Genomic DNA, 207,878 nt, shown 5'->3' with positions numbered 1-207,878 from the left:
TGTAAAAGCGAAAACAAGGCAGGAGCTCACCCGATCATTTTAACTTAGATTTTACATTGCAAGGATCATTTATTATTGTTAAGTGTGACGAAAATAGGCTGAAAATGAAAAACAAACAGTAGTGCAGAAAACAGGACATTTTGGCAACAGTCAGAAGCTGGAAGCGTTTGGAAAGCTTTTCTTGAGTAGGAGCGTCCAAGATAGATAAAGGTGGAAGCCACAGATTCGCACAAAACCGATCCAGTACGTGACGGGATTAGAAATGGGAGCATGCTTTCCAACACAGACAACTGGTTAGTTCTCTGTTAAACGCGTTAAGCCAGCCCCATGCAATGATTTCATGGTCGCCTTTAATATTGCGGACACGGGGGTACCACGGAGGGTGCACACATTGTCGGGTTAAAAAATTGTCACACATTCATAAAAAGTTTAAGCATAGATATCTAAACACGTGAACGCATTTTTTCAGACAAACATCCCTAAGTAGAGTGAGTTTCCTCATCTTCATTTCCTTGCGGATCTCTAGATGCGACTTTGTACAGTAGGCTGCTAGGTTCTACATAATTCTACTTACATCATAAAATGTCAGAAGGGGAGGGAACCCTTGAGGGGCGTGGAGAAGAAGCCTCTTATTAGCAATTTTATTTCCCCAAAGCTGTTTAATCTCAATAATAGCAATGGTGTCGCGGTAACCATCTCCTTTCTTCCATTGCAGAGAGACTACCAAATGGCCCACAGCACTGTGGGGTTTATGTACTCAGTTGTGAGACTACCCTTGCTGTGCTGTTATTCACCTATCCTTTGGCAGGGAAAATTTTGTGGACGGTTAGTTTGTTCAGTATCTGGTAAAAGGACTCATTTACCTACCAAATCCTATTTCAGGATAACAAAATGATAAAATGTTGGTGACTTATGCCTACCATGGATTTGAAATATAATGGAAAACAAAGTTGTTCTTTGAAAAAAAATATATTTGAGGCAAATCAAAGCATTGAGCAGAATGAGCTGGCTATGAACTATAGTACGTGAGGGCCATTTTTCACCAACCTGATTGGGATTTTCAAGATTCTTTTGGAGAGCAGCAATAAAAAGCCAAATGGAAAGCACAGAGCTGGAACCAAGCCTGCACCAAAACATCACTGTGCCAAGAACAAACATCCTGGCCAGAGTGATGCCCAAAGCTACACTTGTAGGGACCCAGGATGTGAGGATAAAAGTTCTTCATCTCATGGCATCTCCCAGACATTTTGAAGTGAATGTTTGTACAGGGGCAACACTCAGACAGTTGCCCAATAATTAAGCACTCTTGCTTGTTGTATGTAAATTGTAGATGTTTGGCTGTCTTTGTTTGAAATTAAGAGACATGGTCAGAGGAAGTAGGAGGGGTTGTGACAATCACAGTTTTTAGATTTTCTGTATGTCTGAGCCCAAAGATATCTTTGGCTGGGATAAAGGTCTCATCAGTTTGCAAAACTTCTCTGTATACTCGAGACAGACAACCTCATAAATTGTACTCCAGTTTTTCCTTTGATCTGTACTGTCAGATTTACTTACAAAATGAGACCAGAAATCTTAAAGTAGAAACCAGATAGCCACTGACATCCTAAAGATACACAGTCTGCTTGTCAGCAAGGTGCGGAACTCTTCCTGAGGAAGTCAGTAAAGCTCCAAGCTATGTCTGGCCTTGTTGCTGGCCCTGGGACCGGTGGCTTCCATGGGAGACTTGGAAACGTGACCCTATTTGAGGAGGAAGAGGGAGGGAAGAAGGATCTCTCTCAGTTCTATCATTGAGGTAACAGCTTTACATTAGACTGTTTTCCATCCAAGCTGCTACAGGATATTTACCTGGCCTAGAAGACCTGCAGTTGAGATTCATGTAGAATTTTACACATGCCCCCGAAATAGGGGTAGCTGTGGATTGCTACTGCTTGATTCATTTCACTGAGTGCTCAGGTAAAAAGCAATGGCTTTGGCGATAGCCACGAAGACCAGAACATTCACAACCAAACAACAGTGGTTATGACATAATAACGGGGCCACTTGAACCTTTACCCCACCACACACACATGCAGATGTTAGCATTTTTTTTCTGCCTATAAAAATTTTGTTTTCAGGTAGTCATCGCTGGCTTACACAGAGCTCAAGGGCATTCTGGGGTCATGTAAATATCAATATAGAGAGAGTGCCAGTTTCCTAGGCAGCAACTCTGTAAGTGGGCTACAGTCTACAGAGATGGGACTTCATTTATGTGATGGACTCAAGTCTTTCTAACAGTGCATTTGTGAACTACTGCTGCACACCCGATTCTGTGCCTGGCACTATGTGGAGGTCTGCTAAAATTCTCTTACTGTTAGTTTTTTGACCTTCGTTTTTAGTCACCTTGAGTGAGTATTCCTTTTAGAAATCAATGGGGAAGTTCAAATTTAGACTTTGTATTCATCACTTAAAATTATTTTGTTTTATCATTAAAAATTAAGGCCACTCCCCAAATTCAGCATGTGACTTTCTAAAGCTCAAATAATTCCTTTAGTTATCTAAAGGCTTCAGATATCTGTGGCTGTCAAATTCAGAATGGCAACAATGTGGTGTCAGCAAGGACATTGACAATTAATGAGCGAGGTCATTATTCCTCGTCTTACCTTTCTGTCTAATGAAAGTCAGGTTGGAGCTGCTTAAAATGCTCTTCTCCAGTAACCAAAATTGGAGAAATGAATTCCACCGAGGGAGTGCTTCTGTTTCTTCCCTCTTAGAACAAAGTACTGAATGGGCTTTCGAGTTCGAATTTAGAGACCCATCTCAACACCGCTTATCAAAAGTTATCATTATTCTTAAGGGCGGGTGTCTCCTTGTCACTGTATGCTAGCTAAATATATATATATATATATATATATATATATATATATATGAATTTGCATCCATCCTCACACTCACTCAGTCATGCTCATAAGGGGATCTGTAAGCTACCAAAACAGATCAAGGACGGAACCCCCACAGCGTCTAACAAGAGAGTGGGTAGCCCCCCTTTTGCTTCTCCTGCTTGGAATCCAGGGCAGCTGCACGGTCCTCAGGTGAGCCGCTGAGGAGGGGATGTCAGGTTCTCTGGCTGCTTTCCAGAACACTTTGACCTTGGCAGCCATTTCACTTGTTCTTTTCCTTCAAATCACACCTGCTGCCACAGATCGGTACACCTGACACCAGATGTAGTCAAAAGGAAAAGAAAAGAGAAAGCCTCGCCTTCCCTAATTCTCTTTGGTAGGAGCCCAGGCCGCCAAATCTATTACATAATTCCAGCTCACAGGGACACCTGTGCGGGCAGCGGAGCTGGCTCGGGTTGCAGCGCCTGCTCTGGGACCCTGGCTTGGCAGCACCATCGCCAGGAGAAAGCGGTGACTGAACAAAGTTCTGGAAAAGCGACTGTGTGAGCTGCCTTTCGTGGTTGAGGTTGGGCTGGATCTTGCAGGGGCTGTTTCAAGGATCCCCCCTTCCCCATTTAGGGTTACGAAACAGAAAGTGATGTTTCAAAGCCTCGGAATTCGCCCAGGTAGCTTCCGAAGTCCCTCAGGGTTCCAGCTGTTCCAGCTTCAGGGATCACCCCCTACCACCTCAATAAGAGTGGAGCCTTTATCTGCTGCGGGGAATCCTCCTGTGAACCCCAGTCGGCCTTTTCCTACCCCCCATACTATTGATGTGCACTTTGTCGGCGCTCACGGCCTAGCACGCGGACATAGTAGCCCCACTGGGGATCCCTTTTCCCGGAAGGCAGACAATGCTTCATTAACGTACCGACCATTATTAACTAGCCAAGAAAAGCCTTATGCTCACTAGCCATGTGCGCCGCTTCTTTCGCCTGTGCCTGAGCAGTTTGCAGGAAAGGTAGTTTAATGAACAGTCGCGATCCCATTCTCTCAGAGGTCGAATTTCGAGTCCAGGTCTTTGGGGCACCAATAAAGAAAGTCCGGTCCCCACGCTATTGGGAGTTTCTTAGTCCACCTTGCCCTGTCTTTTTCTACCCATCGCTGCAAAAGACCTCAAGCGAGGTAAATCTTTAGATCTGAATTAAAATTTCCAATATTTCCGCCCCAAAGGAATTAAGAACGCTTGAAGACCCACCTACTCGACCAGCATGTCAAAGGAGGTTGTTACGTCGGTTTACAAATACGACCAGTTGTACAGCTATTCTGGTACACACCCGAGGGCTTCGTTTCATGCCGTTTTTAAGAATTTCGTTAAGGCCTGGAGCCCTGTCCATAGGAGGAAATCCTTTGGGGACGCTGGTTGAAAATGATGTAAACTTAAAGTTAGACCTCCCATTTTCTGCGGATCTCAAAAGGTAGTAACGCGCACGCTGCAGAGTCAGAGAACCTCCTAGGACCCCTCAGGCCCTTTCATGCTCACACTGAAACCAGGGTCGATTGGCGAAGTGTAACCCCCATCATGGCCCGCTTCTTTCCGTTCTGTATTAAAAGACAGAAGAAACCCTGTCATGTATATTTCTTTCTTCTGCCAATTTCAAAGACCTCTGGGAATGTCCTCGTACTCTGCGCCCTTTAATAAATATCCTGCCCGTACATTCGTGTGCGGCTAGGCAAGTGTAGACCACCGACGGGTGCTGGAGAAATTCTCCCTAAGGACCAGGATGTTGGCGGGGACAGAAAGCACTTTGCCCAGCCCGAGAGAGCTAGAAAGTAGAGCTGGCCCCGCAGAACCCGCGTTCTCAAAGAGCGATTTACCAAGCCCCACCCAACGAAAGTTAAAGCGTGGCACTATACCTTGCCCCGGGTTACTCTCGCGCCTGTCTCCCAGTTTGGACATGCTGGAAGTGTTGGGTTTGGGGAGGTTTGCTTTGCCTGGCTATGAGTTGTCTATATAAGCCCTGCTGCATGTACTGTACAGAGGAACCCGCCTTGATGCACCCGGGTGTTAATTAACGCGAGGCTAATTTGAGCTCCAGGGGCTGGAGGCAGCAGGTCGAGAGGCGAGCCGCGAGGGGCCAGTGACCTCTAGTGGACAAGAGGGGATATGCAGCATGAGTGAGCCGGCGCAGAGGAGCCTGGTGGAAGAGAAGACCGAGCCGCAGCTCGGGTTTCTCCCAATCTAATGTCAGCGGGCAAAGCAAATGCACAATTTAAGGGCAAAGGGACTTCAGCAAGAGATGGAGAACAAGGGCCTTAGCTCTTCTGAAGTACAGTACACACACAGAGAGACACACATAGGCACGCCAGTCTTCACAGTTCTTTAAGGCAAGCGACAGAATGTGGGCAGAAAAGGTTTTGAAAAGTGAGTATAAAAAAACTTGGGTTTCGGAAACTAGGGACAAACAGCTTTCAGAGCTGGTTAGACAAAGTGGTCAGAAAGTGAACAAAGTATTTCGGAAAGTTTAACAGCATTAACAAGAAAAATGCGAAAAAAGGAACGATTTTTTTTTCTTTATCCTCCTTTTCTTTTTCTTTCTCCTCCTCCTTTTCTCTTCCTCCTCCTCTTTCTAACTTTATATCCCTTGGTCAAGCAAGGCTGGACAAGATGGGGGTAACCGAAACACAAAGAACCTCTTGGCTTAAATATAATTTGCACAGTGTTCTGTTTTCCCCTCTCCGCGTCTGTCATCAGTTAGCCAATTAGTGCTGTTAGTTATTTTGAAAAGGATTGTCCTGGTTCCGCACAACTGAACTCTTGTAAACAAAAATAAATGAACTTTTCATTTTGGTTTTCCCAGTCTTCAAGCAGGAGGTGGCTCACACTCCACCTCCCGGAAGAGAAACCGGAGTCTCCAGACCCTGAGCTCAAAGGCTCCAAGCGAGAGTGAGGTTCCGACCGTTGAACGCTCGTCTCTTCCCCAGCGCACGGAGCTTCTGAGGATGCCCCAGTTTTATTTCCTGGGGCACTCTTCTTCCCCACGTCCTTGTTCAATAAGACAAGGACGCCAGGGTCCGAAGGGTTTCCAGTTACTAGACGGCGCTCACGCTGCTAGGAAACGTTTTCACACCTCATGGACTAAGAGGGTCTGGAGAACAATTGTTCTCGAATCTTCCTCCAGAATCTCGTTTGGGCCTCTTTGGGAATAGCCCTGAGCGCTCGTGTGTGTGTGTGTGTGTGTGTGTGTGTGTGTGTGTGTGTGTGTGTGTGGCTACTTTGGTGGAGGGTAGACAGTTTGGTCCCTGGAGAAGAGCGCTGGGTGGGGCTGGACCGCATTGCCTTTTCTCCGCACTTCTTTTTGCTTTGAGTTGCACAGGCCGGAGGAGCGAAAGTCCACCGCACCAGGTTCGGAGGCACCTCCAGGAAAGCGGTGCAGGAGGGGCGGAACTCGGGAGGTTAGGCACTCCCACAGCCCGCAGGTGGGAGCGCCAACGAAAGTGTAGCGTGTAGCTTAGCCTAGGGGCTGGGTGTCAGCGCGCAGCGAAGGCAAAACTGAGAAAGACGGGATGAAGATGAACCCACACACAGCGAATGCTTTAAAGAGCTGTTTTTCTTTGCGTACCAAAGAAGGATTGAGAGCTGTTGAAGCGAAACATAGCGCGGAAATTCCCCCATTAAAAATCCATGTCACAAACAAAACAGTGTTACAGATTAAGCTGAATTGGTTTTTTTTTTTTTAAATCATCAATAAACTAACTAATAAACAACTAAATTTTAAACCACACTCGAATACCCTTCTGTGTCTAATAACGCCAGCAGCATCTAAAAATAACACGCAGAACCAGAGGAGACAAACCTGTAGACTCCAGAATAAATGATACCACCCCCACCCCCGCTCCCAAGCAGGAATACACTGTATGACGCTCCTGTCTCCTATTTTAACTTTTGTACCCAGGGAAGGAAAGGGAATGGGTTGCCCTTAGCACCACCACTTGGGTCTCACCGGATTGGCAACGGCATCCCTAAGGCCGGCAGACTAAAGATAGAGAATCAGCAATGCCCACGTCCTCCTTACTAGCCTCCCGCGGGGGAGGAGGACTTTGGGGGATTTATCGCGCCTGGCCGGCTGTCCTTTCTACCCTCTACCCGAGGCTAAGTGAGCGTTTCTTTTAGTATGGAGTGTGGCAAGGGCAGGCCTGACTCAGCAGACCTCAGAGAACCCTTCCCAGACTGGAACACAGCACTGTTGACGCACTTCCAGCCTTCTGGGTGGCACCGACCACGATGGCCCACGCAGCCAGCTACGAGCGTTTGTTCACAGTGGTCCTCTGGCTTGGGCTACTGTCCCTGGCACTAGTGACCTACGCCAGAGCAAATGACATAGTTCATCTCTCAATTTGCAACACGTGGGAACGCGTCACTGAACTTTAAGAGGCTGCTGTAGATGCTCCCAGCCTGGAAATATTTAGAAATGCTTGCGTACTTACTCCCAAAGCCCCAGAACAGGACAAGCAGCCATCCTGCCTAGTCTCCGGAGGTCTTTCGTCTGTGAATAGTATCCAGCAATTCCCACACATCTCCGTTACAACAGTTGAAAAACAAAAAGATAGAAAGAGACCCAACAAACCCCTTGAAGTTCAGGGTAGTAAGTGACCAACTTCCCTGGAGACCGGTTCTAGGCGGGCTACCAAACCTTGGTGAGTCTGAGGCCCTGAAAGGATGGAGGCTACCCCCGACAGCTGCTGGCAACTGTGCCTGGATTTGAAGGGTGGCACAGCCTTACTCTGGCTCTCAGCCATTGCTTTCTTTCTTTCTTTTTTTTTTTTGGGGGGGGGGAGCTTGAGTTACAGATTTTCTGTGAGAGGAGATTCAGGAAAACACATTTGGACTATTAAAGTTGTTCTCTCTGCCTGTTTGTCTCTATTTATAAATAATGTGTGTGCGTGTACATATATATATATATATATATATATATATATATATATATAATATAATAAACCTGAAAACCATCAAGCTCTATTTTCTCATGACTTTTTCTCACAACCTCACCCCACCTCAGCATTTCTTGAACTGCAAAATTTTATTATCACGATAGGGTGTGTGTGGGAGGGGTCCTCCATTCAAGCCTGAGGAAAGGAAAATTTGCAGTCAATTTTACCCTTTACTCTTCTTCCGTCTTGAACAGAGAGACATCGGAGCAGAATAGTTTACCTGATCCTAACCGACTTGGGAGTGTTAGCTTAGGTTCTGGTTTCCAAATTTTTGATCGAGGGAGAGGATTTAAAGCGCTTCACAAACTCTTTGAAAACAGGACTTTCAAAACCTGAGCGAGAGAAGGAGAGAAAGGAAGCAGGGAAGGTAGAGAGAGTGTGGGAGAGGGAGGAAGGGTGGGGAGAGGGAGGAAGGGCAGGGAGAAGAAGGAGGAAGGGAAGAGGAAGGAAGAAAGGGAGGGAGGGAAGGAGGGAGAACGGAAGGGAAAGAGACACATAGAAGGAAACAGAGAGACAGAGACAGAGAGACAGAAGGACTCCAGAGAGAGGAACTGGCCTAGAAGTCATGACTGTGTAGCTCTCACACTGGCCCTGCCAGCCACGCGGAACTTCCCACTCCCTTCTGCTGGATTCCTTTGCTTTGACTTTCAGCCTCCACAATGAGGTTCCGCATTTAGGATGCCTGGACCTGAGATTTGGGCTAAAACTCTGGAAGGACACCCGGGTTGTCATTCTTCTCCACCAACCCCTCCCCACCTCCCCGCCAAGAGCTGGTCTCCCTGTGAGTCTAAGGGAATGACAATGTCCTGCTAGCCATCTAATCTAGGTGATTTTCTTCTCACACACCACCTCCCCCATTTCCAAAATACACTGTAAGGTTTTGTTTTTTTTTTTAAATTTAGGGTTTTACTTTAAAGAACCACAAAACCATTCATAGGACAGGGTTTGCCTGCCTGTATACTCCTGCCGTTAGAAAACACTGCTTTGACTTTATTTTCAGTTAAAGACATCACTAGAAAGGTAAATACATAAACTCATGAACTAAGCAATGTGCTTGTCATTTATTTAATAACGTTTAAGCACTAGGCATTGAGCTAAATGTTTTTTTTTTCTTTTCTTCACCAAGTTTCACAGTAATTTAAGAACTTCTCTGCGGTACATCCAGTCCTCATTTCTTTGTGTAGCAGCTGGTCTTGAACTCCTGATCTTTCTGTCCCTAATTCTCAAGTGGTAGGATTACAGGTGTACGTTAGCATGGTTTCTACAATCCTGCCAACTTTAAACCTGAGGCACAGATCATAGGATTTCTTACAAGTAGAGAGCTAGTCAATGAATACATCTGTGGCACCCAAAAGTGGAAGCTCAGGTGAGGACAGATGCTTGTAGACTCTGAAACTCATGGTTTCCCACTAAAAGAGAAAGCTTCATTTAGTAAACTAGACCAGATACTATGAGATTGGATGGAGCTAACTACCAGTGTGGAAGCCTTGGCACAGATTTGTGTTTGCACCAAAGCCAAAGGTCTTGACAAAGTGAATCCCTGAGATACTGTTAATAATGTATGATTATTGATGCCTTTGGAATAAATCCAAGCTGGGTGTGGCAGTGCACAACTTCAATCCCAGCACTCAGAATGCAGAGGCAGGTGGAATTAAAATTCAGCCCTGTCTAGTGAGGTTCATGTCAGCCAGAGCTACACAGTGAGACCGTACCCAGCCACCCCAAGAGAACAGAAATCCAAACAAATACTTTGCTATACTCATTTTTTTCTTTTTTACTTATTTTAAAAATCTGGATTTTGGAAAACAATATAATGGTGTTAATAGTGAAATTACACACCAGGGCTAAAGATTATAAAGAAATTCTTTCCAAAATTATTGATAAGAAGCCAATTATGCCAAAACAAACATATCAGAAGAAGGAGAAAGGGAATAAAAATAAGAATAAGAAAAAGGAGGAAGAGGAGAAAGAGGATCAGAGGAGGAGGAGGAAGAGGAGGAGGAAAAGGAAGAGGAAGAGGAAGAGGAGGAGGAGGAGGAAGAAGAAGAAGAAGAAGAAGAAGAAGAAGAAGAAGAAGAAGAAGAAGAAGAAGGAGAAGAAGGAGAAGAAGAAAGGCATGTACTTATAACCCTGCAGCCAGAAGTCTAAGGACAGCCTGTAGTGCATAGGTAAGTTTTAAGCTAGCCTGGGCTAAGAGTGAGATGTGTCTTAAAAATAGTTTAGTGAGATTTTATTTTGAAAATGAATCTGGCTAGCTTTTATATGGAGAATTTTTTATTAAAGCCAAAAGAGATAACATTAAAAAGAAAACTCCATCCTTTAATCATACATCATGAAATGATAATAAACTAAAATTTGAAATTTTAAATAAATATGTTGAAATATGTAAAATATTCATCTGGATGACTATGTACTTATTTGAATAAAGTCATTTCCAACAATATATTTGGATTCTTTTCCCATGCCTTCCTCTTTTTTCTCCCTCATGCTTCTCTTTTTGTCTACTTTCTGCTCTGTTTTGTTCTTCTCATTCATTTTGTCCTTATAATCTGTTTCTGAGATATGAGAAAATGAACTTTGTCCATTTTTTTTCTCACATAATGCGATTTTTGAAAAAACAAAAGAAAATAAAACCGCAATAGATATTTTCTTTGTTTGTTTCTTTCTTTCTATCTTTCTTTTTTTCAAAGCAGGATTTCTCTGTGCAGGCCTCATGTTCTGGAGATCACTTGGTAGATCAGGCTGGTCCCTAACCCACAGAGATTTGCCTGCCTGTGGGTCTTGAGTGCTGAGATTAAAGGTGTGCACCACCACCTAGCAAGTATTAAGGATATTTTCAACAATAAACCGATTTGCACACAACTTCCCTTGGTTGTTAGACATTTAGAACACTGTATACTAGGACAATAAAGGTCTTCCTTGAAAACTATGTTTTTGTTACATTTTTAATTTTTTCAGTAACAATAGATTTACTATTAAGTTATCATCAAGTTAAAGTGCACATGCATCTATGAAGGCCTGATGGTACCTTGAGTGTCTTCACCTATCTCTCTCCACATTAATTTTGGGGACAAAATCTGTCACTGGACTTAGAGCTCACTTATTCAGTGACTGGCTGGCTGGCCAATAAGCCCTTGGACGCCCCTGTCTCCACATATCATGGATGGCACTACCTGGCTTTTATGTGGATGCTTGGGACTTGAGTTCAGGCCCTTACCTTGTACAGGAAACACAAGCCATGTACAACACTTCATCATGAATAAGATCACCGAGTTATCTCTCTGCAATCACTTCAATTTTTTTTAAAATTTTAGGTGTGTGGGTGCTTGCCTGCATGTATGTTTGTGCACCACATCCATGCCTGCTGGTCACTAATGCCAAAAGAAGTCAGATTGCTTGCAACTGGAGTTATAGACAGTTGTGAGCCACCATGTGTGTGTGCTGGGAATTGAATCCAGGTCCTTTGGAAGAGCAGCCAGTGTTCACTGCTGGGCCATCTCTCCAGCCTCTCTACAATGATTTTTAAACCAAGGAAATCTACTAAGACACACTCCACAGTGACACACAATTACAATGTACACACAAAGAAATTGTGACATAGTTTTAAGCAGTAACATATAATTGTTTTGCTATCTCACATTCTCCTGTAGTATGAAAACACCTTTTCCTATGTGAAAATACACCTAGAACTACTACCTAAGGTGGTAAGACTCAGGTGGGGCATGGCAGCTCAAGCCTTTTATCTTAGCAAGAGGAGATAGAAGCAGGTGGATCTCAACCAGTTCGAGGCCAGCCTGGTCTACAGAGTCAGTTCCTGAACAGTCAGGGCTATGTAAAAAGATGTCATCTTAAACAAAAACAAACAGTAAAAGATCATCAGATTCTTAAGAATAAAAGCAAAATTAGGTTATGAGCTAATGGAGTTTCATAAGGCTGCTTCATACATCTTTCCTGGTTAGTGAATCCTCACTTCTTCTTTACTGCATCTAAGGTGACTAAGATCACCTCTGTGTAAACCTTTAGGTCCTTAACCTGTTCTTTCATATCACATGTGTTCTTTCTGCCTTCAATAGTCTCCCTTTCGACTTTTTCCTATATTCTTTTTATCCCCTTTCTTAAGTGCATCCCTGCATTGGCCTTTTTCTACTTTCTTGGCTTCCATATTCCAGATTAAACACACAAGAGATCTGAAGTGAGGTCTGATAAAGGAAAGAGAACACGCGACACCTGTATCCACAGAAATGTCTCACTGCACTGGATAGAAGTTAATACAGGGACTGTTAACTGTTCGAACTGTGGAACATAAGCAGCTGTGAGCTCTCCGCCATTCATGGACAGCTACAGCAGCCACACCTCCCAAGGCTCAGAGAACCCAGTGGAAGAAGGGAAAGAAATTACGTAAGGCTTGAGGAGAGGGAAGAGTGCTGTGAAATGCTGCGGTTTTGGACGCAACATACCTGTTGCACACACGAACTCATATCCACTATGGTTACCTGCTCAAGGTCTGCACGAAAACAAGATATTTAAAAATGGTATCATCGAAGTGAGTGTTTCCTGAGGCCCCACCACTGAATGAAGAGCTATTGATAGTTGAAAGCTGGTGGCCAGAGGAGAGTCACTTTTATTTCAGAAGTCAGACAGAGACATGCTCTTCCAGAGGACCTAGGTTTAGTTTCCAGTACACACATGGCAGCTCATAACCGTCTGTAACTTCAGTTCCAGGGAATCTGACCCCTTTTTTGACCTGTATGAGGTTTTGAGCACATGTGCCGATATATGCACTTAGACAAACACATATGCATCAAATTTAAATTAAAAATGATATTTCAGAAGCCAATGCTCCTTTAATCACAATCTCTGAGTACTGCTTCATTTGCTCCTGTATTTCACAAACTTTGAGAACTTAACATTGAGCAACTAAAAAGTTTTTTTCAAATGATCTAATTGGAGAGATTCTGTAGTCACTTCTAAAATTGAGTAACAACTTCCTTAAGGCAGTTAACATTAGGACAGGGACACTCTCTCACATGGTGGTTTTTTTTCTTTATTTTTCCACCATTCCCTTCCTTTTCTTGTGGTCTTTTCCTCTCCTCCTTTTATTTGTTCATTCTTGAGGTCTATTTTGTTGCTGGAAATAAACAAGATATCAATAAATGCAAGCAAAAGGAAGGGAGGGAGACTGTATTTCAGGCTTAAATATGACACCAAAGAAATAGGTTGCAAGGGACAGGTCAGTCTGGGGCCTGTTCAGTTGCTAACCACTCTTATTCTGATTATGAAAATAGTGATAACAGGGTTGGCTCTAAGGTTATGAATCTGAATTATTCATTAGTCACTAGAACTAAATTATCATTCAGAAGAGAGTGACCACATTTTCTTGAACAATTATTAACATGAATCGTCCTTTTCTACAGTAATCTGTATGCTCTCATTATTAGCCCCTGATTTCTAAACCCTTTTCATAAAACTGCCACAAAATGTAAGTTTTTCTTTAATTGAATCTCCTTACCTCTTGGTATGTTTCTTAGCATTTTTGGACTTTTCGTGTGGCACTCGGTGTTTGGGTTTTTGGATTAGGCTGACTGTTGACATGCCCACAAAATCATCTCTCAGTGAGCATATTGCATTTGCAGGATAGGCCACCTTCTCCCATATTGTATCCGTATTTCTGATATCAATTTTCCAAACATTGACTCTCACACTTTCTCCTCTTTAATTTTTATCATGTACTACATTTGGCACTAAAACTACATTACTGGACGTTCCTGCCTTGTCACAAGGACTGGAGGTAACGGGTTTGACTAAAGAGTTGCCCAGAATGCATCCATTTGTTGCATAGATGCTCTCCCCAGATCCTGTAGACACCTTAGCTGTTTTCCTGCCTGTCATTTATTATAACTATGTGGTTTTAATAATGATAGTTATTTATTATAATTATCAAAGCTGGACTTTGATCTTTGAAGAATATTATTACTTTTCAAGGCAATTTAAAAAATTTTGTTTAATTTTATGTTCATTAGTATTTTGGCCACATGTATGTATATTTGGTTTGAGGGTGTCAGGTTCAGGGGAACTGGAGTTAAAGACAGTTGTGAGCTGCTATGTGGGTGCTAGGAATTGAACCCAGGTCCTCTGGAAGAGCAGCCAGTGCTCTCTTAACTACTGAGCCATCTCTCTACCAAAGACATTTAAAAAATTAATTTATTACAACTTATTCACTTTGTATCCCAGCTGTAGCCTCCTCCCTTGCCCTCTCTCCCTCTTCTTCTCCCATGTCCTTCCCCCAGTCCACTGATAGATGGAGTTCTTCCATCTGAACCTAGCCTATCAGGTCTCAACAGGACTGACTGCATTGTCTTCCTCTGTGGCATGGTGATCAAAGAGCCACTGAATTCATGTCAGAGACAGCTCCTGTTCCCCTTACTAGGTTACCCTTTGGACACTTAGCTGCCATTGGCTACATCTGTGCAGGGGTTTTAGGTTATATCCATGAATGGTCCTTGGTTGGAGTATCAGTCTCAGAAAAGACCCCTGGGCCCATATTTCTTGGTTCTGTTGCTCTTCTTGTGGAGCTCCTGTCCTGTGCAGGTCTTTCATCTCCCCTGTCTTTTGTAAGATTCACTGCACTCTGCCCAAAGTTTGGCTATGAGTCTCAGCATACCCTGTTGGGTAGGCTGGGTAGAGTCTTTCAGAGTTCCTCTGTGGTAGGCTCCTGTGCTGTTCCCTGTTTCTCCCTCTTCTTATGTCCATCTTGTTTGGCTTTCTGAATAAAGATTAACCATCTTACCCAGGGTCCTCCTTCTTGCTTAGCTTCTTTAGGTGTACAGATTTTAGTATGTTTATCCTATATTATGTGTCTAATATCCACTTATAAGTGAATATATACCATGTGTGTCTTTCTGCTTCTGGAATACCTCACTCAGGATGATCTTTTCCTTAAAATACTTAAAGTTCTCCATTGGAGGATATTGATCTATAAAAGAACACATGAGAATACACATTTATTTGTTTTCTCATCTCATTTAATGTTTATATATATATATGTAGTCACAATTAATCATACAAGCTAGCTAGTATTCACCTTTAATTTCCGGCAATTGGGCACATTAGCAATTTTTTAAAAAAACAACTTAAGGTCGAGCAGTGGTACTTTTAATCCTAACGATCAGGAAGCAGAGGCAGACAGAACTCTGAATTCCAGGCCAGCCAGAGAGCTGTTACACAGAGAAATCTTGTCTCAGAAAAAGGGAAAATAAAGTTAAAAATTGTGTCTTTTTAGAAGTTACAACCTTTCAACGGTATAAAGGTTTGTTGATTTTGAAACAATTTTATTACATATTTATGTATCCAGAAATTGTATATATTTGTTTATTATTTGTAATTAAAATTTATTCATTTGTGTGTGTTTATGAGAGAGAATGACAGAGAGACAGAGATGGACAGAAGGGGTGACAATGACAGACCTAAGGGAGAGTGTGAAAGTGAGTTTGGACATGTACAGGTTTAAGGGTCTGTGGAGAGGTGGTCAGCTCTGGTGCATTGCTTCTTGCCTCCCGCTTTTGGTGTTGTGGTTTTGTTTTGTTTCTGTGCTGTGTTACCTTTAAGATAGCTTGACTTATAAACTTCCAGGGCATTTGTGACTCATTGTAGATATGTTCTACATGAATTTTTTTTAAAGTTTTTTCATGTTGTCATATACAAAGTCACTGTTTTTTGTAGGTAAAATGAAAATTGACTTGTTCCTTCGATGAATCATATCAGGTGTTAATGTGTATAAATAGATACAAATGCAGTAACATTTTAAAATCACTTAACTCAAAGTTTACAATATATTTAGTTTGCTCTCGTCACCCATTGACTAATTGAAAGACATTACTTGGTGAAAATTTGTTCTATTCCATTCTAGCAGCTTAGAGGAAGCGTGGTTTGGGGTGGCTTCTCTAGGGCTTGGCACATTAGGCCAGCACAGAGATGCTGTTATCTCAAGGAAAGCAGTGGCTTAGTATCTTACTCAGGAGAAACAGGAGAGAGTCTAAAGTTTCAGATTGGGCACCTATGATCATCTCTCTCTTATCATTAGCCAATGGTAAAACTGACTGACTTTTGGCAGCAGATAGGGCATCTGCATCAAGCCCATTACCTCAGCCCATGGTGGTGGGCATGCCTCCTCGTGAGATGCCATCTCTCTGGATGTGAACTGTCTTATCAATGATCATAGTTTTTTTCCCTCTCTTTCTCTTTTTGTGACAGAGTTTTTCTACATAGCCTTGGCTGTCCTGGACTGGATTTATAGACCAGACTGGCCTTGAACTCATAGAGTTCCATGTGTCTCTGCCTTCTGACTGCTGGGATTACAGATGTGTGCCACCCTGCCTGGGTTCTATTTTTTTTTTTCAGTTTGCTGCCCCCAGACAGTACTAAATTCATTCTTGGCAGCCTTTGTTTGTTTGTTTGTTTCTGTGCTGTGTTGCCTCTCAAGAAGGCAGATGCTTAGGCCATTGACTACAGACCAAGAGTCAGTAAAAGCATATCTCACCTGCTGTTTAGAACTCTTGTCTAGAGGAAGGATAGTAATTTCAGTGCAGCTCATTGTGGTGATGGGTCCTTAACTAAAATCTCCCAGGCTTTTACTGAAGATAAACAATTGCTATTTCAGATTGTGTTCCACCAATATTTTTGGTTTTTCAAGACAGGATTTCTCTGTGTAGCCTTGACTGTCCTGGACTTGTTTGTAGACCAGGCTGGCCTTGAACTCACAGAGATTCATATGCTTCTGTCCCTCTGAGTGCTGGGATCAAAGGTGTGCACCACAACACCCAGCTCATCAACTTTTTTTTTTTTTTTTTTTTAAGATTTATTTATTATGTATACAGTATTCTGCCTACATGTACACCTGCATGCCAGAAGAGGGCACCAGATCTCATTATAGATAGTTGTGAGCCACCATGTGGTTGCTGGGAATTGAACTCATGATCTCTGGAAGAGCAAGCCAGTGCTCTTAACCTCTGAGCCATCTCTCCAGCCCGCTCATCAACTTTTAACATAGCTAAATCACCAGTAAGCTTGGCCCCTACATTTAGGGAAAACTGTGTGAATAAAACTTTGCTATTAATTTTTGCTCTATGTGTCAGAGTCCAAGAAAACAAGGCATCCAAAAGGTGGTTGCTATATATCTCATGTAAAATCAAATGATTTTTTAATTCTTTGAAAGTTTAATACATTTATGTGTACTGATCATGTTCACCTACCAATGCTATTGGTTATATTGATCTACCAATATCTCCCTCTTCTGTGCTCATGTTTCATATCCACACCAACTTCTTTTTTCTTCTTTTTGTTTTTATTTTTTGAGGCAGAACTCACTATGTAGACCTTACTAGCATGGAAGTTATATGTAGACCAGGCTGGCTTTGAACTCACAAAGATCTACTTGTCTCTATTTCCTAAGAGCTGGGATTAAACCTTTATATAAAGATTATTAATAACTGCACATCCAGTTAATGCTACCTCTATGCATGTGATTCTATAGTGATCTGCAGGGGAATGAGCCATGCCCCCAAAGGAGAGTGACATCATACCACTCTCCAGCACCCTACAGCTCTTTCAATATGGGTGTGGCCTCAGCGGCTTCTTATCGATCCATTCTTGAATTTTGACTGGTTTTATTTGTTCAGGACTGATGCAGGCAACAGCATATCATGTCTAGAAGTCAGCATTTCACAGCTCTCTTTCCCGTTTTTCACCTCTTATTCTTGCTACTCCCATTTCCACATGTATTTTCCTAACTGAGCAATATTCCCAGCACACGGATTTCAAATACTAATCTTTTAATGGTGTCATGTTTTTATTTTACTGGTGTTAATGTACGGTAAATGACATCATGAAAATTTAAGACATTTCTTTCTCTTTTTAAAATAATATTTCTTCATTGAATTTGGTATTTGACTTCCCATGTGCATTTAATGCTTATTGACCACTCTAATCTACTTCTACCTTCCTTCTTCCCTACAAATTTCTTTCTCTCACTCATGTTTGTTTTGTGACCAACTGTGTTTAACCTGGACTATCTAAGTGACCATGGGTTCAGAGTTATCAGTTGGTGTGTTGTGAGCTCAGAAGTGAATGTGTAACTGGATACAAGATTCTCTTGCTCTCAGAAATTATCAACAAGCAATAGTTATCAATAAAGGGTAGAAATGTGTGAGCGTCTGCCCATTTTGTAACTAGTTGTTGCAGACTGTATCTTGTGTGGGCTCAGGGCAGATAACCATGGTGTTTGTCATTCATGATTGCAATAATTGTTACCAATGTAAAACATTTCTCTTTTCTTTTTTCTTTCTCCCCTCCCCTTTTGAAAATGGGGTCTTTCTGACTGTCCCAGAACTCACTTTGAAGACCAGGCTGGCCTCACACTCACATAGATCTGCCTTCCTCTGCCTCAAGAGTGCTGGGATTAAAGGCATGCATCACCATGCCTGACAAGACAAGACTTAATGCACAATAAATCACATTACTAAGGATTTGAGAGTTTGCTACATGACACAAGCAGGATGAGACTAGAGACTACTGGAATCTACACAACACCTTGGAATAAAGTGAATTGGCTCTTTTTTGTGTGATAGAAATAGAGACAGTTTATAAAGAGAGAGGGGAAATGGTTTTCCAAGGGAGAAGTGAGCTAGTGAGCTGGGAAAAGATCGCTGAACCAAAGCCTGAATGAAAAGATATTTATGAGACCCCTGCTTGCCTTCTGTGTACACATGCACCTTTCCAGTCTCTTTTCAGCATGAAGAAACACTGGGAGTAATGAGTCATTCTTTGATGTTGTTCAGAAAATATAGAATATTAATTTGAGGATCTTAAAATTTAGGTCCTGATACCTACTTTGCAGAATGAATATTTCTTCAGATCTTCTGGCTGGCATCACATACTACTGGCTTGCTTGGGTGTACACAGAGATGTGATGGACTAAGGAGACGAAAAAATGCAAGGTAGGAAATCTTTTGGCCATATTTTGCTTTCTGAGACAGGAAATCACACAGACCTAAGTCAAAGCACCTTTCCTACTGTTTCTCTATCGTTCTAACTATTGAAAGTGAGATATGCACATTATGTGTGTGTGAATATTCAGTATCAGTTAGCACCACACATGTACTTATTTAAATGACTAAAAACAGGGGTGTTAGCACTTTATAAAAACACTGCATGACTTGTTTTTAAAAAAATATTTAAATATTGACCTCTTCCTAACTTAAGTATATTTTCCCCTATTGATAAATGTTCCTTCACCTTGAAATTCATAACTATGTGAAATTGGTAGTTTCAGAGTACGTAAGTAGATAGATTTCGTTTCACTGAGTGACTTGTCACTCAGTATGCACCCGAGCTTTTACTTTCATTTGTGCTGTCCTGTATTTAACCCTCATGGAGAGGTGAATGGAGACTAATTTTATAAGAAAGTGGTTGCAATAACTGACACTTTTGGTATTTACTTAATTTCCCTGGGAAGAATAACAACTCTCTCTCTCTCTGGATAACATATAGGCAAAAGATAAGCATTCTGTCTTTATTTTTTTCATTCTCTCTTTCTTATTCTTTTATATTTTGAATTTTAAGATTATATTGCATAAGAGTTGATACGAATATGTTCTAAGAAATTCAACAGCACAATATTTAAAACTCATTTAGTGCCCTAGAATAAATAATACCATTGTGCTTGAAGTCATCATGTTAGTTGATGTGTGTCATTACATGACACATCTTAATGTAATTGTACTAATTAACCTATACTATTTTAGTGTTTCTGATAATTTGACTGGGAATACATTGAAGTACTTTTCTTTTATCTATGGTAAAATAATAATACAACACTGGCATGGAACTATTTTCAAAGCATTTAAGAAAACTAACACTTTCCTGAGAATCTTTTTATTGGTGTATATGAATTGTGTAAAGAGTTTTATTATGATACTTCTATATATTCATATAATATACTATGATCACAACCACTTTGTTTATTACTATTTCTAATATTCCCTTTTCCACATTCTTTGTAGTTCCTCTTTTAATTTCTTGTCATTCTTTCTTTTTCCCTAACTTCCACACATGAGAGAGAACATGTGATACTTTTGGGGGGATATGGAGGAGGCTTGTGGTGGCTGGTGAGTGGTCTCCATTCATCTATTTGCCACCAAGTGGTATAACTTATTTTAATTTCATAAACTTTATTATTAAACATTTTTAAATAAACAAACCACCACACACTCAAAGTTTATACAACTCAGTAAACTTTTATAAAGTTATAATTGGTGTTTGGAATGGATTTTGTGGAACCTCACAAAATTTACATTTTCAGGATGGTATTCTGGTGACACATGCCTTTAATGCCAGCACATGGGAGGCGAGGTCAGGCAGATCTCTGTGAGTTTGGGGCCAACCTTCTCTACAGAGAGAGTTCCAGGATAGCCATAGAGAAACCTTGTCTTGAAAAAAATTTTAAGAATACATTTTCAGTATGGACTATATTTTATGCATTTATCCATTACGTCTTCATAAGTTCCTAAAAAATCACCTAGATTTAAATTACAGAAGCTCTTCTCTATAGCAAAATGAACAACTTCTTTTAATATGAATCCATGCTCAGTTGAAGAATAATGATTAATATCTCGAGGCAAACTCTATTAACTTTATCAGAAATCACCTTTGAGTATTAGTCTCTAGTATTTCATATGCTATTCTAAGCCAGAAAACTCTCTTCATGTATGCTTTATAAATTATTCTTTAACTTTTGTTCTTTGGGGAATGGCAGTTTTGTCAGCACGTATGTCTGACATATGCACTACTCTGGCGTCCACAGAGGCCAGGAGATGAAATAGAATGCTTTTGAATTGGAGTTAGATGATTGAAAGTCTTCATGTGGGTGCTGGAAATAAACTCAGGTCTGGAAAAGTAGCTGGTGTGCTTAGCTACCAAGCCATCTCTCCAGCACTTTCACATGGTAAACTAAAGAAAATATTAGAGACAAATGCACAGATCTTAAATGTGCAAGTAAGTAAATGAGAATGATTTTTTCTGCCCCTCTGCTCAGTTCCCATTCATAGGCATCAGCTGCTCTAATGACGAACAAAACAAAATTAGTTTTGTGTCCTCTGAAGCTCGTACCAGGGAAACCATGAAGTGTATCCTCACAGTGCTTACTCAACAGTTCTTATGAAAACTAAGTGGAAGACATTTAATAATTGTGATCACAGTTAACCCTCATTGGTTATATTCTGGCATATGCAACTAGTCATATATAAATTTAAAATTCTACATTGTTTCTTGTATATAATTTTTAATTTTCTAAAATTGTAAAACAGAAGCATAATAAAGTATGTCTCTCATCTTTTGAATCTCTATTTCACAGTAATTTCTTCTTCTTTAAAATTTACTTCATTATTTATTTATTTTGGTTTTTCGAAACAGAGTTTCTTTGTGTAGTTCTCACTGACCCGAAACTCTCTATATAAATCAGGCTGGCCTCAGACTCACAGGGATCCACCTACCTCTGCTTCCAGAGTGCTGGGATTAAACTTGTGTGCCACCACTGCCTGGCAACTTCTTAGAATTCATAAGAATGTGTTATTAAAAAAAAAGAAAAGCCTGGGCTTTATTAAATTAGGTAAAGCTTGAGGTTTGATGCACATATTAAAGTAGATCCTGTAGAGGACTAAGTATTATGAAAATGGAAAACATTTTTATGAGTAATTTTTTAATACTCAAACTCAAAGACAAATACAACCAGCAGCTGATGGTTTCAGGGAAGAGAAGATAGGTGTAGAATTCTGAAGTAAATGAAGTATCTTTTGATTTGTTACGTAAGTTCTTTAACATGTTTTAAAGGTCAAAATTTGCACACCCAAAGTGCAGAAACCAGGATAGAACATGTGAGGGAAGAACAAAGATCAACAATAAGGAAGAACAAAGCACAATTTTGAGTCTTCTAATATTACTCTAAAAATGTAATGGATGAATTGTGAAGCGTCAGAGAGTAACATCATCTCCCTACTATGTTAACTGATGACAGGAACACAGAAGTTGGAGAAGATGACATATTTTTAATGCTCAGTGGGTCACCGACAGGAACAGGTTGCAGTGGCAATGAAAAAAGAAAAAAAGGCAGCTATAAGTTCAACAGAAACCTAGCTAAGGTCGTTACATTTAAAATTTTTAATATTATATATCTAGATAGGATGAATAAGTTCTTGGGTAGTCAAAGTAATTAAACCTCTGAATCCAGGTTTTTAAAATGCAGATAGGTGATCTGGAAACATTAAAGAAAACATTTGTGACTTCATTAGAAGAGACTTAATCATGGAGGCTTTTGGGCCAGCCAGTGTAGTCAGTAAAGAACTAAATTCCCAGTCTTATATTTGGGGGTCTGACCAATCTCAGATGATAGCTGAATCTTCTTTCAAGATTTCAAAAGGCAAGGCAAGCAAGCCATCAGTCTTGGGCTTTGCTGAAAGCATGACACTAGCCAGAGCCCTTTCCAGTGTGAGAAGGAATTTCACTGGGTGTGGTCATTTGTGGCCTTTGGGAAGGCTCTTTACTCCCTCAAATTGGAATCCTTTTCTCAAAATAAGCAGCATATTTATACAGTTAAAACTTAAAAACTACATTTAACAATATACATCATTAATCTTTCTCTCTATTCACCCTTTCGCCCCACCCTCACCCTCATCCTGCTACTTTGGTCTCTTTGTGTGTCTTCCTAATGTTTCTATAAAGAATAGTTTTCTTTCTTCCCTTTCTTGCCTAAAACGCAGCATATACTATATGCTGTTTCATTGTTGAAAAAAAAATTCGGCAGGGTGTGGTGGAGCAAATTTTTATTCCCAGCACACAGGAGGCAGAGGCAGGTGGATCTCTTAAGTTTGAGGCCAGTCCTGGTCTACAAATCAAGTTGCAGGACAACCAGGACTAAATAGAGAAACCCTGTCTTGAAAAACAAACCAACAAACAAATCTAGCAATGTGTTTCAGTAAGTTTGCATATCAATGCATTGAGGCTTTGTTGTTTTTCCCCACTGCAGAGTATTCCATCATACAGATATATCACAGTTTACCTCAGCACTTTTTTACAGATGGATCCTTTCCCTAGACTTTATTCAAAATTAGTTACATGTTCAAACTTTAGGATAGAAAGCGGTTTGTATATTCAAGCACCAATCTTATTTGTAAACAACAAAACTTATAGAACACATAATAAGTGCTTGAAGAAAGTAATTTTCCTTCTAAAAGGTTGCTTATAGAAATGATTGTATGTCTGATGCATTTAGCAGGAAGCTTTGGGATGATACCTACACAGCATGGCTTTCTCCATGAGCAGGAGCAGTCTGTTTTGAGCATCAATGTAGCAGGGACATGCCAAGTTATCATTGGAGAATAAAGTAGCATCCCTAAGGAAATAAAGAGAGTATTCTGTAGTCATCATAGAAATTGTGACCACTTTCACCACTGGGCTGTGGAGTGGGATTCAGCAATGTGCAAGAAGGAGAGATCCTGATCTGTATAGTAATTATTCCCTACTTGAACTTCAGAGTGAGCCATTGAGTCAGTGACAGACCCCGTGACCCACAAAACCAATGGATTAATTGATTGAATTACTGGAGTATGACTTCACCTGTCAGGAGAAAGTTTCTCTGGTTTTCAATCAGCATGTGGGAACACTGCACAGTATAGCTACATGCCGGGAAATTGATGGCAGGCCCACTGCAGGAAACAGTTGGTACATGTTAGTACCATCCAGCTACTCATCAGCTTCTCTTCTGCTTTTCCAGGTAGCAGCTGCCACTGTAACTCTAAAGACAGTTTTCTTTTTGTAGTGTCTGATCAAACACTCTCCTAGTTATTTTCTATTTAGTGGGGAATTGTCCCACTAACCCCAGTGTTACCTCCCTTTCAGTTTATTGTTTGTACTGAAGGTTATCATCATTCCCTATTGGCTGAGAACAAAAGTTACCTAATAGGAGTGGGCATATCAGGGCTGCCAGTCCTTCCTTGAGTCTGTTAATAAGTCTGGGGATGTTGTGGAACTGACAGTGACCTGATGGGCAAGGATTTGTCAAAACCAGCTATTAACTTCATGCTTTTTCCTATATGCTTTCTTAGTTCTTTCTCCTTAGTCAAAAGCACCCACGGGAGAGCTTGGAATGGGAAGATTAAACAGTAGCTTCATTTTGGGTGATGAAGATATTTATTTCAGGAAGTACAGGGTCAGTCCTGGGAGGCACAGGATGAGGACATGAGATTGTCTTTGTTCTTTTATCACCACACCTGGATTAGAAGCCCCTCTGTAAGGGTAATCCATAAGAAAAATGCCACATAGTTTTCAGGTGAAACTGGGAAAAACAATGTTGTAAATTTACAGAGTAAAGATTCAGATACTCTGTACTAGATAGATTTTCATGGCCAATGAGAATAATATCTTGTTTAGCCAAGATACGCCCAAATCGTTAACAGAGAGAAAGCACAGCTAGGTTTGGCTTCGTGGGCACACAGTGCAAGTTTCCAGCCATTGGTGAGAATGGCTCCTGATTTCTTCTGGTTTTTGTCTACTATCCTATGCAGTGCTTAGACACTGTGCACCGCGCTAAAAAGGCCTTCCTTTGGTCCTTGGCTTTCCTAGCCACTCAAGCTATTCTTTTTGTTGTTCTTTTGTTTTTGAGACAGTGTTTCACTTTGTCTCACTGGCCTGGAATTTACTATATAGACCAGGCTAGTACAGAACTCAAATAGATCTATTGGCTTCTGTTGTGTGGGTGCTGGGATTAAAGGCATGTGCCACCACATCCTGCATTCAAGTTAGCTTTTATTTTAGTTACCAAAACTTTTGAGTTTAGTCCATACTTACTGCCTTAAATTTGGAAATAACTGCAAGGTCATCTTTTCTGGTCTCCTACGACAGTTTGTCAAAATTGCTGTCTTAGCTATTCCTCAGGACAAGCAAAACACTTCTTACTATCTTCTTCCTCTGTGGCCCCAATGAAGTCCTTGATGTTGCTCTGTGTGTATTATTTTCTTGTATCCTCTCTGACCTTGACAGCTTGGTTTTCCTTTTGTTTGACTGCTCCTTCTTGACTTCTGCACTGTTTATTTTCATCTATACATATCTTTTACTTCTTCTAGGCTATCCAGTTCATCTCCTTTCTCCTTGCCAAGCTCACTCACAGGTGTGGTGTCACTATTACCTCTGTTAGTAACAACCAAAATGTTATCTTCAACATTAACTGATACCGTGAGTTTAACAGTGTTTACAATATTCTCATGAATATAAATCAAAGTCAGCCTGCTGAACACTGAAGTAACTATAGTCTCACAAAGCAATGACTTCAAGATAACCATTTAAAGCTTAATACTGTAAATTTTTATAATTCTTAAGGTAACCATTTGCTGAATTCTGGCAATTCTCTTTTACAAATTTGTCAAATAATTTCTTTCTTTCTTTCTCTTTTCTTTCTTTCTTTTCTTTCTTCTTTCTCCTTCCTTCCTTCTTTCCTTCTTTCCTTCTTTCCTTCTTTCCTTCCTTCCTTCCTTCCTTCCTTCCTTCCTTCCTTCCTTCCTTCCTTTCTTCCTTTCTTCCTCCCTTCCTTCCTTCGTTTTTCTTTATTGAGACAAGGCCTTACTGTGTAGCCCTGGCTGGCCTCATGCTCACAGTCATCCACCTGAATCTGCCTCTTGGAGTGTTGGAATTTAAAGGCATAAGCCTCTATACCCATAGTTTTCTGGTTTCTTAAACCTGTGAATATGCTCTATTCAAGCCCTCAGCCAGTCCTTCCACTCTTATTTCTCATCTCTGTTTCTACTCATGGTTCCCCTTGATTGAAACAGAATGGGCTATACTTCCTTTGTATTTGCATCCTGTTCTCTAAATGGAATATTTTTGTATTTACTACTCCTTCTTTGAAGGACTGCCTTACCTGGAGATAGCATGGTAACAGCAGAGCCCACTGGGAAGTGAAAAAGTGGGAGTCTTGTCATAAAAGCAGAAAAAAGTACTTTCTGTTAATGGAATTAGTGCAAAGCCCTTCTCTTTTCCCTTTACACAAATGTTCTACTGCCCCACTGCACTTTACCTACAGAACAGAAGCTCACAAATAACATTATTATGCTACATGACAGAACACTAGTGTTAACACAGGGAGTGGCCATGGGCTGCAAAGTCAGCCTGCTTGCTCCTTCTGAGCCTTTCTTAATCCTGCCCACTTTTCAAAAGGCAAGGCAGAGCTGTGCTAGCCAACCAGATTTTAAGGTTTGCACTCTCTGAGCCTGTTTGCTGCCTTACTTTCAAGATGGACAAAGTGGTCCTGGTCTGAGGACTTCCCTGAAAATGTTGTACGTCCTATTAGACCATAAGTTTCCTGAAAGCAGGGGTGCCATATTCATGCACCCTGGAGGCTACCACAGGAGTTACAGATAATTATTGCTTAATAAACACTTGCTGAAAATCAATTAGGGAGAGCAATGCTAATTTTGAAGCCATGTGTAAAATTTCACAAGGCTTTTTTTTCTCTCCTTTTTTGGAGCAAGAATCTCTGTTAATGCAAAAGTTCGAGCTGTCTAGTTCCGGGCAGGGCCTCCCTTTTCTCCGTTTCATTCCCTACACTGACTCATACTGTCTCTTAAGAACTCTCATATTACAGATTATAACTGCATCATGATAATGTATATAATTGGTAGTTTTAAGAATGGATGTATGAATCAACTGGTTTACTCAAATATTTAGACATAAGCCTATGTTTCCAACCTTTATAAAAAACTATTTTGATTAAAAAAAGAAGGCTTCTGAAAATATTTTCAGTACATTTTAGTTAAAACAATGATTTATTTCACTGTAATGCTTTTCATGAAGACCCTGGGAAGATCTGTCAACAGATAAGCAAAGATCTTCATGGAGCTGCTTTGAGAAAGAAGCTGAACCAGTCTGTAAAAAGCTTCAACTTCCCACACTAGCTGAATACTATGTTATCTACTATGTTATCTTAAGAACTGTTACCCAGTTCACACCTTCCCACACATACCCATCTTTTCATATATTTTGAGCTGAAAACTGAGAAAGCTCATTTGTGCTTGGGGATAAGTTGCTTTAAAAAAATGATAAAGTGGAATAAATTTAAACAGCAAAACATTAATTAAAAAATGCACCACAGACACGGCATCACTAAGAAAGCCAGTAACTTTACTGTATTGTCTGCAAAATACAAATTATACCTTATTTCCAGCAGGAGAAACTTTTGAAAATTTCCCACTTTAATTCACTACAGACAGCTGAATTTAAGTCCCTTGAGATACACAGATGTGGTTTAACTTAGGTATAACATCTTGTCATCTAGTGGCGACAAAGTCCAGCTTATGCCGCTGTGAGCCTCTATTTGAATACTTGTTGCAAATGCTTGTACGCCCTCATTTACAAGCTATTTTAATTACTGTCATTGAATGGAAACAAGTCCCCATCAAAGGAAAATGAAGAAAAAGGACATAGCAAACCATCTGAAGCGATCCAATCTCTATGCCTACAGTGACCCATGTCTGCTTGCTCCAACAGTGCACTGCAGCTGCATTCAAACCACAACAGAATACATCGCTTAGCCAACCTCTGTGAATTAAACTGAGGTATGAATCAATCTGAGGTAAGAACAGGGAAGGCAAAATGCAATACCCGATTATGAAAATAACCAAAATGGACAAATTTAATGCAGAAGATATGTGGCTTGGATTGCTCCACATCTTTGGTTAAAACATAGTAAGAAAAGCCTTTAATTACATCTGTAGTCTGAAGCATTCTAACAGACACCAGTATTCAAGCAATCTTCAAAAGATCTGTAGTGGCAGGAAATTAACGCCATATAAGTGACGACACCATAGCAGATGGCACGAATTAGAACAGATGAAGTATGCCATGCTTAGGCAACAGCCTTTATTGAAGGTTCAAGTGGCTTCTTCTTTTAAAATAAATTCTTAAAGAAAGAAATACAAAGCATTTACTTTCTGGAAAAAAAAATAAAGGGGACCAAGGGAGCAAAATATGATCTCTAAAAGGCTGAGTATGTAAAAAAAACAAATACACTGAAAGTGAGAGAGGGCAGACATGCTTTTAAAAAGTATATTGGGATTTGTTTTGAAATTCTCACTTTTAGTTAACCTTTAAATGATCTAAAGATGACAGGCATTTTCATATTCATCATTACAAAATGTTGAATTCCACCTTTGGGAAAAATAAGCAATTTTACTAAAAAACACAATTTTAAAAAAGGTTGAAATGAACAGCTTCGACACATCAACGCATACAATATACAGGCTGTGCAGCTTCCTACGCTGCGGCACCATTACCAGTACTTCTCAGCTTACTGTTACCATTTTTTTTTTTAAATAGGATTAAGTATAACAATACTTGCAGCCACGTAATGTGTCATGTACGGTTCTTCTATTTGCAATGATGAGCTTTGTCTAAAATGCTAATCTAGGCCAGGTAATGTAAAATAATAATACCTTAGAGCTCTGCCCCAGACTTCTGGATACAAAGAACTTTCTGTGATTAAAAACCACACTAGATTTGCAAATACAATAAATGGGGAGCTACAGAAAAGGCAGAAGGGTATAAAGATAGACAGTGACTGCTTATAGAAAGTGACTGGTCACAATAGAAATTGTGCTTCTCATTAAATAATCTTTAAAAATCTTAGATTATCACTTCGCTAACTGCTACTGCTTTGAATTCAGTAGTGGGAATGAGATGACTGGCATCCATTTTCAAGTGAGTCTGTTCTTGTCGAGTTTGTAAAAAACTATTGTCAGAACTGCTATAAATAGCAGAGGCTTCTGCTGGCACGTTCGCTCACTCTATATTTAGCATTAGAAACTCACGTTCACTTTGATGCTGAGGCAAATGGCAGGTAAAAATTTAATATGGCTATTTCTTCATATTTTTATATGACCCTTTCCCACCCACAGGTAAAATTCTATTGATATTAATGAACAAATGCATTTTGAAATGACAAAGACCATTTATATGCTTGCATATTAGTATACATTAAGTTATAAGCATGAGTAATCAGGATGAAATCAAGTCCAGAGTGATATAATGACTGATTTTCTTTTTCATTTTATGTGAATGTTTGTGTAAAAATGACTATGCAAACAGGTGTACAGGTAAGCATGTTTGTAGAAATGATTCCCTGTTTTGCTTCTGCATAAATACTAGTCTTCATGTTCCATGGCTACCTTTAGTAGCGGGACATATATGAAATGATTGATGCCTTTATTTTATTTCTCATATATAAAACATTACTACAAGGCAGGCTGGCATCCTATACGGATACAACCAAAGGTGCATTGTGGTCTAATTATGGATTGCAGATCAAGTTAAGAAAAATATAGCCTCGATAATAAGGTCTTTTGGCTTCTGCCACCCAGCGGCAGCCTTTTACAGTGAGAAACACATAGCAAACTATGCAGACAAAAGGAAATTAAAAAAAAAAAACTGGATAAACACGTGCTACACATCTAGAAGAATTGATATTACCGTCTTCTTTGCTCTGTATGTCAGTACTGATGACTGGAGATGAATCGACAGATCTTCCCACTCTGGGAGAAGGGATCACCCCTAGCCTGAAAGACCTCTTCAACACTATATAATGACTCTTTATGGCACTCACTTTTTAAAGGGTCTGAAAATTAATTTCTTACACACAAATATTAGACAAGAGTTAAATTATTTTGGTAATTAACAAAACAAGGGACATAGAGAAAGTTTTTTAAATGGGATTTCTTGAAATGGCTGTTAAATCTCTTTATTGAAGAAAAAATAGGTGACATACATGCTTTATGCAGAAGTGACAATTGGGGGTCCTGACACACCAGGCTGTCCACCAGTCCTCTACTGCTGACAAGACTGTTACGGTCAGTTAAAATCATGAAGGTGGATGAGGAGTAACTACCCTTTAACTCTTTGCCTCCTTTCTAGCACCCAGTCGTTCACATTTTTCTTCTACAGAAACTTTTAACTTATCCATCAAGTAAACTCACATGACTTGTTCCTAGGGCCCAACGTGGAAGGCATGTGCTCCAACACAGCTCCTTACTCTGGGCATCTTTCTAAGAGACATCAAATTCAAGGTTGAAAATGAACTATGTAAATCTAGAATATGGGCAAGTTAGGATACAAACTTACTGAATTCCAAGCTGCGTGGTGAAATGGAGAGATCTGAAGGGGGCCCTGCTTTTGATAAAATGCGAAAACAAAACAAAACAAAACAAAAATAGTTTGAAAGAAGCCAATTAGTATATACAATGGATCTCAGTTGATCCAATATTTGCTGACATTTTAAAAACAATTTAGGATGTTGCAATGTAATATGTTCTAACCCCACAGGTTTTCCTTTTGACAGCTGACCTTGAACTTATAAAATGTATGCAGAGTAAAAGAAATCAGAAAGAAAATAGTTACTCAGATGTGCAACTGCACAAATATCCCCCCTCCCGCTATTAAGAAAACAAAACTTCTGCCATCACCATAATATTATATATATTAGAAAGCTATACACAAGCATGTTAATTTCACAGATTTTTAAAAGATTCTTAATATTTTATATAATTAGAAATACACATTTCAAAAACAAAACTTCTACAAAGAGAAAACAGTTATCTTGGTTAGCAAAGCATGGAGTTCCTCATGGCTTAGGGTAGTGCTTTCTATACAAAAAAGTCCTTGGTGGGTTTTACAGGACTGTTTAAAATATCAGCGAAGCTATTGAGGGGAAAAACACATTTTGGCTTAAGTAAACTACAAAAAGCCACAAATGCTTTGCAAACTCTTTCTTACCTTTTATATGAAAATAAGCAAAATGTAATGTACATATTTTTATATTTTTATTTAATAAGAGATGCAGACCCAGATTTATTTAATTAAATACGTTAGCTCTCAAACACCACACTTTTCTTTTAAAGTAGGTATGGTCCTCTTTGAACGGTTTCTTTTCCTTTTGAATGAGTGCCATACGCCTGCAGGTTTGTGAGCGTGCTCGGATGGTAGGTGACCGGGCATGTTCCTTACATTTACCAGTGGCCACCCTGTGCCGGGTCTGTCCAAACGTCTATACATTTTTCTATGTTGCATAACAGCTGCTCTCTCTTTCAGTAAAGATCTGCCGCTTTTGGCAAATGTTTCCTTTTGTCTATTTACATGTAAATAACGTTGAACCTGCAACATGACACTATCTATTGTAACATACATTTTGCAAAGGAGCACAACAGTGAAAAGAAGTTAGCCTTAAAGTCTATTTTGTACAAGTGTTCTGTTGTACAACTCAAGTGCTAAGCTTATCTCAGCATTTCTGTTTATCTTTATACTGTATCACTGAGGCAATTTAAAAGTACTTTTACAAAACAGAGTACCTGACTTTTTTTTTTTTTCCACACACGGCACATATAATGCATATCGACCCCCTTCCCCATTAAGGTATAGCACACACACACACTGCAAGAAAAAAAAAAACAACAAACTATTAAGTAATAATGTAATCATGTTGCCCATCCTTCAGAGAGGCGCATGCGCTTGACAGAGGGACTTTCCCTTTCGTCCGGCGAAGGTCTGGTGAGTCCAATGGGGGAGTGGAATTCATTCCGGTGATCCTCTCGGTCGCTCCCATCGTAGGAACTGCTACAGCTGCTCAAGCTGTCAACAGGAGATCTCCCCGCCTCGTGGCGCGTGTGTTGTGGGTATCTCGAAGGGGTGGTGGTACGGTCTCTAGGAGGAGAAACAGGTTCTGACTTGATGTTGAGGCTTTGAGTAGAAGGCAGGGAGAGATTTGAACTCTGAGATAAATGAGTGCTAGTGCAAGCTCTGTAGGAGGAAAGGAAACCCAGTTACAGATGGAGGAGGCCTGCAGGCCCCAGGAACTCACATTACAAACACATCAGCTTAAAGACTTGAATAGACTCTAGCACACGCCCAGAGTGAGAACTTTGTCTGGGCACTGAGGAGCGTCACTGCCTAGAGGGATGGGGAACATCTCTGCTTGCTAGTAAACTCGCTACTTAACTGGCCCAGGTGTTAGAGAGCATCGTTAGTTCCTAGGAGACTCTGTAACCGTATAGATTACCTCTGCATAAAGGCTTAAGTCATGATATAAAAGTCAGTTATGAAATTTTTCCCTGTATTAGTTCCAATGTTTAATTTTCAAAGCCTTGGGAGATGCTGTTTGACTTTGAATCAGTCTCTCTTAGTTTACTAATGTCTGTGTTTGAAATTACTTTTAAAAACTTATTGTTGATATAAAATTTCTCTCCCTTCAACTAACATGCCCATACAAGTGGAGTTATATACTATTAAGGGAAAGTGAACAGTTTGAATTTCTAATGAACAGAACACATCAAATGTTACATATATGTGTATAAAAGTATATATATATGTATATATGTATATGTATATATACATATGTATGCTTTATATATGATATAAAGCTTGGGAGGAGGAAGGAGGAAAAAGGGATTGAATATTATCTTCAGGAAATTTAAATACTGGTTTAAAATCATCTCACTAAAACTGATACCTAACAGGATTTTCTTTATCCTTTGAAGCTGTATGGTAGGAAAATCTTGTTTGTAGTACCTGATTGATTCTTTTAACCTTACAATGGCTAGGTAGTAGTAATGATGGGTAGCGCTCCTCTTATTTACAAGTAATATTAATTGATGAATCTGTTGTTTCCCAAGGAAAGAATGTAAAAAAGAAGGATTGAGGGTACCATAACTGTGTTTTTAATTGTCACTGATTTCCAGAGAGTGTATTCTGGGAGACTTTAGACACTTGATATGCCATGAAGAAAAGCATTAAGCCTTTAAGTTTGGATTGGCAATCAGTGGCTTTGATCAGGGTAAACTGTGGTCACCTTGCTATCATCACCTTTAAGATTTTTTTTGTTTTTTTTTTTTTTTTGTTTTTGTTCTTGCATTCTGATTGCACTGACAGCCAGAGCCAATCTGATTCAACTATACTGTCAAGAAAGTATGGTAGTCTCTTTAATTGCAGGATACTCACAGAAAATAATTATCTGTACAGACATCGATTTAAAAGAAAAGAAAGCAAGCGTACCTATTGATGTAGGCAATTATGCTGCTTTCTAACGGGGCAGCTGGTTGTTGGCAAGTATCTTTCTGAACAGGGAAACAATGCTACTGCATTTCAGAGAACACAGTGGGATAACTTGGGGCCTTTGGGGAGATATGACACAGGGGTAAGATGTACAGATAGAGAAAATTACTCAGAAACGAGTTTATTTTTGAGTCATGTTTTATACAAAAGCACCACCTACTGGCAAGGGATTCCTTTCCGCTTCTTTTTAATAGACGAGCTAACATGGAGGGTGATATAAAGGAAAATTCTTTGCTGCCTTAATGAGCCCTTCTTTCTTTGGCAGTGTGAGCATGCACATCAAAATCCCAGTACCAATGCACATGCTTTTCAATCATTGTTTATACCTGGAACTATTTATCTGAAGCTTATTATTTTAGTCTATATTGGTTCTCTAATTTTCTAAGACTTATAATTAAACTATCTTTAAATCAAGAGCATATTAAGATGAGGGACAGGAAAACACCTGTATTTCAAAGGCTCCATAGAAGTGGACTATTTTATACCAGGTCAAAGTTACTTAATGATTCATATTGATGTTTGAAGAAATCCTCTTTTGATTTCTTGAAGAAAGAGCTTTCCTGGCTCTGGGTAAGAGAAACCATTTCACTAAGATTTAATTAAATGCTTCTGCTGTGCATTATACAAGTGCTTAAAAATGAATGTCAGTGAAGAGCCTGGAAATGACACAGCATATCAAAAAATACTTTTCTTCACTCTTTGACATTTAACTTGTATTTCCATGAACACAAGAGAATGGAAAAATTCTACAAACTTGCTGAGTTCATTCACATAGATAACTTGTCTACATAAATTAAATTAAAAGTAGTTGGAACAAAATGATGTTTCTTCATTGTCACCAAAAATCTGAATTATCTTTCATTTGTTTCAGTTTCCAATATCAATGGTCATGCAGAAGGTTAGCTACATCTTGTTCCCCACAAAAGATAGAATAATTGGTGATTCTTTTCCATGACTGGAACAGCTTATCTGGTGGTGGTGTTTCACTTAACATACTCATACACACACAAGCTTATGCTGAGCTGTGTAGCTTCAGAACTAGAACTACAGAAAAAAAAAAAAAAAAAAAAAAAAAAAAACAAAACAAAAACAAAAACAAAAAAACAGAATTGGTATTTTAGTCTCAACTTCCTTTCTCTGTAGTTCAGAATGCAACACAGACTGGCTAATTTCTGCTCTCAAAGAAGTAGTTTCTTGATCAGAAAAAGCAACATTAACATCATTTAACTGTATATATGCTGGCTTGATTTTGGGAACAAAACATAGCCATAGGTGATTGTGATTTGCATGCCTCAGTGGGCTAAGAAAGAGGCAGGAAAGGCAGGAGGGGTCAGGTGTATAGGGTACTTTGTCAGGTCCTTTGTGTTAGTTCTGATTCACTATAGAGGATTTTAAACTGAGAAAACTACCCGTACTTCAAATTGCTCAGAAATAAAATATGTATAATTTTATTTAAGCTCTTCTCACTCTACCACCCCGAGAAAATATAGTAGGAAAAGTAGGTTTTCCTACTCCATTTACCTTTTCCCCCTCTGTGAGACAGTTTCATTACTTATGGCAGGCTGGCCTCAAACTTTTAATTCTCCTTTCTCTGTCTCCTTAAGTGCTGGGTTTACAACTGGGCATAGCCTAACTTTTATTTTTAAATAATAATTTTATTTTATTTATGCACATGTGTGTCTGTCTTTGTGTGAGTTGGGCACGTGTGTGCAGGAGCCCAGGGAGGCCAGAGGTGGGCGTCGGATTCTCTGAGCTACAGGTAGTTGCGAACCACCTGACACGGGTGTTCTGTATCTTCTGTAAGACCAGAAAACACTTCCAGCTGCTAAGCCATTGGTTCACCAGCCCCGGAGCCTCATATTTTAAGGCTAGGTTTCACTATGCAGTCCTTGATGCCCTGGAACTTACTATGTAGAGTAGAGAGGATAAAATCACACCCAGTCTTTGAGTCTAACCTTTAAAAGTAATATCTCTCTCTCTCTCTCTCTCTCTCTCTCTCTCTCTCTCTGTATGTATTGAGTCCTGTCATCAAAAATGAAAATGCTGTCCCTTTTCTAGAAAATACTATTCAGAAAACAGTTTGTCCTTTACTAGACAGCAATCAAATGAGCATTTAAAAGTCAAGGGACTTTTCTCTAAAACTGTGTTACCTATACCTATAGGCATATTTCTTCCTATATAAAATCAATGTGTATTTCTTGCCTAATTTCGTTGTTTAAAATAAAAGCTATGTAGCTTGTAAAACCTAGCCTTGCAGACAATGCTGTAAAGGACAAAGTGAACAATTTTTCTCACAAACAAATGTGAAGAGTTGTATATACACTTTTGTACTTTTGAGAGAGAATTACAGTAGCCATTTTAGGTTTCTGGGAGTGTTGACTTTAGTGGCGCTAAAATCTATCCCGTTTGTTGTTTAAAATATAGTACCTACCCAAAGAATGATCCCTAAACATAAGTCTGGTGAGACTTGGAGCACAACAATCCTTTTAACTGATTCATTCTCTCAAGAATCAAAGCAGTTTATATACTTTATCTTACAGAAACATTATAACCTGGGGTTTTCTAAAAACATTTTGTAAGGAGACAGCTTATCTAAGACACCTTATAAAAAGCCACCATGAAAGAGACTTGAGAGAGAAGGTGTACAGTGACAGGGGGAGAGGGACAGGGTGGTGCTGCTGACTGTAAGGGTATAGACTGGATCTTGCTATCAATATGAGGTGTAACAAAGTGACTAATTGCAACTGCAGCTCAGACTGAATTCAAACTATGCACAAGAAGATTTGGTTTTGTAAAAGAAAAAGAGTGTGGGATGGAATCCTTGGCTGCTTCACCTCAGTTTTCCATTAGTCTTGTGGTACCAATCACTCCCTTTTCACTTATGGGTAGTAAAGGATTATGTTTTCCATGTGATAGGTTTTTAAATTGTGGGTATGGCCAAAATAGCAGATATGTGTATAATCTCATAATTTAAAATGATCTGCTGTTATTCACAATGGGAAGAAAAGTGATATTCCAATGAAACAGCGTGACTTAAACTTTCATTATGCATCTATTTATTTTGTGTATGTAAGGGCAAGTGCATAGACGCCTAAGGCTGTCGGTTCTCTTCCATGAGGAGGGTCCCAGAAATCAAAGTCAGATAGGCTGTTAGTAGGTTTGGTGACAAGCACCTTTAGTGGCTGGTCAGTATAGGGCTTTTTTGACATGGATAATATCTTGCAAGGGGGATGGAATTCAGTGCTATGATAGATGAATTTTTGTGAAAAACGATAAATAAACACTTCCCCTTATTACTGACAGGAAGTAGGTCAGTATAATGCTGTGTATATATATATATATATACATATTTATACATACATACACACATGTATGTGTATATATGTAATTGTCTAGATGGTATTATGGACTTTGTGACAATTTTCAGAGTAAGTTAGTGTAACTAGAATCTACTTGCATAATCTACTTAACACTGAGGGGAAATTTCAAATGTCTTCAAAAGAGAAAACTCATTGTAAAAAAAAAAACATTTCATACACTTTCATGTCAACACTCTTTCAAGAAAGCACAGCCATAGTGTCTTAATGATTTATTTTATTATCCTCATGGAAGGCTAGATTTTCTGTGACAGTGATTAGTGAGCAGAATGGCCACAGCAAGTGATGACTGTTGACTGGTATTTCAGAACTCTGATCTATGTTACATTGATGCCAAATGAAGCTCAGTGGCAGAGAGGTGAGGAGAAGAGCAAGAACAATGAGGTTATAGTACCAATTAGTGAGTTTTATTTAATCACTACACTTTCATAGTTATACAGATACAAGAACAGTTAACTAATATTATTAATTGGTAACTAAAATGAGGTGGATAAGTAGGGTGTTTCTAAAATCTGAAAATTCAATTTAAAATAGTCATGTCCTATTTTCCTTTGAATATTAATGGAGTTCTGGAATTATTAGTTGAAATTAAAATGAAGTGTCTGTTCTAACTCTTATAAGAATGAGCATAAATTGTGGATTCCAGACATTTTAGAGTTTGAGCTTCTCCAAAGTTAAATGACAGAAGTCATTTATATGACAAAGATGTATCTCAAAGCTACCACAAGGGGGCAGAAAGATACATACTTTGACCAAAAAAAAAAAGTTATTTTTCCACTGAAAATTCAGTAATTAGTCTAGCATGTGCCAATTAGTATTTGTGCATTTATGTTAACACAATGGATATAACTAGATAACTATGCTGTGGTATATTATACATATTTAAAGCCTGTATTGAAATTCAATAGTTGATTCTATAAACATTTGGTTAATGTTAGAGGAAATTATGCCGTTTATGCTATGTGAAAACCTCAGTCCAAAAATGTAGAGAATACCTTCAAAATACCCATTAAAGCTTCAGAAATTTAAGCAGGACCTTCATCACTGACAGAAGTAGAAGCAAACTGAGTCTTGACCATTAAGGCAGGCCTATAAAGACTGTCCCTGTTAGTGCTTCCGTCACTTAGAAAACATGTGATCTGAAAGTGGCTTTCACAGAAATAAAATTGTATGCTCTTAAATGGACATGAAAGCACACTGTTAAAGACAGGCCTTTACCATTTGAAAATACAGTCTCTGGGTATGATATAAAGACACAAATGTTGCTTACCCCAACTGACTGAGGGCAGACGGAGGCATGTTATGTAGATGCTGCTGTTGCCAGCCAGTTACGGAGCCGAGGTGAAGCGCACTGGCTGTGTTGAAGCCAGACAGCGATGACAGATCTGCACTACTCAGAGAGTACTCTAGATCAAGGAATGAAGAAGGCAGCAAGGAGAAACACTTAATTTGGAAACCGAAGAATGGTAAGCAAAATTAAAACTTTCAGCTTCTAAATCATACGTGCATCAAAGTTTTTTATTTGTAAAAAGAGGAAAATAAAACTCTAGGGATAATTTTAATTTAAAAAGAAAAATAGAATAAAAAATTAATAAAAAAAAGAAGAAAAATAGTATTCTCCCAAATAAGAATTTCACAAATGATTCAAAGAACGGATTCTGCAATGTCCTAACTTCATTTAAAAGTGTGAAGTATTACATATTTTATGGTTTAGAAATATTTTTTTTTAATTTAAAAATCTCAGGAAAGTAAGTTTTCTATTACACTAAGGCTAAATTTCCTTGAAATTTTGAATTCAGTAAATGAAACTTCCGGGCCCTTAAAAAAGAGCAGTGTAGATAATCAACTAAGACATAGGTAATGACATTCTGGACACAAGCACCACACAAGCTACCTACAGGGTAAAGAAAATAACTTTTAAAATATGCTTTTCAAAGAAGTGTTTACTGTAATATTTGCGGATAGCAAAGCTACTCACCAGTACCATATGTTGTTGAAATGGCTGATGGATATCCTCCCATTCCTTGTCCTGGTAAAGTAGGAGTTGCTACGGAAACCACTGGGGTAGCCAATGACTGAGCAGACTGGGAGTTATTTATCCTTTGATTCTTTTAAAGTTAATAAAAAGACATCATTGATGACAGATTTTTAAAAGTTAAAAATATTGGTTCTTACTATTAGTTTTTCACATAAAGAAATAACTTGATACAAAGAACATAAAATTAATCATTTAACATGTGTCTCTATGAACTCTGCCAACCCTATCATTTACAATCCTTCAAGAGACCAGGTGTTGCCATAGTAACCCATTACATCAGTATCTCCTAGGCAACTGAACTAGTAACAAGTACCATAGCTTTATTATGGGTAAAAACAGACTATGTTGAGAGCTGATGAAATATGTATACTGTACAGCTATTGTTTCAGTTTTTATTCAAATGCAAATTCAAAAAAAATTAAAATCAACCACGGTGGGTTTTATCAGTTCTCTGTAGAGCAGAGCTGACAGATACAGGTCAATGCTACAGTCTGGCCAGCAGGTGGTGCTCTCACCACTTTCTTCTGCTCAGAACTTCATAGCAAAAAGATAGTTAAGTAGTAGCTAATGCCACTACTTAACTCCTTATAGCAAGGAGGGAAAAGATGCATACACTTAAAATAATGGTATTTTAAATCTTGAAAAATAAACATTTTACTGTTTAATAACTAAAGAAGTATTTTCATGTTTGGATTTAAGAGTAGGTTCAGTCTTAACATTTAAAACATGGCCTCTAGTTAAAAGGTGGTGACAGAGTAAAAAGGCCTACAAAAGCCAGATATTCTTTTTCACTTTTCAGTGATCCTAGAAATTAATGGTATTTAAGCAAAATCAATACTCTCATTCAGTAATGTAAGTTTTAAACTCTTTCCATTTGGTCACAGCTAGCACTTTTCACTAAAGTAGTTTTGCAGTCTTTCTGAACACGCCCTCCAAGGGAAATATCCTTACCACTTACCAGCAGCAGGTCCACATCCTCAGACTGAGAGCATGGGAAGGAGGGAAGGGGCTTATTAATTAGTGTCTGTAAATACTTATAACTGCGAAAATCTTTTCAGCAAAAGGAGAAGCCTCTTCTGATAGACACAACAATTTAAACAGCTTTACAAACCAGGTGCCAAAGACAACTCCTTAACAAAGACAGTCTTTGTTTCCCTAAGTGAAGTGTTTTTCTCAAACATGAAGACAGTCTATATGGTTTTCTGCACAGGTCAGCGTCTCCATGTTTATTGTTTCACTACCTATTTCAATAAAAGAATAACAGGACTGTATTTTAGTGCCAGAGGGAGGAGGAGCCAGCCACCCCTGACAACTAGAGAGAGAGAGCTGATCTGTCACTTGCACAATCCAAGAGAATGTGTCAGTTTCAAGGGATAAATCTGCGGAGAGATGCTGCTTGCCATGCCTGGTCCACACTGCATCGCTGTGGGAGTTTTATTTATTAGACCCAATCTTTCCTAAAGAGAATGCCACATATTATTTGATCTTGATCTAGACGGTCAAAATGATATAATAATAAACCAATCACTTCACAGGACTATTTTCCTCCTAAGGATGGCACAGGGCAGAGAATTCTAAAAAACAGAGAGAAATGTTTGTAGAATAATTTAAATTTGTTTACTAAGTCTTTGTACAAATGTTCTCACTGTTAAGTATTGCTGATTAGGAGAACACTCTGTCATATCTATCTATCTATCTATCTATCTATCATCTACCTATTAATCCATCTATCATCTATCTCTCTATTTACCTACCTAACTACCTACCTATCTTTGTTTTTGAGTTTGATAGCATAATATTCTTTCCATCTTAGGCATGAGTCTCATGAGAAAAAAAATGAGAATTTATATATGCTTAAATTTATATTTTATTTCTCTGGGTTGTCTCTTAAAAGTATGCTACCACATTTTTTTTGGTATAAAATTTAACATTGGTTCTCAAAATTTCTTGGGCTTTGAGAATAAGTTTCATAAACTACAATAGGCAAAAATGAACAGAGAAGACACAAAGGCATATGATATACTAGATATTAAAGAAGTGATACCTAAGAAATGGATTTCCAGTCAATATAAGAAATCTCATTTAGGAATCAGGGAAAGTGTTTTTTAATGTCACCATCCTGAGAACCTAAATAATGTAAAAATTATTTCATGAAATGCCTCATGATTACATTCTTATGGAATATAATTTGATCAGTGTTAGAATTATTTTTTTTTTAACTATAAATGAAGAACCTCAGGAAGAATTGTTTTTTCCTTATTACAGAACAACAAACCTGAAGAGTTTCTTTTGGCTTACTATAGAAAAGGAAAATGCAAAATCAGCTACTACAACCCCACTAATAGGATGAAAAACACCATTAGTCAATAGTGTTTATTTTCTGGGATGACATAAAAATCCATATGTAGACAAACAGTAAATACAGATAAGAGATCATCAACATGTAGTAAGAAGGGAGTTGCGCATTACCACTGACGGCATTGTGTTCTTGCTGCCGGGTGGAATCAGAACTCGAAGATCTGGTTTGCGACTATTCATTCCTAGATTCATAGGGGGAGGGGATTTGGCTTGTATGTTCTTGTTCAAGTTACCAGGTGAGACCAGCAGACCTGGTGAGTTCCGGGGGTTGCCATATCCATTCCCTGTTAATACAAAACAGTGACAGAACTCAGGGAGAGACCTAGACGTAAGCATGTTTTCAAAGAACAGCCTATATGAGAATAGAGGGCAGGCTTCACTGTGAGCCATTCACAGGAACACGGGAAGGCTCACTGACTGAGCCTCTGTGTGAAAGACTCAATCCAGTTAATTGTTACATATACCTCTGAAAGAATAGTATAAACTTATTTTGTCTGTGAGAAGAGAATGAATCTTTTGTTAAATTGATCAGAAACTTGCACGTCACTTTTTTTCTTTATTATTATTATTTTTTAATTTTTTATTTTTTTTTATTTTTTTTCTGGAAGAAAGTCAGACAGCCAGGTCAGGATCTAAGAAAAGCACAGAATTGGTCCTGCACTTTAATTGAGTAGTTTGGTGGAAGCTGGGCGGGAGTGACTTACTCTTTCCGTTTGTTGGTTTGGGTTTTATTCTGTGTGTGTGTCTGTGTCTCCTGAGATAAAGAAGGGGCAAGGTGGGAGGGAGTTGGGGGGGAGATAAGGTAGGGGGGAAGGCTGTGATTTCTAGGGCAGGCAGGACGAGAGGAAATTTTACAAACATTTTGTTGTTCAACATTTTGTTCTGCTCTCAGTGAACGCTCTCTTTCCATGGCCTTTCATGATTCCAGTCGAGTTTATCCTCCACACCAAGTTCAGCATACAGCCTGAAGCCTGGCGTGATTTCCTGCTCATGAAAATCTTCAAAAGTGATAGTCCTCAGACACTGAAGCTCCAGTGAAGTGCTGACTTACTCAAACAGAAGGAATATCACTAATTGTAAAGACCTAATCTTTTAGGATGTGATGTTTAGCTTCCAACTAACAAAGCGGGTATTTGAAAGCCTCCATCTTTCTACTTTTAAAACACACTACCCCATCTTTATATCCCGATTGTAGCCCCTCCCTCAACTCATAAATTCTAAAATAATAAGTTAAAAAAAAACTTAAAAAAAAGGAACTGCAAGGAAAGGTGACCTAGTAAGGGGAGGGGAGAGGAAACACAGTAAAGAGGAGGAGGGACAATTAAGAAAAAAGTATTGTGGTACATATGGATGAAAATGCCATCATGAAATCCATTGCTTTATATGTTAAAAATAAATATGAAACATGTGAAAACTAAAACAAAACAAAACAAAACAAAACCCCCCCAAAAAACCACACTACCCCAGAGATCCACAAGGAGACAAGGAGAACAACAGATCAAAAAATTCTGGGCACAGGGGTCCCAACCAAGAACCATGCATGGAGATAACTTAGAACCCCTGCACAGATGCAGCTCAGGCTCCAAGTGGGTTCCCTAGTGAGGGGAACAGGGACTGTCTCTGACATGAACTCAGTGGCTGGCTCTTTGATCCCCCCATCTTCCCTCCCTTCCCCAGGGTGCAGCTTGTAGGGTCAAATGTTAGGGGAGGAGGACCTCTCCTATCAGTGGACTTGGGGAGTGGCAGGGAAGAGAAGAGGGAAGGATGGTGAGATTGGGAGGAGATGAGGGAGTAGGTTACAGCAGGGATACAAAGTGAATAAATTGTAATTTATAAAAATATAAATACATTTAAAAAAATCAAAAAACAAAAAACAATCACAACAAAAAATCCAGAAAACACACACTACCCCGGGTAGAAACAGCTAAGGAGTTGGTTGCAAAGGCAACCTGAAGAGGAATAAGAGCAGACTCAGAAAGCTATTTGCGGATTTCCTGAGGAGCCCACTGTTGTGTTCAATAATGTCCTGTAGAAAACTAGGCAGTGTTTTCTGAGACTCATTAAAGGAGACAGTTAAACTCTGTTGTTTTTTGTCACTACTATCATCATTACAAAATGCGAATATTACTCTAGAAGGATGAGATATCAGTGGGAAGGGTGACAGGCTTGGAAGGCTCTGAAACCTCTTTGTCCTAAAGCAATGCATACTTGTGGAATATGAACAAACAAGGAAATCTAGGGAAAGATGACTGTAGGATAATGTAGATTATAAATTATTCAATTTTTGTGGGAAAAGAGATTACCTAATGTAGGTTCAGGGAGAACCAGGAGCTAATGTGCATTTCAACAAAAGAGGATGTAGTTAAGCTACTGACTTGGGTGATTGGGCAGGGCTGAGGAAGGATTTAAACAAGCATCCTTGGAAAAACTGTGAGGAATCTACTCACAAAGGAGCCAATGAAAAGGGAGTGCTCTTTGGAGGGATATGAATGTTGGTTTGTGGAGACTTCAATTTCTACAATAATATGGTAAATATGGAGATCACCCAGAGTTACAGAACAGAGGTAGAACTGGCCCCTGTGTGATCAGACATTTACAGGCACTGGAGAGCCTGGACTTGGGAAAGCCTAACTGTGCAGATCATTCTTGAGGCTACTGCAATAGCTTCAGTTAGAGACAAGGAGTTGGGAAGGGAAAGCAAAAGAATATTTCAAGGAGATATTTATGGGAATCTTTTGCTAAGTGAATATTAATTGTACAAAGTAATAGTTTCATTATGACATGCTCATATCTCCATATAATAAACTTTGATCTCTTCCCCTCTCTTATGCTTTCTGCCCCATGTTGGCTCCTTTCTCTCCAAACTGTTCCTCTGTGAATACTTTTTGGATTAAAATATATTTGGAATATATAGTCCAAAACACACTTATTCTTTATATCCAATTATTTTACCTGTCTTGTTTCATGAATAAATAAATAGACTGGAACTTCAAGATTCAAATTTGCAACTGGATGATGGATAAAAATTAACAAGTTTCTTGAGGCAAAATGAAAATAAAACAAATGAAACACCCCCAAAATATGTGTCAACTACAAAGTACTTGTTTAAGAAATTTGGACAGAATTTGAATATAAATCAGTCTTCTATAATAAAACATCAAAAAAGTTGCTAAATAATAGCTATCTAAATATGTCAAAACCCAAATTATCTGTGTTACAGTTAATTTGGACAGTGGCTGGTGGTAAAAGTTCATATATGAAACTTTACATTCACCTTTTCTCACCAGGAGCAATTTAAATAAATTATATTCCCTAAGAAGAATGATGGATAAGTTAGGATACTCAGAGGAGTTTTGTCTGTAAGAGTCTCCCTGAATCACTGTTCTATGGTAGGGCCTAGGAATGAGTTGTAGAGTCTCCTAGATGAAAATGGAATGAGAAGACCAAGACAGCGTTCGCAGCATGCATTCCTGCTTGCTAAAGTTCCGACAGACACAGGAGTTACATGTGTCAAGTACATGTTAACCCTGTGTGAGATCTGGTTTAAATAAACAATCAAATGGAAACTTGGCCAAGTAATTTCAAAAGAAGAAGAAGAAATGTCAGTTAAGCAGTGCAATGAAGCCTGAACAGACGAGAAGAAGCTGACACCCTGCTTGGGTAGAGCTGACGCTGGTTTGCATGGAACAGTAATTCTGCTAGAAGGAAGTAAAACCAGCTTGTGAAATGTGCTTTCCTGAGACACGACAAACACAAGGCCAGGGTGAGAAAATGGAAAGGCTTCACAGGGTCTGTGAAAAAAGTCTCTTCGAAAACATTTTCTATGGTAAACTCAGAGACATTCCCAAAAAAAGCCTACATTTTCTGCCCACATTTTAAAACAGTGATTTCGGGCAGCAATAGGGAGGGGAGAAAAGAAACATACACACTTGATTTTTCACTCAGTAAACACTTCAGGGGAAAAAAAAACGGAATTAAAAAACATTTTATGTCTCTCTTGAAATATTTGCTGTTATTTAGAAATTATGCCATTTTAGAAGATTAGTTATATAGTTTTAAGATGTTTACACACTGAATGTAAAATATTTTCAGCTACTATGACACTTTTTACACTTGTATTTTTAGAACATAAAGTTATTTTTATGAATAAATAAATTCTATTTTTTATGAGTGAATTTCTACTATTTTTAGCATATTGTGCCAGCTAGCATTTTGGAGCCATATAATAACCATTTCTGTTTCCAGCCACCAAATTGTTATTCTTTTGGCATAATATAGATTCAGGAATGTGAGATGTAGACCCTAGACCAGCGATATTGAAACCTATCATTTGGAAATCAATGATGAATACATGTGTGTGGCTTGTTGCTAAGAAGAGCCTGCATTTAAGTTGGCTGGGAAGCCACAGCCTCCTCCTCACTCAGAATGCTTTGGCTTGAGGAGGCTGGTTGTCCCACCTTAAGATAAAGCCACCAGAAACATGGTCACATTTAAATTCAGAAGCCCAGGGGGTGGGAAACACCACCTCCCAACAACCTTCTAATGTGCAGATTCGACTTTCTTGATGCTATGTTTTAAAACTATACTCCACTTGGACAATTATCAATTTAGACGTGGCTGTATGCAGATGTCACATTCTTTTGACCACTTAAAAGGACAAAAATTATAAAGTATGGATTTCCTGATTATAGCTCATAGGAAAATGAGGATCAGACCAACTTTAGAGTCCAATGAACCTTTCATAGTTTTATTTGATTAAAAAATAGTGTTTTTCATAAAATAATTTAAGCTTTCATGATGTAACTTATATAAAGGATAACAGAGTTCTCTTCTACAAGTATATAAAAACATCAAAATGACTGTAAATTTTCAAGATTTGTAGTATAGTGTTAATTTTTCCCTCACGGTTAACTTGAAAACACGTTTTTGCCTTTTCTGCTTAGTTTGTTTTTACTCATTCCTATTTTAGGAAGTTGTAAATTCAGAGAACACACTCCTGGCAGAAGTCAGGCACTTGGCCTGTTGCACAGTGCTCCACTCAGCATGCTCTTCTCTGAGTCCACAGTTCTAAAACTTTCTTTTATTTGGACATTCAGGCATTATGAGTATTGTCATTTGTTTTGTATGCTTTATTTTGTGTTTGACTTTAAAATATAATTAAAAACATATAACATTAATAAGCAAAGGCTGAAACTAATCTTTGGGCCTGAGTCTGAATCATGTACAGTTAATCTTATCCCCCAAATTGTGAGCTTTATCTTTTTATTCCCCTCCCTCCATCTCTATATCCTATAATATACCAAATCTTGTCCAATTTTCTTAAAATAATTCCTTTTTGCATTCTTAATTGCCATCATTTTTATATAGGATTCAATCCCCATTTGTCTAAGTCTTTAAATATCTCCATGCATTTTTCTATTCTCTAGCTGAAAAATTCCTCCCACATCCTACACTGAGCTTCAGGAAGGTCTGAGTTGTTTGCAAACTTCTGTGTAAATGTTGGCCAGCACACCTGGAAGCATCATTCTAACTGCCCCTCCTGTCCTATTCTTTTTCTTCTTTTTCATATACTGTTTAAAACAGTTGGGTCTATGCACTGACTGTCTCTCAGAACTTTCTATAGTTGACTCACTCAGTCTAAACTAATTTCCAGTGACTACAGCCAGGCTCACATCCTCTGAATATGTCTGAGTCTTTGTTCTGCTAGTTCAGTGACTGGCAGTGTTCACTCTTCTGTTTAATTCAAATTTGTCTTTTAAGGATCAGCTTAGGCAACTCTTTCATGATGCCTTTCAGATAACTTCTGCCTATACTGAACTGACTCTTCTCTAAATTTCTGCTGGGGTTAGGGACAGCGATACTATATGACTACTGTTCATTCATACAATGTTTTATACATTGGAGAAGTATACAGAGTAAGGTAGAGAATTAGAAATTACTCAGAAATGACACTAAGAAATAAGTTACTAGGGAACAGAAGGTGTCAACTGAAAGTGTGTTGAGTAACTTGTTAATTTAAACACTGAGGGTCGTTCCTCTCTTTACTACTCGCAAAACTTATCTATCTATCTATCTATCTATCTATCTATCTATCTATCTATCTATCTATCTATCTATCTATTTATTTTTGAGACAGGGTTTCTCTGTATAGTTTTGGCTGTCCTGGACTTACTTTGTAAACTGGGTTTGCCTCAAATCCACAGAGATCTGTCTGCCTCCCATAGTGCTGGGATTACAGGCGTGGACCACTGTGCCCTGCTGCAAAACTTTTATATTTGAATCACCATTACATTTTGGTGGCCAAGTATAGCAGTAAAGCAAACTATCAGCCATGTGGTGTGGAAGCCCAGAAACAATGTAACTGTCCAACTACTAAATTTGTTTATAGGAGTTAACTGAACCTTCTTTTTAGTTTGTCACACCTATCAGTCATTTATAGCACATTATAATGTGCTACTTGTGGTAGGATCAAATAAGGTGGGCATTTCCCGCAATGAAACAAAAACTTTAAGAGGACCCTGATCTTTCATATGACAAGTGTTTATTGTCACAGGTTCTCTTAACATAACTTTCAAGAATTTACTTAAGTGAAACTTCATTTAAAAAATGGTAGGCAGTGCAAAGTAAGTGTAAGTAATGCTTTGTTAGACATTTAAGACTCTTCAGAGTCAGAGAGCAAAATACAATGAGGTAGCTGAATCCTGACAATTTGAGAAGGAAAGTGTTCCATGAAGGTAAAATAGAGGCCGCTTAGAATACGTAGTTTTCAATATTTGGAAAAGTAGGATTAGCTAACACTGTCTTAGATCATGTTAACTTTATATTAAACTCTAACCAAACTTTATCCTATAGGAAATGAGCAGCCAAGGAAAGCTTCTGATTGGTGAGCATTGCTAAGTTAGTGTGTTATGAAACAAATACTTAAAAGGGGTGAGGTTGCTATCAGGAAAGCTAGTTAAGATGCACAGAACACACTTAACATGAGGTCTAGATGGCAGGCAGAAACTGGGCTAAAGCAGTTCTAATGATGCTTCTATCAAAGTTCCTTCAACTGGGTAGCACTATTGTTTTCTCTGTATTAAGCAAGGGAAGCCTAAGAGTCATGTGAGTCAGATGCAGACTTTGTCATCTGACCACATAACAATAGCAACAACAGAAAACACCTCACAGCTTCATCTGCCAATCATTTGACCTAAGCACGCACATTCTCCGCAAGCCTTCCGCAGTACCAGGTGCCTCCTAATTGCCATGCAGCTGGCATCAAAAATGGACAGAAAAGACCTTTAATCCTCATAAAAATAATTCTGTGAAGTAATAAGAGTATCTCATTATTTTTCATAATGAAAACAAAAGAAAAACAAAACAAAACAGAGAGGCCTAGGTACTTGCTCACCATCCAAGAGCCACTCACTTTTGAAGTCCTAATGTGAACTAAGCAGTGTGTCCCTGCCCTAAGTGTGCTGCGTTGTTCCCTGAAGATCAAGCTCTAGATTCCAGAGGCTTTCACACATTGTCCCATTCTAAGTTCGCAGATTACAGAGGAAGAGGACTGTGAGACTGAAGACAGGGGAACCACAGCTATTCCTAGGCCAAAGGAGATGTGGATATTTGCCTGGGATTTGAGAAGCCCTGGGTTCAATCATTAGCATCTCAAAATGAAATCAAGCAAGTCAAACTAAGGTGAAGCAAAACAAGACACATTAAGACTTGTTCAGGAGACAGTTTATATAGAAAGGTACGGAATGGTAATGTGGCAACTTCTAGTTCTGATCTACTGGAGAGTGCTTACAATAGACAAGGTCTGATGGGTTTAGATGCATGACGCACTGGAACAGCTACAGTAGTGTACTGTGTAAGAGGATAGATGACTAGATATACTTTACATTGAGATTTTGTAAAAAGTTAACCAAGAGTAAAAGTAACCAGCTTGTATTACAGCCACTTAACAGAACAGAAAAATGTCTAGTATCTTATGATCCCTGTTATTAGATGCTTTTTTTAGATTTTGTTACTATTGGTGATTCTTTTTTCTCATTTTTCATTATTATTATTATTATTATTATTATTTTATTACAATTTATTCACTTTGTTTCCCAGCTGTGGCCCCCTCCCTCATCTCCTCCCTGTCCAACCCTCCCTCCCTTTTCCCCACCCTATATCCCTCCTCTATTCTACTGATAGGGGAGGTCCTCCTCCCCTACTATTTGACCCTAGTCTAGCAGGTCCCATCAGTACTGCCTGGATCCTCTTTCTCTGTGGCCTAGGAAGGGCACCCCACCAAGGGGAGTTGAACAAAGAACAGGCAACCAAGTTCATGCCAGTGACTGTCCCTGCTCCCCTTACAAGGGAACCCCCCACCCCCGCAGGGAGACTGAGCTGTCCATGGGTTACATCTATGTCTAGGTCTTCTCCATGAATGGTCCTTGGATGATTCATCAATTTCTCCAGGACCCCTGTGCCCAGATTTTTTTGGCTTTGTTGGTCTCCTTGTGGAGCTTCTGTCCCCTCCAGGTCTTTCTATCTCCCCCTTCTTCCATAGTTTCTGGCACTCTGCCCAAAGTTTGGTTATAGGACGCAGAATCTGCTTCAAAACCCTGCTGGGTATTCTTTCAGAGGCCCTCTGTGGTAGGCTCCTGTCCTGTTCCCTGTTTTCTTCTACTTCTGATTTCTATCGTGTTTGCCCCTCTGAATGAGGATTAAGTATCTTTCCTATGGTCCTCCTTGTTGTTTAGCTTCTTTAGCACTATAGATTGTATATGTTCATCCTATATTATATGGCTAATATCCACTTATAAGTGAGTATATACCATGTGTGTCTTTCTGCTTCTGGGATATCTCACTCAGGATGATCTTTTCTAGTTCAATCCATTTGCTTTCAAATTTCATGATTTCCTTGTTTTTAATAGCTGAGTAGTATTCTGTTGTGTAAATGTACCACAATTTCAGTATCCATTCCTCAGTTGAGGGACATCTATGTTGTTTCTAGATTCTGGCTATTACAAATAGAGCTGCTATGAATAGAGTTGAGCGGGCAAATGTCCTTGTTGTATGGTTGAGAATCTTTTGGATATATGCCCAGAAGTGGTATAGTTGGATCTTGAGGTAGCAGTATTACTAATTGTCTGAGAAAGTGCCAGACTGATTTCCAAAGTAGTTGTGCAAGTTTACATTCCCCCCAGCAGTGAAGGAGGGTTCCCCTTTGTCCACATCCTCTCCAGCATGTGTTGTCACTTGAGTTTTTTATCTCAGCCATTCTGATGGGTGTAAGGTAGATTTTCAGGGTTGTTCTGATTTGCATTGAAAATGATTTCTAAGTTAGCGGTTTATTAGAATTGTGTGGTGATTCGTTAGTAGCATCTGATTTGGGTGAGTTTGGGATAAACTACCACAGGGAAACATTAAGATGAATACACAGCCAAACGTTTCATGTATTGATTTGTTGCTTTTTACTCAGCTAAGTGTTTTACCCACTCAGACTTCTTGTAATTTTAATTTGTTTTATGGTAGTGATTGAACCCAAGACCTCACATATGCTAAACACATGCTCTTTCCCTGAGTTTTGCCCATAGCTCCTTAATATTCTCTTTTATTAGAACCATTTTGAAAATACTTTCCATACATTGCCTAGTTAAATAGGAGCTGCCATATTTATGTAAACAGTGCCACAACCAACAGCTAATTTTACATTTGACTTTTAAAAAGTTTTAAGACTGTAAGTTAGCTTTTAAACAAAGGTGTTATTTTAGGTCACAAACCTGCATATATCTTTAAAAATTATCTCAAACTGTATATAGTCAACTTGCAAAGATTACCCCACACTTTACTGAAAAGGCATTCCAGAACAATTACTTTGGGGGGAGGGTCATTTGACTTTCTAGATAGCAGTCTTATATTACCTTACACTGAATGTAATCCTGTTAAGAATTTGAAAAAAAAATGTGTTTTTCAGCTGTTGTAAATCAAAATAAGGTTTTTATTTATTTATTTATTTATTTTTGAGAGTTCATTTTTGTGGATGGCTCTAAAAGAAAAGGCAATTACATTGACATTTTGGGTCAGAAGTCCAGAAATGATGAAAATTTCAGCATGTCTGCTGCTGATGGATTAAATCCGATCTCTGGCTCTTATCCTACTAAAGGCTCCTCATTACAGATTCCCAGACTTAGAATCCCATTTCTCTTCTTCCTGGGCCTTTTCAATGAAAGCACAGTGACATAGAATATCTCCTGCGGGGGAAAAAAAAAAAGAAACGAAAAAAAAAAAAAACTCCAGTGGAGCCTAGTTTTGTGTTTTTTTGACAATTCCATGGAGATGACCCACCTTGTGGGCAGCAGATAATCAGAGACACCTGTCCCTGCTTTATTGTGTCAGCAGCTGGGGTATAGACTTAAAGGGTGGTACATCCAGCCTGCTTGACATGATGTTTGGGGAACTGTTGTTTGTTTCCTGGTGTGTGTGTGTGTGTGTGTGTGTGTGTGTATAGGAGGCCAGAGGTTGACATCAAGTTCCTCTCCTTGTTTTGAGAGAGGGTATCTCAGTGAACCCGAGGCCTCTGAGATGGTTAGACTGTCTAGGCAGGAATGCCCAGGGATCCTTATGTTTCTGTCACCCAAACACTGGGGTTGCAGGCATCCACTTCCACGCCTTTACATAGGTTCTGGGGTTCTCTCTCAGCTTCTTGTGTATAGGTGACAAACAGAATCTACTGAGCTTTCTCCCTGGCATGGGACTGTGCTTTGCTATATACCTCTGGTGAGATTTATGGTTTGTCACTTAAGTAGATCTGGCATTCATAAGGCATGTGCTGTCTATTTTAAATCCTGAGGCAGAAAAACAGGGCTTCTACTTACACAGTGTGGCTTTCCCAAAGAGAGGGAACCCATAGCGAGACAGGCTTGAGCCTCTACTGTCCTCATCATCATGTGGGCCTAGCTCTGTCACCCAACTTTCAATGAATGAGAAAACTGAGGATGAGGGGGCTCTTGCAACCACCCAGGCAAAAAATGTGAGAGCTTTGATACATATGCAAATGCAGACCTCCACTGCATCACTACAAAGGCCAGATGTTTGGTATTTAGCATGCCTTGTACATTTCTCCCACATCTGAAAAAGCCTTCATTCGTAAGGAAGGAAGAGGAGGACAGCCTGAGTTTTGCATGCACATATGCTCTCAGAATATCCTCATGCTTTGGGTACCGACTCACTTAAAGGATAGTTTTTAATGGCACCATAAAAGTGGCATCAAATCTCACTATCTTAAAAAAATCCATTTAACCATGAATGATAGATTTATGACTCATTTAATTGTTCACTTCTTGAGATTTTTGGGGCTGTCTCTTTGATAAAAATGAGGGGGTGTCTTCATTATTGACACAATCGCTCATTCTTTCAGTCATTTTTCTAAACAAAAATATTGAGACAGTATAAATTAGGGAGAACGTGACAGAAGAGAAGGAGTAATGACTTGTGGTTTTAACATTTACACAACTGCTTTGAACACATCCGAAGTTCATAATGTTCAAAGTGAAATGCGTGGTGCGGCGCTTGTGGCCTCACATGCTGCCTCAGATTTATTAACACACTAGTTTCAATAACACCCTCCAGGATACAGCCTAGACCTGACATCTTGGGAAGGCTACTACTGTGTACTGTACACTTAATGAATAGTACTGGAATGGAATCAGGCCACACTTTTTTCTTAGTTAGAGAACGAAGGATATGGAGAATTCTAACACTGGCAAAAGCCAACATTTATTAATAAGCACTCACTCTAGGGTGAGAACTGTAGGTGCTTCGTGCAGACTATCTAATGCAATACATCACTCTTGTACATTTTTAAAGACAAGAATGTCAATTCTAAAGATGCTTCTGTATCAGGTATTTTTTTGGCTTATTTTATTATTTTCAATGTATGCATATTTTCCCAAAGCAAGTAATTCCCAAGGCAAAAACTTTGCTCTATGACTTTTATTGCTTTCATTAGACTTAATATCAGTGCTAACTAAAATTTGTTTTTCATGCTTGCTATATATATTAGTATTATCATGTTTGAATATTATGTAAATTAGCCATAGACAGATTTGCTGCCACTGCTGAAAAACTGTGTTAGTCCAGCACGTTCCTCTTCTTCTACCTCAGGAAAAAGAATCCAATCTTTGCCACAACGTGGCTGAGAAAGTATGAACAAAAAGGACATAGTGTTTGGGAAAACAGTTGAACACTTCAATACTGAGCTGAAACAATTGAGATGGTGCCATAATACATAAACCTTGTGAATTCTTAGCACCCATGAACACTTCTGTATGTAAACTAAGACTGTTACTCAGGATTTAACTATCCACAGTTCTAATTCTTTCAAATAGCTCATATCTTCCAATCAGGAGGTGCCATGGCTGTACACTCAGTGGACTGAAATTCAACTGAAATAGATTATGTAAGTGTAACTGCAAATTTTAAGTTATTGGCAAAAAATTATCTAAAAATAGAAACGTTCCCTTGGCAGCCTTTCAGCCTCAACTGAGGAAGCCCTTAGGAGGTAAGAAGTAGATTCAAGAGCGGCACTTTTGAGCCACATCCCTCCTTCAGCAGCTGCTGTCTACTCACGTGGAACATAACTTCCTCATGGTAATATATATTTTTTTACTGTGTTATCTACAAGTGAAATCTTACTGTGATGGGCTGGCGAGATGGTTCAGTGGTTAAAGGTGCCTGTGCTAAGCTTGCCAGCTCTATGTGCCCCTGGGATCCACATTATGGAAGGAGAGACTCAACTCTTTCAAATTGTCCTCTGTCAGACAGACAACTGCCATGACATATCCTCCAATGCACACAGTAAATAAATAATTATAACAAAATTTATCTAAAAAAGCTAAATATAAGCAATAGACAGAAACAAAATTAAATCTCAAGGTGATGTCAAAATATGGTGGAGAGAACCAGGAAGACCAGATAGTGGACCAGCAAACTAAAAGGCATGATGAAAGGAGACTTGGATGTTAAGTGAAACAAAAATTTAGGGGGACTTATTAACTGTTTAAACTTAAAACTAAAACCACAAAAGCTTTATTAGCAGCCACAGTCATATCAAATTTATAGGATATGAATGAAGATGCAATTTTCACATCACTTTACTAAACATAATTCATATGTAGGTGGCTAAAAACAGTATGAAAGCTAAACATAATGACCCATAGTGGTACACTAGCCACAGCTAATCAGAAAGACCAGAGGTGGTAAACTGGAGTGCATGAGTTCTATACTAGCCTGGGCAACAGTAAAACATGGCCACAAACAAACATAGTTTGGGAAGGCAGAATTATTAAAGAAGGGTTCCAACATCTGCTTGAGCAGTGGTTCTCAATCTGTCAGAAAGAACTCTTGCAGGTTGTAAAACCCTCTTACAGAAGTCACCTAAAACCACCAAGGAACATGAATACTTACAGTATGATTCATAACAGTAGCAAAATTACAGCTATGAAGTAGCAATGAAAATAGCTTTTATGGTTGGGGGGGTCTCTACAACATGGGGAACTGTATTAAAGGGTCACAGCATTAGGAAGGTTGGAACTGCTGCTGTAGGAAGGTATGATCTGAGATTTTCCTGTTTCTTTTCTCTGAAGACCAAACTTCTTAGGAGTTAAGGCAAAGCCCAGGAGTTAAAGGCGGGCCTTACCTGCTAGCTTGTGGCATTTTTTCCTTAGGTCTTTGTTTAGACCACTAGACCTGCCTACCCCAGGAAGGCTGATCCTGGAGTAGGGTGGCAGGGCTGTGTGCCTTATCTGTGAGCTGTCAGGTCTTATGCATAGAAAGTGGACACTGATTTTCCTGGCAGTGACTGTGGATCACATCTTCCAGGTTATCCAATTAGAAGTTCCCCTTCCCCTTTTAATAAATCTTGTTAACCTTGGCTTAGGTTAAAAATATCATTGTTATTTAGTTTCTTAGATGATAATGATAAAGCAAGGCTATGGGATCTCTTTTTTATGTTTGAGAACTTCCAAGGTAAAACTGAATCCAGAGTTTCTTTTTTCATTCTTCCGAACAATACAAGCTAACAATAATACTTTCATAGCAGAACACAGCAATCAGTTTAGTTTTCCTCATATGGTACTTAATGATATTTTTAAGAGACAAAAATCTGCTTGATGAATGTAGCACACCAACCTTGACCCTCAAAACAAAGTGACATGTAAATTATATTCTTACACTAAAATTAGTTTTCTTATTTGTGAGCAATCATTTGCACATATCTTTTCTGGAATGCTGTGATTTGAATTTTTAATTTTTTTAAAGAAAAATAAAAATTTAAGTCATCTTTATAAGTTGAAATTTAATCACTTCATTATTTTAAAGCAATCATTGAATAAGAAATGCATAAAAGTATTTTGGGGCTAAAAGGCCCACTCAGAACTTTTTAAGTACTGCATGTGAATTCTTCTTCCAATTGCCCCATATTTGTAGTGTATTAAATCTTTTCTTTTCGTTGTTACCTGAACTGTTTTATTTGGTTGCTTGTATTTCAAAACAGGGTTTCTTTGTGCATGCCTGCCTGTCCTGGAACTCACTCAGTATATGGACCAGGCTGGCCTCAAACTTGGAGATCCACCTATCTCTCTGCTACCAGAATTTTAGAGAGTGTAAAATTTTGTCATTATGTGATCAGAAAACATTCCTGAAAATGGATTATAATAATAATTGTGCCTTACCTTCACTGTGAGTACTCAGCTTCAAGGTACTGAGTCATGAGTGTGGGTCTAGTTAGACCTGTCTGCAGTCTGGAAAGCAGGTACAGTTATCTATCTCTGTGTGTATCCATGGCAGCATATTGTAATTCACATATCTCCACCCATTTAGCTGATGTAAATTACGCATTCCAGAAGCGGCAATGCTTGACAACCAAAGGCATAAAATAGTAAACAATTGACAATCAAAATAAAGAAACAGCTGTTCGTTTCTTTTTATATGAAATGATATGTAATTTACAATGAATGCCAATTAAAATTATTAGCCAATATACATAAATCTTCTTTGTCTTATTGTCAAATAGCTGTGTGGATTGTCATATTTTTCAAAATGATTTCTAAAGTTTCCCCTTACCCTGATTAAATTTTAACCATGAATCAGTAAATATGTGTGTTTTCTACTCTGTAAAAGGTAAGCATGTTAATAAAGTTAAACTGGAAGTTATTCATGTGATAGTTCATGATCTAGCACAAGGTTTTACTGTGCTAATGGTTATTTCCATTAAATGTAATGATTACAACAAAACCTCTATTGAACTTGATCTTGCAATTATCAATAACCACTTAGATTAACATGTTAAAAGCTTTACTGTACAGAGACATGACAAGAACGTAATTTTAAGAGCAGTGATGTGTCATTTTGGTTGTTGGAAGGAAAGGGATAAGCTGTGGAAGACTAAGTGCCTACTGAAAGCTAGAAGTGTCACTGTTACTACTGTAGTATAATGGCCAAGAACACAAGCCCATTTCATTACTTCTTCCATACAGCTTGCTTTCCTCTTGGTAATTGTTTCAATATAAGTGATAAGGGTCTCATTGTTTTAAGCAGTTATTTGTGATAATACGAGATACCAGTCCGCATTTTTACTCTTTGTTATATATCAGCTATCTCCCCCCCCCAAAAAAAAAAAAAGAAAAAAAACTGCCCTAGAGAATGCGGTAAAAAGCTTACTTTATCAGCCAATGGTGCCCAGCCATTTTAACAACTGGACATCTACTTAATGTAGCATGAAATGAATACATTATCATTGTAAGGTACAGATCTAGGGTTTTCATATGCAAAATTATAATTTTTATCAAATAGTTTCACTTTCACTGTTTTGTTCAGTGAAGAAGCATTTACTGATCAGGTGCTACGTGCTAACTTTTATGTTTTGAGCTGAGGCACAAGCTAAGAGTGTCTGGGCCTAGACGGCTGTGTCCCGGAAACATAGGTTCAGAGACTGTAATCACAGTGCAAAGAGATATTTAATGTCCCTGCAGGCTGCCCTGAGTGCACAGAGGGGATATACAGGATTTGGGATGACTGAACTGGATTCTGAGTGATGACTGACAGTGGTCATGATCTCAGAGCAGGGAGCAGAAAGAAGAGCAGGAAGATGGTGTGTGTATGAAACTGCTGGTAAGAGACAGCATACTGAGGCAGTTACTAGCATAGTCTCTGGAGACAGATATCTTGGGTTCTCCTTTAGACCACTGACAAGCTTCCCCATGCCTTGGTTTACCCATCTGTAGAGATGGCACAATGGGAGCATCTACTTTAGAAGACAGTTATGAGGCTGATCAAGTTACTTTTTTCATTTTTTAAAAAATTTCCTATTACAACCAAGGACTATGCATGGAGATGACCTAAGACCCCTGCACAGATGTAGCCCATGGCAGTTCAGTATCCCAGTCGGTTCCATTGTAATGGGAAGAGGGACTGTCTCTGACATGAACTGATTGGCCTGCTCTTTAATTACCTCCCCCTGATGGGGAAGCAGCATTACCAGGCCACAGAAGAAGACAATGCAGCCACTCCTGATGAGACCTAATTGACTAGGATCAGAAGGAAGGAAAAGAAGTCCTCCCCTATCAGTGGACTTGGGGAGGGGCATGCATGCAGAGGGTGGAGGAAGGAAGGGATTGGGACGGGAGGAGGGAGAGAACCACAGGGGGGATACAAAGTGAATAAAGTGTAATTAATAAAGAAAAAACTTCCTATTACAAATTGTTCAAATGTTTGTTATTAATAAAGCTGGACTACAGAATGCTTTTGATGACAGGGACAGAAAAGCATGCAAGCCAGGAAAGCATGGTAGGCCAGAGATAAGAGGCTCATGGTTAATCCTGAGACAGCAGATTCATTGCTGAGTTTTATGCATGTAAATGATGCCAGGTAATCAGTTTGAGACTTTGAGAAAGTCCAACCCGACACGGGGAAACTAGAGAGGAAAGTGATGTGGAACAGAAAGATGGGTAAGAAAGCTCTGGAAACAGTCTGGGGATGCTGCTGTGAATAAGAACGAGGGCACAAGGATAGGAATGGAGAGGATGGAGAGGGATGAACTGAGGAAGGATGGTAAACATAGAGTAGGGAGGACTAGGTGGCTCGTGGCATAGTGGCTCAGGGCCTAGGTGGGAACTTTAGCACATGTAACCCAGCTGAGCTGAGACAGAGAATGCTGTCTACTTGATTTATTTATTTATGTATTTAGAGACAGCATTTCTCTGTGTATTGTTGGCTCTCCTGGACTCACTTTCTAGACCAGGCTGGCCTCAAACTCAGAGTTCTACCTGCCTCTGCCTCCCAGAATGATGGGATCACAGGTGTGTGCCACTGTGCCCGGCAACTTGATTGGTATTTTTTAAAGTTTTTATTTATTTTTTATTAACTACAGTTTATTCATTTTTTTTAATCCCAGCTATAGCCCCCTTCCTCATTCACTCGAAATCCCAATCTCCCTCCCTCATCTCCTCTCATGCCTCCTCCAAGTTCAATGATAGGGGAGGTCCACCTCTCCTTCCCTCTGACCCTAGCCTATCAGGTCTGGCTGCATTGTCTTCCACTCTGGCCTGGCAAGGCTGCTCCCCTCTCAGGGGAAGGTGATCAAAGAGCAGGCCACTGAGTTCGTCAGAGACAGTCCCTGTTCTCCTTACTAGGGAGCCCACTTGGATACTGAGCTTCCATGGGCTACATCTTGATTGGTATTTTAAGGCACACAGTAAATGTTACTTCCTCCTCTTGAGAAACTATGTTTTTTGTTTTGTTTTTTTAAATCAGTTAAAATGACTTGATTTTGAAAAACAAATCACAAAGGCCAAGCAGTATATAATTTGGGCACAGTCTTGTCATTTGGCTTTAGAGTTCCTAACTCTGAGACCTTGAGTTTAAATGACATATTAAAAAATTGGAAGCTATCTTTTGGTAAATTTGCTTTAGTTTTCTTCATCAAGAGTGCAGAGACTTTCTGGCTGGCCTTGCTTTCCCTTAGTGCAATGTGATTCTCTGACATCAGCACAGATATATTCAGCCTTGACATATGATAGTGGCTGCCATGAAAAAAAAATTCAAAGATGAGAAGCTTACAAACGGGACATGGCTATGCTCAAGAATAATGGCATCTGTAACAGGTGTTCCTTGGAACCAGGGTCAGAAAAGGCTGCTTACTCTATCTAAAAAAATGGTTAAGTAATTTTTATCCAAAGATGTAGAAGCTATGAAAATTATACATGTACATACCAGAAAATTACATTTAAGAACAGGTGCAGTCACTGGCCTTTTGATTCCTTTTACTCCTATCTCTGTATGTATGTAATGTATGTATGTATATATGTTTTTGTGTAGGCTTGGGCATGGCATCAGTGCCAAAATCAGTGTGAGGGGAAACAACTTCAAGCATTGGTTTTTGCCTTTCATGTTGCTTGCAACAGGGTCTTTCTGGGTGTTCAATGTGGTGTATGTTAGACTAGCTGGCCCATGAGCTCCTGAATACTGTCCCGTGTCTGCCTCCAATTTCTCCACAGGAGCACACTATAATTACAGACCCCTTGATGATCACATTGTCAGGAAAGCTTGGCAAGTACTTTACCCACTGATCCATATCCCCAGCCTGAGTCATTCTATTTTTAAGTATCAGGAGACTTACGCCCATGGCATGGGTCCTGAGGTAGTAGGATGAATTTGTTTAATGCCTGAATTTTTTTCCAGTGGTCCTACACTCTGTATATAGCAAACTTTATATTTAGAAGACTGAATATCTTCTTTATTCCTGGAGAATAATTGAATTTTGCAAACTGTCAGTCAATTAACAATATCAGCAGAACTGAACAAACACTTTTTATTTTCAACATTGGATTGTAAAGTATTGTTACCATTAAATAGTAACAAGGGACTATTTGCATCAAAGTTTAGTAACCCAAGGTTTTCCCCCATGTTTACAGAACAGAAAGTAACATTCGTATGAACCTTTACTTCCACTACTGCCTGTTCCTTTAACAGTAATCAAATTGGCTAACTGAAACACCAGGGAAAGCCATGGCATGGCTTCATAGGTTGTGACTTGGTTCTTGAGACTAGCCAACCAGCCCCACCACTGATTCTAACCAGAATGTGGCTGGGGCTTTAATCCAGGAAACATCTATCTGGACTTGTTCTAGGTCTTGAATTTTGAGGTTACTAATTGAAAAGATTTTCTGCACAGAAAAAATCAATATGACAAATTCATCATCTAGAAAAATGTTATTGACTGTATTTACTAGTTTGACTATATATATATATATGGGAGCTACTGATATTCATCCTTTCTACCATCTCTCTGCATAGTTCCTGTGCTTTTTCTGCATAACTCATGGAAATAGTAAAAATCTCATGCCCAGAAGAGATACAACCTCCAGTAGATGTATGTATAAAAATGTTTTTATATGCCAATTTCCTTATCTTCTTTCTTATAATTAGTAAGCTATTATATTTGACCTGAGCAAAATGTTTTAATTAGGCTGTCTATGCATATTTCAATAAACTTGATATTTTTGACACTTCAAACATAACCTTATGTCATTCATGCCAGCTTCCTCCTATTTTAAATTTATAGCATGTTCCAGCTGTTGAATTGCCATGGTTACTTCTTATGCTCAGTAGTAAACTAGAGCTGGCACTTAAAAATACTGTGGTAGATTCCCAGAAGGGGGAGATAGAAAGACCTGGAGGGGACAGGAGCTCCACAGGGAGAACAACAGGATGAAAATATCTGGGATCAAGGATCTTTTCTGAAACTGATACTCCAACCAAAGACCATGCATGGAGATAACCTACAGCCCCTGCACAGATGTAGCCATGGCAGTTCAGTCTCCAAGTGGATTCCTTACTAAAGGGAGCAAGGACTGTCTCTGACATGAACTCAGTGGCTGGCTCTTTGATCACCTCCCTGAGGCTGGAGCAGCCTTGACAGGCCACAGAGGAAGACAATGAAGCCAGTCCTGATGAGACCTGGTAGACTGGGGTCAGATGGAAGGGGAGGAGGACCTCCCCTATCAGGGGATTGGAGGAGGCGGAGGGGAGAAGACAAGAGAAGGAGGGCAGGATTAGGAGGGGGCGAGGGGGCTGGGATACAAAGAGAATAAATTGAAATAAATAAAAATGCTGGGAATAATTTTTAAAAATACATGCTAAAAAAACCACTGTGCTAGAGTATGTTCTGCACTGAAGGGAACCAGCATCTCAATAAGGCCAGTATCACACAGTATCACATATTTCTCTGGGACCTGAAGAAATGTGACAGTGAGAAAACTAGTCACTGTTCAAGATATTTGAAAGAACTGGAATGCATTTAAAGTTTTTTTTTTTTTTGTGGCGTTGTACTTTCCTGAGGCCTTGTATTAATGCCAAAGATAGTTTTATTAGCAGTATTGCTGAGTGACCGCAATCTTTCTCCTAGAGTTTCTTTATGTATTCTTCTTTAGATATGCATGGGATATCAGTTCTTTGAGTTTACATGATTGGTTCAGTTGCTTACTAATTAACAAGGAACTTGAGAACCACAGTTTCCTTTGTGTACTCTAGCCTCAGAGTGGTTATCAAGAGTGAAGTGATCTGATCAGGGTCTGCAATTCTCTGTAGACAAGTTGAAGTTGGTTTAGTTTACTTTTAGACTTCTTTAAAATATTCTTCGACTGCAGAAGTTACACAAGTTCATTCTCTTCATTAACAAATTGGACATAACTGTTAGGACTGATGCCAGCTTTGCCTAGGTTGAAGTTTTATTAGGTAAGATCTAATTAATAAGTAGTTCTTCTGTAAGCTACTTTTTAACCATTCCCCCTCAGAAAGAGCTTTCGAGTGTCTTGGACATCACTCAGTAGCAGACTCTGGCCAAGAACACATGCTGCAGCTCTGAGGTCTGTGCTTACCTGCACTGGTGCCTGCACCTGACGTGAGGTCTCCACCCATCAGACCACCTATGGAGGAGAGAGGAAGATCAAAAGGAGAAAGGCTAAAGGCCAACAGAACAGAGCACAGCGCCTGCAAGACACAGCCTTTGTCCTCTTAGAGACAAACGTCAAGAGCTCTACCTAAGTCGTAGGGCTGACATTTGTTTTATTGTGACATGCTGTGCACAGATGTTAAAAATACATTCACTCACTGACATTTTGCAGAGGATTTTTTAAAAGATTACGTTAGAAACATACAGCCTTTGAATAGTCTCTGCATTTTTATTATTTCCAAGTCTAGTTTTCTCCTAAAGAGATATTTTCCAATAAGCAAAAAAGAAAACCTCACTTTATTTCAACTTTATGCCTTGATATCCACACGGCTGATGTCTAGTTTTTTTCCCTAAATATATTTTTACAGCAATAATTCTGTGTAATATTAATTGTCTAGAATTTTAACTTGACTAATATTTCTAGATGAATTTTACTTAATGACATAATGAACAAGTTTTCATTGCCACAGATTTAAAATATGGTAATTAATTGCTAACTTAAAAGCAACACAAATACTTGGGCTGGCAGGACAGCTCAGCAGGCAATGGCCTGAGTGCCATCCTGGACCCACATGGTGGAAGAGAATTAATTACTGCAGTGTCCTCTGCCTGCCACACCTGGGCTGTGGTACCTGCATGCCACTATCGAAAATAAACAAATAAAGAGATAAATGCAATATGACTATGTTTCTTTATGAGAGTTGTGAACTTTCAATGTGATTGACTATAATTATTATTTTTAAATTTTAACAAACAAGATCTTGAAAAAACAGTGAGACTATCGTCTTTGTTTTTTCTAAGTGATGCTTCATTGCTATTGGTTTCAGGTTTTGGAATCAGAAACGATGTTAATTATATTTTAATAAAATGTTTGCCATTTCCCACTAAATACAGTTTTGAAGACAAAGTATAAAATTTTATAAAAATAAATAAATACATGTTATCAAATAGGATATTCAAAAATCTAAATATGAACTAAAAGGAATCTATAAGACTATTAAAATTTATATAAAATTTCAATCATTTTATGAAAGAGAGAATTGCACAGTAAAGTCCTTTGTATACATTTTCCTGGTTGAAGATTTATAAAATCTCCTTGAGGAACATATTCTTCCATAAATAAGCTGCTCTTAGTACACTTAAATGCACCTAAACTATTGAGAGCAGCCTGTGGAGTACTTTCCTAAACCAGAGTGTAAGTATACAATGGACTGCTGTAAGAGATTTAGAAATACAATTACTTTTGATGCTGCTTCTGGACCTATGAAGGAATGGCTTAGTTATATTCACTACACACTGAATTAGCTCCCACTGTGAGTTTGGCGAATCAAATGGGCATTCTTCCCTTCAACATTCGTCAAGTCCAGTGGAGAAAAGATGCGTATTCAATACAGCATATCATAACATATTTAGCTGAATTCACACGCAAAGAATGGCCGTTTTTCTTTTCTGAGCAATACCTTCTTGACTATAGGTCACTGTGAACTGAACAGCAGGAAGGGTCTTTTATGATGTTGACAAATCCGTGGCAAGTGTCCTTGAGCATGTGATGTTCATTTCTTAAGTGTATTTCTGACTCAGCTGTGTTTTTATTTCATACTCCTTATAGATCATGCTAGTGTACCACACAAGCCTTTTCTCCCTAATATTCTTTCTGTGATAAGTTGTCTCAAAATAAATACATAAATAAATAAAAATTGACCCCAACAATTACATACAGGGGACAAATACTACCAGAGAACACAGCAGATGTTTTCACAGAAAAGATGACATTTTAGTAAGAAGAGAGAGAAGGGGGAGATAGAAAGACTTGAAGGGGACAGGAATTCCACAAGGAAAGCAGCAGAACTAAAAAATCTGGGCATAGGGGTCTTTTCTGAGACTGATACTCCAACCAAGGACCATGCATGGAGATAACCTAGAACCCTGCACAGATGTAACCCATGGCAGCTCAGTCTCCAAGTGGGTTCCCTGGCAATAGGAACAGGGGCTGTCTCTGACATGAACTCAGTGGCTGGTTCTTGGATCACCTGCCCTTGAGAGGGAAACAGCCTTACCAGGCCACAGAGGAAGACAATGCAGCCAGTCCTGATAGGACCTGATAGGCTAGGTCAGATGGAAGGGGAGGAGGATGTCCCCTATCAGTGGACTTGGGGAGGGGCATTGGAGGAAATGAGGGAGGGATGGCAGGATTGGGAGGGGATGAGAGAGGGGGCTATAGCTTGGATACAAAGTGAATAAACTCTAATTAATAAAAATAAATAAAAAGTCACAATAAAAAAGAGAGAGAAGATTATTTTTGTTGTTAGTTTTTTGAGACAGAGTTTCTCTATGTGTGGCCTTGGCTGTTCTGGACTTGCTTTATAGATCTGGCTGGCCTTGAACTCACGGAGATCTGCCTGTCTCTACCTCCTTATGTGCTGGGACTACAGGCATGTACCACCATGCCTAGGTAACACCAAAGATTCTTTATGCAGAGGAGATCAGCACAAAGTGTATGGACTAGATATCTGACACTGTGCGAAAATGTGTGGCTAAGTATCCACTGGCAGAGAAAACTGACAGCCAGAAAAGATGAAGTATGGGTTCTGAGACATACTAAAGACAACCTGAAGAACTTAGGCTGTGTCACAGAGAACAGCTAGTAAGGGGTTAAGTAGTGAAAGAATACAAATGGGAAGTGACATGTACCTCCTAGGTAAGAAAGCTTCTGCTACTCAGGGTCAGCCGCTTTGGACCCAGAGAAAAGCATGTCTGATTGCATGCGGGATGATGCCCCAGGTCCCTCCTCTGAGAAAAAGGTATCAGACGGGTCTGATGCTCTTTGGGTGGATGACACCCAAATGAACATCAGTACAAAGTCCCAATTTATTTCTAATATCAGAGATCAGACCTCTACTCTTGCCTGATGCGTCTAAAACAAAAAGGGGGAACTGTAGAGAGCTACGTAATGTCGCGCCTGAAAGATGGAGCTGGTTTCCGCCTTCCACCTTCCCGATGGTGAGTGCTCTCTGTCACGAACAACTCCACATTTGGCTAAGGCCAAGGATCTGGCTTGCTTCCATGTATGTGGACCTATCTGCATTGCCCACGTGGCATGCTGAGGTTGGCTACCCAGAGGCTATTTAAAGTGGGCTGGCTTTCCCCAGGGTCAGATGATTGTTCAAGGTTCCTGAATAAACTGCATTGAAAAAAAAAAAAAAAGAAAGCTTGTGCTAGAAGTGGTTCCTTCCAACAACCTTTGAGCATTATGTCCTTTTACAGACCTACCTGTGTTACCTGCACTCGGAGGTCTATGTGTTACACCAGGAGACATACTATTCCTCTGCAGAGAAGGGTGGGCCAGTGGCAGGAGGTTGGGGTTTCCAAGAGAGCTGACAGGGTTGCTGTATACCAAACTGTTATGGCTGGACACTGGGATGGATACTGGCATCTCAAAGTTGGGTGGTGGAACAGCCTGTGGAGAAGAAACAGAAAAAGCCACGTAAGTAACGCTGAAGGATACAAGCAGGGCTTGAATGCAGCATTAGCTTCTCCAAGGACAATTCCAAATCCCAAACCATGTGGTGTTAGATTACCACCAGGAAGGGGTCTCACAATGTGAAATCATAAATTGATTTCTTTACCATGCTTAGAACTTTCTTTGCAACCATTAGAAAAGGCTTCACTTTTGTGTGAGACAAAGCCCTGTTTCATTAGACTCTATTGTCTTTGAATTCCATTCTATGAAGTAGTAATTATTCATTTGTGATATCTGAATCAGGTGCCAGAAATGACTATAAGAGCAAAGGGTATCACTGTGATGACTTCACAGAGAAAAGGAGGATTAAAGTGCACACCAGATCCTTTGGTTTAATTGCTTATTGAAGCATATTTATGCAGAAGATAAATGATATAAAATCATATTCAGTACTGTGAATAGCACATATAGTTTAATTATTATTTTAAAAAGTCTGTCTCTTATTAGCAACTCAGAAGATAATAGGCATTTTAAGGTACAGGCTTCAGCAGAGTGTGCATCACTCACCAGTTTAAAGAATATTTCAGAAAATATGCAAAGCTTCACCTTTTGCTTATATAGGTACCAGCTCTGCCACATGGAAAGATCTACATCTCAATTGAGAGAGTTGGCAAATATTTGGTGAGCTGAATCTGTGCGGATGTCTAATTAGAGTGATCTCAGTTCCAATTATTGATTTTTGCTATTATTTTGGCAGTTTAAGCAGAATTATGTTTCTGCTTCTGCTTCAGTAACTCATCAGAGTTGTAAACACTCTTGTCTTTTTCCTTTTGTCAGCATTACAAGTGAAAATACTGTTCAGCTACGTGCCAGAGGACTCATGGGTATCATGGCACACAGCATTTATAATGAAAAATTGTGCATGTGTGTGTACACACACAAAAGATTCCTATAAGCCCTCTGAGGTTTTCTGTAAGAAGTCGTCCAGGTTTAAATGCATGTTTACTCGTGGCTCACTTGGTCTGTTGTTACTGCTTTTCGTTATTACTAGTTGTTCCCTTTAGAGTTAACAGCAGCTATCTGTGACTTGTTGATTGGCTGGACTGCATCACATGTGTATCTGCTGACTGTGTGCTTATGTTGTTGATAACTATAATGTGCTCTCTGTTTATGTTTATGCTCTCATTGTCTTCATTTCAGGGTTTTATTTTCTTCCATGGTATTCAAATACAAAACTGGTAAGAGCAAATGTTTTACAACTTTCTTTCAAATGGCTCTGACTGTTCATTGTTTTTAAGGGAAATAAAAATGCTCAAGTGACAAGGTAATAATACATCTGTCTCTTAGGTCACTTATGAGTTGTACAAAAGCTAATAGAAAATGATTTTTGGATAAACGCTATAACAGTGGAATATAAAAGCACTGTATATACCCAAACATCCAAAGCTCTAATAAACAAGACAAAATATTAATGTATGCTGTAAGGTAAAAATATCTGAAAGCATATATGTAGGATAAATATATCCCTTCGCTCTCATGCCATATGAGAATAGAAGTCAACTATGACAACAGTACAGTTACAGTGCTAAGCAGCCTTCGCCCTCAAATCTCCTCTCTGCCCTGGGCTCCAGATATCTCAGACAGGCTCTCTGGCCACTGGTGCAGACAGCGGCGGTAGTAGCAGCAGCAGGAGCAGCAGCAAAAGTGGAGCAGAGAGGCCAAGGGCCTGTTTTGTAGCAGCATCCTTCTTGCTGGTCTAAAGCTGTATTACAGGGGCTACATTTCCCCACAAAATGGAACAGCTTTGGCTTTGAGTGGCTGAAACAGTTCTTTCTGTGCTCTGGTGATTTCTTGCTCCTCCTGCAGCATGAGACCTGCAGGTAACAGTGACTTCTAGGCTCCAAGTCCTCACATACTTCACTACTCTCTCAGGTTTCCTTTAACTCCATCTACCTTTTAACGGTCTCTCTTCAGTTCTACTTTTGAGTTTGGCACCTGTTTCTGGCTGTGACCTTAGACCATAATATTGGCTCTGCAGATTTTAAGTGGGAATATTTTGCAGTTCTGAGTGTGTGAGCAGGAGCATGGCAGTTCCTGCAGTTGCTTCCTAACAGATCAACCCACTCTGAGTCTTGCCTTTCTGCTTTTTACTTTCAACACACAAGTCAGGATGTTGATCTTTTCAATCACACATTAGACAACAGTACCCCCTGTCAAAGTGTACCATTTGACTTAAAATACAAATTCTACCTCCTCCAATGGCGTAGAGATCCTCTCTCCACGTTTCGGCCTTTACCAATATCTATTATCTAATGCCTGTCAGCCCACCCTTGTGCACTTGTACCACATCCAAATCTCTCCTCAAAGCCTGGCCACGTCGAGGACATCCACCTTGGCTGTTGCTTTTGATCTTGCTTGCATCTTGCTTACTCACTTGCCCCATCTTTAGATCTCCTCTAACAATCAAAAAATGGTTTTGATGTTGGTTAGAAACGGTACCATTCTTTAAGTACCCTGTTGCTATAAATGATTCAAAGTGTACTCCTATTATTTTCATAGTCTTCTTTAAAGGAGATTTTTTGGAATGTACTGCATTAATATAAAGGTATATGATTACCATTTCCCACATGTTTTGTACTGAACAGGCACTAGGTGTGTAATTTACAAACTTGATGCAATTTAACTTTGTCAGTACCCTTTCATTGTGTATAATTTTTCCTTTTTCAGATTGGTAAGATTGAGAAAATGACCCAACATCATTGAACTAGTTACTGGATCTGGTTTTGTCTTTAGTTCACTATACAGCACACATTAGTGTTTTGGAGCAAAGGAAATCTTGTAGTCAGAGATCATCTGATTTACACATATTGGGTATTATACATCTGTGGACCACATGACTCAGAGTTAAGCACTGCATCTGAGGCTTTGGTAAACAGTCGACTTGAAATACTCCCTTCATCCATATTTGTGTAAAAGTCCATACTTTAAAACTCTCTTTTGATTATAAGTGTTTTAATCTGTACTCGTTGTTCCCACTTATAAACACTCCACTCTCACTGGTTCCCTAAGACTCACTACAGAGCTCAGTCTCTCTTCATATTGCATAGAATATTGACTTTTTGAGTCCTGAAGATACCTGATAAAACAGGGTCAAATGAAAGGGGAGGAGGTCCTACCCAATCAGTGGACCTGGAAAGGGGCAGGGAGGAGATGAGGGAGAGATTGGGATTGGGAGGGAATGAGGGAGCAGGATACAGCTGGGATACAGACTTATTAAAATGTAACTAATAATAAAAAATAAAAATAATTAAAAAAACTGTTTCTAAGCCATAAAAAAAAAATATTGACTTTGCCTTACTACAGTGCCAAGACCATCTCTCTTCCCGTAAGAGACCATAGGCACTTTCACAATACAGAAGGCATTAACAATTATGTGTTGAATTCTTAGATGGCCTAACAGCCAGTTCAGTGAAGATCAGTAAAAATTCCTTTTCCTTCTTAGCCTCATCCTGAAGACTATTGAGTTTCTAGCATGTTGTACTGTAACAACTTGAGAAGGATCAGCATATAACTCATTTGTGATTGGCTAAAGGATAAATAGAAATATTCTGATATCTAAACAGTTCTGAACTCATACCACACACCAACATCATTGATGTACTCTATCTTTTGTTTAATTTCTTCCAGACATATCAGTGACTATCTACAGTGATTTGAAAGTAAATTAGAAGCTTAAAATGTCCACACTAAGATGACATCTCAGCAAATCAAGATTAGCCTTTCCCCAAGAAGTCTCAGCAGCAGCCCCAGCCATGTAATAAATTGCCACTTAACTAAGGAAGCCATTTAAGATCCCTGGACCCTTATTTGCATATCCATGGAAAAAGATGGTTGCATAGTAAAGGCAATGAGTATTTCTGAGTATTTGGGGAATAATGCAGAAGGTAGAATAACATTATTCGTTTCCTTCTTCCCTTTTTAAAATTGAGAGGCATTAAAAGATTTATATTAGAAAAATTTTTGGCTCAAAACCAAAAGGCACCCATCCTACAATGTTAGTTATCTCATAGCAGTCTCTAAATGTTTAGAATACTCAATTCTGGAAAAGAGAATTTGGAGTGATCTAATAAAGTGCTGTGAGTAGGTCTTGATACCTAACGTACGAAGAAATGGGAGCTGAACTCTTCTCTTAAGAGTGTGAAGAACTTAGTGACATCAGGGCATGCACCCAACCCCATCTCCAAGAGCACATGTAGGAATGATGGCTGAGATGCATGTAGTTTCTGTCTCCAAACAGTGATCACAGTTCATGAGTTCAGGAGGGCATCTGATCCCTTGATTTCCTCAAACTTTCCACACAGAGAAGTCCAATAAAAATAAAATCATACATTTTTGAAAAAAATATTTATTTTTGTTAATGAACCTTCTTTTGTTCGTGTGAACAACTGAACCTAATCCCCATTTGTTGTTTTGCCACTAATTGGACTACTGATACCAATCTGCAGAGCTCTTAGTAGAAAAAAATATATCATACAAGTCTAATGATCAGTGACTACTAACTGCCAGTATCTTACTTCTTTGTGGCTTCCTAGTGGTTATGGCAAGCACCTGATCATCCTCAGTGTCCAGGCTTTCATCACTCTGAGCTCTTCTGAGCATCTGGTCCCATTTTCCCTGTATTTAGTACCTACACAGCTAAGTATGGGTGATTGCTTGGCCTCCTGACCTAACTCCTCTCTGCTCTCTTCACACCTTCAACAGCCTGGGTGCTTCTCCACCCTGGTAGGACATCATCATCTCTCTGAGTTTCCACCCTCCTCCTCTTTCTCAAGCTGTACCATTTTTGCTCCCACCAGACCTATGTGTTTAATCTTTTTCATTTTTTCCAAGCATTCTTACTTTGCATATAAATCAAGTGATTTTCAAATTATACTGCTGATTCTAGGTACAACATCATGTCTTTCTCTCCATAGTCCATCATAGAGAAAATATGGACATTTCTTTTCATTTTCTCTCTTCTCATTTCCTTTTAAGCAATTTTGCTTCTACCTCTGATCCATCCACTGCTTTTGCTAATCCCTGGCTCCTTTAATGGAGCTGTTTTGCTTGCTATGATGCCCAGCATGAACTGTAGCAAACCCAGCAGGAGGAAATGCTGGTCGACAAGATTCCAAATAACCCATGAATTATTTCATGTAATTGAGGAATATGGGCATAAATTATATTACTCCAACAGGTGACTTCAGTATTAAGTTTTCTATTTTAAAGGGGAAGTGCTTCACACTGGTTCTTTGAAATAGAAAAGCAGTCTTGTAATGTTTTTCAAGAGTTGGATACACTCTCCACACACAAAGGGCAGAACATCCTTGCCTTTCTGTAAATGTTTTAGCAGCTGTGGAAATGTTCAACAAAACAAACTGACAGCAACTGAGAGCAATGCTCAAAAACTAGGTCTTGCGGTGTGCTCCCTCTGCACTGCTCTGCCTATAGACTCTCACCTGGTCTTCACCTCCAGCTACACATCCTTGTCTCTCTTAACAAATGATTTATCTTAATGCTGGACTGTTTGCATGGCAAGGTGAAATATCTGAGGGAATCTGGGCAAGTATCAAATCTTCCTTCTCAAAATGTAGGGAAACTGATCTATGAATACCCTCTGGCACTTTAGGGTTCAATTTTTCTTTATATTTAGGCTCTCCTATCCTGACAATTATCAGCAACATGGCAGGTATATGTCTTTTTCCAATCTGTGCAGAGGATTCCTTTGATCTGTGTTACTGGAAGGATTGCCTCACAGTCTTAAATTTAAACCTTTGTGCACATAGCTATCAAATGGTCTTATCTATATATAGCAAGAGATCCAAAGGCATTTACCCAAAGGAGTAGTTTATTTTTCTTTTCTGAGTAATATAAAATTTGATGCATATGTCATCATTTAAGAATTTTGCATATAGTTAGCAAGCACATACAGAGACTTTTGATGGCTAAACACTGCGAACATGTCACGTGGCATGCTGGAGGGTAACGACCTTTAAGCCTGAGATGTTGAGGAAGGAAAGTAAGGGAGAAATGATGTAATTATGTTATATTCTCAAAAAAGTATTTAAAGCATGAAACTTTTTCAAAAGTAGTTCTGACAGTATTTCATTATCAAAAGAAAAAAAAATGAGCATTCCTAAGGACAGGGCCTCTAATAAGCATTATATTTTGTAAATAAATTTTAAAGGCTTCATTTGCACCAGTGAAGGTAGATTGACTTTGTGACTGTAGTGATGATGTGGTTTACAGCTTTTGGCCTCAAACATCTACATGTGTAATCAACAATGTCCATTTTTATTGCTTGCCAACTTACCAGAAATGTGCTTTTTTGAAAAGAAATTAATTATGTACTGAGAAGCTTGTGAACAATTTAGGATTCAGGTACTAACATTATTCATAGCTTGTGTGCCTTCGGTGTTAATCCTTTTATGCTACAGAGCTAACACTGCTTGGTTGGTGACCAAATGTAACAACAAGATGGACATCTTTTCCCTTATATATCTGGACAAACAAAATAATACATGCACAGTTATTTTTCTTAACTATCTGGCAAGGCATATGATTGATGGTTAGAAAATTTCTGAATTGGTTAAGACAAAATTTAGCCAAATGTTAAAGCATGGAAAATGTTGGTGTTGGCAAAGCAGATAATATTCTGATAAGATCCTTAAAATCACACAAACATTGACATCTTACCATTAGGTTTCATGCAGTCTGTTCCCCGCAGCGCATTAGCTTTAGCCCTTCAGTGCTGAAGTCGAATTTCATGTGTATGGGGAGGGGCTGATGTGTCATTCAAAAACCAGCCTTTACTTAGGTGATGTCTGTCAGTGTACATGATGGAATAACAGACAGATCCACTCATGAATCTGGCCTCTGCACACAAAACTCATGTAGAAAGTGATTCTCATGTTGTTTTCATATAGTGTAATGATCTGTGTGATAACTTCATGTTGCAAAGGTTGTGTAAATTCAGGGCATGTCACATGGATCTTTCTCTTCCTCTTGTGAACTTTTCTACCTCAGAATGAACTTCTCCATGGCAACTCTCTGAGTCTGTGCAATTTCAGTATCCCATAGGGGTTGCTTTCTAAATGCACTGCCTGTGGGATGAGATGGCCACTTTATCTGTCTGACTTTGCAATGCTTCTTAAAGCAAGCCACCACCGAGAGGGTTAAGTTATGTTACTGCAGCAGTTATCAGCAGACCAGCCATCTACCTTTGGTACTTACAGGAATTTTATGACTCTTGATCATATTATCAAATTCTTCATTAATTTTTTTATATTTTTCTTCAGTGCGTGGGGTGAGTGCGTAAGAGGAGTCAGGATCAGGGCTTTCACAGCCTTTGTTTTCTTTCTTGTTCAGTGCCTGCCAGGTTCAGAGAAATATCAAGAGTAAAAACAATGAAGGGCGTTTCGAGTACTTACACACAGTCTTTGCCTGCTGATCATTAGATCAATATCTTCGTTAATTTTCCTGTACTTGTCCTCAGACTCAGGGCTGTGACCTACTGAATCGTCCGCATCGGGATCTGGGCTGTCACAGCCATTAAGGCCCTTCTTTCTCAATGTCTGAAATACATAATGTGGAGAGTTCAAACCTAGACAAAGGCTGTAATAGACATTTAAAGATGTTACAGAAATTCAAGCTATACAGCATTTTAGAATACATATATGCTATACTACATTTGGGGACAGGAATCAAAAGGAGAGACTGAGCCATTTCAACAGAGTGCTCATCATTCGTTTGAAAAATGAACCAGGAACTATTTTGTTTACAGCTAAATTCAGTCAAGTACAAAGAAGGAGAAATCTCTTGAGAGAAATATATCAGATAGAAATCTCAGATAGAAGTATACAATGAAAAGCAATTACAACCCAACGCCAGGTGCAAAGTGCAATGCAATATGTAGCTCTTTCCCACAGAAATAAAAGCAGCCAGGATGTTGCAAAATGACTTCAGAATCTACGATGAAAAGAGCAGAAATGCGCAAACATTATCTCTGGATTTAACATAGGGGTTGGCACTATTGTCCCGTTCTACCCCAGGCACTTGACAGCAAAAGGGCATAAGAAAAGCCAGCTAATCACCAAGCACTTAAGAGGAAGAAGCTCATTTGGAAGAATTATTTTTGCTTGTTAGAATTCTGTATATGTGTGAGAGTCTGTACTGAAATTCCCAATATTGAGAAATTACCTTCCTAAACAAGAGCTAGAAGCAGCACCGGGTGGCTCAGCTTAGGGCTTCATTATCCTGAGCTGAGTGAGGAAGACAGCACTGTACATAGGCAACCGAGTCAGTAGTTATCAGACAGAAAAACCTCATCTGACACACAACGGTGAAGTCAGTGGCTTATTGCCAGCCTCCTGTCTCCTGATGTAGGTCTGCTCTAGTTTCAGCTGTCACTAAGGGATAAATACTAATGAAATAGTGTAGCAGCTTGGAAAAGTCTGAGTCTGGAGTCCTGAATTCTATTCTTTTTAAAAACCTGGTCTTCAATGAAACTGAATGCAATCCAATGAACAGAAATAATGTTGTACTTTTGGAGACCATAACCTTCTGATTAATCATACAACTTGATATGTTACTAATTGAGAGCCTTACACACTGTTTCTTACTTGTCTTGGTATCACCAGGGTTGCTTACGAAGAATTACACAGCTGCCTGTCTTTCACTAATGACAGAGCTGATCCCTGTTGCATAGAGAACTCAGATACAAGTAAAGCAAAAGCTGAAATGCACAGCCCAGGGTCTGAAAGCTGAGATAACACTCCATCCTTAATTCATGCACTTGGGGAAAAGAAGATGATGTCATTTTTCCAAGGAAGTGTCCAGCTTAAAAATTCAAGTCCATTGATCCTTATCAGTGTGCCACAAATATACTGTTACTTAAAATTACTTTCTAAGGCACTGAAGGCTTGCGCTTAAAATCAAACTGAGAACTATCATTTCTCATACAGTGCAGCTCTGTAAATATTTATTAATGTTATGGTGGTATAACATAACAAATGGTTACAGTTTATTATGTGGTAGGATGTTTGAATATTAAAATGAATATTTAGCATAAGATGATGAAATATACATTTGCAATCTTGAGGAATTTTTAGTTGCTGGGGCCACCTGTCTCCCTTTCATGAATTTACAACCATGGATTTTGGTCTAGAGCAAGTACACATTGAGATGCCCCACAACAACACTAGAAAGGACATCACAAAATGCTATGATGATAATTCCAGTTGCTAATGTTTTGTATCTTCAACACTTTTGTTAGTATTATCTCAACCACACAAGCATTCTACTTAGGGCATTATCGCCTGTTTTTGCTTTGGCCTCTACAGGTTATTGAGCTTTTAAGGAAACTGAGTGTCTTTCATTACAGTCCATGTGTGTGTGTGTGTGTGTGTGTGTGCATATATATGTGTATACGTATAATGTATACACATGCACCTATATTAAGAACTCACTTCCAGGGCTGGGAAAGCACTGCACTGCCATGTAAGCATGAGGACTGATATAAAAATCTGGGCTTGGGGTGTGTGCCTGTAACTGCTGGCCCTGGGGCAAAGGGTGGAGAAAGGTAGTTGCTGGAGTTAACTGGCTAGCTATCTGAACTAGTTAGCTTCAGTTTCAGTGAGAGCCCCTGCCTCAAGAACTAAATGTGGGGAGTGAACTAGAAAGGATAGAGAACATCAGCTTGTGGCCTCTACATGCTCACACACACACACACACACACACACACACACACACACACACAAAGAGAGAGGGAGAACACATAGAACAGCTCACATGCATGATTTTTCAAAACAGAATTCATTTACATAGAGAAAAGTAGGTAACATCAAGAAAATATTTCATGGTTTTCAATATTTCAAGTAACTTATTTATATTTCCATAAGGCACATTAAGATATACTTATAAAACCTTTAACTTAAAAACCTCATATAATGTTAATTTAGAGTCTTAATAGACAGTATGTTTTTTCAGTGTGTGTTTTACTCAATAAATCTTATTGTAAAAAGTATCGTTGTTTTGATATGCAGATTTCCGACAACAGAACGCAAGGGTTAGAAGAGGCCTATCAACTGTCATTACAATCCATCTGGCACAAACGTGTGTGCTAAGTATTCTCACAAAGCTTTTGGGTGGGTAGATACTGTGGCTTATAAAAATTCAAACACTGCCTTTATTTCACTGAAATACCTCTACAAATGTTAACTCATTCTCTCTCAAAAGTGGCTCCCAGAGAGGTTAGGAAACGTGCAACAGCTCTCATGCCAGGACTACTAAGCCTGGTAGTCCTTTGGCCACCGGATGGTGTCAAGGAGGAGTGGCTGACTTCTGCCTGTTGAAGGCATTTGATTCTAAGAAGCAAGAAACACAGACTTTCTCTTTTGCACTCAAGTTCAGCTGCAGCAGTCCATTCAGCACTGGTGTAAATTAAATTGAAATTTTAAGGAATTAAGTTTGGGACACATTTTAAAGATGAAAATATGAGTAAATATTGACACTTCCTAGACACCAATTCCTTCTTGAGATATGGTTTCATGTAGTCCAGGCTGACATTGAATTTGGTATAAAGTTGAAATTACCTTGAATTTCTGATCTTTCTGCCTCTATCTCCCAAATGCTAGGACTACAGACACATATTATTTGTCCTGTGCTGTGGATCAAACCCAGGGCTTCTTACCTGGGAGACAAGACTTCTACCAACTAAGCTATGCTCTAGTCCTTTGACATTAAAGCTTAGTTGAGAGTGAAAGGGTGTGCTAGTCAACAAAACACTTAGTTCATAGATTGAGAAAACAAGAAAATCACTAGTCACTTTGTACCTGAAGCATGATACGAATTATAGAACACAAACAACACTAGTGACGTGGAAACGTAATGAGCAGGGGAAAATCAGTGGCTGATTTTCTCCCACTACATTCTTCTTGTGTTGGATGACATTATCTTGTAATACATATGAGTGGTATGGAAGTAATGACTTAAGCTAAATTGTGTTATTTAAAAAAGAGCTTTTGAGACCTAGAAACATAAAATCTGAGAGTAAATTAATACCAAGTTCTCAATTCTCATAATCACATAACCAGAACACTGGAAAAATTGTTCAAAAATATTATCCTCAGATGAGTGCTTGCGTAACGTACTTCTGCCAAGAACAAATGATTATGGTGGAATTATAAAACTTGGAAAATGGAAGTGGTGGCGCAAAGTTGAATACCATAGTGTGAATGCAGAACTAGAGGAACGCTTTTATCTTTATTATATTAAAATCTACAGCTGCTGAACGATGACAAAGGAGCTACTGTTAGCTCCAGCCAAGTCTGTCTATTCACGGTAATGAACAGTCAGGATGAACAGAACGCCTTACTCAATGGATTCAAAGCACAGTCCTTTAGGACTTTTCTAGCAAAATCAAACTCTCTGCTGTTGGTCTTGAAAGCATCTCTGATCTTTTTATAAGTATCTCTGGTCGGGCGATGTAGGCACTCAGACAGCCATCTGTAATAGAGATAGAAGTCCTATCAATGTGTTGTATGTACGGTGTCCCCCAAATAAGGATATTGGAAAGCAATGTTTTTCTGTGTGCCAGGAGAAGGCAAGGCAGCTACAGACACCACCAACTTCACTCACTACCTATCCAGAGAACTCTGCAAATCTTCAGTGAGCCTGTAAACTGAAGCCACACTGCACAGAAGAGTGACACCTTTTGGTTAGATCAATTGACTGTAGAGGCTTCTGGGGTATATTCACAAAGTAGCGACTGTCACGCCATGAGCAGAGAGCAGCCGCTCTTACAGAAGGAATTAGACTGACAGAAGGTGACAGACTCCAGACAATAGATACTAGACATCCAGGCAGGTAATCCAACAGTCATTTGGAATTGCTGCTCACAGACACGTGGACATATGGACCCACATTATTGCATTTCTTCACCGGGAAAACCTGAAATATGTATACACTGATGACGATAGGTGACAGGTGCTTTAAAAATTCTAATGAAATAGATGTAGAGTAACAGATTCTATTTCATTACCAAAAGGAATATAAATGACAAAGAATGCCACATGGAGCCTTATTTTTTTCTTATGCATTATGTCAGTTACATAATCTCTCCCCTATACAATGATTTAAGCTCACTTTCCTTTTTTAGCTATGCATTTTTTTTTCATCTTAGTTTTCTTTTTAAAACAAATCTCTTAGTTCAAAAGAGGTAACTAAATTTTTGGCCTTTTTCAATTCTGTGAAACTGTATATCTCATCTTAAGGCTATTTAAGTAAAATTCAACATTTTCCCCCCAAAGAACTACTATCTCGTATTATAAGCTTCAAACCAGCCAATTTCTGTCTGTAGTTTCAGTCCTGAATAACGTATGTTTTCATTGTCTTCATATTTTTATCTGCACCTAACTATACAGAAGAAATTTAAAACCCTCTTGTGAAAACCTCCAATTACTCTCATTAACTTTTGTTAAAATCCAAATAATCACGCTTTCTTGCAAAACGGGTGCTCCCAGACTTTGGAAGGTTCATGTGTCAGGCACACTTGCAGAAATTGTTACTGTTAGTTGTATTCACACAAAAAACAAGGAAGAAAATTAATCCACTTAGGATTTCTTTCTTTCTTCTGATTTTAATCTCCTGTACTTGACTTTGGCAGCTGATGAGAACAAGTGTGTACAGGATAAACTCAGTGGGCTTTGGCCTAGGAAGCCATGTAGGTATAGCAGTGCGAATGAAATGAAAGCTGTGTGCAGCAACTCTCAGCATTGGCTCATCTGGTACTTTATCATCTGGTACTGGCCAGCCTAACGTGCTCTTTTAAATCCAGAAGTAGGTATATAAATTCTAAACCGAAGTATAGTGTGTATTTCATCTTATGATTTCTAAAAGTGATCTTGGACAGGGAAGACCAAGTGCCAAGAAGTTTCTTTACAGGTTTTAATAATCAAAGCTGTAAGCATTGTCTGTACCACATTTATGTGTGCCATAATTATCTTTTGTGCTTATTCCAGAAATAAAAAGACACATTAATATACTGTGAATTTAGTAAAGCAGCACTTTTGTCTTACTTAGATAAGTGGATCATATATGTAAAAATATTAGCTCCTAACAAATTATCTATTAGTGGTGAAAATTGGAAAAGTTGACAATACAAAACTATTATACTGTTCACCTCTAGATAAATGTTCATTTTAAGCATATCTTTTCTTCTACGGGTGAAGGATGAGTGTGTGTGTGTGTGTGTGTGTGTGTGTGTTTGTGTGTGTGTGTGCGCGCGCACGTGTTCGTGTGTACAAAAACATGAATACAACCTGATGCATCTGTATTGGTTGTCTGGGTCTGTATTGGTTTCTGGGCTGACCAATTTTTACGAGATAACCAATACAGGAGGCTCATCCCCAGGAGAGGATAATTCCCAGTAGTCACTAGCTGCCTACAGTTCTTTGCATAGGAGTGGAACCCCACAAAAATTTCTCCTCCACATCAGCATGTTGTTGCTATTGCCATCATTCTGATTTGTTTACACAACCATTTCTAAAAGAGACTGTTTCTCAGTAGACTTCCTGTTATTCTCCCTTTTACAATTTTTCAGCCCTCTCTTCTAAGATGTTCCCTGAGCCATAAATGCAGGAGCTGTGATACAGATATATCTATAGGGGCTAGGCTATCTCCTATTCATTGATCTCTGCATCCTATTCATTTATGGAGGAACAAGTAACAAATGTCTCAGGGAATCATATTACTTTATATTTTCCCGAAATAACACATAATACAAAAACATATGTACACATACACACACAGAAGTTATGCCCCTCTGGCCTGACAATGTTCTTCATAAGAACCATAAACTAACAAAATCCTCAGTACTATGTGTCAGAAACTTCATTTCAGATGATTGGTCAAGAGAGTCCGTTATAGATTAATGATATCACCTTTGGTTGAAGGAAGACAATGCAGCCAGTCCTGATGAGACCTGATAGGCAAGGGTCAGATGGAAGGGTAGGAGGACCTACCCTGTCCATGGACTGGGGAAGGGACATGGGAGGTGATGAGGGAGGAGTCACAGGATTGAGAGGGAAAAAGGTAGGGGGCTACAGCTGGGATACAAGGTGAATAAATTGTAATAAAGTAAAAAAATCAACAATCAAAAAAGGAAACAAAAGTTTAAAAAAAAAAACAAAAGAATCTCCGACCATCACTAGCTATTCCAACATAATTCTTTACTACAGTCTAAACCTTATTCCTATACCCACAGATGAGTGTAGCTACCATCCCTCATCAATGAGGTCTCTCTTCATCAAAGAGTTGTGGGGCTCAGTCCCAGTGGAAAATTTACAGAACATAAGCCTCAGGGAACATTTGAGAAGAGTAGACAGACAGATTATGGAAGCCAGAGGATCAAGAAGTATGTTATGAGACTGCGAAGCCTTGAAATGACAGAGACTCTACCTATCACCAACATGACTGATTAAACATGAGCAGAACAAGGATGACAATAGACATGTCAGAGTAGACAAGGAAATGCCCATAAGGCCTCAGCCTTACACTAAGAACTACAAGCACCAAGAGAATGGAAGAGCACAACCATTGGTTACCCAATGCCAAATGGTCATCCTTGAACACCTACATACAGAGACTGAGCAGGTTATATTTAGAAAAACATCTGTATGTTTGTGTGTGTGTGTGTGTGTGTGTGTGTGTGTGTGTATACACATATATAAGAGGCAACGACACAAGGCGAAGGTTGGAGGGAGGAATGGAAAGGGATAATTTTTTAAAAAAAATATAATCGCAAAAGTAAAAACTAATAAAAAGCAGTTTCTTTTTATAGTAAATGGAGACTTTTTGGACTTTATTTTTGATTATGTGTATAGTATATTTCCGTGTGTTTGAGCACATGAATGTTGTGCCTGTGTAACCAGAAGAGAGTGTTGGCTCTCCTGGAGCTGAACTTAGAAACTTTCCTTAGAAGACAGTATTAGAGCGAATAGAGGGATGCCTCAGTAGGCTCCTCATCCAGGGGGCCTGGATTGGGTTCTCAGTACCAATGATGTCACCGGTATCTGCTGGAACCTACATTCAAATGCACATATTTCCTGTCTCCAAGTACAAATAATGAAAAAATAAATAAATACAGGCAAAAAATGTACTGGAGTGTAGTGGTTTTTTTCCAGTAAAGTATTTTTCACTAACACAGAAGATATTAATTAAAGGTTTGAATGGCTTTTAATGTATAAAAATATAACCACTTATTTTCTAATGATCACAGATTATTTCATGTAAGCATTCCAATGCCTACATGATAACTATCCTACAATGATTATGATAACACCTAGAATTATTTAACTGCATTGTGGGTGGGACCAAGGGTTATCTGGCTCTTTTCCTGCCCACAGAAGATGAGGAATCATGGAACACAAGCAGAGGCAGTGCCCTTCCTCCAGCTGGGCTCAAGCAGTGCATCCTGCAGTGTCTCTTCCTTCTCCGAAGTGCAGCTGAGTACCACCATGTCCTTACTCTAAACATCCCCCATCACACAGCTGAAGTAATTTCTCTACCATCTATGCATAGGCATTATTACACACATTTACTGTTGTAGCCTTAATCACTCATTCATAATTTATGGATTTGCCTCCTTGGGTACATTAAGAGGCCTTTAGCAAAAGCTTTTCTAATATATATATTATATATATATAAAATTATATTACATAATATAATTATATTAAATTATAATATAGAAAATATTATATATATATACACACACACGCACACAGCACACAAGAGTCTGACATACATTAGTGCCCAACTCAACAAATGCTACAGAGATAAAAGGAAGACACATTTCCTGTCCAGTGCTCCTGTTTGCTGAGGTCTCCTAACTTAACTGAAGCTGTGTGACTGTGAGGTGGAGACAGAAGTGGGATCCAGACCACACAATGTACACTTGCTAACTGATAGTCTGTCTTCGGTGTTGCCTCTGGTACTCCAGACGGAAGTTATTTTTCTTATTATATTGTCCAAATTGTTGCATGTTTCCTTGATACTCTTGAGAGCTTCTTATTGCACAGGGCTGTTTACTTGTCATCCTGGATTGGCAGGATGTAGCATAGGACCTGGGACACGGCAAAAACTTAACAAATGCTTGGCACATAAGTGATAGACTAAATAGATACATAAATTGAGCAGAAAAGAACAGCCAAGTGTCAGGAGGAGGAAGGGCAGCCTCAGTGCAGTGGTTTCATTATGGGAATTTCCCTCTTTTTACTATTTTATTTGCTACTGCATATTATTTTTAAAACCCAGCATTTTAGTATTTTTAAATAATATTAAAAATTTGCTATTTAAAAAATATTTTTAAGTCAGAAAACAACATGGGACTGTTCATAATTTGAAGTTCCCTATAATTCAGGAATTTTATCTCATTGCTGAAAAGTTAGATTTAAATTTAAACTCCAGGATAGGTGATGATGCTACAAGTGATTTCCAAAGGAAGTTGTGAGTATATAAGTTCTATAAGGCACAAAGAAAGAAATGAAATTCATCATAGAATTGGGGGAAAGGCAGAGGTGTTTTAAGTCAAATGTAAGTTATAGAAAAACTAAAAATTTGTTTTTTTTTTTTTTTTGCAGGAAAGAGCAAGGGGAAGGGTTTGAACATGTGCTTGTACACCTGCTCAGTATGCATGCTTCCACACTCTTGGGCACAACTCATTTGTGTTTCTCCAGATTGTTGGACGTTGCTCTGTTCTCCCTTATTCATTTAGGCTCTACGATTAGCCTTGTTTGGAAGCACCTTAACCTGGGAGAGAATTTGTAAATGTGAGTGATCCCAGAGCCAATCAGATGATCCAGACTTCCTTAGGATTGGGCAGTGGCTTAGAGCCCTCAAGGATCCTTCCACTGCAACTCTTCTGGAACCCAGACATTACTTGGCTGCTGCGGAAGGGCAATGAGTTGGCAAGTCTGACATACTTCAGCCATGAAACACCCCTGACATCCTGAATCCAAGATCAATCTGAAGCTAAATATTAAACATGGAACATGCCTAATAGTGTTCATACAGTAAGTAAAAATAAGATGGATCTGAAGAATAGCTGATGTTGATGATGATGATGAAAAAGAAGAAGAAGAAGAAGAAGAAGAAGAAGAAGAAGAAGAAGAAGAAGAAGAAGAAGAAGAAGAAGAAAGTCAGAATGAATTCAACAACAATTGAGAAAGAGAAGAAAGGAATAAATTAACAAGGATCAGGAAGAAGGTTTTGTGCGAGTGTGAAACGTGAATGTAACTCCACATATGAATCTTTTTAGACTGTGGCACTTCCGCTGAAAATCTGTTACAGGGGAAAAGGCTGAATCCAAAGGCACTGGAGTTTTAAAAATAATTCTTCAGAGTACCTTCTCTTATAAACTATTCATATTTCATAATAACAAAAGCAGATGCTTATTCTATCCTGAGTAACTGCACTTTGTTTCCATGTAGTTTCTTGCCTAGTTGTGATGCTTTCATTCATAAGTAGGGTCAGTGCATGACAACATTTGTCATGAGAGTGGCCTATATTTTACACTATCAATTGTCATTGCAATGCCATAGTCAATCACTATGTGCCCCAATTTCTACAGGACTTAGAAGGCTCTGTTCCTATCTTTTCCCATTTTTCCTTGATTTTAGGTTATCTCTTACTCCACTGCCCTCTTGTAATGTTGCCTTGGTACAATCCCTTGTTACACTGCCCATTGTACCACTGTAACATGTTACAACTTAGTTCTGTTACCCAAAAGCCCAGAAATAGTCTCCAATTTTATCACCTCCTCTCAAACAGTGTCCATCTTGCTCTTCTGTCTATCCTCAGTTTGTTTGATTTCTGACCCCACTTTCCACACAAGCATCCTTTATACATCTGGCAGGGTTTAGTTAAAATGAAAATCTAATTGCATCATTACCGTCTTTACAAACTATGGTGGCTACCAACAGCCACATCACACAATACTTGTACAGCAAACTCTCCACCTGTTTCTATACCCTCAATTCTTCCTTCCTCTTTCAGAACACTGTTTTGACCAAGGGGGAAACTTCCTATAATTTTCTAATAGGAGGTTTCCAAATGCTTCTGATCCACACCATTCATTCCTGTCTGGAATGGGCTTTCTTACTTTTCCTCTATGCTTTGCAGACCTTAGTCAACTTCGAAGAGCTATTTCCTACTCTTTGAATCTTTCGTGCTCTTGAGATTTTTATGGCTTCTGCTACCTGAAGTTACCACAAGGAAAACAAAACTATTTTTGAAGAACCACAGTATTGCAAAAGGTATCTTTGTTCCTTTCTTTTAGGTTTCCCCAGGAACAAAGCGTTGCCCTGGATAGACACTGAAAACTGTTGGCTGGATCTGTGGTCTATCACTAACTTGTCAAAAAGGCAGAGGATACATACATTTTTCTATGAAGCAACAAAAAGATGTGAGGCTAGCAAAGGATTAGCTTGTATCTTAGAAAGTTTGTCACTGCCTCAGAAGGAGACATATAAAAGTTTATTTCTAAGACCATCAGGGACTCCCAGGAGTAGAAGCTACATTATTTCCTTGCTAAAAATGCTTCTTCCACCAGTCTCTCTGGATGCTTAAGAGAATTAAGAACTCTGGCCCATTTTCCCTGGCCCAATGGGAAATCCTTCTCTTTGCCGTTCATCCATAACATAGTTTTCATGTCTCAAGTTACATGCTAAACATGAGCCAGTAACAGACCTCAATATGAGACAGGAATAAATTATTCTCCAAGTTATTTTCTATTCCTTGAATTCTTAATTGGCAAGCAAGGATGTGTTCAAGGCTAGCTCTAGATTCTGAAGACAGTCCTCATTTAAGATGTCTTCAAGCTCTTCCTCCTGCTTTTTGAACATTTATCACTTCATAAACCAAGCTATTTTTATCTAGAGGTCACAATAGATTCTCTGCTTAAATTTTGTTTTCTTTTTGGTCATTCTATAGTAATTTTATGGGAAAGATGGGAAGGGGCTACTTATGCACCACTTTTCTAGTGAGCATACCCTGAAGACTCTCCAGACGGTGATTCTGAGCTTGAACTATGACATCCCAGTGACTGTATTAACAACGGTAAGCACAAATTACCAATGGCACTACCACTGCCTTTTCTGACATGTTATAAAGTAACCAAGGCCTGAGGAATATGCGGTGTCCCTAGGATGGTGTAGGCATAGCCTGTCAGTCAGCCACTGTGGAAATCTACGGAAGGAAATCTGACTGTGTGAGAATAAGCCTCCAAGACACAGGAAATTCATTGCCTCTGCAACCTGACTGTGTCAAGCACATGGAAGCAAATATTGTTGCTAATGAAAGAGTGATGGGATCTAAGGCTTCAGTAACTGTGGTTCTTATTTAAAGTGGAATTACAGTGGGAACTGAAAACAAATACAGAGCAGCTATCAGATTTGAAGGCAGACTATGCACTGCTTTTACCTCTAGCAATGGCCACCACAGAACTGTAGGGCCTCCTATTCTCATATGAAATTTAAAATATAAAAGGGAAGAACAGATGAGTCTGGAGTTAATGGAGGACAGGGGATGTATCCCAGTGGTGGAGTATTTGACTAGCTTTATAGGAGCCAGGGAAAAACAGTTAATATATCTCTTTTATGTGTCTCTAGAATTGTGTAATTAACATTTATTCCATATCTGTAAGCTATCTCTGTTATTGTTCTTATTTCATCTTTTTTAGATTGTAACATTAATACAGACAGGAAGTCTCTTGAGGGCTTCTGTTCTTGGCAGTTAACAGAGCATCTGACAGTAGAATGTTGCAAAGAATATGCTAACTCTTGTGGACAGGCATTCTATAGCAGAAAAGTGCTAATGACAGCCTGATGACATATAGCAATGAGCCTCAAACATGCTAAGAAGCTGCTAGTGGCTAGAAACCCAGATTCTCTCCACTGCATACTGAACTTTCCTTTCAGAGGAAGTAATGTTAACATGTCAAGGGTCAGCAACCTTCCTCTCCAACTTTATCACCACCACCACTACCATTGTCACCTTTCAGTATAAAAATTTTCTCCTTGGACTTTGTTAAGGTAATTTTAGTTTTCTCACTGTATTGGCTGATACACTGTCTAACATTGTGTTCAACAGTGTCCAACTTGTAATGAGTTGCTGGTGGTTGGTTAGCCAGGCCGCTTAGCTAGGTAGATGGATAGAACACACTGGACTTCAGCAGGTCTGTGTATGGGCAGAAAACCAGAGAGGCCAGTTAGAACACAGATCTGAGGAAAAGGCTATGCACAGGTTCAGGTTCAGAGGGTTGGTTTGGAAATAGAGATTTAAGCTCATAGGTTGTTGTAAGCTCAGTGGGTGAATGACTAGAACTCTATTCCATTTATCCACACTCATATTCATCAGTAAGGAATTACTATGAACTGGGTCTCTGAAAAGGAAGTAGGAAAGATAGAATGCCCTTTTTTTTTTTTTTTTTTTTTCTTTTCACCATAAGTTTATACTGGCTCTACCTCTTTTCAGTCACAATGTAAGCCACAGTATCTGGACTTGCAGGAAAGTCAGACTCATGGCTGTGCTGTGCAGCTTTATCTCACCACCACAAATCTATTGTGTGCACCAAAAATAGATGCTGGATTTTATGTTCGGTCATCTTGAGTAGGTGTCTAATAGAAGGAAGTGCTAAAGGGTTGTACTGTTTAATGATTGAGGGGAATCAAGTAAATAAAAGATGCTTAAAAATAAATCTGTTACAACCCCACCCCCTCCCAAGAGCTGCTTAGTCTCAGCCTTCCTCTTAGTGCTCGGGCTGCATGTACGAAGTGCATCTGCGCTATGCAGGTTGGTCTCTTCCTGTGCTCCTTGTACTCCTAACATGACTATCCTCACTGTCTTGCCACCAAGTTCACATCCCGTCTACACTCGAGAGCTAGCTTCCAGAGAACACAGCTGCACCTTTTAACTGAGTATTCCTAGTACCTGGGAAAGAACTGGTCCCTCAGAATTTCAAGAACTAATACAGATCTTGCATTCATTAATCAAAGGGTCACTATTTGCTTTCTTAACAATATAATTATTTCCATCTGGCAATAGCTACATAACTGAACAGTGCTTCTAGGACTGACATCAAAAGTGCCAGTAGCATTTCTGAATTAGAACTCTTAGGTCAACTTTCCACTGGGACTTGGCCTGAGCTTGGCTGGATCATTTGTTATTTGGAGGCTCCTGTCTCTTGAATTCATACTCTAGTTCCTGTTATTTTTACAGTATTAATGTGGAGAGCCATTTTTTTATTAGCACAAGCAATTACAAACTGAGCATAAGGATTACAATAAATAGAAAGCAATAATAGAACAAAAGTTTGAAAACATCTAATGCATTCATTCTGGAAACTTGGATCTTCTCTTGTAGATAAAATACTTATAAATGAAACACATTTCATAAAAAGTGTTTTGGAAAGCTTGGTAGTATTACTAATATACTACCTACAAGCAAGATCTACATAGACTAAATTACTGTTGTTAATTCATAAACAAGTCTAAATTTTCCAAATTTTATATTTCATATTAAATTAGTCAATAATCAAAAATAAAATTAATTTCCATTTATTTTTCCATATCCAAAGTCTGCTATATATATTTGCCAAGGTTCCAAAACTTTTGAAAAGTTACAGTTCATAAAATTACATTTCTATGACTTCATATTTTATGAACGCAGTAAGGCTAAGGTTCCATTCAGTTACCCTCATCTTAAATGGATGCTGCAAAAGTTAGAGAGAACAATGAGAAACTCATAGGAGTAAGGTGTGGAGAGACAATGCTGAAGGAAAGGGATAACAACAATGGAGATTACACAGGACATGGGAATAGATACATTAATAGGTAGACAGATACTGGAGTGAGAAAAGTAAAGAATGAAGGGCAGTGTTGGGGTTGCTTTGAAAGAGAGGGAAGGACAATATGATAAGGTGAGCCCACAAAGTGCTGGTCAGTATGTGAGCTGGCTTCTTGTCATGTTAGCTTTGCACTTTATAATCTAACATAAAGCTTCATCAGAAGCCGTCTTGACCTTCCCTGCTGGCAGTGGCTCACTCTGCTGTCTAACTCACAAGCTGTCAGCCCACACACCCTTTGTTGCTAGATGGCCTTATCTGAGGACTTTCCAGGAATTAGGTTGTTTGTTTTAGTCACAGTGGCTTTATTTGTCTGTGGAAATGCTCTATAACCTGCTTTTTAAGCTTGACACTTCAATTTTCAGAACATGAAATTTTAGTTTCTTGATGGATCTAGAAATTTTCATTCGCACAATCATTTTTTCCACATACTTTACCAGGTAATCATGAAAATATTTCTCTTTCTATGGCATTAAGAGGAAAATAAACCAGTCTTCCTTTGCTATCAAAATATTAATTTTCTTAATATTTTAATTAAAGATATTCCTCAACAACAAAACAGCATTTGTGGAGCACTTATCTGTGTCAAGAATTGAGCCTGCATCCTTGCATGGATTTTTTTTTTTAATCTAAACAATCACACATCTATTATGATTGCCATGCCATGGATGCCAATTAGTAGGTGCAATGTGGTTTAGGAATTCCGTCAAATTCTGAAATAGTTACTGTAGAAACAAGCTTATGAACTGCATGTGAGCTACAATTCCAAGGATTTAGTAGTTATTTGTTTAAAACTCTGTTTCTGAAAGCTTGTCCCATAATAGATTGCTTAGGGGCTGGGAATGTAGCTCAATGGTACAGTGTGTCCCTAATAGGTACAGAACCTGGGTTGAATCCTCCAACCAAACACACACACACACACACACACATACACACACACACTGTGAAAATTACATCTATGCAAATTCTAACCAATTTGCCTGATAATATTTTCCATAAAGGGAAATATCTATAATAAAATGTATTTTCTGATGAGTAATCTTATCTATAATATTTCCCCATTGATACTATAATTTCCACTGGATAAAGAAGGCAGTCATTCTATGGCTCTAGGTAATTTCTGTCTGGTTAAAATGAAGGGTGAATGAAGGGAAAGAAAGGATGTATGTCTTTCAGCTCCTAAGGCTAAAGGAAGCCTGGTCTAAGATACGCATGCTAAGATTCTGTGCAGTGCATCCAAGTGCAGGGCTATTGCCGTTATTAAGATGTTCCTCTCAAGAATTCCAAGTCTCGGGTACTAAGAAAACCACATTTTAATTATTAATTTGGGAGAATCTATACTTTTCAGTTTAAGCTAATTGCTCAGTTCGCTGCTTGTTTGCCTGGACACGGGAGGGATGGGAAGGCGTAGGTGGGGAGAAGAGAAAAGTGTATACTTTAATGACCAAACAATAGATGGTCTCTGTGCAGGGTTGCGGGTCTTGCAGAAATCTTCCATACATTTCCTAGCCATAGCTACATTGGCTGTTCCTTTCCTCCATTTTCACTCAGACATAGATAATGGGCCAGATGATAGGAAATATAAAGGAATTGAATGTAAAGCTTCTCAATTTCCTTTACCAGTTAAGAGGAAGACAGGAAAAAAAAAAAAAAAAAAACCTTCTTAAGTGAAAATTTCCCAAAGTTGCAAGGAAAAGGGGAAAATTACAGAAGAGCTTCAAGAACCACAGACTTGGGCTTTCGCATCTTGTCAGAAAATCTGCACTGTTGGTAAAGCCTGGGGACCTGACTCAGCAGAGAAATGCCACCCACAGTCACCGACTGTCTCCACAGTTGTGAACTCCCCTGTTTTCTCTGGAGGCTTCCCACAGCACAGTCAATAACCAAGATGGGAAACCGGATTTTGTGAAAACTGAAATAAAACCATGTTGTATAATATTTAAAGGAGTTTAATAGAAGTTTGTAGTGTCCATGCTGGGATTTCTGCAAAGTATTAACATCAGTTTTCTGTTGGATGAATAAAATTCACCACTTAACAGTTTCGAAATGCCTCAAACCTGCCATCACCATTGCTTTGAATAGTATCTTGCTTCTTTTTAAAGATCACTGTTGAAAGATGAGGGGAAACAGCACCATTAAAAGAGGAAGTAAAACGGAGTTCAAAGCCTGTTTCCATGAGGTAATGTGCATTATTGACTAATCATCAAAGAGATCCTGTCTATACTGAAATGAAGCACGAGGTTAAGGCAGGTGGCTGGGGGAGGTCAGAAACCTCTTTCCAGCCTTCTTGCATCATTTTATTGCTGAAGCCAAAGGGTTAGATAAAGATCAATGAAAGCTTGTTGATCCGACACAGTAACTTCTGCCTAGTGAAATGGAAGCTATGTATCTGAGTTCATCTCTCTCTCTCTCTCTCTTCTCTCTCTCTCTCTCTCTCTCTCTCTCTCGTGTGTATGTGTGTGTGTGTGTATGTGTACAGGTGTAAATCCAGCAGGAAGTTAAAACTTTTCAAATAATTTTCACAGAATTATTTCTGTGTATTTCCACACAGCTATTATTGCCTTTATTCTCTTCTAAAAGGAAATAGTTCAATTTAGTAATTAGTACCCCAGGAAAGTCAGGGTGGTTTTTTTTTTTTTGTTTGTTTGTTTGTTTCTTGTTTTTTTCATGTTAGGTTGTTTGCAAACTGAATGGTGGATTCTAATGACACACAGATTTCTTCCCTTAATAAGAACCTACCAATTTATTATCTATTTTCTCTAATATAAGTAGAATTCCTCCTATCTGCAGGAACTCCATTACAGAAAGTGTCGAAGCATTCCCCTGGTTTTGATCATGTGTTTTCTGATGACTACCAATTAAGATTGGGGAACCAGAGGTGAAGCATACACTTCAGAACTACTGGTTTGCTGCACCACCAGTCAGAGAAACACTCTTTCCCCATCCCAAGCCATCGATGCTGCCCTTACAGTGCAAAATAGGTGTGCTTCAGAACTAACATCAGTGGTTTGGAAACGCCATTTTCCCCCCAGTGGTAATTCACATTGTGGGTGTGACTGGAATATTTAAAACACCTGCTGTCCTGGAACTGAGCCAAATGTATAATACATTAGCACATGCTTGGCTCCCTTCCAGAAGCATGTATCATACTGCCATCACAATACTGAGGGAGCTCGCATACAGAACTTAAAAGTTTCACTAGAAGCAATTGAGGAGACACATGTATTTTTATCATTAAAATCATTACACCAAACACCATCGACTGGTTACTATTATAATAAAGTTAATTATTTTTGAGTCAGAAAGGAAAGGGCAGTATAGACGAGTTACTCTGTGTCTGAGTTTTGCCAATTAGCCTCATGGTTTTTTAGAGCTTAACCAATCTCTTTGCCCTCCACCCCTCTCACACCCAACCCTCAAGGCTCACTGCACTCTTCCTTGAATACACATAGTTAAAAAGGCAAACCAGGGATTCGATTATAACTCTAACAAAGTTTGCTAACAGAAACTGGGATAGGTATTCTGGTTGATGGAGTCCTACTTACTGCTTCTTCAACATTATTTTGATGTTCCTTAACAGAATTAGTTTTTCTTTCGTATGTATTTACTTAGTTTAAAGATCAATATATACTGTAGGAGGAGGGTGAGAGGTGAGGGTGAGACTGGGAGGAGAAGAGGGAGGGGCTGGAACTAGGCTGTAAAATGCTTAAATTAACAAATTTAAAAAATCAGTACACTGTCTGTCTGAAGAATTTTATTTAAATAGCAGTATCCACTTATTATTTATGGGACTTCACAAAATGACTTCATTTCTCATGCTGAGGAGTCAACACAGGTCATTGAACATAGTAGGGCGGATGCAGTATGACTGAACTACATCCTTAGCCCACAAAACGATTTTTAAGATGTAAGACCAAAATATACTACAGATTTTCAGCACCCAGAAGGTGTGTGTGTGTGTGTGTGTGTGTGTGTAAAATGTTTTAAAAATTGCCTAAGCTGATTTGAATAGGGGAAGGAACAGCAAGAACAGCCTGGAGGTCATGCACCCTACTTGTTCTCCTTGTGCTAATAGCCATGTACATTACTTGTTAATGTTCACAGCAAGACCAAACATAGGATACAATGTAGAAAGCTACAATTCAGTGGAGGTTTGGAAACATGCGCTAGGTCACAGTTTCTGCAAGTAGAGAAACATGGTTTCTGTGACTCTCCAGTCCTATCTGCCTCCTGTCTCATACCGCCCAGGGTAACAGTGGCGAGAAAGCTGGGCCTTGAGGCTTCAGACTTTCTGTAGCACACAGAAAACTTGAGGGTTTTCATTTTTGACAGTGTGTGTGTACAGAATCCTGATGTATTTTTGTGTCATTAAAATTGCAGTGTTAGGAAATTCCAAGTTCTTCAATTTAATGTACTTATTACTATAGTATAGTAATATGTGACATGTCGTCTCTATAATATTTTTAACATCCCATATATGATAAATATTCCCCAGAGAAACGCATGTGCACATTATCAATGTAAACTAAAATCATATGCATTTTAAAAAATGTCTGTGTACAATCAGATTATTTACATGGTGACTGAAACAGCTTGTAACATATATACACAGAAAAGAGTTTAGATTTTTAACACGCATACATATATGCTATTTATACAAATTAAAATAGTTTAGCACTTTCTTTTTAAAAAAACATAATTCTACTGTTTCTATTTTGCAATAGTTAATTTTAGTCAAATTTCCCCTTAGTTTTCTTTATGCTAGTCTCTGCTTGAGTCCATAGTGTCTTTTTCACACTTTTTTTAATTAATCACATAAAATTTCACGTTAAATATTTAGTGTTTCTTTGGTCTGACTCCTCTTCCTCAGGTATCTCACAATCATTTTCCTGTCTCTTCCTGTATGTGAACATTGTATTATTTTCATACTAATACTTTTCATGCTTCCTCCCCTTCTCATGATGCTTTGACTCACCCATCTTTTGAAAGGTCTTCCTTACAACCACTTAATTAGTTTATATCTCCTTCCTAAAATTTACTTTTTTGAAATCAATTAAAATCCACAGTATTTTTAGTTTTGAATATTGTGCTTCTTACTAGGTGTTAGCTTATCACATATATCATCACCATTACTGTCATCTTCATTATATATAAATTTTACTATGAGCCAGACACCTGTCCCAAGTACTCAAAAGTGTTCATCCTTCTAATTGTCACAGTATTCATGTACTAGTTGTTATTATTAATCCCATCTGCAAAGAATGACCTTGAGACACAGGACATAAATAATCTTTTCAGGGACAAACAGCAGCAAGAAGCAGACAACTCTGGCTGGCTTCGGAACTGATGCTCCGACACATGGGGCACTGTCCTGATAAACTGTCCCACAGTTCTTCCTATATTGCTTTGTGCAGCTGACTGCCACGTAGTTTCTAGATCAGCTAGATGGTTTTTGTGGAGCCACAGACTATACTGTACAAACATCTCTCTCCAAGTATTGCTGAGTTCTGCACATACTTGGAATCTAATAATTATTGCTTGAATAAAAATATCTGCATTGAAAAATAAAATTTAAACATACATGCCAAAAGATCGTTTTTAGGTTTGATAGTAAAATCCTGAATGAACTAATAATCCACAACATAAATTCAATTTAATTGATTATCCTTACTTAATATGGCCATGTTGCTTTCTTTACTATTGTAGTTAACTGTGCTTTGTTGTCATTATAAGCATCTATGCACAAAAAAAATAAGTAGAATTTCTCTTGTTTAAGCCAACTTGCTTGTTTTATTTTGACTTCTATTATACATAAATAGTCCTGAACTTGTTTGAAGTCCCTACAGATTAAGAGGCAGTCAAATCAATATCAACTACATAATACATAAAGGATGGATGCAAATTTTATAGCAAAGAAATTAATAATTAATTTGTATCTGTTTACTGTAACAAGAATTTGTTGTCAGCTCTTTCTGGTTTAACAATGCTTAAGTCAAGGTTAATAAATTATATATGAAACTATGACTGTTTAAGGGCAAATGCCTCTAACAATTATATTTTGTGATGTTTACGAATATCACATAACCTATTGTATGTAGAAACTCAGGCATTTCTTTCTACATACTACTATAGTAAATGTAGCTAACACCACTATGATATCTAGCAATATTAAATTTTTATTCAACAGTTAAAAAGACAATATTTTCCACTTTGCAAAGACTTTGTTAAGTAGTAAAAAAAAAAAAAAAAAGAATAGTATAATGCAAAGACAATCACTGACAAAGTTGAATTTACCCTGCATAGCACAAATGACTGAACAATGACAGTTTTGTTTTAAAATGTACATGTAAAAGGCTTTGTCCCTATAATGCAGTTCTGAGTGGCTCACTATCTAGGTTGAAAACGTTATGCAGGATTGTGTGTCCTATTTTTCCATGCCTTCAGTAAAGACACAATATGGGAATTCAGCTTGGTAATTACTAATACACCACACAGACACAATTCCACCCTGTGTGCTGTAGAAAGGACTCACTTGTGGTCTGCATCCATTACAAAGAGCGGTAGGGGGCTGCATGCAAACTGACAAAATGCTCTACAAGACGGAAGGAGACCAGAAGAGCCGAGGACACAGATACAAGGACTTTGATTCTTCTAGCAATGATTTAAGCCTCTTTCCATCAATTAGCGTCCTTTGTCTCTGGAGTCTTAGCAGCATTACAGGAACTGAAAATAACAATGCTCAGACCCATACAACCCCTGACCTGTGCTGACATTTCCACACCCTGTTGCTATGTTTGACCTGCTTATTCAGATTACTTAAGCAGAAGAAAATGGTGTGTGTGGGGGGGGGGGCGAAAACAACATTTGAATGCCATTTCTTAAAACAGAATGCCATCTTCTTCTAAAGATTTTTTTTTTTCAAGACGGCTTTTATACCACTCTAAACAAAACAAAATAACAACAACAACAAAAAAAAAAAAACTGCTCAGGTGAAGGTAGCTTTAAGAATGATTAAACGCGGTGCGTCAGGGGATATATTCCACCAAGAGCTTCCTACCACTACCAGCCTAAAGCTCAGTGACTCAGCTGCTATCCAGCTACCATGAGTCACAGAAGCCATTTCTGTCTGTGAAACTTTAAAGTTTGAGTTTAATTGCAAGCGTAAGTAGGGTTTTTATTATAACAGTTTCCTGTTAATTATTACACGATGTACATCATTTTACAACATTTTCATTTAAGAATTTTTTTCTTAAAAAAAAAAAAACTCTTACAATTATGAATTTTTTTAAGACCTTACAAAAGTTACTGATGGCAGTTTGTCAGTTTCTGTGAAACAAAGCCTTGTCTTTCAGAAAATGTTTACAATCTATGGAGGGGGAAAAAACGTATCCTGGGGCTAAAATGTTTACTGGCACCTCGAAGTCTGAAGAGGGAGTCCGGCCTGTGGTTTCTGGAGGGCACTTTATCACGGCCTGTGTTCTCAAAGGTTTCTCTGAATGAATAGAACTGGATTACTCAGCCTTCTATTCCACGCCTATTCCTCTCCATTTTCTTTGGCACGACTGAGAGCCAGGCTATTTTTAGTTAAGCAGTTTTCTATTTTTAGACAACTGCCAGTTAGAAGACATTTGTTAGGAAAAAAATTTAAACACACACACACACACACACACACACACACACACACACACACACACACACGGAGGGAATGAAGCCTCTCCTCACATACTGTGAAGCAGCCTTCAACCTGTAACTCCAGGCATTTCAGCTGCTTTCAATCTTGGAAAAATAAAGAAAAATTCAGAGTTCAGGGTTTTAAAAATAAACCTACCCTCTGGCTAACAGACCATAATACAACAAGCTGTTACTATGTGAAGCAGTGACTACAGAAACAAAGAACATTCTCCAATGATTAAACTGAGAGAAAAAGTTGAAGAGCGATTAGGTTATAGGAATGTTACACAAGCATGTAACAATTTTCCAGCCCCTCAGCCAAAGTGTCCTGTTTTAGAATTGGGAGGTGGAGCAACTTCCTTGTACAGTTAAAACAAGGGTGTGGGATACAACTGTAACACTGAACTTTTTAATCAAACTTCAAGAAGATCAGCTACATTTTGCTAATGCACTCTATTTTTTTTTCTAAAATTATAACCACCTGTTTACAGAGAAACTCTCTATTTCAAAAGTTAACCCAAGGGGAAATCAGAGCTTGCCATATCCATATAGTAGATAAACATGGCCTATATATACATTTCATGTCTCTGTATCATTGCACTTATATATTCACTTAATAGTTAAATATATAATGAATGTCTACAAATCATTAGTCTCACTTTAACTTTAAATGGAAATAATAGCTTACAGACCCATTTAGCACGTCAACTTATTCTACTTATCATTCATGTTCAGACTTTCATCTAAAAGTCTACCATGGGGCTCCTGTTCCTTCCATGTCCCTCTAACCCCACCCATCTCTTCTTCCATAAGAGTCCCTGCGTTTCCGTAAGACTCCCTGTGCTGTGCCCAAAGTTTGGCCCAAAGTTGGCATCTGCTTCATTCTCCTGTTGGGCGAACCCTTTCAGAGGACCCCTATAGTAGGCTCCCATTTTGTTTCCTCTTTCTCACTGCTTCTGGTGTCTGTCCTTTCTGAATGAGATTTAAACATTCTCCCTAGGGTCCTCCTTAGTGTTTAGCTTTTTTAGGTCTATAAATGGCTACCAATTATATGAAGCTATTATCCACTTATAAGTGAAGGTATACCATGCTTGTCTTTCTATTTCTGGTTTACCTCACTCAGGATGATCTTTTCTACTTTCATCCATTTGCCTGCAATTTTCATGATTTCCTTGTTCTTAATAGCTGAGTAATATTCCATTGTGTAGATTCACCACAATATCTGTATCTATTTCTCCATTGAGGGACATCTAGGTTCTTTCCATATTCTGGTTATTACAGATGAAGCTCCTATCAACACAGATGAGCAAATGTCCTTGTTGAACAGTGGGGCATCTTTTGGGTTAGGCCCAAGAGTGGTATAGCTGGATCTTGAGGTAGTGCTGTTCCCAATTTTCTGAGAAAGTGCCAGATTGATTTCCAAAGTGGAGTTACAAGCCTTACAAGGAGACCAATAAGGCTAAAGGATATGAGCGCAGGGGGTCCTGTGGAGACTGATGCACCAACCAAGGACCATGCATGGAGAGGACCTAGACCTTCTGCGCAGAAGTAGCTGATTGGCAGCTCAGTCTCCATGTGGATCTCTGAGTGAGGAAATCAGAGGCTGCCTCTATCATGAACTCAGTTGACTGCTCTCTGATCACTTGCCTCTGGTGATACAACCTTGCCAGGCCACAGAGGAAGAGGATCCAGGCAGTCCTGATGACACTTAACAAGCTATGGGCAGATGGCAATAGTGGAGAACTCCCCCTTTCAGTGGACTAGGGGAAGGGAATGAGGGGAAAAGGGAGGGAAAGTGGGACTGAGGGAAGTTGAGGTAGGGGGCTTCAATTGGGATATAAAATGAATAAACGGTGAAAAAATAATAAAAATTAAAATTAATTAAAAAACCAACCAACCAACTACCTTACCCCAAAAGAAGGAAAGAAAGAAAGAAAGACAGGAAGAAAGAAAGAAAGAAAGACAGGAAGAAAGAAAGAAAGCAAGAAAGCAAGAAAGCAAGAAAGCAAGAAAGCAAGAAAGCAAGAAAGAAAGAAAGAAAGAAAGAAAGAAAGAAAGAAAAGGCACAAGAAAAAAAAAGTCTACCATGAAGGGCTGGAAAGCTGGGTCAACCAAAAGTAAAGAGCACATACTGTTTTTGTAGGGACTCATAATGGTTTCCAGCTGCCATATCTGGGGACTCAGAAATGCCTGTAACTCCAGCTCACCAGCTCCACCAGCTCCACCACATGCACACCTCACCATACCATACCATTCACTATGACGTGTCTTTGGGTGCTCACAGACGTGATTTCCTTTCCCTCAGTTGGTCCACCCTACTTGTAGTAATGCCTCAGTAATGCTACAGTTTGGGCCACTGGGTTTCACAGTAGTCATAGCTGCATCTCTAGCAGCCAGCAAAATGCTTGGCAATATGGACTTCAGCATCACCATTATTTGCTGAAAGAAACAGCAAGCACTATCTGTGTTTTGTCCACACTTAGACTTTCAGTTCTGGGATGGGGAAAGTTAAATATGCCACAATCATTTTATTTCCCAGGGCACTTAGCAACATTTCATGCATATTTATTTTCTAAATACCTGTGAAAAAATAAACAATACAGTGACTTTTTAATTTATTTGAAATGCTAGCTCTTCATTAAATGATACATTTATAAAATAATATACATCTTCAAGTTAAGAACTTATTTCTCTTTGCTATCATTTTCTTTTTTTCATTCCCTGAACTTTCTCCTTAGCTTTCAAAGTAAAATCAGCTTTATTACTAAACAGTTTACAACAGACTGATATCTTTTACTACCGGTAAAGCTAGTTACTGGCCCAGGACAGAACTCAATGGAAACAGGACTAATTCAAGGGAGAAGGCTGCAGCCTAGAAGTTACATAGTTTGCCTCCAGTCAAACAATGGTTGTGTTTTGTTACTGTAACAGTGTTTTAGACTGGTGGGAATAAAACCCAATGCCTCAGCCATGGTAGGCATATGTTCTAACACTGAAATACACCTCCTTGAAATTAATTTTAAACTTTTATCTTTAATCCCAATTTGTGGGCTTTAGAATTTCTATTTCTGAAAGTTAAAATTAACAGATGAGGCTTCATAAAAATGTCCCTAATTATAAAAATAACCACCCAGCTTCATTTATCTATCTATCTAATCTATCTATCTATCTATCTATCTATCTATCTATCTATCTATCTATCTATTTAAATATGAAATGAATTCAGAACAACCACAGGTAAAGAAAGCCAATCATTGTAGTGTGGTAGTATGTCCTTATTAGGTCGTGTTCAATCACCATAATGCTGCCAGCTATCTCGGTGGACAAGAGAGCCATGTTCTCCAGTATACTTTTTACTGTCCACAGAAAGTCCATGTGAAGTCACCAACTGCATTTGACCCTTTAGCACTTTGAAGTTGAGCACTCTGAAGTAATCCAGATAGTGAGAGAGAAGGTCTGAATCTTCATTTAATGTCAATGTATACACATCCATAAGGATAGTGGCTTCACTTACTGATTATTGCTAATCTATTTCAACTCATCTAAAATCTGGCTGTACTATCCAGGATAATTCACACGAAAGGAATGACTCCATTTATCACCATATCATTGATGCTACATGTCATTTAAAAACATTATGCAACTGATATGCTGCCTATTGCACTAAGTAGGCACAACTAACCTAGGCCCATGGGTGCTCATAGAGACTTAAACACCAACATGGACTGGACTTAGCCCCCCCTACACAGATGTAGCTGATGGGCAGCTTGGTCTTCATGAGGGTCCCCTAACAATTGGAGTGGGGGCTGTGTCTAACATGGACTCTGTTGCCTGCTTTTGGATCACTTTCCCCTAGCTGGGCTACCTTGTCTGGCCTCAACGGAAGAGGATGTTCTTAGCACCAATGTCACTTGATGTCCTGGGATAGGCTGGTATGGGAGGGGGGCTCTCCTCTTCTGAGAAGAAGGGCAGAGGGGAAAACGCGAAGAGAGTGGGAAGGTAAGACCAGAAGGAGAGGAGGGAAGGGGCTGCAATCAGGATGTAAAATAAATACATTAATTAATTAAAAAAATTTTAAAAAGCAAAAAAAATAGAACTAAAAATAAAATATACATTAGAACATAGGATATATGGCTTAGTAGGAGAGTACTTCTGGTTTTCAGTTAGTAGCTCTTCCTACGGTCAATGTAACCTCAATTTACCTCTCGAAGAAATGGTCTCCTTGTGATTATAAGGATGACATTTATTTATAACTAAGGAGAGATTTGCTGGTTGTTTTGAAAAATACAGTATACAATTCAGAAAGTGAGGATATACCATTATTATACTACTTATATATCGATTTTTAAAAGTAATTTTGTGAGAATAAGTAAACACACATTTAAATTACTGTTTATAATGCTTCCTCTCTTAGAACAGCAGCTTTAAGAGTTTATTTACTGAAACATAAAGACAAGAGATTTAATTGATATGAAGAGGCTTTCAGAATCTAATTAACCTCCCAGTTAGTCATTAACTCTATGACCTTTACAGATAATTGACAGAAAGTTTCTTTTCCTTATGCAGTCCCTCTAAGAAGTGGCTGAATTTCAGGGCAGCACGAAACATGCTGGGAACACCGAGATGTAAGTGGGTAACGCGGCAAGCAGGTAGCTGCTGGTAAAATACAGCGTGTTTCTGATAGCATAATCTACCCACCTACTCTGCTGTATATACAGTACCACTAGTGTAATTACAGTTCTCGTCATGATGGATCTTCATTGCCTTTTTCAGAGGGCCTGAGGATTCCTATGACCATAAGGATAAAAGCAGTGGAATAGGGGCTACTGCACTTATCAACCAATAACTTCCCAACCAATAACATCACATTTTCCCATAAGTTTGGACAAAGAATTACAAAGAAGAAATAAAACACAGTTAAATTTTCAAATTTCACTCAAAAGTCAGTTAAGTGTTCACAAAGACCCAGTTCTGACTGGAAGCTTGTCAGAAATACACATCAGAATCAACATTTGAGGTAGACACTGCCAGTAATGCAAGTCGGGGCCAGAGACAATTAGACGCATGGATCCTTCTTGCTAAATTCAGGTGAAGGTCCTGAAACGTATTCTCCCAGTCCAAGTTTTGTTTTCTGATGGAATAATAACTTTTATTCACCTTTTTAACTTGAAAAAGTCACCTTTATTATTAGAGAAGATCAAACTTAAAAGGAAATCTTCGTAAACTTTATTTATGCTATAAGTTGATTCATCAATAAGTTGATGAATATTGAATGCCTATGCTGTGATAACCTCATGTACCTCAATCAAAGGAAAACAGCCTTAATTAAAAAATCAAAACAAAACAACCCTCCTCCCCAAACTTTGCAGCAACAATGCATGTGCTAAAACAACAAATGTTTCTTTTTTGAGAAGAGCTGTCAACATTTTTTTTAGCTTTTAGGCTGACTGAGAACTAGTCTAAAAACTTCACTTCTGAATTTCAGTACAGATCAGGTAACAAATCTGGGAAAAATGTTCTACTCTTTGGTATTTCATTTGACAGTTTTAAAATTCAAGTAATGCAATATTTTGTGCCCATTATCAAAAGCTAGCAAGCTCTTCTTAGTCCAAATGGGTTACAATTGTCAAGTTCTACATACTGCAAAATTGTAAATATCACCAAAAATGGATGATTCTGATTTAGGCTAAGTGTTTTTCTTCCACTTTTGTTTTGAGGTATTAAGAGAAAAACAGATATGAAGACTTTGGTTTGCTATAGTTCAAGAAAGTTCAGTTGAAAAGTACAATGACAAAATGAAAATGACTAATTCTGATGAAGAAGTCAGTCCTGGCAAAAGGCTGTACTTCCAAATGCATGGTCATTTCTGCTCTTACTACTTTTTTAATTAAATATTTATTTTAAATATTAATTACAGTTTATTCACTTTGTATCCCATCTGTAGCCCCTTCCCTCAGCTCCTCTCAATCCCACCTTCCCTCCCTCATTTCTTCCCATGACCCTCTCCAAGTCCACGGATAGGGGAGGTCCTTCTTCCTTTTTCTCTGACCCTAGCTTATCAGGTCTCATCAGGACTGGCTGCATTGTCTTCCTCTGTGGCCTGGCAAGGCTGCCCCCCCTGGAGGGAGTAGAAATGGTCAGATCTGCTCTTACTATTAATGATTATCTGATGACTCTATAAAGCCACCAGAGCTGTGAATTAAGAGAAAGAGCAGAGGAAACCCAGCTTTACTGCCTCAAGCATATAATGTAAGCAAACAAACATGCATATTTTTCTTCTTCAACAATGATTATTTTCTTAATAAGTAAGATGCCAAGCAGATTTTTATGTTTATAAAATATATGCAAATGAAATGAAAGCACTATTGTAGAAAAGAAAAGGCTTTTCAAATTCAGTCCATAAAAACCATTGTAGTATAGTTATGAGCGATATGAATACATCAGAAATAGTAGCCTGACTTATTAGGACAAATGTAAATATTATTTACAGGTCTTAGTGATGTTCTTAAATGTAGATAAACAAAAATGAAACATCTGCAAAATTTATTACAAAATTTTGTTTATTTCTTTGTCCTTGGAAACCTCAACATATAAGGTATGGGAGATACTATGGGAGATACTAATATTTTCTTAATAATCCTAATAATTTACAGAAAACAAGTCTACAATTGATCTAACATAGAGTATCAGAGTTAGCCATATTAACTATTTCAATTATGTATGATGGTAAATCTGTGGAATATTTCTAATGTAAAGCAAGGATATTATTTTTTTAAATTTCCTTCTAAAGAGGACTTTTTCAATAGAAATTTCAAATTATAAAGTAATGTTGCCTCAAGAAAATTTAAAATGGTAACATGAAAGATCCACCACCTCTCTGTTAACAAGCCTCAAGCTCAAAGACAAAGCATTACCCAGCGTTACTCCCACCCGTGTGGTTAGTGCCTCTACGGACTAGCGCACTTGCAGGTGTGTGCTAACCATACAGTTCTGATTGACGGCGGTTACTGGCTTGAGGAAGATTAGATTTACCAAATACTGAGTTCCAAGCTGGTGTCCTTTTACCAGGAGTTTGCACTCTGTATTCTAAAATCATAGTGCTGGAGTTTGCCACTTTCTGAAATGTACCTCTCACATTTCATGTTGAAAAATAAATTATGATGAATTGAAGAATTCATCTTGGTGTTAGTGTGAGGGTACAATTAGTTAAAATACCACCATCTTCACTTTACAGTTCAGACTAGTGTGGTCTCACTGACCTTCTGTGAAAACTAATGAGTAAGGATCTTCCCTGTTCAACGCAGTAGCCACTAGTCCACACATGTCCCCCAAAAAGTTGAAATGTGGCCACTGCTACTGAGGAAATGAATCATAATTTCACTGAGTTCTAGTTTGGTGAAATGTGAAGAGCTCCATGTGGCTACTGGTTGACATCGCTGAGGTAGATCTAGATAATGGCTTAAAAATTTTTAAATTAATTAATATTTTGAAAATTTCATATATGTGTGCCATCTTTATATTACTCTTCTTATTCTTTTCCTCTCTCTAACTCATCCTATAACACCCTGCCTCTTATAAAATTTATGGCAAATTGTGCTTGGAATGTGAATATGTGTTGTATGTCTGAAGCACAGGGTGGGAGGTGGCAGGGTGATGTCAATTAAGGAACAATCAAAGGCAAAAGTGAAATGGCAGGGTCGCCTGGCTTCGTGAGACATTTAAGAGCTAGGAGTACTTGAGGTTATATTTGCACGTTAGGCATTCCACGGCATGTAGCAGGAATTCAACAAATCTTTGTTTGGTGAATGATTGAAGGAATGGAAGTCCAGAAACTACCAAACAAGTCAGTGAAAATGCTTTTAATGCTAAGTACTTGGGTATAATTTACACTAGTAACACATGCAAAGTAAGTTTATAAATCTATATTTTATCATTATGAATTATATTGATTTGGTTGTAACAGGTCAAGTAAATAAGTAGTTTTTATATTTTACACACAATCTCAAATTCTGTAATACTTATTTGTAAAGAGATCTGATTATGCCTTTTTTTTATTTGCTCTTCAACAAAAAATGTAGTCACCACTCTTTCCCAAACTCTGCAAGAACATTTAGACTGTGTATAACCTTCCAGTAGTACCATGAGGCAGCAAAGGTTAAAAGCTATTTTAAGGTTTTATAAGTCCTAATTTAGATCTTAGTGCTTGCTGCACTTAATGGGAAAAGCAACACTTTTATGCAACAATGGCTTCCAGATCTCTTTAAATTCAACAGGACTGAGGTGTCAGAAAAATAAAAATTCAGGTAGATTCTCCCCCCTCTGTCACCTACCCACCCACTCACCTACTCGCCCACCCACCAACACACACACACATACACCCACAAAGAGAGAGAGGAGCGTAAGAAATGGAGACAGACAGAGAGAGACTCTTTGATCAGTCTTGCATCTATCTTACACTAAGACATTTGTGACATCAGGGTTCTTTTATAACAGGTGTTATATTCATCTCTGTACTTCCCAGAGTACAGTGGAGAACCTTGTATTTTGCTCTTTACATATTCTAGCTGGACTTCAGGCCCAGACTGCATAACCGTTCCACAGAACAACTGAGTGGTGAGAGGTTCCTTGTTGGCCAGCTGCTAAGTGCACTCACACTTGGGCTTCATGCTTAGGAGACATGAAGTGGATAAGGGGTAGCAGTGAGTGCAGGACTCTGCTCTTCCAAGGATCTCTTGCAATATTCCTGCAGAACATACATGCTGTCGTGTAGTGCTGTTCCACGCTTAGTGTACACCTTTCTTTCAGCAGCTTGTGTGGTATTTAAGGGATACCGCTTCTTTGCCTTCCAAGTGTTTCCAAGCTGGTTTCTGTAAGCATGTTTTACATCTTTAACAAGAATACCTGCCTGATTCAGTTCAGAATACTGGCATCACCTTCCTGGACTGTAATCCTATAGAATCGGCATCCTTCAGGTTATTCTCAGATATTTAACAAACCATTCTTCAGGAATACAGCCCAAGAGAAACTTCCAGAGTTTGTTCTGTAGGGGACAGGTGGTGATGAGGGAGTACCTTCATACTACCTGAATTTCAGAGCCTTGTAAGCTAATTGTGTGCTACAGAGCCAAATAAAATGGACTTTCTTCAAAGGATTTTAAATAAAATAGCTGTTTTTGTTTCTTCTTTAAACAATGGATTACAATTTTAACACATTTACTAAATCTGGCATATTTATATAGTGTATCTAAACAGATATTCAAGCTGCATTATGATACAATGGGGAAAAACTATTTCAGTCTATCTCTTAGGCCTTTGTGTGTCTCTGTGCCATTGTAATAGTAGTGCTAATTATCAAGCAAAGACATGGCAATTACACAGAGCTTTTTGCTAAAAGGAGAAAACTCTTTTCAACACCCACGCATTACATGCTTTCCTGCGACCCTATAACACTACTCTGGCATGGCCCAGAAATCTACACTTTAGATTCCATGTTAAAAACCATAATATACTCTCTCCCCAATCCTTTCTTCTCGTGAGTAAACTGTTCGTAGAGGGTTAAGGGAAAGAGGCAATGGTCCAATTGGGAAATGTAAAACTAATGACCCTTTATGGAACATATTATGTTCCTCATTAAACTTAGCCAGTTAAATGTATTCCATTAAATTAAAATAAATAGGATTCAAAATTTTACCCAGGAGTAGTAAGCTATCTTCACTTTAAACTGTAGGTTAGACATGCTCTGGAAGTGAAATCTTCTAACCACGATTTCTTAGTCTCTACTATAACTGATGCATTACTACAGAGACTTGAAACCTCGTGTGTGTAACTACTTGAGGGAACATGTCATGTGCAAACTTTCCACTCTTACTGCAGGCATTGTGACTGCAATGCTCCATAATTGGAAAGTGGTACATAGAGTAGTGATATAAAAGTTTATCAGTTAGAAACTCTGCCTTACAATTTTCTCCATCAACTGTTATTTCTACAATGCAGGAGGGCCGAATCGTAGAGAATGTTCCTGGGACAATCCATCAGGGTACTCTTAAAATGTGTTAGATTTTCTGCCTCTTTCACCGAAAATACTGAACCAAAGACTCTAGATTTTGCCAAAGAGTTAGACACCTAGAGTGATTCAGAGCTTTAATATGTTTATATAAAATATAAGATAGTGGGCTCAGAGTTTTGTTTCGTTTTGTTTTTAATTCTTTTAATTACACTTTATTCACTTTGTATCCCCCCTGGGTTCCCTCCCACCTCCCGTCCCAATCTCTCCCTTCCTCCACCCTCTGCATGCATGCCCCTCCCCAAATCCACTGACAGGGGAGGTCTTCTTTTCCTTCCTTCTGATCCTAGTCAATTAGGTCTCATCAGGAGTGGCTGTATTGTCTTATTCTGTGGTCTGGTAATGCTGCTTCCCCCTCAGGGGGAGGTAATTAAAGAGCAGGCCAATCAGTTCATGTCAGAGACAGTCCCTGTTCCTAGTACAATGGAACCCACTTGGACACTGAACTGCCATGGGCTACATCTGTGCAGGGGTCTTAGGTTATCTCTATGCATGGTCTTTGGTTGGAGAATCAGTCTCAGGAAAGACCCCTGTGTTTTGGTTCTATTGCTCTCCTTGTGGAGTTCCTGTCCTCTCCAGATCATACTGTTTCCCACTTCTTTCATAAGATTCCCTGCACTCTGCCCAAAGGTTGCCCATAAGTCTCAGCATCTGCATTGACAGTCTGCAGGGCAGAGCCTTTCAGAGGTCCTCTGTGTCAGGCTCCTGACTTGTTCCCTCTTTTCTTCTTCTGATGTCCAGCCTCTTTGCCTTTCTGGATAGGGATTGAGCATTTTAGCAAGAGTCCTTCCCCTTGATTAGTTTCCTTAGGTGTACAGATTTTAGTAGTGTTATCCTATATTATATGTCTATATGAGTGAGTATATACCGTGTGTGTCTTTCTGCTTCTGGGACAGCTCACTCAGGATGATCTTTTCCAGATCCAGGTTTTGAACCTTTCTTTCTGTAACTGATGCGGTCAGAAAGTATTTCCAAGGTTTCTGTGTAGTACCAGAATTGGCACCCAGAGGCTTCCAGTTGCACAGCTGAATTGAGACCCTCAATCCCTCTTCACTTTTTGAAATGAGAAACCTTCAGCTGGACTGAGAGCCAACATGCCACATAGCATGAGACTGCAAATCTCTGACCCTTGCCCCAGTGTTCATATCACAGCTTTTAGAGAGATCTAACTCTCAGACGTGTGTCCACACAAGACTATGAAAATATCATCTGGGCTGCCAAACTTGAAGTCAACTTTAAGTCCTTTCACACAGTCCTTTGCAAAATTCAGCCTATGAATTTTCTAGGTTATAAACTCATGAAAGCAAAAATGAAAAGCTAGTATGTTTTTCTTTTTTTTAAAAAATGATATTTTTACCTTATGTGCATTGGTGTTTTTCCTGCATATATGTTTGTGTGAGATGTTGGATTCACTAGAACTGGAGTTACAGACAGTTATGAGCTGCCATGTGGGTGCTGGGATCCCAACCCGGGTCCTTTGGAAGAGCAGCCAGCACTCTGCCAAGTCATCTCTCAAGTTCTCAATATATTTTCTATTCAGTCCAACATAGTTCTGCTGTTTTATACATAAGAAGGACTTTCAAGCCCAAGGACATCAAGTCCAATGTCAGATTTTAACTCAGCTTGTTACCTTGGAATATTTGTTGTTACAGCTGTAGCATGAGATAGGGTTTTGAGTATAAAGTTGAGATAAACAAAAGCCCCTGGAGCATCACAACTAACTCATTCTTTCATGCTTGTTTTTGAATTTCTAAATTTATATGTAGGTATGAAAAGAACTCTTCTAAAGGCAGGCAAATTTTATTGTCAATCTTAAATTTGAGGGTCCAGGCAAGTGCAGGGCTCAAATCACTAGCCAATGAAAAGCAAATGTCATATCTAGCATGCTTCACTGACTTTTTAATTGAAATTGTTGGGTCTTACCAGGCAAATAAACACAATGAAATTTTAAAACCAATAAACTCAAAGCTTCTGAAAAACTTCAAATGAAAGCAGAAATTAGGATTAGTCTCAAATAATTAGTGATAGATAAAAAGGTGGGTGTGATAGAAAGGGGGTGTAGGAGGCTTGTTCGTTTGGTTGGATTTGGGGTGAACTTTTTGGATGGCCATCTATCAAGCATAAATTGTTTGTACTCTGGCAATGCAACTGCAGACCACGTGCTCCTGAAGCACTTACTTCCTCCCAGTTCTGGAAAAATGGTCACAAACCAGGAAAACAAGGAGAGGCAAGAGATGCAAAAAGTAGGCAGACAAGAATAAACAATTCTCTTTCCTTTTAGTTAAGGAGTCATTGTTCCTAAGGTAGCAGCATTTAAATAGAATATGTGTTGAAAATATTTTAAGTTTTTCTCAAATCGTATGGTTCCTTACCCATCTCAAATGTTTTAGTTTTCCACAGCACCTATTTATTTCTGTTGTATCCAGTGTTTTAAACCTGACTTAAATGCAATACTGACCCATTGCTGATAAATCTGTTGTCAATTGATTCTGACTTCATGTATAGTAACAGTTTTCAATGCTATATTGATATTATTTTGAGGAAAAGCAGCATTTTTATGACTAGTTGTCTTTACTTATCCAGTGAGAGATAATGAGTTAGAAAGAGATGATATACATGAACTTAAGGGATTGAGTGAGTTCACTGGCAAAAATTGTCCTTATTATGTAGACAAACTATTATATACTTAAAATAAATTCTAAGTATATTAAGAGTTTACTATTTGGATGACACATCACCTGGGCACAGTTCCCAACTCTGCTGTTCTGATACACAGCAGTGGGAGGATACTGCTCACTCATAAAAGAGGTAACCACTGATTTGACCCTCCAATTTGATTTCTAGATGCTATATGGCCCATCATTTTGCCACTTTTAACTTTCAATTTGGGAGAAATAACCAGGGTGGTGCAGTCATCAGTGGGGTAAAAATCCTGAGAATAGGCACAGGACTGAGACCACAGGAAAAGGAGGTACTGGTCAAGGCCCACAGTGCGAGGCTCTGCACGAGGCCTGGGCTCCCAGCTAGCTTGCTCACCTCCACGATGTCTGAGTTTGTCCGGCTCTCGTGGGGCTCGTTGTACTCCGTGTACTTCAGCAGCACCTTGTCCATGTCAGTGCTTGCATACTGGAAGAGCTTGTTGGTGCTGTTGAAGATGATCAGTGCAATCTCACAGTCACACAGCACACTCAGCTCATAAGCCTTCTTCATCAGTCCAAATTTCCTCTTCGTAAACGTCACCTGGAAAAAGAAAATTTTAAAGACAAAAACCCTTACTCCTGTGTTGTATGCTTTCACTCTAGTTTTCTTTTCTTTTTGCAAAAACAATGGTATAGAGCTGCCAGAGCCTTGGGTGCTAACACAGTCAGAGACAAAGCAAATACTCTAAGTGATTTTTGTCTACAATTTGAAAATGTGTGATGTCTAGCTAGTGGTAGAATGGGAAACTGCTGATGCAAGGCACGCTAAACCTGTTAGAAGGAAAATGGGGAAGAGCCTCGAACTCACTGGCACAGGAGAAAACTTCCTGAACAGAACTCCAACAGCACAGGCTCTAAGAGCAACAATCAATAAATGGGACCTCATGAAACAGAAAAGGACACTGTTGTCAGAACAAAATGACAGCCTATATATTGGGAAACTATCTTCACCAACCTTATATCTGACAGAGGGCTAATATCCAGAATATATAAAGAACTCAAGAAGTTAAAAAGCAACAAATAAAGTGATCCAATTAAAAAATGGAGTATAGACCTAAACAGGGAATTCTCAACAGAGGAATACTGAGTGGCAGAGAAACACTTAAATGCTCAACATCCTTAGTCATCAGGATAAGGCAAATCAAAATGACCCTGAGATTTCACCTTACAACCATCATAACAGCTAAGTTCAAAAACTCAAGTAACAATACATGCTGGAGAGGATGTGGAGAACAGGATACCCTACTCCATTGCTGTGTTCTCTGGGAACTGAGATGGGCATTGGGAAGTACTGTTAGGATTTTGGTTTCATTCTTCTGTTTCTCATTTTCTTCTCTAAGGTCAGTAATTGTCATCTCTGACTTTTTCTTTTCTAGTCCAATCTATGACCAAGTCCCATAATCTCTTCCCTGCAAATAATTTGTCAAGTTCATACTTCTCTATTTCTCTGGTGGCCCAATCATTCATATCCTTATTACCATAGACAGCCTAGCAGCTTCCTGGCCTGTATGATCTCCCTGCCTGCAATCACTGTCTTTTTGATTCATCTCATTTTGCAAAATCTCACTCTACACACTTTTTCTCCATTAACTGTCTCCAGCAGCTCCTGTTTCCAGTTTTGCATGCTTTATACTTGTCAGTCCCATCAAAAGTAAATGCATATATCTCACTCTTGAAATTTCAGTGTTCTTTAAACTTCACCTTCTCTTTCTGGCCTACCTACCCAAAGACATGAACATCATTAATTATAAACCCATTTATGGTCTAGTGTTTCCTAGCAAGCATTATGTGGTGTATCATTACCAGAAATGTCTTCCAAGAAATGTCCTATGACCTCAGAGATTTGGTAATAAGGCAGGTTGGTGTATCAGAGGCTGAGAAACCTTTAAACTACACCTGCTTCCCCAACCTATGGCTCACAGTGCCATGATTTCTTTTGAGAAACACATACAATGTTTTGGAACTAGTTTTCTGAGGCTCATACTTCGGGAGTAGACTAGCTCATTTAGTGTTGTTTTATTTAAATACAATGGGTCTTCCCGCTGCCAGCTCACAGTTTACTGCCATTTATTTGTAACTCCTAAGTCTAGATTCCCATTATTTTCTTTGATTCCAGAAAAACCATTTGATTAGCACTGTCATAGCATTCCTGGACTATCCAAAGTGTTCCTAGCTCAGCTTCAGTGTTAACTCTAGGATCTCCTTCTTTCAAGTTGCTCATCTTGTCATAAGCTCAGGGTCCTTATATTGAGACCAAATAAAGGGTATGTCTTGGTGGCATGAAGAGTTGCCTGAAGCTGTTTGAGAGTGTTGCTGTTCCTGGTGAGAGGATGGGGCTGAGCTTATCTGCACTGGCTCACTATCCTTTGGAATACAAAGCAATTTCCTAGCAGCCTGCACAAAACAGCTAATCTTCATTCAGATGTTATTTACATTTTGGCTTGGGCAATTCTGCTTCACAGTAGCTATCAATGCCTTACCATCTATTTTTGTTTGGTTTGTTTACTTACTCTTTTTCTGAAGTGCTTCTGATAAAATAACCTAGCATTTTATTTTCATATCTGCTTATCATAGTACTTGAAGAGCTTTTATTCTGGTTATTTGGATGAGTTCTGACTGACATTAAGGATGGGCTGGAGACTTTCTTATTGGAATGGATAAATAAGTATTATCATTAATTATAGTGAACTATTAAAAAATTAACATTTCTTTGAGGTGCAATGTTAGACACAACTGCATACTTACGTCTTATTCAGTGAAAGAGGCTACAGTGTAGTAAATACAGAAGATCTGAGGTAATATGGTTTCATGTGTATGGAACCACTTTTAATTAGACTTCCTGACCACAAACTGTAGGTGAAGTGTCTAAATACAGTATGGTTTCTGTTGCACAATCTCAGAACTTAGCATGGTATAACACTCATCACCAAAGTATATGTAAGACAGAATATCACTAAAACCGCTATTTGTGTTTACTCTTAGATGCTCCTCACCTTTTGTGAAACCAAATGGGTTGCTGGATAATGCACACTTATTTAATAATACCTGTCAAAAGTCAGTGCGTATAGCTTCTTTTCATTAAAACTGCATCTGAAATGATGACTGTATTAAAGCAGTTAAGAAAATATCTTCAAAATCTACTCTTAATTGCTCTAAATTTAATTCTGTATTATGTTCATATTCTTCATGCAAACTCAAAATGTATTTTATAATGCTTTTTCTCATTGTTCATAGTTAGATAAAATTGTTTTTTAAGCATTAAGCTTTTCAAAGAGATCTGGGATATTACTCTTCATTTAAAATATGCCACTCAATGACAAAGATTGCAATTCAGAGCTTTTATACTTAAATATAATAATGTATTGTAATGATTACATTTTTCATAACCTGACAATAGTATGTAATGGGGACAAGTCCATATTTCTATTTCAATAGCATATTGTGAACCTTAGGTGATACAGAAAACTGCTTTTACAGCAGTTAAGTAAAAAGATGTTCTCTCCAAGTGTTTACATCAATCCAGTTGCATCGAGAGAAGAATAAAGCCAATATTTTTTAAGTGGACACCATAATTCAACATCTAGTTTTCAGAATTAAAAAGATTTAGTAAATGCATTCACATTAAAAAAGAACTACACTGTAAGCACTGACTGTTTTATTTTCCCATTGAATCTTTCCATAGCTACTCATTCAATGATCATGATGCATGAAGATATTTCAATATTGGGCTATATAGTAACCCTAAATTTTAAGTTTTAGCAAATGTACAAATATCACATGTTTTATGACAACCCTATTTAGGAGAGAGAGAAATTGAGGTTGGAATGTGAAATTGAAAAGAGTCATATTTGTTGAATGCAGCTTTATATAAATCCAGTTGTAGAGAAATTACAAAATTCTTGTGAGAAAGTTTTTACTGACGACTTTCTAAATTTCCAATGCATTGAGGTGCATCTATTGAGTGTTCTTGAGTCTTCTCCATGTTTCACATATGTGCTATATTCTACACTGTCTATTACATAAAATAATATTTCTTTAGGTTGTATCACGTCTCTGTGGTTGGAGAAGAAAATCATCGACTGCCTCAATGCATACAGAATCTTCCTTCCTAACATCAACATACATTATCTGACCAATAAATTTCTATTTCCCATTATGCCTAATGATTTGGTGTGGCACTATTATCTAGTTGTTTTAACTTAGCTTCTGATTTCCGACCAAATGTCTCTAACACAATTGAGATGATTCTGAAATAAAGTTTACTTTCCTGGGGTTATTTCTTACATTGTGGTTGGTCAGAACTGCTTGTGGCATTATGACCCTTCCCTTAACCTTGTGGCTTCCAGCTGCCCTCCCATTGCCCTGAAAGGCTTAGTTTAAATCATAACTTCTAAAGGTTTTCTCTGCCATATTCAGATAAGAATCAGCCCCTCATTTTAGTTTTCCAGTATTGACTAAATTGTTGACTGATTGATGAGACATGCTGTCTGTATGTATCCCATGTTGGCACTGACCCATCTTATTTTAGCCTTCCAATTGTTGGGTTACAGGTATGTACTGGCTCCTCCAATAACTTGTACAGGCCTTTATTTCCAAACATATTCTAACATTATGCAGTTGATTGCTTATGAATCTGTCTTTCTTTGCTACTTTTCAGTTCTCTAAGATACGAGAGGAGCCTTCACATAACGACCTTGTGGGTATAGAATGATTTGCTGCTGAATATAGATTACAGAATAGAAATATTCTATTTCAAATAACTTTGACTGCATCAGTATAATTTTCTGTTAAAAGTTGAAGCTTTCTTTACTTGCCTTTTGGGAAGTTAACCTCTTAAAGATAAGAGATTCTTGACACACACACATATATAAATATTCTAACAAGTTACTGTCATGAATCTTGAGAGAAAGCAAGCAATTATACTATTTTGAAATTTATACTATGAAAAGCAGAGAATATCCAGAACAGAATACATATGTATAGATGCTCTAGACCTCAAGAAAAGTTCAATGAAGAGTATTTTTGAGTTTGTGCCTGGCTGATGCATCATAAAGGGTGGAAAAGTGTGACGACAGAAGTGTATTTTTATAGTTGCAGACACAGAGAGAAAAAGGAGGACTGAAGGCTGTGGGGGATGACTTAGTTCATAAATTGCCCACTGTGTAAACATAAGGTTCTAAGTCTCCAGCACCCACTTAAAGGCACATGCAGTACTCATTTGTTACCAGGGTTAGGGGCTTGGAGATGGAGTCAGGTAGATCCCTGGAGCTTACTGATCAGACAGACTAACCAATCATTGAGTGACAAGTTCATTGAGAGACCCTGTCTTTAGAAAATGAGGTGACAGGGGACAGAGAAAGACACAGAAAACAGATCTAGAGCCTCCATATGTATGAGCACATGTACCCACATGCATGCAAACACACATACACAAAAACACATATTTCCCCCTATCTCCACACCCAGAGGAGGCTCAGGATTTGGGATGACTGTGTTTGTCAATCAAGCATTCTTTGCAACTTCAGGTGACTTATGCCTTTTAATGTATATTTTCGTACATTTGAGAATGGGTAACAGTAACTTGGTGAAGATCCTTACTTAAAATGTGAATTAATTAACCACGACTAAGTGTGAAGGAGTCTCTAGCAATTTAGTCACTTTCCACTCCCAGGAAAAAAATATAACATGGTTTTTGGTGAAAATGCAAGGCATGCTAGTTAGACCTGCATGTAGCATAAATGTTGAGAGCAGAACTAACACAGTAGGTAGCAGAGTCTATAGCTTCTACAGATTTTAAGAAGTTGAGTCACAAGAGATCCTTACCAGGCTACAGAGGAAGACAATGCAGCTACTCCTGATGAGACCTGATAGACTAGGATCAGGAGGAAGGAGAGGAAGACCTCCCCTATCAGTGGACTTGGGGAGAGGCATGCATGGAGAAGGGGGAGAGAGGGTGAGATTAGGAAGAAAGGAGGAAGGGGGCCACCAGAGAATACAAAGTGAATAAAGTGTAATTAATAAAAATTAGAATAAAAATGGAAAAAAAGAAAAAAATAGCAAGTGAGCTGAATCAAACAAGTGATTATGAAATTTGCATTCATAGCTTATTTTTTTAAAAATGCTTTTTTTTATTAATTAATTCAATTTTCATCTTAGCCATAGGCCCCTTTCTCTTCTCCCACCAGTCTCATACCCACTGCCACATCCTTTCTCTCTCTTATTCCTCAGAATAGGAGGACCTCCCTACCCAGACACCCCAGCTCATCTAGTCACATGAAGACTGAGTTCATCTTCCTCCCCTGTGGCATGGTAGGGAAGTTCTACCAGAGGAAAGTTATGGAAAAGCAGGAAACATAGTCCATTTCAGAGATATACCCTAATTACTGGGCAGATATGAAGCCTAAGATGCCCATTGGACTTATCTTTTTGGGGTCTGTACATTTTAGTATGTCTACCCTGTACTATATGACAAAAATCTGCTTATAAGTGAGTGTATACCATGTGCGCCTTTCTGGCTCTGTGTTACCTCACTCAGGATGATCTTTTCTAGTTACATCCAGTTGCCTGCAATTTCGTGATTTTAACTCTTTTTAATGGCTGGGTAGTATTCCACTGTGTAAATGCACCACAGTTTCTTTATTCATAATATGCTGGCAAGGATGTGAAGAAAGAGAAACATTCCTCTATTACTGGTAGTAATGTACAAGTGCAAACTTGTACAACCACTTTGGAAAACAATCTGCTGTTTTCTCAGAAAACTGGGAATAGCCATATCACAAGACCCAGCTATAACATTCCTGGGCATATACCTGAAAGAAGCTATACCATACAACATGGAAATTTGCTCAACCATATTCATAGTAGCTTTATTTGTAATAGCCAGAACCAGAAACAACCTAGATGTCCCTCAACTGAAGAATGGATAAACACTTTCTAAAAAACATGGTACATGGTTTTGTGGGAAGGGTTTAAAATTTATAATGGCTACAGTGGGCATAAACTATCTTGACTGATCTTTCTGTTACTCAGAATAATCTTTGGTGACTATGTCAGGTGCTATAAGTTATATTGTAAGGTGTTGATGAAATTAAACCATTGATAGGATGACAAAGAGACTGACACAGGGTCTGAGAATAATTCTGGAGGCAGAGCTATTAAAGGAATTTTCTACTTTTAACCCTGTCCTACTCAGAATGTTAAAAGAAAATGCTAAGCATTTTTGGCAGGTATGTCTTGTCTTATCCTAGAAAGAAAAGTACTGCTGAATACTATCCATTCAAGAGAAAGGAATGTGTAGAAATGAGAGTGAGCAAAGACTGAGGTTCATCTTACTGCCCTTATTTGTGAACTTGTTCTACTATGGGTGCATGTTGAGGTCCAAACAGAATGTGCTTCTAAGGTAACAACTCTTGTTGTTGACCTACAGCTCTTCTTCCAGGTTTTACATCTTCACAATCTATAGATGGTATTGACTTAGGGTAGAGAAGAATAAGATTGACTAATAATAAAGGTCAAATAATCTTATGCTTTAGTAGTTCAACTTTACCAATTCATCCTAATTATCACTTATAAATTTCATGTACCAAGAAGTAAGACAGCACTGTGACTTTGTAATTAGGGTCCATCACCTTGTTTTAACAGTACTCACTTATGTTTTAATGTGTATCACTTGCATCATGACTTTCCTTAAAAATTGAAACCATCATTGTAAGTTAAAGTTGAAAAATAATAATTGACTATTTATTGCATGAATGGATAGATGAATGCTTTTTCTACAAAATGAAGGTTTTCAAAAATAAACTCTTGTATATGCCCAGACTAAATGAAAAAAAAAAAAAAAAAAAAAAAAAGCTTACTGCCAACAGGAGACACGATCAAAAGAGTTACTCTATGTTTTTGTCATTTTAACCAATAGAGAAAACATTCATTCCATGAAGTTGAGCCAAATAGAAAAACTGAATGGAGTCATATTCTACTTAAGTTTGGAGATGAAATCAGAGAATATTGTTTATCATGTTGTTTTAGACAGAAACATTGGCTTTGGTAAAATTTTTTGAGATGGTCAAAGCCTTTCTGCTAAGCTGTTTTAGGACACTTACTAGTACCTCCAGCAGGCCAAAGTTGGCAGTCTGCCACCCTTCTTTCTCATGTGGGTACTATGCATACAGAGGTAAGTGACCTTATGCGAAACTATACAACTAGTCCATAGATGAACTAGAAATAATACCTTTTCCATGCATACTGCACGTTTCTCTAGTCATGCTTTCCCTCTTCTAGGTAACTGTCTAGCTCATGAGCTAGCTCCTTGTGGCTTAAGTTCATCCCAGTGTTAGCTGTGCATGTATGTTTTTTTTAATTTGTTTTCATAATCACTGACACTGAGAACATTAATTCATGTAAAGGTGGCTTCCTAGGTTAAAGTAAATAAAATGAGACCGCTAATATTAAATTGAGAACAGTGGTTTCTGCTTCCACCAATAAACCAGTGATGCTTTTGTGTGGTTCTGTAGTCCTGGCTGCCCTCGGACACTCAAGCCATTCCCACGAAAGCTGGTGAGAACCACACACAAGTATGAGTAGGCAGATACTATTTCTATATTTATAGATGTTTCAGTTTCCCAAAACGGGAAGTACTTGCAAATACAGGTCTGCTCACAGCTAGAATAAAAATAATGGAACTTGGATCTCCATAAAGACATAAACCACACAGGCAGTTTAAACACCAAGTTTTAAAATCAGAGGACAGGTCCTGAATAGTTTCTTCCATGGCTTACTGAGTAATGGAAAGGGTATTTTGGGGTCTGTTTCTCCCGTACATTTGTCCCACATCTCTTTATGTTCCTAGTCACCTCTGAAGAACTTAGCTCTGTATTAATAATGGGAATCCTTGCCCCTTACTGGAAAGAGTTCTGAAGAAATAAAAGAGATGAACCTCTTCAAACAGTAGTTTTTACACCACAAAAAAACATCCGAGGGAGAAACCAGGATTATTTCAGTCTACCTCTAAGGGAAGCTGCATTAACTTTGTGTAGAGTCTGAAACCACAGTACTTGAAGCCTGATTCTAATGAAATGTTTTTGTATTGAATGTTTTGTATTATTGGCCCTCCAACCCTTCCTCTTCTTCCCCCTCCTTCTGTCCCTCTTTTCTTCTTATTCTCTCCTCCTCTCTCCCTTTCTCTTCCTCTCTCTGTCTCCCCCTTTCTCTCTTCTTTTTTTCCAGTGCTGGCCTGAAAACAGAGTGCTCTGTAAATGGGTATGCATTCTACCTCTGGCAATTCTACCCTGAAGCCATATTTTTAACTCCTAAAGTAATTGTCATTTCCTTTAGAATATTTTGGAACTAACATAGCAAACTAACCTTATTCTCAATGTTCTTTTGCCACACCCCCAAAATTAATATAGCTTTTCATATGAAAGTATTTTAACCCCACTTTCCTTTTTCCTCCTCCAGTGCCAAGATAATTTCCAGTCTCTTAAACTGAGGGAGATGAATGAGTAATGAGTGACAAGAGGCACAGTACCTAGAGACAATGTGCTCTGTAATAACCCATGAGCTCCTGGGTCTTCCCATGTGTTTAACTGGTTAGGGATGGAGTCAAGAGTCTGTAACGACAATCTCTAATTGAAAAGAGGGAAATGGCCTTCTAAATGCTCCATTTTGCCCTCCCTTGTTCCTGTCAGTAAGTAATGGCACAACTGTTCTGAGTATCCCCCTTTAGTTTTATTTTGTTTAATTCAGTCTGTCATTAGAAAGGCTATGAGCTCTAGGCCTGATGATTACTCTCAGTGGGAGGAAGCAATGCCACTACAGACTTGTGTTCTAGACAAGCGCTCCTTTATACAATGACGGGCCTGCCATCCCAAATGAAAGGCTCTTTAAAGAGCAGTGAGGGGCTCTTTTAAGCAGACGGCAGCCATGTGCTTGTAACCCTCCAGCACAACTTGCAACGATGAGACAGCAGTGTGTTCTGCTGCAAAGGAGACTATTGTCCTCCTTAGCCTCCAGCAAAGCCAGCCACGTTTCAGGGAAATACGGAGGCGTTTCCACAGGACTTTCAAGCAGTGCTCCCTAACTTTCACAACACGATAAAATGATTAAAACTTGGGTTCAGAAAATAGAATATAGGAATCTACTTGCCCCCTACCCTAAGTCAACACCTATGATTCCTAAATAAAAATTTAAATCTTGTGTACTGCATGGTATTTTGAGGGTGGAAAATGTATAGAAGATTGGATCATAAACAACTGAGTGTCTATGGAAAACCCTGGGCTTTAAAAATTATTTTGGTGGACTTCTGATACATTTGATTATGCAAGGAAAGGGAAGGGCAGTGTTAATCATTAAGTTTGTCAGGGTTTAGAAGAAGGGCCTCTGGCAAAGTCTGGTAATGCTCTACTTTTTTTTTCTCCTAAGACATTATTTATTTATGTATTTATTTATGTATTTTTCAGTCTTTAAGATAATTTACTTGTGCAGTTTTGTAGAAAAGTACATTGTGGCTTTCCTGACAAACACCCATGTCTTTCTAGAGTCATGAAGAATTCTCTAGGCTGTAACTTTGTTCCAGATATTCCAGGTCTGCAACACCTAATCTGAGATGCTCAAAATCCCATCTTGAAATATATATGGTTGCGTGTTTGTTTTCCACAGGAGGAAATGAAGAAGGAAAATTACTATCAACTAAAAATGATGAGAGTGCTCAATGAGGAGGGTCTACCGTTTCTTTGCTGCAGAGCCCTGTGGCACACATGAGGTTGTGTCTCAGAATCGTGTTTAAGCAGAGAAATAAGCCACTGCCGGTGAAGATCATGATGAACCTCCCTCGCAACCAGGTGCAACTTTAAAAAAAATTTTAATTATTATAATTTATTACAATTTATTTAATTTGTATACCGGCTGTGGCCCCCTCCCTCATCTCCTCCCAATCCTACCCATCCTCCCTCTTCTCTCCCTATGCCTCTTCCCTATTCCCCTGATAGGGGAGGTCCTTCTCCCCTTCTATTTGATCCTAGCCTATCAGGTCTCATCAGGACCTAAAACTCCAGCTCAGATGTAGCCCATAGACTCAGTCTCCAAGTGGGGTTCCTAGTTAGGAAAACAGGGGCTTCTCTGGCATGAACTCTGTGGCAGGCTCTCTGATCACCTCCCCCTGGAACGGGGCGGGGGGTGCAGCCTTGCCAGGCCACAGAGAGACTATGCTCTATATTTTAAAAGAGAGTTCTATCATGCAATAATTTAAACATACTTGTACATGCTGTTGAGGTCTGCTTGGTTCTATAAAGAACTGACTTCTATAGTAAATACACACTCTAGAGCCACCACAGCTGCTTCTGTGCACCTTCATCTGCTCAAGACACCAATTTGAAGTGTAGAAGAAACAAACCTAGTATCTGGGGGGAGGGAGGAGAGAGGAGGAGAGCAACAGCAGAGCCCTAAGTTAAAGGTCAAAGAGCCCTACATTCCCTGCCGAGAAAACTCAGGAAGCACATTTGTCTGCGCTTTCCTGTCATAACAGGAAGAGAGTAACTTCTTCCTTCCCACAATGGCTTCAGTTTTACCTCACAACTCCAATATTTTCTCCCTCAGGGCCTTCCAAATCAATCCTTGCAAGACAGAAGGCAGGAGGCTGCCTCAGCTGTAGTTTCCAAACAGTTACATTTGTTGAAATGATATTTAAATGTTAGTGATTTCTTAAGCTAAACGGTTCCAATTTAAAATTAAAAGTTGAATTTCCAAACATCCAAATTGGTTTCTCTTATTCCCATTAATGGTCTAACATATTTCAAGAGAAACAGAAATACACATTTCAAATGGGAAAACTTTTAGTCCTAAGTTTAATTATGTTTTTTTTTATTTTATTTTTTACTATAGCTATTATTTTAAGAAAAAATATAGCTTCCAAATGTTTTTCAAAAAGTACAGTGGGTTATAAACTTTAGAATAATGCTTTCAACCATAACTTTAAAATTATTCCATTTTAAAGAAATCAATTATAATACTAAATGGAGTTTTGACTGTAAAGAACATGGCTTTTAATATGCTTACTATTATTTCTTTTGCTTTGCAGCTTAGAAAAACTTTCTTAATCTATGTGGTCTATTTTTAATGTTCATATTCCTAGTGTTGGTTTCTCAGTAAAACTATGTCACATTTAGTGTATGCATTTACAAAGCAAGAGGTGACTTGAACTAAGAAATGGTGTGAGCAAGCATTCACAGAACAGGGCATTTACTCTCAGCTTTCTTAAAAAAAAAAGTCGAAAATTTTTGAGATACACTAAAGTATTCTTACAACTTTTAAGTTTTTTATCTCTGAATAGAAATGATGTCAGATACACAAATTAGAAAGGGGACGATAAAACAACCTCAGCATGCCAAGAAAACACTTATTTCTGACACGAAGAAGACTTAGCCTTCCATGACAGAGTTTTAACCACTCTTTGATTTCCTATCATTGGAAAGCAAATGAATGTCTTTGACAGAAGTTGGGACAATCTTTCTCTGGCCTCAGAGAACAGATCTAGCTGACATAAATATAAAAACCCATATGGGATGGATATGTATATGCTGTGTGTTAACTCTATGATTCAGAGACCATTTGTCAATAATTTTCAAATTGATAGGTCTAAAATAAAAGAAACCAGCCTGGGGTTTTGTTAACCACACACGTGAGCATCCTGGCAACTCCTTGGTACTTTTATCTCTTTACTTAAAATTTCAAAAGTACAACAAACACTATTTTTCACCTTTCTGGTTTTTTTTCTAATCTCTTCCATAATAAATAATTCCAAATCTAATTAAAGACCTGTTCCCATCATAATTTTAAGATTAATTAGTAAGAGGATGAGGATGCATGGGGAACTATGCAATAGATAGTCTCAATATGCATCAATGTAGCTTCCAATCAACTCTGATCAATACCTTTCTTAACCCAACTATGATGCTCCACATTTCATTTATATAAAGTGACATGAACATAATTTTTATACAAGTTTGGGAAAAATAATAATCTGTTAAATATGTTATTAAGAAAAAATAACTATCATTATGAGGTATATACAAATTTACTTGGGCTGAGACAGAAAAAAATCAACTTTTTTTTTTTTTTTCAATGAAATTCCTAGTCTCAGCCTGGTAAAGATTCCTTCCTGAAGAAGGGTGGTTCAATGGTATTGTCTCAGCTACAGGTAGCAAGTATGAAAATGCTGTTTCTGGTGCTGCAGAAGGACATGCCTTTGACAATGGGACTGTAGAAGAACTCTGCTCTTCAGGTCAGACTATAGAATTCACCAACAACTTATTTGTCAGAGCAATTCATTTGCATTTCTCAACTATCTATTTGTGTACATTTGAATAGTGAACCAATTGATGGCAATTTCAACAAACTTTATTTAGGTAATTAGATATAATCTCCAAATTTAGAATTGTAGCCAGCCCTTTTTAATTTGTTCATATTTTGGATACCATCTAGAAGGGATGTTACACCATAAATCCCTATGAAACTTGAGCTAAAATTTAAAGAACTGAATATAGACAAAAGGCAGGCCTTTTTTTTGAGTCATCTGAAGAAATTGCAATATTTTTTTTTTATTTTTCAGTTCAGTACAAAATATAGCAGATTTAGCTGATAAAAGAGTCAGTGTGCGCAAACTATCAGAGATGATGTCTACACTGAACATGCTTTTGTGTTGTTCATGTAAAGAAACATCTAGAAGCCCAAGAGGAGAGGACATCAGAAAATTTAATAGCTATGAACTCTGAATTATTTTAATTTGTAAGAGGATTCACTTGACTTATTAAAAGGGGAATGTTACTAATTGTCTTTCATTTATGTTCACATTATTGCACTGATAATTGCATACAATTTTCTTTGCTGGCAAAAAAAAAAAAACCCACAAAACTGCCAGATCTGAAGGAAGAAATGAAAACTGGAGGCGTTTATGTATACGTATATAATATATTGGAATGTATTTTTTATGTATGTGTATATATAAGCTCTGTTTTAGGCTCTAGATCCTAGATGTGTTCTGTGCAGACACTTCCCTTTTGTAGACACCCATCTATTGACATGTCTTTTTGTAACAAGTTGCACAAATATATTGGGATTTACTTATGTTAGCCTTTTCAAAGTAGGGAGGGTGAAAAATTCTGTACAAACATATGAACAAATAGGTTTAGCCTTACTTAGCATTCTGAGTGTATATACATTGTTCTTCCTGTAGAAACAGGTTTCTGATTTTGTTTGTTAAAATGAGTCATATAATAAGTTAATTAAAAATTCCAGTGTTTCAAGCATCAAATTAAAAATGTGTATCATGTGAAAAAGGCCAAGACTATATGATTACCTAATCAGTAGGGGCGGAAGGTAAAAAGGAAAAATGAAGATGAGGAGATTGAAATTATGGTTGGCAGAAGTGATAAAAACGGTAAAACGTATTTTAAAAACAATTTCGTCAGTAACACACATTCGAAAATAATCCCACATGCAAAGGATTTAAAACACTACCTCTCACCCTCCCTTGTCACATGTCCTGCATTGTGCATGTCTCGTGGGCCCTTCCACGTCCATACATCATCCTCTCTGCAGCAGCATTGCTCTGGATGCCTTTCTAGCTGCTGGTCAGCAAGGAAGCCTCTTTGAATTCCTGTTGTACTCTGTTCCACCTCCCTCCTGACATTTTCGTTGATCTTGTTTTAATGGTAGAGCGCTCTCAGACTGAAGGCCCCACAACTTTTCTTTCATATGCTACACAGAACAGGAGCTGTCTTTACAGAAATCACAATGAGCATAAGAAACAATGGCTCAAAGCATATGAATCTTAATGGGAAGTGTTAATATGTACATGTACTGAGCACTTATAGTCTAGGTACTTCATATACATCACTTCGTACTGTAGCACTGCACTGTGATGGTTACTATGTTTAACTTAGTCTTCACTCTAATGATGACTTTCAGAGAGGTTAAATAGTTCGCCTGAGAGTTATTCTACTTTAGTGCAGTAAAATAGACTACAGTGTCTATTAAACAGCTGTAACTGGGGAGTAATATTGCTAGTGTACAGCTGGAATTAGAAACAGGTTTATAAACCTCTAAAAGTTGAACTCTTATCCATTATCTTTTATAGGATGCAATATAAGAAACTGACATGGAGTTAAATCTTGTCTTTTAGGCATTAAATTATGAAGTTGCATCATGGCAACACTGAAAGAGGCATGTTTTGTTTTGAAGTTGAGGAATTTGAGAGTGGATCTTGGGCATTTTCTGCTCTTTGCTATAAAATATTGACCAGTTATTCAGAACTGAAGATGGCTCTCTAAGCCTTCTAGGATGTTGATCCACACAGGGTGAACTCCTTTGTTACTCTAGAGTCACACACCAGGCTCAAGCCCTGTTAGCTGTGCTTGGAATCCTCAGCCAACCGCTTCCTATCTCAAGCCTTAGGAATTCTGTTTCCTCTAGAATGCTGTAGTTCCCTAGTTTGCACCTGCTCAGAGAGGCAGGTAAATACAGCACCCTCTCACTGGTCTCTCATAGTGCCTTGATATTTTCATTCTCAGAACATAAATGACATATTTTTTTTGCTCTGTATTTCTATAGTTGAAGTCTATTTCCGTCCACCAGAGGTCTATATGGCTAACTAGACAAACCAAGGCCAGCTTTGCGTTGTCAGTAAAGCTGCTTACTGAATGTAGACACGTATCTATTATCTCTGGCTGCATTCAAAGCACCTTGGAAGAGGCTGAGTCAGAGACAGCATAGATCATAATGCAAACACTATTTGTTACCTGGTTGTTTACAGAACGTGCTGCTTATCCCTAAATGAGACTGTTGTTCACTAGTGAATATTTACTTTTAGGCAGTCAAATAATACTTGTTGATTTAATAAATAACATGCAGCCACAGAACAGGATTAGTAAGGATTAAATGGAATAATTTACATATCATCCTTGGAAAATAATTGGTAATGACTCTAATCAAGCTGTCTGAACGTATCTGTAAGATGAGTTTGTTATACATATTGACAAACTTAACAATGACTAAGAAATTGACTTTATAAAATTAGAAACTGAAAAAACATAAAGTACAAAAAGATGTGAATTTTTATCTTTGTTGTATTATTTTATGTTTCTAACTTCAATTTGGAACTTTAGCTGTTGTGTACTTGTTGTAAAGGTAGAAATCAGTGTAAAGTGCTATTCTGTCTGAAGATAGTTTTATCTTTCTGAAATACAATGTATTAATAAGTTCTGTGGCATTTCAGGGCTCACTTTGGGTTAGTGGTTCTTTTTCTGCAGAAGCCCACATTATTCTGTATGTGGTCAAATACACAAATGCAAAGGCAGAAAAAAAAAAAACTGTGTTCACTGCTTTCAAGAAGAAACAGCAGAGAGCCTCCGTGTGAGGTCCTACTAGGCCACCCCGGTGGAGCAGCTTCAGAAAGAGTGAAGCTGCTGACATTTTTCTTTTCAACATGTGAACACATAATTTAAAAGATGCCCAGGTTAGGGGCTCCTCCACACACTTGCTGGTTTTGATTATCAGAAGTGACCTACATACATTGTGCCCTTTTCCAAGTGGCTCTTTGGACCAGTTGCACAGAAAATGAGATGTGAGCAACACAAACATTACGGTGGGTTATAGCTCTTTAAAACTGTCAATAGTCATCTTATGCAACCACCAAAAACATACTTAAACCACAGACATACTACAGTTACTAATTTACTTCAGTGGTGTTGAATTAAAAGGCCTACTACTGTATGAACAGACTGAGAAAAACAATAAATTGATTCTAAATCCTGCACAATAAAATGAAGGAATTAATCCTCAGCACTTTTTAAAAAGTCAAAGTTGGTTGAATTTAAATACTTTTCCAACTTCCTAAAATTTATTATATAGGTTAGAATATCTACAATCATAGATCAATACAACTATATGAAAACATTTAAACTTGCTCTGGCAATATAGTATAATGTAACAATTCTTGTATTTCTATGGATGTTTAGTTTCGTTTAAAAAGCACAGGAAAATCCCACACAAGCCAAACCCCACAATTTTTCTTCTTTCTTTGTAAGTGAAAAGGAGATATAACGAATCTCACAAAGTTAAAAAAAATAGATCATATTATCAATATGAACTACAAACTTCAATTCATGTATTTTTTTATAGATTGTGTTCCAAATAACAAGACCTCCACAGTCAATCGTATGTGATATTCAATATTTCAGTTTTAATTTCAGTTTCAAAATATCTGTGAATAAAAAATATTTGTTAAATACTAACATGAATTCTGCTTTTTGTCTTGGCCTACAGCAACAGACAATCTGTATGAAAGCATTTATGGAATCCCTAAGAACCTTGTGATTATTTTTCATCATTTAACTCATTGTTAATCTCAAAGTAATCCAAGTTCTGTGGGCCTTAGAAGACATACTAGCTTAAGAAAAAATATAATCTTAAGAAAAACCTAGACAAATCTTCCTAGTTTTTAGAAGTTCACTGGCTTTTTGTAAGGAGCCATAGAGATGATGGAATAAATAATTATTCCAATTTATTATAACCGATAAGTGTAAAAAGCATGTGTTTTAAAATTGAATTTATTCTCATGTTACAGGGGGGCAAAAGGGGACCTAATAAAAGGTGGGTGTCTTTTTTGGGGAGAGTTGGAGCATGGTGATCCATCGCTGAGGCTATATTTAGTATTCTATATATGATAAATGGGCAGGAGGAAGAACTCTGTCCTCTCTTAGGGCCAAGGAACAGATTCCATTGTCTGCATGCTGCTGTGGGTATCCAAGAACACTATGATTCCTCTCAAGGACTGCCATCTGATACTCAAAAACAGAACGTGTCAAGACCACCTAGCCACCTTCATGTAGCTCAACTATACTTCTCAGAATAAAGAAAGTAAGTCAGACTTCGGACACTCATGATGCACAGGTCTTTAATGGAGACCAAACATCTATTATAAGATGTCTTAAAAACATGTCTATTATAGACATTATCACTGGAGTTGTAGGAAAAGGAAGAATGATACTGTTTATAAAATTCAGAATTTAGAGAAAATAATGAGTTAACGAAAAGCTTTTGTCTATATGTTTTATGCAACTAGTATCTCATGTGAGTATTGCATTGTTGTTTCTGTCAGTCACGTCTATGAACCTTTGGATTTACTTCAACTCTCCTCTGTGGTGGGAGGAAATCAAGCCAGTTTGCACAGAGGATATTTAAGCTATATTACGAACTTTTAAATGGATGGCCACAAAAGGCCCAGTTCTCATGAGTGGAAGAATATCTTTGATGATGCGTGCAGTGTAGCAATTCTATGCTTATTATTCATGTCATACAAAACCAGTTTCCATTTCAAAGTCTTGAAGCGGCAAAAAGAGTCACGCATCCTTAAAGCATATTTCTAACAGTTAAAGTGATTTTTCTCTTCCCTGCTTTGTTTAAAAGAGATGAAAATCAACGGCTATTTCGGAATATATTGAGCTCTCATAATATCTTGACAGATGTTTACAAGTGCAAGAAGTTTTTGGCACCTTGAGGACATGAGTGGAAAGGATGCAAAGGGACACCGTCTCACTCACCTGCCTGTTGCGCTCATCCATAATCCTCGTGATCTGAATCTTTTTTCTCCCCATAGTCCCCGTGTTTCTTCTCTCTCTCGTCCCGGAAATTATGTATTTTTTCCTTCCTTTCCTTTCTCTTTCCTGTTTCCTTCAAACACGTTTCCTTCTTCAGCACGTGCACAGCTCAGTTCTCAAATTCCTGCATTCGTTCCTGCTGAACAGAAGCGAAAACTTAAATAATACTTCCACAGCAAGCCAGTTTCCTAAGAACTATGATGGTCTTCTAGCTTCATCAAGGAAATAAACTTCACCAAACAGTAACATGGAAAAAAAATAGCTATTTGTTAAAATCACATGGTACATCACACTCAGGAGCACACAAAGGTGGCTTCTTTTATAATTAAAATAGCATCATAAGTAATTTAAGAAATCATTTAAAAGATGAGAACTCTGTTTTAAAACCCAACATTTGAAATGTACTGTATTTTTTGTAAGGAGCTTCTCAATATTTTTAAATGAAATTAGGTGACAATTTTCATCCTTCTGTTATGAAAAATTACCTAAATCAGAGAGTTAATGAACCTTTATATACCTGTGTATGCTAAGTAGGGCATCTAATTCATTTCTGAATGGAAAACAATCTCATGTTTTGACAGCAGTGGTGATAACGTCCCTGGTTATGCAAATAGGATGGAGGATTATGAAAGTGCTCTTTGATATGTGTAAATGTCACCTAATTTAAAACTAAATCCCTTAATCTTATTTTAAGAAGATCAGGGCCAGAAGAACACAGGAAAAGTAATATGGGATGTTTTATCTTATGTTGAAGCAGCAGTTAGCAGTGAGAGCATTTCCTCTTGGAAGCCCTTAAACTGCCCGTTAAAACAATACTCAGAAGTGATGGTCACTGATAAGAAATAAGTGGTGCAAAAAGGTTATTATCTCATTTGTAACTATATACTTTTTAATAATAGACCACTAGCTCTCTAAATTTAAATGCTTAAAAAAGACATATCATATCTCCTTAGGGTGTCAGACAAAAATTACAGAAGCTTCATATTATATACCAGAGAGCTCTAGGTCACGAATTAAAATTAAAATAATGATTATCAATTACATGGCAAACTCAAAGAGCACAGAATATAAAAAGCCTATATTTTACTCTGTTTAAAATTATATCTAAAAATATTTGCACATGATGAAAGTGACTTGCAGTGAGGTAGAAACTAACTAGGAAGCGTTCCTATGCTTGCTTCATTTGCACGCAGTGGCTTCAGTTATTCTGTCCCCTTTTATCAGTGGATATAACTACTTTACACACGGCTCAGAATTTCCCTGTTGACTCTAGTTAGTCTCTGACAGTGGACCTGAAAAATTCCCACATGTATTATGTAACGCTAAGCCAAGGTCCTGACTACTTGATAGATTATTTGGCTCTAGTTCAAGGTTCTTAGAACAGGAAAGGCTGTTAGATACCTGCTCTAATCCTCATCTGCCTTTAAATTTCTTTATTCTTAGTCAACTTGAGTCAATTTTTTAAAAATATCAGTTTAGGTAATTATCTAATTGCAGAGGCTATTATAATATAATTAATTCTGGTGGATTAAGCACTGCTTAATCACTAAGACTATCCACTCTCCTTTACCCAGTGTCTTTCTCCTAAATGGCACCTTGGTTCAGCCTCATGGCATACATCATGATTACACTGTGCTTATCAAAGACAACTCCAGCCACAATTTTCAATGTTAACAGCAGTTCCAAAGTTTTTAAGTTATGTAAATAACACACCTGACTAAGTCAGACACTCACAACCAAAAGCTCCTGCTATGAGACACCAAGATCACATACATAAAAAATTTGAAAATCACAATACATCATGTATTCAACAATGTGAAACAGTCTACTAGTTTAGTCTTAGAAATTGACTTAAATATCACACAAGTGGGAATCTTTTCTGCATTTCCTATAGTCTTACCTAAGAAGCAAGCAGCAGTCCAGAATATTTCCCAAGCATGTGCAAGACCCTAAAGAGACAAGCAGGCTTCCTCCACCACAGAAAAAAAAAAAAAAAAAAAAAAAAAAAAACAATCCATGAACCGAAGTCAAAGCACATGGCAGTATCTCCCTTCCTCTCTCTTAACTGAGGCCGGTAGCACGATCGGCTTACCAGACTATGCCTGCCTAAGCGCTTACTGACTTTCGGTGGAAGGTCAGGGCAAACAGATTAGGGTTCAGCAGCTTGGCCAGGAGGAGGGCATTGTCTACAGATCTTGATTTAAAATGCATATAACCATGCAAGTGCGGAGAGACCGAGTGAGCTCCTGGCTGCCTATATCACTCCCTGACATTTCTCAACTTTGACATAAGACCCTGTTTAGAAGAAGCTGCATAAAGCATTTGTTTGTTTATTAATCCTCAAACACAATGGGAATATTTTTTCTAGAAATACATATGCAATTGTATTAGCATGCTTATCTGTGCAAGTTTATTCTTGTACACATGAAATGAGTAGTGAGAATGCCCTTGAAATTACTCTCCTTTTCAAAATATGCCGGTTAGTGGAGAGAGATGGAAATTTAGACCTAATTTGACTTTCGTTTTGTTTTCTGCATAAGGACAATGTTCAGGTCAGTAACTGAAGTTGCTTTCTGAACATTCAGAAAATACAGAATTGTATGAAGTCCCCATGCAGACTAGCAAGACAACAACGATGTGACAATTTGTGAAAGCTCTCCCTATATGTCAAGGCTATCAGTAAATTTCAAAGAATTAGGAAAGTCAGCACTAGTGCAAAACTTTTTAAATTTTTCTAATTTTCTTAGTGTAACTATTTTTATACAAATACTGTACTGTAAGTTTTGCTTCAAGAATTAATTTTTAGGAGGGCTAAGGAAAAAGATTATTTTTACCATAATAACCTATTAGGCTGTCTCATAGGTATGTGAAAATAGAATATTAGTAATTAAACTACACATAGTTTCATTCACACTGAGAGCTTTCATTATATGTAAAATACCAAGCCTAGGCTGGACAGTACAGTTTTCACATGAAGGATGCATTCTTGGAAAATGACAGTTACATGTAAACAATCAAATCAGTCTGTTTACTAAAAGGGGAACTTCAGAATGGCAGGCTTCTGGTCACTTTGAGTTTGGCATAGGCACACAAATGAAGGCAATGTGTTTGAGACCCACATGCAGTGAAGACTTTCTACTAAAAGACCATTCTCCTTACAGGTTCCCTCCTTAACAAACAGGCTGGTATGACTGACATGCATCTCCCCCTCCCTTCTCCCACTCTTTCTTGCCCTCTTCCTCCCTCCTTCCCTTCAGCAAATCCCTCCCAGGCACAGAGAAGAATCTTGACAGAATGGCAGGAAACACGCACAGACTGGCCAGGGAAGGATGTGATGTCAGCAACCGCGAACAATAAAAGGTGTAAAGGTGCTTCCTTCCCTAAACTGCTCCACAAGTGTAAAATGGGAACCAAAACTCTCCACTTCCTTCTCTGAGCAGAGCCGGCTGAGAGTGCTAGCATGTCCCACAGTGGCTCACACAAAGGACAGTGAGGGAAACTGCAGACTGGAGGCATAAAGTTTCTAATTTCTGTCTTCCAATCACCTGAGAAAAACCATTCCAGTTCTGTGTTACTCTTTTGTTATGATCACCTTATGATATAAATATGAAAAAAAAAAAAACAAATAGGCCAAAATTGATTTGGGTGAAGCAGCATCCATCACCATCTAGCAGGTCTCATCAAAATTATATTATCCACTATGGCATCACGTACTTTGACGCAATTGAAGATTTCTATACAAGCAAAGAAAACATGTGAAATTATAACTTCCAGAAAAGAACTGAATCATGATGGCAGCAAACAAATGTTTATTAGTAATATACGTTGTCTGCTTATTTAGTCCCACATTGTAGAGCAAGTAATGAAGCTCTCGAGGTTCCTTAAAAATTCAATTAGGAAGCAAAGTTACTAACACAAACTTTCATTCTATGGTAAAACTATTTTCATCTCATCACTGCTTGGCTCTTTCTAAAATGGAAATGGCAGTCTACCCTAAAGTTTCTGTAGGAAGAAAACCACATAGCAACTGGATCTGAGTCATCATCAAATTTCAATAGTCTTCCCACAACACTTTGATTTGGAAATTAAACATAACCTTCAGTTGCGTGTTTTGATCGTAGAGTGAGACTCCCATGCCACATTAAAAGATGTGGGAAGAAATTAATTCTCTGTTGCTAAAATTACTTTGCAAAGTATGTATTTTGTTCCAATAAGTACAGTGCAGTCATTTAAATAAAAACAGCCTAACAAGGCTAAAACATTAGAAAATGTAATGTCAGTTTGCAAGAAAAGAATTCTGGATTTCCTTCATTTGGATTGGCAAATAGCATTTTCTCTAATGCACATTTGCAGCACCATAAGCATCCTCAGAAAATCCTGTTTTGTAAAACTTAAGGCTGTAAATTAGGCACACTGTATTACACAAGAAATAGTATTGTTAAATAGATGAAAGCCCCAGCTACAGTAAGAGGCAAGAATGATACATGCCCTGTCTCTAAAAGCCTGTGTTTGTTACTGATTCAAGCCACTCAGTGATTCACTACTTTTTCAAGTGGAAAGCTTTGCTCGTTACTTGCATTTAGATACATTAAACTTTCTACTTTATGGTTTGTTTGAAAGACATATGAGGCGTGCAATTATGCTTTGGTTAAAAAAAAAAAACTAGCAGAACATACCTATTTCCCCTTAAGAGCTTCAAATGAAACAACCCAATTATTATTCTTAGCAGTGCTTGACAGTGTGATGAGAAGTATTTCTCTGGTCCTAAAAAAAAATCACTTCATTTTTCGTTATGTTTACCATATATTTTACAGAATAGCATGCAGCTAATTTTAAAGTCATATAACCAAGGCTCATCTTGAGAGTATGAAAGGGCTATTCCTTTCCACTAGATATCACTGTGACAAACATTCATTTCCCAATTGATTGAATTTAGTATCAGTATGCTATATTTGAAATCATCTCCAAGTCTCAGTATAATAGTGTTAATACATACAACAAGCAAATACAATTGGTTTAAAAAACATTCTTATTCCTTTGTCCTTCTTCCTACCACAGGACATTTGCTTTGCAATTCCTTTTGTCTGGAATGCTCCCTCCCTTCTGTGTGAACTCAGCTTCTTCCTTCTGTATCAGTTCCATCCTAAGGAAGCACTTCCCCTAGATAGCTTTCAAAGCACTGAGTCCTAGCACTCACCACAGAGATAAATCAAATGCCATGTCTGCAGTCTGGGCATCAGGTAGGCAGTGGAACCAATAAACGCCAGTTTATTAACTGACCTTTATATGCCAAGGTTTGTATCTCTCATCTGAGGTATTTAGTAGCTATTTTTTATAACTAGTACTAAAACTTTTTCTCATGTTTTGCTTATACAGAAACAAGCTGGTGACCTTGGTTAATCCTTTATCATGCTGTACAGTATCTCATAGGTAGAATACAAATAATTCATTTAGAAGTGAAAGCAGTATGAGTCTGTGTATTAGGAAGCTGGAGATACTTAGACACCAGGTAACTGCAGCCCAATTATCAAATCCCTCACTTAGAGCTTTCATGTCCTACTTCAAACTGGGAAATATGTTTTCATTTGCAAGATGGTTACAGCCTCATTAAATATGACACTATAAGAAGCGTAGGGTGTAGAGTGGTGCCAGGAACATGGATTACCGACACTTGTAAGTTGTTTTTCATGTATAAGTTATGCAGTAAGGTTAGTAGTAAGACAACAGTGTTATCCCTGTATATACAGCATGGAGACTTCGCTTCACATAGTGCACTTACATTGTTAACGACAATCATTAGATGGAGGAAAATGTACAGTGTCATACAAATTGAGCTCTTTTCTCTTAACCATCAGCCATGAAAGAGCTTCGGGCTGTAATAGTAGAAATAACTAGGGAAATACATCAATTTTCCAGTGACCACAGCTGCTGAAAACCCTATGTGAGCGCTTCTAGTCCTACTTCAGTATCTTTCCCCAAGGAGAAAAGGAGATGAAATGTATGTCAGAAATATAATAAGGCTAAAATGAATCTCATTTTGAAAAATTAATTAATAAGTGGGCCCAACCTGTTGCTATCACTTACAAAAATCATCGTATTTACACAACTCCAGAATTAAGGAGCAGCATACCTCCAGACTGCACAGCATTCCAAACAGTTTGACAAACTTAAGGAAACACAGCCTCCTGGTCATAGTTATCCATGCCATAGTCTGCCTTGGACATTTTCCCCCACTGTAGTTAAAATGGCATCCTGCATTCTCCAAGCCAAAATAAACTCCAAATGGTCTAAATATGTCAAAAGCCTCATAGTCCTCAATGACACGAGAGTTTCTAGTATTTCTGTATCAGATTCGATAGTTGATGCAGGCTTCTATCAGGACTTTTTTCCTAAACTTTCCCAGCAGGGCCACCACATGTCTTCGGGGTCACTTAGGACCCTGGCAAGGTTTCCCAGGAAGGTAAGGCTGGATTGTCTTTAGCACAAAGCTGGAGCTAATATGTAGCATCACACGTTAGGTTCTGAACTCCAGCTGTAACCACTCAAAAACACATGCAGCTGCATTTTTTACTGCTGTTACCGAACAAAGCAAGTTAAGCACCATACACCACCAGCAGTGAGACTAAACTGTCGGCTTCCAAAGCCAGCTCAGCTCCAAGCAGGGACATGTTGCTACCATATATTTTCATCTTATTAGGGCAAAATCAAATTCCAAAGCATCTTATGCTTCTTTAAAAATTCTTGTTTTTCTCAGTATTTTATGTATTATATTTACTGATTAAAATGGAAATATTTGGTAAGTGTTTTTTCTTGGAGGCTTGTATGTGTTGGGCCCATTTTTTTTCAGATTTATTGATGTGTGTGTGTGTGAGTATGAGTGTGTGCAGAATGTGGAAGAACATGTTAGTCTTATAAAAGATGTATATAAAGCAGTGAGTACATTTTAAGATATCTGAGTAATCTCTTAAATAACCAGTAAATAATCAGACATGAATGATTAATCAATATTCTAAGTGGAGATCATATTTCCTTACATTAAATAATCAAAATCAAACTGTAAACTTAATGTTTACAGTCTTCAAACTGCCATAAGATCCCTTAATAATATAGATATTTGTGATAATATTATATATGGCTCAATATGGAGTTCAGTGATTCATCAATTTTTCTGTCTCTTCATCTCCTTTACAGCATCCTAATCAACCTAATTAAGGTTTTGCTCATCTGAAACGCCCAATGACAATTTGTTTAGCTCTACCCCACTGTGGTCTTCTATTAAATCTGATCTTCTGACAGCAATCATTAAATGATCCCAACTGGCCCCAATTAAGCCACACTGCTCATGGGCTTCCTTACAGGCAAGTGCCAAGCTCTCTGTTTCATTTACACATTGTTCTTTATGTTGGTTTACTTCTTAAAGCCAATTAAGTATGTGTCTTATCAAGTGGAACTAAATTTCCTTGTGCAAGCTGGCTCCAGACAGAGCACACAGATTGACTCTGCAGTCCTCCTACTGCAGGACCACACAGGGCTTGCAAGGCCAATCTTCCTAGATGTGATAGTGTTACTGACAATGACACTTTGAGATTATTTACTTGTGCTGAAGATTAGGCCCCACCCACATTCTAAAATCAATTATAGCTTTTCATGGTATCTGTATTTGGAAGTTGGGGTTTACTCTATTTTTAAACATTAACATAATTTTTTTTTACTTCTATTTCTTTATTTTTAAAGCAGTAACAAACACTTTTGAAGTTAACCTTTCCTACCTTAATTTCTTAGCATACACTCCGATGTAAGCCCTGTAATGATGTACTCAGGCCTTCCTGTGAGTGCAGGTAGCCTCAGGATTTAGAGCTCATTGGCTGTGCATTACCCCAGGGAAATAGTTGATTAAAAACAGCCTCCTGGGGAGAACAGTCCCTATTCACATCTGGCTCTGTTAACATCTGGCTCATCTTATCTAAACTCCTGATGCCAATATCGAAATCAACCTCTAGCTTTGGCTTGGAGAACTGCGGTTCATCTGGAGCCCTTTCTGTGACATGTTGAGGCAGAAACAGTTAAATGAATTCCAATGTTACTGATGTTTGGTGCAGGCACTGAAGACCTTAATCAATTACCTTGACTAATATCCCATGATTGTAGACAAATGCATGGCATTTTTGTATCTGTTCTAATTATAGCTATCACTGATCATCTGTTAGTATTTGATACAGGCTATCTGTCACAGCTTTCGGAGCAGATGGATTAGAACATTTCTGTTCATGTGAATCATACATTATAAGTTGACACTAGAAAGAGAGCTTGAAAGGCTGTTATACATCTTAGGACAGTAACCTTGATGAACATGTCTTGTTTTTATTACTTGACTGATAATATAATGTTGAAGAAAAAAAAATAATGAACAGCAGAATTTTTAACATCCCAATATATGTGTCCACACCTAGAAAAGCACTTACATACAATTTCTTTATAAGAGCTGTGTGCCTACCTCATCATCCTCTCATATAACTTACTTCCATCAAAAGAGGAACATTCAAAATGTCTGTTACAAAATGCTGCTGATGTTGAAAACACTAGTCAAATTTACAACTGACTGACTGAAAATGTGTAATAAATGTTCTGAAATTTCAGTAAAGCAAAACAGACGCTGGGATGCTGTATTATGAAATAGTCTCCACTGTATTATAGTAATCTCCAATAAGATTTTATGTTAATTTTAGAGCATGTGTCTGCTAAAAAGGGCAAACCCTGCAACAGATTTAGTACAAAGAAGCTGAAAATATCCTGTGGAAAAAAAATCTGTAGCAAAATCAGCCAGCACCAATCCTGCCATTACTCAGCATTGCAGTGACGTGCGGATGTTTGTAGTGGTTTGAGGAGCCAGCAGGGGTGGAAACTTGACGTACTCGACTCCAACATGATTGCAATTGAACCTCATCAAAGTAAGAGCTCATAATTTGTCACAGAAAACAGCCAATTAACATATGTTAGAAAAAGGCTTCATAAAGATAATATATGATTAAAAACCCAGTGCAGCTGTTGAAAATCAAAACTATGCATTTAAAAAAGAAATCTCAGCCCAAGCTTCCGTATGGTTAAACTGATAATGGCTACTATGAGTTTTTTTTCAAAGTAGAAAAATATAATTACAGTGCTTCTTATAAGTTTAGGGTTGTGGCAAGGGAGAGCTGGGTACCGTGGCGGTATTTACCACGCCTTAGTCAGTTCTATAAATAGTTGTAGCCCTTGCCAAAACTGTGTAGTTACTTTGTTATAGGGCTATTTTAAAACACAGACCTTCATTGTGAGCTAAATGGCCTTCAGGATGCACTTTGTAGTTACTGCATTCCTCTCAGAACTGTATCCTTCCTTTATCTGTGTGAAACTCCAGGGCAACCAGACTCTCTGCACTGCAAAACATGCGAGGGCTGTGGAATACACGGATTTAACGCTACACAATGTTTGCCAGTGAGGCTGGGGGTGCGCAGCAAGGGCACCAGCAAACTTCAGAAATGAGATTAAGGTGCAGCCGGCATAGAGACCTTCCCGAAGGATGGCGATCCGCTCTCAGCCATCAATCTGGAGACAGCTCATCGCTGTAACGCATTCCCTGCACTCTTATAACACACTTATACTAGGCTTGAGCTTGAGTTACATTCAAAAAAAAATCTAATTCTAGCATAATCATCATCATGCATGGAATACTGTGGGCCAAAATGATGGTGCTTAAAAATGCATGAAAATGTCTAATTGTTATTAACAGAGACCAACAGACATGAATCTTTATAGCTCAATGCCAGCGATATCACTGGGAATGAAACAAAGGAGGTCTGGGATCCATGAAATTTATACACTTTTACGGGGAAAAGTGTCAATGCACAAGCCTAACCATTATGATGATTTAAATAGAGACTTCTATGAAAAAAAAAATGCCATAGTACAGCAGGCTGGGGATGAGTTGGTACAAAAGGGAGGTGGCACATACTGAATACCTAACAGGGCAGTGCCACTTTAGAAGACATAGGGAAGACGTAAACCCCTTGAAAAGAGGGTTATAGGACAATGGACACACCTGTTTTCTCTTGTCACAGGTGTGGCAAACTTGGTCAAATTACAGTCTCCTCGCCCTTGGTACTCTCATCTAAAAAGTGGGGATAGTGACATATTCATTCTTTTATGCAAAATAGATCCACACTCATTTGTAAAAGTTCATTTGAATGAAATTCAGTTTAATAAATGTTTTTTATACTTCCTTTTATTACTGTGATATATAATTTTAAAATACACAATACTTTAAAGCACCGAGAAACAGTGTGAAGTCAAAGGGCCTCTAAATTGACATTAATTGAATTCAATGACACTTCTTTCCTCAATGTGCAGTTATTTTATGAAAACACTGTCAACTGGTTGAAATTGTTCCTGAGAGCATTCATTCATTTTTCAGTTGTAAGCTTAGATAGCACCCCAAACAGTGTGACAATATATTCAAGCTTTCTACAAATACAAATCACAGTATTGTATAAGAATCTGCTTTTCTTGTGAGTAAACAGTCTTACAACATCGCCAGTGTAACCTAGTTATTGGCTCAGCTGATTCATTTTCTCTCTCAAAAGATATAATGTTGATGCAATCACCAGTTTTGATTAAGATCTCAGTAATATCTTAAAATCCCAGTGTCTCCTGTATTAGAAATACTCATGTATTTTTGGGTAGTCCATTTAATGAGAGATATTACATAGCCTAAAGCCAAACAGACTAATTTCCAACTGAAAATGAAAAGACAAGTTGAAGTACCCACTACTTTTAAAATCAAAGCATTTTAATAGGAAAAAACCAATTGAAGGATTGTAACTTGGTAAGTATGCAGTTAGAGTGAAAGAAAACTGATTCACTTTAATTTAGAAAACTGTGACATAGCTATGCCTAAGAAAGAAGTACGGAATGTTAAAGGATTGAGACAAAGTTCTCCTCTTCAGTGTAAATATAAAGAAAGTAAGGTATACATTTTCACTGTTCTTCCTCTCTCAATTTTTGGAATTAGTTGTACAAACTTTATCCTCTATACTAGGCTACCTTCTTTTTCTTTCTTATCTCACAATCACAATGAGTTTCAAACAAAATTATACAGTTTGCCATGTAGCCTCAATTAACACTTATTTATAAGGTCAAGGGTCCTAAAGAAGAATTACCAACTTAGATGTTCTTAAGTGACAAAATTGCATTTTTCTTTCCTCCCAAATCATAAAATATCTTATTTTTTACAGTAAAATTTACAACATGTAACTTTTTTCTTAACACTAACTAACTTAAAGATGTTTTACATTGCATTTTCTCTTCTCTATCTACGCAAGCAAATGACCTTTATGGTTCATCTCCCTCCACAACCAGCCAAAGGAAACAGGAGTGCAAATGAGTTTCTTCTCTTACTTGTTGCACTCCCACTCCAGTTTTTCTTTCTTTTTTCATTCCATCACCTTTCTTTATCTCCTTTTATACATATTTAGCACTGAGGGGATATGGCAAGTGAAACTGTCAAAGAGCTAGGGAAACAGCAGAGCCCTCAGACAAGCAAAATGCATCCTCTACAATATCCAGGCAAGGGGAGGCAAGCACACGGCCTAGGACCAGCGCGCTGGCCTGAGCTGAGACTGCTCCCTGAGGCCAAGGCCTGGCAGGAGGTTCCTTTATCTCTGCATGTCTACACATTTTGTTCAGGGCTGTTTTCAAGGATAGATCATGCCATCCTTGGCAGATAACACTAAATGGAAAGCATTACAGTACTTCCCCTACAGAAAAGTCTGTTAGTAAAGATCAGAAATTACTAAACTCAGTTGTCATGTCAGCCTTTTTCTCTCTAATCTGGAAATGAAAAGAAAATACTCATGGATTAGGCAAAGCTGTGAGTGGCTCTCCCTAGAGATTCTACCAAATTTACATTCACTTCCCAAAGTAGATTCTAAAGATGACTGTCCAGTGGCTGCATGTCCTGTCTAATTTCTCTGTCCTGAATCCCAGAATATAGACCATTTTCCAATTTATTTGGGTGATTCTCTGATAACCCTTCCCTACCGAAAAAGGCACGCTTCCACCCTGTGAAACTGAAAAATGCCACAAATTAATACTCAGCTAAAGGACAGCATAATAGTCTTTACCAGGGTAAAGAATGAGGGAATCATTATTCTAGTTTTATAAAAAAAAAAAGAAAAGTAAAAGAAAAAAAAAGCACACATAGGAAATAGCTGCTTATTTTAACCAAAAGTGTAAACAGATACTTAGCAATCAAAGACTATGATTTGTCCCTGAAGCCCGAAGAGCTGAAGACAATGACGCGGCAGAATCAAGGGAAGGCAAGGCTAATTCTAGAGATCATGTGGCTTCTGCTACCCACTGGTCTATTAGACAAGCAGGAATTTCAAGTATCATTTTCTAGTGGCACACAAGCCAAGCTAAGTTCAATTTCTAAGATGCTTTTCAAGTTCCTAAGTGTTATAAATTCAAAAACAGTGTAAAATATGACATTGAGATGTCCTCTAAAATGGTGGAAGACAATAAGATTTAATTTTTGAACAAATCTCTATTTTCTACCCTTAATCTCTTCTAATCACTGTCAGCCACACAGTCTTCTATTTTCAAGTTGCAACCTCCAAATTCATACATTTACCCATTTCTTCATTATTCTATGTGTTTGAGAGCTCTGAGTCTAATATGGATTTCTAGCACTTTTAGAGTAACATTATTTTAGAAGTAATTGTACGGCTATCAGCTTTATAATACATATACTTAATATATAATGTTTTCTTAATTTTTTGGCAGGGAGGGTTTCTCTGTGTAGCCCTGGCTCTCCTGGAACTCACTATGTAGATCAGCTGGCCTTGAACTCAGAGATCTGTCTGCCCCTCCCCACCCCTGAGTACTGGGAGTAAATATATGTAATACAATAAAACTTACTTTCGAGAAAATATGTTTTTGAGCTATTGAAATACCACAATATTTCACAATATTTTGTGTCATAGACGTTTACTGCACACAGTACATTATATAGTCTTCTGTTATCAGGACCCATAGAGAAGGAGAGAGCAAGAGTTTGTATATTTTCAGCATTTACCAGCTTTTTTCCCGTTTTCAGAGGCAGACTACTACTAGTGGTAGACAGAATAAATACATCATATTCATTCATATACTTACACATGTTTTTGTACTAATTAAAGATGATAGTGGGCTAAGGCCATTGAAAAACTCCATAGATGGTATATTATATCCAAGGTTGAATTTAATGTAAGATGTCAACTGAAAGATCAAAATGGCCGCCTTTTCACTCCATGCACTCTAAAGCAGCTCTCAATAAACAAGAGATCTTTATAGTTCCAGGTTGGGAAAAAGAAAAAAAGGCCAAGTGGCAAATACTGCCTTTTAAAGTAAAAGAAACCTAGGAATAATTTGTGTTTACATCAGTGTCCCTGGCCTATCAGTGAATTTAGTAACAAAAGTGTTTCAGAAACATAAACATTGACAAATTAATTACCCTTAGACATTAGGAAACAGACATTGCCATGAAGTATCTAGTTGACATAGTTGTTAATTGGACACATCCCTGAGGATTCTAAAATTCAGGATTACATAAAGGGTTTATCTTTTCTGTTTTCAACTACAGAAAAACAATATGGTAATGCTTATAAATTTCTTTGTAAGAATTAGTTGATATCAATATTTCCTAAATTACCAGGGAGAATTTCAAAACAGGAATTTCTTTTGTTTTAAAATTGATCTTTACAAGAAAGAAAAATTTGCAAAGCAAGAAAAAGAAAAAGGTGGGAGGAGTGTCCTTTCTTCATAGTAGCAATAGATAGATCTGTATTTCCGTTCAGCCCAGGTGAACGTAGACATTCTGGGTATTAAAACTGGCAGTGGGGGGCGGGGTATCGGGAATATCATCTTTCCCACCTTCAGCTAATGTCACACAGAAATTATTTCACAAAGATTCCACCTCTCCTATTTTAAGGGCTTCCGGAAAAGGAGCAGCACAACCTTGCTCAGTAAACTATTTTCATATTTCACAGCTCTGACCCAGGAAATTCTTCCCCTCAGTTAATCCCTCACGGAATACTTTGCCTGTGCTCCTCCTCTCCGCCCCAGAGTGAGAGAGCTCAAGAGCAGACAGGCCCTCCTTTCCCACACCTGCAGGATGGTTTTTGACACCTATTCTTTCAATCCCTTCCTTACTTTAGTTTCTTCCCCCCCCCCCCCCCCCCGTTGTCAAAGCTCTTCCTTTCAAATTATGTCCTTGCCTTTAGCTCTAGAATCCAAAAATATACATAGTCATAAAGAAAAAAGTTTAAGCTGGGTGTGGTGGCGCATGCCTGTAATTCCAGCATTTCAGGGGGTGGAGGCTTGAAGTCTGAGGCCAGCTGAGGCTTCACAGCCAGACACTGCCTCAGCACTCCCCCGACTCACATGGTGAACAAACTGAAAGCATGTACTAATTGTCTCACCTACTTTAATTTTGCATTTTTTTCTCTTGCCAGGCTTGTTTTCAGCCAGCTCCTCCCATCTTATCTTTCAAAAGACTAACCGCACAGGATTTTTTAGCCATTTAAAGATACCCCCTAAAGTATTGATTTCACTATTTCTGTAGCTCCCATTAAAATTTGTGTGCTTGGGGAGGGTATTTTTCCCCGCTGATGGATGAGTTTGTCATCCAGGACAAAATCAAGGATCTTGGAATACTAAGATTACATCTATTAATCCTCCTCTATATTTTATTATCAATAAAGAGAAAAATCTTCCCACTGTCCAGTTATTATTATAGGATGCTGTATGTGAGTTTCACACAGACTTAATTTAGATTTGGAAAGAAGTGAGCTACTGACTGTAGTTCCCAGTGTTATATTTCATTTTCTTGGAAAAAAATTTACAAAAAGAAAAGAAACAGGATCCTTATTAGTTGCCTAGTGGACTTTATTTAAAATTTTTTTTTCTGTAAATTTTTTTTCAAGACAGGGTTTTTCTGCGTAGCCTATGGCTGTCTGGGACTCTCTTTGTAAACTAGGCTGGCTTGGAATGCACAGCAAGCCACCTGTCTCTGCCTCTCAGAGTGCTGAGATTACAGGTGTGTGCCACCATGCCTCACTAAAAAAAATAAATAAATAAAAATTTTAAAAAAAATTCTTAAGCTAGTAGCTTGTGGACTTGCGATAGCAACAATCCAAAATTCCAGCACTGAGATAAGCTTAACAAATCTATCTGGGAGGAAAGATTTCCGTGCGATCTTCATTTCTTAATTTCACTTGCTTCTGAACACTCCTCACACTTACGTTAGATTTCATGTGGCCACAAGCAAGAGTTCATGTCACTGATCAATAAAGGAACAAATAAATAAACAAAGCAAACAACACTTTATTCATTCCTTAATTCAGTGACACTTTTAAAGTAATCGCTGTCCCAGAAACTGTTCTATGCGATAGGTGATAGATTGAAATGGCAAAGGTTTATGCTCTCAAGTAATCACAGAATCCTTGTTCTACTTATGTTTCTTTTCCTCTCCATATTAAAAAGGGACAACACTTTGTATTGTTGGTATCTGGGGTGAAACCAAGTACATTATTATTATTATTATTTAATCTTCATTTCCCTTCTCTTTACCTGAACTTAAACTTTCACCATTTCTTAGAACGTTCATTTCCCCTCCATTTTAATTCCTGCCTTTCTCGCATTTCTTTTTTATTTTCAGTCTCCATTCAGATGCATCTCTAGTCAACCCAACAATTTGCTTCTGATACAATCTACAGTGTTCTCTGGCCTCTTGTGCCATCCTTTTCATTCCACAGTAACTTTTCGGAGGGTGTCCTGTGATATTCCTAAATCATGTGAAGTCTGTCTGCTAAAATTCATCTTTTCTATAGCCAAATTCTTCAGATCTTTAACTTGTTCGTGTACTTTAAGCCCAAAATATTGTGAATCCTGGGCTAATCACCAGGTTTGATCAAACAAACAAACAAGCTTACTATTCATAAAATATTACAGTATTATACATATTATATATTTCTATAATTATATTATGTAACATATAATATTTTATATAGTACAAAATCTCAAACTATTTGTCTTGGCTTCACTGAGCCAAGAAAACTAAACCATGAAGAAAGGCGATGTGATTTCATGTTTCCTGGTGTTGAGAAACTGGCTCTCTGGGACAGTAATATTTAGATATTTCTATTACATTCAGATGCGAGCTAGTGATCAATGACTATCATATAACAAAAGACAGTGGATTGAAATGGAGTGGAATTTCAGACATCAATCATATAAAAATAAAGTAAAAGATACACAATGAGAAAAATCCTTTCTTGAGAATTTATGAATACAGAATAAGCTGTGAAATTACAGTAAATAAAAAAGTGGGAAAGACATTGATGATTTCTTTGTCACATTTCAGCTTTCATTAAATAAGTTGGAAAAATTCTCAGGAGGATAAAACAGTAAGATAAAACAGAAGATATCTGTGTAGCTAGGTGTTTTGCAGAATGCCAGATGTTTAGGTAAAAATTCCATATTATGTATGGGAGTCTTAAAATAATAATCAAATTTCAAAACGGTGATATTCGCAGTTAGGATCTCAACAGACTCCATTAAGTAAAGTTCACTTTACTTACTTTTCACCTTTTTAAGGCAGAGAAATGACCTCATACTTGTGGCTACATACATTAAAGAACATAATTGTATGAACCATATGAAATTAAGTGATACACTTTCCTGGATTTTTTAAGAGAGCGAATGGTATGGAATTAAGTGAAAAAAGTTTCCTGAATTATTAAAGTTTCTTTTCCTTTTCCAGAAGTCTTGAAATTATTGGTATGTACAGTTCTGACAGGGAAGTCTCTGGACTGCAGTACACATGATGTTTCTCACTATGGTCAATATCCATACCATACAACATCCTTCACCGGTGTAGAGGGCAGGATGGAGACAGAGCATACCTAAAAATCAATTTCTGCTTGAAAATCAATTACCAGGCAGAAATTTATGAAACAAAATTAAATTACATTTAAACATGTGATTTTCATAATTCTAAAATTCATTTTGCAAATTTAATGCTTTTCTAAGACTAAGTTTCTTTATCAATAGTTATGAGATATTAACTAAGTAATATACATGTTTCCAAGTAAAGATTCCATGATGCCAAATAACCACATCTTTCTGGGCCAGACTATTACATTAAGAAATCCAAGTTCAGATTAAGAATACAGTGAAGAAAGAAGAATACAATTTGGCATATCTGTATGCCAATTTGAGATTGACAGTTTATTTTTGAGAAACAATTGTTCTTCTTCTTGGTTGTAGTGTTTACACTGAATGAGCTTATCCTTGGGACACTCTTTTTATTACGTCAGTTAGATACAGTATCAGACAAAATCTCACACTATTGAGCATATTTCTATCGAGGAAACAGAAACACAGAAAAACAAAAGATACAACCTGTCCAACTTTTCACCACAAAAAATACTAAGAATTGGCTCTTTAGATGGCAGAGGCTGGCTCCAGGTTCTCAGGTGTCCTTCGCTATACTGCTGCCAGTCAGTAGAACAGGTATTGTTCTGAAGAAAAATTTTCATGATGTTGTGCTTAAAACTTATGCATCAAAGGTCTCAGTCAGATAAAAGTGATGGATATCAAATTCAAATCAATCTATGCTTTATGTTTCTATCCAAATGGAAAAGTGTGGAAGCAAGCTCTCCATAGACAGAAGGCTTTTTACTTAGTTTTCTTTTTTGACATATTTTTGAAATTGGATTCAACTCCTGCCTTATATTTATTTTTAAAGACAAAACACACACACACACACACACACACACACACACACAAATCCAAGCAATTTCTGCTTCTTCTGTGCTTTAAAGGGGATTCCTTAACACAACACAGCCTATTCAAGGACAACTTTTTTTTTTTTCCCCAAGGTTATGATTTTAGTGTGTGGTGTGTCTTCTGCTATGCTTTTATTATTATTATTATTATTTTTATTTTTTGGCAGGGCCATGCCTTGTAGTTCAGACTAGCCCCAAAACCATTGCACAAACCAAGTTGGCCTCCTCCTGCTCTAGTCTCCTGAGTGCTGGGATTGCAGACATGCAACACCACTCTAGCTAGTGTGATAGGTTTCCAATCATCATTTACTTTCAATTCATGCCTAGATGTAAAATACCACCAGTTTTCTAGTCAGTGTATGTCAGAGAAATTTAAGCACAGTGAGGAACTCTGCTTATACAGACCAGCTTCACAGACAACTATACACAAGAGCTACAAAAAACTAACTTGGTCCATCTTTGTCTTAAGAAATCACTCTCAAGGGATCTCTGTATGAACACAATTCACATTGCACCCCTGAAATGACCCACTAATTGCAAGCATGTTCATGATACATGAAATACTAAAATATATCAATGAACAGTGACTGTGCATTAACTGTGCCAATTGATTAATTTAAAAAGCATGCCAAAGTTTGGAATGAGCAGTTATCTTATTCTCCAGTGTAGTGAGTGACAACTGCAAAATGAATTGTCAAAATACCAAAAGATCCCCATACCTCAAGAGGGAGTAGTTTGTATTTGGAAGCACACTGGTGAGAATAGTCTCCCTTACAGTCACTGATTATTTCTTGTATGGAGATATGGTACACAGACAACTGTATGCAAACATAACGTGCTCAAAGACTTTTTACTTACACCAACCTTTATAATGTAGTGAGCTATTACTAAGTTGTATATTATAGAAGATTTAAAATGATTACTTTTTAATCAAACTTTGTTTGACTATTTCATGCATCACAGTTCTCTGCCTATGTGATAAATTCTTCTGAAACAAAATTAGCCATGATGAATTTAGAAATTTTGTTGTAAACATCTTAGAAGTTGTGAGAAAAATACATTTTATATAATGTAAATCCTGTAGTGATAATTTATGTTTCATGGTGTGTGTGTGCATGTGCACGTATGTACATGTGAATGCATGTGTTATCCTCAGAAAAACTGTGCACCACCTTTAAGAGAGGGTCTCTGCCAGCATGGAGCCCACCCATTACACCTGCCTGGCTGCTCAGAAGGGGCCACGAGTTGTAGACATAGAACCACAAAAATAAAGACAGCCTGGCCGCTTTCTGAAAGTGTTACCAAATACAAATGGCAGTTCCTCACAAGATAGGTAAACTGTTATTTGAGGAAGCAAAGGGAAAGAAACTCCCCATGGGGATAACTTTATAAACATTTGTGTTAGAACTAAAAAAAAATTAAGCAGTAAGGTACGAAGCACCAGCCTTATGCTCAACATGGGAGAAAACCATTCAAATACAATGTATTCCTGCACGAGGACTGCTTGGGGTACCTCCAAGGTCACTGCCAATTTGTATTAATGGCCATGCTGGGTGTGTGTCAGTCACATGGGTCAGAGCTGCTCTTCCTCTCTCGTTTCTGCATGATGACCAGCTCTGTAATGCACAGTGACAAATCCAGGTGGATGAAGGTGTCTTTTAAAAATATGGGTGGAAGAATTCCTTTCTGTCACTCTTCTATTTTAATTGTAACAAATGTGTGGAATGTATGTAGTCTGGCAGGAAAGAGAATTTTAAATACTATATTTTGAAGATTGAACTATTTTTGAAAAGGGCACTTTGATTCCAAAAGGGAATTATATGTGGCTGCATTGTGAACTTTCCTCCAAGTGTGCATTTGCTTACATTGCTGTGAAGGCACAAAATATTTTTAAATACGGGAATGACTTTTTGTCTAGAAAATATCATCGGAATGCAGAGTTAGTAACGGAATGATTTAGTATTCAATAGTTGGCCTCTATTGATGGTTTATAATTTTCATTTATCAATATTATTCATCATTTACAGAAAAAAAATTGAGCATGTAGGCATATTGGCTTCTGAATTCATTTACTGACTACAGTGTAACAGACATGTTTATGTTCTTTGAGTAAAAATGGATGAACACATCTCATTTTCACGGCTTATATTCAAGTGGAATAAATCACTCTATCAAAGAATAAATGATATCCTAGGATGTTATGATGACATGATAGTAAAAGACATCACTATTAAAAGTTACTATTTCAGTTCTGAAACACCAACTTAGGCCTGGTCTTGATACTGGCAATATATTAAAAACATTTGGAGGGTTGGCAACTTTTACTCTTGATTTGATATTGGAACTTTGTTCCAATATATTTATTTTATGTTTATATTTATTTATATGGAACTTTGTTCCACATATTTTTATTTAAAAAGTGACAGAGATGATTGGTCTGGAAAGTGGCCGTGAAAGGGCCCTGCTTCCATCAGATGACTGGACAATATCCTACAACTATATTTAGGAAAAGATCAAAAGAGCTGAGTGCAGCAACAACCCTCCATGCTGACTTCCCGTTACTACTTTCCTTTTTCTCACTTGGAGACTCATTTCTAAAACAAATGTGCTTAAAAAAATAACCTGAGGACCTCTGGTTAGAACTTTAGCAACCTAAAGAAATCTAATTAGCTAGAAGACATGATCATATGGCATCTATCTCACTTCTACTATTTCTACTCAGCTTATCATCTACATGTACAATTTTTTTTTCTTTCTTGGTAGTGACTTGAATCACACATGCATTACAAAAGAGTTCCCCAGATTTGGTTTGAATACAGTCATTATCTACATTACAAAACTCAGATTCAAATAAATTCCATTTACAAATTACATGGTAAAAACGTATTCTACAAATAATCTCTGTTTTACAAATTTTACAGTTATTGACTAGTATGATTCACAGAGTGATGAAACTAAAGTCCACATAGAATACTTCACATAAGATTTTATTCCTTTATTATCATACTTATACAAACATAGAATAATTTGTCGCTAATATGAAATTTCAAAAAAGGTGGTTGAGATGATCTGCTTGATTTAAAAATAATAATCTGTTTGGTGGCCACAGTTCTGTTTTTACAGGGTAGAGAAGTGTGGCTCAGGCCAGCCACAACTTAAAAATCTCCCCTTCTTATCCTTCAGAGTACGTCAAATCTATCTACACAAAACAATGCCAGCTCTACAAATTTAACAGAACGAGCACAGCTCTCTGCTTATGTAACATCTCTTACCATGCAGAATGGAAAGTGAGCTTAAGTGAATGAAAAGCCTTCTTTAAGGTAAAAGACACCCTCACCTCTCCACATAGTAAGGATACTTGCTACCATTAGATGGTCATTTAGAACTAGGGCACACTTGCTTTTAGATATTACCGAAACAAATAAAAGTGATGACAAATACAAAGATTAGATTTTGACTGAAGGATTGACATGAGGGGATGAAATCCTGCTCACTGTGTAAATATCCGTGTGAAAGACTTGCCCATGTGAGCCATAGGAAGTGTTATACTTTCGTGACTGACACAAAAACTATTCACTATTGTAAAATGCTTTTTATCAAGGAGATCATGATGAACATAAAGGATTTTCAATCTGCTTATTTTAAAATCAAGTAATTTGTATGTTGAAGTTATTCATAAACCCACATGTCTGTCTGAAGCTTAAGATTCACACTCATAAAGCCATCACACATGATTCTGTGCTCAACAAAGACTGTAAAACTTGTTTGGAAAAAAATACATACATAAAGGGATCGTGGGCACATGGTAAATATTCCAAGATGGTTATTAGATAGGCTAATAAAAATGTTTCCCAAATCCCAATCTATAACAAGAAATACATTAATAGTACTTAATATATATCTAACTGTTTCAGATTATGTCAGTAAGCTTCAAGGACTCACCCCTCTCATTAAAGTTTTGTTTGTTGCTCCAGAAAGATGGATTTACAATTTCCTTCAAGAAATTGCTTACTATTGGGGCTGGAGAGATGGCTCAGCAGTTATGGTCATTTACTGCTCTTCTAAGAGGACCGAGGTTCAATTCTCAGCACCCACATAGTGGTTCACAACCATCTATAACTTCAGTTCCAGAGAACCCAATGCCCTCTTCTGGCCTCCACAGGTAACAGGCATGCATGTACTACGCAGACATACGTGCAACTAAAACACCCATACCAGAAAATAAAAATAGATAAACCTCATCTGAGTTCAAGATAGAGGCAGTCCCGATCCCCTCCCTCAGAAATCCTCATGGAGACTGAGCTGCCAATGGGCCACATGAGAGCAGGAGACCAAGGTCCTCTCCATGCGTGTATCATGTTGTTGGTGCATCAGTCTCTGTAGGAGCCCCTGGGCTCAGATCTTTTAGTTTTCTGTCTCCTTGTGGGCAGATGGCAATAGTGGAGAGCTCCCGCTTTCAGTGGACTAGGGGAAGGGAATGAGGAGAAGAGGGAGGGAGGGTGAGACTGGGGGAGTTAAGGGAGGGAGCTTCAATTGGGATATATAATAAATAAATTGTGAAGAAAAAACTTAAAAGGAAAAAAAAATTGATGAACCTCAAAAGAAAAAAGAAATTGCTTACTATTAATCAACATAATCAACATTTCAAAACTTGAAAAATTCCAGAAATAAGTAAATCTATTATTCTCTAGTACCATATTTAATAATTTTAATTCAAAATACTACAAATCCACTGTAAGCTATTTATTTATTTATTTTGTTTTTTTAAGACAGGGTTTCTCTGTGTAGCCTTGGCTTTCCTGGACTCACTTTGTAGAACGGGCTGGACTTGAACTCACAGAGATCCTCCTGCCTTTGTCTCTTCAAATGCTGGGATTACATGGGTGTTCCGCTGCACCTAGCCAGGATTTATTTTTTTAAATCTTTAGAATAACAAAATAAAAATGTAAAGTTGCCTTTAATTTTTAAAGTAATGTAGGATTATTTTGGTAACTTTGAGATCTGTTTCCTAGAAATTCCTCACAAAAGAGAAAATTGAAAGGTTTCTGATTGTGAGGATACCAGGGTTAATCCTTGTATGTGGTGAGTTGCTCTATACACATGAGGCCATTTAATCCTTATAAGACCTTCTTGTGCATTATCATGTCCACATTACACTCAGGAAACTTAGGCAAAGAGAATTTCTCTTTTCTTCTAGCCATGTAAAGTTTGAATCTCTAGAATTAGAAACTAATTATTCATTTTACAGTGTCTGTTTTTTTTTTTTTTTGTCACGATAAAAAATCCAACATCTTAATGAAAAACTATTGAGTGATTTATGAACACACCATTTATGAACACACCCATAGAAGAAGAATGCGGGAAAGGGGTGGGAGAGATAGCTCAGTGGTTAAGATCACTGGTTGTTCTTCCAGAGGACCCTGGCTGAGTCCCGTGTAGCCATATAGTAGCTTTTAACTATATCTTCAGTTTCAGAGTATCTAGTATCTTCTTCTGGCCTTAGAGTGCTCTGAGTGTATGTGGTCCATAGGTATACGTACAGCAAAATGCCTATACACATAAAATAAAAATAAACAGAACCTTAAAACCAAAAGAATGAAGAAACGCTTAGTGATGAAGCAGCCTTTGGTGTTGTGTTTCTACAGGCACACGACCCTCACCTCATCATGGACACTCCACGCCTTATGTACACCTTAAGGCATTAGTGATGTTCACATCTTCAAAGCAAAGATCTAATATATACAAGGAAGGACTTGTACCTCTAGAATCTGCCTACCAAGAAGCTGCTTCTTTGTTTCATTGCTATAAAGTGCCATGGCTTTGTTTGTCTTCGACTCATGCAAATCAGCCTCATTCGGTACTCTATACAGAGTATATAACCTCACTCTGTGTGAACAACTTGCACTGGATTTTTAAGATTTTACACATTTTCTTAGTGTAAGAAACAAAGTAAATTCGAGGATTGGTTAATTTTTTCCATTGTGAATTCTACCTCTTAATATTATTTTAAAATGTTAAGTATTTCTCTGAACTTTTGTTATAAAAGATGTTCACATTCTGGATGACCAGATGGAAAGTTTTAAGTATAAAACCTCAGTTTTAACAATGTAAACATCTATATTTAATACTTTCAAATACTTTAAGAAATTTACATTTATGTGAATATAGTATTTGCCCAAAGTACTTGAAATTATAAAATCTATTTTAAGCATCTCAAAAAGACTAAAGCATTAATTACACGAAAATGTACTGAGATGATTATTACTTGAAGCTTTCTAATGCAATCAATACAATCAGACTCAGTCCATAAATGCTTTAAGTATCTTTAATAAGAGCAGATTATCAAAATACATTTACAGTTTAGGTTGTAATGTTCCATAATAACAGTAGGAATTAAATCACTGAGAGTGAAGTATGGGCATTAATATATATGGAATTTTCGACATTTCTGAGCATTAAAATTAGTTTATATCGCTATCATCTTTTATATATAAAATTATGATTAAAATGATTTTAGATATGTATACTAAAGTCTATGTTCAACTGGTTAACAATTAAACATTCATACTCTTTTACCTCAAACTTTAAATTTTTTTCTGTGTAGAGGGGTGATTTTAAAGCTATTTCTATTAACAAACACAAGAAAAACACATGTCTAAAAGGGTAAGTGGCTGAGACCTAAGTTGAAATATAGAACATGAATGGACCAGTCAAAGAAAGTCCATTTCTATACAAGATAGTTCAAGATAATGTTCAGTTTATTTGAACGCTGGTTTATGTTACATTATGTTAAGTTATGTTATGTTAACCATCATCTGAAATAAGTGTACTATACAACAAGAAAAAATTAGCAAAGACTTTAATGTAACCATTTAATTTGCCAAGTGATAATGAGAGTGTGTGCTGTTCTTAAAAAACAGACAGGTTTTCTAGGGTAACAACCTTCCTATGTTGGACATGATTCTGGTGTACAAGAGATAATACCAAACACTCACTTTTGTACATGTGGTAACTAACTTATCTCCCATTAGGAGTATCAAGAAGAAATGTTCTGTTAGTTACAGAATTCCTGGCATGTAAGGTAATGCTTTCAAAACAGTTTTAAGTCAGTATATAAATAAAAACAGGTAACTGGAGACTGCTTAATAACTCAAATTTGTGAAAAAGAAAGTGATGGTAATTTTAGGGAACAATATCATTAACACCAATGCATCATGAAGATAAGATTTCTACTGAAGAATAAGACATCATGATATAATTTGTTTTCTTCTCACTCTCTGCTTATGCTAACAGTGGAATACATAAAAAGGCAAAAAGATTTAAAAAGGTTTACAAGAGATGCAAACCTTTTTTTGTGTATTGAAATTTCTTATATATTTATGGGACTGATTTAGATGACCATCACAAAACTTAAAAATCAAAATACATGAAAATATTTGACGAAGGTTAAACTCCCAGTGGGCCCAATAACAATGGTCTATGTCTTCAAAATGAATCTCTATCTATCTATCTATCTATCTATCCATCCATCCATCTATCTATCATTAATTGGTCTATCACTCAATTATCTCATGATTTTTACTACAGACATAAACAAGAGTAATGGTCACTTACACTTTTTAAGCAGAGGAAATTCTGAGAAAGAAATGTAAAATCATATATCAAGAAATGTGTAGTAGCATTATCTACCTATTATGTGATTACAAACAAATCAGCAGGTTTTTGTAGCCAGAATAGAACCATATTTTGCTGTAGTCTATGAATGATTTTTAAAGATCGATTCTCCATGTATCATAGGATATGACATGGATTTTATTGCTGTGAGTTCATAGAGCAGTTACCTGTTATGATAAAAATCCTTTAGCCTGCTAAGTGTTTAAAGATAATGCAAAAAGTAACTTATTAGTTGAGAGATTACTAATTCACCACTCTGTATAACCTGAGTTGAAAAATAATCAAAATTCTCTGTACTCCAAAGAGCTGGCACTTTAAATAGTAATTTTAATGCTAATTACAATCAGTAAATATCATATAATAGGTGTACATAAAATCTTGCAGAATCTGTTTAGATGTAGGAAAGCCAACTCCACAGGGAAAAGGCTCACGTCAGAATGACTTCAACTGCTCTTCCAGGCCTCCCTATTTTGAATTAAGACAATTATTATCGCTCATTCATCTGCTTCACTTAGATCAACAATTACTGAAAAACTATTTTGTATAACATATTCATTTAGATGAGAAAGAAAACAAAGATGAATAAGGTATACTCCCCAAGCTCAAAGAGCCTGCAATACAATGTGGTTTACGAACAATATTCATTCTACTGTGTTTTCATTTGATCGTGCTACCATACACACACTATTGCTTTAAATCCTTAAGTATTATGGATACTGAAGTTACAAAACTTGACATTAGGTCTATTGTGATATGAAAACAGGACTGCAATGAATTACAACAGTCTTCAGGGCTTTAATTTTGTGTTATAGAGAACTGAGATTTGTTCTAATTTTAGTGTCTCTGTGAATAGAATGAAACATTCTAGAATAGTTTCTGAACCACTCCCCCAAGTGGCTCAAGGAACAGGAAGGAACTGAGCAGGGTGGGGGCTCCTGGGAGGAACTGTGGCCCAGTGCTATCCTTGTTGGGGAATCCTGGAGACAACACAAATTAAAATGAACTCTTGTAACATTTGTTCAGACTTATGATCCATTTTTAATTTATGTTCAAAACTGCAATGTGGAAGACTTCAGAGAAATCTAGTCTTTAAGTTGTTTTTTTAATAATCTGAAAGTATTTTATTTCCAATATAAATTATTCATGTTTCAGAACAACAACATTACCATTCTTAGGGCAGTGGCACACACACTTTTAAAATTATATGTTTTTTTTTAAATGATTTTGAGTTTTTACATTAACTCTTCATGGCTGGTTTTTCAATACAAAAGAATAAATATCTTGGGGTGATAAGTAACTTAAAATTCAGTAAAGAATAATGTGAGACATCATATGCATTTGCATTCTTTTTATACAGATTCCCTGTGAAGTACCTGGGCCCATGTTCACGTAGTTCAAGCAATATAATGCACAGAAAAAAGTCCCAAAGAGTCAGTAAAATAAGTTAATCAAACACTAATAAAAATGTTTTGGTTAAATACATGGAACGCGCTTTTTAGACTCATAATCTATCCAACAAAATACACTTTTCCTATTAGCTTAATTTCAGCAAATAGTGAGATTTCTTGAATACCTAACTCAAGTCAGTTCAACACATACATACCCACCGCTGGCAAGTCAGGGTCTTCCCAGTCTCCACTGTCCACATACTCAAGTCATCCATAGGTGCGCAAGCACCCTACACCATACGCAAATCATTCCACACTAACTTTTTATTAATTTTAATTTTTTATATTAATTATAGCTTTTTCACTTTGTATCCCAGCTATAGCCCCTTCCCTCATTCTTTCCCAATCCCACCCTCCATCCCTCATCTCCTCCAATGCCCCTCTTCAATTTCTGAATCTAAGTTTCCCCTAAACCTGTTTTTCTCTCATTCAATTCACTGACAGGATATACCTATACATCCAAGTCACCTTCTTAAGTACTTTTGGAGAGCAACATGTATATAAACCCACAGAGATTAGAAAGAGGGGATTGTAATCTATTTGCTCATTCTTTATTAAGTGTCTGTGAACCACGTGCATGGCAGAGTTTACATTTGGGAACTACAGACAATATATCTTAAAATTGGCCTGGGATATTTTGGAGGAGTAGGCTAGAAAATGTTACTTGGGCCTCAGGTAAGGCAGCAGAGTGTATCAGAGAAAGGAGCAAACTTGAAGTAACCTGATGGCAAGCTCGTTCATTCCATCCTGCCCAGCACATGCTCACCCCATTACTTCTCATTTCTTTAGCTTTTGCCCAGTTAGCTCTCAAAAAAGACCTTTTCATCATGTGTCAGGTGAAGTAAAGACAACTATTAAACATTTACAGTGATGATCACTACACATCAGTACTAAGAAAAAGAAAGACTTTAGTATAAAAACATAATAAACCAAGGCAACTGAATCTCTCGGTAGTCGTGCTCAGACTCCAGCAGGCACTCTCGTTACCGGAACATCCGGCAGAATGCTCTCATAGTAGTATGAAATAGGTACTCTGAAGTAGGAGATGCTTTCTGAGTTTGGGGTGCCAGGGAGTACACACACTTTGGAAATCTGGAAAAATGCTCTCTGTCCAGCCATTCACTTGTCTTGGCAGAGATCTCTGGCTAATAGTACCAGTGAAAGCAAATTTGAATAATGCATTCAGCTATTTATGCTTCTGAACTAGTATGGCCTCTTACTGATTTTTGAACTTTTATCTGAGGTATAAAGTAGGTTTCTATGGGCACATGTACAATCATATCACCCATTTAAAAACTGTCCCCAAGAAAAATAAATTCTATATTTCCTACATTAATTGTAAAATACTTTTAGACACAATATATTTGTCATTTTGTGACATTATTACTGGATACAAAGTGTTACAATAGAGTCCACATGTCATGACATCAAAATGACAGCGCAAGACCTGTTGTGAATGTGTACTCTTGGGTGATGTGTTTCCAGAATCCTCATGCAGTACAGACCAGACTTTTAATTTCTAATTATTGAGACTATAGAAGTGATGTATAAGAAGAGGGAAGGATAATGCTGTTTACAAATTTAGCTTCTGTGCTAAGTAGCTGTGACTTTAGTTTTCCACCACAATGTTGCAACTTACTTTTTCAGCCCACCTCAACTTAACAAACAGCAGGTGGAAGGTTACATGACCACAGATATCTTACTCTATGAAAAGCCAGTAATGGCAACTGCACTGACAATCAATCATATACATTGGAAAGTTATCCTCTGAGAGGAAAACTCTTTGTAGGTATGCCGCAGATATAAGTTAGCTAATGGGAATCTATAAATAAAACCTTCAGCTGCAAAGGTATTTGCTCCTTTGAGAATGAGTCTAAAGATAACATTCTATAAGCCAACACTATGATAAAGTTTTGTAAACCATATAGGTCTTAACATTTTGTTAAAAACCTTCTGCAAGTGGGGAAAAATGTGAATTTCCTGAATGTAATGAAAATAGGTTTCCAAATGTGGCCAATGCAACAATTGTATGTCTAAGAACACAGTGAAATGTTGTGTTCTGTAAGTAGGAAGCAAATGGAAACAGTCTCCTTTATATGAAGGAGAAAAACCTTACATTTTCTAGTGGAATCAACGTTCTGGCCCGGTGAAGTGCTAGTAGGATGAATGGAAAGACCCCGACTGTCTTCTCCATTCTTCCAGTGAGAAAAGGAACCATCCCATCCCATCATATCGGCAGGGGAATAAGCAAGTGAGCTATGACTTTGTAGGTGTCTCTGCTTTCTTTTTGCGGGGAAGGGATGAATCTTTGCCAGCCTTGTCTTATATAGCAACACTGCCCGCTATTCACAGATACTGCAAAACTTATACGTACCCTAGTTCCAACGTTTTGTCACTACGACATGGTAAAGCAGAATGAAAAGTGTTTTGTTGGTTTGCTTTTAGAAACTGCCAAAATACACGACAATTTGTTTGTATTTTTTTCAAAAGCCATGGTCTACAGCATACCTTCCAGACACAGCCTCCAGTCATGTCTGTGCAGCCAGCCTGGACAGTCAGATTCAGACCGCAGGACAGGCCTGCTCAGCAGACCCAGCAGCCACGATCTGGAGACATTAGTCTTACCATGTGCATGACATTAAGATGGTCCATAGCAACCCTGCATGACTACAATTTAAGTAGAGCTTCCAATTTGCTGTTGTTGGCATGACTTAATTTTGGCTCAAAAGGGACAGTTTTGTTTTTTTTTTCCCCTTCCCCCTTCTGGGTTTCACTGACTATACAATGAAGAGAAAAACAAAACAAAACAACAGCAACAAAAAAAAAAAAACAAAAAACAAAACAAAACAAAAAAAAACACAAAACCCATTATGTTCTTAAAGGGATCCATAGTCTCCGTTTCTTAAGGAAATTTAGGGAATTTAACAACTGTTGGCCTCTGGCTAATCCCCACACTAATCTTTTTCCAGCTTCGCCTACATCTTGACCCCTCATGACAAATATTTTAGGCAGTCTATTTATAAAGTTCATCACTTCCCCTGTTACTTCATCTTCAGAAATGCCAATAATTTAGAATCTACAATAGTACAGCTGGTCTCATAAACTTGGGAAGGAAAGATTATATGGAACAGATTATTCTGCTATAAATTAAGAAGTCATTTTACTTTCTTCCAAATTCTGCAATTAGAGGGAATAATGCTATTGTCCCAAACTTGCCACTTTACTGTTCAAAGACGCTTCAATGTTTTAGAGAGTATGGAAGATCTGTTAACAATAGTTCTTGCCTGTGGCTTTGCATTTTAATTTCTATGGTCATTTTTGAAAATACTGATTTGTAAGACTTATCAAGGCAATTAGAACTGTAGTTGCTGGTTTCCAGGTACTGACAGTTCTTAAGAGCTCTACAAGATATTCAAACATGAAGCTAGAGCTGAAATCCTTTGTACTAAACATGCTCAGAAAGGTAATACCCCACAATAGATATGATGTTGCAGTATCCCACTTGGATTAAGAAAGTTATTAGTCCATTCATTGGTGAGCTGATTCACCTGGAAGAGTTTTTCTGCCTTTGCATGAGATGAGAAAAAAAGTTTATCTGAATAGTCTCATCAATGCTCAATGGACTTGTAAGCTACAATCATGAAAAGCTCTGATTTTCTTCATGTAGTCTTAATAAATATGAGCCATTTTTGCATAGCCAGTATCAGGTCTGTCAGTGCTAAAAATGAATTGTCTTCACTGGATCATAGTGGATCTTTGGGGGGTTTCCAGTAATATTAAAAATACATACATCTCATCTTAGGGTATTTACTGACATGTAAATCACTAATAATACAGTAATTTGATTTCAGGCCATATACTTAATTTGTTCAAGTTGATGAGTTGCTAATTGTATACATAATATTATATTATTTATCTGAGATCATATTCACTACAGTTTATGTCTTTCAAAAATGTCAGCCCATTAGATGAACATTGCCCATCTTTTAAAACTACTTGAATTCTCTACTGTAGTCTTAGAGAAATGATATTACCAGAGAGTGTGGCCTAGTTGGACTTATCTCATTAAAAACCTTCTTTGTATAGGTGATAGCATGTGGAACCAAAAGCTGAAACTGTGCTTCTCTATATATGGCAGCCACCTACTCTCAACTCTAAGCATGTCTGTTTTGTGGCAATGCTTTCTATAACAAAATAAAACATTCTTCTGTGTAAACTTAGGCCAATTCTTTTATTTTATTGTGAAGTTTTCTGCATTCTACATACTCAATATTATTGTGTTTTATGTGTGTATACTTTGTATTTATATTTGTTAATGTGTACTAAGTCTACTTCCCCTGATTCTATATATCTTTTAAGGCCACAGTTTGCTATTAAAGATGTATTCCCACCTAAGAACTCATGATGATGCCAAATGACAAGATAACATGGAAGGAGAAAATCTCCTGAAGTCTTAATCCTAGGCAAAGGACTATAGGCAACTGTGGAGTGCTGAGAGCAGGCAAAAGGGTCCTTCTCCTCAAGGTAGAGCACACCAACTAATTACCCAATACCAAATGGACAGCCCTGAGAATATAGATACAAGTAACACTGCACAGGGTGAACACAGTGTATTTATATATTTAGGAATATGTAACATAATAATAATATAATATAACAGATATCAATAATAAAAGAAAAAAGAAGCCTTAAATTTGAAAGATAGAAAGAGCATGTATATGGGAGTTTTTAGATGGAGAATAGGGAAAGAGGAATTATATAATCATATTATATCTAAAAGTAAGACATTGAATTCACTATAAAAAAGACATTCTCCATTCTATGAGCGTATCTTTAATAGAGTTCTTTTAACATATACAAGATTTCTTTTTGCAAAACTAAGATACATTTCACATACTTTATTTATTATTTATTTCTTTTAGAACAAGAAGGAAAAAGGAAAACGTTGGCTGAAGTTTTTTTTTTTTAAATTACTTTTTGTATGAGATAAAAGTTGAGTTCCTTTATATAAAGGCTTCTTGGGGCATCTCTCTGTTGGTGCTCTTCTCTCTTATTCATAACCTGTTCTATATCCTTTGACAAAGCAGGGGATTGCAGAGGAGGACCAGGCTCAGGCATCCTTCCTTTCAGCTGTGTCTAGGAAATAGGGCATGAGTGGGAGGAGAGGAGCCAGTCGTCCAAGTTATCTCCAGATCCCCAACAGGGAGGGTTTTGTGGCATACCAGAGAATGGAAAGGGGATTAGCCTCGCTTGTCCTACTTCTGGCCCATCTTCACAGCTTCATTAGTTCCCTGAAATTTGAAAAGAAACTAAAGTACTAGGCAAGGCCTGAGCGGCTTTTCAAAATGGGAAAAGCATAATTGAGAATATGGCCCAGCATAAAAACCATATGAAATCCTTTGCTTTCTCAGGGCATTAGCTGCCCAAACTCTCTTTTCACAGATCTCATCAGGGCTTGATTCAGTCGTTTAAGTCTCAAATTAGGTGTCCCTCTCTCTACCAAAGACTAACCTGAGCAGTTATATTTAGAAAGAGTTGAACACGTTATCACATAAGCAGTGACATCACTTTTGATATAACCTTTAGGACAGTGTTGAGTACAAAGAATTTATAAATTCACTTGGCATTTTCATTTGCTCAAGACCCTGATTTCCTCAGGGCCAGAGTAGTAAACTTTCACCTCTGTATCTCTAATGCCCAGAAGTCACTCTCCACTAACTTCTGATTGCACTGACTAAGAAGTTCACACTTGCTGTTTGCAAGTGCTGGAGAATACAACTTTAAGAACAGAGCCCAGACTACTATGTTTATTTGTTTCTGTAACTTTCAGAATGGAGAATTCTATGCCTAAAAAGAAAATCCATATTTATCATTTAACAAGGAATTTTTAAGCCAGTCTTTACATGAAAAGCACCCAAGCAGTGCTACAAAATCACAATGCCCAGATGGCAGCTCAGCTTAATCCAAATCTGGAGGTGGGATCTGGGTATCATGTTTTTGAAAAGCTTCTCATCTAATCAGAATTGAGACCCTATTAACTAAAATAATTATTCAAAGACAACTCAGTGTTCTATCTTTGTTACTTAATATATACCCCAAATCAACTCTGTGATGCATATTTTGAATGATTCTGTTGTGAGAAATTGTTTGTTGATTTTAGTCTTGGGATGATTAAACTTTTTGAAAACACTTTTTAAAGGCAGTGCTAGCTCACACCACAGTCTTCTTCTGGCATTATTACTAATAACTTAACATAATTATCTTTTATAGAATTATCCAACAGCTATGACTCCTCCAGTTAGGAAATGTAAGACCTTTATGATAAGTTATTTCCTATATATTTAGAATTCAAATAAATTCTAAAAATAAATTTGATGTCCCATAGCATTTTAAGAGTGTGTGTTATAGTTGGAAGGTTCTGAAAGAGGAAGTCAAAGCATTTACTCTGAATTATGTAAGAAAACAGAGGCAATCCCTTGACTTAGTGGTTTTGTTGTAATGAGTGAGTGCTGACCATTATCAGAATCAGTCCCTAACAAGAGAAGACTAAGACTTCCCAGGAGGCACACAGTGATAGAGGGGTCTACTGATTTCTGTATCACAGTAATTCCAAGTAACACACAACACCCAAACCTTCAAAAGACATTTCTAGTAAAAGCATTTTTAAATACAGAGAACATAGGTCTTTTTTTTTTTTTTCTGTTTTCATGGTAAACTTCTTTCTCTTCAACACAAACAAAGCAGAAGCAAATGTAGTTACTAACATGAGCTGTGAAAACCTGTCAAGCAACCCATGGAATTAAAAGCATTATAGCTATTAATTCTGAAGTACTAAGCTTAGACACTGGGTAATTTTGACATATCTGAGTCCCAGTCGACCTCCACCAGACTCTTTCCTCACTTCCATTCTTTACCATGGCAATATCTTTATGAAAAAATGAAACTATTTCCTAGAGGAAAGAAAGTTCATACTGTTTCCTACAGTAAAAAATAATCTAAAAATGTCCCTTTTCTATTTTCAAAGCTCCTTTACTGAAACCAGAAATACTTCATTTAAAACTTAAAAGCCACATTTGATGAATAAACAATATGTATTAGTTTTTAAATGTAACAAAGCCTACGCTGTCACTATTTGCCTCAAATCCATAACTAGTTTCAGGATTTTTGTTTGTTTTCTTTTTGAACTATAAAGAAACACTTAGAAGGTGTGTTTGAACTTGAAATTTCCAGAATATTCATTACACTAATTAAATTAACTAAATAATTCCTGAAATCCATTTGTATCCAGTGTGGCCTTCATCTAATTACTCAAATCCTTAAATATAAACTATACAAATCACAAGGATTCTTGCAAGTGAATTTAAAAAGAAAACAGCTCAAGAGATGAAAATCAAAATAGAAATCAGTAGACAATAATGAAAAGCTACATGTTCACACTTTAGTTAGGCTCACACTGTAACTAGAACGTTGATTTCACAAACAGTAGTAAGATGCTGCCTGCAAAAAGAGTCTGTCAAATACTCAGTAAAAATGTTTTCCTCTTAGGATAACAATATAGAACTATATGTCAAACTAATACTCGTTTCTTTTTCTTCTGTTTAGAAAGAACACAGACAGATGTATTGTGTTATTCTGGAATAACTGAATACTTTTCCTTAACCAGCTATGAAAATTTCCGATGGAATAGTTGAGTACTTCTCTTTCTACTTAACAGGTACGATGTGTGTAGAGTCTTAGCTTAGTAAGAGGATGTGCTCTAGAGACTACATGGTTGGAGATTCTTGTGTCCTTACTAGGTAACTTTAGGCAAATTACTTACAAAGGCTTTGCCTCAGTTTCTTCACCAGTAATGTGATAAAGGTAATAATATGGTAGAATGGATTAAGTTTAAGCTTACGCTAATGAACTTAAAATGTTTTAAGATCTTAGTACAATTCTTAAACGAAGAGTAAGATCACCAAACTGTTAGCTACTATATTTACTACCAACAACTGTAATGCATTGTTCTTGTAAGTAGCAATGCAAACTGTTGACACAAAGCCTAACCATTATTTACAGGAGTTACTAGAGATATGCTGGTTAGCAGCAGGGGAGAAAACAGAGGCAGGATTCCCAAGTCACAGCTGAAAGTATCAATTTTATTTATAGATCACTCCTACTTCATAAGACCAAGCCAACACGTACTGAAAAGCAACTGGGCAACCTATGTTAGTGCAAATGGAAAAGAATACGGCCATCTTGAAACTCTCTAAAGAAAGGTGACTGGAAAGCTTTCTGACCACTGCTGTCCAGCCTAGCATGTTTGTGCCGTGAGAGCATTTGATGGGATTGAGAGAGACTTTGATGGCTTTCTTGTTCTATGAATAATGTATATTTTGGGGACAGTTTTACGAAATGATTTATCTTTGCTCTGAAAAGTCCCATGACTAAGCAAATGCAAATAGAGTGTCACGTCCTAAGCACAGAGAAAGGTGTCTTTGTATCTGCTGGAAGGACCATCTTCTCATCCTTGTTGAAGGTTGAGTACCCATCCTTGTCAGAACTTGAAGAAACTCACAAAACTCTAAGTATTTTTAAGATAAAATGTTTCCAAAACTCATCTCCCCAGTAACTAGAAACTAATTTACATTGGAAAGTATACTTGCTTTAGATTTTGAAAATCAAGTTAGATTGGAAATCGGATTACTTCTTTAGAAGGAAGGCATTAATTTTTAAAAGAAAGGCTTATCTCTTTTGGAAAATCCAGTATTTCATTGGGAAAAAATTCTATTTGTGAATATTCAACTTCTGTGAATCATGCTAAAAGGAGTAAACTTTTTTCCCCTTAATGACATTTAAGATTGTTTCTATGGCATGAGTGATGTATAGAAGATTTTAGGATTAACAATTCAGGATGACGAAATTCACACATAGAGTCTTGTCTTGAAATAATCTTGTTTTTCATATTCTAACAAGATTAAAGATTGTAATTATTCTGTGGCCACATGACCCCTTCTTCAACACCAGCAGTAGTTAGGCCAAGACTGTCCCAAAGCTAACAATTGTTCCTAAAGTTATTGCAAACAGTTAAATAGAAAGGACAGTGGGGTGGGGCCAGGCCATTCCATATGACTAAACCCAAATCCTCTCTTTACTTTACCCACGGGCACTCAACTCTTTGTGCTAACACAAATATCAAGGCCACTAAATCCCAAGAAATGCAAATACCCACAAGTTATAGTGGGAGATTATGTGATTTGTAAAAACATAAATAAATTCAAATGTTGGAAGGAAAAAATAAAGCCTAAAATTGTTCTTTATTTTCATCTCATCTCATCTCATCTGACAGTCTTGCTATATAGTCCAGGCTGACCTTGAACTTGCAATCCTTTACCTCACTTGTAAATAAGATGCATGTGTCACTGTGTCCATTTTTATGATTCACCTTAAATCTGTGTGCAATGCTCATGAAAAACATTATAAAATCAATTTATGACAGGCATGTATACATCAACATTTAAGTATGATATACTAGGATTCCTTTTACATTAAGAAAGACAAACATGGTATACACTAATTTATATAAGGTATATAATATAGGATAACAATTCTACAATCCACAGACCTAAAGAAGCTAAGTAACAAGGAGGAGCTTAGGGAGGATGCTTAATTCTCATTCAGAACGGCAAATAGAATAGACACTGGAAGTGGTTGAAGAGAGGGAACAAAGCAGAAGAGTACCATAGATGTCTTCTAAAAGACCAATCAAGAGGGGATCAAAGCAGATGCCAACATTCAAAGCCAAACTCAGGGCAGATCACAGGAGTCTTATGGAAGAACGGGGGATGGAAGGACCCAGAGAGAACAGGTGCTCCACAAAAAAGACCAACAGAGTTAACAAACCTGGAACTGGAGAATGCCTGCGGAATCTGATGCACCAGCCAAGGACCATGCATAGAGAGAACCTAGACCCCGCCCCTGCTCAAATGTAGCTGATAGGCAGCTCAGTCTCTATGTGGCACCCTAGTAAGGGAAGCAGGGGTTGTCTCTGACATGAACTCAGTTGCCTGCTCCTCAATCACTTCTTCCTGGCGGGGTGGCCTTCCCAGGCCACAGAGGAAGAGGATGCAGGCAGTCCTGATGAGACTTGATAGGCTGGGGTCAGTTGGTAGGGAAGGAGGGCTCCCCTTTTCTGAGGACAAGGGAGAGTTATGGGGGGCGGGGAAGAAGAGAGGGTGAGCCTATGAGCAAACAAGGGGCAGGTTACGATCAGAATGTAAATAAATTTAAAAAAATTAAGGAAATGTAATAGTTGTGTGGTTCAGTTCTACAGAGATAATTTAGCAATTAATTTATATGATACAACAGCAGTGCCAGTGAATTCTAACTGTAAGTTATTTTCTTGTTAAAATGTACAAAAGTGTTTTAAAATATTGTCATTTATACTGTATGAGCTGTCTACGGAATGGTATCTATTTTTTAATATAAAAGACTTCTGACAAGTACACCTGAAGTGTACTTCATAAAACTTCCTATTAAAGAACTATAAAACTAGCTTTTCTAAATATGTATTTTATCAACACTTATCTCTATTACCATTCCTTTATATAGTTTTAATCTATATTTTTAGGTCATGTGAATTTTAAATTTTGATTAAGAAAATTTGATTTCTCTGAGATTTAAGTTGTTACCCAAACTTAAATTAGCATTCAAATAACATTTGAGTCTACAATTCTGAAAGATATTTAATATCACAAGGTCTCTACATGATGTAAATATGCCCAATAACTTTGCATATGGATATACTTGCGGCATATATATTATATATAAATAAACCTTAAAATGCTGCTGTATAATAAAATTTATTAATTTAGGAATACATTCACTATCTATTAAGAAATTATATAAAAGGAGAGAAATTATTTTCAGTGAAGACACATAAACCAGAATTTTTTATTATTAAGAATAGTTAATGAGGATAAAGAAACTTTAATGAACAAGAATTGCACTCAGAAAAAAATTTACATATTATACATTTAAAAGGTAACTTGGAAGTTAACTGTCTCTCTCTCAAATATGGGAATGTATCTGATAGTTTAACTACTTTGGGATTAACATAGTGATTAGATAAAACAGTTGGTATCTATGACTATCTCTTTGTTATTCTATCAGAGAATAATTTAAACAAAGCTATGACTTAGTAGAAAAGTAGGCCCAAGTCTATTATGAGAAATAGATTTGTATCTAATTATGCAAGAAATATCAAAATTGGAAATTCAATAATTTTTCAAAACCATCTTTGGTTAATTTGAAACACTCATAAAAAAAATCTCCTCTTAAATTTAACCACTATAGACATTTTTGGACTTCTAAGATTTTATTTTTGATAGTAAGTAAATATTTGGTAAAAATGTCTGGAAGAAAGCTTTTGGTCTAGTATAAAAGTTTCTTAGAAATTTTAAGGGATGAGTACAATAAAACTAGGGCAATGCATACATTCTCAGTTACTCTTTAAAAAAACCTGTAAAAGTGACTATAGTGGCATGTTCTGACACATTCTTTTCATAAACCGAACCCTGTTAGTGACAGCGGAACAGATTGTGTGCATCTGCTGGGAACGAGCCAGATGACAGTGGAAAAACGCACATGGATACCTTGGCACAGCAAATAAAAAACGGAGAAAAAAAAGACCTGGAAGAGAAAGTGCTCAACTTTAATTGAAACATTCTTTCCAAATGATGACTATCGTCCAACCACTTCTTATAGCCTGTCAATTTGACATAGAAGAATGCATTCTAAAAGAATCCTTCGTAAGTTAGTATTGTTTTGTTCTTTTTTAGCACTAAATATTGACTCTGACATCGGATTATTTATTAAAATTATGGCTACTGTAATAAGCACGAGGGTTGAGAAAGATACCTGGTGATTTGGTACAAGAACACCGAACTTCAAGAAACCCTTTCAAATTCAAGTGAAATTTTGAATATATATCTCAAGTTTTAAAACTGTGTATTATACTGCCAAGTGCCAAGGATTCCTCAATTTAAGTGCCTCTGTAAATGTCACTATTGTACATGGTGCCTGCACTCAATAATACTGTAATATTCAATTTATGTTGATCATCCACAGTATTGTTTAAACAGCTCTATAGCACAAGAGCTATACATATAAGCAACTGTGCTGCTATAAATCCTATCTGGAAGTTCTTTTGGATGCTCTGATTACAATGAAAATTTATTCTATACAGTATACAATGCAAATTTTAAACTGGAGACAAAGTTGTTTAATAGATTAGGAGTCTGACTGAAGCAGCTGCAGTCAAAAAAAAATCCTGGTGATTAACAGCCATTTTCCAGTAATCATAACCCTGGAAAGGGCTACTAAGCAGGGGGAGGGGGTTGCAGATGGGAATAATTCTCTAAGCCCATATGCCTTGGAGGGCTCCATCATCTTCACGCGGACTTATTATTATTATTATTATTTTTAAATTAAAGCTTTTAGAAGCGACCTTGATTGCAGTGTTGGGAGCTGTCCATGCTGTTTTACCACAGGGAAGTCCACTCTGCAAGTCTTCCTTGCGCTGAGCACTCTTTTATCCAGGCATTAAAACAAGGTTAGAAAAGAAAGCTGAAATGCAAGGTGCACACCAGAGGGTCATTATTCAAAAGCAGGAGAACTATTTCAAGTAGACATAACTCCCCAGGTTTTATAAACTGAGAAAGCTTGGTCAACATTACCTACTATCAAAATATGGTTTTGTTTTTTTGTTTGTTTGTTTGTTTTCAAAAAATTAAGTGGATACAAAAAGAACCAAAAGAGGGCAACTAGTTTCTTGCACCAGAAATATTCCAGGCGTTATCAAATTTTTATGAGTGTTGTCTTTTATATGTCAAATGCTACAGTCCTGGGTAAAATTCTGCATTTTCTATGCTTTATATTACTTCTCATATGAATGAAAACACTTAAATTAAGTCCATTTCTTCACTGCCTCAATGTAGGTAAACTGTAGTTAGAGTTAATAATCACTCAGTCAAATAAGGATAGTAGAAATTATTTTACCTATTTTTTAACTCTTCAGCAAAAAACACTTTTATCTTTATGAAAAAAGATACTTCATCTCAAGTATTTATTCAGCAGGTTCCATATGATACCTATTATAGGCAAGCGTGCTTGTGAATGAACATAAAGATGAGTACAATACCACTCATTCTTTATAAATAATTCTATCACCAGAAAAACAAACAAGATATGTCGATAGAGCTCTCAAAAGGGAGTACTGATTTAAATAAACAAAAGACTTCAAAATTCTTAGACGCCGTTGCCACAAAGCACCTCTAACTGTCACTTTTCCTGAACTGAAATCCCACTGAAACTATTATTGTTATGCAATATCCATCCACAGTCAAACCCTGCAATAAATGACTTTTAAAAGTCAAAGATGAAATTATTTTTATAGTTCAGAACTTCTAGTTCTGAAAGTAACGTCTGCCCTGTGAAGGATTTGGTTTTCTTGGAGAAAGGTATATTGTATTTAGTAGAAACCGTTAGGATTGACCTAACCTAGTGTCAAGACATGAGATGTGACCTGATAGTGACCCAAACTTAATGGTCTAAATACATTACAGAAAAAAATTAAAAATTATTTATTGAAGGATTGCAAAGTGATCTTCATTAATCAGAAACAAAATTGTGAAAATATAGTGGTATTACAGCAATTTAATAATTACTAGACATTCATTAGATGCCTGCATAATACTTTTCTTATTTAGTTAACTTCCAGAAAAAACTTCAAGAGGTCGATGACATTACCCCCATTTTACAGATGCTGGCCTGAGGTTTTATGGAGGTTAGAGAACTTGCCTTGGGCCACAGGTCAATAAACTGCCAGCTAGATTTTGAACCCAGTTGGAGCTGTTGCTCTCCACGCTGCAGTTTAGAGGCACACAATGTATGCCATAACATGTTTTGTGTGATGAAGCAATAGGTCTTTAAACTCTCTGTGTTTGCTAAAGTGATTTGTTCTTTCTTTCAGATTCCCTTCTCATCCTCTCACGCTTTGTCCCTTTCATGTGTTCTGCTCACTTTCACCTCTAATCTCTACCCAAAAAACATGTGTACACAAACACACACGCATGCACATACACTTTATATAGTGGAACAGGATCCATGTTATGCTTCATATTATTTCATAAATGTACCATCTCCTGAGCTCATGAAGATGCTCATAGTTGCTGTGGATGCCTTTAAAGCTACAGTAGTTACATCCAAAGGCACTATCCCATAGTCCTTACTCTTTCAAAATCAGTGCTTGGAGCTCTTTTGTGACATGATATTGTCCTGTGTTGAACCACCCAGGCTCTCAAGTGTAAGGAAATAACACCTGAAACAATTCTACAATTTCACATAGGCAGTCAAAGCAAGTTAAAAGTGCATGTGCTCTCACAATACCAAATGATGCATTTTTTTGATAACAAAGATCCGAAAGAGTCCAAAATAAATATTTAGAAAAAGGAAAAAAAAAATGAAGTCAAGAATCAGTAAGACTGTTTCTTCTGAGTTATTAAATGAAAGCAAAGTAGGAGATGGCTCACTCTCAGTCCAGCCAGATCAAGAGACACTGTCAATCTGTTTGGACCAATGAGCCACAAGGAACTAGCACTGGGAACAGAGAACGTCTTTCTTACAGGCCCTTGGAAACCTGTTCACATCATTGTGGAAATTGCTTTTAGTTTGTGTAAAGGAAGAAAAGTGTGAGAGACAACTGTAGGCAACATTATTTCCTTAACCACTAACCTATACAAACTTTAAATGGGCTTCCAATAAATCCAATAAGTAAAATCATGCACACTTGTTTTTTCAACAGCCAGGTTTGCTGCTTTTGCTTAGTTAAGAAAGATAATCCAGATGGAAATATGTATGGATTTAAACATTCTGACTTATTAACAGCAGAGAAGGGTGAGGAGAGCTACATTCTTGACCACAGAAACCTTTATTAAAACCTAGTAAGTCTTCTCTAATATAGATGGAAATCAGGCACCTTGAAGAAGTTATTGGTTAATAAAGTTTAAAATGTCTAAAATGTTGATGAGACAAACTACCTACTGAGTGCACCTCTAAGTGATTCCAGTGTTAAAACTTTAGGGTGGGTTTCATAGCATTTTGGACTATCCCAAGAAAACAAAGAAGTCTCATTCTCTATTTTAAATTAAAGCAAAGTCAAAGGTTTACACAATTTTTAATGAATGTCTAATTTTTACTCTTGTTTATATTTATAACATATGTATCAAAGTTCAATATTTCTTGGTAGATGGCTCTGGCCCACAAATATTCTCATGAGATTCCCTTTACATTTTTAAAAGAGATATGTTACATTAACATTTTAATACTTTGTTAGAAAAATGTATGTATTTGTATTGACAGAAAAATAATTGCCCTTGACATTTAAACAAAATTAAAGCAATCCACTTTATCTATTTTAAAGAAACATAAAGTTATATTTACTCCTTGGGATGTTTAGTAAATGTTATTTAGGTAATTAATAATTGGTTTAGTTTGTACTAAGACTTACACCCTGTTAGAACATTGTGAAAGCAGTAATTAAGTTTAAAAATAAAAGTGTAACAAATATTTATTCTGTAGCAATGCTTTCTCCTGAAGGGTCCCATTTAATATATTGACAAAGGTGAAGGCTAGTTTTAGCAAGGTGTGCTGGCGATAGTCAGACTGCACCACTCACAAATGAGCGCTCACTACTCTGGCAGCCAGATTTTTTTTTCAGAAAATTATTTTTAATAAGATTTAAAGAAAAGAAGCCTATTGGTAAAGGTTCAAAGTGTAACTGGCAATTAAAAGCTACTTTTAAACATTCGCTATTTTATGTGCCAAAGAGAAGTAGATGTTTCAGACCACAGTTTCAAGTACAAGGATTCTAGAGGGAGATGTTTAGAAATCAACTTACTTAACATGGTATTAATCAAGTTACCTATACATGTTTTCCCTCTTTGTACTCTGTACTTTGACCTAATAATTATTAAAAATGTAATTGTTTATCAATAAAACAATCACAGATGCACCACATACTGTGGTGGAGAAGCTATTTCCTGAGATAACTGGGAGAAAAAAACTACCTTTGATGATAATTTGCAGCACAAAATGATGCAGCCTATCTGCAATATAATGCATACATTTCTGTGAAAAGAAGCCATTATTATTATTATTATTATTATTATTTTGTGTAACAAAAACAACAACCCCCCCCACAGATAGGTGATCAGGCTTTCATGTACTGTGTAGGTGGGGGTGGGGCGAAGTCCCATTTTCTAACTCACACCTATTGTTTTAAGCATTTTAAACTGCTATATGAGAATAAAAAGAAAACATACTGAATCCAGTTTGCAGTTCCTGTGTAAGTGATTTAAAAGGCAGAGTTTTGAAGCTGAAGAAGGGAAACATTGCACCTTTCTTTTCCCAAAGCCACTGCTCAGGAAGGAGGCCCTCTGCTGCTCAGCCTCTGCTGGAGGGAAAGGACATTGCTTAGGGCTGAAATCACTCTGCAACAGGGGAGGGAAGTTTATGATGTGACGCTCTGCACTGTATCTGGTCTGCAGCCAGCAAGTTTTCATTTTGTAGCCTGACTGCCAGAACCTGCCCTGCATACACAAGAATAAAAATACACCAGCTCTACCTCAGGAACTGTGTAGATGTTAAAAAAGAATTAAAAGAGTTTATTTCTCTTTCTTTATGCTGAGAGTAATTACTGTTTTTTTTAAAAAGGAAAAGAGCTGAAACTATAGTAACTAAAGGCTTCCTTTTTTAACTCCTGAAACTACCTTCCCACAAACCTATTTAAGTCAAACTGTACATTTGCAGACTCACCTACACGAAAGATATAACATAAAACATCTGCTTAGACACATATCTTTTGTTCAGATATAAAAAGTGTAGCAATTTAAAAAAATATAGGGCCATTATATTCTTAAAATATGTATTCTTCTCTGTGCATTCATTCATTAAAGAGATCTTTGACTGCAATTAGGTAGTTGGTCCTATAAAGCCTTCCTTGTGTGACCATGATTTCTAAAAATAAAATGTTCCAGTGAATATTTCAGCTAAATAACCACATCTTCAAAATTACTATAAAGAGATCCTAATCCTTCAAGTTGCATTAAAAAAATGACATCAGCTTTCCAGAATGGTTAGTTATATATCTTATGTGAGGGTTAACAATTAACTAGGAGATAAGAAAGGAGAGTCAACTCTAGTAGGCAGATTTTCTTATATTTTTGATAAATCTATTGTCCAATTTCATAAAAACTGAGCATATTTAAGCCAAACGTGCCAATTTTTAAGGTTTGGGGAATGGATGTATTCTCTTGCTACCGTTTTAATTTGATAAAAATATAACAGATATATTTTTTAAAAACCCATGCACTTCTTGCTGGTTTTCTTTTACGCAGTTCATGTCCTCTAACAAATGACTACATCTACCACTTTAAAGATCCAACATGCTAGAAAACTACAGTATCTATAAACAACGTACAACATCTTCATGTGTATCTTATCCATCACAAGGTGCGGGAAGAAAATCAAGGATGCAATTTGGAAAAATCAGATTCCCACTAGGACTTCTTTGGAGATTGCTTCCTCCTGTCTCTAAAACAAGTTGAAGGGACTTTATTTAAATCATCACCTGAAGACTTGCTCTGTCATTCAATAAGCAGGATGAGCATCACTGCTTCATTCATTTCAAATTATCTGCATTAAGAATTAATAGTCTCTCAAATGTGTACATTATTAAAGCCTACTAATTCCTACAGATTTTCTTTGTAATAAGTTTACTGTCTTTATTGCTTGTCATATCACCGATTTCTTGTAGAATGCCCTCAGAAAATTACCTTCATGTGTACTCTGAATTCTGTTTGTGCTGGTTGTATTTTAAAATAATACAAATACAGAGATTGGAGTTCTACAATTGAACAGCAATGTATACCAGATATATTGTAGTGATAGCACATATTTTGCCAATGATGATAAACCATAGATTTATATAATACAGAACATAAACTCTTTTCTTAATATGAATATACCTTTTCTTTGTTCGGCAAGAGCAAGAAGGTGTAAAATAATATTATATCAGATTATCCCAATATCCTTATATCTTACTATAGTATTCATTGTCATAGACATTATTGTTTTTAACAGACAAAGGAACATAGGAACACTAGTGCTACCTATATAGCACTATAGATCTGGGAACTGTCTGTCTCCAGCACCCTTTTTCTTTATGTTTTAATAGTACACACAACGTGAGGTTGTCAAAATTACTTCAGTGTGCTTTATAGTTTATGGGCACAAACACTGAAAATGTTAAATTTTTTGTTTGTTCCATATCCCTTTTTAGCATTGAGCATTAAGCCACCAACAGGAGCTGTTTTATAGGGGAAAAGAATCTTGATGATTTTCTTTGCTAACTAGAATATATCATCACAAATCATTCTATTTCTCAGATGCCATTCTCTCACATATCACATATTTGCTTCAACTCTCCAAGGGAAGAAATGTGGCTCTTGTGGGAAAGACCCACCCCTTCCTAGATGTTTGCTTCCTTAAACAAAATGAACACACCCCCTTCCATTCTTCAAAGAATTGTAACATCATTGTATCACTGACTAACTGAGAATGAAATAATCAATAGGAAAATGTTGCTAACATCTCTGTATTTTTAATCAGGACTTTTTCTTGCTCTCTGTCTCTGTCTCCCTCTTTCTCCCCTCTTCCCGTGTGTAACAACAATTTGATTATACACAACTTGGGTCCTCAGAACACTGTATTAGTGACAGTCATGAATGTGCTCTGCACATGTACACTATGACAACTCAGTAGGAGGCCCAGAGATATTGCAAGCTTTTGAACTTGAATTAAGAACTATTAGGGGCATATCCCCTTCTGTAATTGTATTAAAGAAAAATATCGTAACTCAAATGGCAATTGTCTTAGGTAGAACCAGAATTGCTAGAAGTCACAGAATTCAGGCATGGACTTAGGAACAGAAAACTTGCCCTGAGGTTGATGTCCACTAGCGACTACCTCATGAAAGTACTCTGTGAGACCTGGGAAGCTATGTTCTAATAAGCCTCCACTGCACAGAGACATCTACTGCCTAATCAACTTTTGCTTTGGCTACTTTATGGAAACATGTGAATTCACCTTCATCCTTATTTTCTTAAACCTTTCAAAGGCAACATTAATGTAGAAATTTTCATGCCTGAAGACATGAAGTTAACAAAAGTTGCTATCTCTTGAAGGTGTTTTTGCTTAAATGAAATGATGAATTCTTTTTATCAGCCATTTGATGATGAACTCAACTATATGCTTTCCAGGTTTACAAAATGGAAGATCCGCTATTTTTTTCCATTTGTGATAATACTGAATATGAGGAAGGATTACATGAATTGTAACTGAAGGTATAAACTTCTTACACTTAGGAGAATGTTGTTAAAGTCGAAATAAACCTATGTGTCATAAATCCACAGATGAAACCTCTCATCACTAATGTACCCTATCCTATTATAGAAACAAACAGAAAATTAAACACATAAATATTAATTTTATGTATCACAGAAGATGTAGGAAATGAAAACGCAATGTTTACATTTATGGATGACTCATTAGTGCTTTATTGTGTGAGACACTAGGAGGCATCAGTAGGGCAAAAAAGGACTTCAATTTTAGAAGAAGCAAGAAATTACTGACGTGTTGGATGTGTATGAAACTTGAGTTTTTAAAAATGCTACAGGTAAAACAAAACTATTCTCTAACAAAGTCTCAAAGCATTGTTTTGTCATAAAGTACAATGTTTATAACATCAATTAAAAAGACATATATACATATATGTTAGTTTGCCAATGAACATAAAGGAAGATGTATTTGAATGTATTGGTTTACAACTACATTAACTATTCATCTCGGTTTAGAACCTACTTGCTAAAGAACAAAATTCAGGGTTTTGACAATTATGCATTTTCTGTTCATTTTTTTAATACCACGAGGATGTCTTATTTCTGACAAATTCTGCTCTGCATTCTACACAACACTTTTGAAAACGCCTAATGCCTTTAAGCTTTATGGTAACCACTTCACACAAACAGACAACTTGATACCTCTTCACAGAAAGCTGATAAAACTTAAAGTTTAAGCAATAAAAAGCACACAAAAGAACATATTTTCTTTTCCTGCACTATTGAAAGCCTATTATTTGAAAACTGGGTTTTCCACAGTTTGAATGGCTCTTTATAATGATGAAGCAACAGGGTTGTGGTATACTTATCTAACCATCATTTGGCATCGGAGTTGTCTTGCCCTTCCCCAGCAATCAGCTTTTATCTTTACTCTATCAGAATGACATGTGGACTGTGTGATCTGCCTTTTGTCAGGTGTGCAGTGTTGCTGTCTTGGTTTTGTGACTTGCCCCCTTAATCTGGTTTGATTTCTGAAAGGTGACAGATCTCAGTGAAGAGTCAGGCTTTACTGAGTGCAGGCACATCCATGAGTGCCTGAGACTGAGGCACAGTGCTGAGGGTGGGATCACAGTCAGCTCTTCTTCCCATGGGGTATGTTCACTAAGCATCGGAGACGAAAGCCTTTCGATTGGTCCAGACCATCACTATATATGTATAAAAGGAATATGCATGGTTTTCTAAGATTAGATATTCATTTGGGAGGCATTTTCCTAAAAGATTCTATTAAAGAAAGTTAAAAATGAATTAGTAATCCTCTTGCACTCAACGTTATGAGCCTGAACTGCACAATAAATTTCTCCATGTTGCTTTGACTCATGTTTTGAAAACCTTGGTTTTCTGTTTAATATCTAATTTTTGTTATGTAGTACAGTTATTACTGTAGAGATATTTCCCCATTTTTGCCACTTTCTGAGATTTCATACACTCAAATATACTGCACAAAGAGTTGGGAAATAAAACCACAAAATATACGACAATAATCAGAAGAAAGTTTTAAAAGATAACGCTAACATTTGCCAAAGAGTTACTTAGTACTCTATTAAAGGAATTTAAATACAATGAATAATTTTAGAAAGACATAATTGTATGCCGTTCAACTTATTCACTGAGTAAAAGCCAAGGAAAAATTAAAAGATATTTGAAAACCATAGAATATGCTGAATTTTTCAGGATTCAGTTCTCAGGAATCATTACATAGCTACTTTCTTATAGGAATAAAGCAATTTCCTAAAATTTTGCAAAATGAACCTGTTTATAAAGAAAAAAAAAAAAAAAGCAAAATTACAGCAAGTCTTTGTGACCGAAGTTTCCAGTGGTCATTTACTGTCTCTGCCTGGAAAGTTTATGCCCACGATCACATACTTTAAAAATATGACTATCTTTGAAAGGGTGGAAAGTTGCTTCTTATTATGATATGATTATTTGTTATTTCAACCAATATAAAAATATTAATATTAAATATATGGCACACCTTAATACTATTATATACATCACATGCACAGCAACCAAGATGTAAATAGTGTAATTAATGACTGAAATAAAATACTGGTTTTAATAGAGTATGAGAACTACATACCACATTTCAAAACTGTGTGAACCATATTAATAAGGACAGAAATTCTTAAAAATAAAGTTTAGCACAACTTAAAGACGACTACTAACTAATGGCTCTTTAACTTGTCTAAGGAATCAAATTTTAAACAAAAATAATGTGTTAAGTATGTTTTGATGAATGCTTTTAGAATCAAGATTGGAATCTGATAAATGATTAAATATATTATCCATCAAATAATACAAAAACTCACTGATTTAGGAATTTTTTTTCCCTCTTGAGATAGGATGTATGGAAATCTCATTTTACTTACCATGCACTAGTTTAGGACTACTTTTAAACTTAATAATTAATTTCAGGCTTATACTAGATGATAATAATGTGGTTTATTGCCTGCACTTTCTTTTGTAATTGAATCAAAAGCTGCACAAAAATACCACTTGTGACATACTTATACATACTGGACTGTTTTTAAGGCTAGCAAAACTGACATTATTTTTAAAATTAAAAGCGATTTATTAGCTGTAACTTGAAAATTGCTGATCCACTTAAGGCCAAAAGTGGTATGGCTACAAGGTGACGAGGCGGCTCACAGGTGGTCACAGTTCATATGCTGGCAAGTCTCTAGAGAGGGGGATTATTATGCCCCACATGAACACCTTTACTCTGCAGTCCCAATTCCACTGCAAGGTGTCGATGAGATGAGAGGGAGACCAGCCTGCTCACTCTTCTGGACAGGCATGAGCGGCAACTGGAGTTTTCCTTAGAGCACTTAGAAAACACGCAGTCACTAAGCATTTCATAAGACTGTGACTGTCACAGGTACTATCACATTAACAATAGTAAAATGCACTTTGTGTCACAGCAGTTCTCCAGCGAGGACCAGCTAAGAAATGGCAAAGAGCCTGATTCTACTTTAGTGTCAGCATTTAGATATAGAGTATTTTATACAAAAGACATCCATTTCAAAAATGTGGGGAGAAAGGCTCCTCACAAAAAAATAACTATAGCATTTAGAATAGTACAAAATGGCTCAGATATAAAAATTTCCTTAAGAATTAGTAGCCTTTCTCTGGAAAGGAAATAACATTAGCACTGCACTCAAACACTTGCATAATGCATAATAATACAACAAACAATGTGCCTGTCTCTATAGACTTCCTTGATGGCCAACTTTGTCACTTAGTTTGTTAACTTTCATCCAAAGTCCAAACAGAAGGCGAGCTAAGTGGCTTAGCTTTGTTTGTTTTTAAACAGCTTAATATTTCCCTTGGTCTAAACAACAGCGCATATGCTGAAATCCAAACACGAACTGTGCAACGCACAGACTACCATGGCCAGGGCAATTGCTTCTGGTCCCCACCAATTAAGCTCTCTCAAGCCAGCACTTTGGTGAGGGGAGAGGATGCACAAAGGTGGCCTCTGGCAGACAGCCTTGCTGTAGTTTAAAGTCATTTCAAAAGCTAGAGGCTCGAATCCTAACCCAGGGCAAATCAGTTTTGGGGGGCAACTCAGAGGAACATCTTTCCACAGTGAACTAACTGTTAAATTTTAAGACACCTACTTCAAGGTCACAGAACAGTCTAAAATCCATTAGGGTCCACATTCCCACCCTATTAATGCTAATGAAGTGAACTAAGTTCATGAAACTTTAAACAAACTGATGTGCCGGGAACGAGTCAGATGTGATTTCAATAACGGATAGCAAACGGGTACTACTATCTAAAAAAGTTACTTTTATCCACACACATGGGAATCATGGAATCTAAAGAAAAGAATACACAACAAGCCTTAACTTAAGCCTTTCAAAAAGGAGTTGGGATGGTCCCACTGCCTGGAAGAAATTGGTGAAGATTTCAGAGACAATACCCAAGCTATTTCTATTCTTTTCGAGAAATGTCAGAGGTACTTACATGAAGGAAGACCGATCAGATTAGTCCTTGGAATATTTTCCTTTCTTAAAAGGGAGGAAGAGAGAGAGAGAAAAAAAATAACAATCTTTTACTTCGTCCAGCCTTGAAGTGCTTCTCCACCTGATTCAAAGCTGCAGGCAAGGCGACCCACACAGAACCTTCAAAGTCAATCCAATAGCAGCCCGAAGATGTCTGGGTGTACGCGTGTGCTCAAGTGTCTGTGACTGCGAGCCGAGCGAGCAGAGAGCTGGAGACGAAGTGTGCGTGTGTGCGCGCCGGGCGGGGGGGGGCGAGGGGGAGGCGCGCGAGGGATCGCGCATTCGCGCGCGCCCTGAAGCCGCTGGAAGAGGAGGAGGAGTAAGAGGAGGAGGAGGAGGAAGGTGGAGGAAGCGAAGGAGGAGGTGGAAGAGGAGGAGAAAGTGGCTCTCTGTGGCCGATGGGATTAAAAGTAACCAGACTCGTCCTGAAAACTGCGTCCAGGAAGGAAGTGCCAGAAGACGAATGGGAAAAGGAGAGCAACTCACAGCCTGAGAAACGTCGCGTAAAACGGCGGCGGGGGGTGGGGGGAGATGTAAGGATACTGGAAAGGGGCGCGGGGGTGGCAGGCGACAGGAGCACGCTGGGCTGGGGCTCCAAGCAGCACGTTCGCGCCGGTGAGCCCCCAGCCCCGTTTCATTTTATGCTTGCCTTTGCCTGGCGCTTCCTTTTCCTTTCCGTTCCTCTGTCCCTACCAGCTCAAACCGTCGCCTCGCCTCGCGAGCTGGGGAAATCATCAGTTTCACTCTTGCAAATGGGGGGCGGGACTAGACCTCGCAGCATTTTAATAAAACAAACATACTGCAGCTCCCTCCTCACCCCTCCGGTCTCAACTAGATTGATAAATTACTCCACTACACCACTTTAATTATGTATATGGTATGCAGAATAAATCACTGAACATCAGTACCTCAATCAAGCACTTTTAAATGATAATTGCATCTTGGTGAATCAATCTTTCCATTCCTGACATTTTGCTAATTTTAGTTTTACGGTGGGGTAATGGCACATGCCATACGCAACCCTAATGACAATTCTTTATTGCATGAAAGGGAAGACAACACGGGGAGCGGCGGCTCCCTGCCTCTCTCCCTGCCGCTGCAGAGGACGCTCGGAGGGGACACTCCGCGCCGCGCGCTCGCTCCCCCGGGAGGCAGCAAGCCAGTCAGCGGGAAAGTCCTTCTGAAATCGGGATCTTCCCTCTGACCAATAGGAGCACGACCCTAAGAGCTCCCCCTTCCAGCCCCCTTTGGATTCGCGGTAGCCACTTTATTCTTGCTCCGGTCCGCACGCGCCTCCGCTTCTCAAAAAGCCGCGATCCAGGATGTCTGCAAGCCTCGATCCCAGCGTGCGCTTCCTGCCCGCCAAGGGAGTACAACGCTTTTGGCCTTGAGAACCCAGAGGGCTGGGTTAGGAAGTGATCCGAAAGAATTCTCCAATATCTAGTAATAAAATAATTACAAGTATTTGAAATCTCGACTTTATCGAGGGGCCATGAACTTTCGAATCAATCTGGAGATATTTACTGAAGGGACAGCTTCCTCGAAGAATCCCCTTTCCTTTCCGTTAGTGTATCCTCCATACCTCACTGGACTTTATCCAGGTCATTAACAAGTAAACCAAACCAGCTTCCCAAATGCATTAGGCTACCCTGGCCGATAGCGGGTGACTTCACTTAGCCTGAAGAGTTTCAGCTGCACAGGAAGCAGGAACACAGACTGATAAGAACACTTATGTTAAGGTTGAAGTCAGCTGAATACTTTTCCATCGCAAAAAAAAAAAAAAAAAAAGTAGGTTAAAAACAATCGATACTTAAGAGAAAAAGGCACTAGATATCGGGAACGTCCCTACCCTAGTCAATTACACCACACCCCAAAGAGCTAAAGATGAAATCTATCAACTGGTATACAAATCACCCCCTCCCCCCCCCCAAAAAAAAAAGAAAAAGAAAAAAAAAACCGAAAGATTTATGCCAGGAGTAGATTGTGTAAAACATTCAAAGCACATCATTATTTTTTTTAATACTATGACTGGAGGAAAACAAAGTTCACACAGAACTTTAAGAGGAGACAACAATAGCACAATGAGATATCTATCAAATTCAAGATTATTTCCTAACGGAAGAAAACTCCTTTCAGCGGTATATGTTTAACCCAATGACTAGCTGCATTTCCTGGTAAATTCTTCAGCTTGTCTGCAGAGGACTATTTTAATGCAGGAGGACAATGTAGTTCAAAAAGCCTCCTGTCTCATTGTGTAGGCTGTTTGAAGTTTCTAGCTTCTCTCAGAGCAGTGGGCTTAACGTTTAGGTACCTTCCCAAGGCTTCCCTTGAAAGCAAAAAGTTGATCTTAAAGGCAAGTTACATCGGAACAATTTTCAAGCCTCTGGCTCCTTACCCTTGTGACTATTAATTAGCACAACTACTTTTATTACAGGAAAACACGACAAACTGTCACAAAGAAAAAGCTTTGTGACACAGTGGGTTTTTTGTTTGTTCTGTTTTGAAAATTAGTATATATATTATACTGTGTTTTCCTCTCTTTAAAACAGCAATTGTGACTACCATGAATTTATGAAAACAGCGTGGTATCTTTAGAGGTACAGTGCTGATGTCTGAGCCTTGATGCTCAGACATGCTGGACACTAAGGCATATCTAGATACAGTGATATAAATGAAAGTTTAGATTATTTTTGAGGTTTACAAAGATGCTCACAGAGCAAACCATAAGAAGGATCATGGGAATGTATTGTCATAGTGATTTAGATTACTTTAATGAACTATTATGGCCTGTTACATGACAATGTAGATAGCAGTAGATAACATGAATTTCAATCCTGCTATTGTAGTTAATTATAGAGGTTACTTTTATTTACCACAAAACACTTTAGTTTTAGGTTTATGTTCCTTCAAAAGGAAACATTGTAACAAATAGACATTTACCAACAATAGTGTAAACATTCAAAAATATGCCCAGCCCAGGTGAGGATGATTTGACACTTTAGGTCTGGAATGTATTACAGTTGGTATTTTAAGATTTTCCTCCTCAGTACATTTTGCTTCTTATTTATGTGTGAGATAAGCTAATATTAGCATTAGTTTCCCTCACATGAACCTTCATAGCTCAAGTAGAAGAGAACTAGTTGCATGGAATTACACAAATAAATAAATAAATAAATAAATAAAATTAATTAATTAAAAATTATTTATTAATAATCCATGACATGGTTAATTCAAAGTGTATTTTATACTTGCCTATAAATTACTCTAGACTTGTGCTATTTATTTCCTTGATTTTACTCAGACTGGTGGTTCTTGCTACCTAATGGTACTTGGTGAGGACCAGAATATTTTCTTGTATAGGAAGTAGCTTGGTCTAGGTATTGAGACTTAGAATTCTCTATCCAGTTCAAGATTTGTCTTTGGGAATGCAACTCAGTAGTAGAGCCCTGACCCTCCTGGCATGCACAAGGCCTTTGAGTATGGTTTGATAGCCAACATCGAAAACACTAAAGTATCCATCCTAGGCCTCAGTTTGCTAGACTGCAAGAGCTTTCCAATTTAGTCCTATACCTGAAAAATAAAAATAATTATTACATCCTTTATAGCAGCGGGAAGCCAGGGATTTGTCCAGTTAATAAAAGGCAACTTTCCTTTAAGAAAAAGGATGAAGCAATGGCTGCAATTGATGTGCCATTAAACCATCTCTCTCTCTCTCTTTCTCTGCTCTCTCTATCTATTTCTGTGTGTGGGTGTGCATGTGTGTGTGTAATCACCAATATTCTTTTCATCAATTATTATTAAGTGCTTAATATTAAATGTAATTAAACATTAGCTACCCCTTCCACAAATTAATTTAACAATACATTTAAACAGCTAAAGTTACGGAGAGCATGGTGACTCTTTCAGCTCTAGAAAAAGCTAACATGGCAGTTTCTGTTTTGTGCCATCTTACTCCACCCTCCTTTCTTCTGCTTCCCCACATTAAAGCAGCAGTCGACGAAAGCCCTATGCACTGAGTCTGCCCGCTTTTAAGCCTGGCCCATGCTGGGTGTAGCTCTTGAAGTGAGCTTTAAAAAATTATTTTAAAGTGAGCTGGGGAGGTTGCCACAGCAACCTACCCTGAGATGAAGAAAGGATATAGATTAATCTACCCCTCAAGATTATTCAAGTGTATAGTATTTGTTCTTTGGCCAGAATACTTCCAACACAAATATAATTGCACATGAAAGTTTAGAAAAATCTGAGAAACATGGTAAAATTCAAATCCTACAACATAAAGCATATTTTAACCTCTTTGTAGTTGTCCTGTGATGCTGTACATAACTGCCTGGGAAACAGATTAATTGTAGTAGACATTCGAAGAGGTGGGCCTTGGAAGGCGGGAAGAGCTTTAAGCAACATGCACAGCACTGCTCATATCATGAAGAAGAGAATGGCTATTTAACTGAACCAGGGCATCACACATGCCAACATCTTAGCCACTTTAAGACAAAGACACATGGTTGTACTTTTATGTTAAGTGTGTGGTAGATGACAAATGTGAGCACTCACCGCCTACACTTCTTCACTGCCACAGCCATTTGCCTTCCATGTTTCACTTCATCTCTCCAGAGGTTACTTCACAGTTTTCAACTCTTTTTGGCACCTTAAAAGTGTGTAAGTATATATAAAAAAGTAGTTATTTTCTTTAAAGCTGACATTAAGGTAGATTTGGGTAGATATGGTTAAAAACTTCTTAAGTAGCAACACTTATTATTTTAAACCCAAATAATTTCCATTGGCTAGAAAAGAAATGATCAATTGCAAATAGTGTCTATAATTTTTAAAGTAAACAATAGCCCATTCCCAAATTTCTCTAATTCACTAGTACAGCTTTATCCTAATCAGACCACACACAGCATGTGAACTGAGTGTGATAAAGCATCTTTAATGTACAAAGGATTTGCTTTATCAAGGAACGGTTTCCCTGTATGCATCATCTCACACAGTAAGCCTATACTTGTATTTACTTTTGTACCTTTGACTTTTCTTTTTGATGAAGAATTACAAGGAAAAGAGTAAAGTAAAATTCATCATTTCTCATGCAAGCAGAATTTATCAAACTGAGAGATATTTGTAATAATATCTAAATCAAAATATCTAAGTAATAATTTGTAATACTATCCAAGCCGTTTCAGCAAAAGGCTCATTTTATGTACTGCTTACAGGCTCACTTAAAATACTTTGAGATTAATGATGTGGGTTCAGTGTTGTTTATGAATTTTGTTGGTAACAATAGCTTACTCTCCCAAGCAGTGTTTAGATGTGTGGAACATAGACTAGCACCTCTGTGTTCTAATCTCTGCCTCAGACTCACTTTCCATGACTTTGGTACCCAAATTAATCTTTCCTTGGCTTTAAAATTGGACTAGTCCCCCAAAAGGATCAACCACGACACAGCAGACCACAAGGGCCAATATCAGTTTTCACATTTGCCTTTGCAGGACTTTTCCTGGTGAGGAATCATTTAGAAAACCTGGGTTGCCTTTCGTATAATTTGTTTTTAATAATATTGTGTCAATGTAAGAAAATTGAAGAATTTGGGCAGAATTTGTTTTAGGGATATGCTAATTTAATTTACATCCTTCAAGCCCATGCCCACCATGCCGAAGTATCAACTTGGTCTGGCACTCAAAGTTTTCTGGCCAATCCCTTTCTCTCAGTTCTTGCTTGGCTTTAATGTATATTAAATGAGAATCATGATCCATCACCCAGGACATCTTCACCTTACTCTTCATGAAATAAAGTCCAAAATACATGTAAAAAACATAAACAAACAAACAAAAAACAAAACAACTTTGCTCTAAAAAGTATGATACATTATTTTCATCTAATAGTAAGTCCAAATAAAGCTTGATAGGTAATTTGCCTATACATGTGTGGCTGATTCGTAAGCATCCACGGAGACAGCTAAATTTAATGGTACTTTACATTTACTCTCACCATTGTTAAATGCTTTTTGAAACACTGGTTCTACTTCATTTCTTGAAATATCACAAGAGACCTGAAATTTAAGGAGTAGATCTTCACATGTCCTCTTTTAACCCTTTCTTCTAGAGACCTTACTAGCTCTGTGCTCTTTTCATTTTAAAAGATCGTAACCTGGAGATGCAGTGGAAATTTGGGGTTACAAATTTCATCCGGCATTTTGGTACCCACTTCTTTGTTTGGGAAGCAGAGGGCTGGGATTCAGTCCGCAGGGCCCCTTAAAGAGCAGACGAGGGACGCCTCTGATTTCAGCAACTCACTAGGCTGAGTTATTGATTGCAGGCAGAAGCAATCCCTCCGGCTGATTTGTGTTGAAAGCGGACCCGCTGGCTGGGCGTACTGGAGAGCTCAAGGGCCGCAACGCCACCCAATTACTGCCGGTCTTCCCCTCCGACATGGTTCTCCCCTCCTATCGGCTCTCTCTCGGCGGGTCGCTACTTCCTCCCACCCACTTTTCTCGTGGCCGACGGAGCTGAGGGGGTGGGGACTCTTTCCCTCGCGAGTTTCTAGAGCTCCCAGGCTGCGAGTGTGTGTATTGGGGGGGTTGGGGGGTCTGCGTGTGCCACGTGGGTGAGCCTCGGGTTGGGCGGAGGAGGCCGGGCCTTCCGACGGACCTGCTGGGCCTGGGTGCGCAGGGGGGTTGGGCACGCAGTCTGCACCCGGGAACGGAAGGGGTGTGCCGTCCTGCTTTCGGCCGGGAGTGGAGGAGAGGTGTTGGGGGAAAGAGACCGGTAGCATGCCGATAAAGATGGAGCGTGATGGGCTCCGGGGAATGGAGGAGGGAGCAAAGGCAGTGGTGTGCTTTGGAAATGCATGGTGGCGGCGCTGGTGGAGTTTCTCTCCTACTCTGTTTTCTAGGAGCCCAAGAATATTTCCTCCAAGGAGCCGGAGATGATCCCTGAGCGACCTCCACAATAACTGGGTGTCAGCAAAAGGAGCCCACTACCCACCCACAGCGCACTAAGTGCTGGCCTGGTTGGTGTTTCTGACTACTGGGTCTGTTCCAAGCATTTTGCAGTCGAGTAGAGCAAGACGGGCTTTGGGCAGGTCCAGCCTCCCTGCCCTATAGCGTTTCGGATTTTTAACAAATCTAATAGACCAATAGGAAAGGATCATGACCCAGAATTGGATTTAAACCCTAAGCAGTTACATTTTACAGAAGTATTTTTGAAAACTAAAAGCCAACCACTAACTCCGGCAGTTAAGGTGACTGTGTGGATACAGGCAAGTCTTGGCATAGTAAAGGTCACAAAGTAGAAGTGGCCTGCTAAGGAAAATGCACTGCAAACCATATAGGAAATTTTCTTTTCCTTTTGCACAACTTTCATTTGTTACCATTTGGAAACAGTGTTGGGATAATCTGCAAAAATAACCATCAGGAATGCAGAATCTTGTGACGCTCTTTGCCTGTCTAGAGTACTATACTAAAGACAGCAGGCGTGGTAGAAAGAATATTCAAAGTCGTTGTACAGCACAGGGGATCTAAGCCTTTAAAGTGTGTGTCCCCTTCTTAAAGACTCCTAAGACTTCTAATGCCACTAACATGTGGCTTTTCAAGTTAATTAAAACTAAAAAGAAAATTCGTTTCTTCAATCACACTGTCTGTATTTTAACTGCTTAGTAGGTCCCTGTGGGTACTGGGACCTTTGCAATAGGGAGATATTAAATATGATGTCCATCACTACATGCAGTCATACTAGAGAGTGCGGCAATAAAGTTTTAAGCTAAAATACTTGCTCAAAATGCTTTATGTTTGAGCCGGGGTTTTAGGTCTTCTCTATGCATTGCCCTTGGTTGGGGTATTATTCTCTTCAGGGACCCCAGGGCTCAGTTTTTATGGCTCTGCTGGCCGCCTTTTGGAGCTCTGTACCCTCCAGGTTTGTCTTCCCCTTCTTTGGTAAGATTCCCTGCACTCTGTCCAAAGTTTGCCTATGAGTCTAAGCCTCTGCTTCAATACCTTAGTCAGCAGTCTTTCAGAGGCCCTCTGTGGTAGGCTCCTGTCCGATTCCCTGTCTTCTCCCGCTTCCGAGGTCTACCACGATTGTCCTCAATCCTTCTGAGGATTGAGCATCTTCCCTCAGTCTCCAAGTGGGGTCCCTAGTAAGGAGAGCAGGTTCTGTCTCTGACATGATCTCAGTGGCAGGCTCTCCGATCACCAACCCCTGGTGGGGGGGTGCAACCTTGCCAGGGCACAGAGGAAGACAATACAGCCAGTCCTGATAAGATCTGATAGACTAGGGTCAAATAGAGGTGGAGGAGGTCCTGCCTTTATCAGTGGACTAGGAGGGGCATAGGGGGAGAAGAGGGAGGGAAGGTGGGATTGGGAGAAGATGAGGGAGGGGGCCACAGCCAGAGTACAAATTGAATAAATTGTAATAAATGATAGCAATAAAAAAAAGAAAAAAATGCTTTATGTTTGATGCCAATCAGACTTTTAGGACAGGTTGCATTTCCATTACATTGGCAGTAGCACGAAAAATTTTCAAGTCTTAGTACTTTGCATGCTGAGGAGGTTTCTGGGAAACACCCAGTATGTGCACCTGTTTGTTGCTTTTAAATAAGGAAGGCAAGCCAAGCACAGAGAGGCGAAGTGATCCACAGCTACGGATTTGAAAAGAAGCTTATGCCTTCTTATCGGTCCTGTATCCTTTTTGTCTACCAGGACTCCTTGGCTGGCTTGGCTAGGCAAACTGCACAGGAAGGTGTCTTGACAAATTTTAGGCAGAAGTGTTCTTTTACAGGAGAGAATGTCTCTAAGTATTCACCCCAGAGAAAATTCCATTTAATAAGAAGAAGTGGCATGAGGAATAATAGTCTCCCAAACTTAATCGGCATGATTGATAGTATCAAACCACCACATAATGCTTTTGCAAAGACAACAGTTGGGATGTAGCGCTGTGTTTACTCGTACTTAAAACCTATGCACAACTAGCAGTGTACTTTTAAAATAGAGATAAGAAGAAATATTATAACCAAAGAAAAAGATGTTATCTGAGTTGAGACATGCTAGCAATTTCCCTGAGTTCACAGGCGTTGGGATTTGCTCAAAAATGTCAATTACACAAGCAGAATGAACTTACAAGTAATACTAGGTAAGATGGGTAAACAAGCAGCACATCCTGTGAAAATTTATACTAAGCATAAACTTTGGAATCTCAGTATATTGTTAGAGTATTTATTTATGCTCTATTTGTTCTCTACAATTTTTGTTGTTAGTCAAGATGAATGTTGCCATTAATTCTGCCAATTTATGGTAATTAACCCTTAATGAAAGTAATATCTGTTCATATCAGCATATTCACAAATAGAAACTTATTTTCAAATGATAATTCTTTTGAAAGTTAGATTGATCCATAATTTCTCTCTCTTTCTCTCTTTCTCTCTCTTTTGGTTTTTGAGACAGGGTTTCTCTATGTAGCCTTGGCTGTCCTGGACTCTCTTTGTAGACCAGGCTGTGCTCAAACTCACAGAGATCCCTCTGCCTCTGCCTCCGTGAGTGCTGGGATTACAGGCATGTGCCACCACATCTGGTGAGTCATGTTTGAAAGGATTCTTCAAATAGTACCTGAAATCCAAAACTGTTAAAAAAAAAAAAGTCTCAGTTCTCTGCAGACAGAGAAGGCCCAGGCTTCTCTATAGCTAACAAATAAGGCTGATAGAATTCTGAAGAAAACAAACCCAACAGAATACAGCGTAGCTGATCACTTACATCTTGATCTTGCCTGTGACTCAGTTTCCTTCATGTGTTGCTATGAGGAATGAAGTCAACAAGTGACAGGGCAGAGAAAAAAAAGTGCAGTGATTCTGGATGAACAATTTCCTCTTCTACACTACTAAGTTCCTTATTCCCTCCCACTGTTGCTGTCAGAGAGAAAGAAGTAGGTCAGAGACATGAAGATTGATTCTGGATGAGAACAGCTCTTGAATTTTACCTTTGAAGAAGTGGAAGTCTCTTTAGATTTAAAATTCTGTGTTTTCCTGGGTCGGGTTGACTTTCTCACAGGTGTGTCGTCTCTGAGCTACTTTTAGCCCTCATGTCAGCTGCCTTCTGCTTGTTAGCTGCCTGGTTGCTGAAAAGGCACTGGACACTCCAAGTTCATTCTCTTTTCACCCCAGTTGACCTTTGGAATGCAGTTGTCGGCCAAGAAGACATTGATATCCCCAGTCTCCTGCTAGCAGAATTCTTTAGGGCAGTGGCTGCTCATCTGTCTCCTGATGTCATTCCAAATGTCCCATGGCCATCTATGGCAACTGGGCTGGGCCCAGACCTCCTGGGAAGGGGGACTCATGGAATGCGTAATGGTGCATTCCATTCAAGAGGGACCTAGAGGCAGCATTCTGCTGCCTGTGGGTAGATCTCACTGCTGCATTATGCTATACAATATGAAAAACAGAAGCCATAGCCACTTTGAAGTTTTAGTAAAGTCTAGAACAGGAACTACACACACACACACACACACACATCTATTCTTGATTAATGTTTTTATACATTACAGAAAAAGTATCAGGACAAGAAAGACTTTGTATGAGCTGTTCATGATAACATTACGTATCAGGTTAAGACAAAGGAGTCTAGAAAGAAAGAGGTAGTGTGGTAAAATAAATTGCACTCCCCTTACCTTTCTATGTGTTGTTTTTTTTTTAAATTTCTATTTAAATTAGAGCACACATTATTTTTAAAGCATCTTATTTATAACCTAAAAATTTAAATTAAGCTGAGTAACTTAAGCAAATTAAAATTATTTGTTAAAATGAAAAGAAATATGCAAAAACATATCCTTTTAATATGTGATAATTCTATGTAGATTTTAAATAAGTATATACATAATTATGTTAATATTCTAACTTCCTAAGAAGAAAAGTTAATTTTCATTGTATAGGATGAAGGTTTCCTAAATTATTTGGGATACGGTGAGAATGAAAACTGAAATGCAAACTAAAGAAAAAAAATAAAATGTAAATCAGTGACTAAAAGCAGTCTGCTTGTTGCCTTATTCACTGAGCCACAGTCTCAAGCCACCAATCTCAATTGCCTATTACTTTGTTAAATTTATATTTGAGTCTTTCAAATCAACTTCATTTATAATCTAAGTATAATACTTGTAATACATATGCAAAAATAACTCAATATTCTTAGAAAGTACATAAAAATAAGTATGTTCAAAATACTTGACCTTTCATAGCCACTTGTTACTTTTAAGATTTTACCAATTACTTTATAAATCTTATGACTGTTATCCAAGCAACAACTTTTTAGAGGGCTTTTATTACTATCTCCATTTTATAGATGTTAATCTTTTTTATAGATTTTTAAGAACAAAAGTTAGAGTGATGATTTTGTCTGCTCAGATAGCCCATAAATGTTAAAGGGTATGAAAGCAGATTTATTCATTTACAAAACTTTGTTTCTGGTTATGTACAGTTAAACTCAGCAGGAATTAATATAATCATGCAACTGGAATAAACTTCAACAGAGTACATTCACTTCCAGGTTACCTGCTTCACAGCAGCTACTCCAGGGCATTAGCCATTCACAGATGTTTTTGCATGAAGCCCTAGAGGTCTCCTTAGAAATGTGCTGTGCAATCTTAGGAAGCATCTCAGTGCTAGAGAATCATAATTGTTAGTACTTCAAGTTCTTTTGTTAAAAGCAAATCCAAATCACATGTAGTAAACAATGTGAAAACAAAGTCTTGATTATAAAGCCTCAAATACTGGCTATTTGGACAATAAGTAGACATTAACTACAGATAGGAAAATACAATTTCAAGCATATTCCTGGTAAGAATGTATAAGCCTTTCAGGACAACAGTTTGATGTGCAGCATCCACAAAGTCTGGAAATGTTAACAAGCTGGTGCTGCTAATTAATAGTTACATGTTATAGGAGAGAAGCCAAAGGCAGAGAGAGGTAAAGAAGACAGGAGATTAGAACCCAAAATTCCCAAAGATGGATCTACCCCTAATAGTCAGTTTGCTGAGAGAAACATATGAAAGTGTACTAATTATGTAATGATGTTTTAAAAGATGTATTCTCTTCTCTCAGTTTTCATACTTCAAATAAGTTATTTCATGAACAAATAGTTAATATTCAAAATAAAATATGTTTATGTTAGCATGTTAAATATTATACCAAGATATTTCATGTTTTATGGGTGATAAATTGTATTGTCCTTGTCAGTGTTCTGGAGAATATAATTTTAAGAGAAATTTTTCTTTTGTATTCATGCTGGATTTTAGCAGACACAGATGTGTGGATGTTCTTGGCTAGAGTAAGGACTGTTGATTATATATTTGGTTATCTCAGAAGACTTGTAGATTGCTTAAATTCAAGGAGCCTGCGCATAAGTGCTTAGGATGAGTCACTTTCCATAAGTCTAAGGTTTTTGTCTCATCTGAAGTCTCAGAAAACACCTGTGTGTCCAGGCAACCTTGCAATGTCATTGAAATTTCTCTTCCACTCAGGTCTTCCCTTCACCCACCTTCAACTTGCCCCCTTTCCCTTTGCACTCTCAGCTCTCCCAGCTGCTCCTTTGTGAGTGACTTCCTCTTATTTCCTCTTGGCCATTTACTGATGTTCTTTCATCACCTAGCAGCCGGTTAAGCCCCAGAATTCTCTGGATTATGCTTTATCAGAAGCTGCTGCTTCCAGGGTCTTATCCATAATACACTACCATCGTGTTACCTCTTTAAGTGACTGTTTTTAAACTTTTAAGAGAAAAAAAATGTTTATAATGCAGAGGAATCTCTAGCAGAGACCATAAACTTCCTGCTCTGTTTCTAAAAGTGCTTTTAGGGCAGCCTTTCGGGCTGCCTCAAGCCCCTCCCATTGCCAGCCCCTTAATTGTACACCGGGAAGTAAGGGCAAATGCACAGGAAGGCTGGTTCTGACTTGAGGAAGACATTTTGTTGCTTCTGAAAATGTTGGGTTGGAAGGTGAGCTCTCTGTCAGCTTCTTGGAAATTCACATGTTGTGCCAGATTCAAAAGACCCCCAAAACTACCAGGAGTCCAGCTTGTTGCAAAACATAAGGATCTTTTTATTGCAAGCTAGCTTGTCCTCACACACCTTCACCACCAAAGCAGTTGAGAGCAGAGAGCCTGTGCTCAGGTTAGGCGCTCCCAGCATGCCCAAAGCAAGGGGATTCCTGCCTGGCAAGCGTCTATTGGTCGAAACACAAAAGGGATGTTTCATTTTCAATTGATTGGCTATAGGAAACCCCCCACACACACACACACACAAAAAAAAAACATTAATGGTCTGGCTTCACTTGTTTGGCTGTCCTAGGGAAGAGGGGCCAGTTTCCTAGCAACTGTATCTCTAGTGGGCAGCAAAAGAATGCAGTAAGGCTGGTTCTTCCCTGTAGGCCAGGTGGCTGGACATGTCTCCATCTGGTTGTCTTTAGTTCAGGCTTATGATTTAAATTTAAACCAATACCCACTAATTTTTAACTCTTTGGTCTCTCACACATACTTTTCCTCCAGATTCTATAGATTTGGTCTTATTTTATCTTTGCACAGGAGTTACACATGAACTAAATATAAATATCTATATATTTTGCATTATAGTTTCTGTTATCATTCAGTATACTGCATATATTCCCTTATATTAAAAGCCACTAGAAATAAAATTATGATTTACTCAGCAATATCCTGAAGGGAGTTTAAGATAATATGTACTTATTCCTGAATGGAGGGCACAGTATTTGGGAGTGTTGTAGGATCAGAGAGCAACTTTTGTTCTGCCTTTTCTTTATCTCCTCTATAAAAATCACAAATAAATATCTTTCTATAACTTATATGATATTTTGTTTTTATAACTATAATGATTGTTCACAATGAACAAAAATGGTGCTGTGTCATGTATTGTCTGTGAAAGATTTATGTTCACCATTCATACATTTCTAACTCAACCTCACATAGTTGTGAGAGTCTAGTCTAGTTGTGAGAGTCTAGTCTAGCCTACGGCTATAAAATAACTCCCCCAGAGGAGAATTAAGCCCATAGTTTTTCCAGATCAGCAGTGATTAATTGAGTATTCTTACAGTAAGTGAATGCATATATGTATTCCTAGAGTAATCACTGTCTGCCATATCCTTCTTAAATAACCTTCTTGAAGAATTACTTGAAGCCATTTTGTTATACTTAAAACTATATTATTTAATGTTTTAATCTAGTATAAAACTTACATAAGACCAACACTTTGCTAGATTTGGGGGATATTTATCATTATCCAATTCAAATAAAAAAGATAAATGAACTGTAAGAGATACAGCTAATCACTGTAGGATAAAATATATCAGACAATGACTAAAAACAAAAGTAGCATTTATAACTGTAGCCATATATTGCTGTTGACCTCTTAGTATATGGGCCCACAATGGGTAAATTTTCTTGCCCCTTTGGAACATAAGAACTGACATTTTGAGTTCCTCAGAATGACAAAGGGTTAAACTGGGCTGTCGGAACCAATCCTTGTTCATGAACCCACCATCTCAGGAAATTGCCTTTTAAAATTTATTTAATTTCTAAAACAATAAAACAAACAAACAAGCCAAACTTGAGACAGGGTGCTTTTGTGTAACCTATGCTGGCCTATAACTTGCTATGTAGAATAGATTGTACTCATCTTCACAGAGATCTGCCTCAGCCTCCAGTGTGCTCAGATTACAGCTGCTAACTGCCATTTCCAAAAATCAGGTATGATGTCTACAATCTAAGCAGATGAATGGCTGAGGCAAAAGTGTTACCTGGTGTGTGAGGCCAGCCAGGACTAAGTAGTGAGAGCCTGTCTCAAAAAGAAAGGAAGGAAGGGAGGAAGGGAGGAAGGGTGGAAGGGAGGAAGGGAGGAGAGGAGAGAGGAAGGGCTGAAAGGAAAGGACTCAGTAGGTATTCATGTACATTTTGTTGTATATCCTTGGCTTGGGATAAGATTAACATAAGATCTGTAAAGACCTTCTAAGGCTCTAACACTTCCTTCTCTCTGTTACTAATTTTTTTCTCTCAATAATCCCCAATGTATTATTCCTTTCAAAATAGTGAGGATGAGAGTTCAAGATAAAAATGAATCTTTCCAATACTCAGTTTTGTTCAAACTGTAAACAAGCAGGAAGACACACTACACATAATATGCTCATTGAAAATGCCTCATTAAAAAGTTCATTAAACATCATGGAGACTTAATTTTCTGTTTTTTTTATATTATAATTTTTATTTTCTGAAATAATAACTTCATTTTCCTCTTTCCTTTCTTTCCTCCCACTCTCCCGTGGAGCTCCTTGCTTTCTCTCTCTCAAATTCATGGAATCTTTTTTTTTTAATTATTGTTGTATGCATATGTGCACACAGACACACACACACACACACACACACACACACACATGCTCCACCTTTCTAAATATAACCTGCATCAGTCTGTATAATGTTACTTGTGTATGTTTTCAGGACTAAGCTCTTGTTACCAACTGGGGACTCAGTTGAGTTAATTTGAGGTTCATTCTTCTGTTTTATTTATCTGTGTGAAAACCCTAATATTTCTTGTATGGAGTCCTGGACCATTAGAAAAACCTGTAAGGTGGGCATCAAATGGAGGGATATTTAACACTGTCAATGGACAACACACAGATAGGCATGCTTTGTGGACTGCCAATTTCTTCTGAGCCCAGACTCCCTGCAGATGAGACTTTCAGACATTCTTGTGACTCTGGTAATTAACTTTGCCTTTCCAGAAATCAGGAAAGACCCCCACAACATCACCATTTCCTACAAGAGGTTGATCAGCCTTTCAACCACACGTTTCTGCTGTCATTAATCTCTCCAGCCTTCCTCCATTTCTAACTGCTGCAGTTAGAGTTCAGGTGTGTTTTCTTGAGTTCAGGTGTGTTTCATACTTCAGTATAGGATTTTTTTTTTATTTTCCCCTTTCTTGCTGCAATGGCTTTTTTTTTCCCTGTTTTTCTCTGAAAGAACCAGTCATGTTGGCTTATGTGTCATAACTAATTTTAACTTAAATTGTTCCATTCCATGAAACTGAGAATATTAAACATTCATTGGATTTTCATCCAGCTCAGCTGTGATAATACATGCTAAAGTTCAGAGCATGTAGTAGTGTAATGCTAAGGGTGTGACCTTCTGTGTTATGAAACACAGGGACCCTCATCAGTGCTTACTCAGTAATGTTCTACAGAGTGATTTCGTTTTGCCCTTTAGCTTCCCAGCTCATCACTGCTTTGTGATTTACTTTATTTTGGAGTACTTACAGTAACTTGGAGAAGACAGGGCTTCTCATTGCAGCTAGAAATCCAACAGTGGTCTAGAGGTGTTTTGGGATACCTCCCAGGAAAGAGAGAGAACAACACTCTCTTGGTTAGCTGAAGTTTCTTTTCTTGTGGTTTGTATGTTACAAACCCCAAAGCCCTAATCCAAAATTAGTTGTGCCATAGATTAAGTGACTTCTTTTCAGTCACAAAAGTACATTGCACTCCTCCCCTGTTTGTTCTTTGAACCGTACACATCACCTCTAGAGATAATATTCATTATCCTTTAGAAGCAGACAAAGGACAATTCACATTCATTAAAACTCCTTCAGACAGTGACAAAGTTTAGTTGGACACCTTGCAATTTGTATATTTCGTTTTTTGATTACCCTATTTTCCACAATAGCTGGAAATGGATGTTATTTGCTGATTGATTTGCTTGCATTTGATTTGCATGCTGCTATTTCATTTTGTCAAATAATCTGCTGATTAATGTCTAATTGTGGCTTTGAACTAAATGTAATATAATAAGCAAATAACATTTATAAATTTAGATATGAAATTTATTTGTTAAATGGCAATATTAGTCATACAGCATTGATTACTTTAAAACAATATTTTGAAGAGAACCAGTAGATACCACTTTTATCTATATCTTATATCAACATTATGAGTTTTCCTTTTTACTTTGTTGAATAATTTATGTGTCTATGTATTAAAAGCACTATTTCTTACCTGCAAATTCGGCTCTAAAGTCCAATAAGATATATCCCTTGAAAATCAGAAAGTATAGTTTAACCTAACCACTTTCCTTTAGAGAGGGCAGAAAATGAGAATTCCTTTGAATATTGATATTCTTAATTTTGGTTGAACCAGTTTATTTTATGGCATCATCAACAGTATGTCAATAGTAGTTGATATAATCAATACTATTTTCACTCGATGTCAAACACATTAATAAAATGTTTCTGAATAGTATGAGTTCTGAGCTTGCTAGGACAAACAGAGGAAGCCTTTGGTAACACTGAGGTTTTTTTATTAGTATGCACACAGGCACACACACACACACACACACACACACACACCAAGTGAGTTAATTGTTGGATCAGCTTTTTTAGTATATACTGTATTGTGTACTATACATAAGCTTATGTTCTGGTATATTTAGTAGTTTTAATTGTTCTCCAGTCTTTCAGAAAGACCAGACTAAACTTTCAATTTCTACATTTTTTTAAAACATGTGATTATGATTTTGAAATTCTATTATTTCAAATACATTTGTATTTTCAGTTTATAAATCCACTTATAAAGAGATTCTAAAAGAGTTCAAAGTGGGCGTGTTTCAATGTGTTCATGTTGTTAATGTTAATGTTTGTCAGTCATATTTTAATATGTTATGGTAAACAAATATATATATATATTGTAGAGATATTGTTTAGTGACAGAAAAGAGCTTCTAAAGCAACTTTACTTATGTAAAATTTTCCATGTGATACTTTTAGTTTGGTAATTTGATTGTCCACATTTGTGAAGTAAAAAAAAGAAAAAAAAAAAAAACCTGAATATGGAACAAGCCCAAGTCTGTGTCTAACAGCTCACAACAGAGACTTTGAGTTTTATTCTTTCAGGAAATATCTTTAAAATGAGAAGTTATAGTTTCAAAGCTTCAAAGCCTCAAAGCCTCCCTCATGTGATTTTGGTTTTTGTTCTTTGTTTTTTTGTGACAGGATTTTTCTGTGTAGCCTTGGCTGTCCTGGACTTGCTTTGTGAACCAGGCTGGCCTCAAATTCACAACTATCCACCTGCCTCTGCCTCCCTGGGTGCTGGGATTACATGCCCCACTCCTCGTGTTACTTTTAAGGATTTCATAAACTCAGAAATAATATGATTCAATAATAGATACCTATCTTTTATCCATAGGCATCATTACCTGGGTGCTTATTACTTTGGTCAGTGCTTATTATTCCCTTTAAGGAAATTAACTCTCTACATGTGAAACATGTACAGACATATAGAGCAAGTAGAGAAGTAAAAAGGAATGAAATAAGTCAGTGACAGAGGAGGGCTGGTAGGCAGAGCCACGATTCTCTTTTTATTTGTCTTGCCCATAGTCTAGGTATTCTGATTTGTAAACTTACTGGCACCGGGTATTATCAACAGGGATGAGTAATGTGCAATTTTTATCTTTATTGAGTGTCATCTGGCCCATGGACAGATGACAGCTGTCAGTCAGATATCTGGTCAATGAGGAGATACATATAGAAATGCCAAAACGTTTTTTATTTTATTAAATACTTACAAATAAACTATTTTACATGGAAACTCTGCTGTTTAAATTAAATAGACAGCCACTGTGCAGTTTAATTATTGTTAATTACTGGAAGAATCAGCAGTTTTCTTATAAATACAGAAAATGAACAAAAAGTCTTTTGAGTGGTTCTTGATAGCAGGAGAGTGATTAATTTTTCACCACTGAAATAATTATCTTTATGTTCTGAAGATACATTACAAGTAATCCTTTAAATGTATAGGTTAGATATGGGTCACTGTCATTTGAAGCTGAGATTTCTTATTAACACTTATTAAAGTAAACAATTCTTACACATCAAAAAGTTGGCATATTTTATGACTTGGTGTTGAAGATTTCTTAGGAAAGACAAATATATCTCTTCATTGTAACAGGGATTTATGGCTTCTGATGATTCAAAGAAAACATGGTACTTTCAGGCCAAATCTGAATTCCTGGCACAATGGAAATGATAAATTTTAGATATTTTGGATAGTTAGACTCTACCTAACATTTTAAAATAAGTTTCTCTACTCACAAAAAGTTGACAGTCAGAACCAATAGTTTAGCAGAAGTTTTTATGTTGCTTTATTGATGCATCAGTGTTTGTTAATGACAGTGAGATAAATTTAGGCAATACTAGTGCACATGAAAACTTAATAAGTGTAACTCTGAATCAGACCCAAGAATTTATGATTTGTAATAAGCAGTTTTGTCTTCAAAGGCATGTGCTCTGACAATTTAAGGACATTAGATTTAACAAATCAGAAAAATTGTCTTGCTTCACATGTCTCATTCTTTAAGAGACTCATGAAGACTTTAAAAAATTCAGTGGCTCCGGTGGTTCTTGTGTTAGAATCAACCTTAAGCATGACAAAACGTGTGGAAAGAGCAGGGCAAAGCACGATGCACTTAAATATGTTTTCATAACTGAAGAGCATTCTACAAGCCATATTTTATAATACAAAGTAAATTTGAGGTTTCAATTTTTAAGAACTACATATTCAAGAAATATTTGTAGGTGAGACTACTATTTTAAGTGTTAGATTTTGGGCTGGATAGACAATTTTTGTTAATTCATAATGATTTTTTATATTTTTAAAGGGAAAATAAACATGTTTAATAAAATATTCCTAAGTTTATATCATGATCAAGCCACATTTAATTTAAAAACATTTTAGATAAGATGGTCATTAACAAAAGCCAGATTTCATATTTTTCCCACTTCACAAGGATATATTAAACATGTAGATTGAAAATTATTTATGGTGCCATCAGAATAAAACATTTGCTTCATAGTTTTAGTAATTTATATGTGTAGAAGCTTTTCTTAAGTACCAATCCTACCCCCCACAGCCCAGAAAATTGATTTTAATGCATAATAATTTATAGCATTCTTGATCAATGTATGCTGTTGTGTCTTTTACATTCATTAGTCCATGTTGCTTGTGAATATGGAATTTACTTATGAAAATGGTTTCATATGTTTGCTATGTATAGTCTCCAGCTTTGAGCTGCTTCCTTGCTTAAATAAATGTTTTCAATTTGCTGTAATACAACAATTTGTAGAGAAATGCTGTGAAGCATAGTTAAAAGAATGAGTCCTTGAAATAGAATCACTTTTTAAAAATATGTCTTAACATGTGGTCTCATTTTTTCCTCTTTTGCATTAATTAAAATCCTGTTCTGAAAAATATTTTTACCCAACTTTTGAATTCACAAAATAAAAATACCAAAATATATAAATGTACTAAATTTGGAAATAAATGATGTAAAACGTTGCGTTGTTATCCCCTTGATCATATATTCTAAAGATTTTATTCTTTAAAAAATTCCTGTAAAAAATGAAAAAAACATTGTTCCTTTTAATTATTAATTATTCTATTCAGTTAGATTTTTCAAATGCATATTAAATAAAATACTCTATTCTAGTCATCTTATAATGTGCACTTAACAGCACATGGGATTTTTGAGAAGAGCATGTATCGTTTTACAGTTTGATACTGGAAATTTTTTGGAAAATAACATTTTATTTAAAGATTAGGAGAACTAGATTAAAATGAAACTAAATACTACTATGTAGTCTCATGTGTGATGAACTGGTTATTCTCACACATTCAAAATAGTAGCCAGAGAGCAATATTAAAACTATAATTTTTTACAACATTATAATTTCATAATCTCCAATGCTGTCCAATGTTAACAACTCTGTTTTGTGCACCAAGCAACCCCACTGTTGGGTAGGCTGGCTCCACTTCTGCTGCTCTCATCGGCTCAGTGAACTGAGGTACCCCAGCCGTGTCTCCTATAACATAATAAAATCAACTTTTACGATTAAATATATATATATATTTTTTGGCAATTGAAACTCACCAGTGCCTTTCTGCTTCTCCAGGAAGTTGTACCCTTCAGCACCTGCTGAGGGCTTTGTTGTCCAAACTCTGCCAGGTAAAAAAATTCCTGTAGAATAAAGCCAGACCAGCTGGCTTTGAAGAGAAACCCCCAGTTTGGGCTGTGCTTGCCTCCTCTCCTTTTCTATGAAGACCGAGGGTTTGCCCCCTTGATCGTCAAGCGGTGAGATGCGTGATCCCTGTGCACAAGTGTCTGGCAGGCCGAGGTGCACCTGTTCATGTCACTCTGGGGTAAATTTAGCTGTAAAGGTATCATTGACAACCAGACCTTTGTCAGTGCTGGCAAAAGAACACAGAGCTGCTCTCCCCCACCCCAAGCCTCTACACTGTTAGTTCCAATGGAAAATATCCAATCGGAAGTCTATCCAAAATCATTCCTTAAAAAAAAAAATTGCTTTCATATGGTATAAAAAAAGTTAAGTTTCCTCATTTCACACACGCTTTAAAATTACATTTCCAAGAATAATCTTGGAACAAGACAAGTTTTTGTTCAATTAATTGTGGCTGGAAACTTTTTAATGGAAACAGCACACACTTACTTCATTTCAGGTTATTAAACTGTGTTAAGCATTGTAGCTAGCTGCCATTCTTTGCCACAGCTCATTTGCTTTTTTCAATCCAAAGAAACATTAGAAGGTTAAAACTTATCACATAGGAGGGATTAATCATGCTCCCAAATTAGAAAGCTTGTAGCTCTAAGAGACGCTGTGTCAAAATTGGATGGTCATGGCCCTTAAACTGTTGCGAACCCAGGATGCCACTGCACCATTTAACATGGAAACTCATGTCTGTGAAAACTCTTGATATGAGATGTTGGATACAGCTTGTGTTCTGTACTGACTGGTTAAGGTAAGGAGAGTTATCATCTATTATTAAGTGAAAGTTTAGATTGATTTCTTTTTTAGTGGTTTGGGTAAATTCAGTAGGAAGGAAAAGACAAGCAGGCAGTGTTCATTGATTTATCTGGCAGAGATGTAACAGTCCAACTGTAGAGAGCAAGCTAAGGAGCAACATGCTTTGACAAAACATTCTGAAACTCTACTTTGACAATCAGGATTTCTTAAGTGGAGTTAACGGGAATTGGGCAAAGTACCATCCTATTGCTGTTTACAATGCTTGGGTGTGATGAGAAAAAGAAATCTGGGGCAAAATAAAAAATGCTTTGTAAAATAAACAAGGTTCCTATTTACTTACTATGTATAAACAGCCACTCAACAAGCCTCATTTCTCTGCAGGGCACCACTTTCAGATAAAACACAGACCTGAATGGCATCATCCAGTATCCAAGGAAACCATGTAAGTACCTCTCTCACTGTGTACTTCTCTTATTCAGAGTTTAAAAGCTAGCTGAGTACTGAATAAGTGAGTGTTTTTATTTAATAATTATACGGGTGGGACTTTTTAGGAGCTTGCTAAAGAGAAACAGGTCTTTGATTGTTACATGCGTCATAACAAAACCCTTATGTTTCCTCATATTTCATAAAATTATGTGTTTAGTCCCAACCTCTCCATCAGTTCTCATTCGTATATACAAACAGCTACTCAAAATCTTAATGAACTGAGTTTCAAACTTCTCCATGACCCACTAGTATCTTTTAAGCCATGTCTCAAAGGCCTGTGTCAAGACTAGTTACCTCACTGGAGTGAGACATACTTAAGTTTTAAAAATGAAAAAAAAGTTTACAGTAATACTTCACTGGTGAGTTTTAACAGCTATGTATTGGTTGAGGAGTCATCAAGTGAACAGAATGAGGTTATGTATTTAACTCCAGCAAAGAATCTTGAAAGTAAGAGCAATTACCCAAATCTAGTAATCTATTTGGGGAAATGTTAGGAAGTTAGTATTTCTCTACTTCTTTCCCTTTCTACCTCCTTTCACCCTTCTCTCCCTCCTTTTCCTGTCCTTCCTTTTCCCCTAGCCTCCTCACCTTCCTTTATCCTCACAAACATTTCTGTACATAATGTAATGTAGTATTTCATTTCTTAGGAGCTGTGAAATCTATTGGGAAAATTTAATTCTCCCCAAATAAGCACATTGTAACTCTAGAGAAAGAGCCATTCCTAAAATACCAGAAAAGAAAATGAAAGTTCTACTAAATATTTCTTTATATGGGTTTCATCTTCTTAAAAATTATGACCATGTATATTTAAAATAATCACTCAAAGTAAAACATGCACTATTTTTCTAAAAAAATTGCTTTTAGTATGATATAATTATATATTATATTCATATAATTTTTATGGAAATACTTAAAATTTAAAATTACTTGTAATGATAGAATTCTTTGTTGTCTGTTAGATCAGCTATATGACCTATCTAAGTCTTTACATACAGATGTACTACTTTTTAATCAAGACTTTCATGAGTTCCATTATATACACCTGGTTTAGTCATATGGTTGCATTTTCCACATTAATTTCATTTATTTTTTGATAGTAGTGTTTAGTTCATTACATAATTATGTCAAATTATACTCTATATGTTTATATCTTTTTATATGTAACAAAATTTCTGAATTTAGAAACATCTGTGGTAGCAAAAGGAAATTGCTGGAATTTTGGAGAGATCGAAAGGACTTTGAACCTATAAAACAGTCAGGATGCTAGGGGTTTTTTTGTTTTGTTTTGTTTATTTTTTTGAGCCCATAACAAATTTACAAGTATGAAGCCTGAGTTCTGAGGTGTTTATTTCTGAAACAGAAACTCAAGACTGCAAAATAAACTTGGGCTACCTTTGAGTAGAGTGTAAGGTAGAGAAAGGTTAGCCTAGATCATTGTTTTGAACAAAACAAACCTATTAAGATTGGCTGATGTTATAATTGATTTTTCTAAAGGTGAAGGAATGTTCAAGATTCATTCCCTGACAGAGAAACAAAAGGACACCATCACTGAGATACTATGCATACTACTTTTACTCTTCTGTCTGAATAGATGTATCCCTAAACTCCAATACCGAGAGTCAAGGAGACCTAGAGAAAGATAAGACACATCTAATATTTTCTGTCTCTCAAGAGTGGCCTCTCTACTGTGAGCCAACAGTGTTCAATAGAAGTTTCAGTGATTGTGCAAATACTTTGTATCTTCACATTCTAATAGGGTAACCAACAGCTGCATGTAACTATGAAACAAAGAAAGCAGATTTTAAATTTAATTTATTGCAGTTATAGAGCCCACAAGACTGATAGCCACAGTATTGGACAGTACAGTCCTAGCTCAGATCATATAGAATGCATGCCAACTACCAGGGTCCATGAATAAACTCAATAATGACTAAGGGTGAAATATACTCTGATATCTATTTAGTTAACATTTAACACATATTATCAGGTGGCTAGTTAAATTTCAAAGATATTTTTTCATTAGAAGTTAAAATCCGTATTTGTAAAAAATTTAAATCTTTTGGCAGTCTGTCATACAGCAACAGTTTTGCCATTTACTTAAATATTTAGATCAGCATTAGAGTGCAACTTCTTTATAACATTTTCCAGAGATGAATGTTTTTAATATTGTTGATGGAAAGATATGGTAATATTGCTTTATAAGCTTGGCGTAGCAGATTTTAAAATGGTCATTATGAACACTATTATATCAGAAAGATTCTCTAATGAAAGTTCTAACTATGGTGATAAATATTTAGAGAAGTTCAGTTACAATTTCTGTAATACATCCTTGCAAAGATTTTCACATATGTAATCAGACTATAAAATGCTCACTGCCTCATTCCTCCAAAGCTGATTCTGCTCTCAAACCATGCATCAAAGTTTACCTTTTAGGCATTTGGTAAAGGTAATTATCATGATATGTGACATTTTATTAATAGTGCTAATATGTTAATATTATAGACAAAGTGATTGCAAGCTTGTATTTTGTTGAAATTTGTATAGATTTGAAAGAATCTACGAGCTTACTCTCTGAATGCTTGTTATTTGTAGGGTTGTGAAACATGTTTTAAAGTTGGAGATATAACAGTCATTCACTCTTTCTGTATCTACCCATTTTGATTTGGTCATGTCCTTTGGCATGGGCAAGATCAGAAGAGAGAATATTTTAAAAATTTTTGAATAAGCTGCTCAGAGATTTCTCCCACCACAAACTAAGTAGATTGCAATAAATTATTTGACTTTAAAAACACTTTCTCCTTTCATTTTTGGCTTATGTCTTTGTGCCTAAAGCTGACATCTCCCTTGAGTATTTTTTCACTTTTTGAAGCTGGATCTCATTTGCAAACAAAGAGACCCTTAATTCTGGCAAGTGTGGCTAAAGAGTTTCCTTGGAGTCCAATCTCTGTCTCCAGAATACTGGTATGACAAGAGACTGCCACACCTGCTGTGGTGTGGCACATACAGGTTTTGGAAATTTGAACTTTGGACCTCATTCTTGCTAGACAAGTGTTATTTCTTTCCTAGCCCCCAAAATATTTGTGAATATTTCTACTGATCCTTCATCCAAATCTCAAAACTAAAATGTGAGTTGAAAGTGAAAGTGAGACAAAAAAAAAAAAAAAACAAAAAACTGTCAAGAAAGACAAGAACGGGAAATTGAATTCTACAAGTAATATTTGCAAGGGTACTGTTGAAAGGCAACCCATATTCTGTATTAGACTTCTCATAAACCAGGCCTTATTTAAAAAAATAAAAGACAATTAACAACCATATTTGTTGACACAGCTTTTAAAATTGTCTCTTTGCATGTCTTTTAGTACCCTTAGTAATGTAGCCACGTGCTGTATTGATTAATCTGTTTTCTCATAAAAGGCCTACTTTTACTCAGCTATCAGTATTCTGTGTGGAGAAAGTGTGGCCTCTGTTAAAGGAAACAGTCTTTCATATTTTAGTAAAATTTCTTATCCAATACCCAAATGCTTGAAACAATTCTTTCATTCAGAGAAATGTGCACGTGTGGCTTCTGATTTCTTAATGGTTTCCTCAAGTTACCGTGTCTTGATTTACACTGAAATAACTGTATCTTTTTGGCCAATTGGCAGCTCTGTCTTCATGGGGATCTCTGAGTGAGGGGAGCAGGGACTATCTCTATCATGAACTCAGTTGCCTGCTCTTTGATCACTGGCTCCTGATGATTCAGCCTTGACAGACCATGGAGGAAGAAGATCCAGGCAGTCCTGATGAGACCTAACAAGCTATGGGCAGATGGCAATAGTGGAGAACTCAATCTATCAGTGGACTAGGGGAGGGAGATGAGGAAAAGAGGGAGGAAGGGTGGGACTGGGGGAGTTGAGGGAGGGGGCTTCAATAGAGATATATAATGAATAATTTGTGAAGAAAAAAATTAAAAAAAGAAAAAAGTTCAAGAATACTAACAATTACAGATATTGGAATCATGAATTTGAGTAAATTATGTCATTTGTCTTCATCTACTACCAGCTCACATTTTGTTACATTATTTTCTTTTTAACATTCTACATCTATCATTAACTGATTTGAAGCTGATTTCAACTATAATATATCTTCATCTGTTAATAATTTGATAGGAATTTTTTAAATGATTAACACCTTTTAATCTATAAAATTTAACCATACCTAAGAAGTTAATTCCACCTAAAAAGTCCTTATGTCTTTATTATTCTCAAATATGTTTAAGTAGTTTTCACATTTGCCTTTTCCTGCTACTTAAAACCACTTGGAAATCAATCTGGCGCTTTCTCAGACAATTAGAAATAGTGCTACCTCAAGATACAGCAATAGCACTCCTAGGCATATACACAAAACATACTCAAATATACAACAAGACATTTGCTCAACCATGTTCTTAGCAGGTTTATTTTTAATAGCCCGAATCTGGAAAGAACCCAAATGTCCCTCTGTTGAGGAATGGATACAGAAATTGTGGTACATTTACACAGTGGAATACTACTCAGCAATTAAAAGCAAGGAAATCATGAAATTTGCATGCAAATGGTGGGAACTAGAACAGATCATCCTGAGTGAGCTATCGAAGAAGAAGAAATACACACATGGTATATACTCATTTATAAATGGATATTAGGCATATAATATAGGATAAACATACTAAAATCTGTACGCCTAAAGAAACTAAACAAGAAGGAGGACCCTGGATAAGACAATCAATCCTCATTCAGAAATGCAAACATGATAGACATCAGAAGAGGGAGGAAACAGGGAACCGGACAGGAGCCTACACCACAGAGGGCCTCTGAAACACTCTGCTCAGTAGGGTATCAAAGTAGATGCTGAGACTCATAGCCAAAGTTTGGACAGAGTGCAGGGAATCTTATGAAAGAAGGGGGAGATGAAAGACCTGGAGAGGACAGGAGTTCTACACAAAGACCAAAGGAACCAAAATGTCTGGGCCCAGGCGTCTTTCTGAGACTGATACTCCAACCAAGGACCATTCATGGATATTACCTAGAACCCCTGCACAGATGTAGCCCATGTCAGCCCAGTGGGTACCCTAGTAAGGGGAACAGGGACTGTCTATGACATGAACTCAGTAGCTGGCTCTTTGATCACCTCCCCCTGAGGGGGGTGGGCAGCCTTACCCAGCCCCAGAAGAAGACTATGAGACAGTCCTGATGAGATGATAGGTTAGGGTCAGATGGAAGGGGAGGAGGGCCTCCCCTATCAATGGACTAGAGTAGGAGTATGGGAAGAGAAGGGGGCGGGGGTTGAGAGGGGAGGAGGGATGGTGCTACAGCTGGGATACAAAGTGAATAAATTGTAATACATTTTTAAAAATTAAAGAAAAAACAGCTCACACAAGGTCCACATCTTATTATTGGTTGGCATCTCTCTTCTCATTTATTCTACAAAAATACAATGATTTTTACTTTCAGGCTGAGAAAATGACATTGTTTGGTGCTGTTGAGTATTTTAATCTCTGAATTTGCTGATATAACTCTGTGAAGTCATTTAATGAGCTTCCCTGTCTTCCGGTTTACCTTCTACGTTTTGAAAATCTCATCAAATTCATTTGAGGCAGAGTAGGAAAGGCATTGATTCCTCTTTTTGTAATTTCCATTAGCACATATTAATTATAAGGAAACCAAATGGGTTTTAATCATGACACTTTCTTACATTCATCTAACATGTTTTTTCTGACTTTGTGATGTCAGATGTTGATGCTCACTGCTTTTATATATTCATTTGTTAGAGTTTGCAAAGTACTAATATAATTCATTCTATTTCTGCTTAGTTTATTAGGAAGAATTTTTCCAGGAAGATATGTGAGTTTTCTTGGAGGTTTAGTTTCTAGGAAAAAATGAGTATATTTATTTTGCTCCCTTTATTTATCAGTGCTCTCACTGATGTGACCAGTGTCTTTAAAATGACATTCTGAATATTCAGTCCATTGGTGTTACATGCAACACTTGTCACATCTTTGCTTCTCTCGAATTTTGTTCATGTGTGTCTTTGAAAGGAACAGGTTTTTGAGAGCCTTCATGATATCCCAAAAGATAAAATTTGACATGGTGATCTTGAACATTCTTTATCCACACCTGAAATTAGTCAACATTCCAGGAGGTTCTAATTATTTGTCTTGGAAATGACTCCTGAAAATAATGTTCTTGAAGCATGGTGAACCTTTTGTAGTTGGAGTGATACCTAATCTGGGTATATTCAAAGGAAATAACTGGAATTCATGTTCTTTTAATGTTTTATTTTATCTTTGTAATGTTGGGGATTGAACCTAGGTCCTACAAATGCTAGGCAAGCATAGTAACTCTGACTCACACTTGTAACCCTTCTTATTAACCTTTCAGATAAATACACCAGAACTTCACAGTATTTTGTAAACTTAATAAATGTTCACGCAAACATGCTTTAATTATGTACAATGCTTGTGAAAAAACATGTTTATAGAGCTGGAGAACATACTAGTGGTAGTTTGGAACAAGAAAGAAGGGAGAGAATGGATGAAATTAGAGGTAGATAAAGTTATGATGCAGTTACATGTCTGGCTCAGGCTGGCTGCTACTCAAAGCTATGCATGTGGTCAAATTACACAGACTTCTGCATACATACCCTAACATGTGCTCCTGCACGCAGAACTGTAGGAGGCTGAGTTTTCTCAGTGGATTACTCCAGTTTTAAGGACTGGTTTGAATATTTTTAACTTTAGAAACAGAGACTAGGCTATATATTTGTTTTAAAATTTTTGAATTTTAATTAATTGTAATTGTAATTTTGTGACAGAACTATATTTATAGTTATAATGCATGCAAATAACAGTTAAGGCTACTGTTAAGAATACATATGAAGACTAATGTCTATGTATTGTATTTCTATGACAAAATACCTACTGGTATGTGCCTTATAATGATGCTTATCTGGCTTATAATTTTGGTGGATGAAGGATTTCAAGAGCAAACCTCTGGCATATTGGCAATGAGACAAAGAGGTCAGAACAAAAGAATTGCATGAAGAAGAGCATGTGTGTGCAGGAGGAAGACAGAGAGCAGGGAGGGATTTTCTCACTCTTTGATAAAAACCTCACTGTTGGGTTTTAACCTAGTCCTGACTTCAGCTGCTCCCTATACACCACATTAATTCACATAGAATGTGTAGTCCCTGTAAGTTTATAGTGCACTGTAGGAGGCCCTACATCTTTCAAGTTCCAGAAACTTCGATCTTACCACACTGGAGACACGTTTTCAGCACGGGAATTTCCTGCTGAAATAATACATACCCAATTAGAACAAATACCCCGTTCTATTACCAAGCCAAAAGACTTTTTTCTCTGTTCTTTTTATTTTAAAAAATTATTCCTTTTATTTTTTGAGATAATACTATAATTACATCATTTCTCCCTTCACTTTCCTCCCCAAAACCATCCCACATACCTCTTCTTGCTCTTTTTTCATTAACTGCTAATATATACTTATATATATATATTCCCAAATATATAAGTACTTTTATTTCCCTAAAGTTCCCCATCAGGTTGTGTTCTTCTGTCTAAGGGAGTTACAATCTTAGCAACAGGCTAGCAGAATGGCTAGGATGACTCTACTCTTACCTGATTATAAGTGTCTCAGCATACACAAAATCATAAAATGTGTATAGAAAATTTACAGAAGGCTTGTATTCTCACAGTGTAAGTTCAGAGAGCCACTCTAACTTCAGTATCGGTGAGTCAGAGATTGCACACAGACTAATGCTCATTTTTTTTTGTCCTGTTCTGCAACCAGCATGATCAGCCAGAGCTTTACTCTCTCCTGCTCAGCACAGGCCTTTGTGTGTGGAGAGGAATGCATACATGTTATGGATTGTGTACTGCAGCTGATTTTAATTGGCTGACAGAATGTCACATAGTTAGAGTTATGTTTAGGTAGGAGTTTTTATTTACAGGAACTAAACAGAAAATATATTATTTCTGAATGCTGTTGGGAGATCTTTATTTTGTTTTTGTTGGTATTAGTAGCAAGCAATGGAAAAGAGGCTCAATATGAATTTATACACTTGTCAAACTGTGACAACTAAGGTGTTTTTGAGATTTTATTCAGCTGTCTCTAAGTTTCACAAATTTGTGAATATGTGGGTTTACAGCATCCAGGCTAATAATTTGAAACTCATGCTCTCTTTTCCAAGTTACAGCTACTAGGGGGTTGGGCACAATGTGTGAGTCTGGGTGTTTTTGTGCTCAACTAATTAGGGAGATAGTTTTGGAGCTTTTAACCCGACCTGAGTGTTCCCGATAGACGACTATGGTGTATGCATGGGTATTTTGGTCTGTGAGTTCATCCTTATTTGCTTAGTAACTACTCGAAATGATTTTTAAATCTACTTTGCAAAAGTTGCCACTTAGTTCAATATTTTCAGATGCTTGCTTCTTTGATGATTCAGCAGGATCTGTAAGAACTTTTAAATTTTTTTATCATATTTATTATTTAATAGGATGCTGAGACTTCTGTTCATCTTAAAAATGATGACCTATTTTGCACAGATTTCCTTTGAAAATTTTATTAATTTTTACTTTATGAAGTAAAAACTGGCTCTTTGTATTGCATATCCTTTAAAACACAATTATATGAAAACATTTCAGAATGTGTCAGCAGTAGCACTGACTTTGAGTACTTATTTCGTGTCTTACAGGCTGCCTGTAGAGTTTGTGTGTTACAGCATTTTATATGGCTGCTGTCTTTTCTGTGTCTTCTTCTCTCACTGTCCCCATA

At 37.7% G+C, this 207,878-nt stretch overlaps 2 protein-coding genes across 13 annotated transcripts; one reads left to right on the top strand and one right to left on the bottom strand.

The window, feature by feature from the left end:
- The first annotated feature begins 2,937 nt into the window (after positions 1–2,937).
- LOC132654341 (uncharacterized) lies at positions 2,938–6,931 on the top strand. Its single transcript, XM_060384562.1, has 4 exons — positions 2,938–3,068; positions 5,714–5,999; positions 6,222–6,332; positions 6,809–6,931. Exons 1-4 carry the CDS (start codon positions 2,938–2,940, stop codon positions 6,929–6,931), a joined length of 651 nt encoding a protein of 216 aa, XP_060240545.1.
- Positions 6,932–27,041: 20,110 nt separating this feature from the next.
- Positions 27,042–197,982, bottom strand: Mef2c (myocyte enhancer factor 2C). 12 transcript variants are annotated; one of them, XM_060383621.1, is made up of 12 exons: positions 197,694–197,982; positions 181,305–181,398; positions 126,211–126,406; positions 107,958–108,161; positions 72,721–72,864; positions 65,062–65,248; positions 61,718–61,765; positions 40,920–41,092; positions 39,409–39,432; positions 38,391–38,520; positions 37,683–37,818; positions 27,042–31,724 (listed from the first exon to the last, which is right to left on the bottom strand). In XM_060383621.1, the coding sequence occupies exons 3-12, from the start codon at positions 126,262–126,264 to the stop codon at positions 31,403–31,405; spliced, it is 1,422 nt and encodes a 473-aa protein (XP_060239604.1). In that variant the 5' UTR covers positions 126,265–126,406; positions 181,305–181,398; positions 197,694–197,982; the 3' UTR covers positions 27,042–31,402. The 12 variants fall into 12 exon arrangements, with proteins under 12 accessions (XP_060239604.1, XP_060239601.1, XP_060239603.1 ...); XM_060383618.1 differs by having other exon boundaries at positions 126,211–126,403; XM_060383620.1 differs by lacking the exon at positions 197,694–197,982 and adding an exon at positions 182,952–182,970 and having other exon boundaries at positions 126,211–126,403.
- Between the last annotated feature and the right edge of the window lie 9,896 nt (positions 197,983–207,878).

The sequence above is a fragment of the Meriones unguiculatus genome, chromosome 5, assembly GCF_030254825.1.
Source record: "Meriones unguiculatus strain TT.TT164.6M chromosome 5, Bangor_MerUng_6.1, whole genome shotgun sequence".
NCBI lineage: Eukaryota > Metazoa > Chordata > Mammalia > Rodentia > Muridae > Meriones > Meriones unguiculatus.
The sequence above is the reverse complement of the archived record's forward strand: the minus strand, read 5'-3'. Positions and strand labels throughout refer to the sequence as shown.

What these genes read in the sequence shown, in the direction of transcription:
- LOC132654341 (XM_060384562.1), top strand. Translation starts at nt 2,938, where the DNA reads ATGCTCATAAGGGGATCTGTAAGCTACCAAAACAGATCAAGGACGGAA. An exon ending in GGCAGCTGCACGGTCCTCAG is followed by an intron (nt 3,069 to 5,713) that starts GTGAGCCGCTGA and finishes TGGTTTTCCCAG; the next exon opens with TCTTCAAGCAGGAGGTGGCT. An exon ending in ACACCTCATGGACTAAGAGG is followed by an intron (nt 6,000 to 6,221) that starts GTCTGGAGAACA and finishes TTTTGCTTTGAG; the next exon opens with TTGCACAGGCCGGAGGAGCG.
- Mef2c (XM_060383627.1), bottom strand. Translation starts at nt 126,264, where the DNA reads ATGGGGAGAAAAAAGATTCAGATCACGAGGATTATGGATGAGCGCAAC. An exon ending in TCAGCAGGCAAAGACTGTGT is followed by an intron (nt 72,662 to 72,720) that starts GTAAGTACTCGA and finishes TGAACCTGGCAG; the next exon opens with GCACTGAACAAGAAAGAAAA. An exon ending in AGAACACAATGCCGTCAGTG is followed by an intron (nt 38,521 to 40,919) that starts GTAATGCGCAAC and finishes TAACTTTAAAAG; the next exon opens with AATCAAAGGATAAATAACTC.